The sequence below is a fragment of the Panthera pardus genome, unplaced genomic scaffold (genome assembly GCF_024362965.1).
Source record: "Panthera pardus isolate Hobbes unplaced genomic scaffold, ASM2436296v1 HiC_scaffold_13, whole genome shotgun sequence".
Taxonomy (NCBI): Eukaryota; Metazoa; Chordata; class Mammalia; order Carnivora; family Felidae; genus Panthera; species Panthera pardus.
Window position 1 is genome coordinate 52815150 of NW_026526688.1, and position 287328 is coordinate 53102477.

A 287328-nucleotide genomic window follows, 5' to 3' on the forward strand; every position below is an offset into this window, starting at 1 on the left:
CTAAAACTGCATTGGCAAAGAACGCCCCTGGTGGGCTTCCCGCTCCCAAATTTAAGGCACCTCTTTCAGGCTTTGTCTTACTGGACCTCTAGTGTTTACTGCCACGAATCTCTCTTTTGTTCTAAAAACTCATCTCTCATGGCTTCTGTCTAACGTGCTCCTTGTTTCTCCTGTCCTTTCTCTGACCATGCTGCCACCCTTGGCCCATCACACTTCTCCCTCTGTGACCTGGATGGTATCCTTTGTTCTCATGATGCCGACTGCCATCTACCTGCTGACAACACATCCACTACCCAGGTCTCTCCCAGAGCTTGAGACATGCACATTCAAGTACCTGGATTTGACCAGCCCCTGATGAGTGAAATGAAATACAGGCATTCCAGACACCTTAAATTCAAAGTCCTGATTCCAGGATATATACTTAATGTCTCTGAACTGTACACTTAAAAATGGTTATGATGAGGGGCGCCTGGGTGGTTCAGTCGGTTGAGCATCCAACTTCGGCTCAGGTCATGATCTCACGGCTCGTGAGTTTGAGCCCCGCGTCGGGCTCTGTGCTGACAGCTCAGAGCTTGGAGCCTGCTTCGGATTCTGTGTCTCCCTCTCTCTCTGCCCCTAACCCACTCACGTTCTGTCTCTGTCTCTCTCAAAAATAAATAAACATTAAAAAAAATTAAAAACAAAAACAAAGTCCTGATTCCTGATCTTCCACCACCCATATCTCTTCATGAAATTGTTTGCCCTCCTTCTGTTAATGGACACTATCATCTGCCTAGTGATACAGGCCAGAAACGAGGGAACTGAAATCGTCCTTTTCTCCCTGCCCCAGCCCGCCCCCTACTAATCAGAGTCCTTCCACCCTACCCCCCATCTCTTCCCTGTTCTCCCACATTTCCTGACCTCAGTCAGGGCTCCCAGCATTTCTGGCCAGCTCTGCACCAGCCCCTGCCTGGATGCTCAGCCCCAGTTTCTCCCCTTCCCACCCATACTCAGTCCACTAGCATGAGCTCCTGGGCATACAGACATGACTGTGTCACACCCCTCCCTGCATCTTTCACTGAGTCTCCATTGCTCAAATTAAAGTCTAAGTTCTTTAGTGGAGCATATCTGCCCCTCTGTGGCATGGCCCTGCCTCCTCCTTCTTCCTTTATCTTTCACTCTTCTGCTGCACACTCCATGCTTGTAACCATTACCTGCTTGCAGTTCCCTGGAACGTCATGTTGTTTCCTGCCCCAGTGCCTTTACCTGGGATGTTTCCTTAGCCTGTGTTATAGATTGAATATTTTTGCCCCCCCCCCTCAAATTTGTACGTTGAAATCCTAAAACCCTGTGTGATGGTGTTAGACAGTAGGGCTTTTGGGAGATGATTAAGTCATAAGGATGAAGCCCTCATGAACGCAATTAGTGTCTTTTTAGAGAGACTCCAGAGAGATCCCTCCCCCTTTCCACCATGTGAGACAGCTGTCTAAAAATCAGGGAGCAGGGGCACCTGGGTGGCTCAGTTGAACGTCCGACTTTGGCTCAGGTCATGATCTCACAGCTCATGAGTTTGAGCCCCACATCAGGCTCTCCACTCTCAGTGCAGAGCCCATTTCTGATCTTCTTGCCCCCCCTCTCTGCCCCTCCCTAGCTTGCACTCTCTCTCTCAAAAATAAACATTAAAAAAATAAATAACAAAAAATAAAAATCAGGAAGCAGCTCCTCACTAGACACTGAATCTACTAGACCTTGATCTTGGACTTCCCAGCCTCCAGAACTTTGAGACATAAATTTCTATTGTTTATTAGCCACCAGTCTATGGCATTCCGGAATTGACTACTGTGTCAGGAGTGCCCTTCCCTCCTTCCTTTGTCTAGATAATGCCTATCTACCTTGCAGGATGCATCTCAAGAAGCATCTCCTCCAGGGAGTTTTCTTACCCCAGACTGGGTTAAGTGCTCTCCTCTGCATCCCAGTTCACCCCATACAAAAACACAGCCATGTGAATGTTCTTAACACTACTGAACTGTGCATTTAAAAATAGGCAAGATAATAAGTTTTATGTCATGTATGTTTTACCACAACTGAAAATAAAAAAAAACATTTACTGTACTGGTACTGATGTTATCCGATTATAGCCACCTCTTTCCCACTAGTGTTTGAGCTAAAGGGTTGGGACTATATCTTATACAGCTCTGTGAATCTATTACCTAGAACTGTGCCTGGCACTTTGCAGGACCTCCATTCAGTTTGTCAAATGGAACCAAACTAAACTGCAGCATGCTTTGGGAGTGGGGATGACTGGGGACAGGAAGGACACAGGGGAGCCTGATACAGAAGCCAAAGTTTGGGGATCAAGTTCAACCATGAGCACTTTCCTTCTTTCTCTGAGAAAATCTTCTGAAACTAGGAGGGATTCCTGAGGTAGGCAATTAGGTAAGTTGAGGGGTAGATACACTTCACTTTGCTCTCTGGGACTGCTTCTCACCAGGGTTCTTTGCCCTTCAAGGAGGTGTTGAGCCATAGGTCAGAGCAGCAAGGTCAACAGGGAGGGCAGGGAGGCATCTGGAGCCCTTGGATGACAGGACTTTCAACTTAGAGGATAAGCAGGAGACAGGGCAACAAGCTAAAAGATGTCATGGAGGAAGCAATGAGACAAATCCAGAAGGTGGGAAATTATGCACAACTGTTGGCCCCAGTCTTACCAGCACATCAGTGCCACTACGTGAAGAGCATTAAAGGGTAAAACAACCAGGTGCAATGCATGATCACAGATTAGCATCTAGTTAGGATATCTAGAAAAATTTGAATACAAAATGGGTATTAGAGAGAACTAAGTAACTTATTGTTTTTTGTATTCTAATGTTATTTTGGTTTTGACTATGTAAGAAAATAATCTTATTTTTTAGAGATACATTGAAATACTTGAAGGTGATGTGATAGCTGTAATTCACTTCAAAATACTTCAGCATCAGGGCACCTACATGGCTGTTGGTTAAGCATCTGGCTCTTGATATTGGCTCAGGTTGGATCTCATCATCCACATTAGGCTCCGTGCTGAGCATGGATCCTGATTGGGACTCTCTCTCTTCCTCTCTTTCTGCCCCTACCCACCCCCCAAATGCATAAATAAAAACTTTAAAAAAATAAAATACTTCAGCATCAAAGACAGTGAGTTGGAGGGGAAAATGCTATTATGAGAAACTGCAAGTTAGAGATACTATGAGTTAACAGCAATTATATTATGAAAGTAATTGCAACTGTTGAGTTTATGCTGATAACAGATTTGTGTCATGTTGCCTACTGTGTATAACGGGTCAAACCATTTATAATTTTGTCATCCAAAGAGCTGTATGTGTGTGTGTTATGGACTGAATGTTTCAGTCCCCCTCAAATTCATATGTTGAAACTCTAATCTCCAATGTGATAGTTATTTGGAGATGGGACCTCTGGGAGATAATTAGGGTTAGATGAGGTCATGAGTGTGGGAGTAGTACCCTTATAGGAAATGGAAGAGACAGGATGCTCATGGTCTCCCTCAACCACATGAAAACTAAGGAATCACCAGGATCAGACCACGCTAGTACCTTGATCTCAGACTTCCAGCCTCCAGAGCTGTGAGCAATAAGTGTTCGTTTGAGGCATTCAGTCTATCATATTCCTGTTATAGAAGCTCAAACAAGACAGAGTGAGTGAAGTCAATATATCCAGTCCAAATTGTTTTACTGAAAAATGGAGACCCTTGGATGTCTGGGACTGTGTATGTGCAGTTAAGAGGGAGTCTGAGAGCTAGCTGGGAGGGAGATCAAATGCCTGAGAAGTGACTCAGAGAACAAGTGGAACAGTACTTGGCAATGGCCAAGACCATTAAGATCCAAAGAGCAACAAATCCCAGAAGAGCAACTCAAAAATCAGAAGCAGGGTCTAGGCTATGCTGAAAACCCGGGAGCCAGAACCAAGGGAAGCTTGAGCAGATGTTGGGAAAGCAAAGACAAGGAGCCCAGAGAAAAGACTTTGGGACAGGAGACACACAGCAACTATATTTCATGTACCCTGTGGTCCTTCTCTGCCTGTGGCCCATGTGACACCTGTCCAGTTAGGATCACAAGTATAAAACCAACTCTACAACCTAAGGGTGGTCATGCTGGAAAGAGTGCGTGTGTGTGCAAGTGTGCATGCATGCACATATGTGTTTTTCATGGTGTCTGGCTCACAGCAAACAGAAGGGATTCTTGAAGAGCCAAGCACATTAATATTAATGAAATCTGGGTTGACAGCCTAAAGTGAGTTTACTAAAACTTAAACCATTAAAAGCAGACCAGTGTGGTAATTTAGCTTAAGGGCAAATAGCTGTACACACCTCAATGGTCTTGGAGGACATGACTGTGTTACCGTAAAGTACAAGAAATGAGGTTTATCATGATGACTCTTTATCATCAAGAAAAAGTTACATACAGTAGTATCCTTCATTTAGGGAACCAGGGAGCTATGTGATGGTTTTAGGGTCATTAAACATTATTAACATATTTGAAAGTGATATTTTCAAGGAGTGTCTTTATCAGACTGTTAGTGCTACAAATATTTCATGTACAAACAAATGCCACATAACTGAAAGTGACTGTAATAAAATAGCCTGAATGAGTTTACTTCCAGGGTAAATCAAAGCTTTCAAAAAATACTTTTTCTTTACTTTTCTACATTCAAATAATCAGCAATTCTTGGGGCCAAAGAAAACCAGGAAAGCATGAAGAAATGTTCTTATCATGATCAAAAATTATTAATGACTACTCAAGTCCTGAGAGATGTATTTAGTTGGCATCCAAAAGAGCCCATTAAAAGACACATTTGAAATCTAACTTATATGTGTGGACTGAAATACATTTTTCTTGCAAAGAACCTATGTGTATATTATCTGTGTTATTAGAAGAAGAAATGAAGGAAGATAACACGTCATCTATCCCAGTTTTACTGGATGAGCTTTTGTGTCAATCCTGCCATCCCCAAACACCTGACGCATCCCCCAATGAGGGACTCAACCCCTCCCAAAGCAGTACTTTCCAGATGTGCAATGTTGTTTTTAACACTTCTTCTCTGAAGTATGGTGCGATGCATTTCTTCAGACTTCCACCTGTCATCCCTGCTGGATTCTGAGAAAGTTAGGACTCTAGGTTGCACTGAAGTTAACTTAGCCTAAGGAGACTTTATAATAAGAATGCAGGGTGTCACTCATGATCTCAGGGCAGAAATGCAGAAAAAACAAAGCCAAGCCTAAGAAAGGCCCTGAGGCTCTCTCCATCTTACTGCCAAGCTTTTTCAGATGAGTCCCATTCAAGTAGAGTCCAATTTCTTTCTCAGCAAAGCACTTTCTGCACTGTAATGTCCCAAAGAAGGATTGGGAAGGCAGGGGAGGTAGCTGTCCATTGTTCTCAAGGTTACAGTTCAAGATATGCCAAAAAAAACTGACTCCCAATCTCAGAACTAAAAGGTGTCCCCTGCAAAGTCTAGCCATCGTTCTTCATAGCAACCTTTCAAATACCCAAGTCCAGGGTCATGTCTCCTTTGCATCTTCTGACAAAAATTCTTCAGCCTTGTGTCACCTTATCTGGCTGTGTGTCCCTTCCCCATCCAACAGAACTATTAACCAGTGCTTCAATGCAGGGATTTATGGACACTTGAACAAATTTAATTTTTCCAACACAATGACTATTCTCATGTGGCCCTAGCTAGGGAAAGCAGGGTGGTCTCTGGATTTCCATGCCACTCAAGAGATACTTCTCCCCAAGTGATATGGACTTTACTGGGAAAGAAACACACAAGTGATGGAAACCAATACAAATGGCTCAAATGTTCACACTGGAAGAATAATTTTTCTAACATTCTTATATTATAGGAAGGAAACAAGACAGCCAGAGATTGGAAAAGATTTGCCATACACACAAGTTACTTGAGGGATAAAACCAAGGATATTCGCTGGTTATTACTCTTCTACTTCAAACAATGTCCAGAGGCCACGGCCTTGGCTTTTCACAAAACTATGTGAGTTTATACACTCAAATGTGTCCCTCCAAGATATTTGTTCCAGCTACACCTTCATGGCACAAAAAGGCTTCATATGCCTGTTTCCTCATCAGTAACGTGAAGATGACAGATTCCACACGGTTGTTGCAAGGGTCAAATTAAATATTATACATATTCTCACATCAAATGTGATCGCCGAATAAATCATCACCATCATCATTATTAGTGCTGTCATTATGAGACCAAACTTCATAGAGTGGAAGAGGTTCAAGGCCCCAGTGCAACAGGATGACCCACTTATTCAACTGCTGAGCATCTTCCACGCACAAGTCACTGTCCACCTGCTTTCCTTCAGGCACTCCAGTTATACATATACGAGCATACCTCGTTTTGTGGTGCATTGCATTTTACAGATACTACGTTTTTTACAAATTGACACTTTGTGACAACCCTGACTTGGGAAGGTGTATGGGGCGCCATCTTTCCAACAGCATTTGCTCATTTTGTGTCTCTGTATCACATGTTGGTAATTCTCCCAATATTTCAAACTTTTCATTATTATTCTATTTGTTATGGTTCTGTGTTGTTACTTTGGTGTTACTATTGCAATTGTTTGGGGGCACCATGAGCGGCACCATGTAAGATGGCAAACTTAATAAATTATGTGTGTGCTCTGACTGCTTTGTCAAATAGCCATTACCCCATTTCTGTCCCTCTCCTTGGGCCTCCCTGTTCCTTGAGACACAACAATATTGAAATTAGACCAGTTAATAACCCTGCAGTGGCCTCTAAGTGTTCAAGAGAAAGGAAGAGTCTCATATCTTTTACTTTAAATCAAAAGTTAGAAATGATTAAGCTTAGTGAGGGAAGCATGTTGAAAGCTGAGATAGAATGACAGCTAGGCCTCTTGCACCAAACAGTTAATCAAATTGTGAATGCAGAGGAAAAGTTTTCGAAGGAAATTAAAAGTGTTACTCTGGTGAGCACACAAATGATAAAAAGGTGAAACAGACTTATTCTCATATGGAGAAAGTTTGAGTAGTCTGGATCAAAGATCAAACCAGCCACACATTCCCATAAGCCAAAGCCTGATCCAGAGCAAGGTCCTGAGTCTCTTCAATTCCACGAAGGCTAAGAGAGGTGATGAGGCTGCCAGAGAAAAGTCTGAAGCTAGCAGAGATTGGTTCATGAGGTTTAAGGAAAGAAACATCTCTATAACATAAAAGTACAGGGTGAAGCAGCAGGTGCTGATGTGGAAGCTGCAGGAAATTATACAAGAGATCCAGCTAAGATAATTAATGAATGTGGCTACCCTAAACAAGATTTGTTCAATGTAGAAAAAACATCCTTCTATTGGAAAAAGATGTCATCTAGGATTTTCATAGGTAGAGAAGAGACGTCAGTGCCCTGCTTCACAGCTTCCAAAGGATAGGCTGACTCTCTTGTTAGCAGCTAATGCAGCTGGTAACTTTTAACCGAAGCCAGTGCTCACTTACCATTCTGCAAATTATCTTGAGCCCACTGTTGAGAACTACTACTCAGAAAAAAAGATTCCTGTCAAAATATGACTGCTCATTGACAATGCACTTGGTCATCCAAGAGCTCTGATGGAGATGTACAACCAGATGAATGTTGTCTGTCTACTAACAGAGCATCCACTCTGCAGCCCACATATCAAGGAGTAATTTTGACTTTTAAGTCTTATTATTTAAGAAATACACTCGGTAAGGCTATAGCTGCCATAGACAGTGATTCCTCTGACAGATTTAGGCAAAGTAAATCAAAATTCTTCTGGAAAGGACTCACCATTCTAGATGCCAGTGGGAACACTCGTGATGCATGGGAAGAGATTACAATATCAATATTTGGAGGAGTTTGGAAGAAGTTGATTCTAACCCTCATGAATGACGTTGAGAGATTCAAGACTTTCATGGAGAAAGTAACTGCAGATATGGTAGAAACTGCAAGAGAACTAGAAGTGGAGCCTGAAGATGGGACTGAATTGCTGCAAGCTCACGATCAAACTTGAACAGATGAGGAGTTGCTTCTTATGGATGAGCAAAGAAAGTGACTTCTTAAGAGAGAACTACTCCTGGTGAAGATGCTATAAACATTCAAATGATAACAAAGGGTTTAGAATGTTATATAAACTCAGTTGATAAAGCAGCAGCAGAGTTGGAGAGGATTGACTCCAGTTTTGAAAGGGAGGTGGGTAAAATGCTATCAAACAGCATCTCATCCTACAGAGAGATCATTTATTAAAAATAAAAGAATCAATCAAGCATCAAACTTCACTGTTATTTAAGAAATTGCCACAGCCACCCAGCCTTCAGCAACCACCACCCCGATCAGTCAGCAGCCATCAACACTGAGGTAAGATACTCCACCAGCAAAACATGTATGACTTGTGGAAAGCTGAGATGATGGTTGACATTTTTTAGTAATAAACTACTTTTTTTAAGTTTATTTATTTTGAGAAAGTGGTGGGGGGGGCAGGCAGAGAGAGAGAGAGAGAGAGAGAGAGAGAGAGAGTGAATCCCAAGCAGACTCCCTGCTGTCAGTGTGAAGCCTAATGCAGGGCTCAAACTTGTGAACCATGAGATCACGACCTGAGCTGAAGTTGGATACTTAACCGATTGAGTCCCCCAGGTGCCCCAGCAATGAACTACTTTTAATTAAGATATGAACATTGCTTTTTTAGACATAGCTGTTGTACACTTAATAGATCACAGTATAGTGTAAACAGAACTTTTATATGCACTGGGAAACCAAAAAATTCATTTGACTCACTGTATTGCAATATTTGCTTTATTGCAGAGGTCTGGAACTGAACCAGCAATTTCTCCAAGGTGTGCCTGTATTAGGGCCACTTGAAGTGGTCCCATAGCTCATTGGGGTTCTGTAGGTTTTCCCAGTACTTTTCTCTGGGTTTCATGTTGAATAGTTTCCATCACTATTTCTTCAAGTTCACTCACCTTTTCTGCTGGATGTCTAATCTGCTATGAATCTCTCCTGTCTAGTTTTTATCTCAGACATTTTTTCTCATCTCTATAAGGTATATTGAGTCTCTTTTCATGTCGCCCACATCACGCTCATATTTTTCTCTATCTTCTACAATGTATAGAATATGCTTATAATAACTATTTTAGTATCGTTGTCTACTAATTCTACCACCTGTCTCACTTCTGAGTCTGTTTCTATTTTTTGATAGATCTCTTCATTATAGCTCTTATTTTCCTGCATCTTTGCATGCTTGGTAATTTTTAATTGGCTGAGAGACATGGTGAATTTTACCTTCTAGGGTCCTGGATAGTTTTGTATTCCTTTCAATGTTCTTGAGTTTTGTTCTGGGATTCAGTTAAGTTGCTGGGAAACAACTTGTTCCTTTCAAGGCATGCATGTAAGATTTGTTAGTCCGGATTTGTGTAGCTTTAAGTCTCAGGCTAATCAGACTTATTGCCACTATGGAGGCCATAAGCTTCTGAGTACTCTACCCAATGCTCCAAGTATTACCAGGTTTTTCACTCTGGCTTGTGGGAATTTGAACTATCACTGATTTGTGTGGACTCTGAGGATGGTTATGCTTAGTCTTTGAAGGGGTTCTTTTCCTAGATTCCAGTAGTTTCTTTGTATGAATGCATCTGTCAATGCTCTTCCAACTACTTGATGGGTCCTCTGAAGGTCTCCAAAGCTAGCTCTCTGGGTAGCTCTCTCCTCTCTACTACTCTGTCCTGTGAACTCTAGTCTCCCCAAGGAGACTGCCAAGCTCCACCTGAATCCCACCCCCCTGCCCCCACCAGTGTTGCAGCCTAGACACTTTTTCCTGTGCCCCTTCTCTGGACAAGGATCCCTGTCCTGCACTGCCTATTATTCATTGTCTAAAAAAACATTGTTTCATATATTGTGTCCTGTTTTTCAGTTGTTTAAGGTGAAATTGAATCCGCTTGCTGTCACTCCAGCTTGGCTGGAAATGGAATTTCTGCTCCAACTTTTCTTTTTTAGAGAACACAGCTCTTTTTCCTCACTGAGCATGAACACTGGAGGATGCCAGGATTGGTGCTGCTGCTGTCATTTTCCCTCTTCAAGGAGCCTGAACCCAAAGGCAACATAGTAGAAAGCAGAGCCAAGAGATGGAGAGAAATGGAGTTCAAGTGATGTTGTCTGAGCCCTGAATCAAACCAGCTAGATGGGTTGTTGGGGCGGGGGGGATCTCTTTGCCCCAGCCTGTTGGGGCCAGAGGTTTACAGCATTTGAAGTGAACGAGTCTTAAGTGATTTGCTTTCCTATTTAAAAACACATATGAATACTAGCACGTGTCTTTTAAAACTGGGGCAAAGGTTAAAGAAAATATCCTGTATAAAAGTGCCTGTTATCCTGTACACAGTAGGTGCTCAGTAAATGCTATCCTTCTCTCTCTCGTCCTCTGGTATCTGCTTCCTCCATCGCGTTATTGATCTGGCTTTCAAAATGGATCCATTTCTTTCTCCTGCCGCCTCTCAAACTCCCTCTTCTCGGTTAGTAGCAGGTCTGTTCCTTGGTTTCCCTCTGAGCAGAGGGAGGGCTTTACAGTTAATATCCTGCCGCCTCTGATTGCAGCTTTAAGAGGTGTAACATTTGATAAGCTCCATTTAGCTTGGCTGTGCTGCATTGTTTAAATTATTCAAAGACAGATTGCTCCCCTGCCCTTCCCTCCCCCTCCCCCAAGGATTTCTGCTCTACTGAGCCTGCCGCCTGCAAGTTACCAGGAAATAAGGAAGGGGAATCAGCAGGGCAGTTTCTCACTGTAAGGCTGAAAATCAGTTCCAGCCGTTGTTCTACACCCATCACACCCCATTATTCCTTGCTAATTGCAAGCCTGGTATGCTGGTTAACTCTTTGAGAACAATGCTGGCTTTGACTGCTCTAGAGGCACAGGACTGCCCCTTCATCCCTCCCCTCCCCCTCCCCTGGGCCTCTCCCCACCATCCTCAGCTGACTCTGCCCGTCTGGGATTCCAAGGATCTCGCTTTGGGCAAGAGGAAATCTGTTCCCCAGGCGTTCTGTGAGCTGGGCGCAACCTTAGCAGCCTCACACCTAAATGATGGCGGAGACAGACAACCCAGACTTAGCATGTGCTCCATTGCCTAGGCTGTCAGACTCAGAAAATACTCTTCCTGGCCCAAAACAAGGATGGAGAGCACTCAGCCATAGCCTGGAGACATGTCTCCCATTTATCATTCATTGGAGCAGGTTGCTTAGAATACACGGAATAAATATGGATGGTTGTCAGGCACTTTGAATGGGGAAATATCATTTGAAGGACAATGTATTTCATCTACAAAATTCATTCACCTAGATTTAACGGCTATTCACTTGGAACAACAAAAAAATAATTGTAGGAGGCCTCACAGCCTGCAAGGTTTAAAACATTTACTATCTGTTTCTTTACATAAAAAGTTTGCTGACCCGTCATCTAGAATTCAGATTAAAAGAGACTAAGGTGACATGGCCACTAAATACAATACTGGAGCTTGTCGTGAATTGGACCAGAAAAAGAGCATTAGTGAAACAATTGGCAAAATTTGAATAAGGCCTGAAGATTAGATAACAAAGGGCATCAATGTTAATTTCTTCATTTTGATCATTGTACTGTGGTTCTGTAAGATGTTAACATTTGGGGAATTTGGGTATGCGGGAGCTCTTCATACTGTTTTTGCAACTCTTTTGTAAATTTGAAATTGTTTTGAAAAAAAAGATTTACAAAAAAAAAAATGATAAGGGAGATGGAGAGTCTTCTTCCCCAGAATCCCCGGGACCTGGGGGAAGGCAGCTCCAGGGTAGGGAGGCATCTGGGGGAGGAACACTTAGAGCAGTGGTGTTTACACTCCCCAGAGGGCCTGAGTGTGAGTTGAGGGACCCACAAACTGCAGAGAACAAAGATTTTTGGAGAGGACGTGGAGTGAGGAGGGAGGGGGAAACAAGATGGCAGGTGTAAGGGCATCCATGTGGTGATCTCTACTCATAAAATCTAAATCTTCAATAAATTTACTAGTCTTGTGAAGTATGGTGTGTGATTAGATTTCTTGTTTAAGAAGAAAAGGATCCAAAGTGGTGCCAGCTGGCAGGAGACTGAATGGAGCTGGTACACCTGGCCATAGCAGCAGAGAGGACAACCATGAGGGAAGTGGGGCCAGCCATTCACACAAATCTAGGAGGCATCAGGGCTTACCAAGCTGGGAAACACGATTGGAGCCAAGCTCACCTAAATTGCCAAGGGGTAGAGGAATCTCAAATTCTGGGTTACTCTCCCACGCTTTATGCCGTGGAACACAAAATGTGATTTACTTCCTAGTGAGGGAGGTGACTCTGATCTCCCTTAAGCACATGCAGCCCAAACTGGCATTGGGAGGATAAATGAGGCACTGCTGAAGTCACTCCATCCAAACTCAATAAATCCCCTGGTCACATACAGCCACTGCCTGTGCTGTTTGCTTTCTCCAACTATCAGAACCTGCTAACCAGACTCTGGAGGAGGTCCATTTGCTCTGTTGCAGACAGCACGGTTGATCTGTGGGTTACTTGAAGTTATTAGTTAGTAACTAATAACAAAACAGAAAGGCCCTGCCCACTGCAAAAATGTCTTTAAGAAGAGAGGGTGTGAAGAAGGCAGATTTTATCAGGTGGGTACAAAAATGGCCAGATCAGGCAGTGTGGCCATGGGAATGAACTTTGCAGTCCTCAGACTACAGAGGGCTTCATTGACCAGGGGCCCCAGCCACTGTGGTCTGAAATCCATCACAGTGTTTACAGGAAGGCCACACTTCCAACTTCTGCACTCAGTCGGCAGAACACTGGGTGGTATTCCTGGGACACCCAGGACTCCTCTGATGGCCAATGTGAGCCTACAGACTCCTCGACTGTTTCCCAAACTGGCCTCAGACTGCATCATAGTCAGGAAACTTCCACCCAGGTTCTCTCCCTCTCCCTCACTCCATTTACACTTGTTTGCAGACTGACAGCTCTCCCAGCTTTCCCAACTCCCTCCCCATTTTCTCTCTACAGGCATTAAACCTATTCTCGCATCTGTTTTTTGGAGGATCAGGGCTAACCCAGGTGACTCTGAGATGCCAACACCTACCCAATACAGAAAGAAGGAACAGGGAAGGGTGCAAAAAGACTTTCGGGAGAAAGATATTTTAATGCCATTTCATCAATAAGGTATAAAATTTCAAGAATACAGTCTTTTCAAGTTTGCACAAATTCATCTTTTTTTTTGTTTTCAGGAAAACAATCTTCACTGGAATTATAAGGAGAGGTGGTATTCACTCTTAAATCCATCAACCTCTTGATTTCTGATTACCACTATTTGAGGTGGCTATCACTTTTATACTATTTAGTGTCTACGTCTTCAAATGTTTTGTCAAACAATTACTGAAGGCATTTTATAAGGAAAGGAAAAGCATTGTCACCCACCCCAAAAGTAGTGAGAAAGTATTCCAGAAGAATAAGCTTCAGATTTGTGGGTCATAAGGAGTCAAAAAACCCAGTGCAAGAACATCCAGTTGATGTGACCTCTATTTCCACAATTGCATAATATTTACAAGATGCAACTGTCAAAGTGATACAGTTTCACAAACTGGCTTTACTTACTTCTCTGCAAATTGTTTTCTCTGAAATAAAAACAGACCGGCTAAATCTATTTACAAAGTAGGAAGCTGCCTCAGAGACTTAGATAGAAAGAGGGAAATGAAAAATAAAAAGAAGAGGAGGGAAGACAGAGGAGAGGGTGAGGGAAGAACCTTCGAGCCAAGCTTAGCTCTGTAAGGGGGAATTTAGGTGGCCTGCAACTGGGAGATGGAAGGCTCATTAACCTTGTGACTGGAGCCCCTGCAGAGGACAAAGCCAGGAAATGTCTGGGTTGGCCAATTCCACTGCTGACAAAAGTCCTAGACAAAACTATCCAAGATGTCTCCCATATTATCCAAATGGGTAAAAACAGCAGAGAAGGAGAAGCTTCTTTCTCTGAGAAACAGAGGGAAATGTTTGGAAAACATCTCTATCCCCACACACTCCAAGGATGTCGGAGGCACTGTCTGAGAACCCAGGAGGAGGAAGTCGTCCTGAGATGTGAGAAGACAAACATGACATTGAGCTCAGCTCCTTTCCACCCTGAGGAAGCCCAAATGGTTCCCTAAGAACAAAGAGGTAACACCCCCAGAATGTTAGCACTGGAAAGGCTTTGGAGCTCACAGAAGCCAGCCCATTGTGTTGAAGGTTAGGAAATGAGACTTGCAGAAGATTAGAGCTACAAAGTTAAGAGCTGGTGGCACAATATTGGTGTCATGACATCATCCCGTGACTCAAATCAAGAAGGCATTTCTGAGCTCCTCACCTCAGTGACTCTGTCAGCACTCACTTCCTTGGCTGGATTTTGGACTCAAAGCTGCCCAAGTGATGCAATCATATTTGTCTTTGCTTAAAGCAGCATTGTTTTTTTTTTTCAGACACAACTCACAGTAAGAAATACCTTTTTAGTTGCAGTCCAACATATATATATACAGTTGGATGTGCCTAAAATATCTGAAACAAAAGCTTCTCAAATGGATACTCACCCTATTTGCAATACATTTTAGTATCCTCTCTTCTGTCTCTTCTTGTCTCTTTTCCCCATCACTGAAAAATGTTGCTTGCAGTTGCACAAACATTGACTGAAGGGAGGACCATGGTGACCCGAGGGTACTTTCTAGACCCAAAGGGACCCCAGAAAAGATAGCAGGGCTCTACTCACAGGTGTGGCTGGATGTCATCATTGGGACTTTTTGAGAAGACTGGAATTATGACCCCATGAGTTCCCCATGACCCTGAGGTCCATGGATCATCCCACTACACTAGGTCCAACGGACATGTTTCAATTCAGATGCCCATAAAACTTTTGACTAAAATAATAATAATTTATACTTCTCTTACATGCATTATCTCACTAGAAATCCCTCAGAACAACCTAGCAGAATAGACAGTGTTATTCTCTTGTTTAACTGATGAGAAAAGTAGGGGCACTTGCGTGGCTCAGTTGGTTAAGTATCCAACTCTTGATTTCAGCTCAGGTCATGATTTCATGGTTCTTGAGATCAAGCCCCAAGTTGGGGTCTGTCCTGCATGGAGCTTGCTTGGGATTCTCTCTCTCTCTCTCTCTCTCTCTCTCTCTCTCTCTGTACCTCCTCTGTTCACTCTCTCTCTTTCTCTCTCTCTCTCTCTCTCTCTCTCAAAATAAATAAATAAACTAAAAAAAAAAAAAAAAAACAAGTGAGGAAAGTAAAGGTTAGACTAGGTGACACCAGTCACCTGTGGCCAGGACTAAGATCTGGATCTTATGATACTCTTTCTACCATGACCCTCCCCTTCCCCATCCCAGCACTTTGATGATTTTCTGTTAAGAGTTGAGGAATCCTCTGATTCTGGAAACTCTCAGTCCTTCCCTCTCTCTCTCTTTTCTGGTTCTCAAGTTCTGACTGGACTAGGAAGGTCCTTGAGTAGGAGAAATTTCTAGTAATCATCTTACAGCAGTCTATGCAACTGACAGCCTCTACAACAGAGGTTTCCACCAAAGTCAGTTTCCACAAAGTGCCTGAGCAAATGTTTAGGAATAACAGAGGGTGGATGGCTCAGAAAGAAATATGAAAAAGCCACAGTATTTCCAACTCTGCCTGGGAATTCTTTTAAGCATCCGAGGTCAGCAGAGATTTACAAGCCGACCAAGAAACTTGACCGAAAGACACTGTGTGCTGGGGGTTAATGTTTTTATTAATTGATTGTGTTTGCAGCTTCTTAAAACTATTGTATACCCACTGGCGTCCACCCCCGGTCCCATTTTGACAACCTCAATTTATTAACACAACCGCATCAAGGGATTGCCTCCTGGCCTCATCCATCAAATAAGCCACTGTCTGCAGACATTCCGGGATTTGTTGTATTTGGGATTAAACGCAGTGATGGGGGGTAAAATTAACGGGGTTTCTATAAATATAGCTTCTCTGGCTCTTGTTAAAACTCTAGGGGTCACAGGAAATCTCTGGTTTCAAACAAGGCTATGTGGAGTGATCCTGTTTACTTGAAATGTCTAGCCAAGATCTAACTTTGCTCCATTAATACTAAATAAATAATTTCCACAGAAGCTATTTTTTTGGTCACCTTTGCCAAAAATTTTGAGAAGAAGGGCCAGCACAGAAGCCTTACATGCATGTTTCATGTAAAAGCCATAGGAACAGTGGAAATTAGGCTTTTTTTTTATAGTTTTTTTAAGGTGTTCATGACAGATAAAACTCAGATGGTGAGCCAATCTCTATAAGATGACCCATCAGGACTACGACACTGGTATTAAAAAAAGAAATTAATGACACTCGTTGAAGATGGTGACACAGACTTTATTCAGGACCATCAGGATAGGTGTAGGGACCACCGAAATTGGATTTTATGGTGGGAGAGAATGATTGAGCTCAACCTTGAATATAGCATGGGCAAGTTGGGATTTATAGCCAGCATGGCAGTCAGCAAACAGAAAAGTAAGTGGAAACATCAGGGGTGAGAAATACCTCTCACACCTGGCTAAAAACCCATCTAATGATATTCCTGTTGAAGACAGGCCAGGACAATCAAACATCACCTGGAGGTGGAGGGCACCTAGGATCCTGATCAGATGTTGAGGATGAGGGTGTTCTAGTGAAACTGATTTAGCAGGGTTCTTGCTAAAACTAGATTTTACAAGGAAGTGTACAGATGAGCCTACGAGAAGAGTCAGGTGCCTAACTAAAGTTCTGTCAAGCAAAGAATCTTTTGCCACTGGTTACCACCAAGAGGTAGTTCCATGAGCTTCATATTCTCTTCCTAACCAAACTTCTCTGACAAGGGTCTAACAAATGCATTTAGCTAAGGTGTCAAAGGCTGGTAAGTAGGGTTGCCAGATTCAGCATGAAAAAATACAGAACACTCAGTTAAATTTGAATTTCAGATGAACAATGAATTATATTTATCATAAGTATGTCCCAGGGTGCCTTGGTGCCTCAGGCGGTTCAGCATCCAACTCTTGATTTCAGCTCAGGTTATGATCCCAGGGTTGTGGGATGGAGTCCCACATCAGGCTCGGCACCAGTGTGGAGCCTACTTAATATTCTCTCTCTCTCTCTCTCTCTCTCTCTCTCTGGGCACCTGGGTGGCTTATTCAGTTGAGCGTCTGACTTCAGCTCAGGTCATGATCTCAGTTTGTGAGTTTGAGCCCTGCGTCAGACTCTGTGCTGACAGCTCAGAACCTGGAACCTGCTTCAGATTCTGTGTCTCCCTCTCTCTCTGCCCCTCCCCTGCTCACACTCTTCTCTCTGTTTCTCTCTCTCTCAAAAACTAAATCAACATTGAAAAAAAAATTTTTCCCTCTGCCCCTCCCTCTGCTCCTCTCTTCCATTCACTCTTCCTCTCTCTAAAATTAAAAAAGGGGGTGCCTGGATGGCTCAGTTGGTTAAGCATCTGACTTCAGTTCAGGTCATGATCTCACAGTCAGTGAATTCGAGCCCCCATGTCGGGCTCTGTGCTGACAGCTCAGAGCCTGGAGCCTATTTCAGATTCTGTGTCTCCCTCTCTCTGCCACTCCCCATCTTGTGCTCTGTCTCTGTCTCTCAAAAATAAATAAACATTTTTTTAAAAATTTAATAAAAAATTATATCTCATGCAGTATTTGGAACATACTTATGCTGAAAGATACTCATTGTCTATCTAAAAGTAAAATTTAACTGGGCATCCTGTATTTTATCTTACAAGCCTATTGGTAAAACTCAATATGCTACCATTTCGAGGGAATTTGATTTTTTAATTTTTTTTTTAAGTTTATTCATTCTTGAGAGACAGACAGAGCATGAGTGAGGGAGGGGCAGAGAGAGAGAGGGAGACACAGAATCCAAAGCAGGCTCAAGGCTCTGAGCTGTCAGCACAGAGCTCAATGTTGGGCTTGAACCATGAACCATGAGATCATGACCTGAGCCGAAGCCAGACGCTCAACCGACTGAACCACCCAGGCACCCCCAAGGGAATTTGATCTTTAACAGGGACTTGAGTAGACAATGATGTGGTTAGAAAGGAGGAACCGAGGGGCTGTGCTACTTTGCCAGGTAAGAGGCCTTCCTTGCCCCCAAACTTGCTTTGTATAGACAAGGCTGCTCATCCAGCTATCTCCTACCTTGTCACTAAATGATAAAGCTTTGTGTCGCGACCTGTGGGACTGCTAGGAGCTGCCATTACTGAGCACTTATCACTGTACACTCACAGCGAGGTGGGTATTATGACCCCATTTTTACAAAAGAGGAAATAAAATGCACAGAAATCAGAAAATATGCCTAGTTCACCCTGAAGAGAGGTCACCAGAGTCAGCCAAGGTCAACACAGGGAGGAACATGCTGTTCCTCAAGCCGCCACGCTGGGCACAGGAGAGACACAGATGGACAGCAGAGATGCGGAGGGGCACCCAGAGGCGGGTGGATAAATCCAATAAAATGAGGACACTGATTTGAACTGGGGGAGTTGAGGAAGCTTCAGGGCCAAAGCAATTTTGAAGAAAATCAGTAAAGGAAAAAGGGCATTTAATTTGGAGGGAGGTGGAACGGGTGCCGCTCTGATTTCTGAAAATTGTAATCCTGACCGGCATCAGCCCGTCTGCTTCATAAAAGTGTATCCTCTCCCATTGGGTCTGCACCCTATTTATAGGAAACTCAAGCCAAAATTCCAGAAAAAAACAGCCTCCTCAACCTTACTCCTGGAAAAGGATTCCCGGTCCCCCGGGCATTTTCTCATAGGACCCCCTTCAGCACAAAGCCCCCAAGGTTGCCCTTTACCTCTGATTAGTGCCCTAGCAAAATCAATATGAATGTCACTCCAACCTTGGAGGCACCAACAGTGTTTCTCACAACAGGTTCAAGATCTCTTCAAGCCTAACAGTGGTTCTCAACTGGGGTGATTTTGTCCCCTGGGGACATTTGATGATGTCTGGAGATACTTTGGGTTGTTGTAACTTGAGAAAGGGAGATACTACTGGCCTCCAGCATGTAGAGGCCAGCAATGCTGCTAAACATTCTACAATGCACAGGACAGCCCCCACAGCAAGGAATTATCCTCCAGAAACCCCGGCCTAACCTACACATTTAATCCCTTCGTTTGAGAAGCAGCTACTTAGCACCAACCATGACAAGGGGCTAGATGCTTGGAATGTGAGATAAATAAAGCATGGTCCTTGATTTCATCAGCTCACACTCTGAGTGGGAAGAAAGACACAGAAACAGAGCATCTCTAAACTGCATGTAACAGCAGTTGTGCACAAGGCTAGGAGCTCAGAGAGAAGAGGAAGGGGTAATCCTGACCCTGGAAGGTCAGAAGGGCTTCTAAGAAGGGAACATTAAAAAAAGGGCTGTAATGAATGAATAGGAGGTTGACAGCAGGAAAGGGAGGAGAAGTACTCAGGCAGTGGGCCCCAAGGCTCAGAGGCCCAAGGGTGTAAGAGTAACGCAGCACATTCCAGAAACTCTGTAAGGAGTTCCATGCAGCTCGGGTGTAATGAAGGAGAGGAGTGGGGCCAACCAGGCGGGGAGGGGTCCAGTCAAGTCATCACATCGGAGCTTGAAAAATTAACTTTGTATGGAGGATGGTCTGGGGCAGAGACAAGGGCGAGAGGATGACGTGATAATAATGCAGAGGGCGAAGGTGGCTGAGGAGTTATGACAGCGATGGATAAAGCTGGGAGACTTTAGAACTTAGCGACAGATGCTATGGGGGGCAGAGAAAGGGGTCCGGGATTTAGAAGTTGTAAGAAGAGGGTGAATGCCGGTGTGGTTGGAGAAGAATGGGATCTGGAGCGATTTTGCTGTGGGGACTCATATTAGCTTGCTAAGGCTGCCATCACAAAGTACCACACACCGGAAGTGTATTTCCTCACCGCTCTGGAGGCTGGAAGTCCAAGATCAAGGTATCCGCACGGTTGGTTTCTCCTGAGGCCTCTCTCTCTTGGCCTGCAGGCAGCTATCTTCTCCCTGGGTCCTCACGTGGCTTCTCTCGGTACATGTCCTTGTCCTAATCTCCTCTTCTTATAAAAACGCCAACCATATTCGGTTAGGGCCCACCACAATGACCTCATTTTAATTTAATTGCCTCTTTAAAAGCCCCATCTCCTAATACAGTCACATTCTGAGGTGCTGAGGGTTAGGACTTCGAAATAGGACTTTGGGGATGAAGGGCCACAAGTCAGTCCACAACAGGAGGGAATGACCTCTGTCTCTTTCAGTCCAGGGGCTGTCAACTTCACACTGGTTAACATGCCAACCTGCTGGCAAAGAAACCGCAGGAGCTTCCCGTGGACTGGGCAGCCAGCTGCTTCTCTAGTCCAGAACAATTAAAAAGCCCATTTCTTGAGCAACTACTATGTGATGGGCATGTTACATGCGGCATGCCATTTTATTCGCACAATAACTCTACAGGTAGGTACAGTTGTCCTTGTTGTATAAGTGGGGAGACTGGGGTCCAGACAGCCTAAAACACTTGCCAAAGTTCTCACAGCTCCTATGAGCAACGTTGGCCTGACGCCACCCCTGGGTCTTCTCCTGCACACCGAAGTGCCTGCCCACAAAGCCCAGCCTCCACTGAGGACCCGGCACTGGGTCCCTCGGGGAGATGCTTCACCTCTGTGTTACCCATCTCTTGGTTGGCAAAGCCCAAGCCTAGGGTGTCCCCACCGCACCAGAGACATGCCCGTGAAAACAACAGGTAGCTCCTGGGACACCAGAGCCTCGGGTCAATATTTACCCAGTAATTCAAGCAGGCAATAAACAGCTTACAGGTAGCCTCCCTCACACATCACACAGCCCTTGGACTGGGCCCAGCCCAGCAAGTCAGGGCTGGGTCCTCCTCTCCTTGGCCCTGGAAGCAATGGCTCCCTACCTGGCTATAGAGCAAACCTCCCAAGGGAGCTTTGAAAAATCCTAGGGCCCAGGCCATGCCCAGACTAAGGAAATGAGCGCCTGGGGAGAGAGACCCAGGCACCAGTGTTCTTTCTTATAAGCCTCCCCAGTGTGCAGGCAAGACTGAAAACCTGTTGCGATCTACAATGTGATGGAGGCTCCACTTGTCTCTTGTCCCTGAGGTGCGTGACATGCAGCACAGAACCCCTCCCCTCCATAGTCCCACCGCTGTCTTCTCCTCATACAGACAACGCATTTATGCCCGGATGTCCACGTGCCATCGGGCATAGGCACGCACATACCAGGACCACTTGTCATAAGCCCGTAGGATTAAGACCCATCACGCACGAGGTTTTCTGGGACTTCTCCAGATGGGGGATCATGAGTCACAAACCTTGGTTTACCCCACATCACCCCAGCATTGACAGTCTCAGCTGAGCAGTCTCAGCCCTCGCTGCCGGCAGAATAAAGGTGCTAGTCCCGCCCCTGAGATGTCGGTTCCAGGATCTGGGAGCGTGATTCCAATGGGCAGCCTACATGGAACATCACAGTTAGGGGAGGAAAGGGACCTTGGCAGTGATCCCAGCGCCTCTTTTCAGTGTGGGGAAACTGAGGCCCAGAGAAGGGATGTGCCTAAGGTCACCCAGAAAAGGGTTGACCATCCCAAGCACCGGCCGGCAAAACGACACTAACAACCATCTCAACAGTGAGCGTCGCTGATCATCACTGTGGGCCCGCTGCTCTTCTTGGGGGTTAGAAGTGTTCACACTCAACCCTCACATCCTCGGAGGTGGGGGAGGGGGTTTGACCAATTTTAGAAAGGAAGAAACAAACTTTTTCTCCCTCCCTTTTTTAAAGCTTTTTGATGTTTATTTATTTCTATTTTTGAGAGAGAGAGGAACAGAGCACAAGTGGGTGAGGGGCAGAGAGAGAGGGAGACACAAAATCCAAAGCAGGCTCCGGGCTCTGAGCTGTCAGCACAGAGCCTGACGCAGGGCTCGAAACCACGAACTGCGAGACCATGACCCAAGCCGAAGACGGACGCTTAACTGACTGAGCCATCCAGGCACCCCAGCCCCCCCCCTTTTTTTAAATTATAAAATACATGTAACACAAAATTTATCATCATAACCATTTTTTTTAATATTTATTTATTTTTGAGACAGGGAGAGACAGCATGAACGGGGGAGGGTCAGAGAGAGAGGGAGACACAGAATCTGAAACAGGCTCCAGGCTCTGAGCTGTCAGCACAGAGCCTGATGCGGGACTCGAACTCGCAGACCGCGAGATCATGACCTGAGCTGAAGTCGGGTGCTTAACCGACTGAGCCACCCAGGCGCCCCTCATCGTAGCCATTTTTAAGTGGTTCAGAGGCATTAAGTATATTCACACTGTTGTGCAACCACCACCCCCGTCCATCTCCAGAACATTTGCATCTTCCCAAAGTGACATTGAACCATGATTTCCCTTTACCACCTTCCCCCAGCCCCTGGCAACCACCTTTCTGCTCTGCCTCTGTGAGTCTGACTACTCTCTGTACCTCATCTATGAGGAATCGTACGGTATTTGTCTTTTTGGGACGGGCTTATTTCACTTAGCGTAACTTCCTCAAGGTTCGTCTGCGTTGTGGCAGGTGTCACAACGTCCTTCCTTTCTAAGGCTGAGTAGTAGACTCTATTGTACTCATATCCCACATTTCATTTACCAGCAACGAACACTTGGGTAGTTTCCATCTTTTGGCTGTTGCGAATAATGCCATGGATGTGGCGTATAAATACCCATCTGAGTCTCTGCCTTCAAGTCTTTCGTGTATATATCCAGAAGTGGAATTTCTGGATCGAGGGGTAATTTTATGTTTAACTTTTTGAGGATCCCCCATCCTGTTTTCCACCGCGGCTGCACCAACCATTCCCACCAGCAGTGCACGATGGTTCTGATTTTCTTCATAGCGTCACCAACGCCGATTTTCTGCTTTTCTGATGGGAGCCATCCAACTGGGTGTGAGTGAAGTGGTGTCTCAGTGTCTCAGTGATGGATGTTGAGCATCCGTACATCTTCTCTGGAGAATGTGAAACTTAAGACTTTTAAGTAACTCACCCGAGGCTATGGAACTTGTGGTGGCAGGGTGAAGTTCACACCCAAACATCTAACTGTGGCAACTCGCTCGTAACCACTAGCACTGAAATAACACATGGAGAGCTCTTAAAACAGTGCCTTGGATGTATTAAGTGCTCAACAAATGTTAGCTGTTTTACCATTCAGTATTACTACTGCAGGACATAAGTCCCCAGGGGACTCTTCACTCAGTATGACTGATCATGCTGGGGCAGAAGCCTGGCTCTCTAGTGAGTTTCATGTGCATATTTTGGTTTTGGTAATAATGATCCCCCCACTTAAAAAAAAAAGAAAAGGAAAACATTGTGTGGTTTACTTGGTTTTTCCTGCTCTCGTGAATTTCTACCTTTCTCTTGTGATCCTATACTAGTTTTACACTGGAAAATAAACATGTTAAAAAAGGAACTGAAATTTTTGAGGCATCAGTATCCTCTTTTTAGCAGCTTCTTTTTTTTAAGTTTATTTTTTATTTTTATTATTTTATTATTTTTATTATTTGTTGTGAGAGAGAGAAAACAAGCTCGTGCATGAGGGGGGAGGGGCAGAGAGAAAAGGAGAGAAAGAATCCCAAGCAGGCTCCACGCTGTCAGCACAGAGCTTGACATGGAACTCGATCTCATGAACCGTAAGATCATGACCTGAGCGGAAATCTAGAGTTGGACGTTTAACTGACTGATCCACCCAGGCACCCCCTCTTTTTAACAGCCTTATGGAAGCATAACCCCTATGTAATAAGCTGAGCCACTTAAGTATACAATTTGATGTTTTGACACATGTATGAGCCCATCAGCAGAGTTGCAAGAATGAACATATTCATCATCCCCCAAATTCTCCACATACCTGTTTGTGGAGGCACCTGTATTCCGATCATTTCCCCCCTGCCCCTGCTCCACTCCTCCCCAAAACCTTCAGCATCAGGATTTGTAGATTATAAGAGGGAAGGGAACTCTAGTACCCTTTTCTAGTAAGCTCTGCCATGGAGACAACCCTGGTGATGTTGCCTGGAACAAAAGACCGGGCCTCAGCAGCTGGAAATAAACCAGCAGGACTAGAGGGACATGGGCTGCAGCAAACAGTGCAGTGGTAACAGCAACAGAAGAGATAGGATAGATCACCAAGGAGACACTCGCAGGCACTGGTCTCTGTGTCCAGGATGCCCTCCTCTGGCATCATCCAACGTTCAAACTCCTATTCATCCTTCAGAACCCACTTCTTCTGAGAAGTCTCTCTTGGTCCACATCCCTGCAAATGCCTTGTCTCAGGGATGGTGTCCAATGGCAGGGAGTATCTTTTGCTGAGCATTAAACAAAACCAGAGGACTCGGGACAGCGTCCTGGCCACCTTGCAACAACAGGAATTGTGATTTCTGAATCTGCCCACAGAGGCAGACCTCTCTCTCCTTTTGTTTAGACCTTCCAAGGGGGATTCACAAATGCCCATCAGAGTGCCTAACAGCCTCCTCGGTTATGTCCAGCTCCTTAGGCAACCACAGCTTACCACCTGGCCCTGCCCACCCACCCCAGATCACCTGCCAGAGCCTCCTGGCTGGCCCTGCTCCCCACCCACCCCCAACTCTTGTGTGGTGTCACTGGAACCCAGCCTGTAGCCTCTCTAGCTGCTACGCTCACGTCAGCATCCTATAGGGAGGCAGGGCCACAGAGGAGTCAGATCTGTGTTCTGAGTGCTCTCAAAAGCAGGACAGAAGTGGCTCAGTGCAGACGAGCTAGATTTCTCTAGTGACTTTACATATCCGGCCTCCCTGCCAGGCTGCACATTCTTCAACCCAGGGACTCGGGCACGGCAACCATGACAGTCATCATTATACCAGCAGCTGATTTTGTTGAGCAGCTACTCTATACCAAATTCTTTTGCACACCGTATCTCACGGACTGCTTGCAACAACCCCGTAAGGTAGACCATGATTATCTCCAGGCTTCACCGAAGACACAGAGGGGCTAACGTGCCCAGTCGCCCCACTAAGACGAGGCAGAATCGGGATTCACGTGCCTGCTTGAGACCTGATCTCTTCATTCCAACGCTGTGGCACTTCCTTCACCTCGACTCCCAGAACCAGCGTGTGACAAATGCAAAATCTGTGTCTTTCGGCACACTTGGAAGTTGAGCTCTCCGTCCGGGACTTCGGCCTCCACCTCTGGGAACGCGTCCCCCAGGGCTCTGGGACTGAGCACATCTCCTGTGCTGTTGCAGAGCCCCAGCCAGATGCAAGAGGGTGGGGGCTGCCCCGGCCCTCTCACCCATGCACCTCCCCGCTGCTACAGCCCCTGGGCCCCACTCACCAGGGAAGCAGCCCCACAGTGGGGTAAATGATGAGGCTTGTCGCTTGTGTCTGAGCCTCACTGCGCACTCTCCAGTGTTCACCTGCATTATCTCTTCTCTTCTCGGGAGACATCCGACCGGGGCCTCTCTGAAGAGAAAGGGGAGTAGCGCCTGCCTCATCCCCCAGCACAGCCCTGGGGAACCACAGCAGCCAAACACAGAGCTGCCTGGCCCTGCATAAGGTGAAAGGAATTTTGAGCTTCCGCATAATCTAATGAGAAGGAAATAGTATAAATAAAGGCAGGAGGAAAGGCGAGCGTAGGAGGACGGTCTGGGGGAAGGGAGTACAATATGGCCACTGGTGCTAAATTCTCTTGTGAGGTAGCCACAGAACCCCAGAGCAATACTGCCCAATGTTGCATCTGAATGTGTCTGCTGTGTTGTCCCAAGAGGTGAACGTCCTCTCCGTGTCACCCAGGCCTTCAGTAAAAGTCAGCCTCACACAAAAGTGGTACATCTCTGCTGCTTGGGGGCGTGAAGAAAGGAACAGTGTCCAGCAGAAGGCGGCCAAAGGGTGGCAGACAAGGAAGCCGAGAACAGCAACACAGAAGGTGGGATGATAGAGAGTCTCGAGGGACACCAGAGAGAATCTTGCCTGATGGCAACATCAGCCCAGGGCTCTGCCCACATCCTCTCCCGTCCCCCAGAAATCCTCCTGAGGACTGTCCCGGTGAACTCCTCCCAGTGTACTGGAGTCAGAAGGGATTAGCCACATGCCAAAAGCCTAGAGGACTTTTTGGTAAGGAAGATGTCGTACAAGCCCCATTTTACAGATGAGGAAACTGAGGCTTCTGTCCACTTGCTCCCTCCACTCAACCACAAACCCCTCCCTTTACTTCTCTAAAACAAAGGAGTTGAACTTTGGGTCCCTCCCCACCCTTCCTCTCTCAAACCCCACCGTCTCACTCCCTGCCTGTGTCCACTTGCCCCTACTTGCCATATGTCCCCTCACTGCTCTAGGGAGAAGACCCTCTATCAGCCGTTCGTGAGTAGAGGCCACCCGTCCCTCCCCACCACCTGAGTAAATTCTGCACCAATCCAGGTCCTCAGCTCTATTTTTAAATATTAACTGTGGTAAAATACACATGTAACATAAAATTTACCCTCTTAACCACTTTTAAGTGTGACAGTACAGTGGCATTAATTGTTGTGCAAACATCACCACCATCCACCTCCAGGACTCATTTTTGTCCTTCTGGACTGAAATTCTATAGCCATTAAACAACAACTCCTCATTCTCTCCTCCCTCCAGCCCCTGGCAACCACCACTTTATTTTCTGAATGTTATGACTTTGACCATTCTAGATACCTCGTGTAAGTGGAATCATACAGTGTTTGTATGAAGACATTACTCATACAATGTCCTCAAGCTTCATCCATGTTGTAGCATGTGTCCTTCCTTTTTAAGGCTGAATAATATCCCGTTGTATGAATAGACCACGTTTCGTTTATCCATTCATCCGCTGATGGACACTTGGCTTGCTTCCTTCCACCTTTGGCCCTAGTGAATAAGGCTCTGAATGTGGGTGTACAAATGCTTCTTTGAGACCCTGCTTTCAATTCTTTGGGATATATGCCCACAAATGGAATTTTTGGATCATATGGCAATTCTAGGCTTAATTTTTTTTTTTTAGAACTTCCATACTGTTTTCCATAGTAGCTGCCCCGTTTTACATTCCCACCAGTAATGCACAAGAGCCCAAATTTTTCCACAGTCTCTCACTGTTTTCTGTTTCCTATTCCTCCCAGTCACTCCCTACTTAAGTGAGTGAAAGGTGGAAAAGTTCAACCTTCTCAAGGCATTTGTCCTCTGAATTCTCAATTTCTGTACAGCTCCCAATGCACAGATGTTTTACCTCATATAAAATAAAATCCAGATGACTTAATACTTTCCTCTTCATCCTGCTTCCTGTCCCTCTTCTCCTTCTGGCATGGAGCTGATTGGAGGTCACTTTGACCTGACTGCGGGAGGGTCAGGACACCTGTCCCGATGATCACCAACCCTGGGCCTCCGGGCTAATGGCTGGCTAAGAGCCAAGGGCTATCATGAGGTCTTCACCTCATCTGCTGATTGGCTAAAAAATAAACTTGCTGCTCTTTGGTGGAAGGTAGGAGCTTCACAGAGATATTCATAAGCACAATCGGAAAAAGACAGTCCCAAAGAAGCACTCAGACACAGAATGGCCACCTCTATGAAAACAGGATTTTAGAGTCAAAGGACCTGCAGAAGATATTCTGTCCCCGCCGTCCCTCCAAAACTCCATGGCAGAAAGACATCTACCCTCTTCTTAAAAATCTCAAGGGAAAAGAAAGAGGTTTCTGTGTATTCGTTAAGTTATACTGCTGTGATCTGAATGTTTGTGTTCCTCAAAATCCATATGTTGAAATCCCAACCCTCCAAGGCATGGTATGCAGAGGTGGAGCCTTTGGGAAGTGATAAGTGGGATTAGTACCCTTATAAAAGAGACCCCAAAGAGCTTCCTAACCCCTTCAGCCATATGAAGACAAAACAAGAGGACGGCTGTCTCTGACGAAGTGTCTTCACCAGACACTGACTCTGCTGGCACCGTGATCCTTCCAGCCTCCAGAACTCACAGAAATAAATGTCTGTTGGTTTGTTGTTTAAGCCACCCTTTCTGTGATAATCCGTTACAGCAGTCTGAACCCCCTAAGACACATACCATTAAAAAGAGGTGGGAGAAAGCTAGGGAAGGTACATAGTATAGGTTGAACAGCTACTCTGGGCAAGCACCATGCTCTGTGTTTTTTATATTTTATATTACAGAACTCTCAAACTCCTGAGAGATAAATAATATTGAGGCCATATTACAGGTCAGGACACTAAGGCTTATGGGGGCGAGGTGGTCAGCAGCTTGCCCATTAGTGATGGTGATGTAAACCCAGACATGCCAGACTCCAGACACTGTGGTTCCACACAGCCAGCTGCTGCTGCCCGACATCATCTACCTCTGTTTCCTTGCCTCTTTGCTGTGGTGGGGAATAACAGAAGGAGGTGATGGGGTGCTGTGGCTTCAGACCCTGGGGCTCGACTTTGCAGGCTTGGGGTGGACCTTCGCCTTCCTCCCAGAGGCGAGCAGGCTCAGAAGGTTGACCACCATGCAGAGGAGACCAACTTGGAAACAAGGTAGTGTTGGGGCGCCTACGTGGCTCAGTTGGTTAAACATCTGACTCTTCATTTTGGCTTGGGTCGTGATCTCATGGTTTGTGAGTTTAAGCGCCGTGCCAGGCTCTGTGCTGACAGTGTGGAGCCTGCTGGGGATCCTCTCTCTTCCTGTCCCTCTTCTCCTCCCCTTCTCTCTCTCTCTCTCTCAAAATAAATAAGTAAACTTGTTTTTTTTTTAAGAAAAAAAGAAAACAGGGTAGTGTTTATCCATTTATTATGACCAGATGGTGAAGCGTTGCCTGACTCCCCATCGGGTACCATCTACTGACTCCAGAAGTCCAATCAGGTTCAGAACCAGAATGATATGAAGAAAGTCCATGCCAAGTGACTTTAGGAGTTTTAAATGCATTTTTCATTGAGGTAAGCTATACATAAGATGTATTATGTTAACTATTTTTAAGCGTACAGTTCAGAGGCATTAAGTACACCCACCTTGTTGGGCAACCATCACTGCCATCCATCTCAGGAACTTTTTTCATCTTCCCAAACTGAAATTCTGTCCCCAGTAAACTCCAACTCCCCACTCTCCCTTGCCCCCGGCCCCTGGCAACCACCATTTTGCTTCCTGCCCCTATGGATTTGACTACTCCGGGAACCTCACGTAAGTGGCATCATAGTGTTTGTCCTTTAATGGCTGGCCTATGTCACCTAGAATAATGTCTTCAAGGCTGAATGTATGGATTATAAGATCCTTTGCACAACGTGTTGTGGCCTGGTAAGTCACCCCTCTCTGCTGAGGAATCTAAAGCCAATTGGTCTGCACTAGAAAACCACTAACAAACTCACACTGGCCTTTCTGCCCATGGACCGTACCTCCAGTAAAGCCATGTTAGGGGAACATCTTCTCCATTTCTACACTTCTGGGTCTTGCTAAAGTCCCCAGATGTCCAGGTCACTTTTCACTAACTTGTTTTGGGAGATGCTTCCCTGTCACAGCTGCACAGGCTCCTAATCTCATCAGGGTTAGACAGACCCCCCAAATGCCCAGGGGTGGTTCCCTCGGGGAAGACATCCAGAATCAGCAACTGCCTTGTGGGGCTGGGGGTTCTTGGTTTCTGCCATACATCTGGGCACCTGCTGGCCTTATTCTGGTCTTCTGCTCACTGGCTCTCCCCACTCAATTACAACCCCAAAATAAAGCTGGCCTCTGGGTCCCTCCCCTGCTGCTTCATTCCAGCTCATCCACCGTCCTGCTCCTTGCCTGTGCCCACCTGTGCCAACCTGCCATTTGTCCCCTCACTGCCCCAGGAAAAGACCTTCCTTCAGTCATTCCTTGAGGGTTGAGGCAACCTGTCCCTCCTAACCACCTGCTGGCTGCCCCAGACTGCCCAGGGCAGCTTCACCCTGACCTCCTGGGAACACACACGGCCATGGATTGCATCATGCACACCTTTAGACTGCAAGTGCCACATGGGCAAGGACTCTGCTATTTGTCTTGGCTACACCTTTTTCTTTAATTCCCTGCTCTCCTCATTTACGGCCCCATAAAACTACAGAATTAGAAAGAAAGAAATAACCCATTGGCCGTTGGCGCTCCCTTTTCTGGGGAGAGGTTGGGAGGGGTCCTACTGTCCAAGTTCAGAAGTGAAAATAGCACCTTTCACCTAAATAAGGAGAGGAACCCAAGAGGCCTTGCAGAGCTCGATAGCTGCCTTCTGAGCCCTGTCTTGTCTGCTTCCAGAAGACCTTCCTCCCAGAGTGATGTCTTCTGGATGTGTCTACATGTTGCACCTCGTCCCATCTCCTATCCTGTCTCCCACCTTCTCACTCCCAGCCATCCTCTCCCTTGTAACTGTCCAGAGCTGCCCCCAATCCCCACCGGAACCCTTCACCACCGTCCATTTTCCCTCCTGGATCCCAGACTTCTCCCTTCACCAAAACCCTGTTCCTGCTTCAACAAACCCCCTCCATGGGGCCTCTCTCACCTTATTTGTAAACAGAGAATAAAACTAAGGACCCTCCCCCAGAAGCACCCTCTGTACCTCCTCAGCACCATCTGTCACCACAGACCACCTGTCCCTGCTGCTGCCCAGAGGAAGTCCCACTGATGAGAGGCAGGGCCGGCCTGCAGTTCCCAGAGAGCTCTTCCAACCCCTCACCCACCATCAGTCACCCTAGCCGACACGTGGAAAGGCCCAGCTGACAAAACCCTCATCACTTCTCTCTATGGTGGAAGCGTTCTGGCTTCCCAGCTCCACATTTTAGAAATCACCTGCCTTTTCATCTTCCTCTCAGGCCTATTTTCAAAAGTGAGAAGGGCACCTGGGTGGTTGAGTCAGTTGAGCGTCTGACTCTCGATTTTGGCTCAGGTCACGATCTCGCAGTTCATGAGTTCTGGTCCCACATCGGGCTCTGTACTGTCAGTGCCGAACTCGCTTTGGGTCCTCTGTCCCCCTCTCTCTCTCTCTACCATTCCTCTGCTCACAATCTGTCTCTCTCTCTGTCCTCTCTCTCTCAAAAATGAACATTATATTTATAGCAGCACTCTCAACAATAGCCAAATTATGGAAAGAGCCTAAATGTCCATCAACTGATGAATGGATAAAGAAATTGTGGTTTATATACACAATGGAGTACTACAGGGCAATGAGAAAGAACGAAATATGGCCCTTGTAGCAACGTGGATGGAACTGGAGAGTGTGATGCTAAGTGAAATAAGCCATACAGAGAAAGACAGATACCATATGTCTTCACTCTTATGTGGATCCTGAGAAACTTAACAGAAGACCATGGGGGAGGGGAAGAAAAAAAAAAAAGAGGTTAGAGTGGGAGAGAGCCAAAGCATAAGAGACTCTTAAAAACTGAGAGCAAACTGAGGGTTGATGGGGGGTGGGAGGGAGGGGAGGGCGGGTGATGGGTATTGAGGAGGGCACCTTTTGGGATGAGCACTGGGTGTTGTATGAAAACCAATTTGACAATAAATTTCATATATTGGGAAAAAATAAACATTATAAATAAATAAATAAATAAATAAATAAATAAATAAATGTGAGAGAACTCCTTTTTTACCAACATTCAGTCCCATGACTGGAGGTATCTTTGAGTCCTCCCTCCTCCACTCACACCCAACCTTTTTTTGTGACTTAAAAATTCATGCTAGACCAGGTCTCTTGCAGCACATTTCCTCTGGGTTCCGTAGCTGGCTCCATCTCTAGGGACCTGGTCCTCTCCAGCCTGGGCTGGGACACCAACCACCCAACAGCTCTCCCCACCCTTCCCTGCTGCTACAGAACAGCCTCAGCAAGCCAACACCAGAAGCCTCCACGGCACCCTTCCTCAAAAACCCTAAATGCTTCCTTATTTTCTATAGAACAAAGCACGCGAAGCCGTGAGCACTCTGACCCCAGCCTCCCCTTCCAGAATCACCTCAGTGTAAGTACCTTCCACCACAATCGAATGAACATACTCTTCTTTCATAGAATGTGTATGGCTTATCCCCTGCTTTCCGGGGAATGTGCAATTAACTAAGAGAGAATTTGGTTTTGAAAGAAAGCAGTTATTATGCGGTGTCTGATGGGTAGCAGGAATGATCCAGGAGAGAAAGAATGGATGAGTCAAAGGAGAGAGGGGAGATTTGTAGAAGTCACCCTCAAGCATCAGGAAGGAATGGGGTACACAGGAGAAGAGGGAGTAGCCTCACAGATGGACAAGGGCAGCATGGCCATGCACAGATGGGAAGGAGAGTCCCAGACAGATCCTAAGGTAGGTGGGCAGATGTTGGGATAGGAGCACACGGATGGCTTCTGTTTTCTCAGTGAAATAAGTAGTCGATGGGGTACCTGGATGGCTCTGTCATTTAAGCGTATGACTCTTGATTTCAGCTCAGGTCATGGTCTGGCGGTTCATGAGTTTGAGCCCTGTATCAGGTTCTGCACTGACAGTGTGGAGCTTACTTGGGATTCTCTCTCTCACTCTCTCTCTGCCCCTGCCCCCTCACTCTCTATCTCTGTGTCTCAAAGTAAATAAATAAACATTAAGAAAAAGAAGCTGAGAGAGAGGAAAAGGAGGTGGTGCAGAGGTCTGGAGAGAGAGAAGGAATGAAATATAGGATGACATCAACTATGAAAACACACACCCATTTTTGTGTGGCTATGTCTGTCTGTCTGTCTAACTGTCTTTCTGTATACCAACCCCCTCTCCCTCTATCAGCCTGAACAGAAATACATCAGCCTGGATGTAATGCGAGTCTACATCTCAACAGAGGGTTTACGGGAGGCTCCTGTTTTCTTCTTTGTATATTGCTTATATTTTCCAAAATGTGTCCAGTGAGTGAATTAATTTCATAATTAAAATAGAATTTTTCATAGCAAAAACAAAATGAATTACAGGCCGGTATCTGGAGTTAGACAAAATGGTCACTTTAGATAACAGGTTAAGAGGGTCTCAAACCAGAGTCAGCCTTGAAAAGAAAAGGCAGATTCTGACCCAGATAGGAACAGAAGGGTTTGCCTCTTCCATGAGGAAGGAACAAAGTAGCTACCAACGCTCCCTTTCTCCCCTCCCCCCACACCTTCACCACACACACACACACACACACACACACACACACACATCAGGAGCTGCAGAGCCAAGGAGGGTACTGGGCTATGAAGCTCTGTTCTCCCCACTGTCTGGGACCCTGTGTTCATGAAAATCTCATGTCTCTGGCTCTCTAACACCAGCCCACATCTTATAGTCTGTCCATTTTTTCTTTAAAGTTTATTTATTTTGAGAAAGAGAGGGCAGGGGAGGCGCAGAAACAGAAAGAGAGAGAGAGAATCCCAAGCAGACTCCACACCAGCAGTGCAGAGCTTGATGTGGGGCTTGAACTCATGAACCATGAGATCCTAACCTGGGCCAAACCAAGAGTCAGTTGCTTAACTGACTGAGCCACCCAGGTGCCCCTCATAGTTTGTCCATTTGACACCATAAAAACCCTGAAGTTGTCTACAAGTATGGTCTCTATGCTGTGTGCCTCTCAGGAGGGCAAGGGGTCACAAAATCCAGAAAAGTATGGCTTTTGAAAGAAAGATGACAGCGTATAGTTGCAATAAGGCTGAGCTGGCTGAGCAGAGAGGAAATAAACACCAAACGTGAATCTCAAATTTTGTCCACAGCTTCTGAGAGAGGACAGTCTTGGGCTGTCATCATCTGTCCCCCCACGTACGTGGCAGTAAGTCACAGAGATACACAACAGAAGGCCCCTCTCTCCAAGCCGGGCCAGTGTTCCGAGCCCTGATTGCCTTACAGACCAAAAAGAGTGAGTTTTAAAAGCACAGGCAATGAAAGAAAGAAAGAAATTGGACTACAGCAAACTTCAAAACTTCTGTGCAGCCACAGACACAATCAACAGAGTAAAAAGGCTTTCTACAGGATGAGAGAGAACATTTGCAAATCCTCTATCTGATAAAGGGTTAATACCCAGAATATCTCAAGAATTTCTACAATCCAATCATAACAGAAAAAACAAATAACCCCGTGAAAAGTGAGCAAAGGACTTGAATACGCACTTCTCGAAAGGAGAGACATACGAAAAGGCCAATAAGCACACGAAGAGATGCTAATCGTTAGGGACCTGCAAATCAAAACTGAGAAGGGGAAACATTCAGACTAAACAGCTAGAGGAACGACGTGGACAGGCCCGTGCAGCTGTGACGCGGCTTTCCCAGGAAGAGCGAGGCATCCGTGTCACTGGGGCATCCGAAGCACAGTATTAGACCGACACCTTTCTCAGGGGGAAAGGTGGAGATGATGTACAGGATGCTCTTGGGCGACTCGGAGCCGCCCCAGGATTTTCACACCGACAAGCTCCTTACTTGCATCCAAAACTCAAGCGTACCTGGAAGGAAAGGAGAGACCAACTCAGGCTGGCTCCGTGGAAAAGGCTCCCTGCCCACCCTGTGCGAGTTCCACGGCCACGCACCTGGAGCCCTGGCAATGCAGGCAGGGGTTGCTGCCCACCTGCACTTTGGGGCACCTGGCACCACAGAACACATTTCTAAATTTTTTCTTTTAATGTTTATTTATTTTTGAGACAGAGGGAGACAGAGCGCGAGCGGGGAAGGGGCAGAGACAGAGGGAGACACAGAATCCAAAGCAGGCTCCAGGCTCTGAGCGGTCAGCACAGAGCCCGACGTGGGGCTCGAACTCACGAACTGTGAGATGGTGACCTGAGCCGAAGTCGGACGCTCAACCGACTGAGCCACCCAGGCGCCCCGCGGAACACGTTTCTAAAGGACCAGTTCGGGAGCCCAGAGAGGGAGAGGGCCTTGTTCAAGGCCTCCCCGCAGGTCAGAGGCCAAGACTCACGCAGGTCTTTGACTCCGCACTGTGTCCGCTCACCGCCCCCAGCTGGTGCCTGATGCCAAGCCTGAAGGCCACCAGCTTTTTCGACAAGTGGCACCAAAATCTGAGCAAGTCCATCTTGTCTAATGGAAGTCGCTCTCCCCACTTGGACCCTCTTTCCCCGTCTGTGTCTGGCCCCATGCCTACGTCTCTATTACCAACACTCAGGCTTCCTGCCCCGCCGGAGGCTCCCCACCCCGTGACTGTTTGAGGCGTCCTCCTTTCTGGATGAGCTGGCAGCCATCGCGACTGCCAGCCTCCTCCTCTGAACTACACTCTTTCCCACCACGGCCCTTGACCGCCACAGAGCGAGTCTCCAAATCTTCTCCCCTCAAGCGGGATGGTACCTGTTCTTTTCCGCTGGGGTAGTCTAAACAGGCATCTTAAGAAAAAGACACTGATTGCCAAGACAGTCGGAGATAAGGGAAGATCATCTGTCTGCCCAAATGGCTCGGGCCGGGCCTGAGGTGCAGCGCTGTCAGTGACTTTAGCACAGACCCTGCTCGACATTAGGCTCTTACAAACTCTAGATAAGGCGCTCTTTTTTATAAGCCTTGGAGGAGTAGAAGGGAGACAGGGAGTTGCATGATAGTTGCCACTGTAGATAAGGAGAATATATATTTTGTTTAACCAAACCTGTCCTTTGGCTGGAAACTCCACTGAAATAGCATCCATCAAATCCTTTTCTGATTTACACAAATACCTGATTCCCCCGATAAGGAAAAGTGTAAGTCAACACTGCTCTGTTGTAATTGGGTGTTACCTGCCCAGATACCAGACTTTTTATCTACAGATCCTTTTGCAGGCTCCCTTCAGCTTTATCTGCCTCGTAGGTGTGACCAAATTGCTGTGTGTGTGTGTGTGTGTGTGTGTGTGTGTGTGTGTGTTCCAAGGGTCCATTCATGAATATGTCCCAAAGAAATGGCACAGAAAAATAGTGACTTGGAATCTAAAGAGGAGAAAAAAAGGGAGACGACAGGAGAATGATGGATCCATTTAATAATCGTACCTAAGCCGCCTTGAATTGTCTGCTCTTCGGAGATCTCGTCTGCTATCCATCACCCATAACACGGGGAAGCCGAATCCTGGGGCTGCCCTGATAAGAGGCCAATGCTGTGGTAAATCATCCCACACCTCTGGACTCAGTTTCTCCATCTACAAAAGGGAAAATTATATCCACCACCATGTATCTATCATGAGGATAAATGAGCTGCCTTACACCGAGTGATCTTAAAACAGAGAGGCTGGTGGATTAAATAAAGATTTACAAAGAATTATGTCCAAATGATCAGTATTGATGATGTGCTTCATGAAGGTAATAGATGAGACCTGGAAGGGACCCCAGAGAAAACCTGCTTCCGGTACCTCTATTTCCAGATGAAAAAAAAAAACAAAGAAAAAAAAACAGGGAACCATCCCCCATGCACCACCCCCCTCCACACACACACACACACACACACACACACACACACCTTCCTCAGCTGGCTGGTCAGGTCAGTACCTGGGGAAGACAGGTTGGTGATGCAAATCACTGGTAACTCAAAGTCCACCCTTCTAGCCCTGAAAAGTGACACAGTAGCAATGCAGAGAAACAGCTGTGACAAAATTTTGAGCAACGTAGCAGAATACAAACTAGCACACTGTGTACTACAGTATACATATCTCAAAATGAATGAAAATAATTGTTTGGGAGTGAGTTTTAGTTTAGAATTTGGTCTCTAATTTCACCGCTTTGTTACTGGTCTATTATTACATTCTTTGTAAAAGAATTTTTTTTTTTTTTGCATGCAATACAAAAATGGATAAGGTGTAAAAAGTAAAAGTGCCCACACCACCCTCACTCCTCAATCTCTTAATCCAATTCTCCCAGGGTAACTCCTTTATATTTGCAGCGTCTTTCCAGACCTTTCTCAGATACGAACCTGAACCACAATGTTTGTATTTATGTGTGTTTTTTCTTAATGAAAATGGTATGAGGTGGTGACTCTCAGGTGTCACCCTACTCAACAACAGAACGAATCTCCCTGTAACTATAAGCCATCAAAGGGGGGGAGGGTACACTCTCCACCAAAGGACCAGGAAAAGGTGACTAGTGGAACAGGATGAGAAAAGAGTTCATTCACCTTCTTAAGAGGAGACTTTACTCCCAGAAAAACACGAACTCAGCATGGTTCCTCCTGGTCCAGCTTCTTCCCCTTCAGCCCGAAAGCACCAAGTGCATTAGTCTGTGGACTCAGTCCCCACCAGCTTAGTCACAGGCCAGCTTGATGGAGGTGAGGCTCTGAGACATCAGGGAATCAGTGTGCGTGAGTGATTTGGGAAAAACAAATCATAAAAGAGGAATTATGGGAATAGCAGGTGGAGCAGGCAGGCATTATGTCCAACATATTTTGTTATGTACATGGGTAATATTCCTGGTAAATCCACCATCTTTCGACCTAATTCAAATGCAACTTTCATTAAATATTCATTTATTCTTAACTCTGGGTTGTCATAATGTACTAATCCAAGTTTTGAAACAGGGTACTTTTTTTTTTTAATTTATATTTGAGAGAGAGAAAGAGAGACAAAGTAGGGGGAGGAGCAAAGGGAGAGGGAGAGAGAGAGGGAGGAAGAGAGAGAGAGAGAGAGAGAGAGAGAGAGAGAATCTTAAGCAGGCTGCAAGCTCAGTGCGGAGCCTGACGTGGGGCTCAATCCCACGACCCTGGGATCGTGACCTGAGCCAAAATATAAAGTCAGACACTCAACCAACTGAGCCACTCAGGCACCCCTGGAACAGGGTACTTTCATAATGCCATGCCCTAAGTACCCTCCAAGTATAAGGACACCCTCGTTCACAGGCCATCTCCATCAACACATGCCCCCATCTATTGACCCAAAAACACTTGTAGTGGGCTCTCCATATTTAGAGTTGCCAGATTTAGCAAATAAACACATAGAATACTGAGTAAAATTTGAATTTCATATAAACAACAAATCATATTTTGGGGTGCCTGGGTGGCTCAGTCAGTTAAGCTTTCAACTTCAGCTCAGGTCATGATCTCACAGTTCATGAGCCGAACCCCACATAGGGCTCTCTGCTTGTTGGTCCAGAGCCAACTTCGAATCTCCTGTCCCTCTCTCTCTGCCATATGCATTCTCTCTCTCTCTCTCTCTCTCTCAAAAGTAAATAAACATATTTTTTTAATGTGCAAGCTCAAAATAATTCCTTTGCACATTTAATCAGGTACAGTGGTACCTCACTTAGTCTTTGAAATAAATTACAGATATATCTCAATCATATTTCAACCATGTGTTGTAACCCTGTGGGCTATACTAAACATCATCATCATCTCAACTAACATTTATATAGTTAGTAGTTTATAAAATACTTACCAATTATGTGTGCAATTGAATATAATGCTCATAAATATCCTGTGAGGTAACCATTTATTACCATCACCATTTTTAAGCGTAAAACTTTGATATATTATTTTTGTTTTTATTCACAGGGCGTCTGCCAGACAAGAGGAGATCAGAGGAATAAGTATCTTGTTCAATTGCCAAACAGCTGGTAAGCGAAAAAAAAAAACCAAAACGGGTGTTAAATCAGGGTCATCTAATTCTAAATCCTGTGCTTCTTTATCTCCACACATCCCTAGTCTAAAAGCAAAAAATAAGTTAGTAATACATAATATTTCCATAAAAGTGGGAAAGTAAGGATTAGGAAAAAGAAAAAAATTGGGGCACCTGGGTGGCTCAGTCGGTTAAGCGTCTGACTCCGGCTCAGGTCATGATTTCACAGTCTGTGAGTTCGAGCCCCACATGGGGCTCTGTGCTGACAGCTCAGAGCCTGGAGTCTGCTTTAGATTCTGTGTCTACCTCTCTCTCTCTCTCTCTTTCTCTGCCCCTCCCCTGCTTGCTCAGGGGCGCACTCTCTTTCTCTTTCTTTTTTTTTTTTTTATTTTTTAACGTTTATTTATTTTCGAGACAGGGAGAGACAGCATGAATGGGGGAGGGTCAGAGAGAGAGGGAGACACAGAATCCGAAACAGGCTCCAGGTTCTGAGCTGTCAGCACAGAGCCCGACGCGGGGCTCGAACTCACGGACCGCGAGATCATGACCTGAGCCGAAGTCGGATGCTTAACCAACTGAGCCACCCAGGCGCCCCTCTTTCTCTTTCTTAAAAATAAACACTAAAACCAAAAAAAGGAAAAAGAAAAAATGTAAATCACCAGATATGCCATCACCCAAAACCAACCACTTTTAAAATGTTAGAATTAACTGTATCTCCTTCCAGACATTTTCCAACACAAATAGATAACATGGGTATATACCTAAATAAATAGTATCTATCTATCCATCTATGTGAGCTACAGAGACCTATTCAAAATATCTATCTGATGATGTAATTCTCTTGATTAAAACTCTTCAAAGACTTACCATTTTCCTGGAGATAAAACCTAAAATCCTAGCATGGCTTGCAAGGCCATGAAGTGGCCCAAGCTGGTCTTGATCTGATCACATCCCACCTTACTCTGCTCTTCAGCCACATTGACCATCTTTCAGCTTTGTTAACTCAATTAACAAAAATGATGCTGCATTTATGTTTTAATTTGCATTTATATAAATTATTAGTGAAGTTTCACTTTTTTCACATTAATTGGCAATTTTTCCTTTTTGTGTGAAATGTCTAGTTATAGTCTTCATCTAATTTTCTACTGAAGCCTTGTCTTCTTCTTACTGATTTGTAAGTGCTTTCTATATATTAAAAACGTTGTGGGTGCCTGGGTGGCTCAGTAGTTTAAGTGTTTGACTCTTAATCTCAGCTCAGGTCTTGATCTCAGGGTGGTGAGTTCAAGCCCCACATTGGGCCCCATGTTGGATGTAAAGCCTATGTAAAAAAAAAAAAAAAGTTGACCTTTGTCTGACATGTAAGTTGCAGATAACTTCTTCCAATGTCTCATAGTAATTTTTTGCCATACAGAGTTTTAATTTTTTATCTAGTTACGTTTATAAATATGTTCCTTTATAGTTTCTACCTTTGATGTCATGCATTGAATGGTCTTTCCTACCCTGAGATCATATAAGTAAATGTTCAGTATATTTTTTTTCTACAACTTTACGGTTTTATTTTTATTTATTTTAATAATTTATTTGTTTTTTAATTTACATCCAAGTTAGTTATCATATAGTGCAACAATGATTTCAGGAGTAGATTCCTTAATGCCCCCTACCCATTTAGCCCATCCCCTCTTCCACAACCTCTGTTTGTTCTCCGTATTTAAGAGTCTCTTATGTTTTGTCCCCCTCCCTGTTTTTATATTATTTTTGCTTCCCTTCCCTTATGTTCACCTGTTCTGTGTCTTAAAGTCCTCACATAAGTGAACTCATATGATATTTGTCTTTCTCTGACTGACTTATTTCGCTTAGCATAATACCCTCTAGTTCCATCCACATAGTTGCAAATGGCAAGAGTTCATTCTTTTTGATCGCTGAGTAATACTCCATTGTATATATATACCACATCTTCTTTATCCATTCATCCATCAATGAACATTTGGGCTCTTTCCATATTTTCGCTATTGTTGATAGTGCTGTTATAAACTTTGGGGCACGTGTGTCCCTTCAAAACAGCATTACTGTATCCCGTGGATAAATGCCTAGTAATGCAATTGCTGGGTTGTAGGGTAGTTCTATTTTTAGTGTTTTGAGAAACCTCCATACTGTTTTCCAGAGTGGCTGCACAAGCTTGCATTCCCACCAACAGTGCAAAAGAGATCCTCTTTCTCTGCATCCTTGCCAACATCTGTTGCTGCCTGAGTTGTTAATGTGAGCCATTCTGACTGGTGTGAGGTGGTATCTCATTGTGGGTTTGATTTGTATTTCCCTGATGATGAGTGATGTTGAGCATTTTTTCACGTGTCAGATGGCCATCTCAGTGTTTTCTTTGGAGAAGTGTCTATTCATGTCTTTTGCCCATTTCTTCCCTGGATTATTTGTTTTTTGGGTGTTGAGTTTGATAAGTTCTTTACAGATTTTGGATACTAACCCTTTATCTGATATGTCATTTGCAAATATCTTCTCCCATTCTGTCGGTTGCCTTTTAGTTTTACTGATTGTTTCCTTTGCTGTGCAGAAGCTTTTTATTTTGATGAGGTCCCAGTAGTTCATTTTTGCTTTTGTTTTCCTTGCCTCCAGAGATGCGTTGAGTAAGAAGTTGCTGTGGCCAAGGCCAAAGAGGTTTTTGCCTGCTTTCTCCTTAAGAATTTTGATGGCTTCTTGTCTTACATTGAGGTCTTTCATCCATTTTGAGTTTGTTTTTGTGTATCGTGTAAGAAAGTGGTTCAGTTTCATTTTCCTACATGTCGCTGTCCAGTTTTTCCAGCACCATTTGCTGAAAAGACTGTCTTTTTTCCATTGGATATTCTTTCCTGCTTTGTCAGAGATTAGTTGACCATACTTTTGTGGGTCCATTTCTGGGTTCTCTATTCTGTTCCATTGATCTGAGTGTCTGTTTTTATGCCAGTACCATACTGTCTTGATGATTACAGCTTTGTTATACAACTTGAAGTCCAAGATTGTGAGGCCTCCAGCTTTGGTTTTCTTTTTCAAGATTGCTTTGGCTATTCAGGGTCTTTTATGGTTCCATACAAATTTTAGGATTGTTTGTTCTATCTCTGTGAACAATGCTGGTGTTATTTTGATAGGTATTGCATTGAATATGTAGATTGCTTTGGGTAGTATTGACATTTTAACAATATTTATTCTTCCTATCCAGGAGCATGGAATCTTTTTCCATTTTTTTGTGTCTTCTTCAATTTCTTTCATAAGCTTCTATATTTTTCAGTGTATATATTTTTCACCTCTTTGGTTAGATTTATTCCTAGGTATTTTATGGTTTTTGGTGTGGTTTTATTTTTTTTAATTATATGTTTGATCCAACTAAAATTTATACATACAGTACTGTGTGAGATAAAATTTGTTATTATACTTTGTTATATGGTTAGCAGTTATCCAAATACTTTTATTGAATAATCTGTTCTTTCTGAAATGGCATATTATAATGTAATAAACTTCTATATATAGTTCTGGACTACCTATTTCTGTTCCATTGATCTATCTAGTATTATTAAGTCAGTGCCACAGTGCTATGATTATAGCTTTATAATACATTTTAACATTTAGTGGTCAAGTCCCCTATGATTACTTTTCTTTCATGGCTATTTTCATCCCTTTATTGTTTTAAATAAATGTTAGGATAAATTTATGAAGTTCTAAAATATCAGTGTATCTTTCAATATTGAGTCTTCTCATCTAACAGAATAGTGTGTTTCTCTATTTATTCCACCTCTTCCTTCTCTCTCAATAAAGTTTAACATTTTTTTTGTGAAATCCTTCACTCCGCATTGTCAGTGAAAACCACATAGGAAGCCTGGTCTCACAACCCCACCCAGTAGCAACGTAGCAACCACACTCTCAGCTGGAATGGTGTTAGAGAAACCTAATGGAGTCAGGACTTTCACCACCACACTTTGATAATGAGGCCATCCTTCTTCTCATGGCATAAGTAGAGGCCACACAGAGAGAAACAAGACGCCTCCGATGATCTCAGGGAGAGTTGCATCAGTAGAGGCTTAGTGGGGAGCCTGAATTTCCAGTAGTGTCAGAAACCTACTATAACAGAAGGTTTAAATAAGATCCAGTCTTGTCATGTAATATGCAAAATGTCTAGGTTTCAACTGAAAGTCATTCCTTATACTGAGAACCAGGGAAAATTCATCCTGATAAGAAAAGACATTCAACCAAGATGACACACGTGTTAGAATTATCTGAGAAAGGTTTTCTAGAAGCCATAATAGAAGTGTTTCAAGAAGGAATTACAAACACACTTGAAACAAATGAAAAAGCAGAAACTCTTAGCAAGGAGGAACAGAGAAAGAAGAGCCAAATGGAAATTTTAGAACTAAAAAAATACAGTAACCAAAATTAAAAATTCAGTAGATAGATTCAACAGCAGAATGAAGAATACAAGGGTAAGAATCAGTGAACTTGAAAATAGAACACAAGGAGCACCTGGCTGGCTCGGTTGGTGGAGCACACAACTCTTGATCTTGGGATTGTGGGCTCAAACCTCATGTTGGGTATAGAGATCACTTAAAAATAAAATATATAAGACAAAAAATAGAACAGTAGAAATCATTACCCAGTCTAAACAACGGAGAGAAAATAGACTTAAAAATGAAGAGAACTTCAGAGATAATGAGATGATAACAAAAAAATAACAAGTCACTGGAATCCCAGAAGAGATCAAGGTTAAAAAAGTATTAAAAAAGAAAAAAAAGACTTAAAATTTCCAAATTTGCCAAAATACATAAACTTAGAGATTAAAAAAAACTGAGTAAACCTCAAAACAGGATAAATTTAAAGAAATTCACCTCAAAACTCATTATAACCAAACTCTGGGAAAATAAAGAAAAAGGAAAAGTCTTGAAAGCAGTGAGAGAAAAATGACACCCCACCTATGAGGAAAAATAATTGGAATCACAGCATATTTCTCAGCAGAAACCATGGGGGCCAGAAGAAAGTAGCATAATATTTTCTAAGTGCTAAAAGAAAAAAAATTGCCAGCTCAGAATTCTACACTCAGCAAAAATATCTATCAGGAATGAGGGTAAACCAAGTCATGCTCAAATGAAATAAAATTAATAGAACTTGTTGCTAAAGACCTACATTAAAAGAATGGCTAAAGGAAATTCTCTAAACAGAAAAGAAACAATAAAAGAAAAAATCTTGGAACATCAGGAAGGGAGAGAGAACAACATAAATGGGAAAATATTGGTAAATAAAATAGATTTTCCTTCTCTTTTTGAATTCCTAAAATTATAGTTGGCCTCTGAAGCAACAATTTTAACATTGATACGGTTCTCAATGTATGCCGAGGAAATGCTTAAGACAATTACACTGTAAATAGGAGAGGAACATAAAGGGAGGTAAGATTCCTACACTTCATTCCTTCACTCAAAGTGGTATCAATACCAGTTGATAGTGATAGCTTATGTCACTAAAAAAGCTGTACAAAGAGACACATTCAAAAACACTGTAAGAACACCATCAACCAACAAAAAATAATCAATATTGGTACAACATTCCACCCAACAACAGCAAAATACACATTTTTTTCAAATATCCATGGAACTGATACAGATCATGTCCTGGCTCATAAAACAAACTTGAATAAATTTAAAAGAATTGAAATCATACAGGATGTGTTCTTTGACCACAATAAAGTGAAAATAAGAAATCAATAGCTGAAAAAGAACTGGAAAATCTGTAGACTCTTGGAAACTAAGCAATTCACTTCTAAATAATACATGGTTCAAAGAGTAAGTTTAAAGGAAAATCATAAAATATATAAAACGGTATCAAAATACAACATAAAAAATTTGAGGGGTGAAAATACTAATTCAAAAAGATATATGCAATCCCGGGGCACCTGGTGGCTCAGTCAGTTAAGCATCTGACTCTTGATTTCAGCTCAGGTCATGATCTCATAGTTAGTGAGTCTGAGCCCCAGGTTGGGCTCCATGCTAATAGTGCAGAGCCTGTTTGGTATTCTCTTTCTCTCTCTGCTCTCTCTCTCTCTCTGCCCCTCCCTCCATTTGTATTCTCTAGCTCTCTCTCAAAATAAATAAACATAAAAAAAGATATATGCAATCCCATGTTTGTTACAGCATTATTTACAATAGCCAAAACATGGAAAAAACCTCTGCCCACCAACAAATGAATGGATAAAGAAGGTATGGTATATGTACAATGGAATATTGCTCAGCCATAAAAAAAGAATAAAATATTGCCATTTGAGACAACATGGATGGACCTTGAGGGCATTATGCTAAGTGAAATAAGTCAGAAAAAGAAAGATAAATGCCATATGATCTCACTTATAATGGATTTTTTTTTTAATAAACTCATAGATACAAAGAACAGATTGGTGGTTGCCAGAGGCAGGGGATGAAGGGTGGGCAAAATGAGTGAAGATGGTCAAAAGGTACAAATTTTTAGTTATAAAATAAGTAAGTCATGCAATGTAATGTACAGCATGATGACTACAGTTAATAATACTATACTGCATACTTAAAAGTTGCTTGGAGAGTAAATCTTAAAAGTTGTTATCACAAGAAAATAAGTGTAACTATGTATGGTGATGGATGTTAACTAGACTTATTTATGGTGATCATTTCACAATATATACAAATACCAAATTCTTACATTGTTGACATGAAACATACATTATATCTCAATTATACCAACCACAAGGAGACAGGGATTTCTGTACCACTGCCTAGTTGTGTTCTTTGAACATATAATCTTGTTCTGACTTAGCTTTGCAATCTGTAAAGGAGGACATAATTTTTTTAAATGTGGGGGGCACCTGGGTGGCTCAGTTTGCTAAGCGTCCAACTTCAGCTTAGGTCATGATCTCTTGGTTTGTGGGTTCAAGCCCTGTATAGGGCTCCGTGCTGACAGCTTGGAGCCTGGAACCTACTTCGGATTCTGTGTCTCCCTCTCTCTGCCCCTCCCCGATTTGTGCTCTGTCTCTCTCTTTCAAAAATAAGTAAACATTAAAAAAATTTTTTAAATTTTGAGAGACATAGTTGAGGCAGTGCTAAGAAGGAAATTTATAACACTAAATCGTTTTATTAGAAAAGGGAAAAAGTCTCAACTAAATAATCTAAGCTCCCACCTCAAAAAGCTAGAAAAGTCAGAGTGAAATAAATCCAAAGTAAGTAGAAGGAAAGAAATTAAAAAGGCAATAATAGATATCAATGAATTTGAAAACAGAAAAAATGATAGAGAAAAATCAAGGAAACAAAAAGCTGGTTGAAAAGATCAATAAAATTGACAAAACTCTAGCAAAATTGAAAATTTTAAAAGGAAAGCAAAGATACAAATTGCCAAGATCAGGTATGAAACAAGGAATATTATTTCAGACCCTCCAGGCATCATAAGACAAAAAAGGAGTACTGTGATCTATTCTACACACATAAGTTTGACAGCTTAGATGAAATTGACCAATTCCTCAAAAAACAAACTACCACAACTTACTTAATATGAAATAGATCATTTTAATAACCCTGTAACTCCTGAGAATATTACATTTGTAATTTAAATTCCCAAAAAGGAAATATCCAGGCACAGATTATTTTATTGGATACTTACTTCTACCAAATATTATGAATGTGAAGAAATAACAGCAATTCTATACAATCTCTTCCTAAAAACAGAAATGGAGGAAACATTTCCCAATGTATTTTGTAAGGCCAGTATTACCCTGCTACCAAAGCAACACCAAGAAACACACAAAAAGAACATTACAGACCAATATCTTTTTATATAAATGCAAAATCCTTAACAAAATATTAGTAAATAGAATACAGCAATATATAAAAGGAATTGCTCATCATGACTAGAGAGATTTATTCCAGGGATACAAATCTGGTCAAATATTTGAAAATCAATCAGTGTAACCCACCACATTAATAAACCAAAAAGATAAATTATATGATCATATCAATTGGTACAGAAAAAAAGCTTTTGACAAAATTTGACACCTATTCACAAAGAAAACTCTCTGAAAACTAGGAAGAGGAGAATTTCCTCAGCTTGATTAAGATTATTTACAAAAGACTTATAGCTAACATTATACTTAATGGTGAAAGACTGAATGCTTTCTCCTTAAGATTGAGAATTAGAGAAGGATATCCACTCTCATTACTTCTGTTCAACACAGTACTAGAAGGTTAGTCAGAACAATGAGACAAATAAAGAAAATAAAAGTAATGCAAATAAGAAAGAAAGAAATAAAAGTATGCCTATTAGCAGACGACATGATCATCTACATAAAAAAACCCAAGGAATCACCAAAAAAGATTTCTAGAACTAAAAAATGAGTTCAACAAGGTTGCAGGACACAAGATCAACAATTATGTTTTTATATGCTAGCAACAAATATGAGAAAACTGAAATTAAAAGTATAATATATACAACTGCTCAAAAAATAAATACTTAAGAGTAAGTCTAACAAAACATGTATAGGACTATATACTAAAAATTATAAAACACTATTGAAAGAAATCAAGAAATATTTAAATAAATAGAGAGATATACCATGTCCATGGATTGAAAGACTCAACATAGTAAAGATGTCAATTCTCCCAAAATTCATATATAGATTTAATGCAACTCTTGTGAAACTCTCAGTAAGACCTTTTTATAACTACAGACAAGATTATTTTAAAATTTATGTAGGTAGGGAAAAGAATTAGAGTAGTTAAAATGATTTTGAAAAAGCAGAATAAAATAGGAGAAATCATTTTGCTTGATTTTAAGACTTATTATATAGCTATAGTCATCAAGAATGTATAGTATTTTTTTTAATTTTTTAATGTTTATTTATTTTTGAGAGAGAGAGAGAGCATGAGTGGGGGAGGAGCAGAGAGAGAGGGAGACGCAGAATCCGAAGCAGGCTCCAGGCTCTGAGCTGTCAGCACAGAGCCTGACACAGGGTTCGACACAGGGCTTGAACTCACAGACCGCAAGATCATGACCTGAGCCGGTCAGACGCTTAACCGACTGAGCCACCCTGGCGCCCCAAGAAAGCATAGTATTTTTAAAGAAATAGTTACAAAGACCATTGAAACAGAATGAAGAACCAAGAAAAAGACTCACACAAGTATATCCAGCTGATTTTTGACAAAGGTCCAATTCAATGGAGGAAGGATAGTCTTTCAACAAATGGTGCTGGAGCAACTGGATGTCCATAGGTAAAACAAATAAATAAACTTTGAACTAAACTCACACCTTATACAAAACTAATTATCATAATTAATAATTAATTAATTATCAAAATTAATTATCATAGATTTAAATGTAAAATATACAGGTATAAAACTTTTATTTTATTTTTTTTAACATTTATTTTTTATTTTTGAGACAGAGAGAGACAGAGCATGAACGGGGGAGGGGCAGAGAGAGAGGGAGACACAGAATCCGAAGCAGGCTCCAGGCTCTGAGCCATCAGCCCAGAGCCCGACGCGGGGCTCGAACTCAAGGACTGTGAGATCGTGACCTGAGCTGAAGTTGGACCCTTAACCGACTGAGCCACCCAGGCGCCCCAAAACTTTTAGAAGAAAGCATAACAGAAAATCTTCAGAAGCTAGGGTTTGGTGAATGTTTCTTAGACACGACACCCAAAGTATGATCCATAAAAGAAAAATTAATAACTTGAAATTTATAAAAATTGAAAACTTTTCTCAGTGAAAGACCCTCCTAAGAAGATTAAAAAATAAGTCAGAGACAAGGAGAAAATATTTGAAATATTTGCAATAATTAGTTGTAATAATAGTGCAAATATTCGTATAATAATCTGACAAAAGATTCCCATCTAGAATATATCAAGAACACTCAAACTCAACAGTCAAAAAGAAACAACCCAATTAGAAAATGGGCAAAAGACACGAAGAGACATTTCACTGAAGAGAATATACAATTGCAAATAAGCACATGGAAAGATTTTCAATAAACGTCACTAGCCATCAGGAAAATGCAAACTAAGACCATGATAAATATCACTGTAAACCAATCAGAAGAGCTAAAATTGAAAATAGTGAGAGACCAAATACTCCACAAGGATGTGGAAAAACTGGATCTCTCACACATTGGTGGCAGAATATAAAATGATACTGTCACTCTGGAAGACAGTACGGCAGTTTCTTACAAAACTAAATATACCGTTACCATGTGACCCAGAAATCACATTCCCGGCATTCATCCAAGAAAAATAAAAACCTATGTCCACACAAAAACCTATACACAATTACTTTTAGCAGCTTCATTTGTAATAGCCAAGAACTGGAAATAACCAAAATACCCCTCAACAGGTTAATGGTTAAATAAAGACTGGCGCATCCATACCATGGGATTCTACTCAGCAATGAAAAGAAATGAACTAATGACACCTGCAACAACTTGAATGAATCTCAAGAACATTATGCTGATTTTCAAAAGCCAATTTCAGGGTGCCTAGGTGGCTCAGCCGGTTGGTTAAGCATCTGATCTTGACTTCAGCTTAAGTCATGATCTCACGGTTAGTGGGTTTGAGCCCCATGATGTGATCTGCGTGGACAGCACAGAGCCTGCTTGTGATTCTCTCTCTCGCTCTCTGTCTCTTTGCCCTTCTCTCTCAAAACTAAATGCACATTTAAAAAATAAAATAAATAAAAATAAAAAGCCACTCTCACAAGGTCACATACTGTATGATTCTATTTATATTACATTCTCAAAATAACTAAATTACAGAGATGGAGAAAATTGGTGGTTGCCAGGGGTTAGGGAGGGGGGTGGGTGTGACTATAAAGGAGTAGTACAGGGGGAGGGAGTCTTTGTGGTAATGGAATAGTTCTGTATCTTGACTGCAGCGATGGTTACACGAATCTACATATGATAAAATGGCACAGAACTATACACGTACATTGTACCATGTTCCTGAATTTGATACTGTGCCATAACCATGAAAGATGTAATCACTGAGGGAGGGAAACTGGGTAGAGCATATGGAATGTCTCTGTACTGTCTTTGCTTCTTTCTGTGAATATGTGTGTGTGTGTATTATATTAATACATTACATTATTATATATACTCAGTGGTGTATTAGCAGCCAAGAGACCTTCCTATGAATAAGACCTGTAAAGGGAAGAGCATTTGGGTTATAATGAGTCCTTTCCTCATATCTTAATTGCACACATCTCTTTTAACAAGCTATGGACGATGGTCAGGGATAAGAACAATGATTGCACTGCCTTCCTTTTATTTTTGAGACAGGGAGAGCATGTACGCACAAGAGTGAGGTAGGAACAGAGAGAGAGGAGGACAGAGGATTCAAAGCAAAGCAGGTTCTGCACTGGCAGCAGAGAGATCCTGACCTCAGCTGAAGTCGTTGCTTAACCAACTGAGCTGCCCAGGCGCCCCACACCGTCTTCCTTTTAAAGTATGTAATGTCAAAGGAAGGCTTAATCACTTAGAATTTAATAGAAATTGGGGCACCTGGCTGGCTCAGTCAGAAGAGCATGCGACTCTTGATCTCAAGGTTGTGAGTTCAAGTCCCACAGTGGGTGTGGAGATTACTAAAATAAATAAACAAGTTTTATTTTTTCAAAAAAAGAATTTGAGGGGTGCCTGGGTGCCTCAGTCGGTTAAGCAGCCAACTCTTGACTTCGGCTCAGGTCATGATCTCACGGTCATGACAGAGCGGAGCCTGCTTGGTACTCTGTCTCCCTCTCTGCCCCTCCCCTACTTGCCCTCTACCTCTCTCTGAAAATAAATAAAAATAATCACTTCTCAGCCTTTTGGCTAAGATCAAGTGCAAAATAAAATTAATTAATTAATAATAAAAGAATTTTGTAGAAACTGTCAAACCATGAGAGAAGAAGGGATACAGTTTCTTCAGTTCCATAGTCTCCTCATTTATACAGGCCAGCCAGTCAATGGAATTACAGATTATTCTGTGTGTGCAGCCCTTTGTTGGTATTCCTCCATTGCAAGTGTCTAAAAAAAATCATATTAGCTTAATAAGGGTATAGTTGAATCTAGGGGTTCAAAATATGTCATCAGGGCCCTCATTACCTCCCAGATTTATTTCACATGTGGAGCCTGAAGATACACATCCCACCAACTTTGGAGCCCCAGTGGACACATGGCTTGTTTTTCATCATTAGCCTTGGCTGGAAAATCCCAGGAAAACCCTGAGTGCATCTTCAAATTGGCCAACTTGGGACACTTGTTCCAACTAAGCCACCAAAAAATAGATGTCCCAGAGGAAAGAGGATTCTGCCACTTGAAGAAGGGATGAGAAAGGCCAAGTGCTGGGACCATCCTTCCTAAAAAGCCCTCTCTGCCCTTAAAAAGGGAATTTTCAGGCAGTCTGTGCTTCTGAAGACTTTATGTTCCACAAGGAGAAATAAGATAAGCCCAAATGTCCAAGTTGTATATCAACACAAGAGACAGGGGCTTACAAATATGTATGCATTGAACCCCAACTTCCTAAAAGACTGATCTGAGTAGGATATCAGGAAAGTGTGAATAACAAACTGCTGCCCTGGTCTTGGACATGAGTGGAGGGCCTGGAATCTGATGGATCTGGTATGGGGGGGGGGATCTAATTTCAAAGGAAGGGAAGCATTTTGGCTCCTGAACACACAAGGTTAATGGGTCAAATGAGAGAACAGAGGCGAATGCTTGCTGAACTGTAAACTACTTACACAAGTATTATTTAGCAGACAACATGGGGAGAACATCCCAAACTTGAGGAAGAGCCCAACGCGTGGTTCAGAGTCCATTGGCCCATCAAGAAGAATACCAGGGTTGAAGCTAACAGACCTGAGTTCAAGGCCCTTCTGTGACATTAGATAAAAGGATAAGGCGGGGCGCCTGGGTGGCTCAGTCGGTTGAGCGTCCGACTTCGGCTCAGGTCACGATCTCATGGTTCGTGAGTTCGAGCCCCGCGTCAGGCTCTGGGCTGATGGCTCAGAGCCTGGAGCCTGCTTCGGATTCTGTGTCTCCCTCTCTCTCTGCCCCTCCCCCATTCATGCTCTGTCTCTCTCTGTCTCAAAAATAAATTAAAAAAAAAATTAAAAAAAAAAGATAAAAGGATAAGGGAAAATGCACATAAAGTGTTCAGTGTCGTGCTTGGCACACGATGAGAGCCCAAGCAATGGTCACCATTCATAGCTATGGTCCTGGTTCATCAGGTCCATGTGCAGAGCAAGAGGGAGAGAGTGTGACTGAGCTGCGGGTGCAGACACAGAAGATGAAGCTAGAATGAAGTGAAACTAACAAAGCCCCAAGGACTGCTCTAGCTAGAGACCTTGGGATTTTATTTAAGGAACTTTTAGGAAACGTCTATTGAATCCAATCAAATTGCAGCCAGGGTGATGGAAATGTTCTGGACTTAGCGGTGATGATTGCACAGCCTTGTGAATATACTAAAAGCCACTGAACTGCACATTTTACAAGAGAGAATTTTATGATATGTGAATTATATATTAATTTTTTTTAATAAATTGAAATCTGACAGGCTAGAGAAGAGAAAGAGGTCAAAACAGGGTGGAAATGCAATTAAGTCAGAACCTGCTCCCCCCTCCCCCCTGCCGCCCAGGCCACTTGTTTCTGTCTTTACCTCTGCCCATGCCACAGGGACTTGAGGGACTTCTAGAGTCAATGAGTTCTTCTTAAGACCCAGGCCCACATAAAGTGCCCACCCTTACCTAAAGCTAGTCACCCTAGGGCTTCCTGGTCCCAAGGGGATACTTATCTACAGTTATGTCACCACAAGAGAAGGGGCTGCTACCTGCTAAGCATGGCACAGCCATGAGCTCCTGATCCTGGAAGAGTTCTTGGACAGCTGGCCGACACTTGCCAGGCAATTGTCCACGGATTTCCTGCCTGGACACAGGTTGGCACAGGTGGTTAGAGCAGGGTCACTGGGTGAAATGCAAGCCTCCTCTTCTGCCCCCAGCTAATAATATTAAAAACAGTGTATTTATGTATTTATCCATCCAGTCAGTCATTTTTTTTTTAATTTTTTTTTTCAACGTTTATTTATTTTTGGGACAGAGAGAGACAGAGCATGAACGAGGGAGGGGCAGAGAGAGAGGGAGACACAGAATCGGAAACAGGCTCCAGGCTCCGAGCCATCAGCCCAGAGCCTGACGCGGGGCTCGAACTCACGGACCGCGAGATCGTGACCTGGCTGAAGTCGGACGCCCAACCGACTGCGCCACCCAGGCGCCCCAGTCATTTTAATTAAACGTTTATTTATTTACTTTGAGAGAGAAAGAGAGGGGGGAGGGCAGAGCTAGAGAGGGAGTGAGAGTTCCAAGCAGGCTCCAAGCAGCCCTCAGAGCAGAGGCTGACCAAGGGCTTGATCCCATTACCGTGAGATCATGACCTGAGCCCAAATCTAGAGTTGGCCGTTTAACCAACTGAGCCACCCAGGTGCCTCTTTTCATTCATTCATTTAATGCCAGGCTTCACACTCAGTGATTCCCATCTCATTGAACTTATGCGATAAGAATTGTTATTCTGCCCATTTTACAAATTTGAAAATTGAGGCTTAAAGATGCTAATTAATTTGCTCACACAAGAGGAAGAAATGTAATTTCTGGAGACTATCTCTTAATCATATGCTCGATGTTAAACATCTCAGAGAAAGAACAGGCTTCAGAAGGGAAGTGAGAATTTAAGAGTTATTTGGTGAGAGGAGGGGGGCAGGTGGTAAGAAAGACTGTCGTTTTCTACCTTCTATAGTACTTATAATTTTAGCAATAAATATGTAACACTTTGATAATAAAAAAATGAATAAAACTGTGTGTGTGTGTGTGTGTGTGTGTCTGTGTGTGTGTATACGTGCTTTAAAGAATAGAGAACTACAGGGGCGCCTGGGCGGCTCAGTCGGTTGGGCGTCTGACTTTGGCTCAAGTCATGATCTCGCAGTTTGTGAGTTGGAGCCCCGCATCGGGCTCTGTGCTGACAGCTCAGAGCCTGGAGCCTGCTTTGGATTCTGCGACTCCCTCTCTCTCTGCCCCTGCCGCGCTCATGCTCTGTCTCTCTCTCTCTCTGTCAAAAATAAACATTAAAGAAAAAAGAATAGGGAACTACAGAGAAAGACAGATACCATATGTTTTCACTCTTATGTGGATCCTGAGAAACTTAACAGAAGACCATGGGGGAGGGGAAGGGGAAAAAAAATTAGAGAGGGAGGGAGCCAAACCATAAGAGACTCTTAGAAACTAAGAACAAACTGAGGGTTGATGGGGGATGGGAGAGAGAAGAGGGTGGGTGATGGGCATTGAGGAGGGCACCTGTTGGGATGGGCACTGGGTGTTGTATGGAAACCAATTTGACAATAAATTTCATATTAAAAAAATAAATAAGTAGCAATCCTAAAATTCATATGGAACCACAAAAGGCCCCGAATAGCCAAAGTAATTTTGAAGAAGAAGACCAAAGTAGGAGGCATCACAATCCCAGACTTTAGCCTCTACTACAAAGCTGTCATCATCAAGACAGCATGGTATTGGCACAAAAACAGACACATAGACCAATGGAATAGAATAGAAACCCCAGAACTAGACCCACAAACGTATGGCCAACTCATCTTTGACAAAGCAGGAAAGAACATCCAATGGAAAAAAGACAGTCTCTTTAACAAATGGTGCTGGGAGAACTGGACAGCAACATGCAGAAGGTTGAAACTAGACCACTTTCTCACACCATTCACAAAAATAAACTCAAAATGGATAAAGGACCTGAATGTGAGACAGGAAACCATCAAAACCCTAGAGGAGAAAGCAGGAAAAGACCTCTCTGACCTCAGCCGTAGCAATCTCTTACTCGACACATCCCCAAAGGCAAGGGAATTAAAAGCAAAAATGAATTACTGGGACCTTATGAAGATAAAAAGCTTCTGCACAGCAAAGGAAACAACCAACAAAACTAAAAGGCAACCAACGGAATGGGAAAAGATATTTGCAAATGACATATCCGATAAAGGGCTAGTATCCAAAATCTATAAAGAGCTCACCAAACTCCACACCCGAAAAACAAATAACCCAGTGAAGAAATGGGCAGAAAACACAAATAGACACTTCTCTAAAGAAGACATCCAGATGGCCAACAGGCACATGAAAAGGTGCTCAACGTCGCTCCTTATCAGGGAAATACAAATCAAAACCACACTCAGATATCACCTCACGCCAGTCAGAGTGGCCAAAATGAACAAATCAGGAGACTATAGATGCTGGAGAGGATGTGGAGAAACGGGAACCCTCTTGCACTGTTGGTGGGGATGCAAATTGGTGCAGTCACACAGGATACAGGAGTACTGATGCATAGGGGCACTTGTACCCCAATGTTTATAGCAGCACTCTCAACAATAGCCAAATTATGGAAAGAGCCTAAATGTCCATCAACTGATGAATGGATAAAGAAATTGTGGTTTATATACACAATGGAGTACTACATGGCAATGAGTAAGAACAAAATATGGCCCTTTGTAGCAATGTGGATGGAACTGGAGAGTGTGATACTAAGTGAAATAAGCCATACAGAGAAAGACAGATACCATATGTTTTCACTCTTATGTGGATCCTGAGAAACTTAACAGAAACCCATGGGGGAGGGGAAGGAAAAAAAAAAAAAAGAGGTTAGAGTGGAAGAGAGCCAAAGCATAAGAGACTCTTAAAAACTGAGAACTGAGGGTTGATGGGGGGTGGGAGGGAGGGGGGTGTGGGTGATGGGCATGGAGGAGGGGACCTTTTGGGATGAGCACTGGGTGTTGTATGGAAACCAATTTGACAATAAATTTCATATATTGAATAAATAAATAAATAAATAAATAATGATCAAAATTTTAAAAAATTAAAAAAATAAAGAATAGGGAAAACACACCAAAAGCCAAGTGTTCCTCAGAAAGTCTCTCTCTAGCTGTCTCCCGGGTGTGGGTTTTGAGTGATTTTTAGAGAGTTCTGGCTGCTTTTATCAGCAGCACCCTCATCTTCATCTCTGGGGGTTACCTTCTGACCAAGTAGGACAAGCATGTGAGCACATATGACGTTCAGCCCTTTTCCGGACCAGCACACTAAGCAGGAGCCGGCAGGAGGCTCTGCTAACTGGGCCCAAAGCACACCTGGGGTCCCTGGGGTCTCACCACCTCACCCGTCACCATTCTGGTCAGTGAGGGGCCCAGGGCTCCTATCCCTCCCAGGAAAGGCTGGTGCTAGCCTGGACCTGACGGATAGAGCCCCAAGTTAGGCCTCAGGATGGCGAAGTTTCAGGTTCCCCAAAATATCTTCAGACCTTTGGAAAGTTTGAAACCACAGGGGACAAAAATGGGCTTCCCTCCACCTCACAAAAAATTCTGGAACGTAGGGAGAAATGAAAATACATAAAGGTTCCTTAACTCCCCCGTGATTGTTTTAAGTTTTCAAATTTCCGAACACAGAAAACATGTGCAATCTATAGCTTGCACATTTCTTCCCTGGGCATCCCTAGCTAGCCCTGACCATTATGCTGTGAGGCTCCCAGATTCTTGCGGTCACATGTAGAAGACTGAGGCAAGGAGATGTCAGTGCTGGGACTCCAACACAGGTGCTGCTGTCTCTGCACCTTAATCAGAAGTTACCTCCCTTAATCTTTTAATAAGGAAGCATTTCTATGAGTGCTGTCTCTGCTCCAATGTAACTCCCAAGAGAACCTCATGGACTCCCTTCTTTCCTACTGCAAAATCATTCTCTCTTACAAGCTTCTGAGCAGGCAGGGTAATCTGCCCCTGAATAGAACCCTAAGTAGGAAAAGTGGAAGTTGCCTCTTCTCCAAATTTTAGATCAGAACTCCATAAGGAGCGGAAAACAGCATGGCGGTTCCTCAGAAAATTAAACACAGCCTGCTTTATGATCCGGCAATACCACTTCCTGACAGCGGGAACGAGACACAGGTATTCACACACCCATGCTCAGAGCAGCATTGTTTACAAGAGCCAAATCGTCCATCCGGGGGTGAATGGGTGCACCAAAGTGGTTTCTCTATGCAATAGAATATTATTCAGCCTTAAAAAAGGAAGGATATTCTGACACATGCTGCAACATGGATGAACCTTGAAGACATTACGCTAAGTGAAATAAGCCAGTCATAAAAGGACACGTGCTGCACGTTTCCGCTTAAATGAGGTACCTAGAGTAGTCAAATTCATAGAAACCGAAAGTAGAATGGGGGTTGCCAGAGGCTGGGGGAAGAGGTATGGGAGTTGGGGCTCAAGGGGGCAGAGTTTCAGTTTGGGAAAATGAACAATTTCTGGAGCTGGGTGGCAGTGATGGTTGCACAATATGGATACACCGAATTGTATACCTAAAAGTGGCCATAAGATGGTAAATTTTATGTTATACATAGTTTACCATAATTTTTAGTGTTTATTTATTTTGAGAGAGAGAAAGCATGTGTGCGCAAGTGGGGGAGGGGCAGAGAGAGAGAGAGAGAGAGAGAGAGAGAGAGAGAGAGAGAATCCCAAGCAGGCTCCACGATGTCAGCACGGAGCCCAACACGGGGCTCGATCCCAGGAACCGTGAGATCATGACCTGAGCTGATATCAAGAGTCAAACGCTTAACTGACTGAGCCACCCGGGTGCCCCTTACCATAATAATTTTTTTTTTTTTAGGAATAGAATTTAGTGATTCATCACTTATATATAACACACAGTACTCATCCCAATAAGTGCCCTCCTTAATGTCCCTCACCCATTTAGCCCATCACACCCCCCAACACCCCTCCAGACCATAATAATTTTTTATAAAGTCCATAAAGGGAAGCTACTTGAGAGCAAGACAGTCCTCTGGTGAAATATCGGACACGCTGCTCCCCTGGAGAAAGAAGGTGGACCCAAGCTTCTACGTCCTTGTCTTATACTGTTCAGCTCACTCTTTAGGAATTTTAATGATCTGACACCACAGGGAGTTTTACACTAAAATCTTCCTGTGGCATAGTTTTTACAAGCTATTTGGCAGGGGGAAGAGTGTAGAGGCAGATAACAGTAATAGACACCTTATTCATCACTTATAAAAATATTCGTAACTAAAAATTTTTAGAAGGGAAAAATATTCATTTTCCCCTTGTTTTTCCTTTTTTCCCCAGGACTTCATCTCTCTAATTTCTTTTCCACTACACATTTGCTCTTTGATTTCTGGCAGTTCAGTTCCCTTTTCTGTTTCAGGTTCCTGGTCTACATACGGAAAAAAGGTAGTAGGTTGTATGTTCTCTCCTCACTTGGCAGAGACCGTTGTAAGGATCCTGGGAGTCTGGGAAGCGGGAACTATGTTAAAGTATAAAGGTATTGTTGTTCTTCTTATTATTAAGAACCGCCTCTGGGAGATGCTGATTCCACAGAGGAGACTCGCCCTAAATAAGGCCGGGCCTGAGAGGAAAGAATTCCATGCAGCTCGTTCGCCTGATGACTCCAATCAGGCCGCGGCCGCAGCTCCCTGTTGCTTCCCGTGTGCCTGGCACAGCCCTGCAATCTTGGGTCATTTGTGGGGCAGGGAAGTATGGTGGCCAGTAGAGCTGTACCTCCATGCCCTGTAGAGTGATGAGCTCCCCATAGCAGGAGTATTCAAACAGAGTACAGCTAATCACCTCATGGGGATTCCTGCTTTGGGTAAGAGATTGGAATTCTGAGGTATCTTCCAATCCTAAGAATTCACTGATTTCTTTACTGCTACATTAGAGAGCAATTCATCTAGAATCCAACATGGGCTCTATCCTTTTCCAGGCTGTGTGACTGGGCCACCGGCACATTTCTAACCTCTCCAAGCTCAAGGATCTCATACTGTTTTAGAAGCTGCCTGCTGCTCCTGTTGTGAGGAGCCCAGGAAATACTACATGAACAAGTGTTATTTTTTATTGCCTACTGGAAGAGCAGTGCTGCTGTTATTGTTATTTCTGCCCTCAGAGGACGATGTCACCTAGGCAAGCACCACCAAAGGCTGGACTAGCCTCTGAGAGAGACTTGGGGTGAAGAAGTCGCATGCTGTGAAGTCAGCATTTTTCCCCCACAAATGGTGACTCCTTAAGTTTGTTTCCTGTAGGTCTCAGTCCTTCTGAGTGACCTTCCGGAAGCATCTCTGGAACCTTGTGAACACTGACTTATTAAAAAAACGTCCAACTAGGGCTTCATTCCCTAACAGGGTTTCCTTCCACTTGTACACATACTGAAAAAAAAAAAAAAAGGCTTGCTGAATTAATGAACCACTTCTCTTATCTATTTTTCCTGTTATCTAATTCTGAGGGGAAAGCTGGGAGCTCTGAGGGAGCTGGGAGACTCGGCTCACAACGCCTCCCTCCCACCCCGCTGAGAACAGCCTGGAATCCCTGAGACTGAAGGAGGGACGGAGACCAACCGTTCCTGAGAGACTGCCTCACACCAGCCTCAAGGAGCTGCAGGGACACCGCTCCCACTGAGGGTGAGTCCTTTCCTGGCCTTCCTGGGGACCCTCCACCCGGGAAGAGAGAGAGGCAGGGAGCTGGGAGGCCAGGAAGGCCAGGAGCAGCAGGGCGGAAGGAAGAGAAGGCCGAGTGAGCTCTCTCAGGCTGTGGGCAGAGGGGAGGTGCGGGGATAGGGGCAGGGAGAAGACCTGCCAGTGAGGATGGGCAAGAGGCTCTCAGACCTTTGAGGACAGGAAGAAAGGATGAGATTCTTGACAGACCAAACCGCAGATACAAGGCTTCCTTTCCCACTTCTTCCCTGTGCTACATTTTCTCTCTGTTTCCCTTTCTCCCAACTTGGTAGCGTGTAGTGTCTCTATTTCCGGGTTCAGCCTCCTACTCCAACAATCAGAAATTGGTGGGGATGGTCAGTCTCTCAGTAAAAAGTAAATAAATACATACCACACAAAAATGCCAACGGATCTGACCAGGTGCCCCTGGGCCCGCTTGTCTTTGCTCGCTCCAACACAGATCCATGCCTTTCCCCTGGGTCCATGCTGCTGATGCTCAGTCTGAGAACCCCTTGAGAAAGCTCAGGAAAACCCTTCCTGACCCCTGTCAGACCAGCCGGGTAGGCTCTCAGGCCAGAAAGTCTCAGCCGTGTTTCCTATGGCTTCATTAGTGAATTAGCGAATAGGCCTCAGGGCCCTCGGGATCTGATACTTTTCTTTGCCTATTTACAGGCCAAGGGTCAGCCAGGCTAGGTGTAGGGTTTAATTTTTCATTTATTCTGGAGCCAGACATGTGATGGGAAGGAGGAGTGGAGGTGGGTTTTGCAGGTGCACTGTAATGATTGTGGTTTTCTTCCCCAAGCCCACTGTGTGCTTTGAAGAGCTTGGTTGCATATGCTTTTGCATACAAGATAAAATGACCTCCCCTTTCTATAAATCCTGAGTTTGGGCAAATGAGCTTTGAATCTTATTTGTAGCTGAGAAAAGAGCCGAGTCCAAAAGGAGAGACACAGGTGAAGAAAGAGGGGCAGCTTTGAGAAAACACAGGTGGAAAGTGAGAAGATCCTGAGTCCAGAGTGAAGCGTTACTTAACAGCTAAGGCTCTGGGAGAGTTTGAAGGCAGCCGGTTTGTCTGAGTTCCTCCCCTTGCCCAAAGGTTGAAAACAGACAAGGGCATATTTTAACCTTGCAGCCTTAGGGAGGACTGGGTGAGCCCTTTTTTGGAATCGGGTAGGATTTAGTGCAGTCTCTTGGTGTCTGTGCACTTACTACAGATACCAGTTCTGCAAAACAGAGAATGGAAAATTGTTCCTTCATGTATGCTTCCCTCTCCCAAAGCCTTGCTGGCTTCCACCAGGATAAATTCAAAAGCTGTCTCAAACTTTATTTTCCCCCTGCCCAGCTCCAGCTTGCCTTGGCCCTCCTCATTTCCCCGAGTCCCCACACACTCACTCTCCTGCGGATTCACCAAGATGGAGGGAAACTGGAAGGCTTTTAGCTGGGCAGGATTAAGGAAGTGCCAATATCTGAAATGAGGGGAAGCATGACTGTGAAAGTCTGCTAGAATCCCACAACCTATCATCACAAAACTGGCTTGGCTCTTTTATTAGTAGTAGTGATTAAGTGTTTTGTCTCTGTTAGTCTTATTTGGATAAATGGGCCTAGAGTAAAAAGATATTTGAAAGTCCCAATTTATGAAGTTTTTTTTTTTGTTTTTTTTTTTTTTTTTACAGAATACATTGGAGTTCATTTTTAGTGATGTAGACATTTCCTCTTTCTTCTAAAGAATTTGTGAAAGTGATTTTTCATTGACGAGTTCAAGGGGCAGGGGTGGGACGTTTAGACAGTTTTGTGAGGTTGGTATTGAGGAAATGGGAATAAGTTGCTCTTTATCCCTGCTCTATTTCTCAAGCCCAATAAAATATCCATTTCAAATGACTTTCTAATGCCTAGTTATATTTGCCAAGTGATTTATAGGACGTAAAGTTACAGTTTGCATGTGTAAGTCCAGAGTGTTAAGGCTGGGGACAGTAGAGAAGACGGCGTTGAGGGCTGGGGCAGCGCAGACACTGAATAAATTCAAACGATCAATCTCCAACTGTCTAAACACAGCACCAAGTGGAGATTCGAGACAATTATCCGAATAATTGCGAGGGGGGAGGCGGGCACTTTCACCTACCTTATCTAGATAAAGGGGCGACACAGGCAAATATTCGTGGCCCTGAAGGCCCTGCCTCGGTTCTCTCCATGATCACGGGAATTGGGGCGATGTTTCTGTAGGTTTTGGGAGCGGAGTCGGGATGGGGCCCGAATGAGAGGTTTCTAGAGAAGCTTAAAAAGGGCTCCCACCGCGCCACTGGGGGGCGAGGGGGGGGAAACGTGCCCCGCGGGACGCTCCGCGGGGCCTGATAAAGCCGCGTAGCAGATCTAAGGTCAATAAACCAAGTGGCGTCAGGCTCTGGCGGAGGGTAGGAAGGGACAGGAGAGAAAAGGGAGCAGGCTTAAGGTTGCCGGAAAAATGAAAAGGAACCGAGGACGGCTGAGTTCCAAATCTGGGCGCCAGTGACGAGCGCGCGGGGCCGGAACCCTGGGTCTCAGTGCGGGCGCGCAGCCGGGGAAAGGGAGCCGGCCAGGCGGACTGGGTGGGGTCCCCGTGGCGCGGCCCAACGAGAATAGCGACGACCTTAAAAGTGTCCCCGGGCAGGCCTTAGTGGGACGAGTCTGGGGCGAACAGTCCTAACCCCGTGGAGAGTTTGGTGAAGGAAACGAAAAGTAATTTTTTTTTTATTTAAGGGAGGAAGGGGCGATGGAGATTCCCAAATAATGGGAACACTCAATAAAGCCTCAGGGACCCCTCAAAGAGGCAGAGAAATGCCCCTAAAGGGGGTGGGGGGGGGGAGGAAGAAGACCGTATTAATTAGTGATCAATATTAATCCCTTTTGGGTGGAGCTTAAAAGTTTACAAATTCACTTCACATCGAGGTGTTGTTTCTCCCACACCTTACATGACGGGAAGAAAGGTTGGGAGCAGTTACTCTGCCCAAAGTTACATCGCCTGGGTGCACCGCAAAGGGGCTCGAACCCTTTGCCAAACAACTCCTCATCAGGAGCGATCTTCCCGGGAGCAAGCCCTGTGAGAAGCACGCAGCCCTCGCGGAAACCCGGGCAATGGAAACCCGAAGGGACACTGCTCTCCCGTAGGGTGGGTTAACGTCCCGAGTCCCTGGTCCCTCTGGGAGAGCCGCTCGTGCACAGTCCGAGTGGCCAGGTGGGAAAACGAATCGGTGGTGGTGGAGACGGCTCCTGCAGCAACAGGAGGCCGGGAGGAAACCCCGAGCGCGCGACCACACCTTCTAGACCAGCGGATCTTTGCAAAGAAACAACTAGACCGCTTGAGTTCTTGGCCACTTTGCAGCGGAACCTCCTCTTATCGTTTCTATTCCTGGCGAGGCTGAGGTTAGGTTGGTTTGGACGCATTCAACCATTAGGGCGCCACATAGGCCAGATAACCTCACACGGGTGTCGCTCCGGCGGCCCCCAGCCTCCCGAGCGGGGGTAATGGGCGAGAAAGCCCAGGCCGCAGACAGCAGAGTCCAGGTCGCGGTCAGTCGTGTGACCTCGTGCCGGGGCCTGGTGCTGCTCAGAACGCGTCCCGGATCGCCCTCTCCCAGATCTGAGCTTGGGGAGCTCAGACCCCGGGAATGCTCAACGCACAGATGGACCCGGGAGCCGAGGAGATCCGCCTGCGCGCGCCATTCCAAGGGCAGGGGCTGGCGCGACCCTGGACCCGCTCGCCCCAACGCCGCTGCCCTCACGGTCTGGGCAGCGACTAGGGGAGCGAAGCCGCGTCCTTCCGCTGTCGTTCCAGTCTCTAACTCCCACGTAAGGTCCCTAAACAGGCCAAGAATTACAGTAGAAGTTTCATCAAAACGTGTATTTTTACATGCACACACCCACCCCCAGTTAGGCTGTTCCGCATTTCAACATCCCCCTGCAGATAGACACCTCCTTCCCATCCTAGTCGAGGGCGCAGCGAACCCGACTCCAGTCCGCAAAGCACTGGTTCAATCCTTTCCTTGGCCGGGTTTGGAGGGTTCCTAAGGGACTTGGATGGCACCCGGATCTGGCTCGCGGGCTTGGTGGCTACGGACGCAGAGTTCAGAGTCTCCCTCAGCCGCGTTCAAAGAACCTTAATATTTCATGCACAGTTCCTGCCGGCGCGGAGGCCGGAAGCAGAGATTTCTCGAAGCTTCGGGGGACCTGGGACTTGTGGAGAGGCCACCGGATTCCCAGGCCTGGGCAAGCTGAAGTTCTGGGGAAGGGCACTGCCTTTTTTATCATTTCTTGGCCGCAAACTCGACAGTTCCTCAGCGCCCCTCTTTCTGAGCCTAGAAAAGACTCCTGGGAGACCTTTCCCAAATCACATTTCGCTAAACCCAGGGTCAGTAGTGGCAATCCTGCGCACAGATGCCCGCCCCAGGGGGCCGGTGTCCAGGCGCCGGGCGCGGCTTTTACCGGGTCGGTGTTTGGCAGGGCGGAGTTTGGAATGGCTGCTGCTTTTTCTTAGATGCCGTGATGTGTCGTTTCTCCCTCATCCACCCTACCCACCGGTCTTAGGGATTTTCTTTATTCGTTTAGTATTGTCTTAGCTTTGCCTGTTTTCTCCTTTCCTTCGTTCATCCCCACCCATCCCCACCTCCCTCTCTGATTCTCGTTCCCCTCCCTCTAATTCAATTCCTGAGTTTCCTTTTCTTGCTTAATCAAAATCTTTCCCCCTTACTTTGTTCTTTATCTATAAAACGTGCTCTTCTTTTTTAACTGCGTGTCTTTCTATTTGCCCGGTCCTTGGCGGCTGCAGACCAGGCTGATCTTAGTAACCGCAGGATGCTTCCAGACACACGTCCCACATTTAAAATTTCCCTGTGTCTGGCTTGATCTTTTCTCATCCCAACCATAGACCCTTCCCCCTCGTGAAAAATTCGTTTTTATTAATTTGGGTGTACCACTTGCATGCAGAACTTACTGGATAAAGATGTCTCCTTGGGTGAATCAGAAGCCTTCTGTTGGCGAATTATTTTAATGTCTGGATATTAATCTACACAGTAGCTGTGCCGTTTGTCCTTACGAAATTTCTTGAATTTCCACCTCTAAATAAATAGCATACTATAAAGTCATTTTCCAGTGGCTAAGTGGAACTCTACCAAGATTGATTCACTACAAAACATGATGCAGGGTTTTTTGTTGTTTTTTTTTTTTTTTAATGTTGTAGAAACATTTCCTACTGAGCCAGATGATTTGTCCTGCCACACCATTTATTATGGCTTTTCACTAACTGCAAGATTTAACAGGAAATTGATATGGTATAAATAGATAACTTTTCCTTGTTCACCAGCTAAGACTTTATTTGCTTTCTGTTATATCACAGTACTTCTATCATAATAATGATAGAACAATTAGCCTCTCCTTGTAGATAAATAATGATTTTGAGCATTTATCATTGTTTTATGTAGAATTTGTTGTTAGAGCATACATGAAATTCTTACTGTTTTATAATAATGTTGATAAATAGTAGATCCTTTTTTGGTTTTAGATAATGACTGGAGACAAAAAAAAAATCACTTGTAGGGGAAAAAATCCTTAAGGTTTATTTAAGGAACTTAAAGAAAACTCTAAAGAAACTTTTCCTTAACAAACAGGATCATTAACAGGTAAAAACTTGACCATGGAGAAGTAGGAAGGGAGGTGAGAAAGTCAGCTATGTTTCCTCTGCAATGATGCAAGGACAACAAAAATTAGGAAAGGTACAGCCTTCCTGGTCTCATGCAGCAGTCGCTGTGCAAAAGCATCTCTCTGGTATTAAGGGGAGGGAGGGTGTTATCGTCAAAGTGTTTCCAGCTTCTCAGAAGTTGACAAGAAGAATCTATGAGTTACTGTCTTAGAACTGCTCCCTAGAATTCAGCAAATAGTAACTACCGGCCACTTCAGTAGTTACTTAAATGCTATAGGGGGAGGGAGTGAAGGATTTAGGGTCCAGAGCAAGTTCTGAGAAGAGGCGCTATGTGGAAACAGCCTTGGGGCCCCAGGATTTGTTAGCAGCTCTCTGCTCTCCCTTGCCTTCTAGATTCCCTAGGCTTCTCGGGGCTGCCTTAGAAAGCTCTCACCAGAGTGGCCGCCCGGGTTTGCTCCAGCCACGATAACGGAGGGGCTTGCTATCTAATCTGGACAGCAGCATGAACAATCCATTAGACCTCAGCATTTATCCGGGGCGGGGGTGGAGGGAGGGATGCGGTCTGGCTGCCCCACCCGGTTCTGGGAGGCTTTGAGCTAACCCATCGGCGACAGGAGGGATTAATGAAATAGAGAGTTTTGTGTGGACTCAAAACTGACCACTGAATAATACGCTTACTGATGCTGGTAAATTATAACTCTACCCATTGTCAGTGTAAGGACGAACTAGAATCCCTTTGGGTTTGGCAGATCACATTTCCTTTTAAGAAGTTCAGAATATTTTTACATTATCTCATTCAAACTCTACACCAGTCAAAGGGCACTGTAAGAATCCAATAATCACCAATATTCCTTGGGACTTGGGAGGCTTAAATCCATCCACCATTCTTTCGGTCATTCATTCAGCAAACATTTACAAAGCTTTTCTCTGCACCGGGCATTGTGCCTTGTACTGACAGGTTAAATTATTTGCCCAAGATGAGAACTTCACTGGTGACCGGGGTGGGACCCTAAATCAACTATTCCAGTCCCGTGACTGCTCACTTCTTTACTCCAACACATACAAATCAGAGACGTCGGGAGCTAGAAGGGCCCAGAGGTTATCTGGTTCAGCCTTCCATTCAGTGCAGGAATCCCCTCCCCAGAAGGCCAGCAACAGTCTCTACCCTCTACTGGTGCAGTGACAATCGCTCCTGCCTAAGCTTTCCACTTGAGTGTGGCTCATAGGACTGGCAGGTCTTTCCCTGGGAGAAGACCACCTCTGCTTGCCCATACCTAAGCTCAGGGTGCTAAGTCCCTTATGCTGCTGTGACCCACAATATCCCCACCAACCCAGCTGTGTCACTTCCCCTTCAGACTTCTCTTGGAAAGGGAGATCCCGGGTGCTGGACAGGAACCCCCGTGAAACTTTAAGGCTCTATGGGTCTTAGTCAATCCTCATTTGCCCACAGAGGATATTTGCTGGCAGAGGAAACACTACAGGCAGTAGCCAAAGAATCACAAGAGCTTGGATTCTAGTCCCAATGCAACTCCCCACAAACTGGATGACCTCAGGCAAGTTATTTCTCTTCTATTTCTGGCATATCCTAGAAATAAGATGTATGAATGTGCTTCTTAATAGTTGAGTGTCACCTTCTTCACAGATAAATCTTCCCTTCATAGATAATCTGAGATTATTCTCATTTACTGGTTAAAACCTTAAAAGCTACAAAAGGCAACTTCTGGGCAGTGGAACTCATGACAAAGAACATTCTGGAGACTTTAGATTTGCTGAGATACTACATTCAAATTTGGTCAGTGGTAAGAGTTTGGACTCCAATGTGATAATAATATGATTTGAATCCCATCTGTACTACTTACTGGCTATGTTATTTTGGGAAACTTTCTTAACATTTTTGTGCTTCAGTTTCTTATATTTTGAAGTCGTTACAAACTTTAGAGGACAGACAGGACCTCTCACCAGTCCCTGAAATAATCTCCAACGTGTGATTCATTCAGTTTGGCATCAGTGTTCCCCTTGGTTTCATTTGGCATGTTGTTTTGTTTCTTACCTGTTGCTCCAGAAATTAAATTTCCCTAATAAGGGATGGAAATTTACCTGACACTTTGTCAGATCTATTTTTAAGTTATCTTACCCAAAATTGAGTGCTGCTGGTGGTAGTAGGAATTTTGGATGCAAAAATTCTAGAAAGCAACGTTGCAGTATGGATGCAAAACCCTACTAGTGTTCATATTCTTTGACTCACTTTTTCCAGTAATAGAAATTTACCCCAAGGAAATAGTCAGAGGTTTACAAGGTGCTTTACTTACCAAAATTTATGTCAATTTGACAAGGACACATCAAACTTCTATTTATAACAGTGAAAAGTAGAAAATAACATGAACTCTGAACAGTAAGAATTTATGTACATAAACAGTGCAATGTATGTAGCCATCATATTGTTTCCTTGAAATATTTAATGACCTAGAAATGTCTCATATTTTTAAAAAATAAAAAGTAAATTGCAAAAGCACTCTATTCAGTGTGAAACTGTTGGAGAGAGTTTGGGGAAGGGAGAACACTAATGTTCTCAGGGGTTCTTTCTGGGCGGTGTGATTAGGACAGATTTTCTTTTTCTTGATATACTTTCCTGTATTTTCCAAATGAACTACAAGGAGTTCCTGTCTCTTTGAAATTAGAAAATGAGATGTTTTGAGAGGGGTGGGGAAGATTGACCAGATCCAAGATCTGTTTCTTCCTAAGATTTCATGACTATTGTGCTTCTGATAAAAGCTTATCCATTTTAGAGAATTCAGCTTTAGACTTCCTAAAACTCCAAGAATAGCCCTGGACTCTTGATTCCTGGCTAAATACATTTACAATTGGTGGGAGTGAGTTTTCCACAAAGAGGTCCCCTCATGTCCCTTTCGAAAATGTTTTCACAGTTGTCTCAGAATTTCACTTGTAACCTTGAGTGTTTCTGAAATTGAAAACAAGTCTAAGTTCTTGTAACTTTTCCTCTTCTCAAAACTCCCTTTGCTGACAGAAGGATGTGCTGGAATGTAAGGCCAGGTGCTGGTCCAGCTGCAAATAAAAGCTGATTATTCAGACTAGGGAGAAGAGGAGGAGAGCTTGGACAGGGGAGGGAAGACAGACATTTAGTGGTGGCCCAAAAGTTGGAGAGGGTGTTCAAAAGAAAAGACCTTTGTGAAAGCAAGAAAGTTAATCACTAAGAATGGGACTGAAGATCAAATGAATTACAAGACAAGTATTAATGAATGTCAGGTGCCATTATTGAAACTGAAATCATTTTAATTTGTACATAAATAAGTAGCAGTTTATAAAGATGAAGGTTGCTTCCTCCCCCTTTATAAGCAGGTGTGAGATGGGGTGAGGGAGAGAATGGTAACAAAAAGAAACAAAATCCCACCATAAAATTAAGGAGGCTTGAGGAGCCTGGCTGGCTCTGTGGCTGGAGCATGTGATGCTTGAACTCCAAGTTGTAAGTTCGAGCCCCACATTGGATACAGAGATTACTTAAAGATAAAATCGTTAAAATTTTTTTTTAATGTTTATTTATTTTTGAGGCAGAGAGAGACAGAGCATGAACTGGGGAGGGTCAGAGAGAGGGAGACACAGAATCTGAAACAGGCTCCAGGCTCTGAGCTGTCAGCACAGAGCCCGACGCGGGGCTCGAACTCACGGATGGCGAAATCATGACCTGAGCTGAAGTCGGCTGCTTAACCAACTGAGCCACCCAGGCACCCCAAGATAAAATCTTAAAAAAAAAAAACGTTAAAACTTAAGGAAGCTTCAAAAACCTTTGCACTGAAATTTTTAACTTAATGTAACACATTTGGTCATGAGAAGGTAAAAGTAACATCAAACTAAAGATCAGTTTCATCATTGTTAATTAGCAAATAAACATTTAGCAAATGAAAACTTGTAGTCTGAGTACCGTAGGAAGTATAGACTTACAATACCACTCTTATTCTCTTTCTCTGTGCTCTATACTTTTTTTTTTTTTAACTTTGAGGTCAGCCTTTGTCTATTTGGTTGGTTGGTTGGTTGGTTGGTTGACTGTTTGGCAGTAGGAAATATGAATAGAATTTTGGTAGAACCACAGAATTTTAGTTTTTGTAGAATTACAGTTTTGTTGACTGTTCATCTCTGACCTTCTCCACTACAAGGTAAGCAGGACCCAGTCAAGCAACATATTTATCGTCAGGCCACATTTGCTAGCCCCCTGCACTGTACAGACATGGTGGGAGTGCTGTCTTGAAGAATAATTCTCACAGGGCTGTGTTCCAGACACTTTTGCTGACTTCTTTACAACAAAAATTCTCAGCAACAACTGCTTTCTCTGCACACATCTCTCTAGGGAATTAAACCCAAAGCCTTGGGCAGACGGTAAGTACTTTTCACATGGCCAGGGTGAACCCCAAAGCAAGGGGTCTGAGACGCAAGGAGAACCAGAGCTGGAAAGGGTGCATATTTTCAAAGGCTTCGGAAAATGCTTTATTTTCTATTAGCTGGGAGTTCCTAGGTTTGTGGGCCAGTAAGATATTAACTGATTTTCTTATCAATATGTCATTTAGCATTCCCAGAAATTTCTCATCAGGCACAGGTTTCTTTTGAACACTCAATCTTTATATAATCTTTATATAAAGATTATATAATCTATTTATATAATTTTTAAATAAATTTCAATATGTAATCCAAATAGAACAAGAGAGGTCAAACAATCCTTCCCTTGGCTCTGCTACAAACTGATTAACTAAACGGTACCTTGAATGGTCCTCTCATCTCTAAATTGGGGCCAATGAATAACATTTATCAAAGTGCTTTCACATGTATGTCACATTTGATCTTCACATTTTATTGCTCTTTGGAGTAATCAGTGTATTACTGGAGTATTGTGCCCGTTTTATAGATGAGGAAACTGAGACTCAGAAGTGTTGCATTGCCAAAGGTCACACCACTAATAAGTAACAGAATACAACTCAGAATGCCCTGCTCTAACTACCAAGTGCTGCCTTCCCCGCCCACCAGGGATATGCCAAGGATTCATGAGATAGTCTATACGAACTGATTTGTAATTGCTCTAATAGATATTATCAGGATCCCTTAATTTCCTCTTTTGAAAATCATAGAATCAAGGGCTCTAAGACCAGCAAAGCTCTTAGAGCTGATCTAGCACCCCCCGCCCACCATCTTCCTTCTGCAGGTGAGGCCCAAGGAGGTTAAGTGATTTGCCAAAGGTCATCTCATGAGTTAGTGGAAAATGACCAATGTGATTTTTAAAAATTAGTTTAAAAAACTGCCTACCAAGCCCATTTTTATGGCTTATTTTAAGCAAGTTAATAAGTATACCAGACATAGCTTTAAACCCAACTGAGTAAATGCTGACACTAGTTTATAGATTTAGCAGATAAGTAGCAATAAGGAATTATTCATCTCTCATTTATCAACCAGCCTCTCCAAGGTGCAAGCTATAAAGTGAAGCAAATAGCACTTTAAGAGCCCCCCCACATATGAGATCAAAACAGTGAAAATAAAGTGGTTTACAAAGCCATACTTTTACAATGTGGCTGTGACTGAGGTTTCCTGAAGTGTGAAAAGAGAAAGAAATTTGGGCAAATTATTGCATTTCAAAAATAGGAAATTTCTTATACAGAACTCCAGATTCAGTTTCTAGATTTATTCGTTCAGTCACTAATTCATTCTTTTGAGTGTGTGTTGAGGACCTACTATGTGCCGGGCATTGTGGGGGATCTGGAGAATTCCTAAATACTATTGCAGACATCAGGGATTTTTTTAAGTTTAACAAAGTGACAAAATAACGTGCACACACACACACACACACACACACACACACACACACTTGAATTTCAGAGTCAGCCGGTATAAAGGGAATGTTTATGTGGAAATAGGAGGAAAGAGGAGACTGCCTGACTGTTGGGGTAGCCACAACAAGGACCACACTGAGGAGGTGGCCTTGCCACAACCTTCTCCCCAACAGCATTTCTTTATCATGAGAATGGTGTTGGGAAACACTATGGGATGGGGGGGGGGGGGGGAGGATAAAAAGAGACGGTGAATTAATGGCCCCAATTGAGAACCACATAAAACAAATCCTGTCTCTTCCATTTAGCTAGGTATTAAATACAAACAAACTGGTGGAGAAGAGAAAGGAGAACTGATAGGTTGAACAGCAGTTGTAATATTTGTAATACAGTTCTAATGAGTAATATTAACGTGATCTGCTTATTTGGGAGGTGAGTGCTAATTAATTCCCACATATTATTCAGAAGGGCTGGCTTATTTTATTATTTTTAATCAATCCCAGTTTGTCAATGGTGAACCTGAAGCCCAAAGTTCAATGTCAATAACAGAGCAATCACCAATCCATTAGTGACTTTGCTCTCAGCTGCCCAGACAAAAGAAGCCGTGAAGCTTCTCTTGCAGCCCCACATTCAAAAAATTGAAGCATTTTCAAAACATTGAAAAGAAAACTTGAAAGATATATGCTCAAAACCCTTTATTTTGTAGATGGGGAACCAAGGCTCAGAGAGTTCAAGTGACAAAGAGTGACCATTTAATTCGTGTGAAACTGATTGTGTGCGCTGCTAATAATTACCCAGGACAGCAGGCATAAACTGGAACACGGGATCACCCTATGAAATGATGAGAATTGGAACAACGATAAAGTCCAGAACTCCGCCCATTATGTGCCCTCCAACTTTTCTGTCTTATTTTCTTTATTTGGAAGGCTGGAATATTTATGAGTCCACAGGATATGTGGAAGATATTCAGTCTAGAAATATAATATATAGCGAGTGCCCCTTTTGGCTTGGTTTGTCCTTGGTTTAAGAGGGGCATGGAGTGACTAGAGTTTTGAATGTCTATGATTCCTTGAGACCCTGTGTCACATCCTCATACCCCCACCGGCCCCCCACTGGGGCTGAGCCAGGGTGACTGTTTCCACCTTCCTACAAAGGGCAGGCTGAGCAGTGCTAACCAGGTTCCCAGACTACCCCAGAGCTCAGTGCTGCCTTATCGCTAATCTTCTCACCCTGGTGATTGTATCAGGGTGAGGAAAGCTTGGCCTTGGGGTTCAGATTTATAGAGGGGAGATAGCAGTTCCTATAGCAGCATGTTGAAATAGAAGAACAGGGTATGACCAGGGTCCCAGATCCCCTGCTGCCAGCTTTGCCATGAAATAGCTGTGCAACTCTGAGTAAGTATGTAGACCTTTCAGGGTCCTTGGACCAGAATCTCTGTGATGCCTTGCAACTCCAGCACACTACATCGATATCAGTCAGAGAGAGGCCATCCTGTGACCAATAACTGAGCCAAAGGTACATACATGGAGCCTTAATTACGCCACCAACAGGTGCACTAGAGCTAAGACGCTAGTGAGGCATCACATGGCATCTCCTGTATGTGCGTTTTTCTGTTCGCACTCAGGGGAAGGAACCACGGCACATGTGTTTCAGCCACATCCCTGATAGTACATCTTCAGTCATAAAGGACAGGGATTTTACACTGTATAAGGACAAGTTGAAACTCCAATTTTCTGAATTTAATTCAACAAACTTCTTAAAACATCAACTACATGCTAGAAACTATGGAAAATACAAAGGCACCAAATATAGGCTTTCTGCCCTCAAGAAGAGTGAAATTTGGGAGAGAGGGATGCAGAGACAGGCAGGCACGTGGAGATATTACACTGAAATACAATGTGTTAAAAGGCTGTGAAACCAGAGGGAGAAAAGGGATTGATTCTGGGAATGGGGGGTTAAAATACATTTTTAAAAAATTAAAGGAGGATACATAAGAAGTAAGTCCTTGCTTTTCCCCTTTTATATCCCTCCTGGTACCAATGCCTTGTTCATAGGGGTAGTGTTTGGATTGTGAAAGCAAACTACTTGCCTATAAATCTCGGCTGTCACCTATCAAGCTGGGTGAGTTACTTAATAGCTTTGTGCCTCAGTTTCTTCATCTGTAAAATGGAAACAGAGTGATTGTGTGGCTAAATGAGCTAATCTATCCATGCAACATACTTGGCAGCATGCCTGGCATATAGTAAGTGCCCAGTGTTAGCTGTTCCTCAATAAATGTTTGCCTAGTAAATGGATTGAAGTTTTCATCTGCAGTCCAAGTCTTTTATCATACACACTCAGTCGGGCCTCATATTTTGGGTTCCTTGCTGAACACGCTCATTATCTGCGGCTAAGATTAGGTTCAGACTTAGAGTCCTGGCATTCCCGCCCTTCCACTGTGCAGGACCAGGAATGAACCTCTTGGTATCGGATCTTTGGGGGGCACAGAATGGCACGATTTGGTGCTATCCACTTGGGGACCCCCCTAGGTTACAAACGTTGACGTAAGAAGGTGTCCATTCTCTTCATCTGACAGACAGGAAATTAAAGTTTAGACAAGTTAAGTGATTTGCCTGCGGTCCTGCCACTCGCTGGGTGGAAGTGTCCGGGATTAGAACCCAAGACTTCTGACTCCCAGATCAATGAGCTTTCACCATTGGCTGCCCAGATCCTGCCCTTCCTGGCCTAAGTTGCACTCTCCAATGAGTGTCTTGAGCCACACCAACATCCACTCTCTCTACTAGGCCCCCGAGAAAAGACTGCCTTGTTTTTTGGTTCTTAAGTCTCATCGAACGCAGAAGTAGGGCCCTTTACCTGTCAGGGCTAGCCCGTGCTCCAAGTGGGGAAAACAACAGCGTGTACCCTCTTAGCGCTAGGAGTTAAGTTGTCTCCGGTATTGCCTTACTCCTTTCATCCTTATGAAGTAAAGCGCTTTGCAGGTTACGTTCTCGGTTCTCACGTTAGTGTCACCAACAGAGAAGGTGGCCTTGGGGGCTTTCGCTAGAAAGGCAGAGGAGCTAAGGCACCCTGCCCGGGTTCTGCAGCCCGTCAGGCGCTCCCACATTGGCCGGGCAGGCCTTCTTCTCGTTCCGAGAAGAAAAAGAGGTAAAGCAAGGTGGGAGAAGGAGGAACTGGGAGGAATTAGGAGGGGAGCGCGAGAATGAACTCAGCTCCAGTGTATCCCAAAGGAGCAAGTAAAATGCCTTTGCTGTTGGAAACGAATACTTGCTCAATCAGAAAGTAAGCGTACAAAAATGGGGGAAATGCCACGTGGGGCATCACCAACTTTACCCGTAGGTGTACTTTTCTTTATCTACTTATCTTCTTATCGATCACTGTATACGTTTCTAAAGAACACGAATGGAATAGTCGCCGGTGTCCCGGCTTTTCTCACGCCCCGCGTGGCTGCCGTGAAACTCCTTCTAAACTGTGCTGTACGTGAGACTGGCGGCGGCGGCCGAGTCCCGCCTGGCAGGGCGCGGCCCCTTCGCTCGGGAAAGGCGCTCCTCTCCCCGAGCAGCGCCGGCGGACACCGCGGCCCCGGACGCCCGCGCCGGCCTCGCCCGGGTAAGAGCGGAGGTCCCGGCAGCGGCCGAGCGGGAGAGAGGAGGGGCCCCCAGGGGAGGTGTGCGGCCGCGGCCCCGAGGGCAGGGGTGCGGGGGGCGGGAAGCGCGGCGGCCGCGGGGAGGAAGCGGGCCCCGCGCTTCGGGCGCCAGGCCCCGGAGACGCTTCCGCACCCGCCGCCCCCTCTGCGGAGCCGGGCCGGGGCGCGCCGGAGGGGCGGGCGCGGCCGGCCGGGGGCTGACCCCGAGCGCCGCCGAGTCTGCGGCCGCCGGCCGCGCCGCGCTCGCCTCCTGCCGCCTCGGGTTACGCGGCGGCCGTCAGCGCGCACCTCATCAATAAGGCCTGACAGGCCGCCGGCTCCGCGGCCATCCATCACGCGGGCCCGGCGCGGGCTGCGCGGGCGGAGGCGCAAGGGCACCCGCGCGGGGGGCGGGAGCGGGGGGGGGGGCCGGGAGCCGGCGGCCCCCCCCCCGGAAGAGCCAGACCCGGGATGGGCGGGTGTTCGCCGAGGGGCCGGGGGATTTCGTGCAAGCCCCAAACAGAACCGCGTGGTCGCGGGAAGCATTTGTCTATCAATCAACAAATATTTGACGTTAGTCCACCCCTTAATCCTAGTTGTCTTTTTAGGATGTGTTCATTTGTTTTTAAAGAGCTGTAAGGGAGCTTAGAAATGATGTAGCGCAACCTGTCCATTTCACAGATGAGGAAACTGAGAACCAGGTGGGGCGTGTGGGAGGCTGGACATGCGGGAGGTCACACGACCGGGTGATGGTAGAAACTAGAGCCCACATCGCCTGACCCGGACTCCCAGCCCAGGCGCCGCCGGCCACAGTGGAACTCTGCAGGAGCCATGACCCGTATGCGTGTGTGGCTTCCAATGTATGAAATGGGGGAAGTCGTGCATGTTCTAAGTTTCGTCTGCCTGTCAGTGCAGGAACTATGCAGGGTCCTCACAATCCCTGCTCCCAAGCGAGGCCACCGCATCCCTAGGTCTGCAAAGAGAATAGTTAATGAGGCAAAAGTATGGGGAGTGGGAGACACCTACACATACAAATAATGTAGTTCCTTGAATCTATTTACTTCCTCCTCCCACCTACCCTCCCCCCCCCCAAGGAGTTTACATGGTTTCTCTTCATGCATTCATCTATTTCCAGAACTTTCTCCCCATTGCCTGTTTGCTGGACTCTTTCTCACTGATCTGAATAGTTTGAGTGTAGAGACTTCGTTGTGTTCCTCCTTATATCTCTCCAAAGTTTGCAGGGTGCCTGGCACATAGTATGTGCCAAATGTTTGATCTATGAATTTCAACACTTGTAAGAGAATTTAAATAATTCCAGTTCAGAAGACATCAAGGCTGAAAGAACTATCAGATCATGGTGTTCCTTTCATAAGAGGAAGACTGGTCCACAACCCTGTCCTTGATTTACCTAAGGCTTCCCAGGGGGTAAAGTCGATGCTTGGTGGTTCCCAGGGTTCCCTTCCTTTTTTTTCATTGCCTGCCATCATGCTCTCCTAGTTGTGATTCCTGCGCCCTTTTCACTTCTTTCCTTGCCTTCCAACCTTTTGGTTCTTCCACTGATTAATTAGCAAGCTCTCCAAGGATGGGGATGAGAGTAACAGGGAAATCCACAAAACCAAACTGTTTGCTCTGGTTCTAATAGGAAACAAAATATTTTGTGGGGTTTTGTTCTGTTTTTCTATATTATGGTGTTATGATGGTATTGTTGGTTTTTTAATTCAAGTGAAAAGGATAAGATTAAAGCCCATGGCAATGGGTGTCTGTTAACCTTAACATTATTCATTTTCCCTCCTTGACCACAGTGCTTTGACTGTAGTTGGAAACAAGGATATTATCCACAACTCTGGGAAAGGATAGAAATCAATACACACACTTTTATTGAGCAGGAAATGTAGCAGAGCCGTTCTATGGCCGAGGTAATCAGTGGCACTTGGGTTCCCCTGTGATGTCCACTAGACTATGATTTCTGTAAATACAGGTACAAAGTGTGGTTTTATCTGGCACCAGGCACTCTTTCTTCCCATTACCATCCACCCGATGGTTGCCAATCCATGTGCACATCATAAACTGCAGCTAAGTGTAATGAAAATTGATGTGAGAGTCAGAGTCAAAACAACTTAACCTGCAGAGCTGTTGGGAGGGTTGACTACAATCATGTGCAGGAAAGGCCCCGGTCCAGCAAATGCTTTCCCTTTAGTCCATTCAGAAATACAGCCCTCCTCTCAGGGGTACACTCAATTTTTCAAGGCCAGGCCTTGGCTTCCTCTTGCCTCATGGGACTAGCTGGAGGAAACCCAGTCTGCCTGGGGAGACCGGGCTCTGGTCAGCTGGGTCGCTGCATCCTCCACTGCCAGCAGGTTGCCTGGGAAGTGACTTTGAAATTTCTGAGCTTCTGATGACTGGCTCCAGGACTCTTGGGATGAGAAAACAGAATAACCCATCCTCATGCGCCACCCTCCTTGCAGCCCACTGTGAAAACTGAGTGCAAGTGTGGGACATGTAGGAAGCAGGCACTGGAACTGCCATAGCATTTCCCGTGGATCTGGAGGAAGGATGAGCAATAGGGAGGACCAGCCTTGGAAACTGGATCCTTTTGAAAGAGATGCAAGGCTTTCTTTTGTATATAAATCACTCTTCTGAAGTGTTTTAGGTGGGAGTTGAACATGTACCAGGGATGTGGCGTCTCGCTAAGGACTGGGGATGGCTGCACGCACAGGGGTGGGGGGGGAGGGCAAGGAGAGAGATAAAATAAGGGCTGAAGAATCTTATCCTACCCCAGCCATACTGTTTCCCCCCTGCTTTTCGAGAAAACTAATTTATTGAGATGAAGTTTACTTCCAGTAAATTTATCCTTTTTAGTGTACAGTTCTTTGAGTTTTGACAAACACACAAATGGTGTAACTACTCCCACAATCAAAATATAGAACAGTACCAGCACTCCCCAAAATTCCCTTCTCCCCTTTTGTAGCCACCTCTTCCTCACCCCCCTGCCCCTGGCAACAACCACTGATCTGTTTTCTGTCCCTATGGTTTTGCCAGTGTGACTGTGTCATATGAATGGATTCACTTAGTCTTTTGAGTCTGGCCTCTTTCGTGCAGCCCCAGTGCCCGAGATTCACTCATGTTGCTGCACGTGTTTGCATCTCATTGTCTTTTGTTCCCAAGTAGTATTCTGTTGTGTGGATACATATCCCTGTATCTGTTCCCCAGTTGAGGATCATGTATGTGATTTCAAGTTTGGATCAGTCATGTATACAACTGTAGGGCTTGAAGATCCCAGCAATCCTCTTTTACAGATTAAAGGCTAACTTAGATTTAGCTGTTCTTATCCTGAAGCATACTGGGAACAATACATCTGCTCAGGAGCCACGTTCAACAAGTTTGGGGTGAGGATGTCAGAGTCCCTAACAATAGTGGTATATGGAGGTGTGGGGTGGGGGAGGAAGAGAGCAGAAAATAAAGAAATGAATGAATACATCTGGTGAGGAATGAGTGTGTGCTAACTACTGAAGCAGGGAGGGGTTGGGGGAGGGGAGAGAGAGGGGATGAAAATTTAGGGCTTTTGAAGTGGACTAAAGACATTTCTCACATGGTGATTGAGAAATTGATCACTTTTGATTGATGAGGCTCTGTCTTATACTATCTGCTCTCAGCCTTCTGCCTTATCCCCACCACACCCCCCAAGCAGAGTGGGGACTTCTCCAGAGACTTTGTAAGGGGGTGGGTGGGAGATTCGTTCCCCTCACCAGGGAAAGGCTCCAGCTCCTGAGGTGAGGTGGTAGGAGATGGCCGAGGGAGTATGGGAGGTTAGCAGAGACTCCTGGGGTTAGCTCTGCACCTCCAAGAGTGAAAAGCTCCCCTTCTTCTAGGTGCTGATTATTCCATTTCACTCAGACCTTTGCTTCATGCTCTGTCTCCCTGTAGTTTCTTGCCCTGTGGCAATTTGCTGTTTATTAGTGCTTCTGCTGAAGAGGGCCTGGGGCTGTGGAAGAAAGCAAACTTGAAATCTAGAGCACCTGTGTCTTCCAACCAAACTCACAGATACCAAATGAATGGGGGGGGGGAGTTGAAACTAGTTGAAAAGACAAGGAATGCCAGGGATCTTCCAGTCTTCATACTCTCTCAGGTCAGAGTATAGTACATACCCTTGGAGGGAGATAGATGGGTGTAGTTATTGCAAGCTGCATGCCTCTGCTTTTCTCCTGCTGTTGCAAGAAACCAATTATTTCCAAACAATGAGTACCTCCAAGCCCAGATGGGTGTTACAAGAATGAACAGAGCACTCTCTATGGGCACCTGCTACAACTGTGGGTTGGTGGCACGTAAAGCCACGTTACTGTCCTTTACAGGGAAGCCCAGGCCTGTCTGGAGTGGGTCCTCACAGGCGTGAAGGACCTCAAGGCCTCCAGCCGCCCCCGCCCCGCCCCCCACCCCTGCCGCTGTTTTCGCACTTGGGCTTCGCGCTTCCTTGACACTTTCCTGTCTCTCGCTCTGCCGCGCCAGGTCGCGGCGCCTGCCTGGGCGTCTTCTCCAACTCCGGGTCACCTCGGGCTCCGTGGCCAGGGGAAGGGTGCAGGGGCTGACGGAGGAGGGGGCAGCCTGTGCGGAAACGCGCCCGAGCTGGCGATCGGAACATCACGTCTCTGGTGGCCTCACAAGTCCCCCGATATGTGCGTCGGGGTCTGACAACTGGCAGCGCTCCAGCCGCTGGTGTCCTCGTCACCACCACTGCCCTCCCTGGCAGCTGGGCGGGGGATGGGAGTGGGGGGCGGGGTAAGCCCTCGACTCCGGATTGACCTCTGTCCCTATCTGGTCCCTCTCCTCCGATGGAGGCCTGGCGCTTTCCTTCCCATTTCTCTTGCTGGCTTTTTCTCGAGCTGTCTCTATTTCTGTCGCCAGGTCTCTTGATTCCCATTTCATCTTCTTTCTCTAGATTTGTGCTTTTCTCTCCCATCTTCCCCTCCCTCTTTTCTCTGGTCTCCGTCTTTAATTCCTCTCTGCTCTCTCTGCGTGTCTATTCCCTGCTGTTTTTCCCATAACGCTCCACCATTAATACTCAATATATTTGAATTTTTCATTGTCTGTCTTCCTCTTATAGAATGTAATCTCCTGGAAACAGAGTTTTCTCTATTTTGTTCCATGCTGAATCCGAGTGCCGGGAAAGTTCCTGGCACAGAGTAGGTGCTCAATGAATATGGAAAGGAGGAAGGGAGGAATGCATGAGTGATCCCGTCCCTCTCCGGCTTGCTAAGGCCCCTCTCACTCTCAGTTGCTGCCCCCTACTTTTTCTCTGTGCTCCTCTCGGCCTGCCTTCCCTTGTCTACCTCCCCCCCATTCTCTCCTTTCTCCTGTTTCTGACTCTCTCCATAGCCCCCCTTCATTTTTTCTGGGTCCTAGTGTCTGCCTGGCTCTCTCCATCTTTTCAGGAGTTGTGGGTCTGGGCCCTCCGTGCTCCGGAGACGGTACACCCGGCACCCTTGTCCGTCTTTGCTCTTTGTTCCGGGGAGTCCCTAGGCCTCCCTTGCCAATCGCCACCGCCTCAGCGCCTAATCGGGTTCCTCAGTTTAACTCAACTTCCAAAATCCTGACTGCGCTCCGTGCCCGGAAATCCCTTCTTCCTGCAGATTCCGGAGTCCAGGGACTCCGGGGTTTCCCTAGGGGCAGCCTAGATTTGGGCAGATTTGTAGTTGGCCAGGGTGGGGCTGAGCATTGCAGATAAATGCTCTCCAGTAACCCAGACTGTGCTACTCTCTTGGTGTCCAGCCTGGACCTCAGTGACTTACTTTGTGAACTGGTGGTGACCCTGGGCACCTACTATGTGCCAGGAGACACATTCCCCTTTGAGGGGAGTGCTCCATTCTCCAACTGCCAGCAGCCCTGGGAGATGCCATTAGCAATCCCTTTTGTAGTTTTAATCATTCAACAAACATTTATTGAGCAACTACTGTGTGCCAGCCACAGTCGCGGCCCTCGTGGAGCTTACCTTCTGGGGTGTGTGTGGGGAGGGCTGTGTATAACCAACCACAGATAAATGAATTTATAACTCCAGGGAACATAAGGCCTGTGGATAAAGCAAATTAATATTCTATGTATTCCAAGAACATTTATGGAGTTCTTGTTATGGACTCGGTGTTGTCAGCACTGTAGTTTCTAAAAGTCTCTGCCAGGGAGGGAGTGGGGAGGACCCACAAGTAAACATATTGAGGCCCATGTCACCAAGAGAGATCCCAGAGGTGACAGTTTTGGTCCCCAAAGGGTAGAGGCCCTCCCCTCAGCTCAGAGTCTGCAGGCAAGGAGTCTCCATGGAGCTTGGACAGTGGGTACAGGAAGCTCCCGTTTGCTGCTGTTTTCATAAGGTTCTTGGGTGAGGAGGGAGAGAAGGAGCCAGGCTGGGAAGGGGGAAAGGGGCCTGTGCAAAGGCGTCAGCGTGGCCGCAGTGAGTTGAACGATCCGGGATCCGCAGCCTGCTGGCCCAAGTGCCCGGACTTTCGGGCGCCGCAGAGACTGGGTTTCAGTTCTGCCCTCTGCGGCCCCGGGACCTAAGGAGCGCCCTCCCCATTTAAAAAGTCGCTGGCATCCTTCCCGAATTTAATGAAAATGTGGGGCCTCGTTTTTGTTTTTCTTTCCCTTCCCACGGGCTGTTAGGTTATGAGACACGACCTGCTTTGTTTTAAATTGATTTTAATTTTTAAGTGTCGGGCATATTCATTAAAGCAAATTTAGAAATATTTGAAAAACAAAATGCAGGTTTAAAAAAGTTTCATTATAGATATAAACTCAATATTAACTAGAGTGGAAAAAAGAACTGAGACTCAGGAATCTAGATTCAAGACCTGCTGCCGAGTGCACAGTCTTTGCCACCTGGGACAGGTGACTTAACCTCTCCGGTCTCTGAGTTCCTGTTCCTATGAGACAGTAACACCTTCTCTTCCTCCCTCTCGCTCGTCGATGTTGTTTCCTCGAGAGAAAAAAAATGAAATCTGGGAGCGTTCTATAATCTTGAAATGACTATAAAATATTAGGAGCTGTGCCAAAAACTCCAATCCTCACAGCCCGAAGCACCAAGGAGGCGTTCGCCACGGTCTGTGAGCGACATCATGGCTTCACTTTGCAACACCGAATAGTATTTTTAAAAACAAGACAGAATCGGAAAGCGTTGCTGCCTTTGCTCCGTTACATCTGCCAGCGGGTGATGATCACTTCCTGGGGTGCAGAGCTCGGTTCCCGGTGGGAGGGGGCAAGGGTCTCTAGGTCCCCGACGCCCTTCCCTCCCCGCCCCTCACAAAGAATTCTGGGTGTGGAACACCGGGCTCTAGGAGGGAAAGAAGGTCTCCGTAGCTTTGCAGCTTAATTCGTTCTGCATGTTTGCATCAGCTGAACGGCCCTGCTCCGCAATTTGGTTCTCCCAGCTCCGCCCGCTTGTGGGGGCGTGGGTTTGCCCCGGGAGCAAGGTGGGCCACACGAGCAAGGCCCGGGAGTCGCAGAGGGAGGAGGAAACGTATGGACCCGGTGGGGGAATTCGAGGGCCCTGTGGGGACCGGAGCCAGCCTACGTTCAGCGCGGGTCACTTTGCATGTCTTGTCATGAGCCCTGGCGCTCTAGTCCATAAGAAGCGTCTACATCTGGGAGGGATTCGTTATAAAGGGCGAGGGGAGACTCCTGTCGCCCCTCTGGTTCTCTCTCCCTATGGGGGTCTCTTGTTCCGATTAGAAGACTTTGGGGGCCCCGTGTTTCTTCAGACACGGTTGGTTTTCGGGTGGCTGTCCGCGGAGGCTGATGGCCGCAGGTTGCCAAAAGGTTTACTAACCCAAATCTGAGATTGTGGCACCTGAGGTTGAGCTCCGTTTAAAATAAGCTGGCTCGGCTCCGGCTAGGAAATCCGGTTACCCCGTGAGGGTAGACCCTCGCTGGTGTCACGGTGAATTCCATCGCCCAGTTTATTAACCCTTTTGTTCAGGGAACTAGAGTTCAGCTTCCTCTGTACACTATGTCCAAACACAACTGTACCAGGGTTTGGACCAGCTCATGTCCGGGAGACCTTAGTGGAGCAAGAAAATGCAATCTATTCTTGTGTCCTGGGGAGATTAAAAAAAATTTTTTTTTAATTTACATTCATTTATTTTTGAGAAACAGAGTGTGAGCAGGGGAGGGGCAAAGAGAAAGGGAAACACAATCTGAAGCAGGCTCCAGGCTCCTAGCTGTCAGCACAGAGCCTACTCGGGGCTCAAACCCACGAACCCACGAACCCACGAACAGTGAGATCATGACCTGAGCCGCAGTCGGACGCTTAACCGACTGAGCCATCCAGGGGCCCCGGGGAGACTTTTTGTTTGTTTGTTTTTAAGAGTGCAGTACATCTAAATAATTCTTACTTGTCTAAAATCTCAGGACTTGACTCTTCATTAGACCCAGGCCCTTAGTAAAAAAAAAATTTGCAGTGTCAAATTTTCCCTCTTGACTATGGGAAAGAAAAGAAAAGAGAACGTGAGTGGTGTTGGGCCACCATCCCAGGCCAGCCCAGGGACATGTCCTTAAAAATAGCCAAGACTCCGAACCTCAAAGCACCCCCTCCCCTTCCCAGCGGCCTCCTGAGCTAGAGAGAAGCCTGGGAACTTAGCGGCAGCCGATAAACCTCCTCCAGCCGGCGGGCCAGCGAGGCCTTGAAATGCTCCCCGCTCCTGGCAACGCGCAGCGGCCGGCCGCGGGGGCTCCCGCCTTGTCCTAGAGAGGGGAGAGGGAGGGGGCCGGGCGAAAATGGAGGCAGGGAATGAGGCAAAATGAAACACCCCCAAAGGAACAGATCGCTAGCCAACCACCTTCTGGGCCATCCTTGAGCTGAGCCCTTTGGGGAGAAAATTTGGAGCGCCGGGCCCAGAGAAAAAGGCCACCGGAAAGAGACACAAACTTCTCCATCCCAGGCGCATTCTTAGAATCAAGGAATCTTTCAAGATTCCCAGACCTCAGCACACCTGAAGAGCGCCAGCGGGGTGGGGGGGGGGGCGTGGGTAAAAGAGCTGTCATGTCCCTTGTCAGAAGATTCGCCCCCACCCCGCCCCACAGCCGTGAATCCGGGGTTCCTAGCAAGCGAGCGCTTAAGAAAAGCAGGCTTTTCTATCTAGGGTCTCACAACAGCCACAAAAAGCAGGCAGGGCCTGTTGTGCACCCTTCCTTCCCCCCCCCCCCCCCCCCAGGAGACTGAAGGTCCGAGAGCTCTGGTGTGGGGGCAGTGATGTGGGAGGCTCGCCCCTGGGCACCCAGCTAATGTGAAACTCAGCACACATCCTGCGCTGCTGGAAGAAGTCTGCCTAGGAGTGGCCTGCGTCCTTGGCTTTGGTGAGGACGCTTGGATGGCCAGACGCTAAGCCCCAAGCCCAAGGCTTGTTGCTAAGAAAATTCACTGCCCAGGCCGAAGGCTCGGCGCTGAGGACCGCGTGTGGAAGGCAGCTCTGAGACCTAAGGCATCGCTGGAGCCACAAATCCCCACTGAGAAAAGAAAGGCCAGAACAACTTGCCACTCGACTAGCCCAGACTTTTAACTCTCCAGAAAGCCCTCGTAGGCCAATGGGGATGTTGTTTCAGACTGCGCAGAGATCGAGCACCCTTCTCCACCATTCGGCTGAATATGCGTGCGCCCGCCGAGTGTCCTCCCCCAAACCGCCTCTCCCCAGCTCCAGCCTCCGGGGTCCTCAGAACACCCTCCCTCTTAAGTTCCTAGACACCTGGGATCTGCTGCGCCAAATTCTGCAGAGGCGCTGGCGAGGAGTTGAGGGAAGCTGGAGAAGGGTTCCTAAACACACCGCCCTAAGCTTCCGGGGCTCGAAGGGTCCTGGGCCAGCAGCTCCTAGGGGTGGGACGGGGAGGCGTGGGTGCGTCCAGCCGCAGCGCAGACCTTACGTCGCTCCGCCGGGCGCCTCAGTTTTCTCTCCTAGGCTCCGGCCCCTCTGGACCTCCGAACGTTGAGCTCAGGAAAGAGAACTCCCCGCGCAGCCGCGCTCAGTCCTTCCTCCGGGATTTTCCTGAGAATCCCCACGAGTTGGCCACGATCCCTGTGGGGTTTTCCTTCCAATCAGCCCTGCGTCCTACCCTCGTCCTCAGCGCTCAGGTTGCCCTCGCGCAGGCCAGGAATCCACCACTGATTACCAACAGCTGAAGCTGGCGTAGCCCCTTACCCTTCCTTCGCAGACGCACAAGTTTCGTGTAGGATGGTACCCCGGCCCCCTCCCGACCCCTCTAATCTGGTATGAAAAACCTGCTCTAGGGAAAGAAACTCGGCCTTAGTGGGGCGGGGTGGGGGGAGTTTAACCGAAAGGGTGAGAGCCACCGGCCGGGTGTTATCTGGGGCTGAAGGCTGCGGTAATCGATGGGTTATTTTTACGCGGTAATAGGGCCCTGTGATTGCTCTATTAACCTTTAGACCTGTCTGAGGGACTCTCCGGATCGCAGCCCCGCTGAGCTGGGGCCTCTAGGCACTGACGCCGACTACAGACTCAGGCCTGCCACCCTCCCCGCCCCCAGTCCTAGGGAGGGGGCTGAGCCTTGGAAGAGCCCTCTCGGCTGGGAAAGCCTGCTCCCGCTGGACTGCCAAGCCTCCCAGGACCCCGCCACGTCCCTAGGATTGGTGCAGCGGCGCCGAAAGCTGCTGGGAAAACGGAAAGATCTGAAGGGAGGAGGCCACAGGAGATGGGAAGCGTCGCCAGGAAGGGGTGCACGTTTGCATAAATACATAAAACTGAGGGCTGGAGGGCCGCCTTGCGGACTCCCCAGGCTGCTGGGAAGGCGGAAGGGAAACTTTGGTCTCTGCGCTCTGACTTGAGTGGGCGAGTCCCAGGTTTGGTGTCTTTTCCACCGGCACTTCGGGGCTAGCAGGAACCCCGCTATCCATTACCTCCTGGAGACTCGCAGCTAGCCGGGCACCCCTGGTAACCCTGTGCTACACAGCCGATCAGGGGTCTCGCCCAAAAGGTCACCTTCCCGTCTATCAGCGCCGCCCCTTGCCCCGCGAGTCCTGGGCTGGGGCTGGACCAGGACCACCGGGAGGCGGGGTGGGGGGGTGGGGTGGAGGGAGGAGGTGGGGGGGGGACTCCTGAATAAAGCCGACCCTGGGCAAAACTGCAAACCGGATTGACCTCTGGCAGGGCGGTGGGTGAAGCCCTGCGCTCCGACCGGTGGCACTTTAGCATTTTCCGAGATCCGAGCGCCTGGACTTTGCCTGCTGGGGGAGTCTTTTGAACAGCCCCGAAGCCCGGCGCCGAGCGGAGGTGCAGCCTCTGCGGCGCACCCCCGCCCCCGCCCTTGCACGTGACTCCCACAGGCCAGTCAGCGCTCGGGAGCTGGAGCGCAGGGGCGAGGGGACTAGCGCCGGGAGGTGGGGGACTCGGAGGCGGCCGGCACAGTGGCCGCGAGAGGCACCGCCGCTGCCAAAGCTCCCAGGGCGCTCAGGGGAGCGTGCGCCGGCCCTCCAGGAAGCTCAAGTCCCGCCAGGTACTGCGTTTTCTGTCTTCTCCTTGCTCTTTCCCACCGTTTGAGAAACCCAGAGCTCCTCCGCGCTTGTTTGCCTGGGAGTGGAGAGGTAACTAGTGGGTGGAAAGGAGACGTTGATCACTCCCTCCTCCCCAAACTGGCCAAAGCCCGCTAAACTTTTCGCTTTGGCTTAACAGCTTCTTTAAAGCAAAGTTAAGATTTGCGGGGAAAGCGGAGAGGGATATTCGAAGTGCTTTTGGATTTTGTGTGTGTGTGTGTGAACTTGAACGTTTTTAATCCCTGCCCCAGCGTATATATTCTCCAGCCCTTGTTTGCACCTCCCCAGGCCAGGGCCTGGATGGTGATGATGGCCGTGCGGAATCACACTGATCAACTGACCCGGGACAGGTCGCACGGAGGGACTCAGGCGAGGAGTGTCGCCGGTCGGTGACTCCGGGGACTCAGAGTGGCTGTGGGAGGCTGCGTAACTGGGCCTTGGGCCCCGGGGAGGCGCTTCGAAGCCGGGAATGGCTACTTAGCCCCCGGACGTTTTATGCCCTTCTGGCCAGCCTTCTAGCCTTCCTGACTGGGGTCCAGAGAGTCAGAACGCCACCCACGAAGCTAACAACCCCACCCACCCACACTGCTTCTGGGTAAAAGTAGCTGAAGGCCGGAACCCGGGAGGAAGGCAGTGACGTTCCTCCGCTGGCCACGGTTAGCTGCCCGATCCACAGTATTATGTCCCTTGGCTTTGGGTTGGGGGGTCCTTCAGGTAGGAGGAGGATGCCCGGATGGTGAACTGCCACCAGGTTGAGGGAACGAGGAGGCCTTTCGGTTGGGGAGCAGGGTGGAGGACCCAAGGCTGGAGGGATTTGGGGCCGCACGGATGGCTTTTCGGGGAAGGTTGGGGAAGCGCCGAAGGCAAGTATTTCCTGTGTTTCTCAGAAATGGAATGGACAGCCAAGAGCAGGTTTCAGGCTTTTAAAGTAGGGTTTCATTTGGGATAACGGAGTGGTGCCTCCTCCCCCCTCCTAAACTTCTGAGTCTCCACGTTCCCCAGCAGCGGACAGCTATATTACTGCTGGCTAGTGTGTGCGTTCGTGTGTGACAGTTTTCTGCGCAGCAGGCCGAGAGTGAAGGCGAGAGGCTGAGCCCAAAGAGCAGGAGTGACCTGTAAATAAACACAGACATTAGGGCAAGTTTTCGATTCTCCCACTATCAGAAATAGATCGGAAAAGGGCCGTGGGCTAAATCACGAAGAAAGCATCTCCTATTTGGTCTGTGAATTGGAGGTGAACCGAAATGAGTGATCTGGAGGAGAGTGAAAAATTGGGGATCAGGCCTGAGTCCCCATGATGAGGCCAGATCTCTTCTGCCATTCTCAGTAGCTCTCTCTGCTTCCTCCACGGCCAGATGCCTGAACCGAGGCTTAATAACAGAAGCAAGCAGAATTTCTTGTCTTTTCAGAAAGGTGTAGAGGGGTATTTTCTCCACCTTCTTTTGTTCAGTAATCCAATGCCCAGGTAATGTACCAGCCATTTTAAAAAGGCCGAGAATTTAGTAAAGATGAGTGTTAGATTTATGGCATTTTTAGCATTTACATTTTAAAGCTGGTAAATTAGCATCTGTGTGTAAGTTGGCTTGCAAAATTATAAATCTTCCTTCTCTGCAGTTATGTGAGAAAAAAGTATGATGTTATGCATTAGAACTACAGAAGTTGAGTATTACAGAAAATACAATGAAATAGGTGAACTATTTTATTTAAAAATTAAATCCTGAATATTTTATCAAGGTAAGCCTATGTGTTTACTTATTGAAGCGCACAGATTCCTATAAGTTACTAATTTTTTGCCTTCATTTTCAAAGAGTGAAGTTGGTGATTTCAGATAAAAAATTTTTTGTAATATTTTAGTTTTAAGTAATCTCTATACCCAACTGTGGGGCTCGAACTCACAACCCTGAGATCATGAGTTGCATGCTCTACTGACCGAGCCAGCCATGTGCCCCTCAGATCAAATTTTTTGTATCTACCCTCTAGCCAAACTTCTTCCTGGAAGGAAATGTCCAACAAACCAATAATTTGTTGTATAGTTTTGAAAGCAAATAATAAACCATCTAGAAGTTGACATGTGACTATAGAATACAGTTCTATTAACTCCATTATCATTAGTGATGTTGCAAAGATGGTTAAAAGCATTATATAGGTATATCAGATGTAGTGTAGATTAGATTTTCAGAATTTTTTACAATAATTAAGATGACCATTCATTATAGTATGATTATATCTGAGGCATTGTCTTATGGTACATTAGAGATCTGTAATAATAATAACAATAGCCAACAATTATATAGAACTTTGTACCTGTTACAAGTTTTATAAAACCCTATTATACTTGCTTTACATATATTAGTTTACAATCCTTACAGTCCTCACCATGACTCCACAAGATAGGTACCTTTAACATTTGCATTTTTGCAAATGAGGAAACTGAGGCACAGAAGTTAAGTAATGTGTCTAAAGTCATTTATTCAGTAAGTGACAGAGCCTGGGTTTAGTATAATAAAGGTCAATTGATGTTTTTGTAATTCTGTGGCAATGAAAAAGAAACCAGTGTTAAAAAGTGGCTGTCTCTTAAGGAGACAAGCGGGAATGTAGTGGTCAGCCTCAAATCCCTGGAGACCCACGGATTCTGTCCCCCAGCTCCTTTAATTGTACTTTGATCTTTGGCAGGTTTCAAAACTTTACGATGCTTCAGTTCCCTCTTTTGTAAAATGAGGAGACACACTTTTATTTGAGGAGCTGTGGAGAAAAAAAAGACCTGAGACAGAGCAGGTGCTTCAGAACACTGAGCTCTTATTTTATCAGAAAAATTGCCTGAGAAAATAGAAACACAGGATACAAGGGCATAACCAAGCCCTACGAACTGTTCTTCCCCTTCAGTTTGTCATTGGTGTTCTGATTTCCCTCCACGGGTGGACCAGTGATTCTATATGGGAAAAAACCCATTCAGTGAATCTGAATGGTCCAGTGAGTAGTTCCACAAAGTGAATTGTACATTTCCCTCACTATTCCGGTTTTAATATCCAATCTGCAAAATCACTAAAATATAACTATTTGCCAGAAACAAATGTCTCGTCTGATTTGACTTCCATATGGTAGTGTGGATGGATAAGAGATTTCACAATCCTTTTCACAGAGATTTAGCAGACACTATGCTCATGTGTAAACATTTAGACTCTACCTCTAGTTTTAATAAAAAGATTGCAAACAAAATTTTCTTAAGTTGCTGGTTTTTTTAAAGTTTGTCATTGTGTTTCATGGGCAATCTAAAGTTTTTTCATGGCCAGGGACGCTTAGGGTTGGGTCGGGGAACAAAGATGAGCGATATTTCTTGGGTCCCAGGCATTCCGGCGAAAACTGAAACCCTTAAACTTATCTGTGACAAGAGTCTTTCCTGACAAGCAATACCAAAAAAAATTGACTAGGTCACAGTCAATAATTACATGTCTAATAACCGTGAAGCCCCACTTCTCTAAGGCTCCCCTGCCTAGGCTTCCCTGGGGCAGTCAGACCCCGCGGGCTGAGAAAAACAAAGACCGCAGCTTCCTTCGGAACTTCGTGGCCTCCAAGGCTGGGCGCCGAAAGTGGCGATTTCTTTGGTTTGCGGTGCGGGAGAAGCAGCCGAGCACAAGGAAAGTGGGCTCCGGGTGAACTTGTGTCCCTTTTTGTCGTTCTTCTAGGACCGCGGCTGCGGCGAGGAGGACAGGAGCCAACCCAACCCTCCGCATCGGAGCCAGCCTACCGCACCCAGAGCCGGAGTCTGCGGGTGTCCTGAAGAGGGTGCGCAGCCACAGCCACCGGCGTGACCCGAAGGCCCGTGCCCCGTACCGGCGCCCAGGCACTACCCCGTGTCTTCTGCCACTCGTGTAGGCGCTCAGGACCTCTAGGCCCTGGGGTAGATCCCGCCCCTTCTCCAGCACCTCCGGGAAGAACCAAAAGTTCAATTTGGGATTTTCCTGTAAACAAGAGCCTAGAGTGTTTTGCTCGATGCTGGATTTAATACGTATATATTTTTGAGGGATTTGCATTTTTACTTTTGATTTTGGATCTTCATTTACGTGACAGCCGTCACCTGTATATTATTATTATTATTATTATTATTATTATTATTATTATTATTATTCTCTCCCCGCCTTGCGCCTTGACTCGCGAGTGAGAGAGAGGACTCGGAGGCGGAGAGCTCCCAGAGGCCATGTACCAGAGCTTGGCCATGGCCGCCAACCACGGCCCGCCTCCCGGGGCCTACGAGGCGGGCGGCCCTGGCGCCTTCATGCACAGCGCGGGCGCTGCCTCGTCTCCCGTCTACGTGCCCACGCCGCGGGTGCCCTCCTCGGTGCTGGGCCTGTCCTATCTCCAGGGCGGAGGCGGGAGTGCCGCGTCCGGAGCCACCTCTGGCGGCAGCTCCGGCGGGGCCCCGGCGGGCGCCGGGCCCGGAACCCAGCAGAGCAGCCCGGGCTGGAGCCAGGCGGGGGCCGAGGGAGCGGCCTACACGCCCCCGCCTGTGTCCCCGCGCTTCTCCTTCCCGGGAACCACCGGGTCCCTGGCCGCCGCCGCCGCCGCCGCAGCCGCCCGGGAAGCCGCGGCCTACAGCAGTGGTGGCGGAGCGGCGGGCGCGGGCCTCCCCGGCCGCGAGCAGTACGGGCGTGCGGGCTTCGCAGGCTCCTACTCCAGCCCCTACCCAGCCTACATGGCCGACGTGGGCGCGTCCTGGGCCGCGGCCGCCGCCGCCTCCGCCGGTCCCTTCGACAGCCCGGTGCTGCACAGCCTGCCCGGCAGGGCCAACCCCGCCGCTCGACACCCCAACCTCGGTGAGTACTGAGCGCAAGTACCCGGGCCCGTTGGCTCCCGGAACAGGCTGTCCCGAACACTGCTTGGGGCGTTTAATTTTCCACAAGTGTGCGTATGGTGGGGAGCGGTGGGGAGGGGGCAGGATGCGTGAATTTCCAAGGAAAGGAAAGTGGAAGACAAGCTGGTGGCCGCGGCACGTTTGGTGGTGGTGAAGGTCACAGCCCCAAGAAGCCCATATTCTGTTAGGTGAGGGCAGGCCTGCTTCCTAAATGCTTTTCTGAAAGAGAGAGGACTGCAGGGTGCAGGGTCTGAGTGTGTCCCCAAGCAGCCCCGACGTCGGGTATGTCTGTGCGCTGGGTAGGTGAGCGCTGGCGGCCGACAGGCTCCACGAAGAGCTGGGAGGAGCAGCCCCGGCAGCCCTTGATGGACAGCACTAGCAGTCGCGGGGTTTCTGTTCGCATTTCCTCTCGGCCCTCCCTTAGGGTCCTCAGCAGGGAACTGATTACATTGGCTAGGGCCCAAGATCTTCTGGGCCATTTGGCGGCCCAGTTGGAAGATCCTTCGGAGTGGCAGATGATTTTCCTGTCGGGATTTCACACCTGGAACAAAGGAGGGACTGGAGCAGCGGAGATGGGTTGAACGGAGGCTAGCACCTTGTGGGTGCCTCGGGGCCACGGCGTTCTGTGCACTTATTGTGCACTGCGGCTGGTATGCCGCCGCACTTGTGAGGGGTGCACTGAAAGCGCATGCCTGGTCAGCGTCCAGGAACTCGGGAAGCGCAGAGGGGCTTCTTTGTAAGACCTGACTTAAATAGACACTTTGCAGCAGCTTCCGTAAGTGGAGCGTCTTCTTGTTCGGAGGGCCGGGGTTAGAAATAATCTAACGGGCACGACTAAATATTTCCTGTGAATGTCAGACCCGGCAAGGACGGCAAGCCTGTGCTACCCCGCTCCGATTTACAGTTGAACAAAATGAAGCCTGAGAAAAGGTCCGGGTGCTTTGCGCAGGGAGAGAAAAGGAAGTGGCAACCACTAGTTCAAAATGGAAAAAAACAAAACAACACCTCTGGTCTTGTCGAATTTCAGGAAGGGACAGGATCGGGTTGGTTGGAGATGGCTTCTGGCGGGGAGGTGAAGTCCAGACCCGAGAAACAAAGTTAACGTTTACTGACTACCTACTAAGTGCTAAATCTTTTCGCATTTGTTCTCACTTTGAAGAGTAAAGCCTGTCCCTCCCAGGTTTCCAGTCTTAAGCTGGCTCCGAGAAGGGTCCCGGCTTTGAAGAGTTTTTTAAATTATCCTCTGACCCTGGGTGGCCAGGGAAGGTCCCCAGGGGGGTGCAGCCAAATACACATCCCAGGTAAACTGATTAACCGTGGAAGTGGCGCCGGGGCTGGGTCTATAGCTCCTAGTTTCCCCCTCCCCCTCTCAGGGGAGCCAGACGGCACCCCCTGGGGGAGGAGGGGCAACTGGCTCCGGAGCCTTTCGGGAGGCCCAGAGTGAGATAGCTGGCCTGAAGTATCTCCATACAATGGCAGCTCGAGGTGGGCGTGTTGGGGAGGGGGTGGGGCACTGTGGCCCCGCGTTCTCGAACTCTTGCGTTCTCTCTGAAACTCTAAGAGCGCACTGTACCCACTGTATGCTAGCCAGTTTGACAATAAATTATATTAGAAATAAAACTTTCTTTAGAACTTATGTTTTAAAACAGGGAGAAATGGTCCCTCCCCATAGTTCTGCTTTTTGAACTTGTGGGAGGGAGTGGAGAGGTTGCTTTCTAACCCCTATCACCTGGAGTCAAAAGACAAAGATGGAGGATGCTTTTCTGATCAGGAGAGTTACAACCGCAACAATGTTAAAAATACACACACACACACACACACACACACACACACACACACACACACTGTGTGAATGCACACAGTACTTAAATTCTAAAATGTAACCCATACCAGCTAGGAAGGTGCTGAAGTCAGTAATGTTTCCCAAATTAAAGGATCAACAAATGGTAAGCTGACCTCCACGGAGCACCTCGTCATGGAGAAGTGTGGCCTGTCTTCCCAGTACTCTGCTCTGTGCCATTGGTTCAGGAGGTCCCACCTGAAGACAGCCCTTGGGTCTGGCCTAGCAGCTGGATTGGCTCGCCTGGACAGAGCCAAGTGTGTTAAATGGTCAAGTCAGGAAAGCTTCCCTGTTATCTTTGTGAGGGAACATGAGGCATGCAGAGCATGTTGGCATGCACGTCTTCAGCGTGTTCTGCAGGTGGCACTTACATAAAAGCCAGCTAAGTTAAAAGCAGTGCATGTAAATAAATATGCTTTTTATATATGTCCCTCCTATCACATGGACCCTCCTGTAAATGCCTGGTAGCTGTCTCAAGGACCAACACTGGCACATTAGCTGATGCTGAGTGATAGGAGCATGGTGATAAGTGATTACTGATTCCATGAGATTTATCGAGAGCTTGCTGTATGGAGCTGCCATTGGACTCTCAAACGGTAATACAGTGTGGTGGTATGGGACAGGCAAGCCTGGATTCCATTCCAGGTACCCTTGTGATCCTGGGCAAGTTACTTACCTCTCAGTTTCCTCTCTTGTTCTATAAAATGTGATAATCATAACTGCTTTCGGTGTTGTCTTAAATTCGAAAAATAAGGCAGTGTTTGTGAAGTAGTTGGTTTTGGCTCCTCATAAGTGATGGCTATTTTATTAAATAGCTACTCACTATCATGCAGAGGGATGTATTTTTCTGATTTTCTTAGGACTGAGGGGTTTCCCAGGACTTGGGATTTTTAGTGCTAAACCTAGGACAGTCCCCAATAAATGGGGATGGTTGGTCACCCTAAAGACATGAAAATGGGTAAATGACCCAGTAACATGCTGCAGGAATGAGCTGAGAGAAAAGGAGAGAAGACAGAAGTGGTTCTTTCTTCTGTCTAGGAATCTGGAAGTCTTCACCCAAGTGGTGCCATCTGCATTTGGTCTGGAAGGGTAAATAGGAGTTTGCCAGGAAAAGCCAGGCACCTGCTTTTTGAAAAAAAGGAAAAAAGTTATACCCTCATTTGCCATCACATTTTGTGGTACCATGAAATGACCCAACACAGCTTGGTTTTTGTGTAAATAATATATTTACGACCAGAGGTAAAACCACAGAGACTAACTCACTCTTCACCTCAGAAACTGCTTTCAATTTCAATGAAGAGAACTAAGAGAACAGCTTTATTTTTTTCATGAGGTATTAATTGCCTCAGTTTTAATAAGAGTTAGTATCTTATGTTGGTTACTGGAAAAGACAAAAATCAAAGTGATGAAAGCTACCAAGGGCCTCAATAAAGACCTGCACTTAGGTTGAAAGGAATTATTCTGCCTTGACGGCAATGTATATGAACTTCAATTCATTCCAAGTTCAATATGAACCTGACCCTGAAACAACTGTTGAAATCATTAATGAGGCTGCATTAATGGAATTATGTGACCTTACTGAGGGCAGGTACAGAGTCTTACTCATATTTAAGTGCCAGGCACATGCTGAGCACTTGGCAAATATTTATTTGAGTAGAGATCTAGGAGGTACTCACCACAGTACTCAGCCCAGGTCAACACACACACACACACACACACACACACACACACACACACACACACACACAGTGGCTGCTTCAGAGGTCCACTGGAGAGCCTCTGGGTACAGTGAGCAGGGTGGGAGAGGGTTCTGCAACCCTTGTGACCACCTGCGCGCTCCCCCCCCCCCCCCCCAGAACTGTTTAGGGAGGAGAAGTCACAGGGTGGTTGAGAGAGAGAGAAGGACCGTGTAAAAAAACCTAAAAGGTACTTTAACGTTTAAAGGCCTTTTATTTAACGTTGTGTTCCTCCAGGCGAGCGGACATTAGGTTTGGCAAGAACACTTTTTCACACGTGATTGTAGTTGTTGAAATGGAATATGGAATCTGGAATATGACTTATCTTAATAACACCCCCTGGGCACTGAAAGCGCTTAAGGAGGTATGGTGTTGCCATCTGCCAGTGGAGCTGGGCAGGGAATTTCTTGCATTTCAAGGGCTAGGGTCCATTGTTTGTGTGCACATGAAATGGCTAGAGCAGGTAAGATGACTGTCTCCTTTTAAAGAACCCAATGAGGGTAGTTACGCAGGTGTATCAATTTTTCAAAACTCAGGATGGAAATGTACTATTCAAATGAGCATGGGGGCGCCCAGCTGGCTCAGTGGGAAGAGTCTGTGACTCTTGATCTTGGGGTTGTGGGTTTGAGCCCCATGTGTGATGCAGAGGTTGTTTAAAAATAAAATCTTTAAAATAAAAAATAAAAAAGCAGGAGTACTTTTTTGTATGTACATTATACCACAATAAAGTTGACTTTTATATTAATGCTTGCAAATATTTAAGGCAGAAAGGGGACAATGGGAATTATGTGTAAATATGCGATGAAGGAAATAGCATTGTGGTAGATGTTACTGGAAAGCTGTGAAAATATGTTTTATTATGAAATAATTCCTTTGGGTAATAAAGAAACAAGCAATTATAATATTATCAAAGGATCTCAAAATTGTTAAATAATTTTAAGGGTTAAAAAAATAACACAGTGAAAAAATGTATATCACCCAGTGTTACCCGAATGGTTTCTTTAAAAGCTTTGCCTCATTTGTGGTGTTTCGAGAGTTTGTTTATTATATAGGTTGGTAGGAAACTCTAAAGTGTTTTCTGGATCTTCTGGGGACTGCTTATCAATTAAGCCAGTTTCTTTCAGAGCCAGTTCATTTATGTAGGGAACTTTGTGAGATCAACTCTTAAGTAGCTTGTTTGGCCACAGAATGATTTGTCAGTCTTTGAGAAAACCAAAGTTGTTTAACTTTCCGGTTACCACCCTGAGCAGGTCAGTCCGAGTTGGGGCTGGTCTGTGGTGCTAGATTGAGGACCAATTAAATGGGGAAGGTGTGTGTGGGGTGGCCAGGGGTGTGTCACTGCTTCCAGTGAGATCTGTCACCTGCCCAATTGTGTCCCATCAAAAGGTCAGGCCACATTTGCTAGGCACTTTCTTTCTAAGCACTCAGGTGGAATGATGCACAGGAGACAGTTTTAGATAACACTTTCTTCTGTATCCTTTCCTTTTTTTTTTTTTTTTAAACTCTAATGAGCTAAGAAAACAAACATACTCAGAGGTGTAGGGAAACAGGAACTCTGATACCTGTGGGTGGGAGTGTAAATTGGTACAACCTTTCTGGAGAGCCCTTGATGGTATCCAACAAATTACAAAGTAGATACCCTTGACCCAGAAATTTAATTTCTAGGAATTTATTCTGCAAATGTACCGGCACAGTTACAGCCCTGTTTGTAATAACAGAAATTGGAAATAACCTAAATGTGCATTATCAGGGGAGTGTTTGTATACATACTGTATGTGCAAACAATAGGATATCACATAGGCTTTAAAAATTAGGAAATTCATTATGTAATGGTAATAGAGTTGTCTCCAAGAGAAGTACAGGATATGTATATTGCATGTTACTTGTGTAAAAAAAAAAAAAAAAAAAGAGAAGGGGGAAGAGGTGCCTGAGTGGCTTATTCAGTTAAGTGTCTGACTTTGGCTCAGGTCATGATCTCATGGTTTGTGGGGTTGAGCCCCACACTGGGCTCTGTGCTGACAGCTCAGTGCCTGAGCCTGTTTCATATTCTCTGTCTCCCTCTCACTCTACCCCCCCCCCTCAAAAATAAACAAACATTAAAAAGAGAAGAAAGGAGTGTATGCATTTGAACATATTTAATTTATCTTTGGAAATATTTGCAAGGAATTTGTAACGTCATTTGCCCATGGAAGGGATAACTGGGTAGGTGAAAGATAAGGGTGGGGAAAGCATTTTTACCACATATGCCTTAGAGCCTTTTGAATTTTTAACCAACTTAACCACTTTTTAATAGTCACTTCTATGCTTCTTTATTAGCCATTTAAATAATAAGAAAATATATTTAAAATATAGGGAAGTTAAAAAAATATAGGGAGGTTAAGGTTAAGTTTCATTTTATTTTTTATTATTTAAAAATGTTTTAATGTTTATTTTTGGAGAGATAGAGAGACAGAACACGAGTGGGGGAGGAGCAGAGAGAGAGGGAGACACAGAATCCGAAGCAGGCTCCAGGCTCTGGGCTGCCAGCACACGGCCCTATCTATGTGAGGCTCGAACCCATGAACTGTGAGATCATCACCTGAGCCAAAGTCAGATGCTTAACGGACTGAGCCACCCGGGCATCCCTAGTTTTATTTCATTTTATTCTTTACCGTCTTAGCCATTTTTAAGTATACAGTTCAGTAGCGTTAAGTGTATTCACATCATTGTGAAACAGGTTTTCAGTGAAAACACTTTTCATTTTGCAAAACTGAAACTCTAAACCAATTAAACAACAGCTTTCTATTTCCTCTTCCCCAGCCCCTGGTAACTGCCATTTTAGTTTTTGTCTGTATGAATTTGACTACTTTAGGTACCTCATATAAGTGAAATAATATAGTATTCATCTTTTCATGGTTGATTACACTTGGCATAATGTCCTCAAGGTTCATCCATGTTGTAACATGTCATATGGTTTCCTTCCTAACACTGAATGATGTATATATCACATTTTTCAATCCATTCATCCACCATGGACACTTGAGTTGTTTCCCTCACTTGTGAATAATGTTGCTGTGAATACTGATGTGAAAATGAACCTTTTGAATTTTGAGCCATGTGAATATATTACCAATTAAAACATATTAAACCAGTTATTAAAGAGACATACAGCATTCATGAATTAACTTCCTGAGAGTCTCTCTCCCTCTTTTTGTCTAAAACAGGGTTCTATATTTAGAGTTATGGATGTCCAGGAAAAGTACTTTATGATATAAATTGTTATTTATTGAATTTAGCTTTTGGTTTTTGCTCATCCAACAGGAGATTGCTTTACTGAAGGGACAAAAAAAAAAAAGCTTATTCCACTCTCAGTAATGTCTCTTGGTAGCAAATCTCAGCAATTGTCAGGCTGGCCTTGGGGGCACATACATAGGTGCTCTTGGCTGGTATGGTAGTTCTCCCTCAGGTTATCTTGGGACTAGAACCAGAAACAACCTTGGCAGTGATAGGGATTATGTTAGAAAAATAAATTACCTTCCCCCCAGGCAAGGTAAGTCTTTTAACCAATTCTTTTCTGCCTGTCCTTTTAAGGAGATTGAGTTGTTCTGAATTTAGAGCTGAAGCCAGTTGCAAATGCATGCTGCTTTTGTTTGCATACGGAAGAGGAAGGTGTGCTGGTTTTTCCATTGCCTTGCTCTTAGCAAAGGGCAATTCTTGCTGGCCTCTGGATACTGCTGCTTTAAGAACTTGAAGGGGCCTTTTTGACACCTGAAAGTATTTGTCTGCTGGTGACTTTTTTGGTTTGCTCATCCTGAATAAGGTGCAGGTGATAAAGCCCTCTCGTGGTTTGAGAATAGGTATCGCTCTGTTCTATTGACCTTCCATGGACCATGACCTGGGCTCATGTAACACATTCCATGAAGGATTATTTAAACATTTTATTGGCTATCTATATAGCTATTTCTTTGTCTCCTTCTAAAGAAAGTAGAGAAGATAATATGAGTGGGATTATAAAAGGAATGGCCTCTGATCTCTTTTAATTTGTACAAAATAAATTTACAAGTTTGGATACATTAATGTTTGGAAACTAGTTAACTTTTTAGGGACAGTAGCTTATGTCTTGTGCTACATATATGCCTGTAATCTTGCACTATATAAATGCAATTTATGGATAGTGAGTTGGATCCTTTATCAAGGGTAAATGGGGAAGTTGTGATAGGGACTTTTAAGTCCTTGAGAGGGCAGACATAATCTCCATTTTGCAGAAGAGGTAACTGATCCTCAGAAAAATGAAGTAATCTGCCCAAGTTCCCCGTAGTAGTAAGCAACAGTTCTGGCTTAGAATTCAGGTAAGTCCCACTTCCAGGACTTCCATGTTTTCCTTTCATTTACCTCTTGCATTTGTCAAGATGAGGGCGCTTATCCCTTCAGGACGAGAAGGTGTGTTGTGTTTGAAGGACTCAGATGTTAGTATTTTCTGTGACTTGGTCTCCCCCTGCTCCCTCTCCCCAGTGTAGTTTTTCCTCAATGCTTCTCCAGGTACAACATCTTCTCTAGTGGCTTTCCATCTCATTCTGATACAGCCCACCTTGCACTTGTTAGGAACCCCTGCCTTGCATCAACTCCCTTTTCAGGCTCCTGATTCTCTTGTGCAGAGAATTGAAGAGACATTTCCCAGAATTCAGACCCTCCAAACTAGAGGATTCTCCTATTCTGGGGCAGGAGTGGGGATTGCTGGCTGCAAAAGAAGAGCAAAACCATATGGCTTTCTCAAAAATCCTTCCCCTTTTAGGGGAACCATCTCCAGAACCATCTCCATATTCCCTTTTCTCTGAAGATTCAAATGTATTTGTGGTAGGAGCAGAGAAAGGACAGGAGAAAAGCACTATAGTAATTATGTTTTTAGTGAAGATGAGAATAGGGGATAGGGGGATGGATGAGGACAGTGAATAAAACCTCAGGCTGGAAGAGCCCCATGGAGTTGGGCTGAGCTGAACACAGAAGCCGCCAGTGGAAGCCTTCTCATTTCTGGCAGGGGGCCTATGGTTTTATCTATTACTGCTCTGTAATCAGAATTAAGCCAGGATATTCAAGCCTCTTATCTGAATGAAGGGAATTTGGTTTTCTGGTCTTCAGCATTTTGCAGGAGTCCCAAAATTGACTTCATGGCTCAGAGTATCTTTTTTTCTGCCTAAGGAGGAATATAATCCAGACAGGTAAGCCATTCCATTCTTGTAAGTCATTGAAGAGCTGTTCCAAGTGGATTGTGAGTTTTTCACTCTGTGTTGAATTGTCCCAGATATACTTTATTTTGGTGGATGAGAAATCAAGGAGATACCACCAGAATTCGGTGGATTGTTAAACCATAGGCGTTGGGATTTCCTAATTGCAGATCTTAAAGCTGAATTTGGTCCTTAAATTATTTTGGAATCTTCCCTTTTTCCTCCCGATTTAAAGCTCCATTTTTACTTCTAGAAATCCAGTCAAACTTTATCACCTCCATTCAGAATTGATCAATAGCCACTGGTGAGCAGGTTAATTATAATCGCAGAATAAACGCTGAAGTCTCAAAGTTCACTACTTTTGCAATGTTTCCAAACCCCTCGGGGACCGTGCCAAGAGACTCTCATTGACCCATTCAGAGCAGGTGTGGGAGTTTGAACCAGGGGCAGACAATCGGATCTGATTCAAGACAACTCAATTTGGTTTCTTATCTGCAGCTTTTCCTATCTTACGAGGTCTGTCATTGCAGATAAAAAAAAGTTCAGTCAATTGAGCTGGGAAATGGCAAGTTATGTTTTCTTCTGATAAAAGTTTTCTGGTTGTTGTTTTATCAGATCAGGTTGAAATTGTATGTTTCTGTCAAGGTCTGCAATGACCTTTTCAGATATTTTATCAGGTATTAGGTGGAGGAACCTTTTTTTTTTTTTTTTTTTTTTCTTTCTTTCTCTCTTCGACCTAGCAAAGAATGACCTGACTTCCAAGATCATAAATCAAACCTGGTAAAGAGAGGCAATAATACAAGTTACCCCTCGAAATTGACTAGGCGGGGAGAAAACAAACAACAAATAAAACCTTTCCCTAGCATACAGAAAGAACTTAACTTGACCCTAAATAAAGAATGTGGTTCTCACGGAATACACACTTAATAGGAAAATACAGCTGATTTGAAAAAAGCAAATTGTTTTCCAGGTCAAAGTTGGCCTCAGAAAAGCAAATAGTTTTGGTTTTGTTTTGTTTTGTTTTTGTTTTTTTTTTCAAATAGTATCAGTAAAAATTATCCTTCTTTTATTAAACTCCATGTAATATGGAAAAATGAAAAACTCATATAAACCAGTGCACAAAGAGTTTGTAATCTTAGCACCCAGAGATAACCACTGTTAGGCATTAATCCTTGACTTCTTAGTTACCATACATATGCAGGCATGTGTATACGTATATACTTAAACAGTCATAAAAGTTAGTGTTTAGTTATTCCAGCATTGAAAAAAGTTTTTAAAGATCAGTGATCCAGACTGACTCCTCAAGTCAGACCCCTGAAGTAGAGCAACAATGGGAAATTGGTAAAAAGAACCGCTAGCCAATCAAATGGGAGAGCTGTGTGTAAAGATTTAGTTTTTCAGTCTTCTGATTTTTGTGTATAATAAATGTGAGCAGTAGCTTTCAACCCATTTTTTTAGAAAGGGAAATCAACGAGGTGAAAGCACATGAGTCTGGCACCAAGGGCCCCTAGGATTCTGTCCTGTGCTCTCTTTTCCTGCTGTACAAGTGTGAACAGCTTACTGTGCCTCTCTCCGCTTGAGTACCTGCATTATAAGACTAAGATATCAGGCCAGGGGAAGGAGTGGTGAGAAGGGCTGCCTCTGGCGCCCTTTGGGGTATTTAAAATCCTGGGTATTACAGCAGCCCCCAGGATAATAGTTCATGTTGACTTTGTCTTTATCATACCAAAGCTATCATAGTAACTCGTAACCTTCCCGAGCTTGCCTGGGCATCAAACTCAAATGCATGCAGTCTCTGTAACATAGGTTTCCATGGTTACCTGCCTCATTTTAAGCAACGGTATCTGTGACATTTGGGGTTTGATGGACAGTTTTATTTTTTATTATACATAATAAAATACTTAACTACTAAGATGTAAAACAACTTTTGGAAACCATGGGTTAAGTTACCTCAGAGTTGGTCTTAGTTTATTGTTCCTTTGGTTTTGCTTTTCTGTTATTACTAAACCCATGCCCGTGTCTGAGTTTCTAGGAGCCTGTGGAGATCCACAGAAGGTAGGGCTCTATTTCAAACACCAGTGAACCAGCTAGCCGATGTTTTTGCCTGCCTCCTGAGAGCAGGGCACTCGTTAGGCATTGGAGATCAAAAGTGAACAAGATGGTCTCTGCATTCCAGCCACTTACAGTGTGGTAGGGAGAGGTAAGAAGTGACTGTGCCCTTTCAGTGTAGGGAGAGCTCTAGTGGAGTAAATCTGGGTTCCCTGGGAGCCCTTAGGGTACCGAAAGTGGCCCTGTCACCTCAGACCAGGCTTCCTGGTGGAGGGAACTCCTGTGTTGTGTCCTAAACAGTGATTAGGGGGGTGCTACATAGCAGGGAAGGATAGTACAAGCTGAGGATGTGTCTGGAGTCTGGCTATTCGGCCATGTAGGTGGGAGGCCAGGAGGCCAGGAAGCCAGGAAGTAGCTGAGGCGTGTAGAGTTCGAACTTGGCCTGGGTTAGAGCAGACTTGAAAGGAAAGCAGCACAGAGGCAGGACCCGAGTAGCATCTTGGATGTATCGCTTCAGTTATAGTGTAGAAAGGTTGAAAATAGTGGCTCTTAGTTTTGTTTTTGCCTCACTGTGGCAAGGTGATGGCTGCCTTCCCTCTGTGTTTTTGCACCCATTCCCAGTTAGAGAAGGAACTCTGATGGGAAGGCGGTACATGCTAGCAGGATGGTTTGGAGGAGTTACGTGTATGTGTGTTAGCAGCAGGGCACAGCGTGGCTGTATGGTTTGTGTCTGGGCTGAGGTGGAAAGAAGGGCAAAATGCCAGGCCAGCTCTAGTTCCTAAGCCAGATCCCTCCCTGCCCTGGGAAGAAGAGGGACTAGGCTACTCTGCCCCTGGAGGCGGGGTCCCCACCCTCTTTTGTAATCCCGCCTGCCTGCTTCTGGTATTATCCCTAGAGAAGTGGGTGCCAGGAGTGGCCTCCAATAAGAATATGGATAATTCCACAGAACAACACTGTTTATGCAGGTATGCATCACTAGACCCCATAAGGATGGATTAGCCAGAGCACCTACCTCCCAGGAAGTTTAGAGGTGAAGATGAAGATTTTAACTTCAATTCTTGCCTTTTAAACAAATTTTGTAATGTTAAGTTTCAAATGTATGCAGAAGTAGAGGGTCACTGTTCAGCCCTCAGCTTCAACAATATCACCTCATGACAAGCTGTATTTCATCTGTATGCCCCCCCCCCCCCGTTCCCTCCATACTATGTTATTTTGAAGGAAATTCTAGATAACTTATGACTTCATCTATAAATACTTCTGTATGTATCTCTAAAAGATATGATAAAACTTAAAAATACATGTAGCTCCAATGCCAGTATCACTCTGATTTGAATTAACTGTCACTCCTTAATATCATTAACTATCCAGTGTTCAGATTTTCCGCTTGTCTAACTTTCTTAGATTGTTTGCTCAGATCCGGTCCATATGTTGCCTCTGTTGATATGTCTGTCAAATTCTTTTAATCTGTACGTTCTCCTTTCATCCTTTCTTCTTTTTCTTATGGTATATTCGCTGAAGAAACTAGGCTCTTGCCGTAGAGTTTTCCCATCTCCAGCCTAGATTCTGTTGATTGCATTTCCTTCACGACATTTAACATGTTCCTCTGTCCTGGCTTTTTTTGTTTTTGTTTTTGTTTTTGTTTTTTAATGTTGAGAGAGCCCGCGCGTAAGTTGGGGAGGGGCAGAGAGAGAGGAAGAATTCCGCTGACAATGTGGAGCCGGAAGCAGGGCTCGAACTCATGAACCTCGAGATCATGACCTCGATCATGAAGTTGGATGCTTAACCGACTGAGCCAGCCAGGCACCCCTCTGCCCTGTTTTTCATGTAAATCTGTAATTGGAAAAATAGTCTTGATCACATTCAGCAGCCATTGATGGACAGTGCCTAAGTCCATGATTCCATTAGTGCTTGCAAAGGGTAACATTCTAATGCTCTCATTCCTTCTTCATTTACTAGCTGGAATATATCTGTAACAACTAAAAAATACTTCAGTTTCCCAATTATTTGGTCACCCTGAGATACAGCTTGTGTCGGAAAGGCAGGATGAATGCTTGTTTCTTTCACTTTACTTTTCAGTGTTCAAAATAATGAATTAGTTCCCTGACCAGTGACTTTTTTTTTTAGTATTGTTAAGAATTCAGAGATTTAAATGTATATGATGTGTTGTAATCCATGTTAGCTAGTGTCCTAATTGATGCTCAGATTTTTCCGTCTTTGCCAGTGGGAACCTGTCTAAATTGGGCTCCTGAGTTCTTTTGACAAAATCGTATTTTTTTTTTAAATTTTTTTTTAATGTTCATTTATTTTTGAGACAGAGAGAGACAGAGCATGTACGGGGGAGGGTCAGAGAGAGGGAGACACAGAATCTGAAACAGGCTCCAGGCTCTGAGCTGTCAGCACAGAGCCCAACGCGGGGCTCGAACCCAAGGACCGCGAGATCATGACCTGAGCTGAAGTCGGCCGCTTAACTGACTGAGCCACCCAGGCGCCCCAGACAAAATCGTAGTTTAATCCTTTTGTGCTTTCCATACCACAAAATACTCCAAGCTCTTCTTAGTGTTTTCTCCCCCTAGACCTTGCTGTAGCCATTTCCCTAGGAAGCCCTGGCTCCTTTTAATTTGGACACCACTCCTAGAGCCAGCTCTGCTGGTTGTGCTCTTTGTTATTGGGTTAGTCATTCAGTAGAAAGTCTGGAAAAACTTCCCTCATCCCACCCAAAGATAAGATAAAAAAGTCACGTGTCGGTACCATACTTCGGATTGAAATTAAGGACTAAAAAAAAAGTTTTCACTTCCTTTTATGCATTTTTTTTTTAACCTGTGCTAAAATATACACACCATGAAATTGACCCTTTTAACCGTTTTCAAGTGTACAGTTCAGCAGCATTAAGTGCATCCGCATTGTTGTGCAGCTATCATCACCAACCATCTCCAGAACTTCTTCCCCATCTGAAACTGTGTATCCATTCCCCCTGTCTCCAGCCCCTGTGAGCCACCATTCTCCTTTCCCTATGAATTTGATACTAGTTACCTCATGTAAGTGGACTCATCCAATATTTGTCCTTTTGCGTCTGGTTTATTTCACTTTGCATAATGTTCTCCAGGTTCACCCATGCTGTCGCCTGTGTCAGAATTTCCTTCCTTTAATGGCTGAATCATATCCTATTGTATGTATATACCACATTTTGTTTATCCATCCCTCTGTGATGGACACGTGGGTTCCTTCTGCCTTTTGGCCATTGTGAACCAACGCTGCTGTGAACATGGCACGCAAATATCTGTTCGAGTCCCTGTTTTTAGTTCTTTTGGGCAGATACGCAGCAGTGGAATTTCTGGATCATATGGTAATTCCCTACAGTTTGGGGAACCACCATACTGTTTTCCCTGGAAGCTGTAGCTTTTTACATCTTTCATGCATCTTTATAGCTGTAAATCTTTTCATCCACACCAAAAATTACATTCTCAACAACCCAACATCATTTCACATTTGCTTTATTTATGCCACGACATCCACAGAGTCTCAGAAAAAGAACATCGACACTTTGACTGGCAATCTGTTACCGAAACCAGTTTTGTCTGTTTGGTCATTCCTTGCCTTTTGACTTCACGGTTACCTCCAGTGTTTCTAGCTTTTGGCTTTGTGCTCCTCTTCAACTACATGAGCTGTGTTACTCCTGGTAGACTCCCCCTTCCTGTTGCCTCTTGATACAGGGCTCCACCCTAGATGGCCACGTTAAACATTTTGGACGTTATCACCCATATCTCAAAACTTTTCCCAGCACTCTGGCAGCCTGCTTCCATTTTAGGGATTGATAAGGTTGACACAGTTGGGACCAGATATGCAGGACCTTGAAATCTAGGCAGAGGAGTTTGGGGCTTTATGAATAGAGGGCAAATATATTGAATCAGTAAATTGAGCATACACACAGAGGGGTATGTGTATGTGTACGTGTGTGCACACACGTGTGTGTGTGTGTGTGTGTGTGTGTGTGTGTGTGTGTGTGTGTGTTGGCTGGCTAGTATGGAGACAAAAAGGTGACTCGGTGAGAAGCTGTCAGAAGTACTCTCTAGCCTGGAGAATGAGTGAGTAGAGGCAAAAGACATGGAAAGAAAGGCAAGAGGAAATCACCAGGCCGAATTGGCCGAAGAAGGGTATGGGGGAAAACAGTGGTCATTACCTTTCTTTTGAGTCTCTATAGCCATAGTTCGAGGAGAAAGAGGTGTGAGAAGTATGTGTAAGCCTACTTCCATGTACCTCGGGGGTGGTCATCTTGAACCCACCTGGAAATTGAATTTGAGTTTGCCTCATTTATTTTGGATTTTGAGCTGTTCTTCCATGTTGTTGTCATAGAGGGTCACTCCTGCTGTATATCCTTTCTGCTTAGCTGATAATCTCCTGCTGGGGGTGGGGGGGTGGGGGGTGGGGGTGGGAAGGAGGGGACACATAGTAGCATATGGGACACAAGATCAAGGCAGAAATCCTGGATTTGAGGTCTCACATCACTGACCAGTCATGTGGACCAAGTCTAGTCATTCCTTTATTTCTTTGGGGTCTACTTCCCATCAGAAACACATACCATTTTGTTGCTGTTGTTGTTGCTGTTGTTGTTGTTTGCCCAGTACCTTGATTTGCTGGATTGAAAAAGTCAGTAAACTGTTGAGTACAATTCCTCACCCCATAGTCCCATTTAAGCCTCCTTCGTGGCCCAGGGACTGGGGAATCTGATTCATCACTTTCCCCTTCTGCCTGGCAGCCTCTGACTGCTGGGTCAGCCTGGAAAATAAATGGCACTTCTAGGAAGGGCACTGGGCAGGAACTGGGAGTCTCTTATTTGATTGCTTTCCTATGGAGAGAAGAGCAAATTCTGTCTTTCTGGAAAGTCCCTTGGGTTTTACCGCTTAGGCTCAGTAGGTCTTGGTCTTTGACGGGAAGGCCAGGATAATTGGAGCATTTGAATCGAGCTCTTGACTCTGGAGGGGCAGCCTTGCTGTTCTCTGTAATGGTGATGAAGAGCATAGACACCGGAGCCCTGGCACACTGGGAGTGTCACGATGGCTAGCAATTCTTACTCAGCACCTTGGCAACCATGTAGTTATCTGGTGGGCTAATTTTTTTCTTCCTACCCTAATAATTCCCTAATGGCTTTTTATGCAGACAACTTTTTTCTCTTGTTCTCACTCACTTGCCTGTGGAAGAACTGGAAACAAACAAGAATGCAGGTTCGTACTGCCTGTTGGAAGCAAAGAGGGAGCAGAAGGTCGATCTTGTGAATGTGTGAAATCTGGAGTGGGATCTCTCTTTGGAATCTCTGCAGTGGGCTTATCTCTGCAGGCAGCCTTTGATATGTCTCTGGGCAGAACTGTCAGTGTTCAAACAGGGCCAGTGTTCTCCCTGTATCTTATGGTACTATCTTTTTATTTGGATTATAGTTCAGTAGCCTGGAAGTGTTTTCAGGATATACGTCATTCATTTTGGGGCCCAAGTTACAATGACATAGTAGATAATAAATGTTCATTATCTGAAAAGACAAAGCCTGGAATTCATCAAAAATTATATGTGTGGGCCCTCAGGCTCACATACTCATACCTGCAGGCTGGCCCTACTGAGACTTAGAGTAGGAGGAGGGGAGGCATCCCTGTAAAAGGAATCTGAGAGACAGAAGTCTAGGAATGAGCATGTCCAATTTTATAGGGAGAGGGACCCAGGATGGGTTGGAGGGGAACTGAGGAGATTGAGGGGTTGTAAGAATCTTGCAAAGGCAGCCAAAACCTAGAAGGCCAGGAGAGAGAAGAGCACAGAAGACCCCAATGGTTTTCTCGGAGCTAACAACAAGGAAACAGAGCACATAGAGGGGCGACCATTATTTTGGATATGGTGGGTCTGAAGCCTGAGTGAGGGACATACAGGTGAGATTTCCAGGAGGCAGGTTGTATGAGCTCAAATCTATGGGGTCATCACTCTTACTGAAGCCTTGGGAACAGGAGAGAGCCCTTGGGTTATTAGGGAGAGTGATAGAGGCAGAGAAGCTCTACTGAAGGCAGGAGGGGAGTGAGGGGCAGTCCAGCATAACAGATGCCAAGAAAGGAAGCTGAAAACATGGTTAGGTGCCCTCCATGTTTTACTTTGTAAAAGCCACCTGGGCTCGTTTCCTTGATCCTGTGGTGCTCTGCTGGGCCCTGATGGTGCCCCTTTGGGCTTCCTAAGGACCCCCCAAAGTCTTCACACCCTATCAGTGTTCTGGCCTCAGAGCCAGACCGATTATAATCTTTCCCTGCCAGTTTACAGACACTTGTAGAATTTTGGTTATCGAGTTTGTCCTGAATCCACTGTTTTTTCTCCTCCCCACTTTACATAGATTCCTAAGATCCTTCTTAAAGAGCCTCTTGAGGCACCAGGGAGAGTTTTGTGTATATGAGTAACTGCCTCTCAACCTCACCCTAACACACAAGCTCAGGAACTCAAAGAGTCTCTGTAGAAACAAACTCTCCCGTCAGACTCTGTTTAAAGGGTGTAAGTGCCTTTTGATTTGGACAGGAGGTTGGTCTCTCCCTGCCTGAAGTGCTTCACAGAAGTGACAAGACACTTTCCTTCGGGGAATGTTGATATTAAGTTTCCTGCCCTGTGTAAACACATCTCCAGGAATGGCATTAATAAAGGGGACCCTTTCCCCAGGACAAAACAGAAGGGGTAGTGAGGGGGGAAAAGGACAAAGAAGACAGATCTGCTGGGGAGGGGAGAGATGACCATCTAACCAGCTGTTCGTGGTGAAGGCAGAGCCCATTAGCCCGGCTTACTTCCATCATTTTCAGAACTATTGCTTATAATACTAATACTTTTTTTTTCATTTTTATTTATTTCTGAGAGACAGGGCATGAGCGGAGGAGGGGCAGAGAGAGAGGGAGACACAGAATCCAAAGCAGGCTCCAGGCTCTGAGCTGTCGGCACAGAGCCTGATGCGGGGCTCGAACTCCCAAACCGTGAGATCTTGACCTGAGCCAAAGTTGGACGCCCAACCGACTGAGCCACCCAGGCACTCCAGAACTATTGCTTATGTTCCTTGTTGGGACCTCCAACTTTTTACCATTTGGCAGCTGATAGTAGGAGGGGCAGAAGAATCTTGTGTTTAAGATCGAGAGTCAGCATCTGATTTAAAATTCTAGCCATTCTTCTTGCCGTGTTCCCCAGTTTTCATGTCCATATGATTGAATAGAAGCTACTTCGTAGTGTTACTGTGAGAAATAGGAAAAAATGTTCATAAACCATCGTATTTGACATGCAGGGAGTATCTTTTAAATGTTAGCCATTAGTCATTCATTAGTAAACGCTTGGTGTTATCATTAAAGGGATCATTCAAATAGGATCTTGTTGGTTCCACTAATAGAGGGTTAGGTGGCTACCAAGTTGAATTAAATGAGGGTTTTTGTATTAGAATTTGCTCTCATTCTCAGTATTCATCTACATTCAGGAACATAGACTCTACATCCAACTTAGTGTCTATAATTCCTTCTACATAGGGGGGGCCTTTACATAAGCAGAGGCTAATTAGGGTTGTAGATACCTCAAGAGTGACTTTTGTCATAGCTTTAGAACATTTTAAAACTCGTTCTAAGGGAGTCGGAACCAGCTGTCTGCGTCCAGTGAGATCTAAACAAAAGGAAAAATAACCACTGGGTTGTGCTCAGAAAGAAACGGTTGTGGTATGGCTGCTGTAGGGGAGGGTGTGCATGTTCTGAGAAAGCCCTGACAAGGACTGTGCCTGGGAATCTCTGAGAATAAGGGACACCCCCTTTCACCATGAATTGCTTCCTAGGGTCTTTCCTAGGGTCCGACTGTTAACCAAATGGTTAACATTCTCATGGTGCTATATCGTGTTTGCTGAGAAGCAGGGGGCAAGTCGATTGCATTGTGGGTTTCTGCCAGACAAGGTATCTAATCCTTGGTGGCTGCCACAGTGTGAGAGGGTTTGGAGAAAGCTATGAAGAAAAGGAGGAGTTGCTTATTAGTTTGTTTTGTTGTTGTTGTAATAACCCAACATATATGCCTTCCTGGGCGTTCCTCTCTGGCGTGTGTTATGCTCTGGAGACAGATCTAGGTTTCTTTATGCCTCTGTCTCTCCTGGAGGAGTGGCGTGGACTTGGTGCCCGTCTTAGCAGAAGTGATCAGGCTGTCTTTTCAGGAGTACTGGTGGAAGCTGCACTGTCCATATGGGCTTTTTGGGCTTCCAGTTCTTTCGTGAAAATGAATGAATTGGGAATGGGACACCTCTTACATCTATGGGCCCTTCCAGCTCTGCCCATCTGTGAGAGTCAGGGAGGGTGAAGACTTGTGAGGTTGTTTTAATGACTCTACCAAAAATAGGAATAGAATATGAAAAACAGAAACAAGGGAATTACTTGTGCTATTATTATCAGGAGCAGGGGCCTTTGTTTGGTCCTCAATTAGGGGCTGAGGATGGCAGCTGGTTAGAAATATAGGCAGAAAACGAAGCCTAGGTCTCTATTCACAGCTTTGTCCAGCCTGCCCAGCTATTGGGCAGTTTGGAGAGATTTGTGGTAGCATCAAGGCCCAGCAAACACTCCCTGCTGTCTTCCGGCATTGTTTTATTATTTATTCCCAGAACTGTCCTGCAGGAAGGGGTTGCAATGTCCATTAGCAGGTGGAGAAACTGAGGCTGTGGGATGTGCAAGGCCACAAAGGGGCTGAGGCTGGTGGGACTCAGGTCAGCCTGACTGCCCGGGCCGGTGCCCTTCCCATTCCCCGTGTCACCGATGGTACGATGGTACGAGTCCTCCCATTTCAAGGAACTGTATGCATGGAGGCCACCAGACATGCTCCTGAACAGCTCTGTCAGGTCTGGGCTGCTTGGGTAGTCTTCTTTCCCTCAGGACCTTGCTGCCGCAGGATTTTCCTTTCAGTCTGGCTTTTCTGCAGCTACTGCTACCTCTGAGCTTCTTCCTAGAAGACTGAGTCTTACAAAGACTATGCCCTGAGGAATCTCCCCAGCTGGGTCAATAAATAGCAGCCATAGGGGTCAAGATCTGATTGTTTTGTTTTGCTATTTAATGCACAGCTCTGCGTTTGTTCCTGATTTTTTATTTTTTATTTTTTGTAAAGACGAATACATTATTGATTAAAAAGAGACAGAGAGAGACAGTAGCTAAAAGGTGGAAGCAACTCAGGCATCCATAGACGGACCCATGGATGAATAAAATGAAGTATATATGTACATAGAATGGAGTATTTGTTCAGAAAGGAAGGAAATGCTGACGTATTCTATTCTACAACGTGGATGAACCTTGAGAACATTATGCTAAGTGACATAAGCCTGTCACAAAGATAAATTCTGTATGATTCCACTTGTGTGAGATACCTAGAGTGGTCAGATCCACAGAGACAGAAAGTAGAATGGGGGTAACGAGGGGCTACAGGGAGAAGGGAGTTGTTTAATGTGAACAGGGTTTCAGTTTAGGAAGATTAAAGATGGTTACACAGCAGTATGAATATACTTAACACTGTTGGATTGTACATTTAAAAAAGATTAAATGGTAATTTTATGTCACATATATTTTACTGCAGCTAAAAATAAAAATAAAGAAAGAGACCATGCAGAAGCTTTGCCGGGGCACCTGGGTGGCTCAGTCAGTTGAGCTTCTGACTCTTGATTTTGACTCAGGTCATGATCTCACGGTTCGTGAGTTCGAGCCCCATATCGGGCTCACGCTGACAGCACAGAGCCTGCTTGGGACTCTCTCTGTCTCTCTCTCTCTCTCTCTCCTCTTTTCTCTACTTCTCCCCCACTCAAGCTCGCATGCTTGCTTGCTTGCTCTCTCTCAAAATAAATAAATAAGCTTTTAAAAAAACTTGAAAAAAAAAGAAACAACATGCTATGTAATTTTCTCCAAGTTTTATTTTTGACTATTAATATGTTTCTGAGTTTTAATTATGTTGATAAATGTGGAGGTACTTTGAGTTACCTTTATAACTTTCCAATTACACTAATATATCATATTCAATTTTTAATTTCCTTATTGATATATATTCAGGTTGTTTTTAATTTTTGCTATAATCAATGCTGCAATAGGCATCCTTGTACATATCTGTTTATATACATAAGAAAAGTTTCTCTAGGATATATTAGACATGTTATTGATACGTTCAAAGATATATTTATAAAACACTGATGTTTGCTTTTGGTTCTGTTTAACAATGTTACAGTTAGCTTTTGCTCCATATCACCAAATCTCATGGCTTACTATCTTAGAAATGTATTTTTTGCTCTTGCACATTACGTGTCAGCTGCAAGTCTGTCATATGTGTGCTTCGCTCTGGGTCCAGGCTAAATGTGCAACCTCTACCTGGGTCATGCCAGCCTCATGGCAGGGGCAAAAAGCTAGGTCAGAACCACATGGTGGCCTTTGAAGCCTATGCTTGGAAGCTGTGTAAGTAGCTTATACACTTCTAGTCACATGTCATTAATCAAAGCAAGTATCACAGGCAAGCTTATGTTTAAGTTTATGATATGATCCTCCCCCAGGAAGGGCCTCCCAGGAAGAACAGTGCCATTTGCCTGCACACAAATGGGATCATACCATAAGAACTCTTCTGCAGCTTAGTTTCTCCGTGGAAGCACATCTGTTTGGATATTCTCCCATATCAGTACAGATCTACCTCACTCTCTTAAGAAGATTTATTAGTTCTACATTTTAAAGGTACATGACACATATGGGGCACCTGGCTGGCTCAATAGGTAGAGCATGTGACTTTTGATCTTAGAGTTGTGAGTTAGAGTCCCATGTTGGGCGTAGAGTTTGTTTAAAAAAAAAAAAAAAAAGTATGTGATACTTACATTCTATTTCATAATTCCTACAGTTGTTTAGCTGTACTTTGATATTTGAAAGGATTTAATGCTTAATGCCAGTCTTTTTATACTACAGCTTCCCCGTTTCTTATGCGTTGGCTGTATTTCTGCAGGTAGTTTTTCACTACTGCACATGAGAAGGCTGTAATGAACATCATTACATTAATTTCTGTGCCATTACCTGCTTACTTTCATTTGTTCTGATTTCCGACAGGGCAACCTCTCCTCTTTTTCTATAAAAATTAACTTGGATATTCTTATACAATAACTCTTCCTTATAAATTTGCCACTCAGCCTGACCAGTTGCATTTAAGAAATCCTGTTGGGAAGTTTGCTGGGACTGCATTAAAATGAGAGATTTGCTCAGGATGTTTGGAAGAAAGAATACTGCTCTATTTTCCAATCCAAGAATAGAGTATCTTTTCCCATTTAGTCATGTCATCTTATACATCCGTTAGCAAAGTTTTGATAACTTTCTCCATAGTGGTCTTACAAATTTGTTTACCAAAGTTGACCATTCTTTCATCTGCAAATAATGAAAACGTTGCCTGTTTCTTTCCAATCCCATTTATTTTCTTACCTGGGAAATTTACAACCTGCTGGAGGTCTCTGAGAGGTATGGCTCTTCAATGTGATCTGAATTTCCATCGTATTGGACAGTATCTCTGTAGATGAGGGTAAGAATTGTTTCCTTGTTTCACTGGAGATGAAACTTTTATTTTTGGGAGTTTGGTTTTTATTTTTGTTTCTATTTTTCTTAATTTGATTGGTGTTCAGGGAGGTCCAGGAGAAAGCATCCCTTTCCTCTGCTTTCACAGGAAGTGTCCACCCCCTTCTTCACCATACACCCTTCTCAAATCCTGTCACCTGTCCCTCTTCCTCTCACTAGCCTTTCTAGCCTAACCCAGTGTTTCCATGGGTATACTTGGAAATTAATCACATTGGTACCGAATTTTATCTACTTTATCCTTGTCATGGAATATCATTTAGATCATTCAGTGTTATTTTATTCTTTCCCACCAAACTCCATTTTCCTCCTAAGCCAAACTATAAGCACGTAGAGATAAGGGTACATTTCACACCTTGTTTATTCAGTTAGTTTTATTTTCTCTGTCCTTTTTCACTCTAGTCTAGGAGTGGAGATTCTCTGCATCGGAGACTGTACAGAGCCTGGCTCTCAGCCTGTCTTCCTCCCATCCCCACACAATACCACGGTTGAGTCCCCGCACTTCTCAAGCATATTTGATAATAAAGGTCTCGTAGTTCAATCCATCTGTTTACAGCTTTCACTTACTTGGCAGACATCTTAGGAAAAGTGTAAAGCTGCTGCAGAAAAACAATCTTAAACAATAAACTCAGGAGGGACAGTACTAGCGGTTATTACATTAATACTGCTTACACCTTCAGAGAAGGCTATAGAATGTGGTCTTGAGGAGAGAGAATTTTTATAGTTTACTCTCTATTCATGAATTTTTTTAAAAAAGAAATGTTCATTTATTTATTTTGTGCAGGGGAAGGGGCAGAGAGAGAATCCCACAGAGGAATCAACTGTATTTGCAATGTCTTTTTCTTTAAAAAATATCTGAAGCAAATATGGTAAGGTATTAAGATTTGACAAAGCTAGGTGGTGAGTCTAAGAGTGTTGTTATATTCTTTTTTTCTCAGTTACTGAAATACTTCATATTTGTAATAAAGTAAATTTGTACATGTGATTTACAGTGTGAAGGCATTCAAGTAAATTAAAAAAACACAAAACCAGACTTAATAAAGTTCAGAGGTGCATATACATGTGTGTAAAAAATACAAGAATGAATTGGAAGGGTATCTTCTAAATTCAAAATAGTGATTGGGTAAGAGATCGTGACAGGGAATACAAGGGATTATTATATTTTTCTTGGTATTTTATGTAATTTCTAAATTTCTAAAAATCATAATTAACAAGATACAAAATGTCTAAAAATGTAGAAAATTTGCTAGCCATCATTGCCTCTAGAGAGCATGGTATCGGTAATGGTGGAGACTTTATTCTTCATGTGACATACTCCGGTAGTGTTTGAATTTTTATAGCAGTTATGAATTATACAACTTAAACTAGGGGGGAAATTTCTTAACATACATAAATGGGAAGAATTACAATGTAGTGCCAAATTGGATGATTTTGAAAGGAGGGAGCTCGAAATCATCTTGTCCAAATACTCCATTTTTGAATTGTGGAGACCAGAGCAGAAGAGGTAGCATTACTTTGGTAAACATTTCCATTCCTGATAGCTTGTGAAATTGTTTCTTATTGCTCCCAGCCTTTAAGTTTGGTAAATGTAGGTTTGTGATATTGAAACAATGGATGGACCCTTAAACACTCCTACAGCTATGCTCCAGCTCCCTCTAGTGGCTGGAGGACCTTCCTCAAGACCACAGGGTATGGATGTCAGCCCATAGAGGGGGATTTGGGAAGAGTCTGGGGTATCTTTTCACCTAATTAGCTGCACTGTTCTGCCTTTCTATGTCTGGCTTCCTCAAATAAATTTTCTTTGAAGACTGCTCAAAACAGCAAATGACAGAAAAATCACTAGTGCAGAGTAATTCATACATTTGATCTGAAATTAATCTGGATAATTTTCAAAGTAGGAAGGACCTAGATTATCTGGTCTAACACCCTCATTTACAAAGAAGATCCTAGGCATGGGCAGGTAAAATGTGTATAGCCCAGGGTCCGTTGTAGGGAGGTACAGTCTCCTAGCCCTGCTCTATGTGGTCTTCACCCTGGTTTTCCGTGTTGTTTTGTCTTAACTGGATTCAAAGCAGAGCCCTTCTGATTCTCCTTAGACTTCACACTTCATGCAAAAAGCTTGAAGGAAAACTAGGTGGATAAGCAGAGGATGTAAAGTGGTGGTGATTGAATTTAACCGTGGATTGATTAATCCTCAAGAAACCCCCAGAGGGGAAAATAGTCCCCGTGTATATGTTTCTATACCTTTGCTCCCCTCCCCTTCTAAAAGGCGTAAATCTCCCCTGAAATGCCTCCCTAGCATTCAGAGCAATAAAGAGGTCACATTATAACTCCATAAATCTCCCTGGCTGACTGGCTGGCTGGCTGCTGCCATTCCAGGAGGTGAAAGGGAAGTTGTTTCCTCTTGACAGCCACTGGGCTGGAAGGAAAAAGCCTTTTCCCTCCAGACCCATTGTCTTGGTCCCTGAGGGAGCTGGTCTGGCAATTTGTTCAGTGTTTCCTTTCTATCCCACCAGCTTATAACAAGCTGGAGAGGGGTTTCAGAGTCCAACAGGCCCAGACTGACCTGGGTTAAGTCTTCTCAAATGGCCCTGATAGAGGGTCTGGCCAAAGCTCCAGCTCAGTCTTCCTAATTACAATAAAAGAATGAAGTCTAAACAGGCAGTGTGTGTGTGTGTGTGTGTGTGTGTGTGTGTGTGTGTGTGTGTGTGTGTAACTGTGTATTAGAAACCAAGCCAGATGCAGTGGAGGCTGGAGCCTGAGCCTGCCTGTGAAAGCCTGTCTGGGGACCCCTTGATACAGGAACTAGGGCACTGTGAGAGAAGACCGTGGGTCAGTGAGGCTGAGAACCCACTTGGAAAATGGGAGGCTATAAGATGCCTTTGTGGGAAATCAGAAAATGGAACCTTCTCTAAATTAAATATAGTACTACAGGGCCACTTGCATAGCTGGCGTAGTTGAGCCCCCGACCCTTGATTTTGGCCCAGGTCATGAACCCGGGGTCATGGGATTGAGCACTGAGTGTGGAGCCTGCTTAAGATTCTCTCTCTCCCTCAGCTCATCTTCCCTGGTGCCCCCCCCCCCCCAATAAAAAATAAAATAACAACAAAAAAAATAATAATAGTGTACATGAAACAGTGGTGATGTTAGGGCATATTTATTTATTTATTTTACATACAAAAGAATTATTTATTGCAAATAGGAAATAAATTAACATAGTTCAGTCTTCAAAAGATTCATATGAACATGTGGTCAAAAGCATCCCTGAGCCACCGGGATGTTTCCCTGGCAGCAATCAATATTACCTGTTTTTTGTCTGTCCTTCTAGAGATATTTATTATATATACAAATAAATGTGTGTACAGACTCTTCACCCCTTCTTTTTGTAAGAGAATATCATATGTACCATTCTGTACCTTGCTTCTAATATTTCACAGCATATTTTGGGAAAAATTCCATATTAGTATACGAAAGATCTTTATTCTTCATGGCGACATAGTGTACTTTAATTGAGTTAACCAGTTCCATACCAATGAACGTACAAGTTGTTTTCAATCTTCTGCTATTGTAAAAAAAAAAACAAAAACAAAAAACCCACAATGAATATTCTTATATGTGAGCCATTTTACACAAGTGCCAGTGAATCTGTAGGATAAATTCCTGGGAGTGGAATTTCTAGATCAAATGGCCCACGCTTTCGCTAAGATATGGTCAGATTGCCCCCAGCCCCAGCCCCGTGCTGAACCATGTCACCCTCACCCACAATGTGGGGACTGACATTTAAATGACAGAGGCAGGTTGGCAGGAGGCCTAGAGAGGGACATTGACTCATCCCTCCCCTCCGTGACTCCTGACTCAGAGGGAGGATGCAGGACCAGCGTTGGACTTTGCCCACAGTGTGACTAGCAGACAGCTTTTGATTAGCTCATCATGTACATCCTCACACTTTCTGGTCCTCCACCCTGGAAAGAGCCTTTCTCTTTCCTTCTGTGGGGTAGAAAGAATAGTCGGTGCCAGGCTGGATACCTGAGCTTAGAAGAGGCTCCCCTGTGGAAGGGGAGGCAGTTGGGCCCAAGATAGAGAAGGCACTTTGTTTTTTTTTTTGGAATGAGAGGATCCCAGGAAGTGGAAGAAATTAAGTAGACCTCTCCATTCCTCTGACTCTTAGGCAGAGATGGCTTTTCAAAATTTAACTTAATTTTTTATTAGTTATTTTGTAACACCTTTATTAATATATACTTTATATTCTGTAAAGTTCACTCATTTAAAGTGAACTTCTTCAGGGGTGCCTGGCTGGCTGAGTCGGGAGAGCATGTGACTCTTGATCTGGGGGTCGCGGGTTCAAGCCCCACATTTGGGCGTGGAGCCTACTTAGAAAATAAAAAGCGTACTATGCAGTGGATTTTAGTATACTCAGTTGTGCGTGCATCTCCCGAACCCTTAAGAGCATTTTCATCATTCCAAAGAGAACCTCTGCCTAGTAACAGTCTCCCAATTCCCTTTCCTCCTGCCTTTGGCAACCACCGTCTGTGTCCTTCCTGTCTATGGATTTGCCCATTCTGGATATTTCATATAAATGGAACCACACGCTCAGTGGTTTCTTGGACTGCCGCCTTTCGGAGTGCATGGTGTTATTTTTATAACTTTTTTTGTTATTTGTTTTTTTAGCGAGAGAGAGAGAGAGAGAGGGCGCACACTCATGAGTGAGTGTGGGAAGGGCAGAGAGAGAAGAGAGAAAGAGAATCTTAAGCAGGCTCCACACTCAGCTTGGAGCCTGACACAGGGCTCGATCCCACAACCCTGGAGTCAAGAGCTGAGCTGAAATCAAGAGTTGGATCCTCAACTGACTGAGCTACCCAGGCGGGCTTTTTTTTGTTTTTAGTTGTTTTGTTTTGTTTTGTTTTGTTTTGTTTTGTTTTGTTTTGTTTTGTTAACTCCGACATTATTTTTAACCATTCATTTCCCCCCAAGTTTAGTGCCTTTGCACTGCTGTTCCCAGGGTCTCCTACATATTCCCCAGATACAGAGATGCTTGTTTAATTAAATGCTTAATTAACGAACTTAAGCTGTGTTAAAGGAGGGGGAGATCTTAACATAGTTCGTATAATTGTCATTTTAAAAATCAACTCAAATTTTCCTATTTTTTTTACTGCAGCTCAGTTTTCTTACTCATTTCCCTATCTATGGACATTTGGCTTGTTACCAGTATTTTGCCATGAACATCTTAACAATGAACATTTTCTTTCTTTCTTTCTTTCTTTCTTTCTTTCTTTCTTTCTTTCTGGGGGGGACGGGGGTGTCCTTTTGATGTGTTTCAGGGTATTATTAGAGCAGTTTTGTCACTGAATCATGGAGTAGTTTTCCATATCTCATCCATCTGTTATATATAATTATACACACACACACACGGTACACATATGAGAAGCCTCTGGCCCTGCATAGTTAACTCTCAGTTGAATTATATGTGTCCAGGAACATGGCATCTCGGTGGCCAGGCTGTCAGGCAGAGCGCTCAGATTAATACCATTCCATGGGCACTATTGCTGCCTTGTTAGACACTTTAGGGCTCTGCATTTTGTTGAAATCTGATCATGAATGTGCATTGAGTTTCCATTGTATGCCCAGCACAATAGAGTGATTCAGCCTAAGAGCAGCGTGGTGCTGGGGAGGGCAAGGATCAAGTCACAGAATGTTCTGGAATCTTACGTGAGTCACTCACCTTCTCTGGACCTTGGTTTCTTCTCCTGAATGTTCATGGAATCACCCAAACATTGCTTCCAGTCTTTAAGATGACTGTGTGCCACCTGCCCTCCAGGAGACTTAGAGTCTTAACTGAGACAAGTCAGCACACAGGGGACCAATGATTAGGGGATGTCCAGAGCTAAGCAGCGGCTATAGTTACTATATAAGGCAGGGTCCAGAGAAGGGAGGGTACAATTTGGACTCAGTACCCGGAGTCCAGAAAGTGGCAAACATTTTCAATTGCTGGTGCCCTGTCAGGGCTCCCGTGGCTGTCACTGAGCCAAAGGCGGAAGCCAGGGAGCTGTGAGATAGCAGTGGCCAACTAGAAAACCCAGTCTTTAGAGTGATTTTACACACTCCTCTCCTTGCATCCTGCATGCACCCTGTCTGGGAGGTGGTAAATCAGCCCAGTTTTAAGTCACTTGGTGACACTGGAGAGAAATGGCTGTAGGGGACCGCAGAGAGCATAAGGATCAGTGATGCAGGTCTCACAGCCAGAGTTCTGCCTAGAGTGGCCACACATCCTGATTTTAAATCTGTTGTTCCAGAGTAATTAGCAATATGCCCCTTTCCCTCAGAAGCGCCCCATCCTGGAGGATGAATTATGTGGCATCCTGGTCAGACCTGGCAGAAGAGAGGAGCACCAGTGGTTCCAGGTTTAAGAGGGTCGGTATGGGGGGGTGTGCTTCAGGACGGGGAGTCCACTGGACACGGCAGCCTGTAGAGACTCAGGCTTCTGCATGCTAAGTAGCGTGAGCTCACGCTCCGCAGGCTTCTTTCTGAGGACCCACAGGGAAGAGCCTAGACTTCTCCTTCACCGAGGGGTAATGGACAGGAGGCAGGGAGAGGGAAGCCCAGAGAGGGAACCCAGATAATGCGAGGAGACAACTGGGCAAAACAGCATTTGCAAAAGCATTTACTGTTAGAAGGACAAAATATCAACATTTGGTTAAGTTTTATAAATAGAAATGATAACACAACCCTGCCTTTGAGCATTGCCTTCTTTGCTTTGTCCATTTGCCTGCTTTCTTTTTTTTTTTTTAATGTTTACCCATTTTTGAGAGAAAGAGAAAGCACCAGCGGGGAGGGGCAGGAAGAGAAGGGGAGAGAGAATCCCAAGCAAGCTCTGCGATGTCAGAGCGCAAACCGTGAGATCTATGACCAGAGCTGAAATCAAGAGCTGGACGCTTAACTGACTGAGACACCCGGGCGTCCCCTATTTGCCTACTTTAAAGATGCTATTCCAGCCTGTAGATCACCTGTAGGTGGGAAGGGGCTGTGGGGACCCTCTCCTGGGAGTCTACGTGCGTATGTTTCATTTCCAGATGTGGCAAAGGAAGTCATATTCTCAGCACCTAACACCATAGAACTTTTCCTAGCAATCTACATCATTAATGGACCTAACTTTGTACAATGCTGAAGGCCCAGGACCTAGTCATCGCTGAGGATTAACTTTGAATTGTAAAGCACCAAGAAATTTCTCCTGGAGCTAGTGAGTGACCCTGCATTTCATCGGGAAATCTTTAATACTGTAATTACAGTCTCCCATGTGGGGATTCTTGAAGGTCTCAACATCTAATCTTCCCAAAGATGAAGGCTAGGGAGCATTTCTCAATTGGTATGCCAAAGAGCATTGAATCAGATGCGCCTTCAGATGCTTCTGTGATCATATGAGTCAGGAAGACAGAGCATATGTGGGTCCTGGACTTCTTAGAGCCCTTGCTGCTGACGTGTTATATTGTGACCCTAAACGATCTTTCATGTACCGATTTTTGAACTGTTTATGTTGACACCGTCTGCTTCTGGGGGAAGGATTGGGTCCCCAGCAGGATGGTGAAGTCCGGAGCTGGAGCTCATGGGATTCTAGGCCCACGGTTAAGAGACAGCTGGTCAGTCAGCGTGGGTTTGTAATCCCAGTTCTGCTATTGATTCAGTAAGATCTTTTCCGAACCACGGGAACCACGTTAACATTCTTCTATTGCCTGCCCTCCTGGGCCAACCTTCCACTCTGCCCCTACTAGGAACACACACCAGGTAGACCTGGAGGTGGATATTTGGGGGCTTCTAGATCTCAGGGGAGGGCCAGTTGGTCACAGAAAGGAGGACAAATGGTTGACTCTTTCCATATAATCCCTTCAGTGATGGGGCACCAATCACCGAGTAGAGCCTTCTTCTCATCCTTCTGTTTGTAATTTGCAATTTCTCTTAGCGTATGAGGGAGGTATTAACTCTTGGCAACATGCTCTAAATATTTTTCTTCAGTCTCATTTGTTCTTCGGCCCCTTCCTTTTGCTTTCTCTTTCTTTCTCTCTTCCTCCCTTTTTGTTTTTGATGCTTTTTCCTTCCTCCCAGAATGTTCTTTCTCCTTTTTTTTTTTTTTTTTTTTTTTAACCTGAGTCACGTTCTTTAACTTTCCTTCTAAACCTGAAGCCAGGCTCCTAGAAGAACAACAGTGTTTTTTGTTTGTGTGTATATGTGTGTGTAAAGGTGAAAGTTTATTTCCAGTGCAATTACAATATTCGCCTGGAGAAAAGTTTAAAGGTCTCTCTCTCCTATTATTCAGCCACTATTAAGAAATGTAGCACGCTAAATGTTTCATATAGATTATTTTCCATTTCCTTGTTTGTAAGATTCTAATGATGTTACGCATCTCATGAAACCGCAGTCAGAATGTAGTTGATTATCTCTGTGAATCGCTGACGTCTTTGTCCTTCAGCGCTCTGAAGCAGAGGCCGCAGACGCTAATGGCCCACTCTTGCCAGGCCTGGCGGGAACCGTTTCTGTTCAGCTTTCAGAATAGGTGCCCTAATCCCTGCCAGCCTGGATGCTGCTGGAGCTGTGTCCGCCTTCCCCTTGGCAGCCTCCTGTCACAGGCCAAGCCTGACGAAGCCCAGAAGACCAAAGGCTCAGGCTGCCAGAAAAACCTCAGGATCTGTTTGCTCCTTGTGCCCCAGACCCAGGCGCCAGTCCCAGGGACAGATCCAGGCCTGTCAGGAAATCCATACACAATCTCTGGTGAACTTTGGATGGGACAGCAGGGCTGGGGTTCAGCAAGGGACATATGGGTGGGGCTAGGGACTTTGTTCTTGAAGCCCCTTTGGCTCTGGGGGAGGTCTCTGGACGGGTACCTCCTCTGGCATCGCCCAGGCCTTGGATCCCCTCTGGTTGCAGTTTTGTAGCATTGAATGGCTGCCCAGAGCATGGGCAGTTTCCATTGTGTTTATGTGTCTTCTCTCCTCAGATTGTGGAGTGATCTAGGACAGCTAAAGATGTGTAATGGAGGGCGGAGAGGTGGGGGTGAGTGAAAAAGCCTAGGTGCCGTTGCAGTTTGTCACATTTAATAGAATTCCTTGTTTTGAATTGTGTATCCCCAGCCAGACCAAAACAACTTTGGGCAGGGGTCTTGCCCCAGTTGTGTCTGCTAGATCTCTATGTCCAGCACTTGCTACAGGGGTCAGTAGAGTAGACAGATGGCAAATGTTTGGGGCTTCAGTGCCCCCCATGGAAATAGTAGAGGGCCTGAGGTCAGATACTCTCCGCATCTGAGGGTGAAGGAAGGGGCTCAACATGGGCTCTGGCTCAAGACCCAGCTTTCTCTAGCAAGAGAAATCCCTCAAAAGACGGAAGCCTGAGGGGCACCTCTACAGCAGAGCAGAACCAGGCTCTGTGGCACCAACCCGGTGGGCTGGCATTCATGTGGCAGTGCCCACCGGCCTGAGCTTGACCTCTGGCATTTGGGGGACAAAGCCAGCTTTCGGGCAGTGCTTACCTAGTGCTGCCAACCATGACCCCGACCTCTGATTCCTTTTCCTTGTTCCTCCTACTTTGCCCCTCTCCCTCTTCCTTTTTTCTTTCTCCCAGTGTATCTAGGGCACGGGGGTGCAAGCTCACCTGACTCTGGGGGCCCCAAACAGACCAGGTTTGGCCACTCCCCACTGACAAAATCCAGAGGCAGAGAGACCAATGGTGGCAAAACCAGAAAGGAATTTCTTTCCGTGAGGCCAACCCGGGAAGACAGTGGACTAGCGTCTGAAAGGCGGTCTCCAAAGTGCTGAAAACACTTCCAGGTTTATATAAGGAAAACGTGGGGCAAAGGTCCGTGGGTCTGTGCAGGTGGGCAGTGAAAGTCAGACCGATCGCTGTCTTGGAGTCAGTCCTGGGCAGGGTCTTGCTGGCTGAGGGTAGTCCCTGAGGAGGGGGTCCTTTGAGTTCCCAGCAGGGATGCGTTACCCTCAGGGTCTTCTGCCTGAGTCTAGAGACAAGCTGGAAAGAAGAATCCAACTAAAAAGTTTGAGGTCAAAATGGAGGCAGCCGAAACCCTCTCTCACCAGCCCTGGCTTGCTTAGCCCTGCCTGTGGGTGGGTTCCCCAAGATGGATGGAGCAGGTCAGGGGAGAGGTCGAAGCCTTTGCCTTTGATTGTGTCAGTTCTCTGTGGGGGAAGTCAGGGGTGGGATCCTTCAACCTCCTGGCCCACATTTTTCTTTCAGGCACTTGGGGAGAAGTGATTCCTAGGAACACCCGTAATAAATTGGATGTCTACGACATCAGGCTGAGTTTGTTGCCCTCTTTAAAAACAATGTTTTCTGAAGTGGGTCATGGATGGAGGTGAGGAGTTAGATCCCCTTTCTCGGGGTTAGGACCCAATTCATTTTGTGTTTCTGATTGATAAGAGTCATTAATTACTATTGCCTATGAACAGCAGCCTTGTGACCTCATAAGTGTCCCTTGTGAACCACGTTGCCAGTTCGTTCCCTGCCCACCAGCCTCCAACTTGGTCAAGTCTGGGAGTGATACACAGTTTACAATTCTGAGCATGGCCCCAGTGGTTTGAGAAAAGGTCAGATTCCCAAATCTCCTAGCTCTTTTATCTATCCCCTCCCTCCTGCAAAAATCCCTCCTGAAGATTTGTCCCTGGCCTTCCCACTCCTTCTCCACCCCTCCAAACCTAACAATCATCCATCATTGTTATCTCATTTGGTGTTTACAAATCACTTTACAGCCATTGTTGTGAGTTTTTCCTCTCATTTGCAAAGTACTTTACAACTATTATTACAAGTCTTTTCTCCAATGTGGGGTAATGCTGACCCACTTCCGAGAGAGTTGAATTCCCACTGCCCTCTAAGTGATTGGACCCATTCCCATGATGCTCAGCACTGGGTAGGTGGGACTTTCGTAAGTGAAGGTCATAGCTATGCCCTTGGAAATCTGGCTAATAAACTGGCTTCAGACCACCGCCTGCTGGCCCTATGGGAAGTTTCACCCAGTGCATTTCTTAATTTTTTTTCCAAGATTTTTTAAGTAATCTCTCCGCTCAACTCACAACCCTGAGATCAAGAGTTGCAGGCTTTGCTGGCTGAGTCAGCCAGGCACCCCACCCCCCAGTGCACTTCTAATGAAGGAATAAGAGATGGTTGTTACCAGGGTCCATGCTGCCAGATGTTCAGGCTGGTGTGGGGCTCCCTCACTGCCTATTACCTCCTATTTATGGCAGCCTGGCTGCTAAGCAGCAAGGTTTGAACTCCGTTCTCTCCTTCCTTCTGTCCCAGGTAGGGTGTGTGTGTGTGTGTGTGTGTGTGTGTCAGATGCAAGAGAGAATAGTCCCCACGTCCACCCCACCCCCATAGCGGACTGGGAGCTGCTTAACGTGATCAAAAATTTTTCTGGTTTTGTTTTCTGTTTTTTGTTTTTAATATTTATTTTATTTTTTGAGAGAGAGAGAGAGAGAGAGAGAGTAAGTGGGGGCAGAGAAAGATGGAGACACAGCATCTGAAGCAGGCTCCAGGCTCTGAACTGTCAGCACACAGCCCTACTTGGGGCTCGAACTCATGAACTGTGAGGTCATGACCTGAGCCTAAGTCGGAGGTTTAACCAACTGAGCCACCCAGGCACCCCTGGTTTTGTTTATTTTAAATCAGGTTTTTAAAAATAGGCAATATGACATTACAGAATGGTGAGTTTTTTTAATTTTTAAGTTTATTCATTTGGAGAGAGACAAAGATAGTATGAGTGGGGAGGGGTGGAGAGAGAGAGAGAGAGAGAGAGAGAGAGAGACAGAAAGAGAATCCCAAGCAGGCTCTGTGCTACCAGCACAGAGCCTGATACAGGGCTTGAACTCATGAAACCATGAGATCATGACCTGAACTGAATCCAAGAGTTGGGCACTTAACCAACTGAGCCACCCAGAATGGCATTTTTAAGAAAGAGAAGCCCAGAGAGAGGTTAGAGTGGGAGAGAGCCAAAGCATAAGAGACTCTTAAAAACTGAGAACAAACTGAGGGCTGATGGAGCGGGGGAGGGAGGGGAGGGTGGGTGATGGGTATTGAAGAGGGCATCTTTTGGGATGAGCACTGGGTGTTGTTTGGAAACCAATTTGACAATAAATTTCATATATTTAAAAAAATTTTTTTTAAATAAAATAAAAAAAAAGAAAGAAAAGCCCATATCATAATAACTGGCCCAAGAAAAACTTCCTTCCTGGTGGGCTTAGCTGCCATCACAATGGATATGGCATTTTGTTGTACTGCATTTTTCATTTAACATGCAGGGTTTTCCTTTTCCTTTATTGTTACATTGTCTTTGCAATAATCATCTAAAATTTTATAACATCTTATTGAGTAGGTTGGATGGTACAAGACTTTCTGGTAGAAAATAGGGAAATCTCTGTAGATTTGGAGGTGTAGTGGATTGTAGAGAGACATGGGATGTCTGAGAGCGTATCTTTAGGAAGCATGGCCTTGACCTCCTATCCATTCTCTTCCTTTGGCTACCGTTGTTAACACCTGCCCCTTCAGTCTGGGTCTGACTTCTGCATTTCCTACCCTAGGCAAGAAGTATTTGCCATCCAAATCCCCAATTAGGTTAAGGTATGTTCTGAATATGAGTTGAGTAATATTGTTACCCATTATCGATATTTTGGCTCAATTTGCCCAACTAGGTTATTAGCATTCTGAGAATAAGTTTCCCTCTTAGCATCTGTGACATCTATCAGAGGGCTTAAAAAGCCGATGCTCAGTAAACATTTGTTGGTGGTAAATACGTTATTTGCCAACCTCCAGTGCCTTTCCCTGGCTAGTAAAATAGTTGCTCAAGTGTGTAACCAATTCTGTGAGGCAAATGTGAAGGAATTTCTAAGGCAAACTTTTGTGTTGGGGTCTCAATGCAGCATAAGGCCAGTAACCACCACCTAAGAGACCTATAATTTCAAGGATGGTTCCTTCAATGAGATTCTGTCCCTGCATGTAATACCTTAAGTGTGATGAGAAGAGGACATCTCCCCTCCAAGAGAACAGATTATGAGATTTTTGTCTGTAGAGGCTTCTTTAGATAAACTAAAACATAGGAAAGAAGCTGGTTTGCCTATCTTTAAAAGGAGGAGAGTGCATCTTTATCTGTGAGAGCTGCATACTGGAATATTTATGAGCGAAATGGTAGAGTGTCTGGGATTTTCTTTAGTTATACAAGACAGAGGAAAGTTAGTAGAGAGATACATGAGACCAGACTGGCCACAGCTTGTTGGAAGCTGGCTGATGACTAAATAAGAATTCGTTCTGTCCACTTTTGAGTATGTTTAGCTCTTTCCGTGATAAAAAAAAAAAAAAAATAGAGTAAGAGGGTTGCATTAGGTTTGGACTGGAAAAATGATCTAGAAAAGTCCTCCACTCCCAGGCATGGTTTAGGCTAGACGACTGTCTTGGTTCAATTGTGAGGCTGTAGCGCCATCTAGTGTTTACAGCAGATCCCCACCAAAAGGATGACATTGCCAAAGCCCCTCCTTGTTCGAAGGTCCTTCTGTGAACTCCCTTGGCCTTCCCAGTTCCCTTGTGGGAAGGCCTGGGCCAAGGGAACAGGGCTTACTGGCTCAGGGCAAGGTCAGCACATGCCAGTTTGCAGGTGGTGGTGGCTGTGTTGGCGGTGATGGTAGTGAGGGTGGTGTGTGGGCTCATTGCTTGCCTCCCCCAGGCATGGGGAAGCAAACTGTGGACAGCAGTTGCCGTTTTGTGTGTGGCTCTGAAAGCAGGTGACCTTGCTGGAGGGTTCTCAGTGTGACCCAGGTGCAAAAATAGCCTCTCTTGTGACTGTGTGTGCTCAGCTCCCTGGCTTGAGCAAATAGCCCCTCACACCTGCACATTGTTGACTCGTTGTGGACACACAGCTACTTGTTTGCAGGTGCAAATGACTGTTTGTGTACCCAGACTTGAGGAGAGGGCCCCCCACCATGCTCTTCTTCAGCCCGCATTCCCTTAGAGCAAGTAGCTGGGCTACAGAGCTAGAGAATGTGGGACCTTAAACCCCAGTGCTAGGTCCTGGTGGAGGGAGAGCTCTTAAAAACCCTCCCTTCCAAATATCCCCCCCCCCACCCCGTTACTAGACAAGATCCCACTCCCACCTCTGGAGGTAGGACAAGAACTACCCTAATACCAGGGTAGCTGTACTTAGGGATGAAAAATCAGGATAGGATGTAAAATATTTTTCAAAATAGGAAGCAGGTACATGGAGTCAGAGAGACTTCTGGAAGTTCTGAGCCAGGCTTTATACAGATCATAGGGAATAAGAAGCCCACCCCAGCCTATCTCACCAAGGCAACTGAAATGGGCAGGAGTGAAATTTGTCGATTGTCAAATTCTTTAGACCTGGACGGTAAAGATGGTGATGCAGCGGGTTTGTCAACGACTGCAGGAGACTGACCATGATGGCAACGTGCCTGTGGGAGTGTGAGCAACACTAAGTCACAGTTGCTTGCAGTGCGGGCCTTCATTTTATGCAGTAGGCAGGAAAACATGTCAGACCAGGATCCAGCATATCAAACAGATACTGAAATGATGAAATGATGAAAATGATTTCAAAATTTCAAACAATGTAGTCCCTTTGGTTCAGTAATTCTACTTCTAGGGGAGCACCCTAAAAGAATAAGCAGAAATGCTAAGATTTGTGCACTAAATGAGCTGTGTTTACAAAACAAAAATCGGAAGCTGGATAGTGATTGAGTAAAAGTTTAATAATAATAATAAAGGATGGCATATTTGTATGATGATAATATACTGTGCTAAATGAGTTTACAAAGAATTTTTAAAAACTTTCATGTGTTTTATTTGAGAGAGAAAGAGCAAGAGCAGGGGAGAGGGGCAGAGGGAGAGAGAGAAAGAAGAGAGGAGAGAGAGAAAGAAGAGAGGAGAGAGAGAGAGAGAGAGAGAGAGAGAGAGAGAGAGAGAATCCAAAGCAGGCTTACGCCCAGCACAGAGCCCAACGAGGGGCTCAGTTCCATGACCCTGGGATCATGACCTGAGCTGAAACCAATAGTTGGATGCTTAACTGACTGAGCCACCCAGGCACCCCAAGTTTATGAAGAATGTCTAATGTGGGAAATGCCTTGGTATCAAGTGAAAACAGTTGGTTCAAAATTATATAGCTTGACCTTGACTAGGCACAAATATACGTCAATATATAAAGTACTGCAAAAGATATAATAGAACAAAATGTTAATAACACTGGTGATCTTGCAGTCATAGGATTACATATGATTTGTATTTTCTTTACACATTTTATTTTCTAATTTCCCAGAGTAAATTTTTTCTTTTTTTAATTGAAATGGAAAGGGATCTCCATTTTGAAGGGAAAAGTGAGGAAAAAGGTCTGGGCAGAATTCAGTGTTGGGTGAGACCTTCAGGGATACAGGCTCTGAAAGAGAGATAGGGATGAAAATCCAGGCTGCTGGTGGTCGCTGCCTGACTTTTCTTTTTCTCGTGACTGGGGAGAGCCTTGTGATGTCTGGGATGCCCGGGAGTAAAACTGTCCACTCCAGGGGTTGAGGCCAGAGTCAGGAAATGGGAGGCAGCCTGAGGTGATCCATCTTTTTACTTCTTGCAAGGAAAAGACATTATTTCTAGATTTCCCAGTGTAAGATTTCTGGGCCCCAACAAAGAATGAATCCTCTGTGTTACTCTCCACCCAGTAGACATGTTTGATGACTTCTCAGAAGGCAGAGAGTGTGTCAACTGTGGGGCCATGTCCACCCCGCTCTGGAGGCGCGACGGGACGGGGCATTACCTGTGCAACGCCTGCGGCCTCTACCACAAGATGAACGGCATCAACCGGCCCCTTATCAAGCCCCAGCGCCGGCTGGTAAGCAAGTGCCCGGCTCCTCGAGTCTGCCCTTCCCTCCTCCTCTTGGCCCCCGGCTTTCGGGCTCACACTTAGATGGGAAATGCCTAGGTTTTGAATTCTGGACTTCGAGTCGTGTTTGTTTGTTTAAGTTTGTTTATTTATTTTTGAGGGAGACAGAGACAGCAGGAGTGGGGGAGGGGCAGAGAGAGAGAGAGAGAGAGAGAGAGAGAGGGAGTGAGAGGGAGGGAGGGAAGGAGGGAGAGAGAGAATCCTAAGCAGGCTTTGCTCTGTCCGCACAGAGCTGATGCAGGGCTGGAACTCACGTAAGGGTGAGGTCATGACCTGAGCTGAAACCAGGAGTCAGGCGCCCAACTGACTGAGCCACCCAGGCACCCCTTTCAAGTCCTCTTGAAAAGGAAGCGGGTTGAGGAGTTGGGTGGGTGGTTGGCAACATAGTAATGTCTCCTCCCTTTAGAGTGAGCTTGAGCTACAAGGATGTTCCAGACCATCTACTTTAACACCTTAATTATGCAGAAGTGAAAAGTGAGGCTCAGAAAAGCTAACAGCCTTGCCCACAGTCACATGGCTACTGAGTCTCCTATCTGGAACCAGAGCTCAGGCTTCCTTGTTCCCAGTCCAGCCTTGCCTCCTACATCTCCTGTTTTCTCATCTATCCCATGAGCAAGGCAGACTCTTCCTTACCCTGTTTCAACTGATCAGTTGATAAAACCCAAAGCCCAGGGAGATTAAGCAGGGTGTATCAGGCCCTCTGGCTGGAAAAGTGTTTGTAATGGGGTTTTTGGCTTGTGGCTCCATGGTCTTTTCCAGTAGAATTTTCTTTTGACCACCACAAACTAGCTTTCGTGTACATTTGGAAGGGAGAAATAGATGCTTCCCTTCTCTGTGGTCATAAGGCCCATTCAGTCTTTGATGTATTCAAATACAGTAATTGTTCACCCACCACCCATGCCTGGTACTGGAAGCCCACATTTATTCTACTTTTGAGAAAAGCTTTTCTGCCTCCAGTGCCCAGTGCTTGCTGGGGTCTTTCATGAATGACTGATAATGCCACTAATGCTACAGTTAGGAAAAGAATTCACTCTACTTCTCCTACAGCTGAAGTCCTTGTTCTCATTCACCACCCCGCCCCTAGGCTCTTTTTTTTTCTTTTTTTTTTCCTTTTTTTTTTAATGTTTATTTATTTTTGAGAGAGAGAAACAGAAGAGAGAGAGGGAGACACAGAATCTGAAGCAGGCTCCAGGCTCTGAGCTGTAAGCACAGAGCCCGACGCAGGGCTCGAACTCACAAACCATAAGGTCATGACCTGAGCCGAAGTTGACTGAGCCACCCAGGTGCCTCGTGCTCTGGGATTCTCTTTTTTTTTTTTTTTTTTTTTTTTAATGTTTGTTTATTTTTAGAGGAGAAACAGAGCGTGAGGGTCAGAGAGAGAGAGGGAGACACAGAATCTGAAGCAGGCTTCAGGCTATGAGCTGTCTGCATAGAGCCCGATGTGGGGCCCGAACCCACGAACCGTGAGATCATGACCTGAGCTGAAGGCGGACACAACCGACTGAGCCACCCAGGCTCCCCGCCCCCGTGCTCTGGGATTCTTATACAGGACTACAGTGGCTGACCCTGCCACCCACTTAGGGCCAGCCCCTCGGTGCTCCCTGCGAAGTAGAAGCAGCAGCACTTGCCTTTTACTTGGACTTGAAGGGTTTGCCTTCTCTGTTGCAGTCTGCCTCCCGCCGAGTGGGCCTCTCCTGTGCCAACTGCCAGACCACCACCACCACCCTGTGGCGCCGCAACGCCGAGGGCGAGCCTGTGTGCAATGCCTGTGGCCTCTACATGAAGCTCCATGGCGTAAGTAACCCCACCACCAGGCGGGGTGAGCAGCCTACCAGCAGCCACACGTTTGTTTCCGTTATTCACTTCTTACTTGTCTTCCAACTTTCAGATCATAATCCATTTTTCCCGTCTTAGCAAAGAAACCTAGATTTAGAAGGGACCTTCCAGGCTGCGTTAGCCCGTTGGGGCTGCTGTAACAAAACACCACAGACTGGGTGGCTTATAAACAACGGAAATTTATTTCCACATTCCTAGAGGCTGGAAGTCCAAGGTCAGGTGCCAGCATAGTCAAATGCTGGTATGGATTTGGGGAAATACTCTCCTATGTCATTGGTTTGCATGTGAATTACTGCAAGTATTCATTAGGAAATTAACCTAGTAGTTCTTATTAAGGACAAGAAACACACATATCTTTTGATTTTGGCAGCTCTGCTTTGGGGAAAGTAGTCTATAAAACAATAAAAGAATCAGTACCTAATGATGTGTGAACTGTTTATTGCTGTGGTATTTGTAGTGGCAAAAACAAGAAACAGTCATAAAGCCTCCTAAAGGAATGGTTGACTAAACTATGGCACAAACTATAGTGTGAAATATTGTGCAGATGTTTAAAAAATAATTAAGTCAGAACCATGTATCTTGACCTGGAGTAACAAAACAGATTTGCAAAGTAATGTACATAGTATGACCTCATACTATGACCCCTTACTATGGGAGTAAGGGTGAGTGAAACACACACACGGATACAGATGGGTGGGTGAATGAATACACACATACATACGTGTATAGATATGTACATGTGCACACATGTTTGAGAATGTTTTAAAATGTAAGAAACATAACAGGCTGGTATTTCAATCGCCCCATGGGGACAGGATTGATGGTAGTGGAGTGGGAGGGGTTGTTACTAACTTAGTCTCATGAATCTAAGAAAAGATTCTTCATGAACATGAATTTTTTCATGTTTCCTTTCTTTTTTTTTTTTTTAAATTAGGTGCTTAGTTTGAATCCCAGTGTAGTTAACATACAATGTTATATTCAGTTTAGGTGTACAATATAGTTGTCTTCCAACTTTCTATACATTATTTCTATACATTATTCACTGCTCATTGCGAGAAGTGTACCATGTTTTCTTATTATAGTGAGAAAAAAATAGCCAAAAATATATTTAAGAACATTCATAAGAAAATACACTTCCTTCTGCAAAGAAGTGTATCAAGGATGTTTGTTGAATCACTGTAATAGTGCAAATTGAGGGGAAAAAAAACCTTCAGGAAGAAAATGGATAAAGAAATTCTTGTTCTTCAATAGGGGAATGGTAAAAGAAACTGATAAAGGAATATTATGCAGGTGTTAAACAGATTGTGTCCTCAAAAAAATTAAAAACAGAATTACCATATGACCGAGCAATCCCACTTCTGGGTATATATCCAAAAAAGAATTGAAAGCAGAGTCTTGAACAGATACTTGTATCCTCATGTCCACAGCAGCAGTATTCATAAGAGCCAAATATGAATGTAACCCAAGGGTCCATGGATGGATAAGTGAAATGTGGTCTGTCCACACAAGGGAATATTATCCAGCCTTTAAAAGGAAGTAAATTCTGACACATAGTACCAGATGGATGAACCTTGAAGTCATTATGCTAAGTGAAAGAAGCCAGTCACAAAAGGACAAATCTTGTACGATTCTACTCATATGAGGTACCCAGAGCTGTCAAACTCATAGAGACAGAAAGTAGAATGGAGGCTGCCATGGACCAAGGGGAGGGGGAAATAGGAAGTTAGTGTTTCATGGGTACAGAGTGTTAGTTTTGCAAGATGAGAAGTGTTCTGGGCGTGGACGGTGGTGATGACCGCACAACAATGTGAATATACTTAACACAACTGGAAATGGTTAAGATGGTAAATTTTATGTTATGTGTATTTTACCATGATTGTTTTAAAGCAAGTACTGAGGTTGGTGGGGATAAACATGAGGGCTGTATTTTTCTGAAGTCAGGATGGGCTTCACGTGGGCCAAAGTGTGGGGCTGGGTGCTGGAGGGAGGAGAGGCTACTTCCCTCCAAAGGTGGGAACACTGACCTCTCAGTTGACTAGAAGGCAGGTTCAAGTTCACGTACTCTGATACCCTTCTCTCTTAACCATTCCATGTTTAATCTCTCAAGTGGCAATTGCTTTCCTTCAGTATTTCAGGGATGGCCTTTATTAGTGCCATATAGGAGAAAAGCACAGACCAGGAACTAAAAGAGTTGGGTTGGCCTGGCCTAAGAGAAACCAGCTGTGAGGAGGGCACATGTTTAAAAATACTAGAAAGATGACCCAGCAAGCCTGTTCCCCAGACACTTATTTAGGCATCTGTGAACGGTTCAGGAGCATGATGCTTGACAGTCGCTGCTTGTTTATCAGAAGTCAGTGCCGTAAAAGTGTTGCCAATGGATAGTTTATCTCAGGACCTGGCCTCAGGGCCATCTCCCCAACATAATCTCTGGTTGCTCCCCACCACCCATGGAAACACCACGATTTGCTCCAACCAGACTCAGTGCAGTGCAGAGCAGAGCTGCTCTATTTAGAGTGACTTCACATCTCAATTCACTGAGCTGCACCAGTTTCTGCCTATTTTCTTGGCATAATTATTAATAGCACCCCGTTTTCACTTTCACAGTGTCCTGATACTGCTGATAAACTAAAGGCTTTTGCACATACTGCTCCTGCTGCCTGAAATGCCTGCCTCTTGTCTACTCGACAGCCTCCCACAACTTAGGCATCACCTCCTCAGCGAAGCCTTCCTTGATGTGGTCATGTGCCTCTTCCCCTCCTCCCGGGCAGAGGACAGAGCTTAGTGTTTCTTTTCTGTTCCCCCACATCATCTATGAGTCTGGTTGTTTCCTACTTGTCTGTCTTTCCCAGTAAACTGTGAAGCTCTGGAAGAAAGGAATGGTGTCTTTAAGCTTCCATTTCTCCAGAGCTAGTGTAGTACACAGCATATAGTACGGTATGCTAGTATATTTGAACAGCATTGGTTTCTTTCTCAGCAGGAGCTCCAGGGGCTGATTCACTTAGTCCCAGCCCTAAGGTTTGTAGAGGAATTGCTTAGATGTTGCCTTCTCATAGTGTGAGTGCGTGTTTAAATAAGGTAGCAGATCACGTGCAAGTAGAAAACCGTATGTATTGACTTGTAACTCTCTAGGTCCCCAGGCCTCTTGCAATGCGGAAAGAGGGGATTCAAACCAGAAAACGGAAGCCCAAGAACCTTAATAAATCTAAGACACCAGCAGGTGAGTAAAAGCATTGTGTGTAATTATATTAAGAACTCAGTGGCCCTTGGAATATGTAAAAGTCATGTGTTCTTAGTGGGTCAGCTCAGGCTACCAAGGCATAATGATAGCATTGTCCATCCCAGCTATTCAGTTTAGTCCCTGCGGCTGTTTCCAATTTTCCACTTTCTCTCCAGTTGCTTTTGGGGAGGGGTGCTTTTCCCGTATGCTCCTCCCCTCCCCAGTCTCCGTCCTCTCTCCGCCCGCAAAAGGGGTTCCCTACCTTTCGGGGCTTCTTGCGCCCCAAGTTCAGCTCTTCGTGTCGCATACCTGCTGAATCCTGTGGTTCAGGTTGTGCAGATTGTTGTGTTAATCTCCCAATCAGTTTTCTAGGTGTGTAGGATGGTTTAGTGTTGGTCTGGCTGTATTTCATGGACGCGAGACACACAAAAAGCGTCATCCCAGCTATTCAGGAGAGAATGATAACCCAGTGAAAAGTAACATCACCACGCAAAATTTTGGGAGCTTTTGAAGCAGGCTCAAATCAAGCTGCACAATTCTTTCCAGTTGCAAAGGCTGCACTGGGCCAGCTGGACCAGTTGTGGGCCAGAGAAAAAAAGAACATTACTGGTCCCTCCATCTTTGGTACTGCGGCCACTCAAGAACTCAGCTCCCTTATGTTCTCTTTGAGATAACAGGGATCTAGGAGGACAGGATTCCATTAATTTCAATCCACAGATTGATTTGTAAGCCAAAGTATAGTTAACATCATGTAGTACTTAGCATTCTAGAAAGCTGCTCTACAATTAGTATCTCCCTGGTCCTTAAAGACCCCCTTGAGACCAATTATCTGCATTTTACTAATGAGCAAACTGGGGCTCAGAGAAGGCAGTGCCTTAACCGGAGTCATACAGCTGTGAGTGGATAGACTTGGACTTAAAACCCAGGTTTTTCCACTTCAAGCTCCATATCCTGTCCAGTATGCCACTTTGCCTTTTCAGTTTCTAGATTAAGGATGAGGACTACTTATGCTCCTATCAAGAGCATTCCCTCTTCAGTACTGCTACCAAATCAGAGATTTCACTGGGAAATGCTGCAGTTGCAGAAAAAATAAATCGGCTGATCCAGTGGAAAGTTTATCTTCTAATCTAAGGCATGACAAACAGATAAATTTTCCTTGTCCACTACTGAGAACATGACCCAAGTCCTCCTTTCCCAGATTCAACCATGGCTTACCCCTTCTGGCAGTATATCTGATTAGGTATTTTATTTTACATCTTATTTATTATTACATCTTATTTTCTGTGTCTCATGCCAGTGGTCTTCAGCCTTTCTCCCTGTGTCCACACTGTTTTAGAAGCACAGCACATTCCCCTAGGTAACTTCACCTCTTTACATGTTGCAGTGATAGAGCAAGCATTTGGTTCAGGTGAGCAGCACCCCCCTATCCGAAATTCCCAGTGTAGGGAGCTAGATTGGGCAGCAAAACCTAATCTGAACAGACTCAGGCTATTTATAGTCTTTATTTATCCCATGTGTGAATATTCACATGTTTTGCTGTAGAACAATTAATGTGCTTAGTTATGGAGTATTGTCTCAGACTCCGCTGGGAGTATTCTATAATATACAGTATTAAAATCCAAAAACTTCTGAGTCCTGAAACATGTAGTCTCAAGGGTTTGAATAAGGGGTGGTGAGCCCGTCGCTTAAATTCTGATATTTTCAGTTGTCCCATTTTGAGAATTGTTGCCCTGCCCTGATGAAGGGCCCTGCTTCATTCCCCAGCAAATAGAAATAAAGCTGTTAGCACAGACCTACCCTGGCTGTCTCAAAGGACCACCATCCATTCGCCCCTGTCCCTGGTCTAGGTGTCCTGACTCTGCCTTATTTTAGGTCCCTCGGGTAGTGAGAGCCTTCCTCCCGCCACCAGTGCTTCCAGCAACTCCAGCAACGCAGCCACCAGCAGCAGCGAAGAGATGCGCCCCATCAAGACAGAGCCCGGGCTGTCGGCCTACCATGGGCACAGCAGCTCCATGGCCCAGGTACATCCCTGGGCGGGGAGATAGGGCTGCCTGTGGGATAGTACACCTCAGGCCACCAGGTGGCTGGGTCAGCCCTGGAACACGCGCTTCAGCGGGGCCCCAGCAGGTGGCAGCAGGAGCCGCCTGGTGCCTTTGGGGTCCTACCTGAGGCCCTAGAGGGGCTATCTGCACAAGGGTCTATTTCAGCACATCTGATTACATTACAGTGATTTGGACGTACAACTACAACACACAGATGATTAGCAGCTCCTCTGTGCCAGGACCTTCAGAGACCAGGAGTGGGGAGGGACACATTATGGCACAGCCACAACCTGAATCAGACTGCATGCTTTGGGGGAGGGAGGTACAACTGTAGAAGGTTCTAGGAGGCGGCGCATGGGCTTTCTGAGCAAGTCTGTCTCCTAAGTGAGAGGTGGTGTGACCTTCTCTTTGAAGTTTGGGAGGGGATGGAAGAGGACCCTCCTGGCGTGGGCAGAGGTGTGGAAACTGTGGGGAGGGCAGGGTGGATGGGCAGGGGGTTGGTGAGGAGGTCACAGGCAGGCTGCCATTTAATGAGGGTCGGCTACAGGTCCAGCTTCACGTGTGTCCAGAAGATGAGTCAGCAGTCCTGTCCTTTCCCTCTTTCAAATATGATGGCATTCCTACTCCCCAACCCCTTCCCTCTTTGGTTCCCCTATTTGGGATTAGGGAAGTTCTGAGCTTGGTTATGGTTTCTAAGCAGTAACTAAGCTTGGTTACCGTTAACTCTGATCTGTCGTCTGCATGCACTTGAGGGAGTCTGTGTCCTAAAGAGCTTTTTACTGTCAGGGTAAAGAACCCGGGTCCCATAGGACCAGGAGAGCCAGGAACCTCTTCTGGGTGTGGATAAGATTGGCATGGATCTGGATCACCTCTTCTGACGGTGATAAGATTGTGGAAGATGTCTCATGTAACTATCCGAGCCATCTGAGAAACCAGAATATCTACAAACCTCTACTGGGTCACAGTGCTCAGAAGCTGGTGAATCACACAGACCCTTTGGGTCCCACAGCACAGGGGTTAGGAAAAACAGAGAGAAATGTTGCTTGGTGCCTTGTCCTGCCCTTGTCCTAGGGCCCTCTCCCCTCATCCCTTTCCTGGGGTGGGAGCCAGCTGGGGGACATCTGTGCACCAGGGCTCCTCTCTCCAGCCCGGACCTCCCCTCCTGAGCCCTCAGGAGTGATTCTGTTGAGCTCATCTTGCGCTTTTTGTTTTCAGACGTTCTCAGTCAGTGCGATGTCTGGCCACGGGCCCTCCATCCACCCAGTCCTCTCGGCCCTGAAGCTCTCCCCACAAGGCTACGCATCTTCTGTCAGCCAGTCACCGCAGGCCAGCTCCAAGCAGGACCCTTGGAACAGCCTGGCCTTGGCTGACAGTCATGGGGACATAATCACTGCATAATGTCACCTCCTTCCCTCCTCAGATTTCGGCACAGACTTGGGACTTGGAGGACAGCAGAGATGAGGCTCTGGGCTCCCAGGGGCCAGCCTGCTCTGTTGGGGAATAACTCCAGAAGAACAACCGGGAAGAAACTTGAAGTTGACAATTTGGCTTAGGGGAAGTGGGTATTGGATTTTATCGGATGCCTTTTCAAGGGTAGGCGACTGGAAAGAACCCAGACTCTGATCTGGAAGAACCCACCCTTCACTACAAGCACATTTAAGTCCCTTCTGTGGAGTAAGAGACTTCTTTCTTATTTTCCGCCCTACCCCTCCCCTACAAGAGACGAGATATCTTTCTCCTCTGCCTTTCCACCACCATGACCTAAGATGGTGGCTTTTCCATGGTGTTCCTAGCACCGGGGCTCTGAGGGTGGGTGAAGGCTCTGGGACCCCTGGTCCAGCCTGAATTTGGATGCGACAAGCCCCTCCGGGCAGCTGCTGCCCTTGTCCAGCACTCCCCCTTCAGGTTTGGCATACTCCTGCTTTCCTCAATACCGAATCTTGGCTCCTGAAACATTGCGTATAGCGCCCATGCTACTGAGGGCTTCGTGGAGGAGATGGAGGAGAGGGCCACTTCACCCACTGCCATGTGTGGCTTGGGCAAAATTGCAACTTGGAACTTTGCCTCCCCCAAGTTCCTTTCCCTGACCCAAGGCTCAAGCCTCCGCTCCTTCTCCTCACCCCCAAAGCCTCTGAAAATAAAAATCCCTTCCACTGCTGAGTGATTCAGCTCTGCCTTCAGCTTGAACATGTCTCTCCCTCCACAAAACAAGAGCTTGGCAGCTTAGCCACACAGCAGCCTCCCCCACGCCTGTCCCCCCAAATCCTTCATCCACCCCTTCACACACAGGTGGGTCCCAAGTAAGTACAAAAAAAGTTCTGCTAAAGCGAGTTTGACAAACACTCACCTAAGACTTGAGATCCTTCAGAAGAGCGTGTCTGGTGGACACCAGCCCCGGGGGTGGGCAGGGGTTTTACGTGAATTCTTGTGCTTGGATCTCGTGGACGACCCTCTTGTTCTGCGGAGCTGTGTCTCTTGTTCAGACAGCAGGCCGAGTTCATCCGAGGGATGCGGAGCCCCTGCACCTACCTACATCCTTTCCCCAGAAGACATCTTCTGTCCAGGAGGCAAAAAGCTAGAGATCTTGCAACATACATTCAAAGCAAACAAACACAACATGACAAAAACTTAATGGAAAGACAACAACCGATAAGAGAAGTCACTGAGGGTGGGCGTTGAGGGAGTGTCCAGCCCTTGTATTGTCCTGGAATTGGCCTTCTTCTCCTCTTCATATTGCCGTTTCTGCCCGAGATGCTGGAGCTCCTCGCAAAGACTTCTCCTTCCTCGTCCTCATCGTCAACAGACCTGTAGCTGACTGTGGCCTTACCACATCTTTCCCCCAAATCCCCAGCTCCCAACCCCAAAATCCTACTGGCTGTAGCAGAGAATATTTTTAAACCAAGATTCTGTTTTAATCATCATTACGTTGCTTTCTTCCATGAAGGCCACCCTCATATACCTTCCCTGACCCACAAACCTGTTAACATTGTCTTAAGGTGAAATGGCTGTAAAATCAGTATTTAACTAATAAATTTATCTGTACTCCTCTTTTCCTTCTCCTCCCTCAGAAGTCATTACTGGGAGGTTCGATGCTGCCCTTTGCCAGGCAATCTTGAGCCACGGAGGCCCCTTCGCTGATCTGCTCACAGGCCGCATAAAATCGTTTTCTCCCTTCAGTCATTTATGGCAGTTGGCCAAGACTTCCTCTGTATGTGATGGTGGCTAGTGAAAAGAACACTCATCCCAGCCCTGCTACTGACTAGTTTGCGACTTTGACAGGTAACCTCTAGGCTTTGGTTTCCCAAGAGAGGGTTGGGCCAACCAGCCCTCAATAATTAAAGTTCCTATGGCCCAACAGTTGTTGCCCAATGAAGGGAGCCATTTCTAGGGCTTTCCTCAGGGCCAGCAGGGGCTGGGGCATGGAGCAGAGTGCAGGGCAGTGGTCTGTCCAGCCCACCTGGTTTAAGACATGTCCTGGGGGGTCAACCTGAGTTGTTCTTGCCATCTTCCACTTCTCCTTTATGGTTTGGTCCAGGCAAGCTTCTAGAGAGGAGAGGAAATCTTCTCCTTTTTCCATTTCTTCACCATCTTCAGCTACAGAATTGTTTCATTGCTTCATCTTAAAAGCAGGGTGGGAGTGGGGGCAGTGGTCCTGAGGCCACCCTCTGACGCAGTACCTGTGGAATGGGACCCAGACAAGCAAACCTGCCCGCATTCAGAACTGTTCATGGTGCCTTCTGCCTTCTCTCAACTGGCTTATGCCAAACCCACTGGGCAACTGGTGGCCTTTGACCTTTCACAGCACCCCTGTTATTTTTGAGCAGGTAAGAAAAAAATGGAAACAACCATTATTTTACATAAAATCAGAAAAGCTCTTAAATTTGCTAAGGAATAGCCAAACCTATTAAGTGTAGCTACTATTCAGAAAGACAAGGAGCAGATAACTAACAATTAAGAGTAACAAAAGAGATTCAAAACCATAAATAAAACCTACCAGGATTTATGCTGGGAAGCACATGTTTTCTGACGATGAAGTCTCTGTTGAAGACATTTGCCACTTCTCTTTAGGAATGGCTTTCAGAACAGAATTATATACAACACCGGATCAACCTCATTCCTTGTATAGTCATAACTTGGGCTTCATCCTAGTTGGTATAATCAAGCTAGATTCAGCTTCCTTGCTCACTGGACTTGGTTGCTTCCCCAAATGAAATCCATTCTCAGAGGAGGTCAAGTTACTACCAATCAGGATATTCTAAAGGATGCAATTCCCAGAGGGTCGGAAAATGGCTGGTGTGGAAGGATTGGGGTGGGTGGGGGGCGGGGGGTTGGTCACTAGCAACGATGGTGTCATTAGAATAAGTGTCTGGCCTGACGTGGTGAGTGAAGCAACAATGCATGTGTCCAGGTTACAAAATCCTTCACATTCCCCTAGAGTCTCACCTCTTGCTATGACAAAACAGTCTTGTAATTTTTAATTATTTTTTATGTTATTATTTTTTAAGTGTATTTATTTTGAGAGAGAGTGTGTATGCACGTGAATGGAGGATGGGCAGAGAGAGAGGAAGCAAGAGAGAGAATCCCAAGCAGGCTCCACACTGCCAGCTCAGAGCCCAACATGGGGCTCAATCCCATGACTCTGGGATCACACCCTGAGCCGAAATCAAGGGTTAAATGTTTGACCCACTGAGCCACCCAGGGGGCCTTAGGATAAAACCTTTTGAAGCACAGTTTAAATTAATGGTGGGAGAGCATTAATCCTTAATATTTGACTTAAAAAAATTTTTTTGAGAGAGAGTGTGAGCAGGGGTAGAGGGAGAGAGAAAATCTCAAGCAAGCTCCATGCTCAGCACAGAGCCTGATGTGGGGCTCAGTCTCACGCCCCTGAGATCATGACCTGAGCCAACATCAAGAGTTGAATGTTTAACCAACTGAGCCACCCAGGCGCTCCCTTAATGTTTGACTTTTGAATTCCTTTAGGGGAATGATTGGTAGCACATTTATCTGTGATTATACTTGACTTCAGTTGACTATAGTGAGAATACATTTATAGTCCCTGAAGATGCACCTAATGGAGCTGGGGTAGAAGTTATTTGGATGAGCCTCCTACCCCTCGAGCCCCCAGAACTTGACATACATGAATACCGACTGCATGAGAAATAGCCATTTGGAAAGCTGCTTTTGGAGTGGAGGTGACTGTTTTTTGGCTTTTTAATCATTTTCTGACATTGGAGGCTAATCTTCAGATTGTATCCTTGGCTTGCTTGAAGCTAGACCACCAAAATGCCATGTCATAACAACACAGGTTTAAATCATCCCATAACCAAGGATCAGCCTCAGAGCTTCAGGGTTTAGCCTGGGAAGTGGAATCAGTCTTGTCCAGCTCTCCCCGCCTCCTGGGCACTTGCTTTCATTTCACTCTTGGCCTCCTGGAAACTGCTGGCCCGAGTGTGATTCTTATCTCCCCTCCAGTGGCTGTGGCATGGCATTTGCAAACAGACTAGTCTGTAACAAGGAGAACTAAATAATCCAAGCAAAGGTGACATTAAAACAGACCTGGTTTTTCAAAGTCAGTTTTCTTTTAGTCTGTGTGTTGCTTGTTCACTCTTCTGGCTGAAGCCTGGGAGATTTACAGAGGTGATCGATAGCTGTGTTATGGGTTACCAGGAACAGACGAATCCGAAAAAGCCTGCAAGGCACCCACAGCTCCTGGGCCCAGGCTGTAGAAGTGATTGCAGGCTCCAAATGGGGAGGTCTTCAGATGGATGCGAACAGGGAGCTTTTCCTCCTGAGTGAAGGGTGATAAATGAGATGTCCCCCCACCCCCCACCCCTGCACCCTGCACATGACTCCCATCACGCACGCTCCAACCCCTCCCTGCTCTCTGGTGATTGTCTTCTCTTGTACAGCTGTGGTCGCCCTGGTTCACCTGAGAAACAAAGATGTGACTTCCTCCACCCTGGGTTTAGAAGAGGTTTTTTTAAACAGATGCACCTGCTCTTCTCATCACTGAGCAGTGGAGGTTTCTAAGCAGTGAATTTCTGATTGCAAGCGGTTCAGAAGCAGCTCAGTAGTAAACAGTACTAGTGGATAACTCTAGTAGACCCCTCTTACAATGACTTGTCTCTTGTGCTGCCTCTTTAAGATGGATTTGCTCAAATGAAATGGATTGTAATTAGAGATGTGAAAACACTTAGATTCGCCATTCCTCCCTTGTTCTTTTCCTTAGAACGCAAATAAAAAATTGAAAATATCTGTTATTCCTAGGGTTCTTGATAACCTGAGACATTTGAGTTGGGGCACAGATGTAGTAAGAAAAGACTGACATAAGAGAATTGTAAACAGGCATACAAGCAGGACTCTCTGCCAAAGTGATAGGCAATGCCGTTTCGTACGCTTTTCATCCTAAAGGCATTGCTGTATTATTCCAAGCACCCCCCAGCACTGCTGTAGTGATGGGGGTTAGAAACACTTTTAGGAATCCACCTGTTTTCTCCCTGTCTCTCTGACATCCTTGACAGTAGCTTCATGGTGTAGCTCACCTTGCAGATTTCCTCCATGTGGCTTCCAGCCTTAACCACAGCCCGAGTCCCCTTTACCCCGCCCACCCCTGCGTTAATTCGCATGTTTTGAAATTGTTCTATTTACATAATAATCTAGGCCTTTCCTCGTTTTTCATAGATCAAAAACACAACCATGTGTAAATTACACCTCAATTTTAAAAAGAACAAAAACATAACTGCCAATCTCTGCTACCAAGTACCAGATAGTTGATACACTGAAGTGACTGAGTTCCCACTCAAGGCAGATTTTTAGTCTGCTTTACAGTCTTGGTAAAGCAATTAGGAGGATGGTTACCTTGGGACTTTTTGACTATTTAAAAATTACTTGTGGGTTCCTGTTGGGTGAATCTCAGGGTCTCTAGAAGGGGGCCGCTGGCATATACACACTCGTGGAATGGATTCTGTGTCCAACTCCATTCATGCTTCTGCTTCCTCAAAAAAGGGAGAGGGCCAGAAAGAGTTAAAAATGGAAGTTTATTTTTTTTAAGTTTATTTATTCTGAGAGCACACACACATGAGTGGAGGGAGGGACAGAGAGAGAGGGAGAGAGAGACAATCCCAAGCAGGCTCCTCACTGTCCGTGCAGGAGCTCAATCCCACAACCTTGGAGAGAGAGTCCACTGGAAAGAGTAAAAAATGGAATTTGGGGCACCTGGGTGGCTCAGTCGGTGGAGCATCCAACTACGGCTTAGGTCATGATCTCATGGTTTGTGGGTTTGAGCCCCTCATCGGGCTCTGTGCTGACAGCTCGGAGCCTGGAGCCTGCTTCGGATTCTGTGTCTCCCTCTCTCTCTCTGCCTCTTTCCTGCTCGCTCTCTCTCTCTGAAAAATAAACATAAAAAACTAAAAAAAAAATGGAATTTGAGGGTTCAGAAATTGTAGTCCAGGTCTGGCCATTGTCTGGCTGCACGAGTTGGGGCAGTTTACCAAACTGCTCTTCACCTCAGCATCTTTATCTGTAAAATGTTTTGGATCCAGCAGATCTTTAAGGCCCCTGTGAGTTCTAAGTAGTTGTGACAGCTGCCATAATCTGAAATTATCCTTGCCACGTCTGGTATCATACGAGGAGTGCATGCTACCGTTCCTGTTTGGTACTCCATCGTGTTGTGAGGATGATCAGGAAAGGACAGAAAAATTATTCCCCAGAGACCCACTGAATTAGATCTACCATCCAGGACTTCGGACCAACAGCTCTGAAACTACAAGAAAGTGGCTTACCTCTCTCTCAGTCTTATATACTCTCGTCAGTAAAGATGAAACCTCAGGGCCTGGAGTCTAGAGACTCCAGACTGATGTTCTTCGAATGGAAACGCATACCTTTTTTGTGTTCTAAGTAATGCACTTAAAAAAAAAAGTTTCAGAAGCTATACATCCAGCAAGTATTGTCTCACAAAGTACCCACCTTGGAAACTATTTATTTTAATGCTGCAGCCATTGCAGAGATATATGTTGGAATTCCCTTTAGACACTCTCCAGAATCTGCTCATGTCAACCTAAGAGAACCAGGCTTATTGCTCATTGCTTCCTAGCCACATTCAGTGTGGGGCCCCAAATAGAATTACATCACCTGACCAAATTTTGTCACCAGTCCTTTCTAACTGCCTCTTTAAAGGATAGGAATTTGTCATCAAATGAAGAGCTATTGAGGAATGTTCTATAGACTCTGAAAGCTACTCCCAGCAAAGAAAGCAGGGGAAATGGGGGACATTTTCGGGTCTTCTATGGACGCCACACTGCAGAGAAAGCATGCTATGCGCTAATTCTGGTCTGAGGTTTCCAGAGGAACATTACCTACTTAGAACATTACTTATTTAGAACATTCTAAGTAAGTATTCTGAAAATATAATAAAAGCCAGGTCTACTTGCCCAGAAAGGTACCCACGCCCTGAGATTTTACCCGCTATTCATCATTTTAGGGGTTTCACGGACTCTGGAAACTTCTCCATATAACCCAGGTTAAGAACTCCTGCTCTCAGGCTCTGGTTTGGTCCAGTGCTGCAAGGCCAGGTCAGCTCCATCTAGGGTGTCCTGGCACTTGGTAGGACACGTTGGCTCAGAGTAAACCTTCCTATTTAGCTATGAAGTCAAGCAATCTATCAATCCCAGGGGCCCTGGTGCTGCTCTAGACTCCCAGGAGGCCCTGCAGCCTAAAATCCAGCTGTTTGCACAAGGACAGGGCCGAGGAATTCCGGGTAGTTCAACCTTACAGGATGGTATGGGTCTGGAGTCGTGGGAACGCGATGGGGTTACAGGACACAAGCTGCTCAGGATTTGGGGAAGTTAACATTGCTAAGGTTTCCGATAGCGGGCCTCAACATTAAGATCCGCTCAACATTTAATCATTCAAAGAATATTTATTATTGAGTGCCTACCAACTGCCAACCACTGTTCGACCAGGAGAGTCGAACAGAAAGAAAACTGAACCCTGCTAGGAACAAAGGATAGATACCTGGATTGAGAGACCATGCCTGATTCATTTACAGATCATGAAGGGTCTCAGAGATCATCTGGTCCAAACCCTCTTGTCTCCCGCCATTGTTGAGGGAACCTGCCCAAAGCCATGGAGCTGACCTGGAGCCACACTTAGCACCTAACCTCAAGGAAGGCTCAGAAATTGGCATAAAAGTACCATCCTTGCAGTTAATGCACTCACCATATGGGGGCACCAGCATCCTCCTACTCTCTTGTGGCCACCGGAATATAAAAAAGCCTGATTTTCAAGCAATCTGAGGTCAGCCCAGAACTTCTGCTAAAAAAAGTGCCTACTGCTTATTGAGCATTTCTGCACGTAGGACGCCGCTAGTAGCTTTATATATCTACATAAAACATGTCTATATCCTCACAATCATGTTTTGAACACCAGGAAGATACTGCCCATGGATTTTAAGTAACCCACTGTAGGTCACAGAATGAATATGCCTCCAGGCATATTCTGAACCTTCTCAGGGTGGTTCAGAATCCCATACTCTTTCACTGGCAGTTTGATTCCTCACCAGATCCTTCTGCTTTTCTCCTTCATGTCCTTTCTTGCTATCTTTGAGGTGGCTGTATTCTAACTGATTTTCTAACTGATTCTATTCTAACTATATTCTAACTATTCTATTCTATATTCTAACTGATTTTCTGATTCTATTCTAACTATATTCTAACTATTCTATTCTATATTCTAACTGATTGTATTCTGATTTTCATGTGCACTGTAACTTTAATGCTGTTGGAGAAATCAGGGCCACAAAGGAAGAAGGAGGAATTGGCTCGATGGCCCTTAGAAAGCTAGGTGCTGAGGCCCAGGCTCCTGTGAGCTTTGGGGTTGCCCCCAATCCAGGAGACAAATAATAATAACTAAACATATGGAGCCGGGCCCAGTGCTCAGAGATGTAGGGAAATCGTCTCAATAAATCCCACAGTATCCCAGGGAGGTAGGCATTTCATTTCATTCCATAGATGAAGAAACTGAGGTACAGAAAGGTAAATTACTTGCCCAAGCTCTGCCCACTGAGTGGCGAGATCTGGACCCAGGTAGTCAGTTACAGAAATAGTGTTCTTTGCTGCTATTCTACAGAGCTGCACTTCTAGGGGTTTGTCCTTCCCCAGCCTTACTCTCTTGGAATGATGGTTACATACCCTTGCACAGCGCTTTACAGTTCATGAGTGTTTTGCATCTAATATCTCATTTAATCATTCAAAGAATATTTATTATTGAGTGCCTACCAACTGCCAACCACTACGTTCTAAGCCCTTGCTACCCCAGGTGTGGTCCCTGGTCCAGCAGGAGGGAGCTGCTGGAAAGGCAGTCTTGGGCCCTGCTAGAAACCAGAGTCAGAATCTTCATGTAAACAAGATTCTTAGGTGATTCATAGGCATATTAAAGTTTGAGAAACCCTGTCCATAATAAAGCCATATATATCTCACTTAAATTAAAGATTCAAAGATCTATTGTGACTTGCTTGTCTTCCCGTAGCTAATAACAAGGCAATATAATGTAAAGAGCTTACAACAGTATCTCACATATAGTATCCGCTCAACAAATAGCTATTATAAATGATAGTCAAGCTGTGAAACATTTGGTTTCTTTTTTTTTTTTTAATGTTTATTTACTTTCGAGAGAGTGCAAGTGGGGGATGGACAGAGGATCCAAAGCAGGCTCTGCACTGACAGCAGTTACCCGATGTGGGGCTTGAACTCATGAACCGTGACATCATGACCTGATACAAAGCTCAACTGAGTCAGCCAGGTGCTCCTGGTTTCTTAACTCTATAGCCCTTTGGCCTCAGCAGAGCCTTCTTAGGCACCATTCATTCCAAGAGCTGAGGCAATGATTGCATTCTGTCTTCCTTCCTAACTCAGCTAGAGTCTAGAGAATGGGGATTTAGGGGCTCCAGAAGCTACTGTTTGTCCAGATCCTATAGCAGGGGGCATCCTGATGGTGAGGCTGTTCTCCAGAAGAGGCCAGATATACAAAGAGGGAGACTAGAAGGTTCTCAGGGGATCCCAGTTTCCAACCTGGAAATTCAGCACCTGTAAACCTCATCCCGTCTCCAGGGTCCCTCCATGCTGAGGAACTTCAGTATCCCAAGCCTCCCTAGCCCTCCTCTCCTCACTTCCTGCCTCATCCCCTTTAGTAGAAGGCCACCTGTTCCGTTCCCTCTCAGTCAGAAAGACACCATCTGGTAAGGGACTGGGCCTGTCTCCTGTGCTGGCCAAGTCCTCCTCAGGATCCTTTTGGCCAGGGTCTATGGTGCCTGCTATCCTGGATAGTTTCCAGAACACCTGCTCTGGCTCTTCCCCAAACTTCCCTGCTGTCTTCTTGGAAAGTGCTGGCTCCCCATCCTCTTTGGAGAACTAACAAAGGAACATTCATTTTTAAATAATCTACCATTTTATCTTTATTACTCTCTGAAATAAAAATTTAAATATTAATTTTAAAGCAAAATTTGCTTAGGGCAAAAATTAAATAATAATATTCAAATAATATAAAGTGAAAGATCCCACCCTTTAAAAATTTCATGAGACTTTCTTGAAACTTGTTTCCTTTCCAAAATGAGCTAAGCTTGGACGCCGTGCGAAATCAACTCAAAAAAGGTTTTGCCCGAACCACCCAAAGTTCTCCTATTCAGGAATTTAACTTTTCACTATAGTTGCCTGTCTCCATTAGACAATAAACGTTCCCAAACGCGGTTTTCTGGTCTCCACCAGGTGCTCGATCTCTGCCTCTCTGGGCCCTTCTCTCCCTTTCTCCTGCCCTTTACGCCCAACACGCGACCACCCCCTCAGGGGAGGAGCCTCGCGCCCTCTCCAGCCAGAGCAGGGCCCCGCCCCCTGCGCTCTCCACCCACCCCACTCTCGGGGGCGGAGTCCCGCTCCACCCCACGCCCCGGCCGAACACCGGAGCCCTGCCCCCTGGGGGAGGAGCCTGGCGCTACCCGGCCCCTCCCCGCCTCGGGATCTGGACCTGCTTCTCCCGGGGCTGTTCCGCGGGTAGAGCTGGGCGCACGCCTGCCTCCGCGTCCTCTCTGTCCTGTGCTCGGAAGCGGCGCCGCGGTCCTGGGGCGGGCTGAGGGGTGTGGGCCGCAGCCGGTGAGTTCCGCCGGCCGCACCCGCCGTGGCCCGCGCCTGCGGGGAGGGAGGAGCAGGCCGGGACGGCGCAGGCCCCCTGCGCAGCGGTGCGCGGAGCTCCTGCGGCCGGAGTGCCCGGTTTTCCCGCGGCCTGCGCGGGGTCGTCACCAGCTACTTGCGCGACGACGCAGTGACCGACAGTTTTAGAAGCATCCTTTCCGGAATCCGCACCCGCGGCCCAATTTTTTGGTTGGTTTGTTTACCGCTGTGAGTCCCTGCATTTACCCCTGGGAGGTTCCCCTCCCCCCCGTGCTCTTCAGCACTGTCTCTGCGGCTGCCCGTCTCCCTGCCTCACCCTGGGAGACTTAGGGAAAAGTAGCCATTTTAGAGCCACCCTCGGGGAGTGAGTGGTTTACCTCAAGAAGGGAGGACGCCCTGAAGCCCCTCTCCTCTGCCGATTTCGGCGTGGCCACTACGAAGCCATTAACCAGCCTAACGGCGGTTAGCCTCTCTAAGGAGGGGCCTTGAGAGTAAGCAAGATGTCCCCATCAAATCTTTGTCCTTTCCCCTTCTGGTCCCTTCAGGCTATGGCAGAGGTAACTTGCTGCCCAGTTTTACATCTCCATAAGTATACCTAAAAGAAATACGCCCCTGTGTCAAGAAATTTCAAAGGGTAAGTGCATTTCAGATGGACGCTTTTCCAGAAACTTCCTCCGTTGGAGATGGCCTGGGTACAGAGAGCTGGTTTTGGTTTAGGTCCGCTCCAGTCTGGCAGGTCTCCTTGCAATCCAGAACTTTTTGTCAGTAAAGCCTCTCCAGTATCTTGAAGGCTGATTAAGGGAAATAGCACTACTTTTTAGCGAATCTAAAGCACCATCAAATTTAAAATACACATAATTGAACGTGCTGCTAATTAAACTATGAGAAAGTGTGCATATAGTAAGAGGCATCCCCATTTTGGAAAACTTTAAATGTTTTTTAGAACTGCTGAAATACGATAGCTCCCACCATGCCAGGTACCTACGTAGTTCTTTGGGGTTTTGTCATAACTTACAGTCTTGTGCAGGTGAGGAAATGGATGGTTAAGTAGTGTGCCCTGGTTAAGGGGAGGGGTGGGGTGGGGAGGGACTCCTAGTTGCAGGAAGCCTGGGTACAGGCCACTCAGACTCAAACATCTGAATGCTTATACGTAAACTCTGAGTGAACTTGGGTGATTGGGGGCAGAGAGAGATGGGGGTCACAGATAACCATGGATCAGGGTTAAGACAACCCCAGCTGTTTGCAGTTACCAGGAATAATTATCTGTAGTTAAGCTGGATGTGGCCTCTCCCTGCTCGGAACGAACATGACCCCCTGTCTGCACTTGTCATGGTTCTGAGCTCTGTATTTGTCATCACAAACACACAGAACCCCTACTAGTGGGGTGGTCCTGGGAAGACCACATCCACATCTGTGTCTCTGTGTCCCTTACAGCTTTCTCTTCCATCACCATTTCTCCCCTAAAAGTGGGGAGAGAAAGCAGCAGTGGGTTGGAATAATTGGTTTTGCTGAAGGGGGAGGACAGGGAAAGTGTGGAGAGGAGTCTGGGGCCCACAGTGCAGGCAAATTACCTAGGGCCAGCTCCCGTCCAAGCCGCCACAGGAGCAAAGTGGAGGCTCCCATGACGTGATGCCTAGCATGCTGTTGGTGTGTAAACAAGTTTGTTGCATGAAGAAAGGTGAGAGGGGCTGGAGAAGGAAACTGGGCCATTACTGGGGAACTGGCCCACACCCTGGCACAGCTTGTCCTTCTCTTTGATCTGACCCCTCTTCTCAGCCACACTCTCTTTTTGGCCATCTATACTCTTCAAGCTGATGGCAAAACACAGCTGCTTGGAACTTGGCACCCATAAAAAATGCTAGAGAAAAGCTAGCTTCTTTTCCCCACTTCTGCCTGCAGGGATGCCAGAAGGACCATCTGTGAGGAAGTTCCACCACTTGGTCTCCCCCTTTGTGGGGCAGCAGGTGGTCAAGACAGGGGGCAGCAGTAAGAAGCTAAACCCTGCCAGCTTTCAGTCCCTGTGGCTCCTAGACAACCAGGTGAGTTGATTTGGGCTTGATACCTCACATACATGGGCTGGCTCCATCAGCATGTCCTGTGACTCCCATAGAATTTATCTCTAGGAGCACCTGGGTGGCTCAGTTGGTTGTGTGTCCGACTTCGGCTCAGGTTATGATCTCGCGGTCTGTGAGTCCGAGCCCCACGTCAGGCTCTGCGCTGACATCTAGGAGCCTGGAGCCTGCTTCCCATTCTCTCTCTCCGCCTCTCTCTCTGCCCCTCCCCTGTTCATGCCTGTCTCTGTCTCTCTGTCGAAAATAAATAAACATTAAAAAAACAAAAAAAAAAAAAGAATTTATCTCCAGACTTGCCATGCTGTCGCTTCCTTGAGCCCAAGACAGCCACGCTAAGACCCCATGCAGCCTCTCCTCTGAAAGAGCATGGCCTGATCTAGATTCCGGTCGGCTCATCCTTGCCCTGAGCATAAGTCAGAATTGCCTCAAGGAGGGTCCCAGGGCTCCTGTGGTCTGACTCGTGGCTCTTCCTCTAGGCCTGCTTCTTACCCTGCCATAAATCTCACTTCCAATCATATTGAACTATCTGGAGCTCCTCTACCAATCCTTCTTGCTCAGGGTTTTGACATGCTGCTCCCCTGCTTGGGCAAGTCTTCCTTTTTTCCCCAAATCTGTCCCATTCCTATCCCTTCATGTGACCATGGTAATTCCTTATTTTCAGGATTCAGCCTTGCCATCACATCCTCTGAGAAGCCTGGCCTGCCTGCTCTAAAGCTGGGGAGAGACTTCTCTGTGCTTCCAGGCCCCCCCACCCTGAAAGGCGGGGGGGGGGGGGAGGTGGGGGGTCCTCCAATTAAATTTGTTTTACTTGTTGAATAGAGGCGACAGATAAGTAGGTCAGGGCCTGTGCCCTCGTCAGTATTGTATGCCTAGCACTAAGCTGAGTGCCTGCTCTTAGGAGGCATATATATGGTAATTACCTATAGAAAAAATAAATTAGCTCTGGTGTTTAGCTGTGTGCTCCTAAGCAAATTGCTTAATCTCTTAGCTCTAGTTTCTGCAATCGTAAAATGGGGATAAATCACTTACCAGTTAAAATTGTTTTAAACCGACTTTATGCCTGGCACAGATAGGTGTTCCATAAATGCTAATTCTCTTTTTTCCACCTTACCCTTCACACACCCCCCTCAGGTTATAAAACCATTCTTGGTTAGAACTGAAAGAGGTCTTCTAGAGCTTCATGTATATTTTCAACGTTTGGAGATGGGGGCTCAGAGAGGTAGAACTCTCAACCCAAGTTGACATAGCTACCTGGAAGCCAGGTCCCCTGACTTCCAGGTCTGTGCTCCTCCCACGGGAGCCTTTGGACTCTTTGACTAGATGCTACACTGCAAGGTTTGCAGGGGCAGGATTATATCCTTTCACCTCTGGATCACTAGCACTTAGCCTGTGCCCGCCGCAGAACTAGCTCTCCGAGAATATATATGAAATGGCTGAGTGGACTGAAGAATGTGTGGAAAAGGAAATCTTGAGACGGAGCTGGGAGTCAGTTTCCTAGAAAACCAAGGTAGAAATTGGGTGTTGTGGAAGCCTGAGAACCCTGCGGGACATGGCCTTGGGGAACAGCCTGGCATGTGGGTGGTAAGTTCTCATCACTGCACTTCCTTCTCTGCACGTCTCCCTCCTAAGGGTCCAGGAGTCGAATTTGGAAAGTAAGACCTGGATGGACAACAGAGGAAACTGTTAGGTAACAGTGAACAGGAAGGAGAAGAGCATATGATTAAGCCCCATTTGAGGGCCTCAACAGAGAAGAAGTCCTTGGGGCCTAGAGTAAAAGACTTCATGAAGGAGGTGGGATTTGAGTTGGACCTTGAAGGATGTAGGAATTTCGATGGACCAAAAGGAAAAGAAGGACATTTCAGGTTTCTGAAGCAGTTACAGACAGGAATGAGCACAGTGGGCTGATGAAGCAGGGAAAAGATTGGCCCCACTCTGTGCCACCTGTTTTTCTGGCATGTCACTTTCCCTGTCTTTCCTTGTTTGTTCTCCAGTTTCTATATCTGGAATTGTGTTTGATGACTCATGACAGATTCAGAAGAACAGCTTATTCATGTCTGGAGGTTTCTCCCTGCCACCCCCCGCCCCCCGCTTCCCCCTTCACTTCCTTGACATAATGGGAAGTCTAGAGGAGGCAGTCCAGAGTGGTATGGGAACAACACAAGATCATTAGGCATCAGGTTCTCTGCCTTCCCCTCCCTGGGGTGTGACCCTCATCCTCATGATGATAACATGGCTGCTGGAATTCCAGCCATTACATTCTAGGCAGGAAGAAAGGAATAGGGCAGAAGGGACCTGAAAGCTGCTTGTTCACCTGTTTTATTTTACTATTTTTTTTTAAGTTTATTTATTTTGAGAGAGAGAGTGGGGGAGGGGCAGAGAGAGGAGAGAGAGATCCCAAGCAGGCCCCCTCACTAACAGTGCGGTGCCTGATGCAGGGCTCCATCCCACAAACTGTGAGATCATGACCTGAGCTGAAACCAAGAGTCAGACATTTAACTGACTGAGACACCCAGGCTCTCCATGGTTCTCCTGATTTAAAGAGCTTTTCTGGAAACCACATTTGACCACTCCTGCTTATGTATCACTGGCTGCCCCATCTCTAAGGGAGTCTGGGAGACAGATTTTTAGCTGAGAATATTGAGGTTCCCATAATTCAGCAGGTTTGTCAGTAGGGAAGAGGAGAGAGGGAGCCTGGGAGGCAGTCAACAGTCTCCCTACACCAGGTTCCGTATCTTCTTTGTTTTTCCCTCTTATTTTGCAAAGCACACACTCCAGGAGCTGCCTGAGAAAGAGTGCATGGGGGATAAGTATTGATTCCTTACATGGCTGTTAATGTTTCTATTCCATCCTTTTTGGGTGGAGTGGGAGATCTAATCCAACCCCCTTACATACTTAGACTTTTAACCAATCCTCTAATTAAAAAAAAATCTGTAGCAGCCTTACTGAGATATAATTGACATAACATACAATTCAGCCATTTAAAATGTGCAATTTGGTAGTGTTTAGTATCTTCACATAGTTTTACAGCCATCACCACAATTGATTTGAGAACATTATCATCTCCCCAGGAAGAAACCCTGTGCCTGTTAGCAGTCACTCCCCATTTCACCCCAACTTTCCACCCCTAGCCCTAAACAACCATTAATCTATTCTCTGTTTCCTTTTTTTTAAACATTTCACATATTTGGAATCATGCAACATGTATTCTTTTGTGACTGCTTTTACTGAGCATAATGTTTTCAAGGTTCATCCATGTTGTAGCATGTGTCAAGAATTTCCTTTTGAAGGGGCGCCTGGGTGGCGCAGTCGGTTAAGCGTCCGACTTCAGCCAGGTCACGATCTCGCGGTCCGTGAGTTCGAGCCCCGCGTCAGGCTCTGGGCTGATGGCTCGGAGCCTGGAGCCTGTTTCCGATTCTGTGTCTCCCTCTTTCTCTGCCCCTCCCCCGTTCATGCTCTGTCTCTCTCTGTCTCAAAAATAAATAAAAAACGTTGAAAAAAAAAAAAAAAGAATTTCCTTTTGAAATAATGAGTTTCCAGAGGGAAAGAGTGGAGACTTACTCATCTGTATGCCCCTCAGAGCCTAGCGCACTGCCTGGCACATTGTATAAGTTCAATTAATGGTCAGTTAATTGAAGTAACAACAATTTCACAGGAATTTAAAAGAGGGACAGTAGAAATTGCCAACAGTGTCTTGACCTAGGCATTTTTTGACCTGATGAATGTTTTGATCCTCAGGGGCATTTCACAGATACAGCATTATACCAACATTGGTGAATTTTCATCAAGAGGGTGTTTTCTGGAACAAAGCCTGTTTTTGCCCACTTAATTCTTGCTCACTTTTTTATGTAGCTCAGTTAAAGCTGTTTCTAATATGTGGCAGCAAACTGCCGTGCTCAGACTTGCAGATGAGTTATTCTGGAATTATTTAGAAAGGTAATGCCCTCTTTTAGGGAGAGGATTTCGAAGAACTACAGTTATAATGTGTATACTCACTGACAAATTGGAGATGACATCAGAACTGTGTGATCTCTAAGTACGTACTTTGGGTGGCTGAAAAAGCGACATAGGCGATTCCATTATTGATGCCAGGTGTTTTGGTTTTGCCTGAATTTCAAATCATGCAGATCTGGCTCATCCTGGAATCTGGACATGCATATCACATACTAGGGCTAGCAATATGAAAATAGAATACGAAGCAGCCGGAACATTCTTTTACATACGTTTCCCTTTCTCCTCTTTTACTGAAATCATTTTCATTGGGATGAGGTGAATTCTTATTACATTTTATATACATTTTATGGTTTGATTCATGGATCAGTTTTTGTTGATCGATACTCAATTTTTATTGATTATAGTTTTTTATTGTGAGTTCTCTTGTGGTTTCTTCTGAATCCAATTTCAGTGAGCTGAGAAGTACCAATTTTTACAATGTGTAAAATACATTGTATATTTAGAGTGTACACAATACTTTAGCTGCTGTCAATTTGTGTGGTGTGTGTGCTGGTTATTTCTAACAAAGAAAGGTATTAATTAAATACAAGAATGACAGTTTGCATTTACTTCTTAGCCAATCTGTGAAAGCATTTCCCCTCAGGAATTCTAGGGTGGTCCTGCTGTATAGCATGGATCTGTGTCGTTGCTAATCTAAGTCTTCTGCTTTCAATCACTTTGAAAACTGTGTGCTAACTGCCCACACCACTTGAGTGGAGAGCAAAAGGCAAGTACAAAACATTCAACTTGGGAGAGCTTCATGGAAGAGGCAAAAAGGGATAAATTTGCATTCAGAGAGATACCTGCATACCCCTTTTCTCGTCTTCCCTTCTTTGGGGCTGTAAGCCTGTCCCAGTCCATTCAGACTACTTTAGCAGAATACCACAGATGAGGTGACTTATCAACCACAGAAATTCATCTCTCACAGTTCCAGAGGCTGGAAATCCAAGATCAGACAGCCTGGCGGCTTGGGTGTCTGGCGAGGGCCTGCTTCCTGGTTCATAGACCGCCACCTTCTTGCTGTCCTCACCTGGTGGAAGGGGTATGGGAGCTCTCTGGGGTCTCTTTTAAGGGCACTAATCCCATTCATGAAGACTTCACTCTCATGACCTAATTATCTCCCAGAGGCCTCACTTCCAGATACCCTCACACTGTGGGTTAAGTTTGACTGTACAAATGTGGGGAGAACACAACTCCATAGCAAAGGCTTAGATCACTTTCATTTTTTTCAGGTCCATGGAAAGAAATTATTCCTTAGATTTGATCCAGATGAAGAACTTGGGTCCCTTGGCAACAACTCACTACCGGAGCCTCTGCAGGAAGGAGAGAAGAAGGAAGAGGCTGAGGACCAAAAGCAGGCCTTGGGGCCCAGCAGCCGGGAAATCAACCGGTCCTCTCAGTCCCTGGAGTGTGTTGTTCCCAGTGGAGACAACGGTTTGGAGTGTTTGCGGGGAGACACTCCTGCAGAAGGTGCTGAGAGGTGGCTGCAGGTCAGCTTTGGTTTATTTGGCAGCATTTGGATGAACGAGTTCTCCAGAGCGAAGAAAGCAAACAAGAGGGGTGACTGGAGGGACCCCATTCCAAGGTAATGAAGTGGTTGAATGGGCTGTGGGCTGTGGCTCTGCAGTGTTTAACACAACGCCCCCGTGCAGGCTTGGGGTTAGGCTCTGTGGGCTCACTCACATGGCTATCCTCCCTGCTCTCCAGCTGCACACTTCCTAGGAGAGAGAAGACACTTCTGTGTCTACCCATAGTAGACAGCAGTCTGTGGTCTGTACTCAGAGAGCGGAGGAAACATACTGGGGCAGCTTAGAAAAAAGGAAGAACTTTCCCCACAGGCGTGGCTCCTGAAGGTGGATGGCTCTGAAGGACATTTTATGGCTTGACTAGTGCACTGTGAGAGCAGTGCCTTGGTGTGTAAGTCTCTGTCCATTTCCAGGATTATTTCCTTAGTACAGATTCCCAAAGGAGTCTTTGCTGGTCACGGAGAACACACATTCTCATGGCCTTGCAGAAGTGCTCACACTTGGCTGGATTCTTTTATATTTATATATATGTGTATATGTATATATAAAGCTTATAGATATATAGATCTGTAGATATGATCTATAGATATAGCATGTATATATTATACATTTTTTTCCATGGGGGTAAAATATGTTGGTCAGAGTTTAATGGATAATTTGTCCTGAGACCTTGAAAACTTACAAATCAGGGGTGCCTGGGTGGCTCAGTTGGTTAAGCGTCCGACTTCAGCTCAGGTCACGATCTCACGGTCCGTGAGTTCGAGCCCCGCGTCGGGCTCTGGGCTGATGGCTCAGAGCCTGGAGCCTGCTTCCGATTCTGTGTCTCCCTCTCTTTCTGTCCCTCCCCCGTTCATGCTCTGTCTCTCTCTGTCTCAAAAATAAATACACGCTAAAAACAAAGAAATTTAAAAAAGAAAAAAAGAAAACTTACAAATCAGAATGCACATCTCAGCACTGTGGGAAGGGACAACCAGGTAGTCCTGAGGCTGAGGCTGAAGCCCCTGTGCACTCTCAGAAGACAGATAGTGAAGATTAAGTTTACTCTTATTATGATGCCCTTACTTTATACAAGTCTCAATATTTTAAGCCACACAGTATGTGCACAATCGCAGATAATGGCGGGGAAAATAATGCCACTAAATAAATTCGCAACAAAAGATTTCATGTGTCTGTTTGCCATCTGGATGTCTTCTTTGGAAAAGGGTCTATTCATGACTCCTGCCCATTTCTTCACTGGATTATTTTTGTGTGTGTGTGGGGGGGGGGGGGTTGAGTTTGATAAATTCTTTATAGAATTTGGATACAACCCTTTATCTGTTATGTCATTTGCAAATACCTTCTCCCATTCCATTGGTTACCTTTTAGTTTTGCTGATTGTTTCCTTCACTGTGCAGAAGTTTTTTATCTTGATGAGGTCCCAATAGTTCATTTTTGCTTTTGCTTCCCTTGCCTCTGGAGACATGTCAAGTAAGAAGTTGCTGCAGCTGAGGTCAAAGAGGTTGCTGCCTGTGTTCTCCTCTAGGATTTTGATGGTTTCCTGTCTCACATTTAGGTCTTTCACCCATTTTGAGTTTATTTTTGTGTATGGTGTAAGAAAGTGGTTCAGTTTCATTCTTCTGCATGTTGCTACCCAGTTTTCCCAACACCATTTGCTAAAGAGGCTGTCTTTTTTCCATTGGATATTCTTTCCTGCTTTGTTGAAGATGAGTTGGCCATACATTTGTGGGTCCATTTTTGGATTCTCTGTTCTGTTCCATTAATAAACATATTTGCTTTTGTTCCAGTACATAGTCTTGATGATTACAGCTTTTTGTAATACAGCTTGAAGTCGGAATTGTGATGCCTCCAAGCTTTGGTTTTCTTTTTCAACATTACTTTGGCTATTCGGGGTCTTTTTATTTATTTATTTTGAGAGATAGATTGAGATTGTGCACAGGGGAGGGTCAGAGAGAGGGAGAGAGAGAATCCCAAGCAGGCTCCAATGCTGTCAGCACAGAGCCTGAACACGGGGCTTGATCCCACAAACCATGAGACCATGACCTGAGGTAAAATCAAGAGTCAGATGCTTAACTGACTGAGCCACCAGCACCCCAGGGGTCTTTTCTTTAAATCTTCTCTTGCCAAGTTATATCTGTTTTTTTTATTCTTCATGTTTTATATTTTCCTTTGTCCCCCACCCTACTCTTTTTCTTAATTAGGCTTACCAGAGTTTTATCAACTTTGTTCATCTTTCAAATAAATAATACTAGTTTTATATACTCTATAAGGGAAGAGTGTCTACTCATTTTCCAAATGTTTGAGTGGGGTCATCATTTTGTTGTCATTTTATTACTGGATTCTGATCAGGACAGCCTGTAAATTTTCTACTTTAGGCATCTGTTAAGATCTGTAGCCAAACACATCATTGATCTTTGCTTACATTTTTATGTACATAAATGAAGATCAAAGTAAAACATTATGAAACTGTTAAGAACAGGTTATTGCTTTGAAAACTCAAATTTTCTCTATCCTTGCTTATTTTTTTTATTTAATATGCCAAATGTGGGAAGAAGAGTGTTAAAATCCTCTAGGGTGATTGTGGTTTTATAAAGTTTCTCCTTGTCTTTCTAGTGTGTTTATGTGTTTGCTGCCCTGTTGTTCAAGGCATCAAAGTCTCTGACTCTCATAGGTTCTTTGCAGCTTTATTATTAAATAATAACATACATTCTATTTGCCTTTAATCTTGAATTCTGCCTTTCCTGATGTGAATAATGCTACTCTGGTTGGCCCCCCATTTGGTCTTTTTCCACTTAGTTATAGGCATGCTTTTTCATTGATGTTAGGTATGTTTCTTATAAACAGTGAACATCTGGCTTTCGTATCTATTTCTTTTTAAGTTGACTTATTTATTTTGAGAGAGAGAGAGCATGCAGGGGAGGGGCAGAGAGAGAAGGAGAGAGAATCCCAAGCAGGCTCCACACCCCAGCAGCCCAGAGCCCGACACGGGGCTCCAACCCACGAACCACGAGATCATGACCTGAACCAAAACCAAGAATCGGATGTTCAACTGACTGAGCCACCCAGGTGCCCCGGCTTTGGTATCTCTTTAAAGTCAAACCGAAACTGTGTTTTGGAATGGGGTAGCTGCAGTATTTGGATTTCTTCCATTTGCCATTTTATTTTATCTTGTTTCTTTCCTTCTGTTGGATTTTTCAAGGTTTTTTTTTTTCCTCTTTTTAACTCCTGTTAATTTGTAAGTGCTTCTGTTCATCTCCTTTCTATTGCTAATAATCTTGACTTTAAATTAGGCCTGTGTTTTTTCTTAGCTAATAATGACTGCGTTTTTAATAACATTAAGTGAATGACACCTGTCCCTTATTATTGAAACTGGTTTTTTGCTCACTCTCCTTCATCCTTCTGAGAGGAGACCTTTAAAATGTTTCTACTTCACTGCTGCTTTTCTGTCATATCCACCCTATCTCCTGCGTTTGCTGAGATCGTTTAGAACCTTAGTTCCAGATTGTTAACTATATAATAGTTTTAATTATGTGTAGGTAAATTAATATTGAAAACACATGAACATGGGTATCTTCTGATTCAAGAATGCCTTCCTAACACATTACAATTCTCCGGTGTGCTACTGTAGTGTCCGCTTAGATCTCACAATAAATATTACACAACCCACTGCTGACCCTTATGACCTCCCCTTTTCATCTCCCCTTGGCTTGAGGTCCCTGCTGCTCTCATCCCATTGGACAGTTAGTCTTCCTTGAGTAGTTAACCTCAGTTGCTATGGTAGATGTGTCTCTGAGTCCTCTTCCTCTGAAGTTGTCCCTTTACTTCCACATAAGGTGCCAGCTACGTCAGATATGTGGATATTCCCTTTCAGATGTGGAGTCCGGTTGCGTCTGATTATCTGCCCTCACAAAGTAACCCATTGTTTCTTTATCAGAGTTCCTAAAGTTTCTCCTCTGTCCTTGGAATTCAGGAAGCCCCTGGGAGTACGTGTGGGTATGGATTTCTCAGTAAATCTTGCCTGGACTGGGAGTGGTACCTCTTTAGCATTCATTTCTGTCCTTCTTAACGAACTGTGTTTTGTGCAGGTAGCCACACCTGCTGGGCTTTAAGACTTTTCTGTGTGTTCCACATTGTCTTCAGTGAACATGTATTGCTATGATCAGAGAAATGAAGCGATACAGATGTCTTCTTTTAATCACCGCATTTAGCCCTGAGATTTTTCTGATGCTGGCAGAGCCATCCCTTTTCTCTTTTGGGATCTTAGCTTCCCTGGGTTAATCTTTTTTTTTTTTTTTTTGGTTAATGTTTATTTCTGAGACAGAGAGAGACAGAGCATGAGTGGGGGAGGGGCAGAGAGAGGGAGACACAGAATCCGGAACAGGCTCCAGGCTCTGAGCCGTCAGCACAGAGCCTGATGCGGGGCTCAAACCCACAAACCACGAGATCATGACGTGAGCCGAAGTCATTCACTCAACCGACTGAGCCATCCTGGTGCCCCATGGGTTAATCTTGACTGTGGAGTGGGAGCACTATGGACGTCTGGCCTGACTCTCGAGTGGGAACTGTGTGTATGCGTGCCCTGAACTGTATGGACTTATGATCTTTTCTTTCTTCCCAGGTTGGTCCTGTACTTTGGCGGTGGCGGCTTCCTGGCATTTTATAATTGTCAGATGGCTTGGAGCCCTTCCCCGGTGGTCATACCCGCTTCTGACATCTTGTCCGAAAAGTTCCATCGAGCACGAGCCTTGGAAGCTCTGAGCCAGGAGCAGCCTGTCTGCTATACACTGCTGGACCAAAGATACTTCTCTGGTTTAGGTATGACTGATGGGAGAGGGAGGACACCACCCGCCCCTGCCCCCCCCCCCCCAACCCCGCCGAAGCGTGCCAGTACTGCTGGTCTTGAGGCGGTCATTTAATCTCTTCAGCTTCACTTCCCTCATCTTTAAACTGAGGGAGTTAGATTAGGCAATTTCTAGCTTCTCTCCTAGCTGAAGAATTCGTATCCTAATTATATTATAAGCTGGAGTCTGCCGGTGGCCACAGTCCAGTGTAACTTCCTAAGGGGCAGGAGCCCTGTCTTCTTCCTCCTTGAACGCTCCACTGCCTGGTGCGGTGCCTTGCACGCGGCAGGTACTCGATCACCTGATCGGTATCTGCTGGGAACTGAGAGCTGTACAGTTTGCTGAGGGAGAGCACCACGTTCGCTGGTGGGGCCTCTCTTGGGCAGGTGGAGCTGCCTGCTGGCCAAAGCACACAAGCCTCAGGCCTCCTCTGGGAGCTTAAAAGACATGACCGAGGAAGCAGGTTCCCTCTCTCTGTGCAAGGGTCATGAGCAATGAAACTGTGAGCGTTTTGAGGCGGGGAGAGCTGAGCACTGTGAAAACTAGAACAGCCTGAACTAGAAAAACTTACTGCTCTTCCTGCTTCAGCAGAAGAATAAGTGCACCTGTGATTGGCTGCTGAGGCAATCGAGCGAGCCGGTGATGACAAAATCACCTCATAGCCCAGGCCTCGTGTTGCCTGCCGCAGCCACAGCTCACCTCATGAGCAGGGAGGAGCCCCAGGGGCTCACCAGACAGCGGCCTCGCATTTTCACAGTAAGACTGTGGGAGTCCCTGAGCCCTGAGGAATAAAGAGACCCTTACAAGTAGCCTTTGGGATATTTATAGCGGGAGCTAATGCTCTACTAACTAGTCATTATTACTAACCACAGTAATAACAGCCAACGTTTTTTCAAGTGACTCTAATATGCCAGGCACGTGCTTTCATTCTTACTGTTTCTCTGTAGGATAGTTACTTTTTACTTTTCCCTTTATTCAGATGAAGCAACTAAAGCAGAGGACACATTGCAGATAAATGGTACAGCTGAGCCGTGAAACCGGTTTGCCAGTGAATTGGTCATCCATCCAGTCCACACATGCTGAACACTTGCCTTCCACCACGCTCAGCTTCCCCTCTTAAGGAGGTTATTAATGGCCCGGTAGGCATGGACTCAGGTCACCACAACTTAAGACAGATTGTGGCAAATGCCTAGTAGAGATTAAAGAAAGTGCGCTGCTGGAACATTTTGAAGAGAATCAGTTAACTGATTCTGGAAGGAGGGCTCAAGGCTGACTTCAGAGAATGTGGCAGCAGTAGAAAAATAATGAAATAATATCTCTTAAACACTTTCTCCTTCAGGCATTATGCTTGACATTTTAAATAATAACAGCTAATATTTATTGAGTATTTTCTGTGTACCAGCCACAGTGCTCGGCATTTGTGCTTGTGTGTGTGAGAGAGAGAGAGAAAGAGAGAATTCTCATTTACTGCTCACAAAAGCAGGTAACCAAGCCCCATTTTACAGCTGAGGAAAGTGAAGCTTACAGAAGTTAAGGAACTTGCCAGAGTTACATAGCTAGGATCTGGTTGAGCAGGGGTTCAAAGGCAGATGGTCAGGTTCCATAGCCTGTTCTGGTAACCTCTTTGCTGTAACATGGACCATGCCTAAGTCTACTTCATTCCGTCTTCACAGCAACCTTAAAGGTAAGTATTAGCAAACCCGCTTGGCAGACAGGAAGTTGACTCAGGATATGTGACTTGCCCAAGAGCCTCCAGTCCATGGTAGAGCTTGCTCCAGATTTCCTGGAGGAGCCCCCTGCCGCTGTCCGACCAGCTTCAGTTTGCTCTGCTAACTTTGCGGACCGGGCTCCTCATGGATGTGTTCTTTTTCCTTCCCTTGCCCTCTCCCTGCCTCCTCCCAGGGAACATCATTAAGAACGAAGCCTTGTACAGAGCTGGGATCCATCCCCTTTCTCTTGGTTCCCTCCTCAGTCCTCCACATCTGGAGGCCCTGGTGGATCACGTGGTGGAGTTCAGTGCCGACTGGCTTCGGGGCAAGTTCCAGGGGAAACAGCAGCACACGCAGGTCTACCAGAAGGAGCAGTGCCCCGTCGGGCACCAGGTTATGAAAGAGGCATTTGGGCCTCCAGGCGGCTTCCAGAGGCTCACCTGGTGGTGCCCGCAGTGCCAGCCCAGGCTGCCACCTGATGAGCAAGAGCAGGGCCGGCTTTCCTAAGGCTCTCTAGCCCCTTCTTCATAACACTTTGCCCTACAGGGGCTGATTCCTGAGTGTCAGGAAAACGGGCACTGTCAGTATTTGGGACTGGGCACAGGAAGTAGAGGGCAGCGTGGGTCGGGGTGGGGGCGGGTGTCAGTACCATTGCTGTCCATCTCTCTGGTGTTCTAAGGCACTTTCTACAGGGTTAGATTTTTTTCTTTTCTCTAGTTTTGGTTAATTCTTCTTATCTAATTCTGCCATTGTGAAAGATGAGAAAACTCATGACAATGGTAAAGGGAGAAACCTCCCAGTGGGGCATTGAAAGTGATAGCATATGGAGAACAGCTATGCTTCCACATTGCTTTGCAGGCCTTTGGTTTTGTTTTTGAAAGCTTGGTTGGTTTTCAGGCCTTCCATTTGGAAAAAGGAGTTGTCTCTCTTTGTTCCCCTAGAGGGATCCAGGGATGAGGATGTAGTAGCACATGAGGGTAGTGACCCACCTGGATCCTTTCCTGTGGGATGGAGACCCCAAGAGAAGGGTGGGAGGAAGAGAGGGACCGGGAATTGGCCACCTTCCTGCCATGCCCAGTGGGCTTAAGAGAAAAGCTGCTTATTTCCTCCTTAAGGTGTTGATATGTTGAACAGTGCAGGAATCGAGGATTGTAGAGACATGTTGTCAGGTTGTTAGCAACATGTCCAAGAAACGAGGACAGTGACTTGAAAATAAAGCCCTTTGTTCTTTTCCGTTGTTGTCTTTATTTGGTAGTCAGGGCTCTTAGGCTGTAAATACCTGAGCTCTCGTGAAGGCGGCTGTGTAGGACTGGCTGAGTTGGTCCGACGGGTCCACTGAAAAGGAGCAGGGCAGGGAGGGGGTGAACACACACCTGCTCTTCTGCCCGTAGGTGTGCTGCATTGCCATGAAATGTGGCAGAGCACAGATGGATTTACTTCCATTGCACCAACCTCTGGCCTGTAGAAGACAGTGATTTGCATGAGCAAAATGGAAAAATGGTAAATATTTTAAGGCTTTGCTTTACATTCATCTCTTATGTCATCAAGAGTTGTTAACACTGGGGAAAGCCACTTTATGGCAGACCTGTAACCCATAGCACAGTTAACATATACTGAGTACTTTATGAGGAAAGCTATTAGCCCAGTTATTGCCATATAATCTGCAAAAAAACCTTTCGTGGAGATAAGTACTCACTGTTAGTCTTTGTTTTATAGATGAGGAAACAGAACTCTAGACTAGAGGCTGAGGAAGTTGCTTAAGATCACACAGTTAACAGAGTTCAAGGGCACACACATATCACTCACAACTTTGTGGTTCCTTCTGTACAGGCCTCTATAACTGTGCCCCCGTACTGACCCAGGTGATGACTGACATCATTAGGGGTATGTCCCTGAAAGTAGCCAAGTTTCCTTCGAGGCAGCACCTCTGAAAATATGACCTTAGGAAGAAGCATCGCCCCTGATGTCTCGCAAATGAAGGGTTCTGTCATCAGATAATGCCTTATTCCCCTTGTGGTGCTTTGTGGACCTCATAAAAGGCTCCCAGAAATTCTGCAATGAAGCAAAGTGCTCTTACTTTGCTCTGCCCACTGTTTCCAAACCTTATTTTACCATGAAACCCATTTTACCTTTACTCCTCCTTGGAACAGAGTGTGGAAAAGGCAAACTTCTGCATTTGAAGCTGCTCTCACATGTGCCTCTCCACTGTCTGTTTTTCCTTTGGATCATTGCCTGCAACCAATATCAACAACCCCATTCAGTCATGACTTTTTTTTAAAGTTTATTTTGAGAGAGCACACAGGCAAGTGGGGGAGTGGCAGAGAGAGAGAATCCCAAGCAGGCTCCCCACTGTCAGTGCAGAGCCCAATGCGGGGCTCAATCTCGTGAACCGTGAGATCCTGACCTGAGCTAAAATCAAGAGTTGGATGCTTAACCGACTGAGCCACCTAGGTGCCCCTCAGTCATGACATTCTTATATCCAATCTAAATCATTTCTGCTTTCTTTGTGTTTCTTTCATAAATATCTTACACAATTGTACCTTAGTTACCTTTTATACTTTACAGAAGTGCCATTCTTTCGGCCTTAGGCTGTATATGAGTCAGCTCAGGTTGCCTGACAAAATAGTACGGCGTGGGAAACTTAACAGAAATTTGTGCTCTCATGGTTCCAGAGCCTGAAGTCTACTGTCAAGGTGCCAGCATGTTGGTTTCTCCTGAGGTCTCTCTCCTTGGCTTAGAGCTGCCTTCTTGGTGTCCCCACAGGGACTTTTCTCTATGTGCAGGTACTAACTGGGGTCTCTTGCTCTCCTTAGAAGGATACCAGTCCTATATATAGGTTAGGGCCCCACATTTACGACCGCATTTAACCTTAGTCACCTCTTTAAAGGTCCTATCCTAATATCCCACATGGCAGGTTAAGACTTCAATGTAAGAGTTGACTGGGGAGAGAAATGGGGGTATTTAACTTAAATTAGTTTGTAAAACCCAACTTCCAGACTGGATACTGTGAAAATACTATTTGAGTAATAGACTGCTTTTTGTATCGATAAGAATTATTTATCCACTCTTGCATGTATGTGTGTGCATGTATATATATTATATGAAAATGTTATGTGTGTGTATGTGTATATACATATGCATATATGTATATATATGTTTCCTGAATTCAAATTGATCTTTCTAACTCACATGGGAAAACCTAAGTGTAAAATGTTAGGTATGAGCTAGGGCAGTGACGATGTCCAGACTGTTTCCTCTAAGTCAACATCTTATCAGTACACTTGGTCCAGAGTACAAGAAGGGGAATGGCCTGGGAAGGTTCTAGAGACACGGGAGGGTTGGGCACTGTGGCCTGTGTGTGGGTCTACCTCATTGTGATTGGTAGAAAAGGAAGGAGGAAAACGCTGCGGCTGCTGTTGATAAAAGAAGTGACAGAACTAGAAACAGCAATGGGAATGGAACGGAGGGGAATGTCACGGGGTCAAGCTCCTAGGTGTCTAGATGTGGAGACTCGAGGCCGGGGTTGGAGAGGGAGAGCTGAAGATAGCTCAAGCCTGGCGCCTGAGCTAGAGGAGCTTCCCCGCTGACCGATAAGGAAAATCAGCGAGGAGGTGAGCAGGTTCTGGGGAGAAGATCAGACTTGAGGCATGTTGAGCTGGAGGCACCTGTACGGCACTGGAGCTGGGGAGGACAGCATAGTTTGGAAGTAGATCTGGCCCTCCACAAGTGCGGGCCGGGCTGGGAGGCACGGATGTGAGAGCTTTCCTCGTAGCATGATGCTCAGTTACAGAAGGTTAACAAGGGCCATCATATATCATGAGAAAAGATGGCGGTCACAGTGGGACCTTAGAGAATGTCTTGTGTTTAAGCGGCAAGAGCAGAAAGAGAAGCCAGTCAATGAAAGATCAAGTATAACAGGAGGAAAAGTCAACTTCAAGTAGAAGCTGATAGTCAACTGGCTCATGCGAAGTTGAAGGAGGAGAATGAGAAGAGGCCTTTGGATTTGCCAATCAAATGTGAGGTCATGAGAGCTTTCAAGAGAACAGTTGCACAGGGTGGCAGCCAGTCTAAAGGGGCTCAGAACTGCACGGGAGCTGAGGAAGTCGAAGTGATGAGGATGGTGTGCCCTTCAAGAAGGTTAGTCTCGAAGGAAATGAGAACGAAGAGGTCAGGGAGGAGATATTAAAGGCTGGATATTGGGGCACCTGGGTACTTCAGTCGGTTAAGCATCTGACATCGACTCAGGTCATGATCTCATGATTCAGGGGTTCGAACCCCGCGTTGGGCTGTGTGCTGACAGCTTGGGGCCTGGAGCCAGCTTTGGATTCTGTGTCTCCTTCCCTCTCTCTATCCCTCACTTGCTCATGCTCTGTCTCTCTCAAAAATAAATTTAAAGAAATAAAACATTTAAAAAATTAAAATAAATAAAAGGTGGATATGGTGTGAGGATTTGTACATAATTAGTTGAGAGGAAAAACTAGACAGCACACTAGCGCTGGCACTTAAAGATGACCAGGCAAGGATAGGAAGAGAAAAATAGATCTGGAGGAAATTTGCTGAAGGTGAGATCTCTTTAAGTACAAAGGAGGAGGGGGCGAGTTTTGTAATAGCTGTTCTGGGAATTTAGAGCCACTTAGGGTTCAAGGGAAGGGTTGTAGAGCCACACTGAACACGCAGGGTGAATTGCTCTACCTCCCAACTTTCTCCAGCAGTATCCAGTAGCCAAGGCTCCAAAACAATGAAATGGATGTTGTATTAACCCACATCTGAAAGTGGTCTGGGTAAGAATGGTAGAAGGCCAAGAAGGCGAATGAGAATCTTTATTATTTAAAGTGTTTTTGGGGCGCCTGGGTGGCTCAGTCGGTTGAGCGACCGACTTCGGCTCAGGTCATGATCTCACGGTTTGTGAGTTCAAGCCCCGCGTCGGGCTCTGTGCTGACAGCTCGGAGCCCGGAGCCTGTTTCACCTTCTGTGTCTCCCTCTCTCTCTGCCCCTCCCCCTCTCATGCTCTATCTCTCTGTGTCTCGGAAATAAATTAACATTAAAAAAAAATTAAAAAAAATAAAGTGTGGGGCGCCTGGGTGGCGCAGTCGGTTAAGCGTCCGACTTCAGCCAGGTCACGATCTCGCGGTCCGTGAGTTCGAGCCCCGCGTCAGGCTCTGGGCTGATGGCTCGGAGCCTGGAGCCTGTTTCCGATTCTGTGTCTCCCTCTCTCTCTGCCCCTCCCCCGTTCATGCTCTGTCTCTCTCTGTCCCAAAAGTAAATAAAAAACGTTGAAAAAAAAGATTTAAAAAAATAAATAAATAAAAAAAATAAAGTGTTTTTATTATCTTTTAAATTACAGATATCAAAAGATTCAAGTGATAAAGTTTACAAAATAGGGACACTTCTTCGATGGCTCAGTTGGTTGCATATCTGACTCTTGATTTTGGCTCAGGTCATGATCTGTTTGCTAGATCAAGCCCCCGGGTCAGGCTCTTTGCTTGCTGATAGTGCAGAACCTGCTTGGGATTCTCTCTCCCTCTGCCTCTCCACCCCCCCCCACCCCACCCCCACTCGCATTCTCTTCCTCTCTGAAATAAAATAAAATAATATAAACTAAAATAAGATAAAATAATAAAGTTTATAGAAAAACATGGAAGAATCATCCTTACACCTGCTCTGTCCTCTCAGGAGGACTTCTTATTTCTCTGACTTCACTGACTTACCTAAAGTCTGTAGAATGGGGAAGATACAGCACCTACCAACAGGTGAGTTGTAGGTGTTGCTGTTGGCACCATCAGAACTTCATCAGAATTACACAGACTGGGGACGGGGGGCAGGGGGGAGGGCGCCTGGGTGGCTCAGTCAGTTGAGCATCCGACTTCAGCTCGGGTCATGATCTCGCGGTTCATGGGTTTGAGCCCCATGTTGGGCTCTGTGCTGCCAGCACAAAACCTGGAGCCTGCTTTGGATTCTGTGTCTCCCTCTCTCTGCCCCTGCCCTGCTGTGTTCTCTCTCCTTCTCTCTCAAAGAGTACATAAACATTAAAGAAAAAAAAAAAAAGAATTACACAGACTGGGTTCTGCATGGAAGAAATGTGGAAGCAGAAACGTGGAGAGCTGACAAACCACAGCTACCATGCTCCCCTCTAAGATTTTATTCATCATGGCAGGAGGGTGTCAGAAAGTTTTATTTGGTCCTGAAAGGAGGGAGGAAGGTGTGGCATAAGTGGAGTGAATGGGAGCTAGAAAAGAGGTGATGGTGGTACAGAAACAACAGCAGGGGTGGGGGGTGGGGGGGGGTAGAACAGTGAAATTACTCTTATCCTGTGCCTTTTGGATGGAAGGAGAGGCTTTTGCTTGACAGAATTGCAGGTGAGGGATGGGATTCATAGAGGGAGAGACCAGGTTTCACTTGTAAGGAGAGGTGAGATTTGTATTCAACAGATTTAGGGGAAAGATTTATTTATCTCATGAGCTGGAGTTATGTGATGACTGACATTGTGAAAAACTTGGTATTTAATGGGTTTCAGTGGCCCTAGCCATTCAATAAATTCTTTTTTTCTTTTTCTTTTTCTTTTTCTCCCCTCTCCTCTCCTCTCCTCTCCTCTCCTCCTCTCTCTCTCTCTCTCTCTCTCTTTTTTAAAAATGTTTGTTTATTTTTGAGATAGAACACGAGTGGGGTAGGGGCAGAGAGCAAGGGAAACAGAGAATCGCAACCAGGCTCCAAGCTGACAGCAGAGAGCCCGATGCAGGGCAAACTCACAAGCTGTGAAATGTGACCTGAGCTGAAGTCGGACACTTAACCAACTGAGCCACCCAGGTGCCCTGTAATAAAGATTTCTTAAATGGCTTCTAAGTGCTGGGTCTGGGAACACAAGGATAAAAAAGACAAGAAAACCCCTACGTTCGTAGCAGGAGGCTGGCTTATTACAAAAAGCATTAAAAGTGTTTCAGTAGGTTATGGAAAAAAATGTTGTGTTGAGGGTGGGGAGGATAAGTGAGTGCTGATCTTGTGTTCTAAAAGTTCCAGTACAGAGGCGCCTGGTAGTCTTAGTGGAGCATTTGACTCTTGATCTTGGGGTTGGGAGTTCAAGCCCCAAGTTGGGTTTGGGATTGCTTAAAAATAAAATCTTTTAAAGGGGTGCCTGGCTGGGTCAGCCAGTGAAGTGTCTGACTCTTGATTTAAGCTCAGGTCATGATCTCACGGTTCACAGGTTTGAGCCCAAAGTTGGGCTCTGTGCTGACAGCGTGGAGCCTGCTTAGGATTCTCTCTCTCCCTCTCTCTGCCTCTTCCCAACTCCTGCACTCTAGCACACACACTCTCTTTCTCCCAAAGTAAATAAACTTTAAGCCGTATATATAAAATATAAAATCTTAAAACAAGTAAATAAAAAAAATGAAAATAAAAGTTCTAGTACAGTCCCAATTTCAAGCACTTTTATTCCACAGAAAGTAGTGGAGGTTTTGTTATGTGGCAAGCACTGTGCCAGGTGTTACATTTCGACATGGTCTCTGGCCTTGAGTTCACAGTGAAGAGACAGAAAAGAGATTTTGGACCACACCAATTTCAAGATGAGAGCATCTGATGAACATGATCCAAGTACTAAGGTTTATGGAAATAAAGACTACTGAGATAAGAACAAATGAGGCCCTTTATTCAGAGCTTGCTATATAGCAAGGGCATCAGCCACTGTCACTTGTCATCCGCATTTGGCAGAGACTCAGGCAGGGGAGTGGGAAAGCTTTATAATGAACAAAAAGGAAGGACTCAGGTGTGCTGATTGGAGGAGGTTGGCATAGAGAAGCTGGAAGCAGGCTACCTGGCAGCTGGATATCTTATGCGATTTCTTTGGCTTTCTGTGGTTGTTCTTGAGTTGAAAGGAAGCGCAATAGAGAAGTTACTGACCTGGTCCTGACTATTCTGGGCCTGCTGCTGCAGAGGTTGTGGGTCAGAGTGTTGCTATGGTATATGGTCTGGCCATTGACTATTTGTATACTTAGTCTCTGGTTGGGCACACAGGTCAGACTCGGGGAGCTGGATTAGGATTCAACCATGTCTCTCATAAATACCAGCACCATTATGCAACCGTGTCTGGTGTGGTGCCTCTGGAAGCTCTTTGGGGTCAAAGCTCATCTTGCTCATCTTTGTTTTTTTCAGTGCCTGCCACATTGCTGATGTTCGGTGGATGCCTGTTGAATCTAAAGAACAGATAATGGTGAGGCCAGGGAACTTCAGAAAAGGATTTCCGAAGGAGGGGATTCCATTTAAGCTGTAATGAACGTGAGGTGGGTGGCTAGGTGAGGAGCAAGGGAGAGCATGCTAGAGGTGAATTACTGGGGCCGAGACTGGGGTATACTGTGGCCTGTTTGAGGTCTGCAGGTGCTGCCAGGGCTGGTTCAGGGCTAGAAGTTAGGGTAGTGATGGGATAGAAGGTGGCTAAAATCCAAAAAAAGGAATGGAGGTGCCAAATGATGAGAGAACTTTATTTCTTTCTTTTTTAAAGTTTATTTATTTTGAGAGAGACAGAGAGCGGGGCAGAGGATCGGAAGTGGGCTCTCGTGAACCTCGAGATCATGACCTGAGCCGAAGCTGGACGCTTAACCGACTGAGCCACCCAGGCACCCCGAGAGAGTTTTTATTTTATGCCAGAATCATTAATATTATTGAAAGGCATTTCCTTTGAGGAATTTAAAATTGAAGAATTGTAGGCAAGAGGGTAATATAATCAAGTGTGTGTTTTAAATAAATTACTCAAGCTGTCACTAGGCATGCATGGAGAGAGAGAGATGCGAAGTTGATTTCAAAATAGTTTGGGAGAGAAGATGGGACTTAAACCAAGATGGATCAGAGAGGAGAGATTAAGACGAGAGATGTTTGTTTCTTGGACTCTAGACTTGATGAATGATTTCAAAGGGGACAAGTTTAGGGAGAGAAAGGAGGAGTTAGGGATGACATCTGGATTTGATAATTTGGCAGCTGAGAGGTTGTTAGTGCTATTCACCAGAAAAACAGTTTCAGTGGGAGATTTCAGTTATGGACATGTTAAGCTCTCACTGTTTGGGGAACACCAAAGAGGGGGTCCGGCTTAGTTCAGTAAACGTTCATTGTGCAACTAGTATGTGTCGGGCACCGTTCTAGATACTTGGTGTGTTAGTGAACAAAACAAAGATCTATCTATCATCTTCCTCCAGCAAGAGGAAACAGACACTAATCATAAGTAAACCTTGTATTAGCACATGATAAATTCTATGGAGAAAACTAGAGCAGGATGGGGATCAGCAGTGCGGTGGGCGTGGGGGGACAAACGCCGTCTAAAATAGAATGATCCGGGTGGGCCTAAATGAGAAGGTGAGATTTCATCAAGGACATGAAGGAGCTGGGTATCTGGCGGTAAGATATTGCAGGAAGGGTGAAGTGAACAGCTATACAAAAAGGCCCTAGGGCCAGAGAAGGGGAGAGAGAAAAGATGGAGGCCAAAGAGGTAATGGGGGTGGAGGGGTAATGATACAGGCCTTTGGACACTTGTAGGGACTTAGGCTTTTACTAAACAGGTTAGAGGTTTCAGGGTTTTAGGCAGTGATTGCATCTGGCTTAAATTCAGTGATTGCTGGTTGCTGTGTTAAAATAGATTGGGTGTGGGAGTGTGCAAGTCGTTTCTAGGACTGGAGAGATCTCAGATGGAGATACAAATTTCCACATCCCTGTAACAGAGGTTATAGAAACGCCTCAGATTCATTTTGGGGACAAAGTGGGGTCTAAAACACTTATTTAAAGAGGTCCTGTTGTTTAATTTCCAGGAGTGAGTGATATCAGCCAGAAAGAAGTGAAAGGCTTTGTGAAGCGGGCAAAGAAGGGGTGTTACTGCTGGGGGCAGGTGCCCGGGATTCCATGGGGTTGCAAGGGCCGCGGATGACTCTGCCAAGCTTTTGCTCTCCTGTGTTGCAGTAAGCACCTACACCTTGGTGGTGGGCCCACTCGCCTTTTGCTTTGCGCGGATCCAGCACAGGAGGTGCGCGGCGGCGCCCAGAGCGCGGCACTGAAGAGCTAATCTAGCCGACAGGACAAACACGAATAAACAGGTGGAGGGATTACTGACGAAATCATAGCGGACTGTCGCCCTCTGGGCTCTTCTCTGCTTGGTTCTCACCAAACACCCGCGCCTGAGCCAGAATCCACTGCACCTAGGCCGCAGCGTCCTAGTTTGGTTCCCTCTGTGCTCGAGCCCCAAGCTCCACCTAGAGAGAGGGAAAAGGCCCGCCCCCATAGAAGCACCAATCCCGTTCGCCTGTTCCTTTCTCATCTCCAATTAGCTTAGAGGGTGTGGTCGTCACGCCAGCCTCATCCTACCGTCGATTGGCCGGCGTCTGCCTGGTGCGAGTGGTCCTAGCCAATCAGAGACCGTCAGTCCACCCCGCGAGCCCACGAGAAGCGGCGCGAGAGCCAGGGACCCGTTGAGATGGGCGGGATGTGGGCGTGGCATCATGAACTGGGCCCGCCTACGCCCCGCCCCACCCGCCGCGCCTCTTGGCTTTAATCTTTTGCTGTGTGCGGGCGGGTGTCCACCGGAGGTATACCGGGAGGTGAGCACCGATCCCCCGGACCCGCCGCCCGCCGCCAGAATGGAGTTCGTGAAGTGCTTGGGGCGCCCCGAGGAGTTCTACAACCTATTGCGCTTCCAGATGGGGGGCCGGCGGAAGGTGATACCCAAGATGGACCAGGTGGGCCGAGCATCCCTGCATCTTGGCTGGGGCGGGGCGGCTGCGCGCGGCGCCGGGCCTGAGGCCTGGCCGACCCGGCCCAAAATCCTGGGCGGAGGGTGCGGCGAGCGGGTGCCAAACGCCTCAGGCGCCCTTCTTCCCTCGGGGCGGCAGACCCCCGCCCCTTCTGGCGGCCCCACCGGCCCAGCCTAACTCTGCTTTCCTAACCCCAAATGGGGCCCAGGTGGTAGGCCTCCTCTTCCCTCTCCAACCCTACCCCAGGTTGTCTTGATGTTTCTGCTCTTTCAAGACATTGCTTGCCAGGTCGTTTTTCTTCACTTTTCCGTCTGTCCTTGAGCATTGATGTTATCTGTGTCTTAACTGGTGATTGCAAAATTGAGATTGTGTGGGTAGATTAAGTGGGGGAGGACCTGTGAGAGAATTTGGTGAATGTAAAAAGCTATGCAGATATTGTCCCAGTACCTTTTCTGGAATGAAACCTTGCTCATCCTTCCAGTTTTCGGTTACATCACTTCTTCTATAAGCTTCCCTCACTTTCCTCGGGTCTGATCAATCCCTTATTCTCCAGTGCTTCTTAGGTTTTTTTTTATAACACATATTTACTCTTCCAAGCTCTTTAGTTACCTGCATGTCTGTCGTTTAGCAACATTGTTGGTTGCTTGAAGGCCAGACTTGGTTTTATTTATTTATATTTCATCTGCCTCATTCTTGTATCCTTTGTTAACTGAATGCTTACAAAGGTATTTATTCCAACAAGAAACTTACTCTTAAGTGATTAGTGGATGAATAAATACATTCAGCCGAATTAGTGGGTTGTATCAAAAGTTTTAAATTCTTTTTGCCAATGGAAACATCACACATACTATTTTTTGCTTAAATGCACTCTTAATTGGTGTCCTTTATTAAGTAAACACTTTAAATTTCCCATCAGAAAAATTTTTTTCATAACTCAGGATCCATGTCATCCTTCAGGGTCTAGCTTCAGTCAGTGCCACCCCTAGTGACCATTCAGCAGACATTTTTAAACACCTGTTTTGTGCTAGATGTTATGGTGGGTGCACCGTGGCAGGATGTCATGCACAGACAAATAGGACACACAAAATGCTTCCCATCTTGTCAAGTGAATAAGACTTTGGAAGACTGTTCACAGAAAATTTAGAAAAGCACCATAACAAGTTACCTGTGAAACTCCCTCAACCATTTTCTCTAGTACTGCTTACCTTATATCGGCCCCACAGTCTTGTATGGTGGCCCCCAAATCCCTTTCAGATCCAAGATTCTATATTTGATTCTGGATTTTTAAGCTATTTGGATGTAGAAATCTTGTTCGATGTACCTTTGGTGAATTAATGAATAAAAGGTGGGTACACTACCCCCAAGAAACTTCTAGTGTTTTAAACAAGATAAACTTAAGTAAATGTGGCAGAATATAGTAAATGCATAAGGACATTTATAAAAGGGAAAAATCACTTCTGGCTGGGACAGGGGAGTCCTTTTTTGAGGGATGCTCCTGTGCCTTGTTCAGTAGGTATTTAATTAGAGATTCTTACTGAGAGTTTTGGAGCTTTCCTGAAATTATTTGCAAATATTTATGTTATTGTACATTTGTGTGTTTTGAGAGAACAGTGTCCACTATTATCCTATCCTTCTGGGATCTGTGACCCAAAACGCATAGTCACTGCTTTACAAACCAGTTTGTACAGTCTCCTGGGCACTACCTGTGACAAGTAGTTCACTGCCTCTGGAGACTTGCCCACTTCACCCCCCAGACATTTTTCGATTTTAGCAAGTGCTACCTTCTAGTACAGTAAGCAGGATTGTTTTCACTCTGTTCTCCCCCTGGAGCCAGGGTCTAATCCATGTTTGTAATCCAGCACTTGACATATTTTAAGAGAACTTCTCCTGTTCTTAGTAGGAACACTGATAGCCAGGCCAAATATTCTATGTTCTTCCTTTAGTTATTCATTATATGTTTTTCTTTCCAGATCATTTACCAGCCTGTTCTCTCTCCCTTTAAAGTCTAGTGTCCAAAGTTGAACAGTACTCTTTCGGGTTGGTCTGCGCATTTCAGAACTTTAAATTCCTTCTTTATGGATGCAGTATTTCTATGTAACATAGTTGAAGACTGCTTTCACTTTAAAAAATGTATTTTAATTATAAAATATTTCAAGCAAGTAGAAAAATACTGAAAAAACTCTAACAAACCATTTTCTATTTCCAAGATTAACTATATCGTATAGTAAGTGTTTGCTATATTTGCTTCATCTTTTTTTTCTTAAGAAATAAAAGGGCCATATACAACTAAAGTCCTTTTCTCCATCTTACCTCCCTGTCACATTCACTGTCTTTTTTAGGCAGTCTCATCATGCTGTGGGCTTAGAATTGGGGTCAGTCAGATTCCTAATTGCACTTGTTCAAGACCTTTTATTCCATCTTGATGCCCTGATGAAACACTTCAAAAAAAATACATATATATATGTGTGTGTGTGTGTGTGTATATATATATATATATATATATATATATAATGTTTTATTTATTCATTTTTGAGAGGTGGTGGAGGAGCAGAGAGAGAGGGAGACACAGAATCTGTAGTGGGCTCTGTGTTGACAGCAGAGAGCCCAATATGGGGCTCGCGACCTGAGCTGGAGTCCGATGCTTAACCGACTGAGCCACCCAGGTGCCCCTGTGCTGAAACACTTTTTAAACCTCGATCTTTACCTTTTAGATAAAGGGTTTCATAATAATGGCTAACGTTTATTGAGCTCTTTGTGTGTGCCAAGCATTATTTTATACACCTCCTTGCATCTATTTTTTAAACCTTCCAGTAATCTTATGAGGAAGGTACTGTTATTTTTACTGTTTTATAGATGAAGAGCAGAGACATAGAGAGGTTAATTAATTGCCCGAGGTCTAGTTATTCAGGGGTGGAGCCTGTCTTTGACTCTGGCTGTCTGACTGCAGAGCTCATTCTCTAAACCCCACCATGCTGCTTATCAGTCAAGTGTTGGACCACAGAGACGCCTCAAACAGAGGATTATCCAGATTCAGCTAAAATTGACCCACTTGAGTGTGATGGACACAGGGTGGAAAATGCCTACTCTGATGTGTTCACAATCTAATGGAGAATAGGTGTACAAAAGTAAGATAGCCTAGGGAGTGCCAAGTATTCTTAAGTACATTTTGATTTCAGGAAATTTTAGTGAAATTAGAAATGTTTTAGAGGGAAAAGTTTTCAGAAAACACAGGAAAAGTACTTTGTAAACCGTTAGATTTAGTTTAGTGGGGAGGATCTTCAGTAAAAGCTACCATGGGCCAGGTTATATAGGACTAAGCATGATGTGTGTGGGATGATGAGGAAACCAACTTGGCTGAAATGAAAGAGTGAAAGCTAGAAGTATAAAATTCATTAAGTGCATGTGGGAGTCCAAAAGCTGAGCTGTGATCAGTAAAGCAGGTGATGGTTAAGAGCAGAACTGTGACACAATGAAAGCAACATTTTTGGAACACAAATTCGACGTGGGTGGGATTGGGAAGAAATTATATTGTGAGTTAGAATAATCAAATTAATAATGATAATAATTACCTAATAATAACAATGGACATCATTTATTGTGTTCTTATGTTTGCCAGGCACTACGCTGAGCTCTTCAAGTCTGTTATCTCAGTGTATTAGGTTAGCTTTTGCTGAGTAACAAACCATTCCAAAACTGAGGGACTTAATTCTGGAGACTGGTTACACACCAATGTGAATGTATTTAACACTGCTGAACTGAACACTTAAAAATGGTTAAGGTGATAAACTTTATGTATATTTTACCACAATTTACAAAAAAAACTCAGTGACTCAAAATATCAACAACTTTAGTTCATAGTCATCTGAGAGAGCTCGGGAGTTCTACTAGTCCGGGCCAGTTTGGTTGATTTCTTCTGGGCTTGCTCAGCTGGCTGGCTGGCTTATGGCTGGGCCATCTGGTGGTTAGCAGGCTGTAGGCTGCAGTGTTAAGGGGAGACCAGGCCATATGCGTCTCATCATCCAGCAGGCTAGCCCTTGGCTTCCGCATGGCAGCTGGAGTTTTCAAGCCTCTGTTGGAATCACATTTGCTACTGTTTTATTGACCAAAAATAGTCACAAGGGAACCCAGATTCAAGGATGTGGAGAAAAACCGTATCCCCTGATGGAAAGAGCCATAAACTCCTGTGGCCAGTTTGTAACTCATCACACTTAGTCAATCTTGACAACAGCCCTAAAGTGAGAAGTATTATTATTACTGCTATTTTACAGATTAGGAAACAGTGGCATAAAGCAATCAGATAAATTCAAAGTCACCTGGCTTGCAAGAAGTGGATCCAGGATGCCAACTCAGGCTAGTCTGAAAACCTCCATGCTTCTAGTTTGCCCTGGATGAAGAGCTTAGGTTTGACTGGCCTCAGATAGCTGATTAGATCCCACCACTGTCACTCCTGGCACGTCCCAGATACTCTATAATTCCTAGTTCCTTTCTTCCCTTCTTAATCTGATGTAGATTAGCTTCCTTTCCTTTCCTTTCCTTTCCTTTCCTTTCCTTTCCTTTCCTTTCCTTTCCTTTCCTTTCCTTTCCTTTCCCCCTCTTTCCTTCTGTCCCTCTCTCTTTCCCTCTCTCCCTCTCTCCCTCTCTCCCTTCTTCTCTTCCTTCCCAAATATGTGACCACCAATTGCATGTCAGATATCATTTTAGGTGCTGAAGATATAACAGCAAACAAGATAGGTGAAGACCTTGCTTTTATGAGCCTTACTTACATGCTAGAGGAAGAGAGAGAGAATGAAAAAAAGCAAATACAGTTCACCCTTGAACTATATGAGTTTGAACTGCACAGATTTACTTATACATGGATTTTTTTGATAAATGCAGTACAGTACTATAAATGTATTTTCTCTTATGATTTCCTTTGTTTATTTATTTTACACGTTTATTTATTATTGAGAGACAGAGAGACACAGAGCATGAGCAGGGGAGGGGCCAAGAGATGGAGAGACACAGAATCCGAAGCAGGCTTCAGGCTCCGAGCTGTCAGCACAGAGGCCAAAGCTGGGCTCGAACTCACAAACCATGAGATCATGACCTGAGCCGAAGTCGGACGCTTAACCGACTGAGCCACCCAGGCGCCCCATTAAGTTTGTTTATTTTTGAGAGAGAGAGAGATAGCGCTAGTGGAGGAGGGGCAGAGAGGGGGACAGAGGATCTCAAGCAGGCTCTGCTGTGCTGACAGCAGAGAGTCCAGTGTGGGGCTCGAACTCACAAACTGAGGTCATGACCTGAGCTGAAGTCCGATGCTTAACCAACTGAGCCACTCAGGTGTCCCCCCCAACCTTAGGATTTTCTTAATAACATTTTCTTTTCTCAAACTTACACATATGACATACGAAATTATTTGTTAACTGACTTTATGCTATCAGTAAGGCTTTTGGTCATCAGTAGGTTAATAGTAGTTAAGATTTTGGGGAATCAAAAGTTATATGCAGATTTTCTACAATGTGGGGGTTAGCACCCCTTACCCCAGAGTCTAGAGACTTGACTTCTCTCATTCTCAAGTCTCCTCTATAAAATAAGAGTGTTGGAGAAAATGGTAGCCTTGGTTATTCCTAGAGAGAGAAGTGATAAGGAGGTAGGAGAAAGACCTTCCACGCTATTATCTCTTGATTTTCTTTTTAAGTGAGACTCTTCTAGCTCCAAGATTTGATGAACAATACAGTATAATATTATTTGTTTTGTTGCCTGCAGCTTTTCTGAGTCCTTTTTAAGCCCAAAGAGCCATTAAAAAAAAAAATAGTTAAATAGAGGAAACATAGGACCATACGTTTTCCTTAGCTTAACATGATCTTAGTTTCTCTCTTAATTAACAAAGAAACTGGGGGGAAATGTACACTTCATAGATATTGAAGGCTGACTATTTCTGTCACAAAAGGATTTGGCTGTAGGATTCAGGGTTCAGTAAACTTAATTTATACTGAATTTTTAGGAGCATTTCAGTAAATAGGGACTTGCTGCCACCTGCAAGTTGTATGACATCACTCAGAGGGGCACATAGTGGAAAAAGCAGATGTTTCATAATGATTCATTTCTGGCTTCTATCAAGTCTAAATCCTGACTCTTAGCTAAATAACTTTTGGTAACTTAAGCTCCAGGCAGCAGTTTCTTCATCTATAAAGTAGAAATATTGATCACAGGCCGTTGGCCACAATTTCCCAACTGGCAAATGATCTGAAAATGAGGAGCGTTTTCATAAATGTGGCTCAAGATCATTTGGCAGCAAACCTGCCCTGAATCAAAATGATCCTGGCTTAGTATATTCACACTGCTGTGCAGAAGAAATATTAACAATTAATTATGGGACGTTACTCCATAACAACCGAGGCTGTATATGCGTCTTATTGCCTGCTTTCTACAACACTAAAAATTCTGAATTCTGCACACATCTGGCCATGAAGATTCGATGTAGGTGGGTGTAGGTCTGTAGTATCTTCCTTAAAGCGTTTTGTACGGGTAAAAGGTAATGTCTGTATTGTGCTTAGCACGTAGTATCTGCCCAACATATGGTAGTTATTAATCTTATTGTTACATAAATTTGGCTCCGTGTGTAGGGTTTCTCCCTATTCTGAGCGATCTGTGTTAAAGTCTTAAGGAAAGCTGTCAGAAAGGTTGGTAGCTTGTGGAACTTGAGGCTGGAGCCCCAGTCCTGGAAGCTCAGTCTTGCACTTCTGGCCACTGCACACTCTTCCTCCAAATGCCCTTCATCCCTGTTTTCTCTTACTTGAGAGTTCTCTGGAGTGTACTTCATCTCAGACAGCAATGGACAATGTCAGGAGGCTCTAGGGACAGGCAGCAGTTAGCCCTAGACTTTTTTCCCACCCTCCCCTGCCTGCCAACTCATGGGAATCAAGCAGTGGAAATTTTTATAGTGAGCAGAGTTTTTTCCAGTGTTTAGTAGTTAGAGCTTTCTATATCTTCTTGATAATTTGAAGAACTTACTGTTCAGAGCGAGGAACTGAAACAAATAGGTGGCCAAAAAAGAGTGATGGAGATAGGGAAGGGAGTTATTGACTTTGTTATAAGAGTGGAGGAGGTGTTGGTAAGGAGGGGTGGGTAGTATTCTTTAAGGTTGCTGCTGTCTAGCTTTTTAATGGAACTCATGGTTGGAAATCAGCCCCAAAGCCATTAGGTATAGCTGAGGATTAAAACATTTGGCAGTGCGGAGAAAGGCATCATTGTGGCCTGGTAACAACAGTTTATGTGGAGAGCTTGCCATGGAGATCAGTAATAGCTGTTGTTCTGTTTCTTTTGTTTCATTGTGAAGCCTTGCCTCTCCACACTTGAGAGGGAAGGAGTTGGTGAATGGTTTTTAAATACTCTGAATGTATTCATTTATTCATCAAAACTTCACTGAGTATTTTTATATGCCAGACACTGCACTAAATGATTTTACTAATATACAGTACTCAGTAAATATTAATTTTTATTAATAATTAAAGTTTTAAAACAATGTTTATTTATTTTTGAGAGAAAGAGAGACAGAGAGTGTGAGCAGGGGAGGGGCATAGAGAGAGAGGGAGACACAGAATCCAAAGCAGGCTCCAGGCTCTGAGCCATCAGCACAGAGCCCCACACAGGGCTCAAACCACAAACCACCTGAGCCAAAGTCAGAGGCCTAACCAATTGAGCCACCCAGGTACCCCTTTACTAATATTTTTTTTAATTGAACATTTTTTTAATTGAACTGAAATGAAATTCTCATGAGTATATGACTTTTTTTTAAAGGTTAACTCTCTTGACAGTATGATATGCATCCATGATAGGAAATTTAGTTAATATACACATATGAAAAGGACATGGGTCCGCTGGGGTTCAGGGTTCATTGTTAACATTCCAAAGTGGTATATCCAACTAGTGATATGCCATATGTATATTTTTAACCACTGTCCTGTTTGATATTTCAAATGTTTTTCTCTTACAAAGACAGTGAGGAGACTGGGGTTGGGGGGAGAGTAAGTACATGGAAACTCTGTACTTCGCACTGAATTCTCTTGTGAACGTAAAATAGCTCTAAAATTAAAGTCTGTAAAACACACACATACACACACAGTCAGCAATTCTTTGAGATGTGCTTGAATTGAAAACATGGCTTTTTTTTTTTCCTGGAGAAATGATTCTCGTTTTTCTTAGGGAAGAGTAAAGTTCAGGAAGCAGCTCATTACAGCTCACTAGTTTGAAAGAGAAAGAGGATTAGAAATATTAAAAGTAACAGCTAGCTTTCCAGGGGATAGAAGACGTTCAACAGGTGTTAAAAGCCAGAGGTGGACAGTAAAGTGGGAGAAACAGGTTTTATTCAGAAAAACTAAAGGGGAAAAGAGACCCCAGTATAGACTTGGGCTCAATTTCGAATACGACAAGGAAGAGTGGGAATTTCTAGCCAAGGAGCAGAGTGAAGGGGTCGGTGGATGGAAAATGACTGAGATGAAACATCTGGGGTGAGGGGCGTTCTAGCTAAAGGATCTAACCTAAAGGGATTCTTGCTGGAGGCAGGCCAGGGCGATGGGATGATGGGAGATGAGGAACCCTGCAGGACGGTCAAGGTGATCGGTAGCAGGATTATTGCTAAAATTGGGCGTTGCGGGGATAGGCACAAGCACAGAAATGTAAGGTTCAGAGCCCGACTTAAGTTTGGTCAAGGAGAGGTTCTGTCATCAGGAGGAAAAGCCAGCTTGGCAGAGGGGACAGGGCTCCGCCAGCCATCAGAGGGTTCTGCGGGCTCGGGGAAGACCGGGAGGAAGGTGGGGGTGGTGGAGGGGTCTCCCGCCTGGGGCCTCGGGGGGGCGGGGCTGACCTCAGGTGGGCGGTGCCCCCCCCCCCTCCCCGACTGGGTGGGCGGGGCGGGCGGAGGCGCGCAGCCGCTGGGCCTACCGCTGGCCTGGTGGGGTGGAGGGAGAGCCCGCCCCGCCCTCTGGGGCGCGCCTCCCGGATCGGCTCGGGTCTATGGAGGAAAAATTCTACGCCAGCCCTGCGATTTCCATGGCCGCAGCCGCCTGTGGCACCAAGGCCATGTCCCTGTTCAAGCGGACCTTGGTGCTGAGCCCCGCCGCGGCGCCCCGGGGTACGGGCGCGGGCTCCCCGCCACGCGGCTGCCCCTTGCCTCCCGCCGCCTGGCCCTCCAAGGACTGGCCGCGCGGAGAGGGCGTCTGCGGCAGGCTGCGGAGCCCGCCGGTGGCCGGCCGCCTGCCCCATTCCCACTCCTGCTCCGCCGCGTCTCCCACCGCCGTGTGTCTTCTCTGCCCGCAGGATTCGCTCAGCAGCAGCTTGAAAACTTGCTACAAGTATCTCAATCAGACTAGTCGCAGTTTCGCAGCTGTCATCGAGGCGCTGGATGGGGAAATGCGGTGAGTGGCCAGACAGCTCCTTTTTGCTTGGGGCAAGAAGGCTTTTCCAGGGGACTTTGAGCCACTCGAAGCTACTTTCTGACAGTCCCTATCATTGCAGTCTCCGCTTGTGGCTCAGCTAGAACGTGCCCCACTCATGCCCCACCTGAGTGAAGGCAGTGTCTCGTTGGAACACCCATGTATTTACTTTAGAATGCCCTTGCAGGCAGTTAGCCATCCAGTAGTTGCCCTGTGGGCCCAGCTTCAGGGAAGCGGGGAGGAAGGGGGGGGGGGGGAGTGGATGGTGGTGTTTATTAACTTTTTTTAGTCCTGGCAGCCGAACCTGTCTCTGAGGAGGTCATGCATTTTTTTTCTTGGCTTCCCTTATGCTGCTTTGCAATTCTAGTATATGGGATTAATTCTTCCCAAGTTGCTGCTGTGCAGGCTGCATACATGAACCTAGACCAATTGCCTTGGTGTATGATAGCATTTATACCGAGAAGTTACAGCGTCTTTTGACATTTTAATCTGCAAAATATTTGCTCCATGTAAACACTTGGTTTGCTGATCTTTGTATGGTTGTTCTACAGTAGTTAAATGTAACTCATTCTGGGAGTAGTTGTGACATCCAGCTGCTAGGTTTTTTATTTCGTGTTTTATAAATAAACCACTGAAGTCCATTGCTCCCATCTAAGAAAAGAAAGCTGAGATGGCTCATTAAGTACAAAAGGGTTTGGCTCTCCTTTCAGAGTTCTTTAGAGGTAAGGCTATAGGAGGTTTGCATTCATGACATGTTATTTTAAAATACGTATCTTTGGATGTTTATCTGTTACATTAATAGTTCTTCCATTTTTTACAGCCATGCGGTATGCATATTTTACCTGGTCCTCCGGGCTCTGGACACTCTGGAAGATGACATGACCATCAGTGTAGAAAAAAAGGTCCCACTGTTGCACAACTTCCACTCTTACCTTTATGAACCAGACTGGCGGTATATGGAGAGCAAGGAGAAGGATCGACAAGTGCTAGAGGACTTCCCAACGGTAGTGGAATTACAAATGTCTTCTGCCTATGGTTGTGTTGATAACTGATGATATAGTTGGCTGCTAGCCCCCATACCTGGAGAGAGCAGTGAAATAAGCAGTCTGAGGACAGTGTCATATACTGTGCTGGGTAAGAACTCTGGTAGCCAAGACTCTGAAGCCAGACTGCCACCTCTTCCACTTAGTATCCGGTGCTTAGTGATGTAGCCTGTCTAAACGTCAGTGTCTTCATCTATAGAGATAATAATACTACCTACCCATAGTATTGCTGTGAGATTTCTAAGATTTAACACAGGTTAGAATGGTGTTAGCTTCTATTATTGTTACCAGTATGTTGCTCGGAAGTCCAGTATTTCCTTCTTCAGAAAGGTACATTCTAAATCCAGTGTGGTAAAAGATGGATTCTCAGGCTCGTTCACAAAACCCGTTGCCATGTAATACAGCCGAAGGCTTCTGGTACCCTTAACCTGGTAGTGTGGATGTGTTGTTCTTGATGTTGTTCTTGATGGGTAGTCGCCATGGGGTAGGGAGCAGGCTCTTAGCAGCTGGGGTGAGGACTGACAAGCACAATGATGCCCTGCCACTTATGGCCTTTGTCTGTGCCTTGGTTTCCTCATTTGTAAAGTTAAGAGCTCTCAGAATTGATAAGTGCATATGTATAAAGTACTTAGGGACACCCGGATGGCTCAGTTGGTTGAGTGTCCACCTCTTGGTTTCAGCTCAGGTCATGATCCCAGGGTCATGAGACAGAGCCCAGCATTGGGCTCCATGCTGAGGGTGGAGCCTACTTCAGATTGTCTCTCTCTATCTGTCTATCTCTCCTACTCTCCCTCTGCCCCTGTCTCCCACTCACGCTCCCTCTCTAAAATAAAATAAATAAATGAAAATAAAGTACTTAGAAGATTGCTTGCTGCATACTAAGTATTCTATAAATACTAGGTGTTTAGTCAATTCTGTTGGAGTAAAGTGGGTTATAATTAAACTCTTGAGCTTTAGAAAATTGACAAGTTTATGTTACACGTGTCATTAGGTCTTTTCTGGAATTTGCATGTCTTATCACACAAATAAGTGTTTCTTTCATATCTTATAAATAAAGGTTTGATTTAGCGAAGTCTCATGTTCTCTAAGAGCCCAAAGAAGCCCTTCTTTTTATGCACAATTTCTAGAATCTGGGGGGAAGAATAGTCCTCACGTGGCTGTTGCCACTGAAACAGGTCTATATTCCAGTGGGGAGGCGAGGAATCCACCCATTACAGAAGAATGTTTGAGACACTCCTTGGGTGAGGAAGGGCTATTTCAGAGTACTGAGATCATACCTTCACTGTCAAAGACAAAAATAAAATACGGTATGATTCAAACCAAAAGAGAAAGTCTGTGAGGAATTATTAGGTGGAGCTGATCCAGTGCACTGCTATGATACAAGAGAGGAAGAAGAACCTGGGACGCATAATTAGGTGAGGAATTAGAGCTCTCACCTAGAGAGGGTACCAGTGATTTGACTCTCCCAGGATACCTCTCACATGAGCAGAGCTTGGGTTTCCTCTGACTGGAAATCCACAGACATTCACTGATGAGCTTGTGACACTCCACTAATGCAGAGAAAGTGCTGCAGACAGAGTCCCAGAGCCTTTATTTATTTATTTGTTTATTTTTGAGAGAGAGAGAGAGAGTGCGAGCGGGGAAGGGGCAGAGAGAGAGGGAGACACAGAATCCGAAGCAGGCTCCAGGCCCCGAGCTGTCAGCACAGAACCTGATGTGGGGCTCGAACCCACAAATTGTGAGATCATGACCTGAGCCGAAGTCAGATGCTTAACCAACTGAACCACCCAGGCACCCTGCTCCCAGAGCCTTTATTATTGATGTGTATTCTCACTTTAAAAAGTGATATTCTAGCTAGAGCCTCCAAAACCAAAAAAACCTTCCAAACTACTTTTGACTTGAGTAAATTCATAACAAATAATTTCTAGTCATGGGAAAATGTCATAGGTATTTTAAAAATCAAGGTGCCCCTATCCACTCAGCAAAAATGGATATGAAAACGTGTGAATGCTAGAATAATTTTGGGGGGGGTAGAGCTGATAAATGTTTAGATAATTCCAATATGCTTAGAAAACCAAAATCTTCTCCTTTATAAATACTGCATTGCAATGGAAAAACGACAGTTTGTTCAAGAAAATTGCACCATTAAATCTATCTTTTCCTGTGTTGGGGAGTAGAGTGAGAGCTGACAGGCACTACTGTCCTGAAAGCAGAGACTAGCCCTGGAAGAGGAGAAGGGAGCAGAGAGTACAGGCCAGGCATCATTATTTTGCTGTTGTTAACCCTTTATATCCTTATGAATGTGAAATCTATGGGAGCTAGGTGTTTTGTGAGAGTGTAACTGTGTTTTGTTTTGTTTTTTAATTTTTTTTAGGTTTATTTATTTTGAGAGAAAGAGAGGGAGTGAACAGGGGAGGGGCAGAGAGAGAGAATCCCAAGCAAGCTCCGTGCTGTCAGCCTAGAGCCTGATGCGGGACTCGAACTCATGAACCATGAGATCGTGACCTAAGCTGAAACCAAGAGCCAGACACTTAACCGACTGAGCCGCCCAGGCGCCCTGTGAGAGTGTAATTTTGAATTGGAGGTCCTTTCAGCCTTTTGTTCGATTGAGATAGAAATATATGGAAATCCACGGTGCCTTACTTTCTTAAGGAAAGGTTTGTGCACATGCTGATCTCTCCCACCATCTCCTTGAAATAAGATGCACAATTTGAAAGGTAAAGCCGTCTGGTTAGGCAGACAGTCAGTTTTGGGCAAGGGCCTAAAGGCAGAATAGATAACTTGGCCTCACTCACACAGTACTGCTCTTTCTTAGACATGGCACACAGCCATTTCTTCTTTTATGTTTTATTATTTACTTTTGAGAGAGAGGGTGTGGGGGAGGGGTAGAGAGAGAGGGAGACAGAGGATCTCAAGCGGGCTCCAAGTTGATAGCAGAGAGCCAGATGCGGGGCTCAAACTCACAAACTGTGGGATCATGACCTGAGCCAAAGTCGGACGCTTAACCGACTGAGGCACCCATGTGCCCCATACAGTACTGCTCTTAGACTGAAGCAAGGAGGGCCTTACTCTGAGGCAAAAGGGGGGCTCCTCACTCTCAAAGGGGTGGGGGGGGTGCTAAGAACTGATGCAGCTCCCCTTCTAGACTATGCTCTGAGTGTCTGGAATTCCCTACCCTCAATTCCCTGAGCCACCGCACCCCTAGGCCTCCTCGTGCTGGGCAGAGTGGGTACAGCCTGGGAGTGGGATCAGCGGTCTGCCCTGCTGCATTTCGGAACCAAGTCTTGAGGGAATTGTAAATTCACACCTGAGGCCTTCAGGCTGTTGTGGAGGTATCTCTGTCAAGGCAGGAGAACAGAACGTACTGTTTCACAAGTTACTCGTTTAACAAGCGACTGATAATTTTAAGATAACTTTCATCCCAGGCCGTGTGGATTTTAGGCATAAGCCTAGACAGTTCTAAGTGCACACTTCCTCAATGTGTGTGCCTTGAGATTGAACCTGGTATTTTATGCTTTAGTGGTCAATATTTGAAAGTCAGGCTTTCTAGAACTCTCGCTGTACATTATGGATGAGATATCTTTTTCACCTGGTACTAGTGGAAACTAGCAGTCTTCAAGATAACATGGGGTTATTTTTAAATGATAATAGCAATAATAATATTTATTGAGCTGTGAATTAGTTACAAAGTATATTTCATTAGTGATTTACTATTTGTATGATTTTGTGTTAATGTAGTTTTAATATTTAATCACTGGCATATTTCACTGCCCTTTTATTTTTTTATTATATATTTTAATATTTATTTTATTTTTGAGAGAGAGAGAAAACATGCAAGCAGGGGAGGGGCAGAGAGAGGGAGACAGAGGATCCGAAGCAGGCTCTGGGCTGACAGCGGAGAGCCTGATGTGGGGCTCAAACTCAGTGATCCGTGAGATCCTGACCTGAGCTGAAGTCAGACGCTTAACCGACTGAGCCACCAGGCGCCCGCCCCATTTACTGCCTTTTTAAAAATTGGTCAAAAACAGGACTTGGCAAATAAGCGAAGGTAGAATTACCCGGTGTTTTGATCATAACGTCCTGAAATTTATAGGGAATTTTTAGTATAGGTTAATGGAAATGTCTTGCTACCCTTGACCCCTACTTTGGTGTTTGGCCTTTCTCCATTATACTAGCAGATTCACCATGCTATCCTTCCTTCGTGTACTTGAATCACCAGAGTGTGACTCAAGGACCTAGAAATCTGTAGTTGTGAAACACAGTTACCTGGAGGGACAGTAAAAAGTCCTCATGGCTCAGGGCGCCTGGGTGGCTCATTCGGGTGAGTGTCTCAATTCATCTCAGGTCATGATCTCACAGTTCATGAGTTCGAGCCCCGTCTCGAGCTCTGTGCTGTCAGCGCAGAGCCTGCTTCAAGTCTTCTGACCGCCTCTCTGCCCCTCCCCGGCTTGTGCTCTCCCAGAAATGAATAAATATTTAAACAAAAACCGTCCTTGTGGCTCATTTCACTCAACAGCTTGCTGTTGCTCCTAGAGAGTATGTGAAACTGGGTGCCAAGCACGGAGGAGCCCCTCAGTGCTCTCCCTCCCTCAGGTGTCTGGGAAAACATAGGGCTCTTCACTATCACCCTTTTTTTTTGTTGTCGTTAATGTTTGTTTATTTTTGAGAGAGAGAGAGAGAGAGAGAGAGAGACAGACCACGCATGAGCAGGGGAGGGGCAGGGACAGAGAGGGAGACACAGAATCCGGAGCAGGCTCCAGGCTCTGAGCTGTCAGCACAGAGCCGGAAAGCGGGGCTTGAACTCATGAACTGTGCGATCATGACCTGAGCTGAAGTTGTACCCTTAACCCACTGAGCCACCCATGCGCCCTCCTAGATATTTTTGTTTTCATTTTTTGAATTCTATAATTAGATAATGATAAGTCCCAAAAAGTTGTTGAAGGGGATGGTTCACAGTCAGCAGTGAAGTGTTTCTTTTGGTGTGCTTGATTTTAAGAATCTAAGCCGCTCCTCTTTCCTCACCTCACTGGTCTTTGTTCTCATAAACAGAATGACTTGGTCAAGGATCTGTTGAAAGAATGGGGTCCTAAGGAGATTCAGGGATTCAAATGCCCTTTGATAGAGTTGCTCATTTGTTTCAGTCCGTAATAGAAATGACTTTTTGGCTTTGTCTTCCAGCTGTTCTGGAAAGAACAGTGTTCTGGAAAGATTGGATTGATTTTATGGACTTTTGGGATTGTTTTTAATTTCAATTTTTATTTTGGGGGGGAGCGGGAAGTTTTTTTGCACTGACAGTGGCGAGCCTGATGTGGGGCTTGAACTCACAAACCGAGAGATGATGACCTGAGCTCAACCGACTGAGCCACCCAGGCACCCCGGACTTAAGGGGTTTAACAGTTTATGTTATTCAGAGTAATGGTAAAATATCTTAGGCCTCTGAATCCCGTGCTGTGCCACCAGCTGGTTTTCCCTCAGGTCCTTACGTATAGGTGTTTCTTGAACAAGTTTTTCTAACATTTCTGCAAACGCAGACCAAGTCATTCTCACACTTCTGATGATTAATAAAGTCTGTTAACTGTTTTCAGTATTGTGTGTTGCCTCTATTAATATTTTGTAGCATTTTATGAAGTTTCATGGTGTTTCCATATTGTGTTTTGATCACCTATAAACACTTCTTTGAACTTAGGATGTTTGTATAATAGCAATGAATTTAAAAAATATCAGTATGATTTCTACATTAGAGTTTGGGCTATGGAAAAAATTGTTGGGTAGCATGCCTCAGGTTGGGCTAAATTGAGTTGTTTGAGGAATTAAAATGTATAGCCTTCTAGAGGGGAGACACTATAACTTCAAGATAGAAATTTGGGAATTGATGATAGAAAATGATTGGCTGATCTCCTCAGTAAACTGTACAGGGGCATGAGTTTCTGGTCCTTTCCAAGGCTGTGTATCCCCATTGCCTAGAACAATGCTTGTTGTGGGGGAAGTGCTTGATACATGTTTGCAGGAATGAGTCTCCCATCCCATGAGGTTTGTCTAAAATGGGGCATTCTTCCTAAAATTCTTATGTTTATGCCTACTCTATGTTGAGGCATCTTATTTATTATATATTGGAAAGATGAGCATATTGTGAGATTTTGAATTTTCTTTTGAGTGTAGAAATCTTAGCATTTTTAGACCCTTCTATTTTAATAATTATAAAATTTCTGAGTTTATTATTCAGTATATAGACTAGCATAACCTAGATGTTAGGCTTATAGATGAATCATTTGGGAGCCTTAATGGGTTCCACTATTGCTTTGTTTTACAATCTATAGGTAACCATGTTGGTTCCCAGTATACCTACATGTTTCATATTTTCTCTGTTTTTTGTGTGATTTCTATTTCAGATCTCTCTCGAGTTTAGAAATCTGGCTGAGAAATATCAAACGGTGATTGTTGACATTTGCCGGAAAATGGGATTTGGGATGGCGGAGTTTTTGGATAAACACGTGACATCCGAACAGGAGTGGGACAAGGTGAGTGGTTACAAAGCAGTGTTGGTGTGTGGTACGTGAGACAGAGCTGAGGGTGTTCACTGTCAAGTTCAGAAAGAGGGATAAAGTTGTCTACCCGTTCCAGGTTTTCTGCTTTTACAACCCATCTGTTTAGTTTGAATGGCTCATCATAAACACTTAATATAGGGGCTTATCCTTGAATACTTGAACTAATCCATGCTCTAGAAGGAGTTTACCAGTAAGTCAGGCCAAAGTAGATAGAACTTGCCCCAGGGGTACAGATGTTAAGCTTCTAAAAGTGTCTCTGACTCGCTGTGATATTTTAGATAAATGGCCAAATTGCTTCATGTAGTATAAAGATATCAGTGATTTTCATATCTTAAAAATGTTTTTTTTTATTATTTTCTTTTTTTCCGTTTCTGAGTACATGTGTATGTGTACACACCTTAGTATCTGAATCCTTTCTCCAGTTCCATCTTAACACAAGATTACATTTATTTGTTTATTTATTTATTCATTCATTTATTTAAAGTTTATGTATTTTGAGAGAGAGAGCATGAGGAGGGGAGGGATGGGGGCAGGGAGAGAATCCCAAGCAGGCTCTATGCTGATACCCAGAGGCTCGATCTCACGAACTGTGGGGCTCAATCTCGCAAACTGTGAGCTTATGACCTGAACCGAAAGCCAGAGTCAGATGCTTCACGGACTGAGTCTTCCAAGTGCCCCTACCCAAGATTACTTTTAAACTCGGTGCCAGCTTGATCCCATTTGTTTGGGAGAAGTAGGCATCCCTCAAACTGTTAACTTTGTATGTCTGTTTCCTTAGAAACAAAAACAAGTTTAATGAGAAACCAAAGATAGTGACTTTGGATCTTGGGTGTGTTGTGCTGAGGAGTGAGCACCTCTCCAACACCTTACCTTTTTCTTTCCCATCATCTCCTTACAGAATTAACACAGTATGAGATGTTCCAAGTTTCTTGACCTCCCTCCCCCAATTCCTATGGCGGTTATAAATGGGTATGTGCGGGGATTAGCGGTGGGAGACCTCACATGGATGAGGTTATCTTCTTCAGGAGACAGAGTAGCTGGAAAGGGCTAGGAGAGCAGATGATGTGGCAGATAAAATTATAATGGCTTTTATTTGGCCTGAGTTTATTCCTGAGCAGCAGCTGAGTAGGATATTAGCCAGGGTAGGAGTAGGGGGCAGGGAGAGAGTGCTTTTCTAGACAAAGTGACCTAATTGACTCTGGGGACTAAAGTAAACATCAGAATACAGGATAGAAGGGAGGGGTCTTGCCCATTTTCCATAGGCATGGTGTTTGTGAGCCTTCTTCGTCACCCTAGTGGAGGCAAAGACATTTTAATCATCTGAATTGTGTACGTATTTTGCATCTTTAATGGTATTTAGGTTGGGATCTCAGAAGAGACACTACTGCATACTTATGCATTGGGTGAGTGTAGATCCAAAGTCCGGCCTCTTAATCCTTCAGTCGTCAAAACTTGCTGGCATCGTCTTTGGAACTGCTGGCTTATGCTCTCCAGATGAGCATGCGTGGAGCATGCGTGTGACTGCTGCTGGGCTATCAGTTGATCAATTTAAAGTTAAAGCTGAAACAACTCCTGGCCAAGAATCAGCACTTGTTAGCTGCATGGTAACTTCCTTTTCTGCCCTGCAGACCTACACAAGGAACCTAATGATCGGTTGTTGAATACAAGTTCTGATTAGATCAGTACTTTTGATGATTTCCCCCTCTCTCTTTAACTGTGGAGGAGGAGGACTGCCTCCATTCTAGGAATATTTCTATCCAAAGAACCATTATCTTAAAATATACTTTTCCTTGGACAGCTCTATGGATGTACTCATGTTTTTAAATTTCTAGTAGTTCTTTGGAAATTTCTTATAGTTTCCCACAGCTCATTTCTGTCTAATTTTAGCATATCTTTACTCTTTCTAGATTCTTCCTTTCCTAGACCGTATTCCGAGTGCATTCTTTTTGCCGTTTCATTGTGCCCCTTGATTGGTCTCTGGCTTTGTGTTACTTTCAACCAAAGACCCTCCTCTGTGGTCTTTCCCTAACGTTTACCCTTCCTAATGTCCTCCCCAGAGTGTACCTTTAACTGCTCTCCACTTCTAAAATTGTCTAATGGACATTCATTTCATAAGAGTATTGCATTAAGTTGTCTTGCAATACTCTTCTCAGGAGAGGATAGCTTTGACAAGCCACTTTTATGGAGAAAAAGTCTTTGACGATTAAGAATGACGTTTGCCAAGATCTCTTTTGAGGAGAGGCAGTTTTATCGAGATTGTTAAAGCCTGCCTTTAAGCCAGACCACCTGGCTTTGAGTCCCTGGCCTCTGACTTCTCAGATGAGTGACCTTGGACAATTAACTGACTTCTTTTCTGTCCCAGCTTCCTAAAATGGTGGTAATAATAATACATGCCTCAGGGTGCTGGGTGGCTCAGTCGGTTCAGTGTCTGACTTCAGCTTAGGTCATGATTTCACGGTTCGTGAGTTCAAGCCCTGCATTGGGCTCTCTGCTGTCAGCACAGAGCCTGCTTTGGATCTTCTCTTTCTCTCTCTCTGCCCCTCCCCTGCTCTTCTGTCTTCTCTCAAAAATAAACAAACATTAAAAATTTTTAAAAAATAATACGTGCCTCCTAAAGGTGTTTGTGAGGACTGAATATGCAGAGTGCTTAAAACAGTGTCGAGAACATAGTGGTTGTACTTTGTTCTTCTGTATAATGAAGATTTTGAGACACTGCCAGATCTCTAAATGTCTTCAAGATTAAACTCTACTTAGTATTTTAGTTTCTATTAGAATATTCCTAATTCCCTATGGCCTTCACTCTCAATTTTAGATCTCAAAAAGTTTATTGTACTAGTTTATTTTTTCAGTAACCTTTTATTCTAGAAGTAATGCATGTTCACAGTAGCAATACAGAAAATGCAGGTGAAACAAAAACATCACACCAGCCAGAAATCAGAGATCGCTTTGGTTAAACCTTTTGTGCACATCCTTTTTGGATGTTTTTTTATTCCTTACATGTCCATAGTGTATATTTGTGTCTGAATCAAAATAAGATGTTGTACTTTCTGTTTGGAACCTGTTTTTGTTTTTGCTTTTGTTTTGTAGTTAATGATCTTTACTGTTTTCATGTCAGTAAATACGTATTAAAGTACTTTAAAAATAATCTTTTACAGTACTGTCACTATGTCGCCGGGCTGGTGGGAATTGGCCTTTCCCGTCTGTTCTCAGCCTCAGAGTTAGAGGACCCCCTAGTTGGTGAAGATGTAGAACGTGCCAATTCTATGGGCCTGTTTCTGCAGAAAACAAACATCATTCGTGATTATCTGGAAGACCAACGAGAAGGAAGAGAGTTTTGGCCTCAAGAGGTAACAGAGTTAGGGGATTTGGGAAAAATAATGTCAATTTACTTTTCTGAACACAAAACAAATCTTTTGGTTGCAAGTGATACAAACATGAATCAAACTGCCTGAGACAACGGAAGAGAGTGTATAAAACAGGTTAAGATTTAGTTTGCTTCAGGGTGGACTGGCCAAATCCACAGGTTCAGTCGTGTGTGTGTGTGTGTGTGTGTGTGTGTGTGTGTGTGTGTGTGGCTTTTCCCCCTTCTTTCTATCTCTTGGACAGGCTTTCTCCCAAGTAGTAGGTGTAACAACCCATGACTCACAACTTATTAGCTTAACAGAAAAGTCCTTAGGAAGGCCTGCTTGGTGGGGCTTGGTTCCTGTGCCCATCCCATAATCAGCTGCTGTAGCCAGAGGGCTGAATACTTTGGCCAGACCTGGATTATCTCTGCCCAACACACATAGATGGATTCCCCCCACCCACCCCAGGAAGAAATATGCTAAATAGAAACTACAGATGTTCATTATAAGAGACCAGAGTTGATCTTTGACTCAATTTTAAAAAAATAGGGAAAGGAAAGACTTGGATGTTGGTTTTATTCAGAAAGAAAGTTATAAAATATTTTTCCTTATTTTTTTTTTTTTTTTAATTTAAGTAATCTTTACACCCAATGTGGGGCTCAGACTCACGACCTCAAGATCAAGAGTCTTCTAACTGAGCCACCCAGGCACCCTGGAAAGCTAGAAAATCTTATGACTATTTCCTACATTTGCCTATTGATTTCCATAAAATGGTTTCCTAAAACCAAGTGGTTTTAAAGTGGAAAAAAAGGTGACAAAGTAGGGAAAATATTTGCAACTTATGCCGCAAATAAAAACTGCTAAAAGTTAAGACCAGTTACCCTATAGGAAAATGGACAAAGAGATGAGAACAGATCAAGGAAAGAAAGATCATTAAACAGCTGAAAAGATGATCAATCTTACTCCTAATGAGAAAAATTCACATTAAAACTACCCTGGGCTGAGACGCCGTAGTTTGTCAAGCTTCCCAGGGGACTACTGTGCAGGCAGGGTTGGGAAGCAGCTCTTGTGCACCCTTCCTTTGACACCAATCCTCAGAGAAGGGAAGCGATTCGTGTGAGGACCTACGGTGAATGAGTCAGTGGCCGCTAGAAGGGACGCCCCAGTCTTCTGGATCCCTGCCAGGGCCTGACCACCATATGACGCTGCTTCTCACACAAGCGCATCACCCAAGTGTGGTTCATGAGTCCCAGCTCTGCAGTCCTGCACACATTTCACTTCCCTCTTTCTGTAAAATTGAATAGTTTATACCACAGGGTGGTGGTGTGCATGAAGTGAGATAAACTGCAGCCCAGGGTGCTTAATGAATGTCAGTTCAAATAGCCTAACCCAAAAAAGATATAAAAGAATCCTGAGATACTATTTCTTGCATTGGACTGGCAGACAGTCAAAAGTTTGATAGGCCTGAATGAAGCAAGATCGGGGAACCAGGCACTCTTGTGTGGCCGGTGAGCGTATACTGGTACAGCCCTGAGGCCTGGCAGTTTGGCAAATGACTCATATGGGAGCATATGGATTCAGTGTTGTTTGTAATAGTTACAATTTATTAACAACCCGGATGTCCCTCATATAGGACTGGTTGAATGAACCTATGGTGTATTCACCTGGTGGAGCGCAAGAAGAACTATACTATTACGGAGTAATCTCCAGGCTGTATTATTAAATGAAAAAAACAGGTGCACAATACCATAGTTCTGTGTTTTTGTTTTTTACTTTTTATTAAAATTTTAGTGAACATACAGTGCAGTATTGGTTTCAGTAGAATTTAGTGACTGATCACTTACATACAACACCCAGTGCTCATCACAAGTGCCCTCCTTAGTTCCCATCACCCATCTAGCCCATCTCCCACCCACCTCCTTCCACCAACATTCCAGTTTGTTCTCAATCATTAAACGTCTCTTGTGGTTTGTTTCCTTTTTTCCTCCTTTTCCCGTATGTTCATCTGTTTTGTCAAATTCCACATATGCGTGCAATCATATGGTATTTGTCTCTGACTTATCTCAACAGCAGAGTTTAAATGGAAGGATAAACCAAAAGTAATAAAAGGTTTTCAGTAATCATATTGTGAATATTTTTGTTGAAGTACTGAAACTATTACAGAAACTTGGTAACATAAAGTAAATAGGCAGTTGTGTTCTTATCAGTCTAAGAACCAAGGTTTTTCAGTCTAAAATACAAGATACAAATAGGAAACAAGTTAAGCAAAACTCCCATAATCCTGAACTGAATTGGAAATATCAGTATGAACTCATGATACAGATTCTTTAAAAAAAAAAAAGTCTACCTCTGTTTAGCAACAATGACCAAACCAGTAGTAATATGTACCTCTGGTGTTCCAATTTGCTCTTTTAATACCATTTCCCAGTATAAGGAACAGTAAGGGCAGAAAATACATAAAAGGAGCTTGAAATATACTGTCATGCCAGAAAGTAAGGGAACTATCAAAGTAAAAAGTACAGGGTAAAGAGGCACACAATCCAATTTGAAGGGGCTTTCACTGGCCACATATGGAACACTTCGAGTACCAAAAAAGAATAAAAATGGCAATGGATTAAAACACATCAAATGTGTTTAAATAAAAATGAGCATGTACCTCTTGATGAAAGATGTTGGTGTGCTCTTTTATCAAGAGGCACGTAATGTCTGATCTTTGCCCACTTTTGATGTTAGCAATCAGGCTTCATCCCTAGTTCTGTTAATTTATTAGGGTTGCGAAATAGTATTTTTATCACAGCTTTATTGAGACAGAGTTCACTTACTATATGCAGTTCATCCTTCTAAAGATTTTAGTGTTTTTTTAGTATGTTCACAGAGTTGTGCAACAATCACAATTAATTTTAGAACATTTTCATTACCCCAGAAAGAAACCACATGCCTTCGAGCAGTCATGATCTGTTTTCCGCTGATGCCCACTCCCCAGCCTTTGGCAACCAACCATCTTCTTTCTGTCTCTGTACATTGGCCTGTTTTGGACCTTTCATATAAATGGAATCCTATAATATGTGACTGACTTCTTTCCCTTAGCGTGATGCTTTTAAGGTTCATCCAGGAGGTAGTATGTTATCAACACATTATTCCTTCTTATAGTCAAACAATATTCACTTATATAGATATGCCACATTTCATTTGTTTATCAGTTGAGGAATATTTGGGTTGTTTCCACTTTTTGGCTTTTATTATTTTTTAATGTTTGTTTATTTTTGAGAGAGAGAGAAAGAGCAGGGGAGGGACAGAGAGAGAGGGAGACAGAGGATCTGAAGCGGGCTCTGTGCTGACAGCAGAGAGCCCGATGTGGGGCTTGAACTCATGAACCATGAGATCATGACCTGAGCTGAAGTCGGATGCTCAACCAACTCAGGTGCCCCCACTTTTTGGCTATTATTAATATGCTGTGAACATTTGTATACAAGGTTTTGAGTGGACATGTGTTTCCATTTCTCTTGCATATATATACATATAGCTTGGATAGGAATTGCTGCTTCATACAGCTACTAACCTTTGAGGAACTGCCAGACTGTTTTCCACAGTGACTACACCCTTGTACCAGTCCTATCAGCAGTATATGAGGGTTCCAGTTTCTCCACAGCTTTGCCAACAGTTCTCACCTTTTTTTATGTATGTGTTTAACATCTTTTTTTTATTGTGGTAAAGTTTATGTAATATAAGATTTACCATTCAAACTATTTTTTAAGTGTATAGTTCTGTACCCTTTAAACAATAACTCCCTACTTCTCCATATTATCTATCTTTTTTTATTATACCCCTCCTCGTGGGTGTGAAGTGGTTTCTCATTGTGGTTTTGATATGCAATCTGATAGCTAATGATGTGGAGCATTTCATGTGGTTGGCCATCTGTATATTTTCTTTGGAGAAATATCTATTCAGGTACTTTTTCTGAAAACTACTAAAATATTTTCAGATATTTTAATGGTATTGTTTGTTTTTATTATTGAGTTGTAAGGGTTCTTTCTATGCTCTGAATACAAGTCCCTTATCAGATACATGATTTACAAATATCTTCTCCCAGTCTGTGGGTTATCTTCTTCCTTTCTTGATGTCTTTTGGAGCGTAAAAGTTTAATTTTGATGAGGTCCAATTTATCCAGTTTTCTCTTTTGTATTGTGCTTATGTAAGAAACCATTGCCTAATCTAAGGTCATGAAGATTTATGCCTATATTTTCTTCTAAGAGTTTTATAGTTTTAGCTCTTAATTGAGTGCTTTGATCCATTTTGAGTTAGTTTTTGTATGTGGTGTGAGGTAGGGGTCCAGCTTATCATTTTGCACAAATGTCCAGCTGTCCCAGTACTGTTTGTTGAAAAGATTGTTCCTTCCCCCATTGAATTATTTTAGCACCCCTGTTGAAAATCAGTTGACCCTAAATATGAGGGTTCATTTCAGGTCTTTCAATTTTATGCCATAAAATAAGAACTTTTTAATTCTATATTTGTGCCTTCCTTTATTAGCTGGGCTGATTTTATAGGAGATATGTTCTCTCCTTTATTATTTGCTTATTGAGTGGTACAAATCACGTATGGAAGGCAGTACATATATTTGATTCTTTCCTTTACCTAGCTTTTAAGATAATTTTCTGTCACCCTCAGAAGGTGACCAATTAGTTATCTTTTGCTGTCATTATAAACTTACAGATTAAAACATATTTGGGTTTAATCGGTTGTAATTATTCTCATTATTAAAGCTTAAAATTTCCTTTCTTTGGTCGGGAATAGATTCAGGTTGGCTCTTGAGTCCTCATAACCCTTAACAGTCTATGATAGCTTCCTTGCCATTTGATACGTGAAGATGTTCTAAACTCATTTTGTACATTTACTGTCTAAGATCTGGACTCCTCCAGCTATTCAAGAAGCTCAGGGAAGACACCTGGGCTAATGGAAAATAATAGCCAACACCATACTTGGGCAGGATAGTCATTGCTCTTGGGGTAGCCCGTGTGTGTGTGTGTGTGTGTGTGTGTGTGTGTCTAGTTTTAAAGCTAAAATACCTTGTAATTTATATTGGTAAATTTACAAATACCTTGTAAATTTGTATTGATATTTCCAATTCAAACGCAGGACAATAGAATGGTTATATAATCGTCTCCTCTATATTATATCTCCACCTCATTTTTTCCTCATTGAGATTCATATTTCTCAGGGAAATAAGAGATGCCAGAATTAGTATATGCCATAACTACTCATCTGCTTTTTTTCCACATTGCAGATCTTGCAGTCTCTGAATAGTGATACTGATGCTACTACCACCAAATATGCTTACGGAAAATAATTCAAAAAAATTTTTTTGCATATGATATCCTAATTCCCAGTTTTTTATGATTACGTTTATATCTGAATCGTCAGATCAGATAGCCATTACTACCGTAATATCTCCCTTTTCTCCTTTATTTTGTCTTGGTTTATGCTCACCACCAGCCTTTATGTTGATGTCTCTAACCATTTTGGTTGTCCGGAGGTCGCACTCTGGTAGATAGGAAAGAGCCATGAGAATAATAATTCTCCATGTTTATACATATTGAAGATAATTTGTGTCCTTGATATTTGAAAGTCAGTTTTTTCTTTTTTTTTTTTTTTTCAACGTTTTTTATTTATTTTTGGGACAGAGAGAGACAGAGCATGAACAGGGGAGGGGCAGAGAGAGAGGGAGACACAGAATCGGAAACAGGCTCCAGGCTCCGAGCCATCAGCCCAGAGCCTGACGCGGGGCTCGAACTCACGGACTGCGAGATCGTGACCTGGCTGAAGTCGGACGCTTAACCGACTGCGCCACCCAGGCGCCCCAAAAGTCAGTTTTTTCTAGCTATGAAGTTTTTAGCTCATAGTTTTGAGTACCTTAAATGTGTTACTCCCATTTTCTTCTGCTTTTACAGACTGGCTGTTGAAAATCTAATGATCGTTTTCTTTTCCTTATAAGTTGCGGGTTCTTTTTCTTTGTGGTGGTTGCTCCCTAGACTTATTATCAGTGAAGAGGCCAAAAGGTGCTATCCTAATTCTGTCATCCTTTCTGCATCTATTAGCAGGAAGTTTGGATTTTGTAAAAATGGTAGTGATGGTGGCAGCAGCATGGTTTGGGGATTTTTCCCAAATTCTCAAAAAGAGATGAAACAACTCGACAAAAAAATCCGAACAAACACCCAAAACCCAGCCCGTGGATAACCTGTACAAAGCACCCCCAGGAGCTCCAAGACAAAAGTGGGCACAGGCAAGATGCCAACGCCACAGATAGAACCTGCATGATGGAACAAGACGGGCCAAATGTCAATAATTGTTGAGGCCGGTGGATGTATACATAAGGGTTTATTAACTATTTTCTCCAAGTTCTGCAGATCTTGTACCATCATTGATCTAGTACCATCAATCTGAGTGTGTTTAAGGTGCAAATTAAGAATGGATAACAAATTTGACTTTCCATAGAATCTCCTAGTCCTCTTAGGCCAGTCATGTATTTGGGGGAGTGCATAAGGTTACAATGAGTGTCATTCTTTGGGCGGCTTAAGAGTTTTCAAAAATGGGGTGCCTGGGTGGCTCAGTTGGTTATGTGTCTGACTCTTGATTTCAGCTAAAGTCACGATCTCACGGTTTGTAAGTTTAAGCCCCACGTCGGGCTCTGTGCTGACAATATGGAGCCTGCTTGGAATTCTCTCTCTCTCTCTCTCTCTCTCTCTCTCTCTCTCTCTCTCTCTCTCTCCCCTTCCCTGCTCTCACTTTCTCTCTCAAAATAAATAAATAAACTTAAAATTAAAAAAAAAATACTTAAAAAAAATGGTTACCAAAGATGAAAGTAAGTTTTATGTTAGCTTCAGAAACTACTTTATTTTTTTTCTGATGTTTAATTTGTGTGTGTGTGTGTGTGTGTGTGTGTGTGTGTGTGTTTGGAGAATACGAGCAGGGGAGAGGGATTGAAGGAGAGAAAGAGAGACTCTTAAGCAGGTTCCACACTCGGCACAGAGCCCGATTAGGGACTCAATCCCACGATCCTGGGATCATGACCTGAGCCGAAATCAAGAGTCAGACACTGAACCGACTGAGCCACCCGGTGCCCCTAGAGATTCCTTTAAATATTAACATTAAAAATTGTCAAATCAGTCCCACCATTGGAGTTGAAGATGTTATTTCACTTTTGAGTTACTAAGATCCAAGGAGGTAATGTTCTCATAGTACAGACTTAGCTCATTTTCCCCAAATACGATTGTTTGGCAGCATTCTGAATTCTCGGAATTGGGTACGTGATGTTAATCACTAATTACTTGGAGACCTGACCATCATCAGAATTTTACTGTTTAGCCTACAGTATTGTTGTAGCTGGTTTTGTATATATCTGGTTATTTTTTTCAGGAGTAGACTAATGCCTTCTGAATAATACGAGTTTTCTTTATCTGAAGTCATTAAAGTATTGCTGTAGTACATGCTGTACTAATCTTCCTAAAAGGACAATTTCCCAGAAACTTAACTGACTCCCAGGTTGTGATCAGACCCTGACTGATTGTCACAAATAGCCCCTGTGTGGAGCTTAAAACAGACTTGATCTTGGTGAAAGAGGAGTCCGCAGCTAAGAAAAACTTTACTGTCTATCATAGTTCTTATTCACGAAGATTCTTTCATGTTGCTTGGAAACCTTCTTCCCTTATGCACATTCTGACTTCTTTTTTAAGGTTTGGAGCAAGTATGTTAAGAAGTTGGGTGATTTTGCTAAGCCACAGAATATTGACTCAGCTGTGCAGTGCCTGAACGAACTTATAACCAACGCACTACACCACATCCCAGATGTCATCACTTACCTTTCAAGACTTAGAAACCAAAGTGTGTTTAACTTCTGTGCTATTCCACAGGTATGCAGTGCTGCTGTTCTTGTTGTAGAAGAGAGGTGGAAGCTACAGGCAGTGGTGTGGTGGTGGTGATGGGGGTGGATAGAATGCATTTACTATTTTGGTTTGCTGTATTCGGAATATGGGTCCTTAAAAAGAGGACTCTGGTCTGTTTTCTTTTGCTGGCGAAGAGGCAGTGTCTCACCATACCTCCCCTTTGCTCTATGACCACCACCCTCAGCTCAGCCTCGCTAGATCCTTATTCTCACAGTTAAATCTAGGGCTTTGGCTTAGATTTATGGGGAGTGCTGGGTAAAATGTAGGTGAAGGTGTTGTCATTACAAAGTCTTAAGCGCCTAGTTTTTGCTGTGCTTTTCCTAGACTCATGAGAACAGAACCTGGCCCTATGGACCTAGCCCCTCAATATCCTAGGAGCTTACACTTTTTAAATGCCTTACCAATTACTTTAACTCCAGTAAATGAAAGTTCTAGGATTTAACTGATTTGGAAACTCGATTTAATCTTTTAATGGCCAATCTTGAATTGTTGTTGGAGCTAAAATCTGTAGGCCTGACATAGGTTTCCGTTTATCCTAGAAATAGTACACCTTTGAGCTTGGGAACTATCCCTCCTTCCCATTTGTGCCCTACCCTCTCCTCCATGTTGGTTTTTTTCACATATGGTTTGTTTGTTGTAGGAAAAATAGAAAATTATTTGCAGATATTATTTTGAGATACATTTTTCAGCTCTATGACTCATTATTCTAGCATAGAAAATGTTGTATTGGCTCGTGTTTGTTTTTTCCAAATAAAAAGTTTTCATGGTCAAACCAAAGAATCATTTAAGACTGCAAAGATCACTTGAGGCTGTTGTTGAGGAAGGGAGGAGTGGGAAAGGTACAAGTTTTGATATGCTTTCTTCATGGGTACTTTTTCTTGGTCAGTTACATCTTAGCTCTTTGGCACTTTCTTATTCTATAGAAGATTTTTTTTTACGTTTTCACAATGGTGATTGCCTATAGTACCATTTCTTTTCTTTCATGAAATGAAATGAATTAGCATTTTCTTTCGTCTCCCCTACCTAATATCTGTAGGTAATGGCCATTGCCACTTTGGCTGCCTGTTACAATAACCAGCAGGTGTTCAAAGGCGTAGTGAAGATCCGAAAAGGACAAGCAGTAACTCTAATGATGGATGCCACCAATATGCCAGCTGTCAAAGCTATAATATACCAGTATATGGAAGAGGTGGGTTTCTATTTAACTACCTGGATAATTTCTAGCTATTTTTTATAGTATTTAAATAATGTCATTGTTTAAATAGTTTATATTTGAATATTAGATGATCCTAACAACTTATTGTGTTATGGTATAAAGAGACAGGACAGGAGTTGGTCTCCTTTATTTGGAAAGTTCATGTATGCATGAGTTACTGATTGTTCAGAGTTGCACAGCACCCTGGTGAGAGAGTATAAAGGCAGCAAGCCTTTAGGGTGGAGCTCCTAAGCAGAATCATAGGTTTTGAGCTGGAAGCTGATGTTAGAGGCCAGTCAGGCTTTTTGTTTTATGGGTGAGAAAAATGAGGCTAAGTCTTGTGGATGCAAATGCAGTATCTGACTGAGTAGATCTGGGACCCCAGTCCATCCACACTGCCTCACACCCAATCCAGTACTTTCTATGACTTCATAGGCCTCAACTGAGAAACCACAGTAGGGAATTTTGGCAAAGGAAAACCATCAAGTTGCAATGATATCTAAATTTTTTTTCTTTTTTTATAATTCTTTTAATGTTTTTATTTTTGAGAGAGAGAGAAAGTGTGCATGCAAGTGGGGGAGGGGCAGAGAGAGAGGGAGACGCAGAATCCGAAGCAGGCTCCAGGCTCTGAGCTGTCAGCACAGAGCTCGACGTGGGGATTAAACCCACAAACTGCGAGATCATGACCTGAGCTAAACTCGGATGCTTAACCATCTGAGCCACCCAGGCGCCCCGATTTCTAAATTTTCTAATGCAAATCTCATTTCAAGTACCAAAACCATCCTATAAAACAGAACATACTTGTTCAAGTCAAATATCTTTCTGTGGAGGGTATAATATATGACTAGGTTCAAAAAAGCCTTTTCTTAGAAGCTAAAACTCTAGGTCCTAGATCAGTGGTTCCTTTGTTTTTTTTTTTGTTTTTTTTTTTTTTAATAATGTTTGTTTATTTTTGAGAGAGAGTGTGAGCAGGGAGTGGGCAGAGAGAAAGGGAGACACAGAATCAGAAGCGGGCTCCAGGCTCTGAGCTGTCAGTACAGAGCCTGATGTGGGGCCTGAACCTACAAACCACAAGATCATGACCCAAGCTGAAGTTGGATGCTTAACTGAGCCACCCAGGCACCCTAGCAGTGGTTCTTAATTGGAGATACTTTAGTACCCCCTTCCCTGCAGGGGACATTTGGCAATGTCTAGAGATTTTTTTTTTTTTTTTTTTTTTTGACTGTCACACTAGGGAGCTGGGTGGCTCTGAGATCCTTAGGTATGTTCTTACTGAAGATTGAAATACTACAGAAATACATGAAAACATAATAAGATCTTCCTCTCCCCCCCCCCCCCCAGAGGTAACTATTGCTGTCAATAGTTTTCTGCCTCCTTCCAGTCCTCTGGCTATGCCTTTACAGGGATGCACTTGGTAATAGTGGTTTCCTCTAAATAGAATTCTGCAAAAACAGTTATTTCCTCTGATTTCTATGGCATATTGCACATTCTCCTTGGAGTTACGCCCTGTCTTCTGACGAGCTTTGGACTTCAGCATTTCTACCAGAGGTACCTGTAGAAGGCGTAAGAGAAAACTAAAGAAAAATTTTTTTAATCCTAAAATTCTTTTAGTGACTTAAGTGTTCAGCCATTGACCAAAAAATTGCTGCTTATGAGATTTGGGACGGTCTGGTTCACCATATAGCCAGCACTTACTCTGAGCTTACTGTGTGCCTGGCATAGCAACCAAAAAGGTGGGTGCTATTAATATCAAGGAAACTTGAGGCTGGTGCCATAATTTGGACCCAGATCTGGCTGACTTCAGACCATATGCTGTTCACTACAATTCTAAGGGGGTTGGATTATCCTTTCTAAACTGAGTAGTACTTTATTAGGCACTTTTTCTCTGTTTTGTATCAGTTAGAATCCTTTTATGTAGTGTGTAGTTCAGAGAATATTTTAGTTTTAATACTGACCACCGATTTCAAAAAACCATTTTTTAAAAATGTTGTTTGCTAGTTCCGTTACTATATTAACATTCAGATTTTATCTGGTGTTTTCCTTGCCCATTGGAATTAAATCCTGGTTGTGATCAACAGTTTGATTTGGGGCATGGGTACCCACACTACAGCTGACTGACCTCCCCACCCCCACTGCTTTTGTAAATAACTTTTTATTAAAACACAGCCATGCCCATTCGCATATGTCTTGTCTGAGGCAGCCTCAAAATACAGTAGCAGAGTTGAGAAGCTGCAACAGAGGGTGACCCACCAAGCTGAAAAGAATTTCTGGCCCTTTAAGGAACACTGATTGAGGTCATCAGTTTTTAAAGCTACTCTGGTGAAACCCAGCGTGATTTGGAGGAAACATTAATACTTGATCTGATTCAGAAAAATCTCAAGTCTTTCAAGTCCAAAGGAATAAAATGTGATAATGGTTTTAACGTCCTCATGAATGAAATTTCAAGTTAAAACTTTTTGAAGACCGCAAGTTGTCTATTTGCTGGTGTCCAGATATTAACCCTGATCCTACTTCTCACTGACCAAGTCTGTCCTTTGCAGGAAGACTGCAAGTCTTCTGTCAGCTTGGGGAGCCTGGGTGGCTCAGTTAGTTGGTTAAGCGTCCGACTTTGGCTCAGGACATGATCTCATGGTTAGATTGAGTTCGAGCCCCGCATCAGGCTCTGTGCTGACAGCTCAGATACTGGAGTCTGCTTTGGATTCTGTGTCTCCCTCTCTCTCTCTGCCCCTCCCCCGCACTCTCTCTCTCTCTCTCTCAAAAATAAACAAACATTATTAAAAAAAAAAAGGTTCTCAGATTAAAAACAAAAGGTTCTGTCAGTTCCCTGGGCTTAACTGGTGGTAACAAGAATGCACTCGCAGGGGCGTGTAAAGGTCTCCTCATGGGACTCTAATGTTTAAAGGAGGAGTTAGAGGGACACCGAACCTTCCTGAGGAGGTGGGCACTGCTCTTCCACACCCTCTGTCCTCTGGAGCAGCCTCAGCTGCAAACCAGTCTGGATACTTGTCAGCTGGCGAGAAGCTCAACCAGCTATTTTGGGACAGAAACAAATACTCAGGCAAACGGCCAGAAGCTGTTGTTTCCTTCTGTGCCAATGCTCACTCCTCGGCGAGGGCAACCTCTCTTAAGCGGGCACACCTTCCCATTTCACGCTACACTGTGCTTCCTCTAGAGCATCGTCCTGCTCTCCAGGCCCTTTTTGTGCTCACATCTCACAAGTGTTGTGCAGCATCGGCGGCCCTTGGGCACTTGCTAGAGCCTCACCCCTACTCAAACCTGTTGACTCAGAATCTGCCTTTACCAAGATCCCCAGGTGATTCCTGTGAACATAAAGTTTGAAAAGCACTGCTGGGGACGCCTGGTGACTCGGTTGAGTGTCCGACTCTTGATTTCGGTTCAGGTCATGATCCCTGAGTCCTGCCGGCCTCACTGGTCCAGGATCCTGCTTAAGATTCTCTGTCTCCCCCTCTGCCCCTTCCCCTCTCGTGTGCTCGCTCACTCTCTCTCTGTCTCAAAACAAGAAAAGTACTGCTGTACATCCATCCTTTCCTTCTCCGCTGGCTCTGCCTTTAACCACAGGAGGAAGTACGAGATTATATGTTGTGAACTGTCTCCACTTCTCTGTCCGTCTCTCCTGTGTGAGCCTAACCCCTGCAGGTATGCACTCCTGCTCCCGCCTCTCTCTCGCCCCCTCAAGATCCGCCTCCTCTTTATCTAAAGCCCCCTCCTTTTTGGGTCCCTCCTCTAGTTTGTATCTGCACTCTGGCCACTCGGCTTCAAAAAGTAAACAGATCAATACTTGGCTTGACTTTGCTCCTCTCTACCTCATCCCCATCCTCCTCTCCCTCACAGTTAAGCTTCTCGAAGGATTCATGTACTTCATGTTATTGATTCCCATTTTTTTCTCAACCCACCTCATCCTAGCTTTTGTTCATTCCTTGTCAGAACTTTTCTTACTGAGGTGATTTAATGACCTTCTAAGGACCAGTTTTTGTTTGTTTGTTTAAAGTTTATTTATTTATCTTGAGAGAGAGAGTAGGGGCAGAAAGAGAGGAAGAGAGAGAACCCCAAGCAGGCTCTGCGTTATCAGCTCAGAGCCCAACACGGGGCTCAGTCTCCCCAACTGTGAGATCATGACCTGAGCCAAGATCAAGAGTTGGGCGCTGAGCCGACTGAGCCACCAAGACTGAGCCACCAAGGCAGTGCTCTAGTGACAAATTTTTTAAAAATTCGACACTGGATCTTTCTCACCATGAAAGCCCTTCCCTGTCTTGGCTTCTGTGCCGCTTACTTCACATTTAACCTCTTACCCATCTGTCTCCTCCTTTGCCTTTCTGGCTCCTTATCTCCCAGAGTTGTCTTGATTTTCGTTTCTTCTGGCTGCACAAAATCTTCCTGGCATTCTCTTCTATGGCCAGGCTGTTTCCTCCACCCCATGCTTTTCACTCCAGACTTGATTATTCCAGTTCAGTCCTTGGTCATAAACCTTTTTTTTTTTTTTTTTTTTTTGACGTTTATTCATTTTTGAGAGAGAGAGAGAGAGCAAGCAGGGGAGGGTCAAAAAGAGAAGGAGACACAGAATATGAAGTAGGCTTCAGGCTCTGAGCTGTAAGTACAGAGCCCCATGTGGGGCTTGAACCCACAAACCACGAGATCATGACCTGAGCCTAAGTTGGATGCTCAACTAACTGAACGACCCAGATGCTTCTAAACCTTTTTTCTTTTTTCTTTTGGTTAATGACATTAGCTGTTCATACTTGTCAGAATTTTGTGTGCATTAGCCTTTGACCACGCAATTCTAGGACTTTACCTACACAATTAACTAGAAAATGTACAGAGATGCCGATTGTAGCATTTTGTCCTCAGTCCTTATTGGGAGGGGGTTGATTATAAATTATAGTGTGTTCACATTACGTAGGTTGTGTTTAAAAGGAATGACCTCTTTTTCTAGGTTCTGGCATTAAGAAATGTCCATAGAAGCTCCTGGCTCAGTTAAGCGTCTGACTCTTGATCTCAGCTCAAGGGTCATGAGTTCAACCCCTCATTAGGCTCCACAGTGGTCAAGGAACTTACCTAAAAAGAAAGAAAGAAGGAAAGAAAGAAAGAAAGAAAGAAAGAAAGAAAGAAAGAAAGAAAGAAAGAAGAAAGAGGGAGGGAGGGAGGAAAGGAAGGAAGGAGAGAGAGAGAGAGAGAAAGAAAGAAAGAAAGAAAGAAAGAAAGAAAGAAAGAAAGAAAGAAGAAGAAAGAAATATCCATAAAATATTATGTGAGTGAGACACCTAGGTGGCTCAGTCGGTTAAGCATCCAACTTCAGCTCAGGTCATGATCTTGCAGTTCATGAATTCAAGCCCCTCGTCAGGCTCTGTGCTGACAACTCAGAGCCTGGAGCCTGCTTCGGATTCTGTGTCTCCCTTTCTTTCTGCCCCACCCCCACTGTGTCTCTGTCTCTCTCAAAAATAAATAAACATGAAAGAAAATTTTCAAAAAAGATTAAAGAAATTATGTGAGTGAAAAAAGTCAAATTACAGCATAATATGTTTATAACTTATCTTAAAAATAGTTGTGTATAATTTCATATACACAATATAGTCATATTTATACATTATATAGAACAGCCATTCTATATAGTGTATAGACTATATAATACATATATATGACCTTTTATATGTTTTTATATTGGCTTATATGCACATGGCAAGAGGTATAAAAGTAACTACACCAGTATATGATAATACTGTATTGTGTATGACATTTCATACATTTTTATCTGAGGTTATAAGGGCATAGTGAGGAAAAGTATAAAAGTAACTATACTGGCCTGTGGCTGAGGGGCAAGTAAGGGAATTTTGGCTCCTTTTTTAACTTTATTTTTGTATTGCTTGTTTTTATAAGCTTAACTCCATTATCTAAATTTTTTTGAAAAGAAAGAGGAAATTGTAGTTTAAATGAAACCTTTTTCTTCTTCTTTCTAGAGCTATTCTTGGTATCATAATATTAGGTATCAGATATCATTAGCATATTTCTGTAGGCATTTTTTTCCCAGTGAGCTCTCTGCCCATTGTGGGGCTTGAACTCATGATCCAGAGGTCAAGAGTCACATGCTCTACTGACTGAGCCAGCCAGGCACACCTGTGGGCATATTCATTTATTTTCTTGTCATACTAAATCGCAGCTGTGCCCTTTCAGTGGTGAGGTGGGAGGGTGGCAAGAATATAATCTGTCTCTGGAAAAAATACCCATTATATCGTTCAGTCGGTTAAGCGTCTGACTTCAGCTCAGGTCACGATCTCACAGTTTGTGGGTTTGAGCCCCACATTGGGCTCTGGGCTGACAGCTCGGAGCCTGAAGCCTGCTTCACATTCTGTGTCTCCCTTGCTCTCTACCCCTCTCCTGCTTGTGCTCTCTCTCTCTCTCTCTCTCTCATAAAATTAAAAAAATATTTTTTTAATACTCATTATATAATGAAAGTTTGGGGAAAAAAATTATTTAAAAAATATGCCCGCTTTGTAATCTTCCTCCTTTTTGTCTCTGGGCTCACATCATTGTCCCTTTCCCCCTCAGTCATCTCTTAACTGCTTTGTCAGCTTAGTGAGGGCCTCCTGTGTGCCAGGCTCAGTGCTGGGCTGGAGGCAGAAAGGTAAGACGTGGTGCCTTAGAGGCTCGCAGTCTAGTGAGGGAGATGCATAGACATAGATGAATTCAGTGCTAATTGATAAGGTAGGAGTCTGTGTAGGAGAGTGGCATGTGGCCCAACCTGAGAGTTCAAGGCAGGTTTTCTAAAAGACTAATACCTAAGACTTGGGCAACAGGTCAAGTTAGCCAGGTCAAGTTAGCCAGGTGAAGGAGTGTGACAGGGGCATTCCGGGCAGAAGGAACAGTGTGAGCAAAGGGGAACAGACGCATGCAGAGCATCAGAAGTAGAAGACTACAGCGGGTAGTTGTTCTAGAGTGAGAAGAGACAGGTGGGGAGCGGCAGGCGAGGCCGGAGAGGCCCAGTGGGCCCAGGTCATGGGTGGCCTCACGTTCCACATCATGGAACTCAGAGCTTATTCAGCTGGTGATAGGTAGCCACTGAGGGTGTCAGGCAGAGGTTTTTAAGTTTCTTTGGTGACAGCGTGGAGAGCAGGCGAGTGGACTTCAGGGTTCAGGCGGAAGGAGAGTCAGGAGCTCAGGTTGGAGGTTGGTGACAGCTCAGATGAGAGGCATTGAGGGCATAGCCGGCAGCAGTGGCTGTAAGCATGGAGGCGAGGCCTGGAGGCAGCAAAGGTGTCAGGTCTGTGGAGGTGGAGGAGGGTGAAGGCACCGGGAAGACTCGAGGATAACTCTCTGGTGCCCTGCTTCTGCTCTCGCTTTTCTTCATCTAGCCTGTTGCCCACACCACAGATTCCATCTTGTTTGGCTGTGTTCGCCCAGTCTTTGCGATATCATTTCCCCTTTTCTGTGTTGCTCTCCTCCAGCCCAAACTATGCTGACGTTACCAAGCTCCACTCTGTTCCCGGCTCTGAGGCGTTGGGGATGCGAAGACCAGGGAGGACCTGGGTGGCTCCCCAAGTGCAGGCCTCCTTGCTTGCTCCCTAGGACAGGCTGTGGGATTACCGGGCCTCGGTTGACATCCTGCCTTGTTAGTGGAGTGACTTGGAGTTTCCTTTCATGTTCTCTGAATCTGTTTCCTTGTAAGAGAAACGTGGCTATAAAATACCTACCTGTTTAGGGTTATTGTAAGAAGTAGACACAGAAGATAAAGTTCCTAGGACTCCATAAGTGGCACTTAACTATTTTTTTTTCCTTTCTTTAACAGATTTATCATAGAATCCCCAGCTCAGACCCATCTTCTAGTAAAACAAGACAGATCATCTCCACCATCAGGACACAGAATCTTCCCAATTGTCAGCTGATCTCCCGAAGTCACTACTCCCCTATTTACCTGTCATTTGTCATGCTCTTGGCTGCCCTGAGCTGGCAGTATCTGAGCACCCTGTCCCAGGTCACAGAAGACTATGTTCAGACTGGAGAGCACTGATTGGGTAAGAGTGGGAGCTAACGCTCGCCGTGGAATAGACTGACCTTTCCTTCAAGGAAGGATGCTGGTTTCCCCCTCCCCCTCCATTTCCCTCCTGCTCTAATTCCTAAGAGAACTCTGTGGACTTGGACCTTTAGAAACTGTGACATGCAGTTGAGAAGATGAGGATAAAAGGGAAGGATAGCTCACCCTCGGCTAGCAGGTACTTGTGGGCGTGCTCACATCTGCGCAAGGTGGCCAACAGCCGGGCACTCCTCGCTGCAGGGCAGAGGAAATGGTTGCGTATGGGGTTGCTGAGAGATCTTATTTCGTGTGAGTCCTGGCTAGAATTCTAATGAAATGTATTTAATTTGAAGCAACCTCGGAATGAATACATGTCCTAGCAGGAAGTGAATTTTTCTCGGTTTGGTTCTGATTTTTCTCATTTTGTTTTCTCTTCAGTTGATTTGAATGTGGCAGATGTCAGTGTTTGTAGCTCTAGGTGGTGGTCCCATGTTTCCTAAGAATGCAACTGTCTTCTGCACGTGAAGGCTAAGGATTCACTTCTGGGTGTTCTGGAATGGTTTCCTCATTTAAAAGGAGATTAGCTTTCCCAGAGGAACTGCAGGATTGCCTTTGGCCCCATTGTAGAAGACTGGCCTCCAGTCAAGACTGACTTCTTGAGAAGACACCATATGTAAAGATACGTTCGTAAAAAAGAATGGAATTACTCTGCATTTGTCAAGGGCAGTTCACTTGAAAGCCTGGAGGCACATGGCAGATAAGAAGTCAAGAGCGGAGTTAGTGACCGAGGGCCAGGGGGCTTGGCCCGCTGCTGCCCGCAGAGCGGACCAGAGCGGTACCAAGAGCGAGGATCCAGCTGCCTGGCCCCGGCTCCACGGCGCCCGCCGGAGATGAGCAAGTGACAGCATTGCCTCACTGCCCAGCCCGTAACCTGCATTGACTCTGCCAGCCTACTCTAAAGTGGGCCGATTCTCTTAGCCGCAGCAGATTTTATTACATCCAGGGGGCTTGTGGTTGTGGTGGTTGTTGTTACTGTTTTGTCCTTTGTTTCTGTTTTTAAAAAAAATCACGTTTATACACTGAAGTTTCAACAAAGACAAAAATGTTTTCAGGTGATGGGCTGGGAAGCCGAATGTACTTAGCCTAATTCTTCTAGCATCGCTGTTTGCCTTCTTTACTCCCACGCAGCCGGGGTTGGTGATGCGTTCTCACCCAGTGACTCACCGAGAATCTCAGCCTGGACCAGGGAGGACCCCTCTCTAGGGGTGTTTGAAAAAGGCCCTCAAGCTGAGCAATCACTGTCGTAGGGCATTAAAGTGCTTTCTAGAAGCCATTAATGCTCTCCATGTACATAGTATATAGTCTACTCTTTTGCTGCTGTCCTTTGTGGATGGTGACTTAATCACCGAAGTTGAGGGTTTTCCCCAGCAATAATATTGGCCTTGCATTGTTATACGCACACCCACACTGATTTTCGTCCTGTGACTGCCGCCGCCTGACACAATGGCTTAGTTTTGGTCTGTGGGAGCTGCAGTTGGTGGATTGGTTTGGGGCTCAGTCCTGGACAAACTTGTCACCACGCTGAAGCCAAAGTCCTTTGCCACCTGGAGTACAGCTGTAGTGTACTCAGATCAGTAATTACTCAACAGTAATTTCCCAAGTAATTTAAACATCGGAATTTGGTTAAAGATTCCAAGGTAGGTTGTTATAAATTTGTGCGTTGAAGTATCAGATTAGTTCTGTCCTGTGTAGAACACAGGACAACTTGGTGGAGAGCCTTGGTCGGAGGTGGATGTACCGGAAGTTTTCCTCCCGGCTCACTTGTGACCTGTGCGACTTTCTAAGCTTCTGTAAGGTTTATTAGATGACCTTCTAGGTCCCTCCCAACTGTAAAGCTGTGGAATTTTTCCTATCGCTGACTTGTGCCAAGGTCTTAGCTCTACTGTCCACTCCTGAGTGCTTTGGAAGACAATTGCCCTTCTGTTTCTCTACTTAAATTGCCACGTAAAATACAGGATACTCAGTTAAACTTGAATTGCAGACATAATAGTGTTTTTTAGTAGAATTATGTCCCCCAAATTGTATGGGACATACTTTTTTTTTTTTTAATGTTCATTTTGAGAGAGCATGTGAGCGAGAGGGGGAAGGGCAGAGAGAGGAGAGAGAGAATTCCAAGAGGGTCCTGTGCTCAGTGCGCAGAGCCAGACACAGGGCTCCATCTCACAGACCTTGAGATCATGAGAGCCGAAATCAAGAGTCAGACGCTTAACCGACTGAGCCATGCAGGTGCCCTGCACAGGATATATTTCTACTAAAAAATTGCTTGATCTGAAATTCAAATCTAATTAAGCATCCTTTATTTTTGTTAAATCTGGCCACCTCACTCTGTTCCACACTTTAATTATTCATCAAATATTTAGCATCTCTGGCCCATAGTCTACTTGATTTCTACTTACAGTGGAGTATTTCTAGCTTTTCCTCAGAGGAGGATCTGACCCATCTGAATCTAAAATTCCATTATAACAGACCTGAGCAGGAACCTGCTCTCCACATTCTGGGAGCTTCTAGAGCTCCAGGTAAAGCCTGTGCAGACACACAGAGCCACCTATCTCCCTTTGGGAAAGTGCTTGGAGCAATTACCCAGAAGCCCATTCTATCAGAACCATTTCTCTGGGTCCGGCATGCACATGTGCATAGGGGAGGAGACATGGCTAGCCATTTGTTAATTCTTAGCAGCTTTGGAAGCAGAGCTCTAAGGCTGTGGTTCTCAGCCTTTAGCATCAGAGTTGCCTGAAGGTCCCAGATTGCTAGGACCATTTGTCTCTCAGGTCTGGGGAGGTACCCCAAAACTTGCATGTTAAGTTCTCAGGTGATACAAATACTGCTGCTGGACAGGAGCCCAGTTTGAGAACCACTGCTCTAAGGCCTTATTCTTCAAACTTGAGTGAACATATTGAATTACCAGGAGTCTTGTTAAATTGCAAACGCAGACTGAGGTCTGGCCCAAATTCTGCATTTCTGACAAGCTAGGTGATGGCCATGCTTTTCAAGTGTAGCTATCTGATGTATGTGAAGAGTGGGACAGGTTCAACTGTGTGCTCAGATGCTAAGTCTAAACTAAAATCACGCCCTTCTCCAGGGAATAAATGAAAAGGCACAGACAGTCACTTCCATCTATCAGGACAGGCACCCCAGGAAAACATGGCACCAATTGAACTGAGGTGACAGGGTGGTGGTCAGTGAGGTAATTTGAGGTTTATGAAAGAATTGACATCGATTCCAATCCTAAATAGACATTGTTTTATTTTCTAACAAAGACTCAAGCTGACCCTGAGGATGCCGTGAAGTTCATTTGGGTACTTCGTTTTAGGGCAGCTCTTTCACCTTCCAGGGGGGAGGATGGGCTGCAGGTGGGCACGTGGCAGACAGGATGGAAACGGGATCATTCAACTCCATTTGGAGAGCAGGTCGAATTTGTTAGAACTACATTGAGGTTATGAATGTCTTCTGATTGCAATTTTAAGAATAAAGCGATTGCAAAATTTGTGGCTTTGGTAGCCTTTGTTAAACACTTCTGAAACATGTCGGGTTTCATAAATTTTCCCTTCAGTATTCACCGGGTGTAAGAGCTTATTTGATGATGCAGTTTCGGATTCCTTGTTTTTAATGTTCATTTATTTTGAGAGAGAGTGCGCAAGCTGGGGAGGGGCAGAGAGAGCATCCCAACTAGGCTCTGCGCCATCAGTGCAGAGCCCGATGAGGGTCTCGATCCCGAGAGACACGAGGTCATGACCTGAGCCAAAATCAAGAGTCAGAGGCTTAGCTGACTGAGGTACCCAGGTGTCCCTCTGATTCCTAACTTGCAATTCACATCAAAAGTCACACTTTCCATGCTTCTGGAGCGAGTCTACCTCTCAGGGAAAGAAGTCACGTGTTGATAGGCCAGTGGGATGGCTGCAGTTTCTTTCCCCCGTTCCCAAGAACTGGTACGCGTCTTTGCTTAGGATTCTTAACTAGGCCCATGCAAAGCCACGGTTCTTAACCAGCAATGTAAATCAGAGACCTAGGGAACTGAGAATATGACACACAGGCTCTGCCTCCATCCCGTTCCAACATCGGAGGGGACCAGGGAAAGCCGGTCCTTCACTAGGACACCTGCGTCATGGCATCACCGATACGCCATTGTTTGTGTGAATCCTCACACAGGTCACTGCTGGCCTGTAGCTGGTAAAATGCGGAGTATGGCTTTGTTCTTAGCTCCTTAAGCAGGGGCAGAGTTCATCAGGGCTTGAGGCAGTTTAGGGGATGAATTTACAGAACAGGGTGGATGAAAACGGCAGAGGCCTAAGAAGAGAGAAACTGGTTTGAAAGTGCGGCTGGGGCAGCGAGGAGTTAAAGTAGGCATTTATTTAGTTCCCCCTAATTGAGGCAAGAGACCCCCGGTTAGAGTTTCAAGGACCCCCCAGATGCAGGAAAATGTTGATTCCACGAGATAAGGACAGACAGCAGCTCCGAGTCTACAGACAGCGGGATCCCCACCAGAACACAAGGCTTCGCGTTAAGGGAGCAAACTTTTATTGGCACCGTCATTCCTTTCCTCGTTAAATTAACAGAGTGAAGCAGTGATTTTTTAAATGGTTAAAGCTGGCTTCTCCCAAACGAGCTCCACTGTGTCAGGCTGATAGGCCTGTTTGCTCACGACCACCCGGTTTTGTTGTAAGGAGACAGCCTGTGAAGCAGGCCAGCTCTTCCAAAAAGTTTCCTCGTTCGTCCGTATGACCAGCTGAGGTGCACAAAAAAATTAAAAACCCCTATTTAAAAAGGAGCCATGCCACGGAGAAGACCAGAGAGGGGGTGCAGCACTGCAAAGCTCAAGGGATGCAGGGCCCTGGGAGAACAGCTTTCTCCAGAGAGCTGCCGCACTATTTTCCTCCTCAACTTATTCCAAATCTAGAAAGTTCCTCGCTCAGAAGTACTGCCGCTGGTGGCAATCTGTCTTGTGAGGAACTCCACTTCCTATTCCTGTGGAAAGCCTACAGGCCCATGTGGATGTTTGTCTCGCTCCCTGGTGCACGCGGGAGCACCAGGGGGTTCACCAGGGGAGCAGGGGGGTCGGGGGGCGGCGTGGAGGTGGCGGCCGCAGGAGTCGGAGCAGCAGGCACTACGCGCAGCACTAGTCTACGGGGGAGGCCTCGCCGTGCCTGCAGCGGGCGCTGACGTGGGCTAAGTGTGCACTGTGACAGCAGGTCCACTGAACGGGCCGGAAGGTGGCAGGCTTCGGATGTGTCTCCTTGGAAGACAGTCTGACGGTAGACACGAGGTTTGGCCCAATCCTTCAGGCCCTGTCCAAAACCTCTTGTATCTCAACTGAATGCAAAGAATAAAAGACATTCCTACCCTCCATTACCAGCCCAATTGGCTCGATTTAGGGAAAAACTGCCCCGGGGCTGGCAAGACCAGTGCCATAGCAGATTAGATCCTTTTCCAGTACTGCTCAGTGCATGGGATTCCAGCCACAACTTCCGATTCGATTCCACAGTGATCCCGTCCCCGGAGGATTTTAAAGAAGCCTGGAAAGCAAAAGTAATATGCCTTTAAAGTGTGCCTTGGGTTTTGGTCCTTGTCAACATACTCAGACTCACCCCAGAAACACCTAGGAGCGGCAGACCCCAACCCAGCCCTAAAGCAAGCATCAAATCGGCATCGAGGTGCCCTATCGATGTCTACTGTTTGCCCAGGAGCCTGGCACCACGTCGTGAGGCCTCTGGACACCACTTCCAGTGGACCCCACATAAACCGGCTCTGCGCCTGGGGCGATGGGGGAACTGTGCGGGCACCAGCGACCTGAAGCTGTCACCTGCTTCACACCACCCTCTCAGGATCAGAGTCTACCCTTATGGCAAGGGAACCCCCAGCTCACTAGCACCCAGAAACCTGGAGGCTCACAGCTGAGCCCCGGGCCTAGTGTTAGGAGCTGTGCAGCAGGTAGAGCAGAAGAGGACAAGAGGACCACTACGTCCTGGCTCACCACACCCTCTTAGCAGGAAGAGGGCTGCCACTCACCATTGTCGCCCCAGTCAGTGTTCCAGGAGTTGCCAACCAGCCAGTAAGGTGTGTCATTCTCCACGCCCCAGCCCAGGATGCGGACAGCATGGCCTCCCATCATTTCTCCGGTGACGTGCTGGTACACGCCTAAGGGAAAGCCCATTCAGGTGGAGACCAGGCTGATGCCCCATTTCCCACGGCATCCCTGCACCTCAGCCAGCTACCTGTCAGGACAAATGGGGTCCAGAGGGCCCAACGAGCCCTCCCAAAGAACTGCTTGCAAACAGGGCAGTACAAGAGGCCTGGTGTTCTCCCAGAAGGCTCCAGGGGCTCCCACAACGTTCGGGAAGTATTTAAATAGGTTTTTGAAAGCCCAACACTCAAATATGTTGAAAAAATATTAAAATGGGGGTCCCAACAAAATACGCTTCTTGGTCACCTTTAAAACTAAAGTTACAAATTCTAATTTAAGGAAAAAATGGAATGTTAACAAACCAGTTATCTGTTCTACATACTGGGACTCCACGTAAGGGTTTATTTGTCAAAAGGGTTCTGTAAAACTTAAAAGAGTTTTAACTGCTGCCCTGGGATACACGCAGAGGAGAAGTAGGAGACAGGCTGGATCGGTGGCGGCGAGCACTGATGGATGAAGAAAGATACAGGCGGAGGTGCCCATGGGCCTGTCAAGCAGGCCATCCCCTCATTGGTGAATCACTTTGTCAAATGAAAATGCATCCTTTTGTAATATGGGTGGGGACTGTTAAAAACTGCCAGCTTTATAACTTTTTCCTTGCCAGGATCATCTTTATCCAATGAGGTTTCATAAAAGTTGAGAGGTTTGAAGTTTTCCATCTGGCACAATGTAAATGAGACCAAAGTGGTCAGCTATAGACCGTTCATCTAGAATGGGGGGTTTCTAAGAGGGCTCTTGGGCCAGGGGCTGTCCTCATGCCCCGGGTGAATCCCCACAGCCTCCCACATGGCCAGGTGCTTCCTGTCTTCTCATCCACTGAATGTGAGGCATGATCTGGGACGTGGCCAGGACAAAATGAGGTCTTCTTCCTTGATAGAGTCCTGGTGGTCCCCCGGAACCCAGACCTCCTCTGCTCCCACTGTCATCAGAGGGGCCAACACATACCAGACTTGTACAGCAAGAAGTCCGAAAACACAGAGAAGGCCGCCTCTACAGGGCCATTTTTGTAGATCTCCGCCATGATCTCTTTCTCATTGTTGGACACGCTGTAGGAATTGCATCCTGGCAAATGAATCAGCCGAGTGGGGGTGAGGCGTGCTTCCCACGGTTCCCTCAGTCAACTATGCACTGACTTAAAGGGGGATTCGCCCAGCCCAGGGGGTCAGGGAAGGCTTCTGCAGGGGAGAATGATGGCATTGGACCCAGAAGCCAAGAAGTGGGAGAGCAGAGCTCTGTATCGGGAGGGGCAGTGAGCAGGAGACCCTGGAAGAAGGGTAGAGTGGCACCCAGAAAGATTCTCGGCCAGATTACTCCTCTGTAAAGCGAGGGGTCTGGTCCCTCCCCACTCAGAGGGTCTGTGACTCTCAAACAACAGGAATCCTGAGGCCAAATTCAGGGTGGAGACATGCAGAAATGCAGCATGCTGCTCCCTCTGACAGGAGAGTCCTTCATAACTTTCCTTTCTCCATCCTGCGTTCCTGACTCAGACTCACTTGCCCTGGCCTCTCCCTTTCTCCGGCCTGGGAAGGGTGTCGGCAGGTCCCCGGGCCCGGGGTGCTGGGTAGTAGCCCAGGCCCCACCTTACCGTAGTGCTTGTCTTCTTTGTAGGATGGGGTGTAGCCGGGCTCACAGATCTTGCTGCACTTGGGGGTGTCCCCCTCTCCTGTGCATGGGGGCCGGGAGCCATTCACGTGGTGCTCACAGGGAGGGATGGAGTAGGGTCTGCAGCCTGGGGGGGACCAAGTGGAAAGGAGGGTGTCAGCTGACAGCTTCTTCAGAAGCCCCTTGAAGCAGAGGGCAGAGCTGGGGCGACAGGAGCAGTAGGTCAAATACACAGCACTCCCCACACTGTGCTAACTCTGCCTTCTTCTCCATCCTCCTGCCCTCCACCCTCAACCGTCACTTTGTAATGCACAATGAGCCTGTTATTGTTCTTTGATATAAAATCCATCTAGCCAGATACACGCTGATGGCAGACACTCACCTACATGGGAATCATAGAGGCCACCAGAAACCAGGCCTTGTTTTGTCCAGAAGTTCCAAGCTTCGGCAGGAAAGCCCCCATTACAGCTGAGAAAAGAGCCATTCATTAAATTCACTGTGAGAGAAGTTGTAGCTGCTCCCAGACCACTGCCTGGGGCCCCAGGGTTGCAACTGGCCCAGCAGCTCTCCTGGGTCCCAGCCAACCCCACTTCATCCCCTCCTTGGCTAGTCACTTCTTCCAGGGAATCACCACCACCATCCTCAACAAGTCGGAACGACTCTCTTCTTCCTGTCTACCCCAAACCAGGCTGTGTCCTTCCCGGAACACGGAATGCACATTGCAATTCCCTGGTGTTTTAATACAGAAAATGCGAAGGCCAAGGACTGGTGTGAGGTGAGGCCTTGGCACTGTTTTTTAAACTCCCAGGTATTTCTAATCTGCAGCCACATCTGAGAACCACGTTATAAAACCAAGGCCAGAGCTGGCAAAAAGGCAGGCACCCATCATTCTTAATTACAGAAAAAAGACCCCAAGGCTATTACATTTCCTTCAGCAAGAAGAGGGAACAAAGACGACAAAAACCAGGCCTGAGATCTGAAACTTAATCACATATTCCAAGACCATCTGTGTTGTGCCTGGACCCCACCACCCACACCCAGCACTGTGGGGTCAGCCTGGTCTTAGGCGGCTCCCAGAAAAGAGCAGTCACGCCAGGCCTGCTTCTGGACTCCCCAGGTCCCCAAGATGTCCCAGCAAAGGACTGTTATCTGACCTGGAAGTAACACTCCTGTCCTCAGGGAGCCCTCAGCCGCCGTCCAGGAGGCCTCGGCCTGGGGGCTCCCAGTGCCATTCCCAGGGGCCCGGCTCCCACAGTGGAGGATGCTGCTTCAGACTCACCCATCCCCACACTGGTCACCACAGCAGGTGAGCATGTCCTCGGCGGACACCTCCACATTGACGTGGCCATTGGTGAGGATGCAGATCCGGTCAGAAATGGCTTCCACAGCCCCAAATGCCTGCAGGAAAACAAGCCCCACGCAGGTGAGCCCCACTCCTGGACTGTGGGCCCCACCGGCCACTGCGTTAGAGGACCACAGCAGGAGGCTCAGACCTTGCTGACTAGTCTCTCCCAAGGTCAGTGAGGGTCTTGGTGCTCAAGCTGGTCTTTAAAGTTAGGAGACCCATCCACCCCACATCTCTATCTGGTCACTCAGCTCATTTCTAAAATGTGGTTTCTGTTAACAGAAAAAACAGCTCACACAAAGGACAAATACTGTATGATTTCACTAATACAAGGTATCTAGGCTGGTCAGTAAGAGACAGAAAGTAGAGGGGTGGTTGTTGGGGGGCAGGGAACGGAGGGGCAGTGTTTAATTTCCACGCTTACAGATGACAAGAGTTCTATGGATGGACGATGGTGATGCGTTCACAATAATGTGAATGTACTTAACGCCAGTGAACAGTACACTTAAAAATGGCTAGGATAGGGGCGCCTGGGTGGCTCAGTTAAGCATCTGCTTCAGCTCAGGTCATGATCTCGCAGTCCGTGAGTTTAAGCCCCACATTGGGCTCTGTGCTGACAGCTCAGAGCCTGGAGCCTGCTTCAGATTCTATGTCTCCCTCTCTCTCTGCCCCTCCCCTGCTCGCACTCTCTCTCTCTAAAAAATAAATGATTAAAAGAAAAAATTTTTTAATTAAAAAAATGGCTAAGGTAGCTCAGGTCATGATCTCACAGTTCATGTTTTGAGCCCCAGCTCAGGCTCTGTGCTGATGGCTCAGTGCCTGGAACCTGCTTTGGACTCTGTCTCTCTGCCCCTTGCTGGCTTGTGCTCTGTCTGTGTCTCTCAAAAATGAATAAACGTTAAAAAAAATTGCCGACCAAAAATGCCTAAGATGGTTAATATACCACGTGCACTTTACCACAGTTAAACAAAATTAAGACAGCTCATTGACAGAGATGGATGTTTCTCCACGAAGCAGAGTAGGAGTCTAATGGTGCTTGCTGATGGCCTGGGACAGCGCATCAAACAGAAAAATAGACAGCCTCACAGCACACACACGGGCCACCCAGGGCACTTTGTGTATCTATCTATCTATCTATTCTTCCACCACAGATCTTTATAATTTTTATGTTGACAGAAACGAAGGCTCAGCAAGTTCCCATAACTTGCCTAGTCACAGCTGATCTGACAGCTGTCCCCCCGCCTCACTCCAGCCCCTCTCACCCAGCAGGAACCACAGGAACCCTGGTCTCGGATCTCTTTGATGGTTGGGCAGTTAGACCAGTGTTCCCGGGCATCGAAGTTTTCAGGCAGAACCATGTCCTCGGCAAACGAAACTCTAGATAAAAGGAAGGCTTTCGTGACAAGCTCGAATGTCACAAACCACCCCCACCCCTAAAGAGGCCAGTGACTTCGGGCCAGGGCACCGCCTGGCAAGGAGACACAAGGGAGACAAGCCCAAGATGATGGCTGCAGGGCTGTCCCCTGGGAATTCTGTAGAACCAAACCAGGAATTCTACTGCTCAACACAGCTTCTCATTCCCTATGCTGTTTTCCAGTCTTATTTTCTGGGGTATCTTTCAAGAGTTTTGGCCACAAAGTCCACATAACTGTGTTTCGCCCTCCCCTAACCCGCCCCGCACAGGGTCTGCCCAGGGTCCTTGCATCAATTTTAGTATCTTCACCACCGTGTTAAGTCTCATAGCTATTCCATCTGTGTTGTCAGAGATTTCTAATGCTTCTTACAAGAGTAATGTCTACATGAAAATGCCCACTGCAGAGTTCTCTAGAAAAAAATGGAACATTAATGGAGATCGTATGACTTTTTTAAAATTCTCCTTAAACCATTTAAGACTGGGTCCATCCCGGTCATGCAGAACCAGACCTGGGGCCTTTTCCACTGGGGCCCTGAGACACCTGCAGCAGCACAAAACACGGGCACCGGGGGCTGAGCCCTGTCAGGTGGCGTCCTTGCGGCTCTGGGAGGGGGAGACCTGTGGGTGCCAAGGCCTCCTTTCTTCCCTCCTTCCCGCTGTGCCAAACACACACCTGCAGTTCCCATGGCAGCGGGGCAGGTGCAACAGAGTATCTATCCCCCAGGGAGCAGGCACTCACCTCTGGGGCAACTTGGGCCCACCCAGGATGGTGCCACACAGCCTCCTCAGGTAGCTCGGCTCCACATGGTAGAAGTTGTGTCCAGCCTGGAAGAGAGCCCCGCCCACAGCAGTTAACAGAGGGGGTGTCTAGGGATGCGGGTGGATGGAAGTATGCACACCGCCCACATGCAACGCCTGACAAGGCCAGGGCTCCCATCCAGCTCAGCAGAGCAAGGGGGGTGGGGCCCTCTTAGAGAACACGTGTCCCCAAATTCATGGTGAAACCTAACCCTTGATGGCACCTGGAAGTGAGGCCTTCGGGAGATGATTAGGTCATGAGGGTGGAGACTTCATGAATGAGATTAGTGTCCTTATAAAGGAGACCTCAGAGAGCTGGCCTGCCCCTCCCATTAAGCGAGGACACAATGAGCAGTCACCCATCTGCAACATAACAGTGCCCTCCCTAGAGCCCAATCATGCTGGCGCCCTGAAATTGTACTTCCAGCCTCCAGAACCACAAGCAATACTTTTCTATTTATAAGCCACCCAGTCTGTGGTATTTTGTTACAGCAGCCTGAAAGGACAAGACAGGTACCCTGCGAGCAGGCCACGACCAGCCCAGAGCGAGCCACATGGGCAGCGCACAGCTCCGAGGCCAGTGGGTGTCTCCTCTGATCTGCTACATTTACCGATGTCAAGAGAGACGCTCTGCAGCCCTGAACGTGGCTTATTCCTCATTTCTTAATTCCTGCAGCCCCAGGGCTGCGGACCGGCCAGAATCGAGGTGCTGCCACTACTGATGAGCACTAACACCTACCACGGTGGGGTTCAGGGTCTTCCTGATTGTGAACCCTTCCAAAGCTCGTTTATCACCCAGTGCACTTCTATGGGTGCACCCGCGCGCGCGCACACACACACACACACACACACACACACACACACACACACAGAGGGAAGGGAGCAGGTAGGCATGGGCCTGAGTGGCCAGGACTCTCAATCAGACCAACTGTCCAGGACAGAGTGTCCTGTGGACCACAGCTGCAGCCACCTCCCTTGGGAGTCAGAATGCACAGACCGATCCCCAAAAGGGACATGCACAGAAGTCCCCACAGCCCACCTTCCATGTAGTGTTACGCTTGTTAACATAGTCGACCAGCTCATCCGACAGGAGCTGGAGAGGCGGTCTGCTCTGGGCATTGGTCAGCACCACCAGGCAGCTAAGAGTGGCCAGGAGCTGCCACATTTTGGATGCTGGATCTTAGAGTCACCTAGAAAAGAAAACACACAAGACATCAGGACACTTCTTTCAGTTCAAGTGTTTAACATACACAAGGGTGCCATCTCTGATGGCATGTTTCCAGGGCCAGAAACAACCCAGTAGTCAAAACACCCACGTCCCCTTCCCGGCTCTGCCATCTCTGCCCCCTTCTGTTCCTCAGTGTCCTCTCCTGGAAAGCTTGGGTGTGGTGGCAGAGAGCCCTCAAGGCCCATGGGCTCCCAGGCCTCGTATCATCAAAATCCCAACCTATGCCCACATCACAGGGCCGTGCCGTGGACTGAACGTCCGTGCCCCCCAGGCCCCCAAACTCATGGTGAAATCCTAACCCCAATGTGGTGGGATTACGAGGTGGAGCCTGTGGGGGGTGATCAGTCAGGAGGATGGAACCCTTGTGATGGAACTAGTTTCTTATAAGACACCCCAGAGAGCTCCCTTTCCCTTCGGCCATGTGAGGACTCCACAAGAAGTGTGGTGACCTGGAAGAGGGCCCTCATCTGACCATCCTGGAACCCTGACCTCAGACATCCCCCCATCATCCAGAACCAAGAAACAAATTTCCGTTCAGAAGCCACCCATCGTGCAGTATGTGTCATAGCAGCCCACGGGCTAAGACGGACTGTATTTGCTTCTCCTCCAGATGCCTGGGAGACAGGACAGAGAAAAACACATGGCTGCATTGCAAGCGGCGAGGCCCTTTTGCAGCTGCGTCCTGGTGATGCATGTGGCCTGGGTCTCAGGGGCTGTCCTCAAGCTGTGTCTGAGTCACTGCTGTTCCCTGGATGGTCTGTGGCTATCTTGGGAGCTGAGAGGATGGGGCGCGCACTGACCCGCTGCCTGTCATAACCCCGGGGCCCAGGCCACAAAGCAGGATCGGTGACTCCACGAAACAAATCAGTGAACGCAGATACTAAGGCTAAATTGAGTTCAGTGCCCTCCCTACTATTGCCAAACTGCCTCTCCATGGGTCTGTAGAACCAAGTCCTGGAGACTTTTTTCCAAGTCAGTGCTCTGAAAGAGTCAACAGCCTCTGAGATTAGGTCCCAAGTAGAGGCCCAATGAGAAAAGAAAACTACAAAAGAAAATACATTTCATGAGCCACATTCTGGATATAGAACAAGCAAAACACAAGCGAGCCAAGCCCAGCGTGTGCCAAACTCAGCAGAACCAGGGAAGCAGGGCTGGTTTGGCCAGTGGCACAAGTCTGAGATTTTTCTCTGGTTTTTCCAGTCAGCCAAGGGCTCTGTTTCCTGGTTCAAAGCGGGAGCTCCTGAGAAGGGAAATCATCCCATTACAATCACAGTCCTTAGATCTTGGACTGGCTTGCAAGTCAGGAGACGGGCAGTTTCCCGCTCGACCTCTGAATCACGCTCTTAGGCAAGCAGCTCTAATGAAAGCAAGAAATGCTCTTCTGGGTGTCACAGCACCATGGGGCCTTGTGAGATGCCCACACAGTGGGGAGTGGCGGCGGTGGAGAGAGGGGGAGGATTTCCTGTCCCTGACCTCTGGGGCTTCCAGAATGACCCATCTCCTCCGGGGTCATGGGGTTACAGGAAGATGCACTGAACATGCCACCTCCCACAGTGAAGTACGTCCGAGGGAAGATTTAAACTTGATGGCTGCCTCAGCAACAATTCATCCCAACGAATAACTATGATGGCAGCAAACGATTCTGGAAAAGAGCACTGATGGAGGCTTGCTTTCTGAGATAGTCGGTATATAATAAAACCCTGGGTGACTCCTGCCTGGGAACAGTCTGGTCAACAAAACAGACCATTCAGAAGCATCTCCTATGTGTGGGTGCTCAGCGTATGTGGTATAGGTGGGTGAGGAAACAGCACGTGTCATAAATGGTGCTTGCACATCTGCATCTTGGAAAAAATAGTAAGGCTGAACGTTTACACTTGGTTTCTCACACACGAGAAGCGCTACACGGAACAAAGTTCTTGAATTAAAACAGAAACTGTATGAAGAAAATAAACGCAGTTTAAACAACCTATTATCAGAGTAAGATACTTAAGACTGACGTAAAACCAAGGGACAAGGCTTGCTTACGTAAAAATAAAGCCACTCTTCTAGAAAACAAAATAAAAAGTGACCAACTACAAAATAGTACTTACATATACGCAAAGCTTCATTTCCTTAATATGCAAAAGGCGCCTAAAAATCTGAATAAAAACAGGGGTGGCTCAGTCGGTTGAGCATCTGACTCTGACTTCAGCTCAAGTCATGATCTCATGGTTCGTGGGTTTGAGCCCCATGTTGGGCTCCACGCGGGGATTCTGTCTCTCCCTCTCTCTGCCCCTATCCCGCTCATGCTTCCTCTCTCCCCCTCCTTCTCTGCTTCTGTCTCTCACAAAATAAAAAACTTAGTAAACTTGAAAAAAAACCTGAAAAAGCAGAATAAAAAAAGTGGCAAATGGACACACACAATGAAGTATAGGAAAAAGAACTACAAATGGCCAGCAGATATTAAAAGATGCTCTACCACAGGGAGGTACAGATAAAATTAAGGACTAGCAAAGGCAGACAGCTGGACAGCTCCTGGGGGGTGGATTAGGTGTGGGGAGGCAGAGGTGCTGCGCTTATGAACCCCATGGAGACGATGGCCTGGCTTTTTGTTTTTTTTAAATGTTTATTTATTTTTGAGAGAGAGAGCATGAGCAGGAGAGGGACACAGAGAAGGGGAGACAGAGAATCCAAGGCAGACTCCAGGCTCTAAACTGTCAGCACAGAGCCCGAAGCGGCCCTCGAACTCATGAGCCGTGAGATCATGACCTGAGCCCAAGTCAATGCTTAAGCGATACCACCCAGGCGCCTCCCCACCCCCCCCCCCCCCGACCATTTCTATTAATTTGGCGATCTGCACACGCTTTGACTCAACAATTTGACATTCAGAAATGTATCCTACGAGCTTCAAATTCACAGATATAGGTATACAGATGTTTACTGAATATTCTTTGTATCACAGAAGACCAGAAACAAAGCAAGTGTCTACTAACCACAACTGTGAAGTTACAGTAAATGATTAATAGAATACAAAGTAACCATTAAGATAGGAACTAGCTGAAGCGAGAATCACATTGTACTGATAAGCAAATAAGCCCAAGATACCCGTAAGTGGAAAAAGGCAGGCAGCCGGTGAGTCATGGTAAGCGTGTGAGATCATGAAGCAATATACATTCACATTACTGTTACCACATGTAAAACATAAGGAAAAACATATGAAAGCAATATCTGTGGCGGGGAGATTTATTTTCCACTAACCCCCTCTTTTTTTTTAAATTAAATTAACATATTATATTCAAAGTTTTGGTCTTTTAGGAAGAGTAGCCAGAGCTACCAAAACCCCTGAGCCCAAAGGCACTTCCAGTTGATTTCCAGTCAATAGTGAGGCCTTCTCCCTAGTGACTTTCTGCTCAAAACACAGAACACCTTCTTTCCAGTGACTCACAGGGAGGCTGGTGTTCACCAGACCACATCAGGGACCCACGTGACCTCCAACTGTTAGGTGAATGTCTATGTCCTCACATGGCGGAAGGGGCAAGGGAGCTGAGGTCTTTTTTAATTTTTTTTTTTTTTTAAGTTTAATTTGAAAAAGAGAGAGAGGGAGAGAGAGAATCGCAAGCAGGCTCCATGCCATCAGTTCAGAGCCTGATGCGAGGCTCAGACACACCAACCTCAAGATCACGACCTGAGCCAAAATCAAGAGACGGATGCTTAACCGACTGAGCCACCCAGGCGCCCCTGAGGTCTCTTTTAGAACTTTTGGGCAAAGAAGCAAAGCAGTCAGATTCCTTTCTTTTTCACGGCACCCTCTGAATTACAGCCAGTACCTTCACATTTTCCCCAGATGTAAGAACCTGGCACACAAACACTGGAGTATACACTCTGGGCATGTGGGCATTGAGACCCATGCCAGCAGGTTGAGACCTGGCTGAAGAGCCCATCAGAATCACACCCTATCCTCGGCTTTCACTGTGACCTGTCAGGCAGGGGTGACGGGAACGTGGCTGGGTCCTGAGCCAGGCCCAGGTGAATGCTCCCTATATGTCTCCAGGTGGCCCCCGGGGCTTAGCCATCTGCTGAGATATTACATCATAGGCAAGTGGAGAATGGGAGCAATTCCATGGTAGCTTGGACTTTACACAAGATTCCTCTGGTTTTTCTGGTGGCAGAGACCACAGCCACGACCCATTTATCGGACGGTTCTCAGTTCCTGCACTGACGGCTGCCATGGCCATACTCGGGCCCAATTCCTGAGGTCTGCCAGGCCCCCCAGATGTGACGCTTTGGTGCAGTTGCCCTTTTCTTTTGGTTCCACAGGCCCTCCTCCAAATTTCCTGTTAACTTCATTCTCCCTACTCACAACCCTGTGTCAGGAAGAACCAGGGGCCCCAGTGAACTTCAGAGATGTGAGTCTGGAGGGCGGGAGCTCATCTTGAACCAGATTCCCAGCCCCACTAGGACTGAGCACTTGGGAAACTCCTCTTTTCAGCCCAGCCCTCCAGGCACAGCGCTGTGGCATTTGGCGGAAAGTCGGGGTTGAAGTGGTTAATAGCTGCGGTAGCCTGTGGGGCGGAGGAGCACGGGGCTTGGAGTCAGGAGACCTGGATTCAGATCTTCCACTTACTAACTGTGCACCCTTGAGTACCAACCTGTACTGAGCCTCAGTTTCGCCACCTGTAAGACGGGGCTAATGACCATTCATTGCTCCAGGTGGAAATCAAGAGTGTCATGAGGGTGGGCAGAAGCCCCTGGTACAGCACCTGCTCTACAGTAAGAAAGCAATAAAGGGCTGCTCACGTGGGCACGCTTAATGCCCAGGTCCAACTCACTGCCCTGCTTCCTTCCCTCCTCCGTCTTCCCTTCTTCCCCCTACTTCTAGCCTGTGCCAGAGAATTCCGGTTCACTCCAAACCTGTCCACAATACCCCTCTATCACAAAGAGTCTGAATTAAAAGGAGGTTTTAACCTCAATGAACCTCCAAGTGGGTTTCCATTTTGAGAGTCTGGAGACTGTTGAGCCCAAAGAACATTAAGTCAACTTTCTCCTCCTTAAAGGGGACACAGATGTCCTGAGAGCAGTGGCGATTTGACTTCAGTGAGCGCCAGGCATCTCTCTCTGCATCCACACAAATCATGCACACTGGACAACCTATGTGCAAATGGTTAAAATAAGCTTGTTAACGTCGGGCTCTGTGCTGACAGCTGGGAGCCTGGAGCCTGCTTCGGATTCTGTGTCTCCCCCTCTCTCTGACCCTCCCCCACTCATTCTCTCTCTCTCTCTCTCTCAAAAATAAACATTAAAACAAAATTAAAACATAAATAAATAAAATAAGCTTGTTAACATGTTGGTCATGGGTTCCCTGGCCTTCGCATGAAACAGAGCCAGCTCTCACTTCCCCTCTTTTGGGCAAATACTTCCCTTTTAATTTCTCAGTTCTGTGGTCTTTTTTTTTTTTAATTACAGCAGAGAACGAACAGCAAGTCCTTATTCTGTGAGAAAAGAGGGGCCCGAAGTGGATAAGCACTTCCAAGTCACCAGACTCCCTCTCAGGGCGTGGGCTGGTGGAGGGAACAGCTGCGGGCAGATGGTGCTTCTAGCCCCGGGTCAGCTGGTCCTCCTGGGTAGACCTGGGGTTCCACTACACCCCTCTGCCATTTTGCCAAGACAAACTCCGGCTGAAAAAGGGCAGACTCTCACATTTCTTTCCTCTCCAAACCCTGCAGCACTTAACGGTTTACATGAAAGCACATCCCACTGAGGGTCTATAGAATGTCGACATGGGCACAGAGGGGCCTGGGGCCAGCTGATCCCCCACCCTCTTATAGCAGAACCATTCCCCAGACTCCTTTGAAGCCATTCCTGGGACTAATGCAGACCTTGGGACTCTGGAAGGTGCTGGAATAAACACAGGAGAGGAGCTGATGCCAAGTCACAGAAGGCTGAGAGTCCTGATATCCCTAAGGACATGCAATCAGTTTGGACTGTCACCAAGCTTGATTTTTAAAAAAGCTTTCTCATGTGACTGTAGAGCCCCTCAGGTAGACTGGATTCGAAATCTGTACTGAATCTAAGGAGACAGGTCTGCAATTTCCACGTAAGCCAGCGGCCATCTTGTGGCCACACAGAGGAGGAACGCGTGCCTAGCACGCCTTCCTTCCCATACGTGGCTCGTGCCTGACCACCGCTGCTGTTCGTATACTGCCAACCTCTTGCGCAGTGGGCTCTAAAGAATCAAAAACTGAGTGCGCCTAGATTTTACCAACAGTCACAAACTAAAGTTGTACCTTGGCTACAGATTAGGGGGAAGGTGGACAGGCAGGAGGGATATGAAGACTGAGTGGCACCTTGCTAGAGAACTTCGTCAAGCTTCTTTCTCTCCCACAAAGACTTATCTTGCCTCCTGCCGTCACCACGGACGGTTGTTCCTGAAGTTTCGACCGCTTCGGTACACCTACACATCGAAACCAGACAGCTCTTCATTTCCTCTGACTTCAACTTGCCCAGTCACACCTCAGCGTTGGAGCGGCTGTGATGCTGACACAACGTGCCTTCATCTCAGATACGCTCGGACCTTGCCTTTGAGTCTGAATCACAGCCTTGATGTGTCTTTCGTGTTTCATGTCTTTGCTCCTGATGGAAACACGGTCAACTACTTCATGGCTTACGATCTTTAAATTAAAAATAACACAACAAAAAGGGCTCCTAGTCGCCATCCGTCTCCTTAAAGCTGTGCGGGTGAGCAGGCAGCAGTTGGCAATCTGTCCTCTAGAGCCAGGCTCTGCAGCTGAATGCCCCAAAGCAACTCCTGGGTGACCCAGAAAGGGGGTCCACTGCAGTCAGCCACCAGCTGTGCAGCTAACAGCCCTGCAGGGTCGAGGGGAAGCAGCGAGAAGGCCCCATCTGCCTCACCCACCTAAACAGTTTAGGCCACTCACAGGTACTTCCCTTGCAGCCCACCTGCCAACCATCTGTCCAAAATCAGTGACTAATTCCCACCAGGTTGAGCAGGGCGGGCCTGCTCAACGCTAGTCTCCCACAGGGCCTGGAAACCATCTAGCTACACGGCCCACGATGGAACATCGCTTAAGATCGGCCATGGCAGCCCACATCCTGCAAACAGAAGAAGAGAATTACTACCTTAGGCTTAAAACAATGGACCCCAGGAAGGCCCTCAGCAGCTGAAAAAACTTGTATCGCTGAGAACCAAGAGAGTTTGGGCAAAGTCCTAGAAAGTTCTGGAAGCTTTTGCTCACCAGCTTTGCTCCACAGCCCTGATAGTGACTTGCTGAGATGCTAAAGGGGGCACTGCATTCTCATGTCTCTGTTTCTCCCATGGACATACTGCCTGGATTCTGAAGGACCTCAGGACCGCTTTGCAAAAGCTTTCAGAAATCCTTGGAGATTTAAATGAGATTAGGGTTCTGTGCCTCCCCAGCCTGCAGGGGCACAGCAGCTCCGTAATTCGATTGCAGGCTAGATCACATCTCTCTGCCGGCTGGGTACGGAGGTGGCTAAGACTTCGGCAGTGCCAAACACAAGTGACAGAAAGGCCTTGCCTCTCTGCTTGATCCAGGTTTCTCTCAAGGCTCCAGGAAAACATACTCACCTCACAAGGCTGTTGGGAGACGTAAGGAGATGGTCTTTTTGAAAGCGCCTTCCATGCAGCCTGGCTCGGAGCGGGCAGCCCTTATAACGAACTGCCACCAGGAAACGGCTGTGGGCTCACTAGTGAGGGGAGTACACATCTCTCTAGTCACAGGCCAGTTAACTCTTGATGTCCCAGGCTCATTCTTTTTACTCTCAGAAGTAAATGAAAAAATGGGATGAAAAATTATGATCGCCCTACTTGCAGCAACGGGTCCCCAAACACTGGTTCATTCTGCTCTCTTGACCACCAGAACAAAGCACTCCCAAACACCAACCAGGTTAAGTGACTGAGAAGGTGGCTCCCGGCTGATGTGTGACAAGGCCTCCGCTCTGGAGTGGCGGAGGCCTTTGGCTGGCACGGCCTTCCCAGGTCTTGCACAAGCCTGGAAGCCGCGTGACTTACACATGTGTGAGCACATCCTGCCCAAGTCCAGGTCAGCAGGTCAGAGGGTCATGGGGAAGCCCAGCCCCTGCTGGGTCTTTTGGCAGAGTATCTAGGTGCCTTACACTGGATCGGTTTCCTATTTTGGTGGGATCTATCCCACCCTCCTCCCCTCATCCTTCCTGGTAACTAGGTTATCTTGATGACCAGACCAAAGTGAGTTACTGGCCTGGTGGAGACAGATTACAACAGTCAAGACTGTAGGCATGCATCTTTCTCGGTGTCCAGCATTCATAAGACAGTAACGCTGGAAAGGGACCTTTGGTCTTGTATGAAACCTTTGTTTTATCACATGTGAGGGAAACTGGTGCTTGAGAAAACAAGCAAGCCCTGAGGAGTATATCTGAGTAGGGACAGACAACTGGCAAGAGATCAAACTCTAGGAGAAATTCCACCTCAGTTATTTTAGTGACCCCTGTCATGTCACCAACTTGCAGGAGCCTCAGTTTTCTCATCTGTAAAGGGGAAGCGTCAAACTACAGTACCCTAAACACACATGCATTCTGAAAGTTAAAAAAAAAAAAATTAGAAAATGCTACCTAATTACAGAGAAGTCCAGATACCTGTTAGGATGTAGAGAAACCTTAGTACGCTCTCGCTGTTAACAGACACATTAAAACTACAAACACTGTCAGGGATCAACAACGAAAATAGAAAACCTCACTAGATCAATGGTTTCTTGGGCAAGGAATTAATTTGAATTCCTGGAAATAAAAATTAAATCAGCGACACCATTTCAAGCCCATCAGTTTGGTAAAAATTAAAGTCTGGTGATAGCTAGTGGTGGTAAATGAGGAACAGGAACTCTCAACCCCGCTAGTAACACATAGTGATAACACTTACTGGACAGCGCTATCAGCATCTAGCAAAACGGAAGTGCACACACACCTTATGACCCAGCAATTAATGCGACTTCTCCTGCTCTTGCCCTCGAGAAACTCTTGCAAGTGCCTGAGATGCCGAGGGTTTACTGTAGTGCAATGGTGAATAATGCAAAAGTGAAAACTAACTGTAACCTTGGTAAATACTCCGTGCTTTGGAGAGGAACTAGATCTTCATGGAGAGGAACTAGATCTTCATGTATCAACATAAATAAATCGCACAAACACTAGCGGGAAGGGATACACCGCAGCACAACTACAGTAATATCAATTTTAATAACATTGTTCACAGATTGATACAAAGTATTAAAATTACCAAAAAAAAAAAAAAAAAAAAAAGTGTGCAGGAGAATTCTAAAGAACAGAACGGACAGGAGCCAGGATGTCTCCCAGGAAGATCAGAGGCAGGCCCCGGTGGGTAATGGATTTGCAGAGCCAACAAGTTGCAACCTGCCTCCTTCAAAGGGGAGCTGTAACCAAGAAGTGCACTCACCCTAGGAACCCCACACAAGCCTGAGACTTGGAGGCCGCAGGGGCTGTGGGAAGGGTGTGGGCATGAGGCTTGAGGTTAAAAATGAGACTGGTTGAAGTCTAAATATATAATGGCATTTGGTTCCTAGGTCCCCTTCCCTATCCAAACGAGGGTGGAATAGGAACATTAATTAACAGCCACGGAAGGAGGCTTTATCGCCCACACACCCTTTCTTAGGCAGCCTCGGGAGTGTGTGCTGAGCTTAAACCAAGAGGTGACGCTATATATGGGACCAGATGCAGACACTGCTGTCTATCCCGTATATACAATACATACTGCATGTGCCTCACCTAGATTCATCACCATGTCAACCCCCACCATCTCTCTGCAGGTGAGGCTGAACCCTACGAAAGTGCCCAATTTCAATCCTTCTTGATCCAGAAAAATTCCCATTTCCTTAACACCTTCCTTATGTGAAACTATCTAAAATAGGCGGCAGACGTCATGTCATGAGCCCTCCCTCTGAAATACTTCAGTTTTTCTCTCCCTATGACAGGGAAAGTCTACACAACCACAAGTCATGACCACATTTAAGAAAATGACCCGACAGATGCTCGACAGCTCCTCTGGATATGCTCTCCATTGCCTCTCAATCCAACAGCCAATAGCAACACAAAATCTCTTATCCCTAAAATGTGTGCAGCTTCCTACTCCAATTCCCAGGTCCCGTAACTGGGAAAAGAAAGAGCCAGTCTAGAAGAAAAGGCCTCAGCTCAAGCTGCGGAATCAGCAGCACACCGGCGGGTTCATCCTGGAGCCAAAAGGCCTCACCGCTTGACCAGTTCAGAAACAGAGTTGTCCTGACCCAACAGCAGGGCAGTTACTAGAGCCAGGGCTGGACTGGCCTTCGAAGCCCCCAGATAAGGGATCTACAGCTTTCCACTGCTGAGCGGCAGTATCCCAGCTGTGGGACAGATGCCCAGAAAGATCTGAGCAGAACCTTTCCCCAGGGCACCTTCAGGGTTGTTCTTTGGGAAAGCCACTGCCTGGGGGGTGGGGGCAGGGTGCGGCTCAGTCCCCTTTTCCCATAAGTTCAAGGGCTCTGGGTCACCATCAACTGTGCCAACAGAAAACAATTCTCCATTAAATTAAGGATGTTAGGGCAGAAAAGCAGCCCTTACTAAAACAGACACCCTTCTAAGCCTCGTCACCTGTCACATTCTTATCGTTCTGAATCTATTATAAAGTCAACTGAACGCATGTATCTCAGCTGTGTTTGCCTCTGGCGGAGGCACTTGAGGATTTGTTTCCCAAGGTAACAAAAGGAGCTAGATCTGCATTTGAACCCCACTTCCTCCCCTCCCACTGGGGATGAGGGACTGGTAGGATGTGGGCCTAAGTAATTGTCCTGTCCCCGTCCCCATTCCCCCCCCCCCCCAGCCTGTTGGCCTCCTCCAGCCTGTGGAAGAGAATGTTCTAGGCCCACTAAGAAGGCAAATCCAATTTACATCTACCAGGACGGGCTGCTGCTACCCTCCGACTCCCTCGCCCAGGCCTCCAGGGTCACTAGCTGAGGGAAGAGGTGATGCCCCAGAGACTCTGGCCTGCTTTCTCCTCTTGCACACAACCCTGGCCTGTGGAAGGCACCGCCTTCGCATCACTGCAGTAGGGAGTGGCATCTTCCCCTCCACCCCCAGCCTCCCAGGGAGAGGTGGACTGGAGCCCCCATGCCCTTCACCCAGTCTCCCAACCTTCTCTCAGCTTAATGTCCCCTTCCATGGTTGAATTAGCTCAACATGTGGCCTCCACCCGACTCCACCCAGTTCCAGGCTCGTGTTCTGGTTTCTATCTTCTGGGGTCCCTGGAATCGTGTGTGGTCGTGTGCAGAAAAGTTGCCCAAGCAAACCCTTTGGAACAAGAAAACACCTGCAGGGAGACACTATTTTATCAGCAATTTCCTGAGGAAACTGAGGCCCAGAAGCTCACAAGGGGTTGGGGAGGTAGATCCTACCCGGAAAGTCACCAGAACCCAGGCCAAGCGCTTCCCCGCAAGCTCCTCCCCCGGATCTCCCCCGCAAACTCCCCAGCTCCGCCCGGGCTGCTCCCCAGGCTCGACCCTAGAGCCGGGCGGATCATGAGGTCTGGCTGAGCCGACCCGGGGCCGCGAGCACAGCCCTAGGGGACGGGCCGGCGGGTGCCTGCTTTCTGGCCGGAGTTGGGGCGGGTGCCAGGCTGCCCTCGTGGGATTTTTTGCATCTCTCCCCTCACGGACTTTGAGAAGTGTGCGGGCTGCCATCCCTGCCCGCCCAGCTATGACAGCCCGAGGGTTCCCCCCCCCCACTTCCCGCCCGCCCCGGGATATCTCGGGACCCGGCCTGGGCCTGGCGGGGGTGCAGAGGGACCCGGTGTCCCCGTCCCATCGCCAAGGTCACTTCCATCGCGCCGGCGCCGCGTCTCCACCGCCCGCCCGCACTCACCGACTCCGCAGCCGAAAGCCTGGGCCTGCAGCCTGCGAGCTGGGGTGCCGATGCCCAAGCCGCCGCCGGAGCTTCCCCGAGCCGGCCCCAGCGCCTATTTACAGCGCCCGGCTGACTCGCCACGCCCTGCGCGCCCAGCTGACTCGCCACGTGACCGCTGCGAGCCCCGGGCCCGCCTCTCCACCCCCTCCCCCACCCCGGCCTGCTCCCCCACCGCCTCCCCCACCCCGGCCCGCCACCAGCATCCCCGTCTCCGCCCCCCCCCCCCCCCCCCAGTGGACCCTACACCCGACACGGCTCCGGGAGATCCCGCGGCTGGTGGGTAGGGGGAGCTTACGGATGGGGGCCGGTGGGGAGCCGAGGGGAGATGCCGGTGTCCCTAAGGGCCTCCATCCAGCCGGGAGAAACTCCCCAGGGGCCGCCGGAGCCTGAAAGCAGCCATTCAAAGCCTGATGGATCCCCGCTGGGGGGAGGGGTAACTGTCCTTCATTTCATTCATTCAGAAACCACTGACTGAGTGGGGGGTATCATGATAGTAGGCCTCCCAGAAGAGCCTTAAAAGGCTCTTTTGGCGTTGATATTCTGAGAACGTGCCTGTAAAATACTCCGGCTGTGTAATAATAAATGGGTATGAATTTCAGGACCTGCGTCAGGATGTCAATGGAAGAGAAGGGGCAGAAATGTTTGAAAGAGGGGTGCCAGGAGACCTTTCCTAAAGGGGACACGCACAGCAAGTACGCTATTTTATTTGGAATTTATTTGGAGAGTGCCTAGGGAGGCTGATGTAGAAGGTGGGGTGACTCAAGACCCACCCCCTCCATGAATCCCAGTGCTTCTCATCCTTTTGATGACTTTGTTAGGTCGGTATTGTCTCGATTTTATTCGAGAGGCTCAGGAAAGTCCAGTATTATCTAGGTGCTTCTGATAATTAGAAAACTCTAGGTCTGTAGATCTTGTCCCCAAGAGGTCCTAGCTGATAGCTGCCGCATCTTGGAGATGCCTGGCCTCCAGCTGTCAGTCCCTGTGCCTGCCAGGGCCCATCAGAGAGAACCATCTGGACACATATACTTCTACCTGTTTGGTCCCCATTAAAGATCGGAGTGGAAGGAAGGAAGTCTCAGGGTCCACCCACGGTTACTAAACCTTCAATTGAGTGGGATAGCTGAGGAACTCACAATAGTGGGGAAGAAGACTGGCCACCAAGGTGGTCCCACTGCAAGCTTCCCCAGTCATATCTTGAGAACCAGGGACTCTAGACTGCAAATCAGTGTTTTTGATGGGGTTTGGGGGTGATGGTGCGGTTTGGAGCTGACGGTCAAGAAAGAATTCTTGAAGACATATTTGGTGCAGAAAGGTGATTTTATTAAAGCACAGGGACAGGACCTGTGGGCAGAAAGAGTTGCACCGGGGTTGTGAAGAGTGGCTGGTTATATACTATGGAGGTGGGGCAAAGTCAAAACGGAAGTTTCCGAAGAGATTTTCTTATGCTAAAGACTCACAGATTACTGGAGGCCTAGCTATTGTCCAGCTAAGGTTGTTTTTCCCTCTAGCAAAGCATTAACGTCAAGACAGTATGGAGTTCCTGGACAGTAGGCTATTAATTTTTTTTTTTTTTTTTTTTGAGACAGAGAGAGACAGAGCATGAGCAGGGGAGGGGCAGAGGGAGAGGGAGACACAGAATCCGAAGCAGGCTCCGGGCTCCGAGCTGTCAGCACAGAGCCGTACGCAGGACTCGAACTCACAAACCGTGAGATCATGACCTGAGCCGAAGTCGGATGCCCAACCGACTGAGCCACCCAGGCGCTCCGGACAGTAGGCTATTGATGAGATTGCCTTTTTCTGGTAAACTAGTGGAGATTTTTTTCAGTTTAACCATTTGTAGGGTTTTTTTGTTGCTGTCGTTTTTTTGTTTTTTGTCCTTTTTGGGTAGCTGGGAGTGTCCAGGGAATATCATACATATCCCACCTGGGGGCGGCAGGTGTGCTGGCTTGTGCTTTGCTCTCAGCCTGCCTTATGCTCCCTCATCATTTTGACATGTCACTTTCCACATGGTGTCAGTCATTTTCAAACCCCATAATGGAGCTCATAAAAGGAAGCCAACATGGGGGTGACACGCAGATAAATATGAAAAATCTCTCATCGTAACAGGAGTGCTCAGTTCTTTACACTGTCTCATTTGTATGATGTTTTGAATGGTGCCATTATAGAGCTAGAAATCACTTTTGAAATAAAAAAGAGATAAACAAGGACTACCAGAGTAGAATTTGACCCTTCCTACCACATCTGCCTCACGGGGAAAGGAGCACAGCACATAACTTACTTGTTTATTCTCCCCGCCGCCCTCACTGGATCTTAACTCCGTGAGGACAAGCATTTTTGCCTATAGTTAAAAAGAAAGCCACAGGGCCACAGTGGAGTCATTTGCCCCAAGGACAGCAAACCAAGACTTAACTGCAGGTTCCACCTACCCAAGAGTGGAATTTTAAACTAATCTATCTGGAATTTCTGGTCAGCATCAATGAGGTCATCTGTCCCACGGGCCCTTTCCGTGCCCCCTCCTCTCCCCTGGGAAGATGACATTACCCACCTAATAAGACCCCCTGCCCGCTGTCTAAGGGAAGGCAGCGGTGCCTGGAACGGTCTTCTTTTGCTATAACTTTTTGCCTCAACCTCTTTCCCACAAAAACTTTCCATTTTGTACAGCTCCTTGGAGCCCTCCTTACTTGCCACATGGGGGGTGCTGGTCAATTCACAAATTGCTTAATAAAGCCAATTAGATCTTTACATTAACTTGGTTGAATTTTGCTGTTTAATGCTATGTTGTTCTTTCTGCATCCCCAGCATGTCACAGAGTGCCTGGCACCTGGTACAGAATCAATAAATATTTACTGAGTGACTATATCAGTGAATGAAGTGGGCCTTGAATCTTAATCTACCAGGTTTGAGGTCAGGCTCAGGGAATACCCCTCAGAGCTTATAAGGGCCTGGGCCTGTATAGGCAGAAGCCATTCGGCTGCTGAACCTCTGGAAAAGAGGCCTAGGTATATACTCAAAAGACATGAAAACATATGTCTTCACAAAAATTTGTGCTCAGTGTTGATTGCAGCATTATATACAGTAGTCAAAAGATGGAAAAATCCAATGTCCATCCACTGATGAGCAAAATGTCATACACACATACAATGGAACATTTTTCATTCACAAAAAGGAATGAAACACTTGTGTATGCTACAACATGAATAAACTTTCAAAACATTTATGCTAAGTGAAAGAAACCAGTCACAAAGGCCACATAGTTATTAATTCTATTTATATGAAATGTCCAGAATAGGCCACTCTATATATAGAGTAGACAGGTTCGTGATTGAGGCTGAAATAGGAGATTTGGGAGGTGAAAGATAAAAGATACAGGATTTCTTTTCAGAGTGATAAAAGTGTTCTAAAATTGTGATGATGGTTTTATACTTTTATTTATTATGTTTATCTATTTATAGATAGTATTTATACATTTTTAAGTTTATTTATTTTGAGAAAGAGAGTGGAGGAGGGACAGAGGGAGAGAGAGAGAAAGAGACAGAGAGAGAGAGAATCTGAAGCAGGCTCTACACTGTCAGTGTGGAGCCCAATATGGGGTTCAAGCTCATGAACCGTGAAATCATGACCTGAGATGAAATCAAGAGTTGGGCGTTTAACCGACTGAGCCACCCAGGTGCCCCTATTTATATTATTATATTATTATAATAAATAATATATTTATAAATATGTATGTGATTTATAAATATATGTTATATAAGTTATGTTATATATAAATACAAATTTACATTTATATTTATAATATCTTATAAAATTATATATAAGCTATTGAATTGTACCCTTCAAATGGATAAATATTATAGTATGTCACTTATATCTCAGTACACCTATTACCAAATAAAAGAAAATTGAGGAGAGAAGTACAGGAAAAGGCTAAGGTAGCAATAATTTATTTTTTCTTTTTGGGACTGTCCTTTTTTTTTTTTTAAACTATTCTTTTTTTTTAATAATTTCTTTTTTTTAATGTTTTTTTATTTATTTTTGAGACAGAGAGAGACAGAGCATGAGTGGGGAAGGGGCAGAGAGAGAGAGGGAGACACAGAATCTGAAACAGGCTCCAGGCTCTGAGCTGTCAGCACAGAGCCCGATGTGGGACTCGAACTCAGGGACCGCGAGATCATGACCTGAGCTGAAGTTGGGCACTTAACCGACTGAGCCACCCAGGCGCCCCTATTCTTTTTTTTTAATGTTATTTATTTTTGAGAGAGCGAGCAGGGGAGGGGCAGAGAGAGGGGTACAGAGGATCCAAAGCGGGATCTGCGCTGCCAGTGCAGAGCCCAATGTGGGGCTCGAACTCACGATCCGTGAGATCATGCCCTGAGCTAAAGTTAGAAGCTTAACCAACTGAGCCATCCAGGTGCCACCCCTTTTAAAAAATGTTTTTTATTTATGTCTTTATTTTGAGGGTGGGAAGGGGCAGAGAGAGAAGGAGAGAGACTCCCAAACAAGCCCTGTGCTGACATGGGGATCTATCTCACAAACTGTGACATCATGACCAGATCTGAGATCAAGAGTTAGATGCTTTAAGGGCACATGTACCCCAGTGTTTATAGCGGCACTTTCAACAATAGCCAAATTATGGAAAGAACCTAAATGTCCATCAACTGACGAATGGATAAAGATGTGGTTTATATGTACAATGGAATACTACTTAGCAACGAGAAAGAATGAACTCTGGCCATTTGCAGCAACGTGAATGGAACTGGAGGGTATCCATTTGCAGCAACGTGAATGGAACTGGAGGGTATTATGCTGAGTGAAATAAGTCAGTCAGAGGACAGATAGCATATGTTTTCACTCATGTATTCATCTTGAGAAATTTAACAGAAGACCATGGGGGAGGGGAAGGGGAAACAAATAGTTACAAACAGAGAGGGAGCGAGGCAAACCACAAGAGACTCTCAAATACAGAGAACAACCTGATAGGAGGGGGAAGGGAAAAGAGGGGAAAATGAGTGATGGGCACGGAGGAGGGCACTTGGGATGAGCACTGAGTGTTGTATGTAAGCCAATTTGACGATAAATTATATTCATAAAAAAAAAAGAGTTGGATGCTTAACTGAGCGATGAAGGTGCCCCCTTTGGGCTGTCTTTTAAGAAGTCCTTTTTCTGAAGAAATGCCTGATTTATTTTCATTTTATTTGTAAGTGCTTGTAAATTTGTTTTCCTCTGGCTTCTCTCTGCCGGCTTCTAAATCCCTGGGGAGTTAGACTCTGTAGTGGAAAGATTTTTCACCAATGGTCTGTTGCTATTCAGTGGGTTCTTTAGTAGTTGGCAATGGTTTCTGGTGGTATTGCAAGCAGAAAGAGTTAGGGTTCCCCAGAAGAAGAAAGACAGACATAGCTCTCTTGACATAAGAAAAATCATTTTAGGCCTCCAGCTGTCTTGTGAAAGAATGTAAGAACAAACAGCCACTGGCAGGTCAGCAGGTAGCCTAATCATATTCAGAAGTGAAAATTGACCTGACACACACTGAGCACTGGTGAGTTATCTTCACAGGATCTAAACCCCTGTGAGCACTCAAATACCAGACCAACTGGAGTCAGAGAACTGATAATGCTGACCCTTGCTGGCCCTAGTGATTTTGACATGGACTCCTTCGCTTTAAGATGACCTTTGGCCCAGCCTCATGCTGTATTCCCATTACACAGACCCATTTGTGAATATGTATGCACCCTTAGCTTAAAACTTCCCCAGGTCTGGGGGTGTCTGGGTGTTTCAGTCGGTTAAGCCTCTGACCTCGGCTCAAGTCATGATCTTGAGGTTTGTGAGTTCAAGCCCTGCATCGGACTCTGTGCTGACAGCTCAGAGCCTGGAGGCTGCTTCAGTTTCTGTGTCTCCCTCTCTCTCTCTGCCCTCCCCCGCTCATGCTCTGTCTCTTACTCTCTCTCTCTCTCTCTCTCTTTCTCAGAAAGAAATAAACATTAAAAAAAAAACAAACCAAAAACAAAAACAAACACTTCCCCAGAACTGTTGTTCGAGCAGACACTGATTTGGGAAAGATCCTAGGTGTTCTTCTGTATTTGTTGCAAGCAAGACCCTTCCTTTTCCTATTCTTTGGCTTGGTTGTGACTTGAGGCCCAAAATCCACCAAGGGGAGAAACCAGGTTCGGGTAACAATTTTAGCAGTGGTCATGGTCTCAGTTCCTTCTCCCAGGTGTTGGCTCAACAGTGATGAGTGAATCCCCTCCCTATCTTTCCTTTCCTCCCAGTTAGTGCTCAAACCTGTTAGTTCAAATTCGCCTGCAGGCTTAGAGTTGCAAGGGTCTTCCAAGATCAGACCAACCTTCCTGCCCAAATGGACTTAAAAGGAGAGCAGCTGGACAAGAAGGTCATAGGCCCAAGGCAAAAGTGTGACAGCATGGAAGTCTTTTCACAATCCCCAAAGGAATAGGATCATATTTAACACAATAGAGCAAGTTAACTTTCTTTTTAACCATCTATTTGGCCAAAGACCAGAGGAAAGGAGAATAAAAAACAGTTAATTGTCTATTCTGTAGTACACTCTATTATACAATACATGCCTTTTAAAGAATATTCTCAACCACCGCGTGATGAAAGGAACAGTTTTTACAGATGAAGAAAAAGGGACTCAAAGACAACTTGAGACAATTTATTGGGAGCAGAGCAGCGTTTATAACAGCACTTTGTGAACCCGCAGACTCAGCCTTTCTCCTGCTTCAACAGGCAATAAGAGAGGCCACAACTCACACACCTGTGAGCCACAGAGTCTGTGATGGGATTTTAGGAAGGGACAAAGAGTGGCTTTTTTACTGGCCAAGGTACTGTGTCCTTAGGAGATTGCTGCTAAAATGCAAATAGGTAACCTGTAGAAATAAGTGCCCAGGATCCCATGGCACACTTTCTACTAAGAATTATTCTCCCTTTACTGGGTCTGCTGGGGAACTTCCTTCCCCCACCAGCTTCAGGCTCTAGTCCCTACTAAGACCACTTGGAAGGCACTGCCTTCCCTCAAGATCCCCACGCTTCAGCATTCTGTCTCAGAGGTGGGGGTCTCAACACAGAGAGGGTGCAGCAGAAGCTGAGGCCGTCTTGTTGAGAATTTCACCATAGTATGGATTCTTACGGGCAGTCTGGCGGGTTATGGAGAGGGTTCTGTCAGTCCTTCAGCTCCAGGTCTGTGATTCTACAGCCCCTGCATCAATCCTTTCCTCTGGGAGGTGGAAGACGTTTGGAATCTGCCATGTATGACTTTAGATAAGTGACTCAGAGCCTCTGACCCTCAGATTTTTCATCTGGCTAATGAAGATATTTATATTTACCTCATACCATTGTGGGGACTGGATGGACAGGGCTCCATGCATTCCATTTCCTCTCCATTTGTATCCCAAATCCCAGCAATCACATATTTCCTCAAAACTGGAAGCTCCCCGGGGACATAATTGGCTCCCACTGGGTCAACCAGTCCATTTTGGAGGATATTATATAAGCAAGGCAGAACTTTAACTGGGATTAGAGCTGCAACCAGAACCCTGTAGCCCCAGAGGTTCCTTCTGCCAGAGGCTTAGGGATGTGGAAAAGACTTTTGGAAGGTCTCTCTAGGCCCCTTATTCTTCCTTCAGGCCTTTTATGAGCCTGAGAGCTTGATTTCCTAAGACCTCTAGCAGGTGGAAGGAAGTGAGTGTTTGGAGAAGGATTTCTTTCCCCCCTTATTCTCTGTCCCCAAGTCATCCAAACCTACAGGGCCAGAAGCATCAGCTTCCAATGTGAACCGGAATCTTCTGAGCTTCCTGATGGGCTCTGACTAATGGGAAAAGGTTGACAAACACTCCTTTGCACAGGAGTCTCCCTTTTCAACACCTTCTTGTTTCTAACGAAGCCGGGGCGGGGGGGGGGGGGGGGGGAGGGGGGCGGGGAAAGAGCCAGAAAAACCTGGGTTTGAAGCCCAGTTCACAATTATTCCACTTCTCTCAGCCTCTGAATAAGTTGCTATGAGGAGTAAATTTAAATTAGATCCTGTACAGTGCACCAACCCCAGCGCCCACTGACACATACTTAGGGATGGCAAGCCCCTCCCATGTCCTAATGTCCAGAGCCAGATATATAGGAAGGTCTAGTTTTCTTAAAAACACTGACAACACCAAATGTTGGCAAGGACGCGGAGCAATGGGGTAATTGGACATCGTTAGTGGGAAGGTAAAACGGTGCAGGCACCTTGGTTTAAGAAACACTCTGACACTTTTTTTTTTTAAACAAAACTAAACACGCCCTAATCCTATGACCCGATGATTCCATTTTTATGTATTTACTCAAGAGAAATGAAGATATGTGGCCACAAAAATGCTCATACAAGAGTGTTTATAGTGGTTTTATTCATAATAGCCCCAAACTGGAACCAGACCAAGTGTGCATGTGTAGGAGGATGAATCAACAAGCCCCAGTATATTTAACCATACTTCCCAAGCAGAAAAAGAGGTCAACTTATTGTTACGCTCAACCAACCACAGGATCAGTCTTGAAAGCATTATGCTGACTGAAAGAACCTGTAAGCAAAAGAATGCATACTGTATGATTCCTTTCAAATGAAGTTCTAAGGCAAGCAAAACTAATCTATAGTGGAATGAAAGTTACAGTAGTTGCCTCTGGGGATAGTGAGAGTGGAATTGACTGAGAAGAGGCTTGACCACTTTTTGGAGTGATGGTTATGTTCTACAGCTTGAGAGGGGTTTGGGTCACACAGGTGTGTGAGCAAGACTGACGCCATCCTGGACGAATCTGCCACCTTCTTGACCTTGAAACCTTCTTGAGCTCAACCCGCCCTCCCCCCATTTTTTCTTTTTGTTTAACCACACCCTTAAGCACACCCTCAAGCACACCGTCAGGGCATAATATCCATGTTCTTCCCTGGAGAGAAGACTGTGACACACACCTATTCCTAAACATTCTCTTTTTGAGTGGTCCCCCAGGAAGGGCTCCCAGCTTCTAAGGGCTATAAAAAGTAGATTTTCAGGGAGGTGGGATTGCAGAAGTCTACTAGTCTTGCATCCACGCAAGACATGTGTCTTTCCTAAGTTCCCTAAACAGATCATTTCTTGCCTCAATAAATTTGTCAGCCTTTTTCTTTGGTCACGGGGATCCTTTGGCCTTTGGAAGTCTTTTTGAATATACTTCCTTTTCACAGAACAGCAGATGTATATCCTTGTCAACACTGGGGGAATATACACTTCAGCTTTGTGAGTTTCCTCATTGTTGATACATTTTACATGAAAAGAAACCACTGAAAACAAATACTGGATTCTGGTTAGTGATGTAGATGCTGAAAGGGAAGTTACAGATACCTGCAACTTACTTTGAAATGCATTAGGATGATGGAAGGATGGAGAAATTGAAGGAGGGGAGCAAAAATGGATAAACGTGTGTGAATGCAGTAAAATATTAATGGTAGTATACTGGGTATACATATCAGTGTTCATCATAAAATTCACTGTAAAATTCTTCCAGTTTTGTTGTTTTTGAAATTTTTCTTAATATCACATTGGAATAAAGTTCTGGTCTTAGAACTATATGAACCAAAACATAATCTAAGTTGAAAACAACTCCACAAAAACTATACTTAAACAATGGGTTCAAATACATCTTTTTTTTTTTTTTTTTTCCTTTGCACACACAATCCCTGGTGTCTCTTTTTGTGTCCTAATCTCCTTTTCTTACAAGGACAACAGTCATGTTGGATTAGGCCCTTCCCTAATAGAATCATTTAACATAATCACCTCTCTAAAGGCCCTATCTCCAAACACAGTCACATTCTGAGGTCCTGGGTGTTAGGACTTCAACACAGGAATTTTGGAGGGATACAGGCCAGCCTGTAACACTGTCATAGTGTACAGGGCTGCTTTGGACTTTCCCAGAAGAGTCCCCAGAGAAAAACCTGGGGACATTCTGGACTGTATGTGTAGTGAGCTGAAAGCAATGAGGGAGCAAAGGCCAGTCATTCTCAACAAATGTTAATTGACAGTCTCTTAAGGGACAGGGGTTACGCTGGCTCCTGAAAGTTAAAAGGAAACTTTGCTGTAGAGCGTAGTGGATTAGGTTGCACGAGTGTTGGTAATCAGAATAAATTTCCTTGAAGACAAATGCCACAGTGAATGAGCTTTCCTATATTCCTTTTAAAAGTATCATATGATTTCACTCATATGTAGAATTTAAGAAACAAAACATGGGAACGTAGGGGAAGGGAAGGAAAAATAAGATAAAAAGAAAGGGAGCAAACCATGAGAGGCTTTTAAACCCAGAGAACAAACAGAAGGTTGCTGGAGGGGTGTTGGCTGGGGGGATGGGCTAGATAGATGGGCAAGGGATATTAAGGAGGGCATTTGTTGGGATGTGCACTGGGTGTTATACGTAAGTGATGAATCACTAAATTCTACTCCTGAAATCATTATTACACTATGTGTTAATTAACTTGGATTTAAATAAAATTTAAATATTAAAAAAAAAAGTATCTTTGTGTTGTTTCCTGGTTTACAATCAGAGGTGGTATTCAGGTTTTTACATTACAAACGAGTATCTTCATCATTTTTATATAAAATACTGGTTTAGTTACCTTGGTGTTTAGAATTCACCTTATATAATTAGAATTCACCTGAGGTAATATGAGCTTCTATAACAAATAGACCTATCCCAACAGCAGTTTCTTTCTTTCTTTCTTTCTTTCTTTCTTTCTTTCTTTCTTTCTTTCTTTCTTTCTTTTCTTCCTTCCTTCCTTCCTTTCTTTTTCTTTCTTTCTTTTTCTTTTTTCTCTTTCTTCCTTCTTTCATTCTTTTCTTTCTTTCTTTCTTTCTTTCTTTCCTTCCTTCCTTCTTCCTTCCTTCCTTCCTTCCTTCCTTCCTTCCTTCCTTTCTTTTTCTTTCTTTCTTTTTCTTTTTTCTCTTTCTTCCTTCTTTCATTCTTTTCTTTCTTTCTTTTTCTTTCTTTCTTTTTCTTTTTTCACTTTCTTCCTTCTTTCATTCTTTTCTTTCTTTCTTTCTTTCTTTCTTTCTTTCTTTCTTTCTTCCTCTTTCTCTCTTTCTCTTTCTTCCCCTTCTTCCCTGTCTTCCTCTTCCTCTTCTTCTTCTTCTTCTTCTTCTTCTTCTTCTAACATTAGTTCATCTCCTATTACAGTTGGAGACCAGTGAGGGTTGGTTGGGGGAAGGTGCTCTCCTTCATGATGTCACTGAGGGACCCAGGCTGCTCCCTTCTTGTCACAGGGCCATCTCCTACACATGGACTCTGAGTTCCCTGCCAAAGGAAAGGGAGAAAATGGTGGAAATGTCCATGTCCTCTACACCACCCTGGCTTCTGAGCAGTATACAATACTTTCACATACATTCCACTGAGGAGAACTCTCCTGGTACCAAGGCTGGGAAACATGGTTTAGCTGTGTGCCCAGGAAGAATAAATGGTTTCGGTGAGCTCCGGGTAGTCTCTGCCATGAATTCATAATCCTGGTTCCACCACTTCCCAGTTGGTGGCCTTGGCCTTGGACAAGTTTATTCAATTCTCTAGGTTCCTTTTCCCTCATCTGTAGAATGGCAGTGATGATAGAGGTGATCTCAGGGTTGTTAGGAGATCAAGGGAATGTCTTAGTCAGCTTGAGCTGCCATAACAAAACACGATAGACAGGGTGGCTTAAAGAACAGGACTTTGCTTCTCACAGTTCTGGAGGCTGAAAGTCCAAGCTCAAGGTGCCTGCAGGGTTGGCGTCTGGTGAGGGCTTTCTCAGTGGGTTGCACATGCTTTTGCCTTCTTGCTGTGTCCTCACATGGCCTTTCCTCTGTGAGGACAGGTGGAGAGAGACAAGAGGCAACCTCACTAGTGTCTCTTCTTATTTCAGGAGTGACCTCATCTAAAGCTAATTACTTCCCAAAGGCTCCATCTCCAAATACTGTGCCACTGGGGATTAGGGCTTCAACGTATGAAATTTGGGGGGACACAATTCCATCCATGGTAGGGAGCTAGTACCTGTACAGCGTTGAGTGCCCAGCACAGAGCAAGCTCAGTAAACAGCCTGCTCCAAATCAAAGCACTGGCAATACACGTAAGCATGTTTGCACTCATATGGCTTCTTACAGTTTACAACATATTCTCACCCTCAACGTTTTCTACTTGGAGCCTCTTAGCAGCCCTGTGAGGTAGGCTTTTTCCGGATGACAAAACCAAGGAAAGGCTGGGCAATTTTCCAAAGTCACATGCGCGTAAGCAGCTAAGCCTCCTGACTCAGTCCGGTGTTCTTCCTGTCTCGTTTTCTGAGATTATAGTCATCACCTTCGGCGCCACATGGTCCCCTGGACCTACTCCAAGGCTGCTGAGAAGCTCGCAAAGAGGGTCTGAGGTAGGAGAATTGATGAGTCTACTTAGGGTCTCAGACTTTGGGCTCTCATGGAATGTTTCAGGGCATTTTTGTCTTAGGTGCTAAATTTCCCCTCCGGGCAGACTTACTGACTTAGGTCTCTGTGAAAAGGCAGCCCTATGCCACCCGCAGTGAATACTCACTGTCCAATAGGAAGAGTGACAATAGGGACACACCCCAATTTAGAGTTTCTCAATCATCAGCCATAATCCAAATGAAGGGAAGGAGAAGAGTAAACTGTTCCCATTTAAATGCATACTCGTTGCTCGGGCTCATTTTAATATCACTGAGATGGGCCATGGAGAATGGTCTAATTTCTCTATCAATTTAGAAACATTGGCTCATTTGCTATCGATAGCCGGTGAGCAATTTTCAAAAATTAACTAACCTTTAAAGAAGTGTTTTTATTTTTCATAAATTCTGCATTTGCTTGAGAAGGCCTTCAGATTTTAGAGATCCATGGTAAGGCATGAAATCCTTTGTTTCCTCCAGATGTTTACGCATGTGTGCTTTTCATCCTTGTTTGTTTATCTAGAGTTATGTGTGGATGAGAAGACCTCCTCTAATTGATGTGTGTGTTTGTGACTAAACGTAGAAAGCATTTTTTAATTGTTAATCATCTCATTTGTGTGTGTGAAGGGAAGTGGTAGATCAGTCATGGATCAGGTGGGGGAAGTTGGTGAATTTTGTACCAAGGGCTGAGAAGGGGTTGGACATTCAATGGAGGCAGGGTACAGCTTACTCCAAACTCCGTTTGCTGCCTTTCACTCAGCCAGACATGGCCTTCGGTCCTGGAAAGGAGCTTCCTGGAAGGTCATCTGGACTTATGGGCTGTGAATCTGTAAAAGAATGGAGCCTCCCGCCAACAGAGGGGAGTTGACATGTAGGAGGCAGGGTTGTAACGTGACCAGACCCGTCATCAGAGGGTGCTTGTAGCACTGAGCCAGATGTGGGTCAGGTAGCCTAGGGCAGGAGGACAGTCTTTCCTCAAGCCTGAAGCCAGCCTTCACGGTGAACCAGCACATCAGCTCAAGACCATGGGACAGGAGGGGAAGCATGGTCTGTGTATCTAAGATTAACCTGAGTCAGTCAAAGCAAAAACATCTGTGTTCTGTCAACTTGTTCCTTTTATGCTTTTCTATTTTGGTGCTTTTGCTTTAGGTTTTCAACTGGGGGCTTCCCCTTTCTTTAGAGCCAGGTAATATGGATGGAAACCTTCCATTTTCATGGCCCTTTGGATGTTTAAAGCTGTCCCTTTCACGTTTGCCTATTGTGGGTGGAGGAAGCACACTGGGGGAGGGGTGTGTTTGCTTTCTGAGGACATAGAACTCCACGCCATGCTTGATTTTCATACACATCTGCCCAAATCTTGGGGAGTTTCTTAGACCCTCCTGGAGATTTGGGAGTGCGCAGTGAGGTGGGCCGGAGGCGGCCAAGAGGTGGAGGAGGGTTTCACTTGGCCGAAGAGGGGCCGAAGAGGGGTGGCTCAGTCGGTTAAGCGCCCGACTGTGGCTCAGGTCATGATCTCACGATTCGTGGGCCCGAGCCCCATGTCGGGCTCTGTGCTGACAGCTCAGAGCCTGGAACCTGCTTCGGATTCTGTGTCTCCCTCTCTCTCTGCCCCACCTCTGCTCATGTTCTGTCTCTCTCTCTGTCAAAAATAAGTAAACATTACTTTGCAGAAGGGCATCCAGAACATGAGGCATCTCCTTTCAGATAATGTTCTTTAGTGACCCCACCTGTGCTGGGTTCCACTTAGTCCCCACCTCTCCATCTTTTGGGCTCTCTTGCTCCTTTACATATCTCTCCCCTTTTCTTTCAGTGGCCAAACAACTCATTTCTTCCCTCTCTCCTCATGCACAGCAGCCTCCCCATTCTCTGAAGTTCCTCAAGGCTTATCTACCCCAACCTGGCCTCTGGAGGTCCTGTACCAGTTAGAGCTCTGGGACCAGTCTCACGCTATCTTTTCAATTTCACTTCTCTGCAAAAGTTCCTTTAGGAAATTCCAAACTTGCTCAGTTGAACTAACTGCATCAGGGCAGGATTGCTGGTGGGATTGTATGTGCCTGGAAACCCAGTGTTGTGCTGATCTCCCAGTTCTGGGGTCTGGCTGTGGAGAGGACAGAGAGGATGAGATGGCTAGCAGGGGGCCCAGCCACTGGACTGGGGGTGGGGGTAGGGGTGCAAGTCCTTCCCAGTTGGTATAATGGCTTTGCTGGTGCTCCAGAAACTCTCCTGGGAGAGGGAACATGTTCTAGACACACCTACCCAGACCACAAACTTGCCCGGAAGTTTTTTTGTGTTTGTGTTTTAGAGCCATTTTGGGTTCACAGCTGAATTGAGAGGAGGATAGAGACATTTCCCATATACCCCCTGCTCCCACACATGCACAGCCTCCCCTACTATCAACACCTCCCACGGAGTGGTACATTTGTTACAATCGATGAATCTACATTGACACATCATTATCACCCAGATTCCAGGATTTACATTAGGGTTTACTTTTGACTTTGTACATTTTATGGTTTTGGGCAAATTTACAATGACATGTATCCACCATTACACAGAGGAGTTTTGCTGCCCTAAAAAAAACTCTATGCTCCACCTGTCCGTGCCTCCATCACTTTTGCCCCAAAATTTTCATCTTAAAAATGCATGTAGGGGCACCTGGGTGGCTCAGTTGGTTAAGCAGCCGACTTCGGCTCAGGTCAGGATCTCGCGGTCCATGAGTTGGAGCCCCGCGTCGGGGTCTGTGCTGACAGCTCAGAGCCTGGAGCCTGTTTCAGATTCTGTGTCTCTCTCTCCTGACCCTCCCCCATTCATGCTTTGTCTCTCTCTGTCTCAAAAATAAATAAATGTTAAAAAAAAAATTTAAAAAAATGCATGTAAAATTTGACTTGCATCTGTAATTTCATATTCATGTTTGTATTAGTATAAAAATAATGTATTCTTCAGGCTTGCACTGTTTATTATGTATTTATTGTGCCTACCATGAGCCAGGCACTGTACTGGGCATTGGGCATTGAGTGGCAAGCATGACTTGTGCATAACTTAGGACCTAAGTGGAGAAACAGATGTTAATCAGTCAGCCCCCCAACAAAAAACACCATGGCTGTGGTTTTTATCTAGAGGCTGCATATTTTTTGGGGTCTGGTAAGCCAGGTTACCAAGTGCTATTTTACTCTTTTCCGATGATTTTCTGTAGCTATTCCAACGGGTGGCTCACAGAAAGCACTTAGTAGATGTTGGTTGAATGATTGAGTAAAGGGATAAATGTATGGATTATAAAGTTTGACTCTGATTCTTATCTAGGAGTGTGATGGTTAATTTTATGTGTTAATTGGACTGTCCTGAGGGATGTCCAGGTAACTGGCAAAACATTATTTCTGGGTGTGTCTGTGAGGGTGTTTCTGGAGACAGTTAGCATTTGATTCAGTTGACTGAGTGGAGATCAGGCCTCATCAATGCAAGTGGGTATCATCTAATCCACTGGGGGCCCAAATAGAAAAAGGCAAAGGAAAGGTAAATATTTTCTTTCTTGTTGAGCCGGGATGACCATCTTCTCCTGCCCTCAGACATCGGAGCTACTGGTTCTTATTCTTTGGACTCCCGGACTTATACCAGTAGCTCCTTGATTCTTGGGACTTTGACCACAGACTAGGAATTATACTGCAGGCTCGCTCCCCTGGTTCTCAGACTTTTGCACATGGACTGAATTATACCACAGGATTTCCTGGGTATTCAGCTTATAGCAGATTGTGAGACTTTTTGGCCTTCATAACTGCATGAACCAACTCCTGGGATAAATCTCCTTTCTCTCTCTCTCTCTCTCTCTCTCTCTCTCTCTCTCTCTCTCCCCCCACCTCTCTCTCTCCCTCTCTCTCTCTCTCTCTCTCTCTCTCTCTCTCTATATATATATATATATATATATCCTATTGGTGTGTTTCTCTGCAGAATCCTGGCTAATAATAAAGAGCTTGGTACAGCCAGACTGGGATAGAGATGAAATCCAGGGAATGAAATCCCAAAACTCTGGTGCTTTGATGATCTACTGAGATATATGTACATGTACATGTACATGTGTATGTATATGTATATGTATATGTATATGTATATGTATATGTATATGTATATGTATTTGTGTATGTATTTATCTTCTGAGATGATTTAGCTTAACCCCTTAATTGGGGCTTGAGGAGGATAAGATGTAGAGAAATAACACAGACATGAAACTATCCGAGGTAGAACAGATAAGCACCCGAGTTCCTGGGCGGCACTGTGAATGTGAATCCGCTGTCCATTCTTCCGGACACACACAGATGATGGCACCCCTTGACCCAGATGTCAACAAACAGGACGTAGGCATTCACCTGATAGGGATCATCATTGTGCTGGTGTTTCCAGAGCCGGAGTTAACAAACACAAAGATTATAGTGTGGATGCTGGCTGCTTCCCCGCCCTCATGGCTGTCTCCTGCAGTGTGGGTCAAGGGCATGGGGCAGAGAGACACAGGGTGCTAGAAGCTAGGGATACGGCTTGGTGGGAACGTGCTGTCTATAAACCATCTTTGGTCTCCTCCTGGCTGAATTCCCACTTTATTAGGTGGATGATGAGGTCGCCATCTGTGGAGGTCTCCTGTCTCTTGTGGTGAGGCTACAAGAAGAGGCTTCTGTGGGCTTTTGAGTGTGTCTTCTTAGGGGTCTTGGGACCAGCACTCATGGGAGCATAAGTGTGTCTCCACATGCCCTTTGGTTTCTGTCAGCATGAGGCAGGGTGGTGGAGAGGAAGGACAAGTTTTTGGAAACTGTGACGTGGGCTCTGTGCCTTTCTAGTCAGTGCCTCCTTGGGCAAGCTACTCAGCTTTCTAAGCCTCAGTTACATCCTCTGTGCGCTCTGTAATAGGGGATAGTATTCACCTCATAATACGGATGCCAAGTGCCTAGCATAGTGCTTGGGAGACAGAAGTTGTAGGTGGTGGTCATCATCCTAATTGGTAGGGAAGGGGCCTGACTCTGCTATCCATCAGAGAAGGGGGCTGAGGTCAGGGTTTGTAGAATAATGTCTCTTTGAGAGAGTACAAAGGAGCCTTCCCCTCTCCCAACTTGCTTCCCATCAGGTCCTGTTGGACACCACGTGGCTCTAATACCATGAGAGGAGCCCACAGAGCTTCTCCTGTCAGGTTGTCCTCAGCTCTGCGGGTGCACGTGACCTTTGCCATGGGTGGTGGCAGAGCGCGTCCAGGAGGTCAAGTTGAGGAGAGCCCAATGTCCCTATGGTACCGGCAAGAAATCCCTTCCACCGGAGCATCTTGCTTTGATTGGTCTGGTTACAGGACTGGTTGTAGAGTGTTTTCAGTAAAACATTAATTTTACTAGACAACTTGATGCGATAGAGACAATGTGGGTTTTGCAACCCACAAACCTGATACAAAATCCTGGCTCTGCCACTCACCCACTGTAAGAATTGGGGAAAATTAAGTGACTTTTCTGAGCCTCGATTTCTTCTGCAAAATAAAGAAAATAAGTTGAGTAGTTCTAAGGGTGAAACGAAATATCCCAGGTACAAATGGTTTGCTAGGGCTACCATAGCAGTATACTGCAGATTGGGGAGCTTAAAGAGCAGAAATTACTTTTCTCACAGTTCTGGAAGCTAGAAGTCTGAGGTCAAGATGTCAGCAGGTTTGGTTTGCCCTGAGATCCCCCTCCTTGGCTTGTGATGGCCATGTTCTCTCTCTGTCCTCTTGTGGTCTTGAGCACCACTGAGGTTTCTCAGTTTCCAATTTCCTGGGATTATAAGGACACTGGCCATCTTGGATCAGGGCTCACCCTAATGACCTCATTTTAACTAGATCACCTCCTTCAAGACCCTATCTCCCAAATACAATCACATTCTGAAGTACTGTATTTTCATTCATTCATTCCACATATGAATTTTGTGGGGACACATTTAGCCCATAACACCAGGTGAAGCTTCTAGCTAAGTCCCGGCTCCCATAGATGCTCACTGTGATGAGACTCGACATCTTGTTCCCAGTCTCTTTCTCCTGGCTCCCGTTCTGGAATGTTTCTGTGGTTTGGGAGTTGGTAATTATGCAGGGGGTGATCGTAATATTTTGCACAGAGTTCAATAGTAAAAGCTAATTAGTGGCAGGAAGAGAATCACAAAAAACCTCCTCAGCATTGCTCTTTAAGCAAAGAGTCTACCCTCAGGTACTTTTCTTGGGATGTATTACTGAGAAATCATTGGCTAGTTCTGGAATATTCAGAAGTGTTGTGACCAGCTCAAAAACATGATTGTGGTCACCGCCCACCTCTTGTTCCCTGCATGAGTGAAGAAAGGGTGTTTAGTGGATATTTATATACACACATAAGTGGACCCTCTTTGGTGAGAAGGTCTCTCTCAGTAGCATTATTATTTTGTTATAGTTCTTGAAAGAATCTAAATAATCTTAAAACTGAAAGGTACCTCAAACCTGATTGTATGTGCCAGGTACTGTACTGGATACTGGGGATAAGATTGTGTCTTGACAGGCTCTCTGCTCTCAAAGAGATCAACTTTTCTTTCTTTCTTTCTTTCTTTCTTTCTTTCTTTCTTTCTTTCTTTCTTAAGTTTATTTATTTATTTTTGAGAGAGAGCATACAGGAGGAGCAGGGGGGGTGGGGGGGGGGCAATCCCAAACAAGCATAGAGCCCGATGTCAGCATAGAGCCCAGTGCAGGGCTCGAACTCACGAACCCTGAGATCATCAGTGCAGGGCTCGAACTCACAAACCCTGAGATCATGACCTGAACTGAAACCAAGAGTCAGTCACTTAACCAACTGAGCCATCTATGTGCCCCAAAGAGATCAACAATATCCCACACATAGCTTGTCAAAAGTTTACATAGCACTTTCCACACATAAGGTGAACCCAAGCCAGTGATCCCTGGCCCAGTGCTTGCACATATGGGATGCTGGAATCCTTGCAACCTCACAAATCCTCTCTGATTGTGGAATTTCCTGACATGAAGTTGGATCTCCGCCCTACCTTCCCTACTCCTCAGCTTCAAATATCACTTTCTGCCCAGGCAAGGCTGCCATATCCTTTGGTGTAGAGCCAAATGGCTTTAGTTCCATTAGCTCATGCTCCTGGGATACAGTTCCCAGACCTGATATCATTCTGGCTGGGTCTCTACCATTTGCCCCTATCTTCCTAAAAGCAGAGCCTCTAGAATGGACCCAACCCTGGAAGAGTACAGCAGCTGGAGGTGGAATGAGGATAGCACTCCCCACTAGGACCGAAGTGCTACTTCCTCTGGGAGCAGTGAAGTTACAGATAGTTTTCCTAAGGGCAAGAGTCTTTTTTCTCAGTTTTCTAATGTTCAGACTCTTCATTAAATCACCTGACTTCTCTCTTCTCCACATTAGGGTAACATAACGAAGCCACTGTCTCTCACCTTCGTTATTATTGTGAACAATAGTGTTCATTTATTTATAAAAATGTTGACCAGCTAGGGAAAGTTGGGTGTCTCAAAAGCCCCGTCCTAAATATTAATGGATTTCTAGAAGCCTGACCCATGGTTTGAGCTGCAAAGAGGACGAGTCCCAGGTCGCTGTGAGCTCAAGGACAAGTCAGTCTCTTTTGCTCATTTTCAGTCATTGAAGGAAATTCTTATCTCTGGACTCAAGGTGAAAAGGATCTTGGAATTCTCAAAGAGAGATTTAAAAATATATGTGATATATACATAACAAATAAGTATAAATGGTAGTAATAGTCATTATGCTACTTTCAGTGTACAATGTCATTCATTCTTTACATCAACCTTATAAGACCTCTTAATGGATGAGGAAACTGAGGCACGGGGATTGAGATAATCTGTTCAAGCACCCATAGTCAGTCAGCAGTAAAACCAGGATACAGACGGAGTTCATCTGGCCAGGATTCAGCAAATCAGTCAGGAGCTGTAATCAAGACCAACTGAGTGGGGTTGTGGGGGGTGGTGCAGAAAGCAGAGGGACCCCCAGTGCCCAGCCCAGGGGGGTATTCTACCTGGGGAACCACATGAGTCACACTTCAGCACACATACAGAGACACACACTCCACACATGCACGTGCGCGCACACACACACACACACACACACACACAAATACACACACACCGTCAGACAAAGGATGGGGAGAAAGAAGGCATAATTGGAATTGTGACTTGGAGAATCAGGGAAGGCTTCACCAAAGACCTCTGAATTCAGACTTCTAAAGACAGTAGAATTTCAACAGGAGGAAGAGTGGGGAGCAAATGCCTCAGATCCTTCTAAGCCAGGAATCAGCATGAACACTTGGGGAGGAAGGACATGGCGGGCACATCCCTGAAGACGGCTGGATGTGGCCAGAATGTTGGACCTGTGGGAGGGGGTTAAGCACCCGGAAGAGGTAATAATAGACTCTGCAGCCTTGTGAAATTTGTTTTTGCGGTGCCCTGTGCTTTATATGCTCTCCCTCTCTCCTCTTCCACCTTGGAGTTCCAGGCTAAGAATAAATGCATCTTTCCCCTGAAGTGTTTATTGATCACCGTGGCGGGAAATGCACTCTCCCTCTCCTGCAGCTGCTGGAGTCAGTTCTCAGTTCTCTGTAGTCACCTTGCCGGCTGCCTTGTGGTTATTTGGTGGTAAGCATCCTGGGGAGCCCCAGGAGGGAGAGGCTCATCTCTGCCCCTTTTCTGGACCCTGTTTTTGACCTTACACATGGGCATCTCAGTGCAGCTCATGGCAGCCTCCAGCTTCAGTCCTTCTTCCCAGACCCCTCCTGCTAAATTCATACCTAGTCTTGCCCTCTCAGCCCCTCAGCCAGTCTCAAGAGGCCTTGGCACTCACTGGGCAATAAATTCATTATACTCTGGGGAGCAGGTGGAACTAAGCTGGGGCCATAGTCTAGTCTTGACCGCTCACGAAGGTTTATATACCCTTCTCTCAGAAAATGTGCCAGGTAGAGAAAGGAGAAAGTCTTGAACCTGCAGAACATTTTGAGTCTATAAAGTAGGCTTGCTTTTTAATGTTGCAGTTTGCGTTTAGAAAAAATCAAAGCACTTGCCCCTCATTATTATAAATGAAGTAAGTGACTTGTGATCGCAGGTCTTGTGAGCCCACATTCATCCCTAGGGGAGGGAAAAGGAGGCTTAAAGCCACTACCTGGTGGCTTTCCCAGACTTGGCTGCAGGACCCATCAAAGGTCCCGTGGCTAAGGGAGGGCCGCCCAGTGGTGAGGAAATAAAGGGAACACAAAATATTTTGTCTAGTCTCTGTCTCTTAGTGTCTAGAAACTTCTTGTTTACTACAATAAAAAATATCAAGTTGAGACCAAATCTAGAGAGGTCAGTTATGCCTTGTTTGCCCCTGAGATGGGAGTCCTCTGTAAGTCCCAGCTTCCAGCCCATCTGACAAGGGCAAGGTGCATATTGCTAACCTTGGACTTCAGAGGCCTCCTCATGTTTGCTTTGTGTTCTCGCCTTTGGGGATCATGTACTTTCCTGAAGGTGAAAGCAGGAAGAGTTAAGTGTGTCCATGTTCTTCTGAGGTCTGCCATCATAATCAATCCCAAGCCTTCGTCATTTCTCTTCTCTCTTTTAGTAAAGCTGAAAGGGCTCCTCCTGTGGACTTAGTGTGCTCTCCCACCCCATTTGGGGCCATACCCTGCCTGCCCTATTCTCACCAGTCTGTGCCATATCTGTACCTTTCTCATGCCTCCAGAATGTACTGAACAGCTGTGCAGATTGCTCACTGCACAACCTTAGGGGGCACCATTCACAGAGGCAATGAGACGAATTGCACAATGGTACAAAACGGCTCCGTGGGCCCACTCCATCCTTCACACACTGCTTTTGTCATGTCAGAGTCCATCAGAGGCTTCCTGGAGTTGGCAGCTCTGAGTTCCTTTCCCCATTTTTGAGAGTCTTGCCCAGAGAAATATTTCTCTATTATCAGGGAAAAAAGTTCATTATGATGAATGGTAATTTTTGTGTCTTAGTATTAGGGAGAAGCTTGGGGAATGGTGAAGAGAGGAGAACCATGGAGCACATAGGCCTTACGTAAAGGGATAACTTCTACTCAGTTCTAGCAGATTCTTGCCATGCAGGGGATGCCAACAGAATGTTGCTGTATCTTCTGGTTTATTTGATAGAAGTAGAAATCTGGAGTTTTAGGGGTGCCTGGCTAGCTCAGTGGGCAGAGCCTAGGACTCTTGATCTCTGGGTCATGCATTCAAGCCCCACATTGGGTGTAGACATTATGTAAAATAAATAAACAGAATTAAAAAAAAAGAAGAAATCTGGATTTTTATATTTTTACTATTTTATTTATTTTTTTTTTAAATTGAAGATTTTTATTTTATGTACAAAGAGGTATCAGCATTAAGGTAGAAATCTTGGATGACCCACTGAAGGCAGTTCACTTAGCCCAACTTAAGGGAGCCTCTATCCTTTGCATACTGACAGAAACACCAGAGGCATACGTGGAGGCTGTATTTCTGGATCAGACCGTGCTGGTATGAGCAGATGAGGCAAGAACGACAACCCTAGCTGACTTTTCTCATGCGGCTACAGCAGAGCTGCTGGTGACCCCACCCCCCCCTTCTTGGATGCAACCAGACGAAAAAGGAAGAGCCCCCAAATTTTAGTTGGGGAGGTGGGGGGGAGAGGCACAGTTTACCCAGAATATGGTGCTGACTGCTTTGGGCTGTGTGGCTAACTGCTTTGCCCATGAGAGTGAGAGAAATCTGAATTTTTAGAGGAATCCTCCAGCTTTAAATGCTGGCTCAAATGAGGAACCAATACCAGATGGGACCAAACAAAAACGATTGTGAACTGTGTTTGTCCTACAGGCTGCAGATAGTAGTAATTTCTGCTTTGCATCCCAAAAGGCAAAATTATGGCAGAGAAGGAAAACTGTTATCAGAGGTTCTGCCTCAAGTGCTGGAGACTTTCTTTTGGGCAGCATTTTGCAGTCTTGAAGGCTATCTGACCGGGTAGTGCCTTGGGGATCTGCAGGATTTTCCTCTTATGATGGCACCTCGCTCACCTTGGTTCCATAATTTCCCGATGAACACTTCTTTGTCATTATGGCAAGGCGGAGACATTTGATCTCCAGGGATGACAGTCAGTTTGGATAGAGTGGTGTGCCCTTACTGGTCATAAAACAGCGACATAAATTGTAGTGGTGAAGGGTCCCCGAGTGCCTCCCCAGGTTTCAAGGCCTGTTTGGAATGCTTTAAGCTAATGAGTACTAAAGAGTTAACAACTAGCACAGCAGGAAACCTCCAGGCACCATGTTGGTCACTAAATATTTTTTTTTTTTTAATTTTTTTTTTTAATGTTTTATTTATTTTTGAGACAGGGAGAGACAGAGCATGAACAGGGTAGGGTCAGAGAGAGGGAGACATAGAATCTGAAACAGGCTCCAGGCTCTGAGCTGTCAGCACAGAGCGCGACGCAGGGCTCGAACTCACGGACTGCGAGATCATGACCTGAGCCGAAGTCGGCCGCCCAACCGACTGAGCCACCCAGGCGCCCCGGTCACTAAATATTTTGAATATTATCCACATGGTTTCTATTTTTAGACTGAGAAGGAAAATCTAGAGGTTTTCTCAGTGTGGCCCATAACCTCCTGCCTGGTGAATGGTAGGACTAGATCATCAGTTCGGGTCTTACTTTGGCTCTCTCTTCAAGAGACCACATGGCTTTCAGATATTTAACAGCTTTGCGTTTGAAATTTCGAAGACCAGTGTAGTACTTAGGTCCTCACAAAAGGCAAAGGAGCACTGCTCTGAGTGAAAGGACACAGGTCGGAAAGGGCGCGGTGTGCACACGAGAAGGACCTCCAGGAGAGTAAGACCCTGATAAAGAACATGCCCCTGGGAGTCTCTGCCTCTTCCACAGGGGCCTCCGAATGAACATGGAGGTTACCTGAACAACACGTGCAGCCTGCTCCTTGAAACAAGTCGCCCAGCAGGAACTTCTGGATTGCCAGGTCTAGACCTGCCAAAGTAGTCAACCTGAAAACCAGTAAGCAGGAGACCAAATAGTCGTGACAAGTCACCCAAGTTTGGGGTGGTTTGTTATACGGCATCGTTGTGGCTGTATTGACATACAGAAAATGTGACTCACACAGGAGTTGGTTAATATTTTGACATGAGTCAGACAGGAGTTTGGCTTGGCTTCTGCCTCCACATGTGCAATCCTGACCAAGTTACTTAACTTCTCACAACCATAGCCTAGAGCTTATTTTTGCAAAGATTGAATGAGGCAACATGTGTCATTTGCTTCGAATGTGATCTGGCACATGATAGGTTCTGAATATCCTCATTAATAATAATGCCATTTGGTTTTTTTGAGGAAAAACGTACTCCCATTAGTCTAACAACATTTCTCATTTTACACCTTTCTTTCCACTCTTGCCCACGTGGATTCATGTTCTAGATCCTTGCAGTCATAATGTGTGTAGCCACCATTTTGATCATAAACATTTCCCTTTGTTTCTATATAGCTTTCATGATCTCACTTTTGTTACTGTTTACAGAAGATTTGTGGAGAAAGACCGTAAGTTTTTCATGAATTTATAATATTTCTGGTTTAAAAAATATTGCCAAGGCCACCATAAATATGAAATCAAACATTTTATTGGGCACCTGCTATGTGCCAGGCACTGTTCTAGGAGCTGGGGGTGCAGGAGTAAGTGAAAGCAGACCAAAATCTCAAGCCCGCAAAACTCACGCTGCAGCGGTAGAAGACAGAAACTAAAAAATACAAATAAATAATGATATATTGTGTCCCTTGATGATAAGCGATGGAGAAAAATAAAACAGAAAAGGTGGATGGTAAGTACCAATGGAGTGCAGGGTGTGGCTTGCAATTTTAGATAGGATGGTGTGGAAATGTTGTCTCCCCACGAGAGGATGAGGAGGTGGGAAGTTGAGCCATCCACATATTTGGGGAAAAGCATTTTTCCTTAAGATTTTATTTTTAAGTAATCTCTATGCCCAATGTGGGGCTCCAACTTACAACCCCGAGATCAAGAGTCTCATGCTCTGCTGACTGAGCCAGCCAAGCGCCCCAGGGAAGAGCATTTTTGACGGAGAGATTAATGAGGGCAAAATGTGGTGAATGCCCTGTGTGTTTGGAGAACAGTCAGGAGGTCTATGTGAGCAAAGTGGAATGTATGAGATGGGAAATGGTAGGAGATAAAGTCAGGAAAATAAAAGGGAGTCAGAATGTGTAGGGCCTTGCCTTTTTTTCTTTTTAGGCTATCTATCTTTTGTTAGATCGCTGGGCAACCAGCACCACCATCCACCTCCAGAACTTTCAATCATCCCAAACTGAAACTCTACTCATGAAACACTACGTCCCCCTCCCCCTTCACCCAGTTCCTGGCAGCTCCCATTCTACTTCCTGCACCTTGGCTTTTACTTTGAGTGTTATGCAAACTACTGGTGGGTTTTGACACAGAAGTGCTGTGATTTGACTTAGGTTTCAACAGGCATATCTGGCCGCTGTGTTGAGAGTGATTGAAGGGGAGGAGGGACAGAAGCAGGGAGGCTAGTTAAGTGGGAGAGACAGTGCCTTGAATCAGGGTGGTTGTGGGGGAGGTGGTGAGAAGTGGAAATATTCTCAAGGCAGAGCCCCCAAGACTTTGGATGGATTTTATGTGGGCTATGAGAGAAAAAGAGAAGTCACGGATGACTGCAAGATTTTTTGGCTTAAAAAGCTGGAAGATGTTGGGGTTCTTGGGTGGCTCAGTCGGTTGGGCATCCGACTTCGGCTCAGGTCATAATCTCAGGGCTTGTGAGTTCAAGCCCCACGTCGGGCTCTGTGCTGACAAGTTGGGCTCTGTGCTGACAGCTCGGAGCCTGGAGCCTGCTTCAGATTCTGTGTCTCCCTTTCTCTCTGCCCTTCTCCCGCTCATGCTCTGTCTCTCTCTCTCTCTCAAAAATAAATAAACATTCAAAAAAATTAAAAAAAAAAAAAGCTGGAATATGCTATAAAGTTAGGTGGGGAAGACTTCAGAGGAGGAAGTTTGGGGGGGAAGGTGGAGATCAGGAGCTCACTTTCGGACATGTCCAGAATGAGATACCTTATTAAATGTTCAAGCTGAGATGTTGTATAGAGAGCTGAGTCTGGAGTTCACAGCCACCAAACTGAGGGTCAAGATTTGCAAGTGAGCAGTGTATAGATGGTGTCTAATGCCAAAGACTGATTGAATTTACCAAAGTGGAAAGAATAGCCCCAAAAAACAAGTCCTGGGAGTGAACTTGAAGAGTCTCCAAGGTTAGGAGGTCAGGGATACAAGGAGGAATCAAGAGGAAAAATGAAGAGAAGCAGCTAGAGAAGGACAACCAGGATAGTGTATCTTTGTGGAATTCTAGTGAAGAATCTGCTCCAAGGAGCAGAATCAGTGGTGGTTTGTTCTTGATGAGATATGTCCACAAACCTGTTGAGTGTGAGGGCCACTGGTAGGTCAAGGAGTGGAGTTTATGACTCAGCATTTAGGAAAGGGGATTGAGGCACATTTCAGGGAGGGCCAGGGTGTGGGGTTAGAGGGCTTTGAGGAGTGAGAAGAATTTATGGATTAGGGAAAAACAGCTGTCCAGAAACATCCATTGTGGGCTCCAGATGCTGAGGTTGAGCCCCAGAGTAAGGAGACTGGGTCGGTGGCAAGACATGGGAACACAGCAATCCCTGAGGGCCCTGGACCTTCCCCCCGTAAGAAGGGTCTCCAATGGGGGCGCCTGGGTGGCTCAGTCGGTTGAGCAGCCGACTTTGGCTCAGGTCATGATCTCGCGGTCTGTGAGTTCCAGCCCCGCGTCGGGCTCTGTGCTGACAGCTCGGAGCCTGGAGCCTGTTTCCGATTCTGTGTCTCCCTCTCTCTGACCCTCCCCCGTTGATGCTCTGTCTCTCTCTGTCTCAAAAATAAATAAACGTTAAAAAAAAAAAATTAAAAAAAAAAAAAAAAAAAAGAAGGGTCTCCAATGAACTCTGAGGCTGCTGGTGGAACTATCCTCAGTCAGATGCACTCAGAGGCTACCAGTGTGATGGTGAGAGCCAAGGAGAGTAAAAGCTGCTAAAATAAGGTCAGGTCTATGTTATGGGCTTAATTATGTCCCTCCCCAACCCCAGTTTCCCTAACCCCCAGTATCTCAGAGTATGACTGTATTTGGAGATAAGTTCTTTGAAGAGGTGATTGAGTTAAAATGAAGCCTCGGGACATCCGGGTGGCTCAGTTGGTTAAGCATCTGACTCTTGATTTCAGTTCAGGTCATGATCTCATGATCATGAGATTGAGCCCTGTGTCAGGTTCTGCACTGGGCACGGAGCCTGCTTAAGATTCTCTCTCTCCCTCTCCCTCGGCCCCTCCCCTGCTCATGTGTTCTCTCTCTCTCAAAATAAATGAATGAATGAATGAATGAATTAATTAATTAATTAAATAAAGCCATTAGGGTGGGCCCTAATCCAGTCTGACTGTTGTCTTTATAAGAGGAAATGTGATACCAGACAAGCACACAAAGAGGTGACCATATGAGGACACAGTGAGAAGGTGACAGTCTGCAAACCAAAGAGAAGTCTCAGAAGAAACCAACATTTCTAATACCTTGATCTTGGAGTTCCAGCCTCCAAAACCATAAGAAAATACATTTCCTCGTTTCAAGTCACCCAATCTGTAGAGGGGCCCATAAGGCAAGAAACTGAGAGTCACCTCCAGCCACAATCCAGCTAGGAACAGAGGCCCCCAGCCCAACAGCCCAAAAGGAATTGAATCCCGCTGACAACCACATCAGTGAGCTTAGAAGTAGATTCTTCCCCAGCTGAGCCTTCAGATAAGAACACAGTCTTGGCCAACACCTTGAATTCAGCTTTTCGAAAGAGGTTGAAGCAGAAGACAGCAAAGTTGAGTCCAGATTCAGCCCATAGAAGCTGTGTGATAATAGATGTATGCTGTTTGAAGTGTTAAATGTGTGCTAATTTGTTCCTCAGTGGTAGAGAAATAATATAACCTTGGAAAGGTCCTTGAGATATAGACTGGGCCCAAGATATACTCTTGGGCTCAAGTTGCCTTGGCCTGAGATGGCCTCCTTGAATGTAACCAGAAATTTGAGTCTCCTAGGATAGATCTCCTTACCACTAACCCCCTCAAATTCCTTATGGTGAAATGAGAAGTTTGCACAGATCTCCAAGATCTCTTTGAGTGCAAACTCTCTACAACTTGGATTAAGAGCCCACAGCCAGTACACCTGGATTGGTTGGCTTGTGGCCCCTTTTGCCTTAATTATTTATTTATAAAGTTTATTTATTTATTTTGAGACACAGAGAGGGAGAGAGTACAGAGGAGGGACAGAAAGAGAGAATCCCAATTAGGCAGGCTCCGTGCTGCCAGCACAGAGTTCCACACGGGGCTCGAACTCACAGACTGTGAGATCATGACCTGAGCAGAAATCAAGAGAAAGATGCTTGACCAGCTGAGCCACCCAGGCGCCCTTCCCCTTTCACCTTATTTAAAAGCCAGTTTTTGTTTTCAGATTTTTGCAAAAGGCAGCTGGAGCAGGTCAAATAGTGTCTCCCAAAATTCATGTCCATCTAGAACCTCAGAGGGCGACCTAATTTGCAAGTAGGATCTTTGCAGATATAATTAAGTTGAGATCATACTGGACTAGGATGGACCTTTTTTTTTTTAATGTTTATTTTATTTTTGAGAGAGAGAGGCAGAGCATGAGTGGGGGAGGGGCAGAGATCAGAGACACAGGACAGGAAGCAGGCTCCAAGCTCTGAGCTGTCAGCACAGAGCCCGATGCGGGGCTCGAACCCATGAACCCTGAGATCATGACCTGAGCTGAAGTTGGCGCTTAACCGACTGAGCCACCCAGGCGCCCATGGACTAGGATGGACCTTAAACCCAATAAGTGATGTACTCACAAGAAGAGGAGAGGACACACAGAGACAGAGAAGAAGGAGATATGAAGACAGAGGTGAGAGTAGAGTGACCAGCTACAGGCCAATGAATCCCAGGATTGCCAGAGTCGGCAGAAGCAAGGAGAGAGACAATGAAGGAAGTTTTCCTAGATAAACTTGGAAAGGAGAGTGGTCCTGCCAACACCTTGATTCAGACTTCTGACCTTCAGAACTGTGAGAGAATAAATTTCTATTGTTGTAAGGTACCTGGTTTGTGGTAATTTGTTATGCCAACATTAGGAGACTAATAAAACAGCATTACTTATTTTCTTTTAAACTCACATATACCATACAGAATCACTAGGGTTCTTAGAATTTTCACGAAGAATTATAGAGATCCCATTATGTGGCCATGAAAAAGGACGATTTTGAAGATTTTAGAAAATTTGGAAAACTGCTTATAATTCAATGTTAAGAGCAGAAGCAGAGATATATACACTATGATTACAACTAGTTAAAAAAAGAAGCCATGTACATAGGGAAAGAGGAGGCTGTGAGCTGAAATACAAATAAAGGGGTAGGACTATGGAGGAATTTTTCCCTTTTAATTTTTCAAAATTCTTAAAAAATTTTTTTAAATTTATTTATTTATTTTGAAAGAGACAGAGACAGCATGAGCAGAGGGGCAGGGATAGAGGGAGAGAGAGCCAAGCCGTCTCTGCACTGTCAGCACAGAGCCTGACACAGGGCTCGAACCCACGTACCCTGAGATCATGACCTGAGCCAAAGTCAGACGCTTGACTGACTGAACCACCCAGGCGCCCCTCAAAATTCTTTAATGTGTTTGTATTCACTTTTGCAGCTAAGATTACAGGAAAAGTGAATAAAGGAAATGTAGATTTTGAGAGAGAATCTGCGAAATATGCAGGTTATGGACCATGATAATGAAATGAAGTAACACTGCTATCCAATGTCAGAATAACAACACTAGTCACCAAAGTGTATCACCTGTATCCTTCCCTATCTATCCCCCCACTTCCAGAGGTGACACCTATTCAAAATTGACTATGTATTGCTGTTTTGCCTTTTGAAACAAACAAACAAACAAACAAATATTTATTTATTTGCTTGTTTATTTTGAGAGGGAGAGAGCTCAAGCAGGGGAGAGGGGCAGAGGAAGACAGAGAGAGAATCCCAAGCAGGCTCCACGTTCAGCACGGAGTCCATCACAGGGCTGGATCCCATGACCATGAGATCATGACATGAGCCAAAATAAGTGAGACCATGACTTGAGCCAAAATCAAGAGTCATACATTCAACGGACTGAGCCACCCAGGCGCCCCTTTATTGTAAATATTTTAAAAATTATTTTTAAGTCATCTTTATGACGTGGTTTGAAGTGTTGGGGTTTGGAGCCAAAGGCCAAGAAAGAATTTGGTGCAAAAAGGTGTTTTTGTTATAGCACAGGGAAAGGACCCACAGGCAAAAAGGGCAGTGAGGAGTGACTGATTACATACTTGGGAGTTGGGGGTGGTAAAGACAAAGGGAATTTCCAAAACGTTTTTCATATGTTAAAGACGACCTACAGGATCCTGGAGGACTAGATATTATCAAGCTGAGGTTGTTTTTCCCTCTAGCAAAGAATTAAGACAGTTGGGAGTCCCTGGAGAAATGTCCTTCTCTGCCTATCTCAAGTATTTGTCAATGGGCTGCAGGTTATAAGGAAATTTAATTTTATCTATGTTTCTTTTGCCTTTGTCCTCCACATCATTCCCCCTTAAACAATTTTGACCCAGTCTTTAAGGTTGTTGAGGGTAGATAGGTCTTATCTTCTGTAACCTCGTTGGCTGAATAAAGTTGTAGAGATGTCCCTACCTATGCGTCAACATTGGTCAGTTGCGGAATTTATATTTAGGAATTACCAAAGGCAGAGGGAGCCAATCCAAGGTAGACAACACATATGAACCTCCATGAGGAGAAAGGATCATCTGTCGGCTGGAGGTTATGGCAGTAAAGGAGTCTTAGCACCAGGCAGGGAGACACCAGAAAAGACAAGGTTAATATTATTATGAGAAAGAGAAGTCTGATTAAAAGATTTTTTTTTTTTTTGACAGAGAGAGAGAGAGAGAACGAACGAGAGAGAGAATGAGAGTACGGGAGAGGAGCAGAGGGAGAGAGAATCTTAAGCAGGCTGCATGCTTAGCACAGAGCCTGGCACCAGGCTTGATCATGACCGTGAGATCATGACCTGAGCTGAAATCGAGTCGGATGCCTAATTGACTGAGCCACCCAGGTGCCCCCTGAAAAAAAGACTTCTGAAGGTTGACCAAAAATTTCGTCCAGTCCAGGAGTTTAACCAATCACTAAAAGAAAGCGAGAGACCGTTTAAAGTACTGATTTGAGTGTTTATATCTTTTAGCAATCCTGTTACATTTTTGTGATATTTGGAATATATGCACAACATTCTGTTTGTTTGTTTTTTTTAATTTTTTTTTTTTAATGTTTATTTATTTTTGAGACAGAGAGAGACAGAGCATGAATGGGGGAGGGTCAGAGAGAGGGAGACACAGAATCTGAAATAGGCTCCAGGCTCTGAGCTGTCAGCCCAGAGCCCGACGCGGGGCTCAAACTCACGGACCGTGAGATCATGACCCGAGCTGAAGTCGGCCGCTTAACCGACTGAGCCACCCAGGCGCCCTACAACATTCTGTTTTTATGATAGCACATGTTCCACCTTGTGCAGCAGTTAAAATATCTAATGCCGCTTTGAGAGTCATTTAAGGCCTTACTTGTGTAGCAAGTGGTGTTAGCCGTCATGTACTGTTTTAGTTAGTAAGCAATCAGGTAGTTAATGAGTGGCACTTCTATAGAAGCAAAAGAAAAAATATAGGTTAATGGTTAGAACAAATCACAAACCCAGTGTCTGAGTCTCCAGGGCTGCCAGTGAGAAGAGTTTTAGATGCCAGGCTCAGGTGGAGTGAGAATCCATCATGCCTCGGGAATATGATGGGTTTTTGCAGTTTGTAATTCAAGTATCTCTGGTGAACTTTCTGAATGGCCCATTGTAAGAAAGAATTGCCAGTATAAGTTGGGGAAAGGAGAATGAAAAAGAGAGGTACAGCCATCATGTTTGTTCGAAGAGAAGTTTGAGGTCTTCCTCAGGTTCACAGGAATAAGAAGGCATGTTAGCTGGCACACTGGGTTCCTGTGAGGAAGGTGATGTGGGAAACAAAGGCAAAAGAAGAAATGAAATTTTCTTGTACTTCCAGCCCATTGACAAGTCCTTGAGATAGGCAGTGACTTTGCCCTAGGAACTCAGCCGCCTTGATGTTAATTAACACTTTTGCTAAGGGCAAAAGGCAATCTTAGCTTAATATCCCGAGGTCGAAAATCCTGTAAGTCTACTTGAACAAGTAGATATTTTTTTGGAAACCTCCTTTATCTCCCCCCAAGATATATGCTAGCAATCATCCTCCAAGTATATGGCCCACTGATATACATAGGAAGAGTCTCATGACTAAGTTATTACTAAATAGTGATAAATCACCTGTTTCTAACAATAGCTAGCCCCCTCAAGATTTCTAAAATACCTTGGAGTTTTATGCTATCTCTAACCCCTTCCTAACTTGAAAGTGTATAATCAGTCACCTGTCACAACCCCAGTGCAGCTCTTTCTGCCCATGGGTCCCATCCCTGTGCTTTAATAAAATCACCTTTTTGCACCAAAGACATTTCAAGAATTCTTTCTTGACCATTTGCTCCAAACCCCAACATTTTCACACCAGAAGGTACAGGTTTAATTCTTGATATATGAGTCCATGAGGAATGTCCTAATTTTATGGCTGTGGGGGTACATAATATGATCTGGTAGGGGCCTTTCCATTTTGGAGTTAAATCCCCTGCTGTACTAGAGTTTCAATCCTTTAAATAAACCATGTCAACTGGGTTTATACGGGCTGGGTTGCTAGTGATGTTAGGTCAGGTTTAGGGAGGATATGGTTTGCATATTCATTTAGAGATTGATGAATTAACCGGGCCTCAAGTGAATAATTTAGTAAAGCACTATAGTCTTCATCTATTGATAGGTCTACAGTGAGAAAAGGCTTTTCATATACAATTGTTAGGGGAATACATCCCATTTTCCAGTTGCTCAAATAATCACATGCCCATGGAGTCTTTGTTAGTATCCCCACAGAATAACAAGCAACAAGATTATCTATATATGATCTATTTCTCTGACGTTTACCTTAAGTTGTCAGTGTCAATTTTTATAGGGCTTTTAGGAAAAAGGCAGTTTTGGTTTTTAATGACTTTAAGTCAAGTGAATGGAAGAAGATTAGAAACCTTAGTTGGAAAGCCATGGTCAAATATTTGAGGAAACCAGAAGAACTTAGGATCTAGCCTACTTTATAATAAATAGTATTCAACTGTAATAAGTACAAAGATGTATTATTGAAACATAATTTTTCTCTATGATTACCCTCATTCCAGAGTTAGCCAAATCAAGGCTAATTTGTTTGTAAAACAAGCGCAGTTTTAACAAATTTGGCCTAATTATTTACATAGACTCAGCAAGAATAGTAGCTGATCAGCGGCACCTGGGTGCCTCAGTCAGTTAAGCGTCGGACTTTAGCTCTGGTCATGATCTCCAAATTCATGGGTTGGAGCACAGGCTCTGTGCTGACAGCCCAGAGCCTGGAGCCTGCTTTGGATTCTATGTCTCCCTCTCTCTCTGCTCCTCCCCCACTCACACCCTGTTTGTCTCTCTCTCTCAAAAATAAATAAACCACTTAAAAAAAAAGAAAAAGAATAGTGATTGATCATATAGATCCTTTAAAATCTGCTTTGCTGGAATTTTTTATAAGGAATTTCAATTGAACTTTTAGTAGCCTCTCTAGACCAGAAGCCAACCCAAATTCTTCCATCAGACATGCCTGCAATACCTGTAGATTTGGGCAAATTCCTCTTCTTGAGGTCCCCAAATATCCTGAGGTTCCTCACCTGCCAGGAAGTGACATTCTTTACTCACCTGGTAAGGCTGCTGGGAACTCTGCAAGGTGTTAGGCCAACATTTCCAAGGGGCTCTCTTGGCTTCATGCTTCATTAAGTCAACCTTAGATCCTTAAAGCTGTGTGGTCATAGCTGAGTCTACGTATGCACGTCTCTCAAATAGGACATTCCAATCAACGTCTTGGTAAAATGAGAAATATTTCCAATGGTTTCCTGTTATAAGGAGAGCAGATTCATATTGAACCTATGCATGTAACTATGATTGCCATGAAAGAAGGAATATTCACTGAGGGTTTGTGAATTTCAGAGGGTTCAGGTAGAGAGAAAAGTCAAAGGCTTCAATTTGTTTACTAATGAATACTTCTGTAAGTCATAGATATCTTAAGAGAAAGTTGCCTTAATCTGGAAGGGCAAACATTAGAGAACCAGCAATATATCAAACAAGAATCTCAAATCTATAATCATCTTCCTTACTTTATTTAATCCCACATTACTAATTCTTACTCAGTTTGGATGCAACTTTTTAGTTAGTTCTTTGGTGAATTTTTACCAATTTCAAAGAGATCAAAAAGCCTGTATTTGTCCAAAGCCCTATTTATGAATCTCCTTGAAGATGACACACGTTTCACAAGAGAATAAGGACAATAAATAGAAATGATAGAAGACTCAAAAATGGATATGGTTAAGGATCTGATGAGAGGTCAGAATAATATAGCTGACAAAGAAATCTAGTTACTTGTGACACACTCCAGTAATCAGAATATTGAGCGAAGACCTCATACCAAAATACATTTAAACTTGAGGAATTGCATATAATCTTTAGAATAGTTAACAGCGTTTACCCAAACATGACCTAAGGCCTATTATTTAACTGTAAGTTAAACAAGTAACTTAACATACCAAATAAACAAGCCTAATTGGTCAAAAAGACTTCCTTTGCAATTTGAATCTCTAGAAAGTTGGTTAAAAAAACTTCAGAAAGTTATAAAACACATGCCTAAATAGGATTACAGACTGTTACAAAAGTTAAAACGTAATTATTCCGAGGCTCCTGGGTGGCTCAGTCAGTCAAGCATCCGACTCTTGATTTCAGCTCAGGTCATGATCTCACGGTTCGTGGGTTCGGAGGCCAGAATCAGGCTCAGCGCTGATGGTGTGGGGCTTGCTTGGGATTCTCTCTCTGCGCCTCTCCCCACTGTGTCTTTCTGTCTGTCTTCCCAAATAAATAAATAAACATTAAAAAAAAACTCAATTATTTATTTAACCAAGGTAACAATAAGAGATGCCAAAGGCAAATATGCAGGATTATATAGTTAGCAAAACTGAGCTCCTTCAACATTGAGAAGTAGTCAAGGACCTGATAAAGACAAAACATAGAAACTGGTCTCCTGGGCAGATAAAAAAAAGAAAAATGTTGTTTATATTTTCTTATCAAGAGCACACCAACAATCCAAGAAAACTTTGTCTTTTTAACAGAGAGAAAGCAGACTTTCAATCTTATACCAGTGTACTTTTAAAATCCATTATTTCGGGATGCCTGGGTGGCTCAGTCAGTTAAGCGATTGACTTCGGCTCAGGTCATGATCTCATGGCTCAAGAGTTTGAGCCCTGGGTCGGCTGTGTGCTGACTTAGAGCCTGGACCCTGCTTCGAATTCTGTCTCCCTCTCTGCCCCTTCCCTGCTTGTGCTCCGTCTCTTTCTCTCTCAAAAATAAATAAACATTAAACAAAAATTAAAATCCATGCGTTTCAACTTTAGTCCATCCTGACCACACATAAAATTCCTTTCCAAAGATTTCCTTCATAAGCCCTCCATAACTTTCCTTTGCATTCAGATTTCGTCCCAAGCCATTTCTTTCCAAACAACCAGTTTCCTTTTGGGACAAAATTACTTTCTTTTACCTTCGACAAAAATGTATTCTTATGCCTTAGATCTTTCTTGCACATCTCCTACCTTTCTACATGTTGAATTGCGTCCCTTATTTCTATCAGTCTTGGTTACATTTAGCAGAATTTTAACTCTTAGAAACCCTAGTTGCACCTCCAGTGAAAACTAAGTAGCAATCATACCAGAATTCTTTAGATCTGAAATTTATAAATACATTCCATAATTTTAAAAACATGTTTCTCTATCGTGTCATCTTTCAATAAAGCACAAAGCATTTTCACCAACAGACTCAAACATCCTTAGGTTCTCTGCAGTAAGAAGTCAAAAGCAGGGGCATTTTGGTGGCTCAGTCGGTTAAGTGTGTGACACTTGATCTCAGCTCAGGTCTTGATCTCAGGGTTATGAGTTCAAGCCCCATATTGGACTCTGTGCTGAGCATTGAAGCCTACTTAAAAAAAAAAAAAAAAGTCAAAAGAAGATAAACCTTGTGCTTAGTAATCCATGCTTTAGCACTCCATTATATTTGGAAAAGTACTAGATGTCTGACAAATTCGATCCCAATTTATCATCCAAGCAAAATGTTAAGGTTTTAGGGGTGCCTGGGTGGCTCAGTTGGTTGAGTGTCAGACTTCTGCTCAGATCATGGTCTCATGGTTTGTGAGTTCAAGCCCTGCATTGGGCTCTGTGCTGACAGTTCAGTTCACAGCCTGGAGCTTGCTTAGGATCCTGTGTCTCCCTCTCTCTGCCCCTCCCAAGCTGATGCTCTGTCTCTTCTCTCTGTCTCTCTCTCTCAAAAATAAATAAAAACATTTAAAAATTTTTACGGTTTTAGGTTACCAAAGACCGTCTTAACAATTACCTATGAAAACTTAGAGACAGACAAAATTAACAATCATTTTAAGTCATCCTTTTGTTAAATTGCAACAGAGATAACACGAGCTTGTTTGACCTTCAGCAAACCTTGGTAGAATAAAAGTTTCATATTTAATGCTTATAATTCTAAAGACACATCTATCTTAATTAAACTAAAAAGCTTAAGTTAGTTTACATATGGACTATGTTTCACCTGGGCCCACTTAAAAGTCAATCAATTTGTTCCCCATTGTCAATTTTACCCAGGACACTGGTGGGAAAATCTGAAGTGGGTGGTGTTAAGTCTGAGGGGGTGCTCTTTGCCCTTGACAGTGAAGATTGGAGGAGGAGCCAGTGGGGCTCCAATTGTGCAGGCCTCACCCAAGGTGGTGCAGAAACAGGAAGAGGGGGAAGGGAAGGCAGAAGTAATGAGGTGCCACCAGAAGGCAGGGAAAGAGGGTTCCTGGTTCTAAACCTCATCAGCTTGGGGGCACCTGGGTGGCTCAGTTGGTAAAGTGTCTGACTCTTCATTTCAGCTCAGGTCATGATCTCACGGTTCCTGAGTTCAAGCCCCTCATTGGGCTCTGCACTGACAGTGTGGAGCCTGCTTAGGAGTCTCTCTCTCCCTCTGTCTCTGCCTCTCCCGTGCTCACACTCTTTCTCTCAAAAATAAATATATAGAAAAAAACTTAAAAAAATAAACCTCAATAGCTCGGACAGATGAACAGATGCCATGTTTTTTCCATCGAAGTGGAAATATGCAGTCCACGTCAGGCTGGAGAAGACCGAGAACTTCTCTGAAACAAAATGAGTTTTGTCACCTGCTTGGGAATATTTCTTAAAGTCCCCATCCCAAGGTAGATTTACCAAAGACAGTTGACTCCAACTATACCCATTAGCTTGAGAAATGAATGAGGGAGAAACCCCCACATCTATTCAGAGGAGGAACTATGACAGAGAGAGTCAGTGTCCCCTTTGTCAGGGACAGCCTGTGTTTCCTTCAGCAACCTGGGTTTATTCAGAGGCCTGTTTAGACCATTATCATCCAACATATCAGGAGGGAGTTTACTGGCCTTGTTAAATGGCCAAACACATTCTGTCTAGAAGCCCCTAGATCTGGGTTCTGATTTAGAGAAGGCCTGGGCCTAGAGTATCTCTGTCCATTTGCTGTTTCCTGCAGAAGAGATCTAACTGATAGATCCTACTAAGGCCAAGCAGTGCTACAGGAGATCAGTCCTTTCTTAAATTTTGCAATCTGAATTGTTTCAGGTGGGTTAAAAGGCATCCCAAAAGACAGTCCTTGGGAACTAAAGAAGCCTAGAGAAGGTCCATTACCAAAAATCTCCCTTGACTCCTGACTGGCCTCCCACACAGAGGTTCCGGATGTCAAAAATGACCTGGGGCACCAGTTGGTTGAGTGTCCAACTTTGGCTCAGGTCATGATCTCACAGCTTGTGGGTTTAAGCCCCACATCAGGCTCTGTGCTGACAGCTCAGGGCCAGGAGCCTGCTTCTGATTCTGTGACTCCCTCTCTCTCTGCCCCTCCCCCCTCACACTCTGTCTCTCCCTACCAAAAATGAATAACGTTAAATTTTTTTTTTTTTTAAATAACCAGAGACTTCCCTTGAAGAAATTGCCCTTAATCACCGTCCTGCTGTAAAATCCTGTAGGTGGGATTGCTGGCAATGCCCCCCCTTCCTGATTCTCCATTGTATTCTAGACTACAAAAGGATGCCTGTGTTTGGATGGAGATACTGTGCCTTGCCTTGCCTTGCCCTGCCGTAGAGGCGGTAAGAACCCACTATTTTAAATCCATGGAAAACAATAGAAGAGTTTTACAGGGGGAAATTATCCAATTTTGTAACTTAACTGGTCAGTAGGGGACACTGATGGAAAACAGTAAAGATAGAAATCCATCATGATCTAAGTGACATTCCAACACCTGTAATCTTTATAGCCAATTTCCCTGGTTGGGTTTTAATTCACTCAGGTACTGGTTTCAGCCGGCTCCCAATGGAGGGTTCATGGCCAGAGGCAGCTAGACCAGAGATGTGGAGGGGATCATGTTAGATCAATGAGGAGGAAACCTCAGATGGGAGTCTTAAGATCAGCAGCCCTCTTGGTGACTTAGGTGGCTGTCCCATGCCCAAGGCACGCAACTTTGTATAAGGACAGAAATGAAGAGAGGACATCAAGTTTCTGGGTCTATTACCATTCCAGCCAAGGTACTGACTTCCAGCTAAAAGGCATGCTTTCTCCTCCTTATAGAGTGAACACAGGACAGAGGATTGGAGGCTGAACAATCAACATGAAAGTGTTCCAAGAAGATCATACTCCTTAAAAAAATTTTTTTAATGTTTATTTTTGAGAGAGAGAGAGTCAGAGCATGAGCAGGGGAGGGGCAGAGAGAGAGGGAGACACAGCATCAGAAGTAGGCTCCAGGCTCTGAGCTGTCAGCACAGAGCCTGGTGCGGGGCTCGAACCCACGGACCACAAGATCATGACCTGAGCCAAAGTCGGACTGACTTGACCGACTGAGCCACCCAGGTGTCCCAAGACCATACTCCTTGAAAAGCCCCTGAAATGAAAGTAAATGGGGAGGAGACAAACTACTCACCAAGTTTGTACCAAAGCTCAGAGTTCAGATAAGAAGACTCAGGCTACACATTTGGGTGCCAAAATGATGTGGTTTGAAGTGCTGGGTTTAGAGCAATCGGCCAGAAAGAATTCTTGAGACAGTTTCGGTGCAAAAAGGTGTTTTTATTCTAGCACAAGGACAGGACCCCTGGGCAGAAAGAGCTGCACTGGGGTTATGAGGAGTGACTGATTTTATACTTGGGAGTTGGGGGAGATAAGGCCCAGGAGAAATTTCCAAAAGTCTTTCCATATATATTTTTTAATGTGTATTTATTTTTGAGAGAAAGGGTAGACAGAGCATGAATGGAGGAGAGGCAGAGAGAGAGAGGGAAACACAGAATCTGAAGCAGGCTCCAGGCTCTGAGCCTAACACAGGACTCAAACCCAGAGAACCATGAGATCATGACCTGAATGGAAGTCAGACACTTAACCGACTGAGCCACCCAGGTACCTTTGGTTTTTCACATGTTAAAAAAGACCCACAGGATCCTGGAGGCCTAGCTATTGTCAAGGTAAGGTTATTTTTCCCTCTAGCAAAGCATTCACATTAAGACCATTGGAAGTTCCTGGAGAAATGTCCTTCTCTGCCTGCCTCAAGTATCTGTCAGTGGGCTGTAGGTTATAAGGAAATTTCATTTTATCTACATTTCTTTTGCCTTTGTTCTCTAGATCATCTACACCCAAGGTGGGGCTGGAACTTACCACCCTGAGGTCAAGAGTCACATGCTTCACCAACTGAGTCAGCCAGGTACACCTATTTTACCTTGAAAAAGGTAGTATTATTGTGGGTTATGCACCTGTAAATAATCACTAGTGGGTTCTCCTTATTTTGAGGTTTATTAAAAATGGTTGTATGTTCTTGTTCTGTGACATGCTTTTTTGATCCAGTGTTAAATACATAACATCTATATGTATTGGTCTATAGAGTTATACCTCGTTCAGTTTCCCTGATGTACATAGCCTGGTCTTAATATGTATTCGTTCATAGCTTTGTCGAAATAAAGGAGGAGGGGGGAAAATCCATTGTGAGGCAAAGTTTTCGGACAGTGAAACTTTCACAAATAGGAATTTGCCGGCACGATTTGAGCAAGTCATGGTGGTTTTTTTTTTTTTTCTCTCTTTCTCTTCACCACTGTACGTATTTCCTCGCCTGCTGTCAGGCGTGATTTATGTCAGGCACCCCCAGGCCAGTTCCTATTCCAGGAGGTGGTGAGGGCGGGGGGGGGGGGGGGGGGGGGGGGGGGGGCGCAGTCCTTGCTTGAGGGACACCTGACAGCTCAACACAAGGCACAGACTTCCCAACGCAGCAAAATTCTGCTGGTTTCTTGGAAGTCCTTACGAAGGATCTTTCATTTTTGGCATTTTGGCTTCCTCCCTGGGTCTTCGGTCCATGCAGTGACCTCAGTGTCTCCTGACTGTGGAGTCACATGCCTTTCTCTACTTTGGAGTTTGAGCCTTATAAAGCCTCAACTCTTTGGCAATAGATAGCTTGTGGGCCTGATGTCAGCAGCTGGCAAAAGTCTTTCTGTGACTTCCCATCCACATCCACATGACACCAATGACTCCTGGTGGACCCCTGATCTGACCCTCTGATAGAGGAAGCCCCACTAAGCAGATTCTCCTGAGATAGGCTCTTAAATGCTAATAATAGCATATGTGAAATACTTGACAGTTTATAAAGCCTCTTCAAATACACATTCCCCAGAGGTGGGCAGTTCAGGTCCATTGGACAGAGAAGATCCGATGTTAATGGAGAGAATGAGGAATAGTGTGGTTAAAGAAGCAATGGGCACGTACTACGTTTCTTGCCCATGCCTCCTGCTGTACTAGGTGCTTTATGCACATTTGATCCTTTGAACAAACTTGGGAGGCAAGTAGTATTTTCATGCTATTTTTTTTTAAGATAACTGTTATGAATTGCATATTTGCTCCCCGCCCCCCATTCATATGTTGGAGCCCTAACCCCCAAGGAGGATGTTATTAGGAGGTAGGACCTTTGTGAGGTAACTAGTTTTATAGGAGGTTATGAAAATGGGGCCCCCAGGATGGGATTAGTTTCTCCACCACGTGAGCATATAGCAAGAAGGCGCAGCTCTCTACAAGTCAGGAAGCAGGCTCCCACCAGACACTGGATCTGCTGGCACCTAGGTCTTGGGCTTCCAGCCTCTAGAACTATAAGAAATTAATGTTTGTTGCTTAGGCCACCTAGTCCATGGTCTTCTTGTTATAATAGCCCGAGTGGACTAGGACAATCACCAGGCTCAAAGAATAAAGTGACACAGCAATAATGGGAAAGCAGGAACTGAAACTCAGCTCTGTTTCCTGTTCAGTGCTTTTGCCCATCACTGCTCATGTTATTCTTTGCTGAGCAACTGATTAACCCAAAACTTAGTAGTTTAAAACAACAGCAATCACTTATGATCTCACAGTTTCTATGGTTTAGGAATTTGGGAGCTGTTGTAGCTGGGCTGCTCTGGCTCAGGGGCTCTCGTGGAATCCCAGTTAGGATGTCCCCTGAGGGGTCACTTGAAGACTTGACAAGATCTGGAGGATCTCCCTCCTGGAGGATCTCCAGCCTTTCTGGCTAACTCACATGGCTGGCAAGTTGGTGCTGGCAATTGGCAGGTGGCCTATTTTCTCTGCCTCTGTGCTGCTGGAGTGTCCCCACAACATAGAGGCCCACTTCCCCAAGTGAGACACCCATGAAAGAGTCAAGACAGACCCTCCATGTCTTTTATGACTTTGCCTCAGAAACCACAACTGTCATATCTGTAATATACTATTGGTTGCAAAGGCCAGCCATATTCAATGTGGGAGGGGACTACACAAGGGTAAGAATACTGGGAGGTAGGAATTATTGGGAGTCATCTTGGAGTCTGGGTACAATGCTATGACATTGCCCAGAAACATGGAATGTTGGTGTTGGTTAAAACCCAGTATGGAGATAGCATTTTCATAATGTTAATTGAGTTCCAGAATCTGACAGTATGAAACTTTTAGGTTTCCATGATTTTATGATAAAAATTGGACTCGAGGGCTTTTGCTCACCGAAAATGTAAACATGGGAAAGGATTAATGTAAACATAGATAGTATTTGGGGGGGGGGAGGGGGTATTTAATGAATTAAAACAAATTAAAGAATTTTTTTTTAATGTTTATTTATTTTTTTTGACAGAGAGACAGAGCGTGAGCAGGGGAGGGGCAGAGAGAGAGGGAGATACAGAGCAGGCTCCGGGCTGTCAGCACAGAGCCTGATGCAGGGCTTGAACTCACGACCATGAGATCATGACCTGAGCTGCAGTCAGACGCTTAACTGACTGAGCTACCTGGGTGCCCCTAAAAATTTTAAACATTCAATATATGTTTTTTAAAAAAGAACGTTTCCCAATATACTCAAGTTAACATGATCACACTTAAAAAAACAATAATTTCTTAATATTGCCTGATCTCCAATCCAAGTAGTCTCCCAAATGTCGTAGGCCCTTTTATCATGACCCTGACTTGGGAAGTTCCCGAGCCAATAGTTCTGCAGAAAGTCCCATTTTCCGGGCTTGTCTAATTGCTTCACTGCTGTGAAGGTTAGCCTGTTTCTCTATCTTCTAAATTTCCCATAACTGAAAGTTAGGTCTAAAGGTTTGATAGGTTTAAGTTAACTTTCTTAACTAGAATACATCATAGGAGACAGATTTGGTGTTTCTGCATTTCAAGAAACACATTAAATCTGTCTGCTCCTCCATTGGTGTATGTGATATTGTAATATAATAAGAAATATATATTTGGTCTGTGATAAAATAAGAAATATATCTTTGGTCTTCTCCCTGGCTCCTGGCACAAGGGCTTCTTAAACCCTTGGAATTTCCCGAGTGGTATGGGTAAAAGGATTGTCTTTTGTTATTAATAAAAAAGCCCCTTTCAACCTTCCCTGGGTTTATACGAATGAGGTGACGCTTGGTGGACCCTTAGATAGCTTCAGCATAGGGGCTGGTTGCCAGTGATCAACCATGCGATCAGAGAGTTGGAACTTTCTGCCCCATTCCCTGGCCTCCAGGGGTATGAAGAGCTTCCCGGTTGATAAAGACATCCAGGTGCTGGGAGGGTGATGCACCCCAACTCTACTGGGACAGAGGCTTCTGTACTAGTGAGCCTTCTGGTCCTCACCCTATGCACCTCTTCACTTGGCTTTTCATCTGTATTCTTTGTAATATCCTTTACACTAAACCAGTAAATGTAAGTCCATCTTTTCCTGAGTTTTGTGTAACATTCTAGAAAATTACTGAACCTGAGAAGGAGTTTTGTGGGAACCCCTGACGTATAGCTGGTTGGTCAGAAGTATGGGAGACTTGGACTTACGACTGGTGTTTTTAAGTGGGGGCAGTATAACTTGTGGGGTCTGGGCTAACTCTGGGGAGTTAGGTCAGCATCGAATTAAATCATAGGACACCCGGTTGGTGTTTGCAGAGAATTGGAGAATTCGTTGGTGTGAAGAATCCTCTCTCTTCCCACTTGTCCCGTATACACACATAATAAACTGCAGGGTTAGGGGTTGATAGCCTGGTCATTCTGCTGGGCAGCTGTGCTATTCCTCTTGTGGCTCGGCAGTAATGACTGGGTGTTACTTTGTTACACAAAGTCCAGTTCCCCGCTTAGAACTCACTCCACCGTTTCAACATTAAGGAATAAACCTCAGTGGCATCAGGAGTTTTATTAAGATTGGAAAATAATGATTTTCCCAAATCAATTAATCCTCTTATGTTTATAAGCCAGCATTTTTCTGGAGGGTAGAACTTTCTCTCATCAACTGAAATACAGTTCTTACTGGAAAAGTAGAACCAAGGCTAATTCCTTCCCTTTAAATGACTCATTTTTCAAAGTAAGGGGTTGGTTTTATAGTCCTCTCAAATCATAACAAATGAATTTTCTTTTTATTGCCTTGGATTACTCTTCTTGGATCATCATCATGGATTTGTGGATTTTTATTAATTCATGTGCTTCAAGCAACTGTATTCATAATTTTTTTAAGCTCTAATGCATTTTTAAACAATTATTTTGAAGTATAATTGCGTGATGGTAAACTACACATACATATATATAGTGTACAATTTGATGAATTTTGACATATGCCCATGTCAATGAAACCATCACCAAATGAAGATAATGAATACTTCCAACACCCCCAAAAGTTTCACTACGCCCTTTGTGATCCACTGATATACTGTCTGTTACTATTTGTTTTCATTTCTAAGAATTTTATTTTTATTTTATTTTTGAAGTTGATTTATTTATTTTGAGAGAGAGTAAGTGCGGGCATGAGTGGGGGAGGGGCAGAGAGAGAGGGAGAGAATCTCAAGCAGGTTCCTCACTGTCAGCATAGAGCCTGACGCAAGGCTAGAACTCATGAACTGTGAGATCATGACCTGAGCTGAAATTAAGAGTTCAATGCTTAACTGACTGAGCCACCAAGCACCTTTCATTTAGAAGAACTGTAAATAATTGGAAACACACAGTGCCTTCTAGTTTATGTCTGGCTTCTTTCATTCAATGTAAGGATTTTGACAATCATCCATATTGTTATGTGTATCAATAATTTGTTCCTTTTTAATGTTTTATTTATTTATTTTGAGAGAGAGAGAGAGAGAGAGAGAGAGAGAGAGAGTGTGTAGGGGAGGGGCAGAGGGACAGGGAGAGAGAGAAAGAATCCCAAGCAGCCTCCACACTGTCAGCACAGAGCCTAATGGCAGGGCTTGAACTCATGAACTGTGAGATCATGACCTGGGCCAAAACCAAGAGTTGGACGCTTAACCAACTGAGCCATCCAGGCATGCCAGTTTGTTTCTTTTTGAAAATTAAAAAAATTTAAACAGCGGGGCACCTGGATGGGTCAGTGAGTTGAGTGTTCGACTCTTGATTTCAGTTCAGGTCATGGTCTCGCAGTTTGTGGGTTCGAGCCCTGCATTGGGCTCCACACAGACAGTGTGGAGCCTGTTTGGGATTCTTTCTCTCCCCCTCTCTCTGCCCCTTCCCTGCTCATGCTCTCTCTCTCTCTCTCAAAATAGATAAATAAACTAAAAAAATTTAGCAGCTTTACTGAGGTATAATTGACATACAATAAACTGCATGTATTCAACATGTACACTTTGATAAAATTTGAACCATGAATATACACCATAAAACCCTCACTGGAATCAAGATAATGAAAGCATACATCACTCCCTAAAGTTTTCTTGTGCCCCTTAGTCATCCCTTCCTTCTGCTTTTCTGTCTCCATCCCCAAACAACCATGGATCTTGCTTTCTCTACAGATTTGACTATATTTTCTAGAATTGTGTATAAATGGAATCATAGAGTATGAGCTCTTTTTTTTGGAGCTGCATCTATGTAGGTGCATGTGTCAATATTTCACTTTTTTTTTTTTAATTGTGGAGTAGTATTTTGTTAAATAAATAGACCACAATTTGTTCATTCATTCATCTATCAGTGAAAATTTGGGTTGTTTCCATTTTGGGGGCTATTATAAAGAAGGGTGCCATGAATTTGAGTACAGTCCTTGTGTGAATGTATATTTTCATTTCTTTTTTTTTAATTTTGTTTTTAATGTTTATTTATTTTTGAGAGAGAGAGAGAGAGAGAGAGTGCGAGCACAAGCGGGGGAGGAGCAGGGAGAGAGGGAGACACAGAATCTGAAACAGGCTCCAGGCTCTGAGTTGTCAGCACAGAGCCCAATGTGGGGCTCGAACTCACAAACCGCGAGATCATGACCTGAGCTGAAGTTGGACACTCAACAGACTGAGTCACCCAGGCGCCCCTGTATATTTTCATTTCTCTTGGGTAAATACCTTAAAGGGGAATGGCCAGATCATCTGTAAGTGACTTTTAAAGAAAACTGTCAGAACTGGTTTTAAAGTGGTCACACCATTTTACTACCCCCCCCCCCCCCCGCCGCCCCCAGCAGTGTACAAGAATTCCAGCTGTCCCCCATTCTCACAAACACTTGGTGTGGTCAGCCTTTTTGTGTAATTATTCCAGTGGGCGTGCAGTGGTATCTCATTGTGGTTTTAATTTGCATTTCCTTGATGACTAATGATGCGGGGCATCTTTTCACGTGCTTATTGGCCATTCATTTATCTTCTTTTCTGAAGTGTTTATATAGGCCTTTTGCCCACTTTTGAAATTGGGCTGTTCATCTTCTGAGTGTATAAAACACAAAGTATATAGAGTTATAAACACATAAGGTATTTGCGCAGGGACAGTGAGTTCTGCCTATAGCTTGCGCTCCTGCTATGACCAGGAAGCTGGAAGGGAATTGTAAGGTCCTGGGCAAATGCAGCAAAGAGGGTCACATAGCAGAGGAGGAGGGCAGGTGGAAGAGGGGGAAAGGTGAAGTTGGCAGGCATCCTGTGGCACTGTAACCTTTGAGATGCGGCCCGTGTGACTGGGAGGTTCATTGGGTCTGGGCATCTCTTTCTACTTTTTGGTCTCAGCCCCCATATGGCTCCAGGTCAAAAATCCTTCATACCACAAATTACCAGGGAATTTGGCTGCAAAGTATAAACACTATAGATTAATCCCATTTCCAAACTGGTGTGTCTGTGAAGTAGAAGCAGCCGGGAGTGCAGGTTTGGTCATCTTTGCTGCCTCAGAGGGGTTTTGTAGATCACTGGGCAATGGCTTTGCCGATAATGATGATTACGATGGCGGCTCTACCTTTTTCTACCCTGACTGTGCATGTGACAATTTTACAAAGTGTGCCCTTGCCTAGCATACTTCTTCCTTTTGTGATGGGCAGAGCATTGGTCAGTGCACCCATTTTACAGTGAAACTAACTGAGGTTTTGCCAAGTTGGGAGTAGTGGAGCCAGGACTCCTTCTCCAGTCCAGAGACCTGGGTGGAGTCTTTCCCCAGGGCAGTGTCTAGCATCACCTGGTGGTGACCTCCCACACGTTTACCAGCTCTGAAATCACAGATCTGGCCCGTTGCATACCAAAAACTCAACCGAGTACATTTCAAAGATTTAATTGCTTTTCTTAAACAATTCATGAATCAGGCAGCATGCCGTCTAGCAAGTAGAGGTCCTTGGAGGAGGGGAACAAAATGTAAGGTTTCTGTAGAAGGAGGGCAGGACAAGAAAGTTACCAGCAAAAGAAAAGAATCCTTCCAGGCAAGGCTGCTTTTCTTCAGGGAAAAAAGCAAGAGGTCTCATCTTGCAGCTTACCTCATCTTTGGGGGAAACAGAGAGCCTATGTGGTGGACTCATTGACACTGATTGAAAAATTCCAACTGTCTGGTTAAGACTACCTTTTGGGTACTGACGCTGCAATTCTGGTTTGGGAACTTGGCTGAAGTGACACCTTTGGGGGCATATGGTTTTCTTTTTAACAGACCTATCTTCTCTTTTCCCTGTCAATCCCCCCGCCTCCCATTATGATTTATTGCGCAATCGTGCCCTGTTCACAGAGCAAACAACAGAAAGAGAAGCACCTGTGCTTACTGCACCTCCGAGCGAAAGAAACTTGGGTAAGTCCTGTAACCCCCAGGGACCAGTTTCCTCCACTTTATAGTGGATAGTCACCATTCCTGCCCTCTCATCTTAGTACATTCGACAGACCCTCTTCTGGAGCCCCACTCCGAAACCAGCCAAGAGCTGGCGGCCCAGGCCGGAATTTGTTTTTAACTCAGGCCCGCAGTTGGGCCCCTTGAAGTCATGGAGCCTTGGTTTTCCCTGACCCCCGTAGGGAGCTTCTCAGACATCCTTACCCCGGGCTGCGCAGCCCGGCGGCGCCCTCCATTCTTGCGGACAGCGCCACCCAGCGGCCAGCCTGACGAACAAGCAGCCGTCCCCAGGAGCCGGTTAAAGATGCTCAAGGGCAGAGAGGGTGAGCAGACCCCGGCGCGGGTCTGGTTCTGATCCGGTGGAAACCACCCGGGGCAGGACGGTGTCTTCTCCCCTCGGAGGCTGGATGGCAACACATATGCTAGTTGGAGCCACCTCTGTGGTTTCTGCTATTGGGACTGAAGCTTTCCCCCCTTTCTCGTGCTCCCGGGAGTGAGATCTGTGCACAGGGTTGTGCCTGGAGGAAGCCCCCTCCTGAGGTCTGTTTTGGGGGCGCTCTCGCGCGTGCCTACATTTACAGACGGGGTGGTGCATGCAGGTTTCCATCTTCCCCTTCCCCCCCAGGTCTCCCTGGGAATTCCTCCCTCCTCCTGCCTCTCCTGCAGCTTCGTCCTACCTCTTTTTCTTTAAACGCCTTCGTGTTTTTGGACACCCAGGTGTCTGGCGTCTGGATGACCAAGCATGGGGTCAGGAGACTTGGGATTCAGATGCAGCTGTGCGACATCTTCTCACCATTAAAATCAGAGCCTCCTTTGGGGCGCCTGGGTGGATGGGTGGGTTAAGCGTCGGATTCTTGATTTTGGCTCGGGTCACGATCTCGTAGTTCATGAGTTCCAGCCCCACCTCGGGCTCTGCAGAGCTTGGGATTCTCTCTCTCCCTCTGTCTCTGCTCCTCCCCTGCTCACTCTGTCTCAAAAATAAATAAACTTAAAAAATAAAATAAAGTCAGAGCCTCCTTGATTGGCTCCTACAGTCAGGACCCTGCTGCGGCCTATAGATTAGAGGATAAAAGACTGCAATTCCAGACCCCTGTTCTTCCAGACTAACTGTAACTATTCTCTCTCTACCCAGGCATATGGGCTCGCTGTGGCCACAAACCATCCCCATGATTTCCCGTTCCCACACCACGGGCGGTACCATTTTCTTGTCCTGGAAGGCATGGACCCCAGCTACAAGCCGTGCTTGCTCCGACAGCCATCAGGGGCATCCAACAGGAGTCTGCCACCTGAGCTCCAAGACCAAAAGCACAGGTTGGGTTGTGGATGCAGTTGGTTAATTATGCTATTGGTTTCTACCCAGAGGGGCAATATATACATATATGCTGTTTTACAAAGAAACAGTTTAAAGAAAAAAGAATCGTCCATTACCCTACATAATTACTATTTATTTAAAATCAATCTTAATTAATATATGCCTCTAGACTTATAATTTGTTTTCTCTGCAAATACATGTATTTTACAAACGTAAGATCATATATATTAAACATCTTTTAATGTGTAAAAGGGATGCTTCGGTGGCTAGTGAGCTTTGAGAAAGCAGGAACTCCTACTCACCCCTTCAAAGGCCAGCCCATGTCACTCTTCCCCGCAGGACTCTGACTGGCCCAGGCAATGGTAACTGCTTATCTCCGTGTTCATGACACCTTGACCATACTTTTATATCAATACTTATTATCTTGTATTTGGCTATTGGTTTATGCATCTGAATTCCCCATTTGATTGGAAGTCTTTGAGGCTGAGGGCCCTTCTGAAATCTAGATTTTTTGTGTTCCTAACTGTTAACAAGAAATGATCCTGACAGTTGTTAAAATGGTAAGGAAAACTCAATTCAAGAGTATTGCAGTGGGGGGTCTGTGGCACTAGGGGAGAGAGGTGGGGCTAAATTCCGAATATGACAAGCACAAGTGGGGATTCATAGCCAAGGAGCAGGGTGGGGCGAGTGGATGGAAAATTACTAAGAAGAAACATCAGGGCAGGGGGATTCTTGCTGAACTGATCTAACAGGATTCTTACTGAAGGCACGCCAAGGACTTAGATGTCAGTGGTGCTGTGTGAGGAACTTGATCAGATATTCAAGGTGATCAGATAATCAAGGGTGGGGAATTCTTGCTAAATTGACTTAGCATGAGTTTTGCTAAATTGAGCTAGGTAGTCTGAAGACAGGCTGGGGGCCAAGGTCAAGGCCTCACTGAAAGGAGTACTCAGAGGAGCCTGACCGAAGTCAGGAAAAGAGGGAGTTTTTGTCACACTACATATTCACTGAGTGCATATATACTGAAGTGAATGTCAAGCACGTAATTAAAATACACCAGTGTATCTTTCCAGCTCTCTTCTAAAAAAGCGAAACTCTTAGTTCCTCTCTAGGGTTTGTTGGTTTGGAAAGAAGGAGTTTGCACCATGCACCGTATCTCCCTGGTCCTGGAAGCCGTCTGTAGAACAAAGAAACTTTGTGAAGACAAGGGACGCCCCCCCCTCCCCCCCCGGCCTGGCTTCTATTCTGGCATTTCGATGCCCCAATTCCAGTATTTATTCACCAGATATTTATTGAGCACCTACTATGTGACAGATACTGTTATAAGTACAGAGAATATAACAATAATTAAAACAGATCCTTGCCTTCTTTAGGGCTTGCAGTTTACTGAAGAGAATCAGGCAATAAGTTAAACAAATAAGGAAAATACATAGTATATCAGATGGAGAAAAATTACACAGGGAAGGGACAGTCCCATCCTTAGACCTGGGCAAGAGGGACCCCTACCCTAAGCTCCACACTTTAGAGGCCTGCCCTGGTCCTCTTCCAGGGTGATGAGTTTACCAGTCCGAGGGGCTATGCCCCTGGGAGCCTGAACCTCCTTCCTAGACACACACTCTGGTTACTTAGGACCTCAAAAGTTCCTTTTCACATGGCACTGAATCCACGGCCAGGGCTTGCATGGATTTGCCTTGGGTCTGATCTTAGAGGGTAGAATGGAGCACACGTGTATGGCCCTCTAAGCCTGAGGGACATAGCTGGGATGTTCACATGTATGTGTGAAGCTCCTTGAGGTATTAGTTGGAAAAGGGAGGTGGGCCATATTTGGGGGACCATCAGTTTTACTCTTGCTCCAGCCTCCACAAATGTTAAGGGCAGACCTGAGAGGATAAGGATAGGAACTTTTTCTTGGGTTAAACAGGATGGATCAAGGAAGGCATCATGGAGGAGGTGACATTTTACTGAAGACCAGAGAAAGGTGAGGAAAGGCATGATGTGAATATCTCCGGAAGAGTATTCAATGCAGAATAAAAGGTAAGTGCAAAGGCCCTGTGGCAGGAATGTGCCTGGTATGTTCAGGAAAAGTAAGCCTGGCTGTTCCCCAGGCACCTCAGCCCCTGGGGACCTGCCACATTTGTGTTTGTGCAAAACATAGAAGAAAGAGGTCCTCCATAAATGTCGTGTTGAATGAATGAATGAATGAATGGGCCAGCTTCCTTGAGGAGCCTCTCCCAACAGCACACAGATGCATCTTCCTTTCCTGCTTTCTGCCAAAGGGTATTTCTGGGCCAGCTCTCATATCCTGATGACCAGGGACTGCTACTCTTCAGGCCAGGATTTTCCCAAACCTGCTGTTCTTAAAAGTTTTTTCCCAGTTCCTTCCAGACTCTCTCCTTATCACTTTCACCTTCCTGTTTTCCTCTCCCAGCCGGCACCCCTGATCCCCCCATGGTGTCCCCATACGTCTGCCTGTCCTCAGGGACACCAATGTCTCAGATGCAGCTGCAGACACAGAGCTGAGTGGGGGCAGCGGGTGGTGGCGGCGTGTGGCCAAGGCCCCCCTGGCTGAGGGGATGAGGTTAGGGCTCGAGGAAGGAAAGACTCAGAGGTCAGAGGCTTGACCTGGTCTTAGCCCAGGGGAACAAGTGTGGGTATTTACATGATAAGAGGAAGAGGAGAAAAAAAAGTCCCCTTATTTTTATTTTTAGGGACAGGTCCTGAGGTTTTAAGTTAACATAGAGCCTGGGTCTCAGATTTTCAGCTGGTGGCTTCTGAGCTTTGCTGCCACTGCTCTGAGCT

General features: G+C 45.3%; 4 protein-coding genes across 11 annotated transcripts; 3 read left to right on the forward strand and 1 right to left on the reverse strand.

The window, feature by feature from the left end:
- Positions 1-58806: 58806 nt before the first annotated feature.
- Positions 58807-138950, forward strand: GATA4 (GATA binding protein 4). 3 transcript variants are annotated; one of them, XM_053901110.1, is made up of 7 exons: positions 58807-58968; positions 89318-90445; positions 128587-128756; positions 130476-130601; positions 133773-133860; positions 135733-135881; positions 137118-138950. In XM_053901110.1, exons 2-7 carry the CDS (start codon positions 89830-89832, stop codon positions 137298-137300), a joined length of 1332 nt encoding a protein of 443 aa, XP_053757085.1. In that variant the 5' UTR covers positions 58807-58968; positions 89318-89829; the 3' UTR covers positions 137301-138950. The 3 variants fall into 3 exon arrangements, with proteins under 3 accessions (XP_053757085.1, XP_053757084.1, XP_053757086.1); XM_053901109.1 differs by lacking the exon at positions 58807-58968 and adding an exon at positions 85455-85597; XM_053901111.1 differs by lacking the exon at positions 58807-58968 and adding an exon at positions 85455-85597 and having other exon boundaries at positions 128590-128756.
- Positions 138951-147884: 8934 nt separating this feature from the next.
- On the forward strand, positions 147885-163428 carry NEIL2 (nei like DNA glycosylase 2). 3 transcript variants are annotated; one of them, XM_019440950.2, is made up of 5 exons: positions 147885-148042; positions 149960-150099; positions 155355-155707; positions 160264-160460; positions 162389-163428. In XM_019440950.2, exons 2-5 carry the CDS (start codon positions 149962-149964, stop codon positions 162700-162702), a joined length of 1002 nt encoding a protein of 333 aa, XP_019296495.1. In that variant the 5' UTR covers positions 147885-148042; positions 149960-149961; the 3' UTR covers positions 162703-163428. The 3 variants fall into 3 exon arrangements, with proteins under 3 accessions (XP_019296495.1, XP_019296496.1, XP_019296497.1); XM_019440951.2 differs by lacking the exon at positions 147885-148042 and adding an exon at positions 148049-148270; XM_019440952.2 differs by lacking the exon at positions 147885-148042 and adding an exon at positions 151535-151713 and having other exon boundaries at positions 150085-150099.
- A 9272-nt stretch (positions 163429-172700) lies between these two features.
- FDFT1 (farnesyl-diphosphate farnesyltransferase 1) lies at positions 172701-210804 on the forward strand. Of its 2 annotated transcripts, XM_019440955.2 has the most exons (8): positions 172701-172898; positions 182211-182308; positions 183147-183330; positions 189759-189887; positions 193070-193261; positions 200986-201162; positions 202232-202384; positions 210189-210804. In XM_019440955.2, exons 1-8 carry the CDS (start codon positions 172800-172802, stop codon positions 210408-210410), a joined length of 1254 nt encoding a protein of 417 aa, XP_019296500.2. In that variant the 5' UTR covers positions 172701-172799; the 3' UTR covers positions 210411-210804. The 2 variants fall into 2 exon arrangements, with proteins under 2 accessions (XP_019296500.2, XP_019296498.2); XM_019440953.2 differs by lacking the exon at positions 172701-172898 and having other exon boundaries at positions 181842-182308.
- Positions 210805-215703: 4899 nt separating this feature from the next.
- CTSB (cathepsin B) lies at positions 215704-235065 on the reverse strand. Of its 3 annotated transcripts, none has more exons than XM_019440956.2 (10): positions 234937-235065; positions 222850-223000; positions 221752-221837; positions 220861-220975; positions 219533-219651; positions 218636-218721; positions 218237-218380; positions 217597-217713; positions 216477-216605; positions 215704-215983 (listed from the first exon to the last, which is right to left on the reverse strand). In XM_019440956.2, the coding sequence occupies exons 2-10, from the start codon at positions 222973-222975 to the stop codon at positions 215886-215888; spliced, it is 1020 nt and encodes a 339-aa protein (XP_019296501.1). In that variant the 5' UTR covers positions 222976-223000; positions 234937-235065; the 3' UTR covers positions 215704-215885. The 3 variants fall into 3 exon arrangements, with proteins under 3 accessions (XP_019296501.1, XP_019296502.1, XP_019296503.1); XM_019440957.2 differs by lacking the exon at positions 234937-235065 and adding an exon at positions 230624-230787; XM_019440958.2 differs by lacking the exons at positions 219533-219651; positions 221752-221837; positions 222850-223000; positions 234937-235065 and having other exon boundaries at positions 220861-220934.
- Between the last annotated feature and the right edge of the window lie 52263 nt (positions 235066-287328).

What these genes read in the sequence shown, in the direction of transcription:
- NEIL2 (XM_019440950.2), top strand. Translation starts at nt 149,962, where the DNA reads ATGCCAGAAGGACCATCTGTGAGGAAGTTCCACCACTTGGTCTCCCCC. An exon ending in TGGAGGGACCCCATTCCAAG is followed by an intron (nt 155,708 to 160,263) that starts GTAATGAAGTGG and finishes CTTTCTTCCCAG; the next exon opens with GTTGGTCCTGTACTTTGGCG. An exon ending in AAGATACTTCTCTGGTTTAG is followed by an intron (nt 160,461 to 162,388) that starts GTATGACTGATG and finishes GCCTCCTCCCAG; the next exon opens with GGAACATCATTAAGAACGAA.
- GATA4 (XM_053901110.1), top strand. Translation starts at nt 89,830, where the DNA reads ATGTACCAGAGCTTGGCCATGGCCGCCAACCACGGCCCGCCTCCCGGG. An exon ending in TCAAGCCCCAGCGCCGGCTG is followed by an intron (nt 128,757 to 130,475) that starts GTAAGCAAGTGC and finishes TCTCTGTTGCAG; the next exon opens with TCTGCCTCCCGCCGAGTGGG. An exon ending in ACAGCAGCTCCATGGCCCAG is followed by an intron (nt 135,882 to 137,117) that starts GTACATCCCTGG and finishes TTTTGTTTTCAG; the next exon opens with ACGTTCTCAGTCAGTGCGAT.
- FDFT1 (XM_019440953.2), top strand. Translation starts at nt 181,908, where the DNA reads ATGGAGGAAAAATTCTACGCCAGCCCTGCGATTTCCATGGCCGCAGCC. An exon ending in CCGAACAGGAGTGGGACAAG is followed by an intron (nt 189,888 to 193,069) that starts GTGAGTGGTTAC and finishes AATCTTTTACAG; the next exon opens with TACTGTCACTATGTCGCCGG. An exon ending in ACTTCTGTGCTATTCCACAG is followed by an intron (nt 201,163 to 202,231) that starts GTATGCAGTGCT and finishes TAATATCTGTAG; the next exon opens with GTAATGGCCATTGCCACTTT.
- CTSB (XM_019440956.2), bottom strand. Translation starts at nt 222,975, where the DNA reads ATGTGGCAGCTCCTGGCCACTCTTAGCTGCCTGGTGGTGCTGACCAAT. An exon ending in AGCGTAACACTACATGGAAG is followed by an intron (nt 221,838 to 222,849) that starts GTGGGCTGTGGG and finishes GCTCTCTTCCAG; the next exon opens with GCTGGACACAACTTCTACCA. An exon ending in CACTGACTGGGGCGACAATG is followed by an intron (nt 215,984 to 216,476) that starts GTGAGTGGCAGC and finishes TTTGCTTTCCAG; the next exon opens with GCTTCTTTAAAATCCTCCGG.